Source organism: Cupressus sempervirens, chromosome 10 (genome assembly GCF_028749045.1).
Source record: "Cupressus sempervirens isolate cs-2001-9-10 chromosome 10, ASM2874904v1, whole genome shotgun sequence".
NCBI lineage: Eukaryota > Viridiplantae > Streptophyta > Pinopsida > Cupressales > Cupressaceae > Cupressus > Cupressus sempervirens.
The window spans coordinates 470,253,974-470,542,331 of record NC_143127.1 but is presented as its reverse complement, the minus strand read 5'-3'; the positions used below and the strand labels follow the sequence as shown (position 1 = coordinate 470,542,331).

The window sequence follows — 288,358 nt, the reverse complement described above, 5'->3', positions numbered from 1 at the left end:
TGCATTATGAAATATATTTTTTATGAAAAACATAAAAAATATTAAAAATGAATTTTAATCAGAAAAAATCTTTAATTTTTACTATGATCTCTTGAAAGTGTCCCAAATCAACAATAAAAAATTTTAGATCAAAATGTTGAGATTTATCTCATAAATTAATTTTTTAATGGAAAACCATAAAAATTTGTTTAAAATATAGTTTAAATCCACAAAATCTAAAATTTTTTATTGGGGTATCCTAACATCAACATAAACTAGCAGTAAAAGTTTTAGATTTTAATTCGATGATTTGGAGGGTAAATTAAAATTTTAATGAAAAAAACATTAAATAGTTATTAAAAATCCATTTTTGATCCCAAAAATCTGCAATTTTTACTACACAAGCCATCCATTTTCTAGAACTTGCAAAAATAATTTTAGATCAAAATACAATATTTTTTGGGGTCAAATAATTCACATATGAAAAAATCATAAAAAATATATATAAAATAGAGCTTTAATTAGAAAATTTTGAAATTTTGCATGTGATTTTTCCCTATTGTCTAGAACCTTCAGTAAAAATTTCAAACCAAAATTCATCAATATGGTCTACTTTTTATGATTTTTATGAAAAATCATAAAAAGATTACAAAAATAGAATTTTGCTCAATTTTTTTTTAACTTTAGAAAATAAGAAGGAAGAAGAAGAAGAAGAGAAATAGAAGAAGATCAAGATGGATAAGAGGAAGAGGTTTCTCAAATGCTCATTTACTCATGATTGTTGGATGTCTTTGTAAAGTGTCTTCAAACTTGCAATAATTCAAACCTACAAAACAAAATATAAACAAAAACTAAAATGGAAAACAAGAAGAATGAGACCAAAAAGTTGATTTATCTACCCCACGATGGGTGTTAGAAATGTATACGTGGAATGCAAGCCTGAGATCCTCACATACACTTCAACATGGTCATTACCTAAGAGATCATCCCAAAATAAATATGAGATTATTCATCTGAGTAAATTCAACAGTGTGACTTGTCACCTTCTAACTAGAAGGATTATGCCTTTGCTCTCAAAATGAGAAGCAGACAACCATACCTTTTAGTACAAAGGATTTATACAGCTAAATGATAGTGCAATTAATTTAGATGAGAGATGCAATTAATCTAATAATAGATAAAGAAAATTAAACTATATGATTGCATTTTAATCTATATGATATTAAAGCTAAGCAATGAAAGCTATGGGAATATTAAGCAAATGAGTATGCAATTCAACAGTAATTCGATACAATTCAAATTCCAACCTCTTTTAAAATGAGGAATTGAGAGATTCTTAAATAGAACCTAAGAGTTGATCAATGGTCAAGATCATTTTGGATGGACGATCGAGATTAGAAATGACATTCAATTCGAATGAAAAGTTTCCTTATGAAAAGGAAGTTAACTAATTTCTTTTGAGTGGAATAAGGAATTAACTAATTTAATTCATTTTCTGGTTTCAATCAGCTAAGTTTCCATTTCTAAACTAAAGAGAGAATATTGGAGAAGATATTTGATTTAAGGAAATTAAATATGACCTCATAATTGACTATTCTAAATTTAATAATTAAATTTAACAATTAGAATGAGAATATTTAATTAAATCAAATATATTTAATTCCTTTATACATTAGCTAAAGGGATGAATTTAATTTAATTAAAGTATGAACACTTATGATTAAATTAATTCAATTAAAATGTTAATTTAGCCAATTTAACGAATATTCAAGAATTAATTAAATTAAGTGATTAATACAAATTAATGATTTTCTGCATTTGACACTTAGGTTGAGTAGAGATTATCAGAATTAGAATTGCCTAGTAAAATAGGACTTAGGAATAATTAAATAGACTAGAATTGGTTAATATGGCAATGTGCCAATTTTGGGGTATTACACATGATACTACAAAGCAAGGGATTTGGTTCTCTATAACATGCTTTAGAATTTGTTTGCAAACTAGGTCTCCAATTGCTATTTTTCTATGCACTTTACAAAGAGTACTTGTTGGCAAACATACTGCTAGTCATTGGCATGTTTATCTTAAATTTTATCATTTCATAAATAGTGCATGGTTTAGAAGGTGTGTCATTGATCACATGCATGTACATATCAATAGGCCTTTATACATTTACTTTTTTTCACTCCTTCCATCTTGTTTTGCAATTACTTTTTGTATTTGTCTTTTCAAAGTCCACTTTGCCTATATCATTGCCAAAAAACTCACTCTCTACAAAAATAGTTATATGGTTCAGCAAACTTTCTACTGTTTAAGTAAAGGAAAGCTCAACCCACAACTCCCAAGAATCTATTGCATGAAAACACCTGTCGTAGAAAGAGAGGAGTAAAAGCTACATAGGGTGGAATTTGTAGATCCACAGAAGAGGAGACATTCTTGATGTGAAAAATATAAATTTCTATTCAACCAAAAAGTGAAAATTAAAAAGAGAGGTCAATACTTATAAAAGGAGATCAAAACCCTAAAAGACAACTAACCTAGGTTGCATGATTATAGTTAGTAAAAGAATTAATTATTGTACGCTTGAAGTTTAGCTTAAGCAAGCTAGAGATAATAAGACAACACCTTATTACTCTAACATCTACTCCAACCTCTTTTTTAATTATTTATATTATTTTTCTCTTTCTTTTGCAATGCAACACAACTTTTTATGGATTGCAATGAGCATTTTTCTTTTGCAACATATCGCAATGAGCATGTTAGTTTGAATATTTTTTGAACAATAACTATATTTGTTTGAAGCACTAAATTTCTTTCTTAGCTACTTTTTGTATTATTTATTTATTTTTTATTAAGTAAAATAAGTTTTAACAGGTGATTGAAACCCAATAGTAAACAAAAAAAATAGACATTATGTCCAATGCATGAAATAATTCAACAAGAAACAATAGGCCATAGAAGGACACAAGAACTTGATAAAATAAAACATAGGCTCTGAAAGAGTAGGAAAGCCTAGCAAACAAAAAGATAAAGGGAAAATAGAAAAGCCAGGGTAACCAATCAGGGCACCGTATTCTTGACCAACTTTGCAGTCTTGAGCTCTAGCATATCTATGGTCTCTCCCACTTCACTCATCAATTGTATGTCATCAAGAGAGTCATCCCTGTTCCTCTTCTTCTTTCTCAATCTCATTTCAATGCTCAAGCTCTCAACAAGAGGGTTGACATCATCTTTAGTTACCTCGTTGTCCTCATTTTCCATGTCATCTTTCACCCCTATGCTAACATATATTATTTATTTGTTATGATACATGTATAGATGCAATTTCTTTCATTTCTATAAGATGGTGGTAGATATGCATTTTGTTTATGTCTTGTCTTGTTTGTTGCAATGACTCTGATAGGAGTAGTCTAGGGTAATGTAGATAGTGGATAAACACTCCTAGATATCCCCTACTTACACAAGTTACCCTTAATAAACTAAGAACAACTTTTCCCTTTGACTATCATGTCTATTTAGGCTTGCTTATTAACTTTAAACTTCATTCTAGGCCTCTCTAATGATTAACTTGATCTTGAAGGGTTAGAGGCTCTTGCTAGGGTGTACTATACTACTTCACAACCATTTTTCCCACATTCCACTCATTTGGTTTCTATACGATCCCCTCAAACTCATGCAAATCCTCTATTAGGCCCAATAAACCTCAGTTAGCCCTCCTAATGGACTAAATTGGGATTTGTGCAAAACTTTCCTCAAGGTGACATCAAAAAAACTCTATATTGGAATACCCTTTTCCAAGGTCTTAAATATTCTTTGGGTCTTAGGTTCCCAAATTCTACTGGATGCCCTATCCCTATTTTTAAGGGTTTGTTAGGGTTTAATGGCCTTTAGACCAGTCAACAACAAAATCTCTCTTGCTCCTTCCCTAGGGACCTTGGATACTTTTCCTTGCACATGTAGTGACTACATTCAATTCTCTACCATTCCATAACACCCATTAAATCCAACAAGCTCTGCCCTTCCAATAACACTTCTTTCCTTGGTTCAATTTCTAGCTAAGTACATCATTGTCTCACCTAGGGCTTCCAAGGAATTGGCTTGGCCCATCACTCCTGACTCCATACTTTTTACCACATAATATACAAGATTTCTACTAGAATTCCTCAAGGTTTCATGAGGTTTAAACCATGGGGAATGCTAGTAGACACCATTTTGCCAAGTTTTCCCAGTACAAGCCAACAAGTAGACTATTTAGCAAAACATTTATTGGGCACACCAATGGATTGTTCAAAAAATCAAACCCAAAACAAAAAACTAGTTTAAAAAAATAAGAAACTATATTTCAAAACAAAAATAGTGATTCAATCACACAGCAATCCAAAATTCAAACTTTCATTCGAACTACCATCAATTTATTGTTTTGTTGTATGATTTTGTACCATGCCAAAATTTTGAACCATACAAAAGTGACTTGGAGGGACTTACATACTCATTTGACACCTAACTCAACCAAGTTTCCCTCATTGGTAACCTCCTAGTAACTATTAACCAACTTTCAACTTTGAAAAGAAAAGTTGCACTTTTTGCAAAAATTGTCAATGTGCAATTTTTGCAAAATTGACAATTTTTACATTTTTGCATTTTAGACTTGGTAGGACTATACCTTATGACTCCAAAGTATACATGAAAGTTATTTAGGAAATATTTATACCATTCCCATGTCGACCTACTCTGCCATGCTTTTTTGGCCCTCTAAATCAACTTTTTCACTTTTCTCCTAATTGACAACAAATGCAACATTGCACCTAATTTGCTCATCTCATGCATTACGTTAGTATTTGGTGTTTCACATGCATGAATCATGACTTTTTATGTATATATACTAGTTCATATGTATTATCTAGACTCCTAGACCCTTATTTTCTTCTTAGTGACCTGACCTAGGTGCTCCTGCACCATACTCCCCCAATAAGCTGAAATGTCCTTCTAGGACTTTAAGAGGGAATGAGAGAAAGGTTAATGCCCTTCTTCTTGAAATCTCCTTCTGCAACACAAGTGGCCTCACTATTTGGTGTGCCCTTCCACTTTACAAGATGCTTCATGTAGGTCTTATTCCTAGTCCCCTTGTGCACTTTGGAACTCGAAATCTTTTCAGCTTACAACTTGCTTGTAGATGGCTTGGGTAGGGTTCCTACAATGTCCTGCGGATATGCATCCTCTGCTAGAGTGGAAGATGGAGTGGGACTCTTGTATGCTACTAGATATGCAACATTAAAAGTAGTGAAAATGCCCATATCTTCTAGTAGATCAACTTGATAGTCATTGGCCCCATACTTGGCTAGAATTTTTCTTGTGTGATTCTCCTTTGGAAAGTCTATGCTTACTAAGATGGACCATGACATAGTCCCAAACTAAAAATTGCACATATCTCTTATTTGGATCTGCCCTTTGCTTCATGTTTGTTGTATTATGCTTCAAGCTTTGTTTGACCATGTCATGAACCTCTTTCATTGAAAGAGAAAAGTCTTCAGGCACTCCACTGACCTCTGCACCTGCCTTCATATCCCTTAGCTCAAGAATGCCTCTAAGATGCACTCCATACACCACTTCAAAAGGATTCTTCCCAGTAGATCTATTTATAGTATCATTATAGGCATACTTTGCTTGGGCAATGATGTGGTCCCAACTCTAATGCAGGAGCATTTTGGGTTGATGTGTTATCTTGCTCATTTGTTTTCATTCTACCAGTTGTTGCCGAGTTTCAGTCATTGTCGAGTTGTAGCAATTGCCAAGTGCAAGTAATTGTGTAGTTTAAGTCAAGTTGAGGTTATCCTATAATGTTAACACTCAATTTTGTGTGTTATCCCATCTCTGAAGTGTGTCCTGAGTTGTTATTCATGTGTCGAGTTACCTAGTGTATGTTGGGTGACTCTTCATGTGTCAAGTTACCTAGTGTATGTCAAGTGACTCTTCATGTGCCAAGTTATCCTGTTCATGTCAACTATTAGCATTTTGGACAAGATGTATGCATTTTTGGTGCAAGACAACCTACAAGATTTATTTTATTCATGACATTTATGCTAAGATCTTGTCTTGGGATTTGTCCAGACCGTTATTGGGTCGACCTTTTATTATGATATGTTCTAGAATGATTTGGAAGTCATTTTGGCAAGTATAAATAAAGTATTTAGGCTTAGAGTTAGGCATATTTTGGAGATTTTTAGAGAGTATTTGAGAGGAGAACTGGAAAGGGCAAATTTTTAGCTAGATTTTAGATCTTGAATGTATTTTGTATCTGGTTGTAACCCAGAAGGCCTTACGGCTGGGCATGTATGTTGATCATCTAATGAATCAATAGAGGAATATTGTCCTCTCTCTATGGTGCTATTCTCTTTATGTGTTTTCTTCTATTGTGTTAACTCTGCAAGGTTGGTTTTGATGCAGGGGCATCTGAGGGTCAAGGTTGTTGACTCAGATGTGGGTTTTAGTCGAGATTTACTTCTGGGGGTCATAACTTTTGACTCAGATGTGGGTTTTGGCTAAAATTTTACAAGTAGTTGCAGTAGGAGTTATTTAGATTGTTGATCGAGCTCAGCTTGATAGGTGGTCATTTTGACATTTTTTCAGGAGCTTGAAAACTCATCTTGACCTCCAAAATTGACTTTTAGTGTTTTTAAAATTTTGTTTTTGTAATAAATCTGAAATTGTATCTTTGATTTCGTTGATTAGTTGGCAATTCCTCTTGCCTTAGTTGGGGGCTTTTCCTAGGAAAAATCAGGATTCATGGGATAAGTTTTTAAAATTGCCAAAAAATGGAAATTTCCATTTTTCTCGAAAATTTGCCAAATATGGTAATTTTCGAAATTGTAATAAGTAGATTTTTTCTCATTGTAGAGGTAGAGTAGAGTTGCAGAATTTTTTTTAATGAAGTGACATGTTATTCTAAAACATTTTTCTTGTGTCAAATTCTAATTTATGGTTTAATGATATTGGGGTTATATCATTTGGTATCAGAGTAGTAAGATGGCTAGGAGAGGAAGAGGGAGAGGAAGAGGAGGCATCACACCAATGCAAAGATTGGTACTAGATATGCAAAGGGAGATTGAACGACTCAATGAGTAGCTAGATAATCAAGAAACTAATGAAGAGGGAGAAAATGAAGATGAGAAACTAGGAGAAATGAGCTACAAAGATAGAGTTCTTAGGGCTTTAAAAGAGAGAAGTGAAGCAATAAAAATTGATGTTTCAAACTATGCTGGTAGTCTTAAGCCAGAAGAGCTAATAGACTGGTTGAATGAGATGGGAAATTTTTTTGAATGGAAGCCGATGACAGAAGAAAAGAAGATGAAGTTTGCATGCACAAAGCTAAAAGGACATGCAATGATATGGTGGGATCACCTCCAAAAGGGACGAGTTAGAAATGGAAAGAAAAAGATTAAGACATGGATCAAGATGGATAAAAAGCTGAAAGAAAATTTCTTACTCGTGGATTATTCACAAACCCTCTTTCACAGATTCCAGAATTTGAAGCAAAATTTGTCTTCAGTGCAAGACTATACAAATGAGTTCTACAAGCTATCCATGCGCATAGAACATCAAGAAAATAATAAGCAGATGGCTGCTAGATATGTTAATGGCTTGAAATTCTCTATTCAAGATGAACTAAGCATGCATCATGTTAATAGTATGGAGGAAGCCTACCAACTAGCTCTGAAGGCTGAAGAAAACCAGAATAGGCAATATAACTAGAGGAATAGAGGTGGTTGAAGGGGCACATCAACTCCATTTTAGGGAGGTTTTAGTAGTGGTTGAGGAGAGAGTTTTCAAGGCTCTAAAAAGAGTATAGATGCTAGGCAGGATCCTCCGAATCAAGAAAGAGGAAGCAGGTTTCAGCGAGGTTGAGGCTATGAAAGCAGAAGAGGCTAGGAAAACCAGAGAAGGCCTTTCATTATTTTAAGTGCAAAGAAGAAGGCCATAGGACTTTTGAGTGTTCCAATTTCAACATGCAAGATAGAAATCAAGGAGGACCATCCAAAGTGACCCTAGCCTAGGCTAACAATGAATCTGAACAAGAAGTACCTCCAAATATGGGAGAAAGCCTCATGATGAGAAGGATAATGATTATTCCAACCAAGGAGGATGTGGAGGAGAAAGGCATAGATGATTCATGGCTCAGGACCAACATATTTTAGACAAGGTATACCTTAGGGGGAAAGGTATGTCAAGTAATTGTTGATGGAGGTAGTTGTGAGAATATGGTTTCTAAAGAAATGGTAGATAAACTAAATCTCCAATGTGAAAAGCACCCTCATCCTTATCAAATTACATGGTTTAAAAAGGGAAGTGAAGTCACAGTAGATAACAGATGCCTTGTTAAATTTTCCATAGGAAAGGTCTACAAGGATGAGCTATAGTGTGATGTGATTCCAATGGATGTATGCCATGTCCTCTTGGGTCATCCATGGCAGTATGACCAAAAGGTTGTTCATAATGGGGAAAAGAATACTTACACCTTTTGGAAGGATGGATCTAAGGTAGTATTACTACCTCTAAAAGGTTATGGAAAAACTAAAAGTATGTTGTCTAAAAAGGAACTTGTCAAGGAGATGAAAGTGATAGGGTGTTGTTATGCATTGGTAGTACAAAAGGGGAAAGAGGAAGACTTGACTATACCACTAGAAGCAACTACAGTATTGGAAGAATATTCAAATGTCATTCCAAAGGAGCTACTTGATGGACTTCCCCCAAAATGAGATATCTAACATCATATTGATCTTATTCTAGGAGCAAGTCTTCCCAATCAAGCAACATATAGAATGAGTCCAACCCAACATGTAGAACTAGACAAACAAGTGACTGAGCTCATAGAAAAGGGGTTAGTACAAGAAAGCATGAGCCCCTGTGCTGTCCCAACTTTATTAACTCCAAAGAAAGATGGAACATGGAGGATGTGCATAGACGATCAAGCCATCAATAGGATAACCATCAGGTATTGTTTTCCTATCTTCATGTTTGGATGACATACTGGATGTTCTTGCTAGAGCGAAGTATTTCTCTAAGATTGATCTACAAAGTGGGTACCATCAGATCCACATCCAAGAGGGGGATGAGCGGAAAATAGCTTTCAAAACTAGGGATGGTTTGTATGAATGGAAGGTTATGCCTTTTGGTTTATCCAATGCACCTAATACTTTTATGAGATTCATGAACACTGTGTTGCGTTCCTACATTGGTAAGTTTGTACTAGTTTATTTTGATGATATACTAATTTTTAGTAAGGGAAGGGAAGAACATCTGCAACATTTGAGGATAATATTAAGGGTATTGAGGAGAGAAAAGCTCTATGCTAATTTAAAGAAGTGTAGGTTCATGCAAGAAAGCTTGGTTTTTCTAAGATTTTTCATTTCTGCAGATGGTGTCAAGATAGATCAAGAGAAAGCTTGAGCCATTCTTGAATGGCCTAGTCCACATAGTATCACCGAGGTGAGAAGTTTCCATGGCTTGGCTACTTTCTATAGAAAGTTCATTCATAATTTCAGCAGCAGTGTAGCACCTGTGACAAATTGCACTAAGGGTCGAGAGTTCTCATGGGCCAAAGAGGCTGAAGAGAGTTTCCAATACCTAAAGAAGAAGGTCATTGAAGCTCCAGTACTAACACTGCCAAATTTTGACAAAGTGTTTGAAGTGAACTGTGATGCCTCACGTGTGGGCATTGGTGTTGTACTTAGCCAAGAAGGTAAACCCATTGCCTTTTTTAGTGAAAAATTGAATGATGTGCGGAAGAAATATTCTACATATGATATAGAATTCTATGCAATTGTGCAAGCTTTGAGGCACTGGAAGCATTATCTTGTTCCCAAAGAATTTGTGTTGTTTACAGACCATATTGCTATGAAATAATTTAACACACAGAAGAAATTAAACACTAGACATACAAAGTGGGTCTCTTTCCTACAAGGGTATACCTTTGTTCTAAAGCATAAATCAGGGAAACATAATCAAGTTGCAGATGCCTTAAGTAGGCAAGTTGTTCTTTTGAATATCATGGAAATAGAGGTGGTTGGCTTTGATGCAATCAAAGACTTGTATGAATCCAATAGTGACTTTTGTGAAGTTGTTGATCACTTGAAGAATCTAGCACTTGGACATGTAGACATTATTCAAGGTGATTATCTATTGCAAGATGGTTACTTATTCAAGGGAAAGCAGCTATGTGTTCTTATAAGCTCAATGCGAGAAAATATTATTCGAGAATTTCATAGTAGTGGTATAGCTGGATATTTTGGGAAGGATAAAACAATAGTTTTGGTGGCAGATAAGTACTATTGGCCAAAGATGAAGTGAGATATCACCAGGTTTGTGGAAAGGTGTCGAGTTTGTCAAGTAGCCAAAGGGCACTTCTAGAACACTAGATTATACATGCCATTACCAGTACTAGTTAGACCATGGACATATTTGAGTACGGGTTTTATATTGGGATTTCCATATACACAGCGAGGTAATGACTCTATTTTTGTAGTTGTGGACAAATTCTCAAAAATGGTTCATTTCATTGCTTGTAAGAAAACTAGTGATGCTACTAGGGTGGCTGAGTTATTCTTTTCTGAGATAGTCAGATTGCATGGGGTTCCTAAAACAATCACCTCTAACTGAGATACCAAGTTCTTGAGTCATTTTTGGCAAATGTTATGGAAGAAAATGGGAACAAAATTACAATTCAGTAGTGCTTACCATCCACAAACAGATGGACAAATAGAGGTTGTCAGTCGTGGTTTGGGTAATCTATTGTGATGCATTGTTGGAGAGAAGCCCAAACAATGGGATTTGGCATTGCCTCAAGCAGAATTTGCTTATAACAGCTTAGTGAATAGGTCCACTGGTAAGCCACCATTTCAAGTTGTTTATGGACATAACCCTAGGGTGTTCTTGATTTGGTGCCACTTCCTTTGGGTGATAGAGTCAGTGATGATGGGGCTAGAATCGAGTGGGGGGTTATACTAGCGAGCTGCTCGCCCATAGAATTGTAGGGAGTGGGCCCCTACAATAATATACCTCCCGGTGCAGGGGGGCGAGGGCCCTACTATTATAAGGGGTTATAAGGGTGGGGATTGCCCTACTATTATAAGGAGACCACCCGAGCAGCTCCACCAATTGCAAGAAAATGTAAGACAAAAGTTACAGGATAGTAATGAGCGGTACAAAGCTTCTATAGATGCTACTCAAAGGTATCAGGTTATTAATGCAGGGGATCTAGTGATGGTTTACCTCAGAAAGGAGAGGTTTCCTACTGGGACTTATCATAAACTGAAATATAAGAAAATTGGTCCTTGCAAGATTTTGAAGAAGATTAATGATAATGCGTATGAGGTAGAGCTCCCAAGTGGTCTTAATATATCTCATGTGTTTAATATTTATAATTTGTATACTTTCCATGGTGATTATACCTCTGTTGAAAAAGACGATGAGGTAGACTAGACACGCACCATACCCATCAAAAAGAGAGAAAAGTTCGCACAAATTCTAGACAAGAAGACTATTCAAACTCGTCAAGGTGACTACAATAGATATCTTGTGCAGTGGGAAGGGTTGGCACTGACAGATAGCACTTGGATTATGGAATGGGAATTGTAGAAGCTGGATGAGCCTAAAAGGAAGCAGTTTGAGGACTGGAACTTGCAGGAGCTTCGTTCTTTTCAAGTAGTGGAGAAAATGATGTAACCCCAATATCATTAAACCATAAATCAGAATTTGACACAAGAAAAATGTTTCAGAATAACATGTCTCTTCATTAAAAAAATTTCTATAACTCTACTCTGCCTCTACAAGGAAATAAACATCTACTTATTACAATTTTGAAAATTACCATATTTGGAAATTTTTTGGAAAAATGAAAATTTCCATTTTTGGTCATTTTTAAAACTTATCCTATGAATCCCAATTTTTCCTAGGAAAAGCTCCCAACTAAGACAAGACAAATTGCCAACTAATCAACGAAATCAAACATACAATTTTGGATTTATTATAAAAACAAAATTCTAAAAAACACTAAAAGCCAATTTTGGAGGTCAAGATGAGTTTTTAGGCTCCCAAAAAAATGTCAAAATGATTGCCTATTGAGTTGACCTGATTGAAAAACCAAATAACTCCTTCTACTGCAACTACCTATAAAATTTTAGCCAAAACCCACATTCGAGTCAAAAGTTATGACCCCCAGAAGTAAATCTCGACTAAAACCCACATCCGAGTCAATAGCCTTGACCCTTGGATGCCTGTACATCAGGTTTGGATTGTTGGGTGTGCCATTGGCCCTAGTTATTCTTTGCCCTCCTTGTGTCAGGTGGTATCAAAGCACAATTGTTCCTGAGTGTGCAAGTAGATCGTCGAAGTGTGAGGCAGTTTGTACTAGGGCACATTTGAAGCCTATTGTAGAAGTTATTCCTTATGATGGAAAGTTGGACTCCACTGCTATGTTGGATTGGATCTCTCATATGGAGAAGTTCTTCAAGTATAAAAATACTCCTAATAATAGGAAGGTGAAGATTGTAGTTACTAGGTTGAAAGTTCATGCTTCACTGTGGTGGGAGCATTTGAAAACTAATAAACAAATGAGAGGAAAGGAGAAGATCAGAACTTGGCCAAAATTTGTGAACAAGGTAAAGAAAAAATTCCTTCCTGATGATTACCAAGTTAGCTTGTTGAGAAAGATGCAAAATTTAAGACAAAAAGACATGACTGTGAAAGAGTATACTGAGGAATTCTATAGATTGGACATTAGATCTAGACATGTGGATGATGATGTTGAGAAAATTACAAAGTGTATATATGGATTGAGATTTGGAATTCAAGATGAAATAAGTTTTGTAAGTGTGGAAGAAACATATCAATATGCCTTGAAAGTTGAGGAGGTCTTGACAAAGAAGCATGAATAAAGATAAAGAGGTAGAGGTGGTAGATTCCAGAGAGGCAGAGGTAGATCTTATGGTGAAGGAAGTAGCTATGACAGTTTTGTGCAAAATAAAAGCAAATCTGAATGGAAGAATGATGACAAAGACAAGACCAAGTGGAAAGGTGGTAGTTCTTACCAAGGAAGAGGTAATTCATATTCTAGAGGTAGTTTTCGAGGTAATTGTTTTAGATATGGTAAAGAAAGGCATATATCTTTTGAATGTAGATCTTCTGAAAATGGGCAAAATAATAGAAATGCTATGATTCAAAAGGACATTGTGAGTTCACTGAGTGGACTTGAGGCTGGAGAAAATTTGATTGTGAGAAGAAGCTTATGTAATAAGGGAAGTGATGAGGAACCTGACCTTAGAAGAAGTCTTTTCAAGACCAGATGTAAGATGGCTAGAAAATGTTGCAAGGTGATCATTGATAGTGGAAATTCTACAAATTTGGCATCAAAAGAGTTGCTTACAAAGTTACATTTGCATAGGCTGAAGCATCCTAAACTCTATCATGTTTAATGGATCAAAGATGAGCATAAGATATTGGTAAGTGAGCAATGTGTTGTGAAGTTCTAGATTGGACATTAGTTTGATGAAGTGTTGTGTGATATTATGCCCATGGATTGTTATCATGTTTTGTTGGGTAGACCTTGGCAATATGATAGATATGTTGTACATGATGGAAGATTGAATCAATATACTTTTTGGGTGAATGGGAAGAAGTAAATATTGTTGCCTTTGATTGAAAGTCCAAACGAGGTTAATTGTATTGCAATAAAAGTTTTCATGGTTAATGGAAAGCAATTTGAAAAAAAAAGTGAACAAGAATCAAGTTTGTTTTGCTATAATTCCTAGAGGATCGAGTGTTGATAGTAATGATTGAGAAGTAGAAGCTAGTAATGACTGAGTGATAGCAAATAGTGATAGCTGAGTACTGGAAGAAATTACAGAATTGTTGAATGAGTATAAGGATATTGTTGTTGAGGATATTCTTGATGGTTTACCACTAGTGAGAAGCATAAGTCATTGCATGGATATGATTCCTGAAGCTAGTTTGCCAAACAAAGCACCAAATAGATTGACACCTACAGAGAATGAGGAACTTAACAGAAAGTGCATTAGTTGTTGTAGAAAGGTTTGATCAAAGAAAGTTTGAGTCCATGTGATGTACCTATTGTATTGGCACCTAAGAAGAATGGAGAATGTGTATTGATTCCATAGCTATTAACAAGATCACACTAAAATATAGGTTTCCTACGCCGAGGATGGATGACATAATGGATTGTTTGAGTGGGGCAAAGTATTTTACCAAAATTTATTTGGAGAGTGGCTATCATCAGATTAGAATCAAAGGAGGTGATGAATGGAAGACTGCTTTCAAGACAAAAGATGGTTTGTACGAATGGTTGGTTATGCCTTTTGGTTTGACTAATGCACCTAGTACTTTCATGAGGTAGATGAATGAAGTTCTAAAAAGATTCTTGGGTAAGTTTATGATAATTTATTTGGATGATATTCTAATATTGAACAAGACTCAGGAAGAACATCTTGAGTATGTTAGACAAGTATTGCAGAGGGTGAAAGAGGAGTTCATGATTAAGCTTTAAAAATGTTCTTTTATACAAGAGGAGATTGTATATTTGGCATTTGTAACTTCAATTGATGGTTTGAGAATGGATACAAAGAAGGTTAAAGCAAATTTGGAATGTCCTACACTTGAGAATGTGGGTGAGGTAAGATCATTTCATGGTTTGGCTAGTTTTTATAGAAAGTTTATAAAGAATTTTAGTGTTGTTTGTAATGCTATAACTAAGACAATAAGAGGAGATAAAAAGGAATTCAAGTGGACACATGGAGCTAATAATAGTTTTGAGACTTGGAAACCAAAGGTTGTTGAGTTACCTCTATTGGCTTTGCTTGATTTCAATAAGATATTTCAATGTGAATGTGATGCAAGTGGTAGTGCAATAGGTGTTGTATTAAGTCAATAAGGTAAACCTGTTGCTTTCTTTAGTGAGAAGTTGAATGATGCTAAAAGGAAGAATTTTGTGTATGATCAAGAGTTTTATGCCATTGTTCAAGCTTTGAAGAAGTGGAGACATTATTTGATTCCTAAGGAGTTTGTGGCAAGTCAACATAAATTGAATTATAGACATATGAAGTGGGTTGAGTATTTGCAAAGTTTTACATTTGTGATTAAGCATAAGCATAGAGTTACTAACAGAGTCAATGATGCATTGAGTAGAAGACATTCTTTGTTGACTAAAATGAAGGTTGAAGTTCTTGGTTTTGCTAAAATGAAAGAGTTATAAGATGTTGATCCTGATTTTTCTAAGGCATGGAGAGAATGCAGAGCACCAAGTCTGATAGATCACATGAGTAAGTATGAGAAAAATTCATTCAAGAAGGTATGTTATTCAAAGGTATTCAATTATGTATTCTAAGAAGTTCTATGAGGTTGAATCTGATTAAGGAAAAACATAGTGGTAGATTGGCTAGGCATTTTGGGATCGATAAGATATTGAGTTTGTTGAAAGAGAAGTATTATTGGCCATAGATGTATAAGGATGTTTAGAAATTTTTAAAGAGTTGTGGAGTTTGTCAAGTTGAAAAGGGAGTAAGTTAGAATACTAGATTGTATACACCTATTTTTATTCCCAAGAAACCTTGGAGTGACATTACTATGGATTTTGTTCTTGGATTGCCTAAAACATCAAAGGGGTATGATTCTAAATTTGTTGTTGTGGATAGATTTTCTAAGATGACTCATTTTATAACCTGTAAGAAGACATCAAATGTTGAGCATGTTGCTTAACTTTTCTTCAAAGAGATTGTTAGATTGCATGGATTACCAAGAAGTATTATTGTTAACAAAGATAGTAAGTTTGTTGGTTATTTTTGGAAGACTTTGTGGAAGAAGACAGGTACTATGCTGAAGTTTAATTCGACATTCCATTCACAAACTAATGGATAAATAGAAGTTATAAATAGAATCTTGGGTAATTTTCTGAGATGCTTAGTTGGAGATGAAACACATAATTGGGAGATGGTATTGGCACAAGCTGAGTTTGCATATAATAATTATGTGAATAGAAGTACAAGAAAGACACCTTTTGATATTGTTATTGGAATGAAGCCTAGAGAAGTATTAGATTTAAGAGACGTTGTCAATGAAGAGAAGAGAAGTGTTGTAGGAGAAGAATTTGTTGATTTTATGGAGTCTTTACATAAGGAAGTAAAACTAAAGTTGGAACAAAGTAATTAGAAGTATAAGGAGAATGCTGATAAGTCTACAAGACATCATGATTTTGAATTTGGTGATGAGGTGATGGTTCATTCGAAAAAAGGAAGATTTCAAGTTGGAACATATAGTAAGCTAAAGAGAAAGAATTTTGGACCTTGTAAGATCTTGAACAAGTTTGACAGTGGAAATGCTTATGAAGTTGAGTTACCTGATGACATGGATATTGTCACGTCCCCTTTTCAAATAATTAAAAAATAATAATCTTTGCTAAGACAGGCAGGCCCAAGAAAGTGAAGTTTCGGAAAAAGGGAGTTAATCTTTGGAAACCGTTGGACTAATAAATGATAATTATTATTAAAATATGTTTCATTAACCTCTCTTGGACGTGAGTTATAGTTATGCCCTTTTTAAAGAGGTTTGGAGGCATTTTGGGGGGGATTCCAGAACTCGATTTTTGCTCATTCTTTGTTATTCTTCAGAGGCTGCCAAACCTGTGGAGAAGGAGACCCAAGAACGGGAGTTTGCAGGTTTCCAGGGAGACCCAAGAACGGGAGTTTGCAGGTTTCCAAGAAGGCTAAGGACGAGAGTTTGAAGCCATTCCATGTGCATGCTCATACATAGTTTGCCTTTGTGCTGAACAGTGCAGATTTGTGAGTTTTCGGGTGTGTTTTTGTATGAGTTTGGTGTTTATAGTTGAGTATTTCATATCAGTGTGGGTTGCTGCTATATATCAGACTTTTAAATGTTAAAATAGAGCTGAATATATATATTGGGATGTGATTAAACTTCTGAGATAGATTATTAGTGTTTTTGTGGTGTTTCCAGGCATATTTTGTGCTATTTCGGGAGCCTGATGAGCATAGTTTTGGTCCTACATTTTCGAGCTGTTGTGTAAAGGCTATACGGATCTGGAAATGTCAATTTGTAGGCTATTATGCTGCTGAAAGTTCTGTAAAAATTTCCATTTTCAGATTTATTAATAATTTGTGAAGTTGTGAAGCTTTTAGCACTATTTTCAGCATACCCGATTTGGGGTTTCTTGAGGAATTTGGTGGATCTTTGTGATATTAGTTGTTTGATTTTAAAGATCTGATTAGAGGCATGAACTATCATACAAAATCAGAATTGGGACATTTCAATGGTATCAGAGCCATGATCTTGCCAGCCTGAGGGTTTGTAGAAGTTTGCAGGTCAGTTTTGACAACTACCCAGATGATAAAAAAACTTACACAATCGAATCCAGAAGCAACATCATCATTAACAATGGATTGTGGAAACTTGATATTATTAACTACCCAGATCTTGCATTTCAGTTTTGAGAACTACCCAAATCTTGCATGTCATAATTTATGATTGCATGTTGCTTCTAATCAGCTGCATTTCAAAATTTATGGTTGCATGCTACTTCTAATCATTTTCATGTTAGTTCTTGGTGAATTTGGTGGTTGTAGAAGTTTGCATTTCAGTTTTGACAAGTACCCAGATCTTGCATGTCAGTTTTGACAACTACTCAGATCTTGCATGTCATAATTTGGTGGTTGCATGTTGCTTCTAATTAGTTGCATGTCCAAATCTATGGTTTCATGCTACTTCTAATCATTTGCATGTTATTTCTTGGTGAATTTGGTGGTTGTAGAAGTTTGCATGTCAGTTTTGACAACTACCCAGATTTTGCATGTCAGTTTTGAGAACTACCCAGATCTTGCATGTCATAATTTGGTGGTTGCATGTTGCTTCTAATCAGTTGCATGCCCATATCTATGGTTGCATGCTACTTCTAATCATTTGCATGTTAGTTCTTGGTGTTTGAAGAAGTTATATCCTATTGGGGTTACACTCTACTTTATCCAGAATGGACAGGTATAGTACAGAGTCTCAGAGGGAACGATCTTGGACAATTGATAGCCAGAGTCAAAATAGTAGAAAGGATGGTTATTTAGACATTCGAGATAAACTTATGAAAATAAGCCATGACATGTCTAAACAGTTGGTTGAGCATCACCATATAATGAATGACATGTTATCTAACCCAGCTAAGGTGGATAAGTTGACTGGATTTCTATTTGGCAGATTTTCTCATAGGACAGATGATACAATTCCCAAGAACTTGCATGAGGAGTTTGAGAAACTAGCTGATAGCCAGGTAGAGGTCTCAGATTCTACTTTGCCACAGGAGGTGGTGGGAAAGGATATTACACAGATTGATAGTAATAGTCAACTTGATACTCAAATTGAGACAATTGTTTACAGGTTGTCAAAGGGTGATGCCACAGGTATTCAGGATGGTATAGTTACAACAGGCAGTGACTACAGTGTAGTGGGTTCAGATGATGATTATGAGGATGTTGTTGTGCAGGATGGTGAGATACCTGGTAGAGATGAGCAAACATTGAGCATTCATGACTTTGCTGAGAAGGAGTACCAGGCGCAGTTAGATGCTTCATCACATGAGGTTGAGGCAGGTAGTACTTCACATGATTTATCCCGCCAGCTGAAGGTGAGTGAAGATAGTATTGTGACTTCATTACCTCATCATGACAGGTATGTGGAGTTAGTTGGTATTGGTCATATTACTCAGGTGAGGAGTTTTCTTGAGTTACCAGTTGATTCTAGTTTACGGATATGGACTCAAGATTGTTATATTGGTGTTTGGGATTCAGTTGACTGGAGATCTTTAACACTTTTTGGTAGCAGTGTTTGTTTGGGTGCTATCATGGATTTGATTAGCAGATTACACGGTGTTGTCTTTTCTTGTGCCAGTATCTTGTCTGATGTTGGTATTAGTTTTTATACATCGGTGTTGGCCTTTTTTCATATATCCAGTCGACCATACTTGCTGGAATGTGTTGATGATCTTTCATATTTGGTAGTGTGTACAGATGAGTCCCAGGATCATATTGGCATTGATGACATCTAGGAGGATGTAGTGGGAAATTTTGAAGACTTAGTTTCTTTGGGTACAGAGGAGTTGGACAGCAGTGCTACAGTTTTTGATACTCTGTATGTTGATATGAGCTTTAGAGTTGATTCACAGGACATGGATGGTAATACTCTAGAGACTAGTAACTTTGAGGATACTCCTTTAGACAGTGCATCAAAGGAGGTTTGTAGGAGACAGTCAAGCCAATGCCATCATGTGTCTAATCAGTTGAGAGTTAGTGACCGAGACATTGCTATCACTTGCCAACATTTTGATGCTGCTCGTCAGTTATTAGCAGTTTATGGATGGGGTTCTCCTACTAGTGATGAGCAGGAAGGAAGTTATCTTTCCTTGACAGAGATCCACTCTTTATGGGAGGCTATTCGGATTTTGAGACAGAATTATATGCAGTTGGTAGCTGACAGAGATTATCTTATGGAGTGGAGTAGTACAGCATATGATGCATTGTTGGCCAAGGAAGATGAGGTGAGTGAGCTTACTGAGCAGCTTGAGGTGACTTCTAAGATTCTTGAGAGTACACAGTTGGCTTTCAAGGAGTCACAGTTTCATTTGGCTAAGGTGACCATGGAATTAGAGCGACTACAGTCTTTATCTGATTCTATACAGTCACAAGCTATGGTGTTTGGTGATTCGAGGATGTCCATGGCTAAGATTGTCAGAGACAGTGGAGATGGGGATGCATCCATCCTTGATACTAACATTGGCATATCAGGTTCATTCCCACTAGAGTCAAGTTTAGTTGAGTTGGGTATTGTAGCAGATTATTATATGCCTGACAGGGTGGTGGCCTCTAGTACTGAAGGCACAAAGACTAGAGATGTATCAAAGGTCATGTGTGATGTTGGTGAGTCGACAGTTGGCATGGTTCCTGCTAGTAATACTACTCCCTTGGTGATATCTTTGGAGGTAGTAGTCAGTTCCAACATGGTTGATGATCAATTGCAGTTAGTTTCATCTGGATTACAGTCTGAGCCACTGACTGAGATTGGCGCATTCTATCAGCATTACACTGTGAGGTACGCTCATCAATTTACCTTTGATGACCATGTTGATGAGATTATGATACAGAGATGTACTTTGGTTCCTAGTGCTTATCATCAGTTATGGAATAGTTTGATGCCTCGAGATGAGAGTTGTGATGGGCATGACATGGCGACAGGTTCTGTAGTTGATAGCTTGATAATACATGACTTAGAGGAGGAGTTTTGGAGTGATGCTTCAGCAAGTGTTGTTATTGATTCTACTCCTTTGGCTATGACATCTCTTGACTTAGCTAGTGATCAGTCACAGTGGGTTGTATCACTTGTTCATGGTGAGCTGTTGACTGAGGTTGGTTTTTTTAATCAACATTATATTGCAGGGTATGTACATCAGTTAACAATTGATCCTTATGCTGAGGAGTTGATGGCAGGAAAATTTGGTTTGGGTTCCATTTCTTGTTGTTTATCTTGTGATGGCTTTTCACCATCAAGGGTGCATGGGAGTTATGGTTATGAGATAGTGGCCAATGATCTACAGAGTTGTGCTGACTGCAGGAGTTGTACAGTGTGTGGATTCTCCATACTTGGTATAGTTTCATTTGAGAGCATTCACCATTGTTGCAGAGTTGGATTGTACATTCCATATAGGCCAGTGGAATGCATTGATGGTATTTACTATGTTGGTAGTCCACTTTACTTGGGTTTTGATATTCTAAGAGTTTGTGTCTCATGGGTTTTTGACTGTGGTAATGGTGATTTTGGAGTTTGGTTGAGCTATAATTGCTAGTTTGATTATGGATTCCTCTTGGTCATATTGCAGAGGATCTTGCAGGAGTCTGTGTTAATTGGTAGTAGTATAGTTCATGACTACATTTGGGATCCAGGAGGATTGATTGGTTTATTGTTCAGCCATTGCTTGAGGACAAGCAATGTTTGGGAGGGGAGGACTTGTCATGTCCCCTTTTCAAATAATTAAAAAATAATAATCTTTGCTAAGACAGGCAGGCCCAAGAAAGTGAAGTTTTGGAAAAAGGGAGTTAATCTTTGGAAACCGTTGGACTAATAAATGATAATTATTATTAAAATATGTTTCATTAACCTCTCTTGGATGTGAGTTACAGTTATGCCATTTTTAAAGAGGTTTGGAGGCATTTTGGGGGGGATTCCAGAACTTGATTTTTGCTCATTCTTTGTTATTCTTCAGAGGCTGCCAAACCTGTGGAGAAGGAGACCCAAGAACGGGAGTTTGCAGGTTTCCAGGGAGACCCAAGAATGTGAGTTTGCATGTTTCTAGGAAGGCTAAGGATGGGAGTTTGAAGCCATTCCATGTGCATGCTCATACAGAGTTTGCCTTTGTGCTGAACAGTGCAGATTTGTGAGTTTTCGGGTGTGTTTTTGTATGAGTTTGGTGTTTATAGTTGAGTATTTCATATCACTGTGGGTTTCTGCTGTATATCAGACTTTTAAATGTTAAAATAGAGCTGAATATATATATTGGGATGTGATTAAACTTCTGAGATAGATTATTAGTGTTTTTGTGGTGTTTCCGGGCATATTTTGTGCTATTTCGGGAGCCTGATGAGCATAGTTTTGGTCCTACATTTTTGAGCTGTTGTGTAAAGGCTATACGGATCTGGAAATGTCAATTTGTAGGCTTTTATGCTGCTGAAAGTTCTGTAAAAATTTCCATTTTTAGATTTATTAATAATTTGTGAAGTTGTGAAGCTTTTAGCACTATTTTCAGCATACCCGATTTGGGGTTTCTTGAGGAATTTGGTGGATCTTTGTGATATTAGTTGTTTGATTTTAAAGATCTGATTAGAGGCGTGAATTATCATACAAAATCAAAATTGGGACATTTCAGATATATCTCCTATATTAAATGTTTTTGATCTATATAAATATCACGAGTTAGATAATGAAGTTGTTGTACCTAATGATTATCCTAAGAAGCGGAATTGAAGAGGTTGAACAGATACTGGATCAAAGAGTTGGTAAAAGAACAAGAAGAAAGGACTCTTATGGATATTTGGTGAAGTGGAAAAATAGACCAGTTGAAGATGTTACATGGATTTCTCAATCTAAGTTGGATTTAGCTTAGGTTGTGACACTTGCATGATTCAGGAGAATCATTTCTTTATACCCTAGTTGTCTAATGCAGGAGCATCCTGGGTTGACATGTTATCTTGCTCATTTTGTTTTCATTATGCTAGTTGTTGCCAAGTTTCAATCATTGTTGAGTTGTAACAATTGTCGAGTGCCAATAATTTTGTAGTTTAAGCTGAGTTGAGGTTATCCCATGTCATGTTAACACTTGAGTTTACATGTTATCCCATCTCTGCAGTGTGTGTTGAGCTATTCTTCATGTGCTGAGTTACCTAGTGTATGTTGAGTGACTCTTCATGTGTTGAGTACCTAGTGTATGTTGAGTGACTCTTCATGTGCTGAGTTGTCTTGTTTATGCCGAGTCTTGGCATTTTGGACATGATTTTTGCATTTTTGGTGTGAGCCAACTTGCGAGATTTATTTCATTCATGACATTTATACTAAGATCTTGTCTCGGGATTTGTCCAGACCATTATTGGGTCAGCCCTGCTATTATGTAATGTTCTAGAATGATTTGTAAGCCATTTTGGAAAGTATAAATAGAGTATTTAGGCTTAGAGTTAGGCAATTTTTTGAGAGTTTTAGAGAGGATTTGAGAGCAAAACTAGAAAGGGTGAATTTGCAGCTAGATCTTAGATCTTGAATGTATTTTGTATATGGTCATAACCCAAAAAGCCTTATAGTTGGGCATGTATGCTGATCATTTGATGAATTAATAAAAGAAGATTGCTCTCTCTCTCTCTCTCTCTCTCTCTCTCTCTCTCTCTCTCTCTCTCTCTCTCTCTCTCTCTCTCTCTCTCTCTCTCTCTCTCTCTCTCTCTCTCTCTCTCTCTATGGTGTTGTCCTCTTTGTGTGTTTGCTTCCATTGTGTTAACTCTACAAGGTTGTTTTGGATTGTTGGGTGTGCCTTTGGCCCTAGTTATTATTTGCCCTCCTTGCATCAAAATCTAACCATGCTCTTTGGTCAAACACCTTAAGAGGTTCCCCATGCTCCTATTGACAAATTTTGTCCTCCCGTCCATTTGAGGATGGTACATAGATCTGAATGAAAGATCAATGCCCAATTTATGCCACAGAATCTTCAAAAAATGACTCATAAATTTAGTGTCCCTATCAAACACAATGCTAAGAGACAGTCCATGTATCCTTACCACTTCCCTAAAAAATAAATTAGAAATAGCACATGCATCATCTGTAGTCTTACATCGCATAAAATGAGCCATTTTGCTAAATCTATCCACAATGACATAGACACTGTCATAGCCTTGCTTTTTTTTAGGTAGCCCCACCACAAAATCCATGCTTAAATATTCCCAAGGCCTTTGAGGAATGAGAAAGGGTTGGTATAACCCTACATTGGTGGTAACTCCCTTGGCTTTCTGACAAATAATGCAGCACTCCAGAGATTTCTTCACATCCTTGCTCAATATAGGCTAGTAGTAGAACCTTTGAACCAAATCTATTGTTTTATGAACTAAAAAATGCCCACTCAAAGCACCATTTTGCTTCTCTTGTATGAGATTTTCTTTGATAGAGCCCCTTGGAACACATAGTTGATTGCCTTTGAACAAGAGGCCTTCCTACAAGGTAAAATTAGAGTATTCATGATGAAAATGGTTAGCATAATTAGTACACACCTTATAGGGTTTGGTAAAGTATAGATCATTAGGATACATCTCCTTGAAGTTCTCAATCGCCATACTCCTAATTTGCACTTCTTGTACAGTCAGCAACCTCCGGCTAAGTGCATCTGCAACCATATTTGCAATGCCTTTTTTTATGTTTTATGGTGAAGTTATATGCTTGAATATATGCCACCCACCTTATGTGCTTGTGACTCAACTTGTCTTGAGAATTGAGAAAGATTAAGGTCTGATTATCAAAATATACAACAAATTCTTTAGGCAGTAGATAATGCCTCCATTTCCTCAAGGCTTATACCAAGGCATACAACTCAAGGTCATAGGAAGAATACTTCCTCTTGGCTTCATTCAAATTTTCACTATGAAATGCATCTGGCTTACCCTCCTAGCTAAGTACTACTCAAATATTAAGGTTACTGGCATCACACTCAATAGTGAATAACTTCTCAAAGCTAGGTAAGACCAAAATAGGTTGGGTGGAAATCTAATGTTTCAATACCTCAAAGTTCCTATTGGCTTCATCAACCCATTTAAACTTGGCTCTAATCCTACCTTTTATAGTCTCTAACAATGGTGCACAAATATGGCTAAAATTCTTACTGGACTTCCTATAGAATTGTGCTAGGCCATGGAAGTTGCTTACCTCTAATGTAGACTTGGGTGTTGGCCAACTAATTATAGCCTCCACCTTGCTAGGATCCATCTTGAGTTGTCCCTATGAGATGACAAAACCCAAGTAGACCAACTCCTCCTTCATTAAATCATGCTTTTCCAAGTTGATGGTGAGTTGAGCATCAGACAACCTTTTCAAAACAAGAATTAAATGCCTTAAATTTTCTTCCTTTGTACTACTAAAAATCAAGATATCATCAAGGTAAATTACAAAAAACTTACCCAAGTAATCAGCAAAAACTTAATTCATGAGCCTCATGAATGTGGAGGGGGAATTTGACAAACCAAAGGGCATCACTAGCCACTCATACAACCCTTTAGTAGTCTTAAAAGTTGTCTTCCACTCGTCTCCCTCCTTAATCCTTATTTGATGATATCCACTCTTCAAGTCAAATTTGGTGAAGTACTTTGCATTGCCCAAACAATCAAGTAAGTCTTCAATTCTTGGAATTGGGAATTTGTACCTAATTGTTATCTTGTTAATTGCTCTTGAATTCATACACATCCTCTAAGTACCTCCCTTCTTTGGCACCAAGACAGTTGATATTGCACATGAGCTTATACTTTTCCTTATCAAGTCATGGTCTAACAACTCTTGCACTTGCTTGGCTATCTCCTCATGTTGGCTAGGTGTCATTTTATAAGCTATCTTATTAGGCAGAGCTACTATAGGGATGAAGTCTATCTGATGTCTGATAGGTCTCTTAGGTGACAAGGTGTGCTCTCCATCGCCTATAATGTCATCAAACGGATTCAACAAGTCCTACACTTCCTTAGGTAACTATGATCTAATTGTGCTTTTTACATTTTGGGGCTTGACAACAATGGGATACCCTATGCCTTCTTCTTCCTTCATAATGTTAAGTAAATCCTTCTCACATACCATGAGTCCATTAAGTTCCATCATTGTGTTCCTCTCCCCTTCCAACAAAGATTGAATGGTGTAGGACTCTTCACCTTCTTGAATTTATATACATTCTTCCTACCATCATATTGTGTCTCTCTATCATATTGCCATGGCCTCCCTAAAAGGAGATGGCATTCATCCATGGGCACTATATCACATAACACTTTGTCCTTATACATTCCAATATTTAAGTCTACCTATGCTTGCTCTTTCACCTCTACATGTTAACCCTTATTTAGCCATGTGACCCTATAAGGATTGTTATGTGGGAGCTTTTTAAGTTTCAATTTATCTACTGCTTCTTCTAACACTATGTTATCAATAGAACTAGAGTCAATGATAACCTTACACACCTTATTTTTCACTTTGCATTTGACCCTAAACATGCCTCTCCATTGACTTGGCTCCTCCTTCATGGGCTCCCTAATGAGTGTCCTCCTAAACATTAGATTCTCTCCTTCTTCTAAATCAAGTGGGAGATTTGTTGCCTTCTTATTTCCACCATCTTCTTGACCATGAGCCACCTTTGTTTCTCCTAATGTTGAATCCTTCTCAAGACACCTATAAGAGGGATGTCCTAGTTGGTTGCACTTTTAACATTTCATGGTGGCAAAGTATGAAGGTCCTCTACCTTCATTGTTACTTCCATAGCTAAAACTATTACTACCTCTACCTCTTTGGTTAAATCCTCCTCTTGGACTACTTTAACCACTTGCTTCACTTGTTTTACTATCCCCTTGGGGTCTATTTGCTTGGCCTCTTCCACCACCAAAGCTCCCTCTCTGATTACTTTGCTCTCTGCCTTTACCTATGCTTCTATTACTGAAGTCTTACTTCTTCTTCAACTTTTCCTTAACCTTAAGTGCTAACTGATATCACTTTTGTACTATTTTAGGAGTCCACAATTGAATCTCCTCTTGAATATTCCACCTTAAGCCATTAACATACCTTTCTATCTTGATGCTTTCATCTTCTTGCACCTTAGATCTTAGGCATAGTTTTTGGAACTCTTCAATATAACTTGCCACATCATTATCCCCTTGCTTGAGATTCTGCCATTTGGTATGCATCTACACTTCAAAGTCTTCTGGGAGGTAGGTTTGTTGTATTTGGCTCACCATACTCTTCCAATTTGCATAGGGTTTCCTCCCTTATTTCACTCTTTCATCTTGAATGAACTTCCACCATGTGAGGGTTGCTCCTCTCATTCTTGCCTTTGCCACTTTCACCTTTTGAGCTTCTATCACATTCTCACTTTCAACTCATGGCTCCCAAGAATCCATTGCATGGAAACACCTATCACAGAAAGAGAGGAGCAAAGGCTACATATGCTAGGATTCATAGATCCATAGAAGAGCAGACATTCTTGATGTGCAATATATATATTGCTATTCAACCAAAAAGTGAAAATTCAAAAGAGAGGTCAATCCTTATAAAAGGAGATCAAAACCCTAAAAGATAACTAATCTAGGTTGCATGATAATAATTAGTAAAATAATTAATTATTATATGCCTAAAGTTTAGCTTGAGAAAGCTAGAGATAATAAGACAACACCTTATTACTCTAACATCTACTCCAACCTCTTTTTAATTATTTATATTGTTTTTCTCTTTCTTTTACACTGCAACACAACTTTTTGTGGATTGCAATGAGCATTTTGCTTTTGCAAAATATTGTAATTCACATGTTAGTTTGAATGTTTTTTGAACAATAACTATATTTGTTTGAAGCCCTAAATTTCTTTCTTAGCTACTTGTTATATTATTTATTTGTTATGATACATATATAGATGCAATTTCTTTCATTTCTATAAGTGATAGATATGCATTTTGTTTATGTCTTTTCTTGTTTGTTGCAATGACTCTGATAGGAGTAGTCTAGGGTAATGTAGATAGTGGATAAACACTCCTAGATATCCCATACTTACACAAGTTACCCTTAATCAACTAAGAACAACTTTTCCCTTTGACTTTCCTATATATTCAGGTTTGCTCATTAACTTTAAACTTCATTCTGGGTCTCCCTAATGATTAACTCGATCTTGCAAGGGTTGGACACTCTTCCTAAAGTGTACTAGACTTCTTCACAACCATTTCCCACAATCTATTCATTTGGTTTCTATATGATCCCCTCAAACTCATGCAAATCCTCTATTAGGCCCAACAACCCTCAATTAGCCCTCCCAATGGACTAAATTGGGATTTGTGCAAAACTATCCTCGAGGATACTTAAAAAAACTCTAGATTGGAATACCCTTTTCCAAGGTCTCAAGATTCTTGGGGTCTTCGGTTCCCAACTTCTACTGGATGCCCTATCCCTGTTTTTAAGGGTTTGTTAGGGTTTAATGACCTTTTAGACTAGTTAGAAACAAAATATCTCTTGCTCCTTCCCTAGGGATCTTGGATACTTTTCATTGCACATGTAGTGACTCCATTCAATTCTCTACCATACTATAACACTCATCAAATTAAACAAGCTCTGCCCTTGCAAGAATACTTCTTTCCTCGGTTTAATTTATAGTCGAGTACATCATTGTCTCGCCTAGGGCTTCCAAGGAATTGGCTTGGCCCATCACTCCTAGATCCATCCTTTTTCCCACATATATACAATATGTCTACTAGAATTCCTCAAGGTTTCATGAGGTTTCAACCATGGTGAATGCTAATAGACACCATTTTGCCAAGTCTGCCTAGTACAAGCCAACAAGTAGACTATTTAGCAAAACATTTATTGGGCACACCAATAGATTGTTAAAAAAATCAAAACCAAAAAATAAACCTAATAAAAATAATTCAAAAACTATATTGCAAAACAAAAACAATAATTCAATCACATAGCAATCCAAAACTCAAACTTTCATTCCAACCACCATCAATTTGTTGTTTTGATGTATGATTTCGTACCATGTCAAAATTTTGAATTGTACAAAAGTGACTTGAAGGGCCTTACATACTCATTTCACACCTAACTCAACCAAATTTCCCTCATTGGTAACCTCCTAGTAATATTAACCAACTTTGCAACTTTGACAAGAAAAGTTGCACTTTTTGCAAAAAATTGTTAATGTGCAATTTTTGCAAAATTGATAATTTTTGCATTTTTGCATCTTAGATTTGGTAGGACTATACCTTATGACTCCAAAACATAAATGGAAGTTATTTAGGACAAATTTAGACCATTTCCATGTCTACCTACCTTACCATGCTTATTTGGCCCTCGAAATCAACTTTTGCACTTTTCTCCTAATTGACAACAAATGCAACATTGCACCTAATTTGCTCATCTCATGCATTACATTAGTGTTGGTGCTTCAAATGCATGAGTCATGACTCTTTATTTCTATCTACTAGGTCTTATGTCTTATCCAGGCTCCTAGACCCTTATTTGCTTCTTAGTGACCTAACCTAGTTGCTCCTGCACCAGACTCACAATGACAATGTTCTGAGTTATGCTACAAGAAAATCAACTCTATTAAATGCCTTGGTTGATTGGAATTGAAATTTGGTTTTTCTTGCATTTTTGGTTTTTTTTATAAACATATATACTTTTTTGAAGATTATGCAAAAGCCACAACAATGTATAGTTTGAACTTTCCATTCCACTCTTTGCATATTGCATCCCAACTCTATAAATTAATGTTTGAAGTTTTGGTAAATTATTATTGTTAGATGGGTTACATTGGTCAATTTTCCTCAAACACGTCAAAGATTTTTTTTTGGTGTCTTAGACACATTTCCAAATGACTAAGTCATACATAATTGCAAAGCAAGAACTTTAAATTACATATTAGCCAAGGAAACCACTTCAGCAAACATGATTTTTCCATTTAAACTATAGATTTACTAGGTGTAAACAAGTATAATATGATCAAATGCTTTTGTAATTTCTCTCAATTCTTAGAACCATTAATTTACAAAAGCTTGTGGATTTGTCTAGTGTGGTTTTCTACACTTTTTCTTGAAGATGTAGGTTTATAATGTCCAACAGCTAGTTTTACATTGTAGAAAAGTATTGATATTGTATGATGAGATACTTGTCTTTTAAAATGCACGTATGGTCACTTGTGTGTAGATGATCTTATGCACATGGATATGTCTAACCATTGTGCTAACCATTGTACACATAAGAGATCACCCCAAATCCCAAACTCACCAAGTGCATTGCATTCTATTGATGAAAGCCTACAAAAATATTGTATTTTTGTCACATGTTCTATGTAATTTCTAAATTATTGATGGATGAAACTCAAACTCAAGAAAATGAATGAGTTCTATACAACCATTGCATAGACAATGCAAAAAATGGTCTACGAGACCAGTCTACATTTTCTTTGATGTATATTGACAATGGAGCAAGACAAGGATTGCATCATATAAATAATCTCCTATGGTGTAGTTGAAATCAAAGATTTACAAATATTTCACATTGGTAAGGGCCTTATTTATTGATATTATTTTGTGATGGTTATGTGATGCTCCACTAAGTTGTAAGAAATGTGAATGACACTCTGATTGGCACACCAAAGAATAGTGGGACTATTAGGAGGAAACCCAAACTCTGTCATCAACCTCTATAGATGAAAATACAATTGTTGATATGTGGTGACTGATCAAGAAAGTATTGTACACTTTTAATAATTCTTTGAATTTATTTCGAGTTAACTCGTTGAGGATTGTGGAGTTGACTCGTCGAGTATTTTTTAGGGTTAACTTGTTAAGAAAAAATAATCTAGCCCTGATTATGTAAGTGACAAAAAGTTTGTATAAAATGGATTAAGGTTAGGCATTTTATGAGGTATGAGGATTTAGTAGCTTCTTGTATCATTATTTAGTTGTAAGGGATTGTAGGTTGTAATCGAGTCATAATCACTAGATAATAAGAATATTAGGCTCGTTATTTGGTGGACATAGCCTAGGGATTGGGTGAACTACATTAAATCTTTGTGTATTCTATTTATTTTATGTGTGATTTATTCCTTTGTGATATTGGATATATTTGCTTGTAATTGTTAGCTCTATATCTCTAATCCTAACAACAATAACAATATCTTTCTTGTAATACCATATGATAGGACCAAAACCAAGACAAACACATAAAGCCAAAAGTATACTTTTGATCATTGACATCACCAACCCAATCTAAGTTAGTAAAGCCAACAATGCAAGGAGATTTTGATGTATAGTGAATGTCATAATGTGCACTGCCCTGAATGTATCTCAAAATATGTTTGATAGCTTGCTAATGAGTCTTGTAAGGATCATGTGAGAATCTAGAGACAAGGCCAACCACAAAGGAAATATTGGGATGAGTATGTATTAGGTGCAACAAACTGCCAATGAAGTGCTTGTATAATATGGATCTATTGAAGGAGTATAACATTTGGTAGATAAAACAATGCCCAAATAAATGTTGTGGGGGGTGGACTTGAAATCAATAATTCCAAAGTATTTAATGCATATCAAGAGTATACTTTTGTTGAAGTATGGAAATTCCATCCGAAGACTGGATAACTTCTAGGCCCCATAAATAATGCAAAAGATCAAGACTTGTCATCTGAAACTGCTCCATCAACGCTCTCCAAACCATAGAGTATGAGCTACCTATAATAATGAGATCATCAACATCATCAACATATATTACAAGTATCAAAATATCAACCTCGTGATTGGAATGACAATGGGTGAAGTGTGAAGCAACCATAAAGGAGTCAATCTTCTCATACCAAGACTGGGGGGCCTATTTGAGATCATATAATGATTGCCAGAGTCTACAAACCATAGATGAGTCCTACACAAAACCCCAATTTTGCTCCACATATATCTCCTCATGTAGATATTTATGCAAGAAGGCACTCTTCACATCTATATGAAATATTATCCATCCTTGAGAAGCTACAAGGGTGAGTACAAGGGAAATAGAGTTCATCTTGGTGAAAGCTAAAAAGGTCTCAGAGTAATCAATACCCTCTACTAGAGAAAACCCCTTCCTAATAAGACATGCCTTATACCTATCAATCAAACCATCTACAAAAAACTTAGTATAATACATCCACTTGGATTGAATTGACTTTCTTCCTTTCAAAAGTGAACAAAGATCCCAAGTATGATTCTTCATCAAAGAAGAGCAATCCTCATCTGTAGTCTTATCGCACTCAAGGTAACCTATTTCCTCTAAAAAATTCTAAGGATCGCTTGGAATGGTATGACTCAAAAGACCAGTAAAAGATGTTTGAGTACAAGTGTGATGAGTATTTGAAGGATCACCTACCAAAGAGCCAACTGCCTAAATACTAAAATGGGCCCACTTGGGAAAATGTTGAGTATTTGGTGGTGGTGGTGGAGGGGCATCACATGCATCATCCTCAGAAGATATGGAGTCCTCGAGATGCGAGGAGGGAGTACTAGGAGATGAGGGATAAGTTGGTGATGGAGAATCCATTTATGGATAATGCTCATCTAAGACATTCCATCAAAACAAGACCTCTTTGAAATCATGATCAAACAAATTATACACCTTCATATCCTCAAAGTAGCCAACAAAAATGAATGGTTAGTTCTTCCTCTCCATGGATTTCCTTTGAGCATATACAATAAATGTTTAGGCCTCGCTACTAAAAACTCAAAATACAAAAGCATTAGGCTTGACATAGGACCAAGCCTCCTTAGGAATCAAATGATATAATGTCTTATGAGGCATATGATTGTGAATATAGTTGGCACAATTTACTACCCCAACCCAGAATGAAAATTGCATATCTCGAGACTATATCATACAATTAGCCATCTCCCTTAAGGTCTTTCTCTTTCTCTCAGCAACACCATATTGTTGAGGAGTGTAGGGAATTGTCAATTGATGCAACAAACCATGCTCAGTGCAAAAATATCTAATATCCTGATTTGCATGCTCCCACCATTATGTGTGTATATCCTCCTAGTATAAAGTCTAGGTTGTTTCTCAAAAAATGTATTAAAGATTATAAATGAATCAAAGACATCATATTTTTACTTAAGAAAGTATACCCATTTACACTTAGAGAAGTTATCAATGAATGTAAGTACATAGTGGGCCCTTGAAAAATGAGTTAGAAAGGACATGAGATCACTATGGATCAACTGCAAGGGTTCCTTAGCACATGTGGCTTTGCCTATAAGAAAGTAATCCCGATGACAATTGCCAAGAATATTTAGTGACAAGCACCATATTTACAAAAAATCTATGGTAACCTAATTATAAGTGCTTGTGCCCTCATCTACTATAAATATTTTTAGTTGACATGGCCAAAATACCCATGCCAAAGCCTTCTCACTATGTTTTCATGTGTAACAAGATAAATGCACGAACAGTAAGAAATATCAAAGGCATCAAACTTGTATAAGTGAGTCTCAAAATCAACATTCCCAATAGTCACAACCAAATAAATATCATGGAGGTCTCAAATAACCACGTCATGTGGTGAGAACTCAATTGTTTACCGAATCTAGAATGACAAATCTAATAAAAAAATGAGGTTCATAGAAATGTCAGGAACTAAAATAGCATCTTGAAGAGAACCACCAACTAATGAAACAATGCTAGAACTTATAACTGAAAGCTATGCTTAGTCACCTACTACAATTTGTAAAGTATCACTATGGGGAAGTGAGGTGAAAAAATCATGTAAGTGTGCCATATGGTGTGAAGCATTCGAATCAAGAATCCATGGAGTAGTAGAAGACATAACACGTGCAAAAAGAACATGTCCTTTTCATGTGGAAGGAGGAGGTAGGCTCAAAGAAAAAATGTTATGCTCATGCATGACTTCCTCTAAAGCCTCTGAATGTTTCCAACACCCGGTAACTAGATGTCCTTCCTTTCTACAAAAGCTACAAGGATCACCTATATACTTCTTAGTCTTGGAGGAAGACTCACAAAACTTAGAAGATTTGTTTTGTTTTAGAGCCTTTTTTTTTAATATGATTTTGGAGGTGGCTTAAAGGAAATCTCACTACTAATTGAATCTATTTTGGGCTTTAGTTTTTGCTTCAAATTTCCTTTTGATTTATGAGTAACCAATGCTTGGTACTTTGATCCTATTAGAAAGTCCAACTATGCAAGCTTTGCCTATGCTCTAGTCACTGATCACAAAAAAACTCAAATGTGGGCATTGTTAATCTAGGACCAAAGGAATCCACAGTAGAATGGAAAATAGATGAGAATATTTGAGAGTTCCCATTAAACTTTGACAAAATCAGGTAAATACACTATGTATTAGTTTTATTCTTTCCACAATTGTGTAACAATGATCTTTGTTGTTTAAACTTCATTAGAATGTCCTCAATGGAGGGAAAATAATTAGGTACAAGTGAAGGAAGTTTATCCTCAATTTGAAGAGCTCTAAATTCATTAATGGTACCAAATAAATCACTAAACTTGGCCCACATCTCATGAGAACTATTACAACCATCAAGATGAAATAACAAAATGTTTGAAACATGCAAGGAAATCAAACCCATAGCCTCATCCATTTATTTCTATGTTACATAACCTCAAATGGACATGTCAATACTAATTGAATTGAATCTAAATTTGAGACCACAACCTCTTGGATCTAAGAAGCTAAATCATGAAGGGTTCTACGATGGTAGTTGTGAGGTGTAAGAAGGTCAAGAGAAGAAGTGGTACCAACCATTTTGGAGAATTTGAATGTGACAAAGTTTTGGTTTTCCGTAGTAAATGATAGAAATCAAGAAAAAACTCCCCTTATAAGAAAGAAACCAAACCCCACAAGTGATTTAAATAACAAAAAATTGGAAAAGTAGAAAAATGCTTCAAACAAAATCTTGTGTACCTGATTAATTTTTTGGAAGAAATATCTAAAGTTTTGAATAGAGCACAAGAAGAGATTTTTGATGTCTATTTAATTTTATGAAATGGAGCAAAACTAAGCAAGATATGGCTCCCAAAGTGCAAAAAACTAATCTAATATTGATTGCATAAAATGACAACCAAATGGAAAAAATTGCGAGAATAAGCTACACCATAGTGACAGTCTCAAAACTAGTTTTTTGATGATATCTCATTTGCAAAAAATAAAGTTTTTATGAGCAAGATATGGCCAAAAATATGAGAGGTTCTATAGAAAGACCCAAAAGGGGATTAAAATTTTGTCAATGCAACATTGACGTCAACAGTCTGAGGGTTTAAACTTAACAACTATATGATTCTCGGTATCAAAAAATAGTAGGCCTAAAAAAGTATGCCAAAAACTAGGTTGATGTTGGGAATTAAAGTTTTTGTTGTTGAAAAAATAATAGCAGGTTAAAAAAGTTGAGATGATGTCCTGGTGGTGCATGAGTGGTTGGATGGAAGTTCAACGACAAGTCAGGTGACACTCAAGTAGTGCATAGACAATACGTGAGCATGGTCGCGACGAAGTGGCATACACATAGTTGTTAAGTTGTGTAACCTTTTTCAAAATGGTATGTGCTTTTTTGAAATATTTTTTGAAATTTATTTTAAATATATTTTTGGTTTTCTAATAAAGACCACATCGAAAATCATGCCCAAGGCCATACAACCTTAAGGCAATTTTTTTGCCTTAGAGGTCAATTAGAAAATTTGGACAAAATTTATATGAAAACAAGGGTTTTTAGATGCTACAAACTCACTAATGAGGTTCGTCTGAGCTCAAAGTGCATAAAAGAAAGATGACCCCATATTTCATCAAAAAGGCAATACAAACCTTGATCTACTCAATCAAAACCTTTATTACCCATAATTTTCAAAAACTAGAACAAGTTGCAACTTATCAATGCTTTAATACCATGTAGAAGTTCTCAATCTAACTTCATGGAGCCAAGATCACTTGCATGCAAAGGTAAACTATCTTAAGGAAAACTAGAGTAATAAAGCAAGGGTTTGGACTTTAAAATATGAGAGATTATATTATCAGAACAAATGAATGAATCAAATATACAATGGATCAAATCCTTATAAAAGAGACCGATTAACCTAAAAAAAGAAATCCTAAAAGGTAAACCTTTAATAATTCATATGTCTATTAAATGCCACTAATGCATAAAGTAAAATCTTTAGAAGGAAGCAAATGTAGCTCTATGATTAAGTGAAGATAACTTGATGATTAAGTTATTACTTTACTCTAACAAAAAAACCATTCATTATAGCTCAAAATTCATGATTGTGTGTGGGTTTCTTGTTCATTTGTCACTTTAGCTTGTCTTTGACTCTGCCACTTGTTTGTTTTTGTTAGAACAAAATGAAAATGTAAATACTAATACAAACCCTATCATGTATTGCAAATATTTTTTTCTCTCAATTTTGCGCACTCTTCGTACCATTTAAAAATTCTATCATTAAGCTCTTGTATGCTATATAAAGAAACTGGAATGAACATATTGTAATGTCCCCTCTTTAGTTCGACATGGCATTGATCATGGATTTGCCTATTCCAGACTCTCGTAGGCAAATGGTGTGGAAAGAGAGTCAATTCTGCGGATCAGATAGTCATATCTTACTCTTGAAGAAGTGTTAAGAGGTTATATTTTATCATTATGTGATATTGGGGCCCACATGTTATAATTTTAATTTGAGTTGCACTTTTTATTTTATAAAATTACTTTATTATAAAAAAGTGCATTATAATGAGAAATTATAAAGGATGTTTCTAGAAGTTCTAGCAACTTCTTAGAAAAGTGAATAAATAGAGGGCTGGGCCTCTCATTTGGACATGCTTGGATTGGAGAACTCTTCTGCTTCTTCATTGTGAAGACATTTGTGGACTTTGGATCTGCAAATTATTCGATCTTTGGGAACGAATCACTCCCTTGGATTGGCGACTTTGAGGGTGTGAAATATCACCTGAATTGTTGCATAATTGGAGTTGGTATTCAGCCATCTCATTGGAGCTTATTGAGAATTCGTTGTTAGGGTTTGTTTTTGGTTGGAATAAGGATTTTAGATTTGCCCTATCATTGGAGAAGCATTTGACAAGAGTTTGAAGACAGAATAAGTGCATTTTCAGAATTGGCAAAGCAGGGTTCAGAACCACATAATTGCTCATATCTCCTCAACCCCTTGGAGTTATTTTTTATGGTTTTACAGGGTTACTACCTAACCCTAGGCGCCCATTTTCCTTGCATTTGGGGGTCCCAAAACCCTAATATTATTTTATTACAACAGTCGTACAGGTACAGCCTAGTACGACCCTGCTAGTTTGGGCAGCAGCAGCAAATTAAGGACAGTTTGGGGGTGCGGTTGGAGGTCTTCATCAACGATCTGCAGCAAAACGTGGTGTTCTTCCATAGTTCTTCAAACCAGGTTCTTGCATTCTGAAATATATGTCAATTTTTGGGTAAATTTGCTGTCATACAGTCATTGTAATAATCAGTCCAGAATTGGTAATAAAATAATTTCAGAATTTATTGCATTGTAATTGAAATATAGTTCAATGGCTTTATATATATATATTAATTCTGTGACTATATTCTGAAAGTATCAAATCTGAAATTACCATATTCTGAATATTGTTACTGTTACATGCCAAGTGTTTGACAAAATTCCTAAGTTCAGTTTGAGGGTTTCTATGGCCTTTATAGAGAAGGTCATTACAGTGGTATCAGAGCAATAAGTCCTGCCATCCTGTGGAGGTCTTATAGGGAATTTGGAACAGCTAGATAGGAGGGAAAGTTTTTGACGAAATGTCAAAACACTAAAATCAGAGCATGCGACAAAGGCCTTATAATTTCCGCAATACCAAAGCAAGACAAGATAGGATTTCTGACCTGCAGAGCGAACAGTCTAGCTCATCTATCCAGGTGGACATAGAATCCAGTCATACTGACACAGGGGAGGTATTCTTTGATCAAGACTACGACTACAATATGGATAGAGGTGGGAATATTGGTCCAGATCAGCGAGAGGAGAGATTTTTACAGTTATTAGACACTTTGGCACAGGGACAGCGATTAGCAGAACAGAGAGCACAGGAACAGAACCAGAGAATGGAGCTTATGATGCAGATGATGGCTCGACAAATGGGGTTGAACGCTAACATAGGTGGAGGAAATAATCAAAATGGTCATAATCAGGATGAGATACATAATGGAGGCGAACGAATTGGGAACAATTTTGGTCATGCCCCCCAGCAAGCTAGGACAGTGAGTTCGAGGCCTATGATTCCTACGTTCCTTCCTAGAGCTCCAGAGCAGCCGGTACCAGAACCCCAGATCACTGACATACAGGATCAGCTAAGGAGAGATTGGGAAGCAGGAGGTCCAGATTTTACAGCTGCAATCACCTTTAGAGAGTATATGGATGTGCGGATGAAGCATATGCCCCGTGGACAAGACAGGACTCAGAACTATGAGCTACGAAAGAAAGTAGGCAAACTACAGTTACCATATTATGATGGCTCGGTGTCATGTCCCCAATTTTTGGTGACAGTTCGATTTAATTAATTTAATTAATACTGGTTGTCCAAGGATGACTAATTAATTATTTTAATTAAATAAATAAATAACTTTATATTTAATAAAGTGACTTGGATTATAAAAATATTTAATAAAGTCACTTGAGGGATAAGATCAAAAATGTTCTAGAAGTCTCTGGAGAGGATGGAGAGAAAAGAATAAATAGGCACCCCGGGGCTCCATTCGAATCAGGCAGTTGATTATCTCTCTTTGATTTTCAGGTTGTGATTCAATCACAGGTGCATTGTGGAACCTAGGGTTTCTACAATTGTCACAACTGGCCATTGAGAACGATAACTCTCAATTGGTACGCAATTTTGAGGGTGTGAAATATCATCCGAATCATTGCAGATTGGAGGTGACATTCAGTCATTTCATCAGGGCATTAATTTGGGTCTAAGACCAATTTTTGTGGTTTTTGCATCACTAGTTGTGGAAGGATCAACGAGTGCGGAATTAATTGCCGCCTACACAAGCATTGCAGAATTGAAGACTTGTAACTCATTGATCAGTCTGAGGGTTTAAGGAAATTATAAACAACAATCTACTCTACCAAGCAAGTAAGAACTTGTTATCCATAATAATTCCGTTATCTTTTGAAGAGCAGCAGGGCATCGCAGGATAGGAGAGTTTGTGGGCATTTGTATTGAAGACAAATTCCAGTCATCACATCGGCGCATAGATACGGGCCTAAGGTCGGATCGCTAGACGGAGACTGCCGCACTTGAAATGTATATAACCATCGATCTTCATCAACAGTTGACGTGCATCCTGGGAAACAATGATTAGATAAGGGTCGAAATACATGTTAAGTCTGTATCATCGCAAGCGGAGGTGTGTGCGGTCTTACATATCAGCTTCCACTTGACGTCCAGTGGATTCAAAGACCAACAGTCCGGGGAGCCCCTCCGTAGGTCGTGATCACATACAACAGTCGGGAATCAGTCCGAGAATCCTTCTTGACAGTGATAAGGTGACCCGGTGGAGAGAGATTCAGTTGGCTCATTGAATAGTTGGAAAAAACTCAAGAATTTCGACCAAGTCAGCTCACAGGCCTTAAGCGGCAGAGGTCAATATTACCTAACGGATGCTTTGTGGATAATTGCAATACCAGTAATGGGACTGCGACGATCATAGAAGAACATGGAAATGTCCATTTGAAGGGATGCATATTAGCTTCCTAAGGCAGATTGAGAGTTAGAATCACATCCAGTTTGTAGACGGTTTGGATCAAGCTCTACCCAATTATCAGGTCCTTTTTGTACTCAGTTGTAATTCTCCAATTCAGTAATTCTTCTATTTATTGTTATGATCATATCTCTTGCTACTGAATCACTTCCTGAATTCTGTCATTAACTATTGCATAAGGATTGATCTTGTTCATGTCAAATACTTTGATGAGTAATCACTCTCCAGCATAATTACTTAGTGTTTCAATTCAGTAAGGACAGAGCTTGTTGACTAACTGTTTGACGAAATGCCTAACCGTTGAAGTTTTAAGTTTTGGGTGTTAAAAGAAGCAATAACCTGTCAGGGTTATCTCAGTGGTATCAGAGCATGTTTGCAAATTATTTGACGAATTGCCACAGTACAACATTAGGATTTAGTGCCCTTTATAGCTAGGGTCATCTCAGTGGTATCAGAGCATGTTTGCAAATTATTTGACGAATTGCCACAGTACAACATTGGGATTTAGTGCCCTTTATAGCTAGGGTCATCTCACTCGGGGAAGTCTACAGCAAGAGCTTGGGTTCAAAAGCTTGACACATACTTTCAATTGAATCCTATGTCTGAGGAAGAAGCTATTAAGTATGCAGCAATTCACCTGGATGGGTTAGCACACGAATGGTGGCATCATGGTATGATCACTATGGGTCATGCACACATTACCTCATATATGGAGTTTACGGAGAGACTGATTGAACATTTTGATAAGAAAGATCCAGAACTCCATTTCAAGGAATTAGCCCAGCTTAAACAGTGGGGCTCATTGGAAACATACATTTCAGAGTTTCAGAAACTTGCAGTGTTAGTGACAGATGTATCTGAACGAAGGCTATTGGTTTTATTTATGGATGGGTTAGTTGATCCGTTGAGAGGGTGGATTAAAGCTCTCAACCCTCCCACTTTGCAGGAAGCCATTAAGAAAGCTCGTGACATGGATTCCTCTTCAGCTTCTAAAAATAAATTTAAGGCAAAGAGTTTCCCTTCAGGAAAAGATAAGGACAGGAAACCTTTCATAGAGAGGCACAGCTACCTAAGGAAGAAAGTAAGAGGCTGGACAAGGAGACACTTAATGACTTGCGTAGGAAGAAGCTATGCTTCTATTGCAAAGGCCCGTATGAGTACGGCCATGACTGTCCTATGAGGCCAAAAGGGAAGGCCAACCGGGCAATGTGGGCTTATTACGAAGGCTCAGATTCAGATGGTTCAGAACATCATGATGAGGATCCTGATGAAGTAGAGGGAGAGAAGGAGATAGACAGTGCAGGGCAAAGGCAGGAAACAGAGCTACATTTACAGGAAGCATGACTGTCTAGTATCCAGAGAGAGGGATCTTTCAGACTTCGGGGAGTCCTAGCTGGACAGAAGGTTATTACATTGTTGGACACAGGTGCCACACATAATTTCATTGATGCACGATTTGTAGAGAAGCGTGGACTCATTACTGAGGAGTTCGAAGGACTAAGAGTCAAGGTAGCTGATGGATACACTCTTCGTTGTGACAGGATGGTACGAGACTTACCTTTGCGCTTGAACAACTATGAGTTTAAGGCGAATTATCATGTGGTTAACATGGGTGACATGGACATAGTACTTGGAATGCAGTGGCTACATTCATTGAAGGTGGTTACCCTAAGATTAGAGGATATGGAGATACAATTCGAAAAGAATGGTAGGACTCATGTGCTAAAGGCTATCCGTAATGGAGACATCAGGACTATCTCATTTAGGCGGCTGGAGAGATTACCTAGGCATAATGATATAGAGTGGGCAGCAGTTTGTACTTTGATACCTACACAGGAGGAGCAACATAAGGCGGAATATCATCCTGATATTCAGAAGTTGAGGATTAAGTACGAAAAGGTATTCAGTGAGATTCCACCAGGCAGGCCACCGGACAGAGGCATTGAGCATATTATTGAGCTGGAGGAAGGTGCTAAACCTATCATGGTCACACCATATCGACATCCAAAGCGACTCAAGGATGAGATCGAAAGGACCATTGAGGAGTTGCTAGCGATGGGGCACATCCGACCCAGTAAGTCACCTTTTGCATCTTCTGTTGTTTTGGTAAAAAAGAAGGATGGAACGCTTCAGATGTGTATTGATTACAAGGCATTAAATAAGAGAACCATTAAGAACAGGTATCCTATTCCTCGCATTGATGAGTTGATAGATGAATTGCATGGGGCCTGTTATTTCACGAAAATTGATTTGAGATCAGGATATCACCAGATCAGAGTCCGTGAACAGGATATTGAGAAAACTGCTTTCAGATGTCATTGTGGGCACTTTGAGTTTGTAGTCATGCCTTTCGGCCTGACCAATGCACCTGCCACTTTCCAGTCCACTATGAACAGAGTTTTCCACCATCAGTTGAGGAAATTCGTGCTGGTGTTTTTTGATGACATTTTGATCTATAGCCGATCATGGCAGGAGCATCTAGAGCATTTGGAGACGGTGTTGAGCATTCTACAGAAGGAGTCCTTGTATGCAAAGGAGTCCAAATGTGACTTAGGGATGACCGAGCTGTTATATTTGGGACACATCATTAGTGCAGAGGGAGTGCGGATGGATCCTGAAAAGATTCGTGCTATTGTTGATTGGCCTCCACCAGAGAACCTTACACAGTTGAGGGGGTTCCTTGGTTTATGTGGTTTTTATCGCAGGTTTGTCAGTGGCTACTCACGACATGCAGCTCCCATGACAGATTTACTGAAAAAAGGGGAATTTGTGTGGACTCAGAAGGCACAGGACTGTTTTATGAGATTTAAGGAGATAATGACTACGTGCCCAGTTCTAGCATTACCTGATTTCACGAAGCCATTTGAGCTTCAATGTGATGCATCTGGAGAGGGAGTAGGTGCTGTACTTATGCAGAATAAGCACCCAATAGCTTATGAGAGCAGGAAGCTCAGAGGCCCTGAGCGTTCATTCAGTATATATGATAAGGAGATGTTGGCCATCATGCATGCTTTGGCCAAATTCAGACAATATCTTGTGGGTAGCAAGTTTTGTATTAAAACTGATCATAACAATTTGAGGCATTTCTTGGGACAGCAGGACCTGAATGATCGCCAACAAAAGTGGGTAAGTAAGTTGCAGGCATATGATTTTGACATCTCATATGTCAAGGGAACTCAGAATGTTGTTGCAGATGCTCTATCTCGAAGGCCACACCTCACTCTTATGATTCAGATATCAGAGGATTGGCGACACTTGATTATAGTAGAGTATGCCAGGGATACATGGGCCTCCGATATAGTAGAGGGAACAGTGATTGATACCCGATACACACTTGTGGATGATTTGATCATTTACAAGAACAGGATTTACCTAGTCCCAGGATCGAAGGTTAAGCAACTGATTATGAGAGCACTTCACGACTCACCGACAGCAGGCCATCCCGGGTACTTCAAGACTTACAAGTCGATTCGAGAGCGGTTCACTTGGAAGGGGCTGAAAGCTGATGTTTTGCAGTATGTTCGAGAGTGTCATGTTTGCCAGCAAAACAAACAAGAACACAATTATCCGGCAGGGCTCCTACAGCCACTTCCGATTCCCAACAGGAAGTGGGAATGCATCTCCATGGACTTTATCACAGGTTTGCCCAAGGTACAAGGACGAGATTGTATTTATGTGGTGGTAGATAGATTAACGAAATATGCTCATTTCTTTCCTATCACCACTACACATTCAGCAGCTCAGGTGGCAGAGGTTTTCTTTCGGGAGGTTTTCAGATTGCACGGCTTGCCTCAGAACATTGTGAGTGATAGGGATAGCCGTTTCATGAGTCACTTTTGGCAGGAGGTATTCCGGTTATGTGGCACGGAGCTTACACCCAGCACTAGCTATCACCCACAAACCGATGGTCAGACAGAAATTGTGAACAAATGGGTGGAAGGGTATTTAAGGAATTATGTGGCAGCTCAGCAGCGAGCTTGGGTCAGATGGATATATCCCTGCGAGTATTGTTACAATACTACATATCATATGACTATACAGATGACACCCTTCATGGCACTTTACGGTTATGAAGCACCTAGTTTCTTGGATTTGTTGTTGAGCGACAGCCGGGTACCCAGTGCAGGTGAATTATTACAGGAGAGTAAGGATATAGTTGCTACCCTCAAAGACAATATTGCAAGAGCTCAGAACCAGCAGAAGCAGTATGCAGACCAGAAGAGAACTGAGCGTAGTTTTGAGGTAGATGATATGGTTTACCTCATGTTGCAGCCATACAGGCAATCTACTCTTAAGAAGAGTGGGGCAGAGAAACTTAAGCCACGCTATTATGGACCATTCAGGATTATCAGGCGAGTTGGTGAAGTGGCTTATGAGTTGGAGCTTCCCGCAGACAGCAGAGTGCACAATGTGTTTCATGTGTCACGCCTCAAGAAGGCGTTGGGTCAGAATGTAGTGCCTTCTGCAGTATTACCTCCTTTAGACGATGAGGGAAAATTGATTTTAGTACCAGAATCCATCCTGGAGAGCAGAGAAAAGCAGCTTCGTAGAAGGGTGATCAGAGAATACTTGGTTAAGTGGAAAGATTTACCTGTTGAGGATGCTACTTGGGAGGGGGAGGCTATTTTGCAGCACCCGGCGTTGAGATTGCTTGAGGCCAAGCAATTTCAGGAGGGGCGGACTGTAATGTCCCCTCTTTAGTTCGACATGGCATTGATCATGGATTTGCCTATTCCAGACTCTCGTAGGCAAATGGTGTGGAAAGAGAGTCAATTCTGCGGATCAGATAGTCATATCTTGCTCTTGAAGAAGTGTTAAGAGGTTATATTTTATCATTATGTGATATTGGGGCCCACATGTTATAATTTTAATTTGAGTTGCACTTTTTATTTTATAAAATTACTTTATTATAAAAAAGTGCATTATAATGAGAAATTATAAAGGATGTTTCTAGAAGTTCTAGCAACTTCTTAAAAAAGTGAATAAATAGAGGGCTGGGCCTCTCATTTGGACATGCTTGGATTGGGGAACTCTTCTACTTCTTCATTGTGAAGACATTTGTGGACTTTGGATCTGCAAATTATTCGATCTTTGGGAACGAATCACTCCCTTGGATTGGCGACTTTGAGGGTGTGAAATATCACCTGAATTGTTGCATAATTGGAGTTGGTATTCAGCCATCTCATTGGAGCTTATTGAGAATTCGTTGTTAGGGTTTGTTTTTGGTTGGAATAAGGATTTTAGATTTGCCCTATCATTGGAGAAGCATTTGACAAGAGTTTGAAGACAGAATAAGTGCATTTTCAGAATTGGCAAAGCAGGGTTCGGAACCACATAATTGCTCATATCTCCTCAACCCCTTGGAGTTATTTTTTATCGTTTTACAGGGTTACTACCTAACCCTAGGCGCCCATTTTTCTTGCATTTGGGGGTCCCAAAACCCTAATATTATTTTATTACAGCAGCCGTACAGGTACGGCCTGGTACGGCCCTGCTAGTTTGGGCAGCAGCAGCAAATTAAGGACAGTTTGGGGGTGCGGTTGGAGGTCTTCATCAACGATCTGCAGCAAAACGTGGTGTTCTTCCATAGTTCTTCAAACCAGGTTCTTGCATTCTGAAATATATGTCAATTTTTGGGTAAATTTGCTGTCATACAGTCATTGTAATAATCAGTCCAGAATTGGTAATAAAATAATTTCAGAATTTATTGCATTGTAATTGAAATATAGTTCAATGGCTTTATATATATATATTAATTCTGTGATTATATTCTGAAAGTATCAAATCTGAAATTACCATATTCTGAATATTGTTACTGTTACATGCCAAGTGTTTGACAAAATTCCTAAGTTCAGTTTGAGGGTTTCTGTGGCCTTTATAGAGAAGGTCATTACAGAGTTAGTAACCGTTGCACCAAAAGCCCGGACTGTTAGTAAACGACACCTCCCTGCGTTAAGGGGGCAACCCTAGGATAGCCTCGCTGGCGAGGACCCCGGACACGTGGTAGCGACAAACTGCACGGACAGACCTACGTCACCTTCCGTTAGGGGCCCACTCTGGGGACATCACAGCCCACCACGCTCCGCGGGTCTCGACCTCGAGACCTCCGGCTCTGATACCAAGTTAGTAACCGTTGCACCAAAAGCCCAGACTGTTAGTAAACGGCACCTCCCTGCGTTAAGGGGGCAACCCCAGGATAGCCTCGCTGGCGAGGACCCCGGACACGTGGTAGCGACAAACCGCACGGACAGACCTACGTCACCTTCCATTAGGGGCCCACTCTGGGGACATCACACATATACTTTTCATAGATCTGTAAATGGAAAGTTTTACAAAATACAACATAGCCATGTCACTAAACAAACAAATGTTTGCAAAAAATTTAAAAATAACTGAAGCCCAACAAATGAATGTTTTACAAAATATAACCAAGTAATACTTTAAAAACAAATTCATGATGTAAATTTTATTAACATCCAACACCCAACTCTATACAAGGTACAAATTAATTTTCTATTTGCTTAAACAGATTTTGGCCATGATATAGGGAAAATAGAAACAAAAAATTATTGGTCTACAACATCAATATGACCAAAACAAAACAAGGGAGGGTTTTGAGGTATGGCAGGTGGCTCTATTTGTTTTATTGATTGGTTTATCTATGACACGATTTTTTGTCTAGTTATGCTTTTTAAATATGATTAAATTTAAAAAAAAAACTAGTAATAGGCATAAGTGAATTTCTAGTTAAACATATTTTCACCTAGCAACACCATTAAACACTATGGACAATGAACTGTGCCATAGATGAAGCAAGGAAGAGAGTCAAGAAAACCATTCATCATAGCTCAAAATCTTGGTTATGTGTAGGCCCCTTGTTTGTTCATTACTTTGATTTGTTTGTGACTAGGTTGTTGATTTATTTTTGTCAGACCAAAATACAAAATGTGAACACTGATGCAAACCTATTGAATATTAAAACTCCAATATATGCAGAGATCTTTTTTTTCTCCCAATTTTGTGCATTGTTCATACCATATAAAAATATGTTGATTGACCATTTCAAGCTCTTGTATAACATATAATGAAAATTGGAACGAATAAATACTTTCATAGATTTGCAAAAGGAAAGTTTTACAAAATACAATTGACTGATGCCATTAAACAAACATCTAAAGCAAAATTTATAAATACCCAAAACCCAAAGAACAATTCTTTTACAAAATATGACTGAGAAATGTCCCTAAACAAATCCTTAGCATAGATTTTATAAACACCTACCACCCAAAATCTTTACAAGACACACACCAAATTTCTAACAGTCAATAAAACCATTCATCATAGCTCAAAACCTTGATTATGTGTAGGTCCCTTGTTTGTTCATTACCTTGATTTGTTTATGACTATGTTGTTGATTTGTTTTTGTTAGACCAAGATACAAAATATGAACAATGATGCAAACCAATCGAATATTAAAACTCCAACATATGTAGGGATCTTTTTTTTCTCCCAATTTTGTGCATTGTTCATACCATATAACAATATGTTGATTGACCATTTCAAGCTCTTGTATAGCATATAATGAAAATTAGAACAAATAAATACTTTCATAGATTTGCAAAAAGAAAGTTTTACAAAATACAATTGAGTGATGCCACTAAAAAAACATCTAAAGCAAAATTTATAAATACTTAAAATCTAAAGAACAATTCTTTTACAAAATATGACCGAGAAATGTCTCTAAACAAATCCTCAGTGCAAATTTTATAGACACCTACCACCCAAAATCTTTACAAGACAAACCAAATTTCTAACGACTTAAACACATTCAAGCTATAATATAGGGAAAATCTATACAAACAAATAATTTTACAATATCAACATAGCCAAAACAATACAATGATTATTTTTCTTTCTCCCAATTTTATGCATTATGCATACTATATTAAAGTTATACCAATTGACCATTTGAATCCCACATGCATCATACACATAGAATTGTAAGGGATAAATACTTTTCATACGTTTAAAAATTGAATGTTTTACAAAATAGAAGCAAGTGATGCCACTAAGCATATGTGTGAGGCATGGTTTATAATGCATGAAGTCTATCAAATCAACAAACTAATTTATGCTATAAATAAGACAATACACAATCCTCCACTATACGTGCAAAATATAGTCTAATTTTATAGCTTCTTAAACACATTTAAGCCATGATATAGGAAAAATCCAAACAAGCAAATATTTTTTCACTACATCAACATGGAAAAAATAAAACAGTCATCATACTCCTAATCCCTCTAATCCCCCTAACTTAGTCCTTGCTTCTTTTCATCTCAAATTTATTTTCACAATTTAAAATCAACCAAACAATTGAAAAAATCACATAGAACATATTCACAACGAAAACAATGCAACAAAACTAATGCGAGCTAGAAAAAATCATAACACATTTAACACTCTTGCACTTCATATTTACAACATGTGACATTTACCATTGCTAGATCTCTACTAGCCACTACATTATAATCAATTCAAACTTAGGTCCCTTCTTTTTTTCCTTTTATTTTAAAACATTTAAAAAAAAGCCATTAGATAAAAAATAATGAAATTTACGAGCAATAACACACTAAAACTATACACTCTAGAACCAAATATTTTGGTAAACTTAATACAAAGTTGCTCCACCAATAACTTTAGTACTCTAATGTAATTAGAGCACTTCATCTCTTTCTTTATTTTGTTTTGATAAATTATCTTCAAAAGAAATAAAATCATATAACCATACTAATAAATATTAAAAAACTAACACAATAAAATTATTAGAATACAAAATAATTAATGAAATCATTTCATTAAAACTGAAACGATAGCTACCTAGATAAAGGGAATTGGTATGGATATGCTAATTTCCCAAAACATTTTTTCTTTTCTTCTGATATGTAATTTCCCTTTTACAATTATTAGTTCCTGCCTACGACAGGTAACTTATGCTTTCGCTTAGTCCATTGTATTAATAGCTGCACCAATCAGATTTTAGATTTCATTCATATAGTAATGTTTGCAAAAAAGTTTTGTAATTTGCATGATTTTTTGGAATTGAAAAATACAATTTTGTGAAAATCTTATTGGCTCATGAGGAAAAAGGCAATAAAAAAATTTAATTTTCTTCAACAAAAATACAACTATTTTTTCCAACACCTCTATTAATGCAAGCATTAATTGCAATTTTATCTTTTCTTTTCTTGTGACAAGTGGATAAATTTTATTTAAAAAAAATCATTTTCCTAACACCTCATGAATGCATTAATTTCAATTTTACCTTTTCCACATTTCTGACTAGTGAACAAACTTTTTTTAAAAAAGACAATCACTTTTAATTGATGTTTATTTTTGTAATTTGTAAAATACTATTAAATATAGATATTTTAATCAAGTATAGGTATTTTAATCAAATATAGACATTTTAACTCTTTTAAATTGTCAATTTCCAAAAATTATTTTTTATATAGCTTAATTTCATATTTATTTTAATTTTAATTTATATATAAGTTTAAATTAGAATTTAGTTTCTTTTATTTTGACATATCTAAACCAATGCTTTTAATAGATTTATTGTTTATTTTTTATTTTTATATATAATTTTTATTAAATTAATATTTTTAATTTATACTTTAAAATACATAATACTAATTTTGTATCAATTTTAATAAAGTTCAAATTGTTTAGCTTTGTATATTATCAACTTTATTTATGATAAGTGTGTTTGGTTTTTTTAAAGCATAAATATTATTTTTAAATTAATTTATGTTTATTTATTTTTATGCATTAGATTTAAGCTTAAGAATATTGTCCATTATCGCTTAAACAAGATATTTCAAACAATTTCATCATTAAAATTAATCAATTAAACTTTTTTTAAAAAAAATTATATAATTTTATCTATATCTTATATATAATTAGTTCATAAATATCTTTGATCTCATAAATGTTCTTTACAATATCATCTAATTTTAATTTACCATGATACTATAATATTTATTTATATATTTTTTTACTATTTTAATTAATATATATCATTGCAGTTATATAATTTAATAATATACTGACTATACTCCGTAATTTAATTTAGCTTACCACTATAATCTTCTATTTGTCATTACTATTTATTTGTTATTTTATTAAACTAAATACATTATATTTTAATCAAAACCTACTTCAATCCACCATAAAATCAATCAATCATGAAGTCACGGCGCTTGTGCCCCTTGTTATTTTATTGAAACTTCAGCAAAACCCCTCAAAAAAATGAAACCGGGAAGACAAAAACTCTAGAGGTTGGAGGCGACGAAACAGCAGAAACGATTTTCAATTCGTGCTTCTGCAAACATTCTATTTGCAGGTATTCCTCATTTCATTTCATATGACTTATATCCATACGGACAGCCGCAATCTGTTCCTTGGTTGTTTAGATCATTATGTTTTATGAACTCTGTGCACGTATTTACGCGGGAATTTTGAAGGAAACTTCGACTGGTAAATTTAGGCAATAATTTTTCTTCTTTGATCGTTTCTTAGAAGGATTTGGTAGAGAAAGCTGAAAAATGAGTACCGTGGATAAGATGCTGATAAAGGGAATCCGGAGCTTCAGCCCGGAAAATACCCACGTTATCACATTCTTCAGGCCCTTAACACTTATCGTCGGCCCCAATGGCGCTGGTAAAACGGTAAGCTTTTTTCCCAGTTTACGTGCTTTTCTGCTTTCATATTTGGCTATGCATTGAAATTCTTGCACATATTATAATTTTTTTTCAAGTTTTAAATTTGCCAAATATTCTCAGGATAAACCCGTGTAACATCTTTTTCATCAATCTTCAGGCTAGTATAATTCAAATTGGGAACTGCTCTAAATTTTCATTACAAAGTTTTCTCAGAAGCTTTATTCTATTACGATAACACCTTTGAAATTATTGTGTGCAAATGTTTTGGAGTAAACTTTGTAACATCAACGCTTTGGATCATAATGACCAGATAACATTTTTTGTTGTGAAATTGTAACGATGTCACCTTTTAATTTAGACATTTTCGGTCATTTACTTAATGATATCTCATCCTATGATTTTATTGGACTGCTAGTTCGAGCTTCTGATACAGTCAGTCATTTTGAACATGCTTTGGCTGTATAAATGCCGGAAAAACATAATTTTTTAGGAGTTGCAGATCGATGTTTATAACGAGTTACCTGTTTAAGGAGTTTCAATATATAATGTAAGGAGGCGTGGGTGTCGGATATAGGGTGTGGTCTGCTATACCAAAAGAGAAAATTGTTACACAATTTTTTCCTCAAATTCTCTGTGCATGCTTTTTGCTAAATTATTATATTATATGCGAACAGACCATAATTGAATGCCTGAAGCATGCTTGTACTGTAGAGATGCCTCCAAATGCACTATTCTTACACAGTTTATCCCCAAATTCTTCTGTACGTGTTTTCGCTAATTACTATATTATATGTCAACAGACCATAATTGAATGCCTGAAGCACGCTTGCACAGGAGAGATGCCTCCAAATGCAAGGTCCGGACACAGTTTCATTCATGACCCTAAGGTGTGTTCTTTTTTGAGGGACTCTTATATTTATATAAGTTATAGCTAGATTATAAATGGAAAGATCGTATGTTAAAACAAAAAGAGGGCTTGGCGAGTATTTTGAACATAAACGAGTACCTGCTTTGTATATACATTTTACTTTGAATATATATTCAGGACGATTTGCGCAGAACTCTGTTAATCTTTAGGCAGGGTAAAACATTTGGGTTGTTAACACTAATGTATTGGAATTTTACTTTTCAGAGGCTTATGACATGCCTGGTATTTACAGAGGAACATGTCTGAACACAAATTTGAAGGGATAATACACCTTAGGGATTTTAAAGTAATATTGTTGTATTTAGCTTTAATGGTGATTTAGTTAGTATCTTTAATGTTCTTCTGTTCTTGATTGTTTCTGTTTTAGAAAATTGTTTGTAATCTTTATTTAAGTAGTCTTCCACTTCTTTATAATTAATCAATTACCATTTTGGTGTATCTGAGGACAGAATTTTTCTGGCCATAAAAATTGTTTTCATAAGGTTTTGATAGATTCTTTTAATTAAATTATGGGATCATTTGAAGAGAATTGCAGAAGGTTTTCTTTCCCTTAAAATTGTGCAGTTTTTCTGTCTCCCAATTGTGCTAACGGTTTTGGCATGTTGCATCTCTGACAATTGCAATTTTTTCTATGAAAATCATGTGGGTTTCTACTGCTAAACTATTGCTTGTTTTCATTGTAAATCACACTGCTTTTTGGAAATTTTCACACAAAATTGTGGTTATTTTGGTTGTTCTTGTGTTGCATGATTTTTTCAGGGATGTTTTTGCTCAATTTAATAAATTAAAATCGTGGGTCTGTTCACATTGTTTGCTGGTGCAAAGGGTTTGTAAAATCTTGAGTTATTTCTTGCATGGATTTTTTGCAGACTCTGGGGTTTTCAGCAGTGTATGCCTCCATATTTCACAAATCTTGGGTTATTATGCAGCTAAGGTTTCTGAGCTTGGCTTTTGTCAAGTATCAGTGCTTTTTAGGGCATTTTCTCCAGCACACTAGGGTTCTGATTTTGACTTTTGGGGGTATTTGTTTTCTGAGCTGATCAACTCAAGATTCATGCCAGCTGCTTGCTGAAAAGTTTGACTGATTTTTGCCCGAAAAACTCAGGCTTTTCCAAAAATCAATGTTCGTTACCAGAGTTGGTTTTGAGCACTTTTTTGTGTTAGTGGAAAATGGGAGGTATGGTGTCTTTGACCAACAACATGTTCAAGGGAATCACAGATTCAATGGTAAGAACTAAAATGCCTGGAAACAGAGACTGTTCAGCATTTTTGGGTACTGATGTCTTCATCAACTTGTTCTTGGTAATCTACTCATCCCACAGTTGTGGATAAAGATTAGTGCAAGTTTGATGAGTGTAATTGGAAAGTGGTTGTGCTACTCAAGTTACCTATCTTTGAGAAGATGCTTCCAGAAGTGCAATTTGGCAAGACTGATTTAGAAACTTGGACACACCTGAAGAATTTGCACGAAACATTATACATAAGTACAGAGTTCCTCTTTAAGGATACATTGTTCTTGATTATGGTGGACAATATGTAACGCCCCACCAGGGAACCCAAAAGAAATTAACTTAAAGTTTTACTAAGTTTGTCCAACATATTTTTTTGAAAGATAGTAACAACGAGATAAAATATAGCGGAAGCGATAACATACTCATAAACACATACCATAAAACAGATTACATCTCCTAAGGGTCCCATGATGTTGAATCACATTTGAGTTTAATTAGTATAAAATCTAACATATAACACATCCATATTAAAGAATTACTACAAGTACAAATTCCATTTAAACAATATACAATTACAAGATGCCACTTGGCAATAAACAGAATGCACAATCATCATTGTATAGGGCACAGGGTATAAAAGGCTGAAATAATATACATCATAAAATAGGTTACATCATCTTGTAAGATCTATGAAATCAAATACAATACACTTAGAGTATAGCTAACCATTATAGAAATACAAGATCAGATAGAAAGGAACATCTGCACAAACACATCCAGCAACGGCATCCAACGGTTGGATCTCAATGGTATAAGAAAAGACACTACCACCTGACCTTGTGGAACCCAAAAGGCCCACGCCCATTGCGTTGAGGAGATAAACTCAAGTCCCAAACAGGATATAACAAACTCAAAAGTCAAAACCAATAGCTAGGTTCAAGGAATCACCTGAAAGCAAACTATCTCAAAGGGTACCAAGACACAAGTATCAACTAAACCCAGGGGCAACACAAACACGTGGGAAATCTACTATGCAAGTGGGCAAGTGTCATCGCATGAGCCAACTCTAAGGTTACCTTGGCAGCCTCTCTGGACATTGGCCTCTAGTGTCTCAATACAACATCAGTGTCCTTTTGTACAGACAAGGCATACTAGCGAGTCAACTCTAAGTTTACCCTGACAATCTCTCAAGACTCTGGCCCCCTAGTGACTTTATATGGTACCATATCTTATTAACTCATTTTAAACCCATTTAATGAAATGTTAATCACTTATTAAAACAACCTACAATGGGTTACCTAGGTAGCCTCTTTAGGGCTTCGGCCTCCATTGCAAGCCACTTCCCAACATGACATACAGATAACCTACCCTAAGCTCAGCAAAAGCAAAAGATCTCAAATGACTATAAAGCACACATTAGTTCTTAAACAATCAATTGGAATGTGCTAAAAAAATATTACAGAGTCCACCAATATGATCATCCTAACAAGATTGATCCCAAAACAAGTAAACATAAACCAAATCCATGTCATAACATGACATCACCAAGAACAAATCACATAATCACCTCAATCCTATACAAGCAATTGGGAAGCAATCAAGGATAACTGATTGAAGACTCAAAGGGTTATATTAGGAAGGACACATCATCCACCTCAGTTTCACACAAGAACTAGAAAGCACATCAAAATATCTGATCAAACTCATCATAGCACACAACATTACACATTACCATGGTTGGGTATCAAACATCATATACAAAGCATCATCATAACATCACAGACAAAACTCCCAAGCCTCTGGTAATACAACTTAACTAGTCAAAGCTAAGTCAAACTTCGAAAACCCAACACCAGTAAATCACACGTCACATAAGGTACATACAAAAGTAATTTTCATAATTCATTCCGTTTTGAAAACACATAAGTTCAATGTTCACTATAGGTTTTCATGTTTTCACTTTAATTTTTAAACGCAAAGATTCAACCAGAATCAAGGTTTTTATTTTCTTTTCCAAGTATGACTGTTTATAGAGTTTGCAATTTCAATTAGGGTTCACGTTTCCATTTCTCTAGTTGTCAGATTTACTATGGTTTTCGATTCCACTAGAATCCCGGATGATTCAACAATTCATATAAAGTCGTTTAAACATTGTTCATAGTTCAATTTGTTATCAAAACATAAGAGTTCAAGTTTTCATTTCTAAGTTTTTGACTTTATAAAGTTTATAAATTTCCCCTATATTAAAACCCATTTCTACTTATAAATTCAATCACCCAATTACTACTAATTCGCAAAATTATCATCTCTATAGAATCATATGTTAAATAATAAATTATTAAATAATTAACCAGTAAATATTTAACAATATTAAATAATAAAAAGAATTTATTTAACTAATTTCCTTCTAATGTCCCATTAGCAAATTAATTAATTAATTAATTAATTAATTACTAATAACATATATTTTAATGAAACTACTTAATAAATTAACATACTTTAATAATTAAAAAGGAAATTATTAATCACTTGTATTATTAATACTTAAATTTTAATTAAATTAAAATTAAAATTATTAATAACTTAAAGTTTAATTACATTAAAATTTAAATAAATTAAATTTTAATAAAAAATAAAACAAACTACACTTGCAATTTTAAAGGCTTGCTGGCCTGGACTAAAAAGGCTGCCGCGGGATTGCTGCCGCAATACCTTTTGCATGCAGCCGCGGCCAAATTGCTGTCGGGGAAAGAAAAGGGTGGGTTGGGGGTTGGTGGCCCCGCCCACCAAAATAATATATTATTATTATTTTTAAAAAAAGAACAGACAACAACTCCCATTCGTAACAAAATTCATAGAACAAATACTTAAATTTTTTTTTAAAAACATAAAATCAAAATAATGCCCCTTATTAAATACGTCAAATCTGTACTTTACTTGGTATATCAAAATACATGTTTTTAAAGTATAAAATTATCACTGTAACTTCATTTTACTGTGGTAATATATATATATATATATATATTAGATCTGATAGAAAAGAAAATACAAACAATCAAAACACATTTGTATAAAACATTCTCAATTCTCTTTACCAAACCCTCGTCTCGATCCTAATAATCCAATCACGGATCTCCAATTCATCAAACGAGGGTATCAATTCTAAATTAACAAACAATGATTTCAAAAGAATGACATTCATTCATAGACGTTTGGAAAACAAAGAACAGTAGATTCGCAAGCAAGGGTTTTCGCCCAATTTTTAAAACTCAAAATACAAATTTTTCCAGAGACAAATAAGTCAGGAATTTGAAGAACAGAAAACTATTGTGCAAATAAGCTGCAAGATTCTACTCGGATCTGATGCTAAAATGACAATCGCACGGAGCACACAAATAATCCCCTTTCTCTGAAAAGCCCTCTTCTTCGAAAATTGCTCCTCTAGATCTTGGTTATTGAAAAATGAGCTCTAGATCTTTGATAAAGAGTTCTCTCCTAATTTGGGGCTCTGTTTGTGCAATCATGCAAGGGAACTCTTTGATCAATTATCTTTTATTATTTTATTATATTTTGCATTTTTATGCACACTTTTAGCAATTTAAAATATCTTTATTAAATTAATTTTCTCTCTCCCTTTAATTAATTTAATATATTTTAATTTCATGCATACGCTTTATGCAATTTAATAAAATTAAACTTTATTAAATAATTGCTTACTCTCTTTTATTAATTACAAGACGTTTTAATAATATATTTATTAATTTGACTAATAATATTATTTAGAGTTTGTTATTTAAATAAAACTCCTAAATAATTATTATTAAATTAAATAAAATATGAATACGCCAAAATTAGAACTTTAATAAAATCTTTAAATTTAATTCATTTATTTAATTAATTTCTCAATTAATTAAATATAATTAAATATTGAATTTTCTTTAAAAAATTTCCATTGAATTATTTTCTAATTTGATTTAATTAAAACAAAAAATACAAGAGACCCACAAAACCAAATACGACAACTCAATTGAAGACAAAGAACAGATTCAAACTCTAGGGTCAAAGTCACGAATTTATGTCACTTGACGAATTCAAATAGGTGAAACTAACTTAGATACTTGTCCTATTTTCTAGGACAATTGACTTAGGTTAGGATTCGGACTCCAGAGTTATCTCTCCACTTATACCATTGAAATATTGTCATAGGGTATGCTCATCCTGGCAATTTAGGGAAGTTGATACCCGGTACCCGCAACCTACATAAAATCTATGTAATAACCTCTACTGGATTGGATCAGAAATTATGGACTTGGTCTAACAAGAATATTGTCAAACAGTTGTCATGTAAGCAAAACCTTAAAAAAAACTTACTACTGTTGTACTACCATGCTGATTGCTAACAAATGATATGTAATAACTATTATAAATTTATGAAAACATGCCTTCAATAAGTGCTAGATGATGTTTCAAAACCACAATGTTGTAATTAAATTCAGACTAATTGACCAACAACAAATTTCCAAATGACAAGTTCCGAGTTCAGATATATAGAAGAACATACAAAGATCTGGTTGCGAGTTGTGTAGATAATATACAGACTCGTTTGCAGTGTGAATAACAATATGGGAGTATGAGTCTACTTTGAATGTCCTTCCAGTGCTCACGCTTAGCTGTTCTAATTTTAGGCGTTGTCTACCATCTGTATTCTGCTAACTGACTTTATTTAATCACCTCTGTCCTCACTCTAGCTTCCACTGCGGTTTACTTGTGTCTAGTATGTGACCTAGTGGAATGATAAAGGTGTATCTAGTATCCTATGAATGTGTCCAACTTACTGCAGATAAGTATGCCGTCAACCTTGCAGATAACCCAACATCCGCAAGTTATGACTGTTGTGATCCCCAACTTGTTACCACTGATGAGATGATCACACAAATAGGTTCTGTGATGGAAGCCAAGGGCAGTCCAACTCCCTCCTACTACTACACATTCAATGCTCCCACTTGATGCTAAATGGTGCGGTTTAACTGATTGAAGTGGACAATTCACTTACGTGTGAAGTTACTATCCTTTGCTAGGCATTCCCTGCTGCAGTATACTATTGAACATTGCCGCCACCATTACCGGAGTTTGGAGAATGAAACTTACGTCTGTCACTTCTGCTTACTGTGGGGAAATGAACTTCTTCCTTGCCGTCTACTCCATTGCTAAAGAAACTGGTCCGTGTGTTACGAGGTTCCTGTTGGTTTCAATCACCAATTTGACCTGGAGCTATAATCTCTTGATACTACACTGGACTTTAATACTGAAAATGCAATTGTGAGTGCCAGGTTTGCGTCCAACCTCACTGATTTCATCAAGGGGTTTCGTCCTTAGGAATTATCCAGTCACTCTAAAGCAACCTTTAGGATTTGAATATAATATCATATATTCGTTATGTTCTTTCTCAAGACGGAGTCTCATATTTATAACCTCGAAGTGAGGGAAAAGTGTTGTAATAAGAGATGTGGGATAAAACACCAATTTCGTCTTCTAGTCACTTAAGTCACTTTATAAAGTGAATGACTTTTAAAACATAAAGTAACTGTATTAAAGTACTTTAATACATTAAATGACAAGCTTAAGACAAATCTTCCCTTGTGACTGACAGGCATTCTTACTGGTAATGCCATTAATCTATTCGGGTGTGGAGATAGATTAACCAGACGCAAAAGAACTAGCGCGAAAAAGGGGACATGACAATCCACGCATGTACAAACACATATATTCTAAACTAAACAGGCAATGACAGGAAGTGGTATGTCGTGTAGACCCCAACTAGCATGTGACTACGACTTCCTTCCTCAACCACATCAGAAACGTCATACATAAAGAAAACATACACGTACACCGTACACATGCAAGTATGGTGTAAGTAACCATAAAAATTGCATATAAATCATTCCTCTAACTAACATCATGAAATAACTGAAACATAGATATCATCATTGAAATAATCCTGAAATAACTAAAATAACTAGATAACTCATCACATATAAACAACTGAGTATAAAACACATCTAATCAAATCTAGTAACCAAGTATTGATAATCATAAAACACAATCAGAAAACTGGCCTAAAAGAATTTGTCAATACAACAAGAAAAGTCAACTAGGGGTGGGCATTACACAACAAGATGTCTTTGCAGGATCATCTCATGAAGATGAAAGGCATTCATGATCATCTAGAGGCCATTGATCACAAGATGGAAGAAGAGGATATGGTGGTTATCACACTAAAAAGCTTACCATGATCAAATGAACACTTTATCAAAACTCTCAACATTGCCTCCACTGATGTTGAGTAAAAGTTTTATGACTTGTGCTGTAGGCTGGTGTAGCAGGACAGCTGGAAGCAACATTTTGGTAGCAGCAGCATGATAGCCATTGTGGAATAGGCTTTTTTTGTCAAAGACAAAGGCAAATTCTCTTAACAAAAAGGACAACAAATTTGAGGAGAGCTCGAAGAAAAATATCACGTGTCATTATTGTGGTAAGCTTGGTCACATGCAAAAGGACTTTAAGACGTGGTTTGCTGCTCAAAAATCCAACTAGACAGGGTCTCAGTAGAAGGCCCATGTTTTAGAGCATATTTAGCAAGAGTCTACCTTTTATCTGTTTATGGCCAGAAGACTAGGTCATGTCAAATCTTTTGCATGATATGTTGATTACAGAGCTTCTCATCATTTCACACATGGGAGAGATGCAATGTCAACTTTTTGACTTAGTTAAGAAATAGGGACAACTATCTAGTACTCCGAATCACAAGGAAATTCTTCCCTTGAAATCCTTCTTTATTGCCTTGGATTATGGCTATGAATATGAAAATGATGCAATTGATGATATGGAAATGATATATCATATTGTTATTATTAGTATTCCAATAACAATATATAAATAGAGATCAATACTATATCTTATGTAGTATTGGGGGATATGCCAATAGATCTTTATTTCTAAACCAATAATATTAGCGTAGACATCTCTCTTGGGAATTCTCTGACCTTGGCTGTGTCAAGTGCTATAAGAGTTGGTTTTGCAGAATTTGTTGGTTGTTGGTGACTGCAAGCACTTGGAATCCCATGTTTGACTTGCATCTCTTGTTGTTGTGTAGTGGCAAAATTTGAGGTTTTGATCCACATCAATAGGAAGCCAGTGAAAGGTGGCAAGAGAAGGATTCATAATTGGAAGATTGAGATCATAATTGTGAACCTAGTTGTGGGGTGGCAAAAGATTGGATCTGACTTGCAATTGTGACAGTTGCACAAGAAGGATTGGTCGGTCGACAAATTTGAAAAGTTTCCTAAATACTAGACAGACTTAATTGCTCAAAGCAAATTGTTTGTGTTGGTATATTGTCGGATTAGATTAGGGCAATCAACACTTGTGATCAGATCGCCAAACTTGAGGAATAGAAGATTGACATCTTGGTAAACATGCCACATAGAAGAATCAATCCTAGAAGACTAGAGTAGATGATGGAGGATTTCAAAAATGAGATCATGGCTGAGATCTAAAATGCTTTGACTAGGGCTAGGAGGAACACTGAGATTGAAGATAAATTTGAGGAAGCAACCGAAGATCTTGAGACAATTGAAGTTGAGATTCCTGCCCAGGAGGAAAGGTTGTTAAGAGCTATGACTCAAATGGGTTAGAGTCATAGAATTGATGTTGCATGCTTTTCTGGTTCTTTACAGTTGGAGGAATTGATAGATTGGATTAATGACCGGAGGATTACTTTGAGCTTGAAGTTGTTAAGGATCTAGAGAGAGTTAAGTTAGCACAAACTAAGCTGAAGGTCTTGTTGCCTTATGGTGGAAAGAATTGCAGCGAAATAGAGAAGACAATGGTGAATCTAAGATAACCAGTTGGAAGCTTATGATTTCCAGACTTAAAGCTAAGTTCATACTGGAGGGTTATGAACTTGAATTGTTTAAGAGGTTACAAAATTTGAAGCAGAAAGATCTGATAGTGAAAGAGTATACTGAAGAGTTCTACAAGATGACAATTAGGTCTGGGCACCAAGAGTCATCCAAGGAGAAGGTGGTATGTTAATGGTTTGAGACTTTAAAATTCAAGATGAGTTAAGTATGCTGAGGATTAGTACAGTTGAAGACGCTTATCATTATGTCTTGGTACAGTTGAAGACGCTTATCATTATGTCTTGAAGGCAGAAGATAGGTTGAAGAGAAAGCAAATTACCCCCAAGGTTAGGGATAAGTTGATTGACAAAGGCAAGAATAAATTGGTGATTGAAGATGAACATGATTAGAAGAATTGGGGAAGGATTAGAAGCAATGGAGAATTCAAAGGCACTTGTTTCAAATGTGGGAATATTGGTCAGAGAGCTTTCTAATGTTCGGTTGGTTCTAGCCATGGCAAATAGAACCTCGTGGCACATGAGGAACAAGTAGAGAAGGATGACTTCATGGAAAGAGAAGCTCCACCTAAGATAGGAGAATCTTTGATGTTCAAAAGAGCTATGCTAAGCAAGAAGGAATTGGAGCATATGCAAAGAAGGCAGTTTTTCCGAACTATTTGCAAGTTTGGTGACAAATTTTGTCAAGTGATAATGGATGGTGGAAGTACAAATAACTTTGTATCTAAGGAAATGGTACAAAAGTTGGGGCTGAGAGGACTTGTTAGTACCCGATATGGTCACAGTTTTAAAGCTTTCAGTTTCAGATGTTGAACCTCTTTGAACCACTTCGAACTGAAGTTCGAAGTAGTTCAAAGTAGTTCAGAATGGTTTAGTGGTCCAAATAACCCATCCTGCAGGTTCAATACAATCGAAGTAAAACTTCAAGTTCAGAGTTTTTGAACCACTTCGAACTGAAGTTCGAAGTAGTTCAAAGTAGTTCGATGGTTCAGAAGCACAAGGTGGTTCACTGGTTCATCTTGCAGATTCAAGTCTTGGCTCAAAATTGTCAAGTTCAATGATTCAGTACAGTAATTTAGAAGTTCGATGATCTGTTTTGAGAAGCTCACATGTATGGTTCAATGGCAATTTTACTTTCGTTGACAACAATTCTACATCAGGGTTCAATAAATTTCTGTTGTTGACTATATATTCTCCACAGGATTTGAGTTACAGTCATTTGAATAAAACTTCACTGGAGAACTGGATAACTATTTTGTGAGTCCTATTTATATATCATCTGGCCACTCTTTCTTTCTACTGGTTTGGATTAGCGACCACCAACTAGAGGATGGAATCAGTGTCAAAAAGAAAAATGTTGAACCACTATGCCAAATTAGTTCTCAGATGAAGGAGGGTGATTTGATTGATTGGTTTATTCCACCTATGAAGAGGCTTGCTATTGGTGAATGATTCACGGATGATGAAGTAGAAGTGCGTATTGTGGCTGCAAGAAAGGTGACAAAGTTTTGTAGAATTTTAGATCCTCAACATGCTATTCAGCACATCCTTCCCTGTGTGAAGAACTCGATAGCCAATTCTTCTCAATGCGCTAATCAATGGAAATGGTAGAAAACTCTTTGATAGAATGTGCAATAGAGCCTATGTCTGCAAGCATTAATAAAGACAAGTTTCGGTGCTCCTATGACAGCAAGCCTGAAACACCATGCAAAAATACAACATGCAAACACAGATTCTCTGATGACAAAAAAATAGTCATATTTAAGAGGTCATAAATCACAATCTGACCATTGGATCTGGCTGCATTTTAGATATTTCTTGACAAACCTAGTTCTCTAAATCTTCACCAAAGCGTTTTGTCATATTACGTATGGATCAAAAGTTATAGGTTCTTGATTGCACCACTATTGGATCAGAAATAACAGTCATAAATTGCAGATGGTAGAAAATAGTCATATTTCGAGGGCCATAGCTCTCAATCCGACCATTGGATCATGGTGCATTTAATGTATTTGTTGGAAAACCTAGCTATCTAAATCTTCTCCAAAGATTTTATGAGATTAAGTATGGATCAATAGTTATGGGTTTTTGTTTACAACTCTATCGGCTCAGCAATTAACAGTTATGGAATGCAGACAACCAGATTGGGTCTCAGTGCGGGGGGCATAACTTCCAATCGAACCGTTGGATTTGGCTCAATTTTAGATATGTTGCTAAGAAGCAAGTTATGCATGATTTGACCAAAGCGATTTTCAAACTTATTCTTGGTTAATGAGTTACGACCGATTGAGTGGGGCACTTTCAAAACTGTCAATGGCAGTTACAAAATCACGAGAGAACATCATCACCAGCAAATGCCACCTATCAGCATGAGTACGCCATAGGGGCCACGAATTTGCAAAGATATAAAACTAAATATTATATCCATCCTATATAAAAAGGAAATGTAATGCAAAGGTGAAAAGTGTCTAATGGTAAATTAAACATTACATATGCCACAGGTGGAGACATCAAAAGATAAAAAGGGTTTTCAATCAACAAAATATATATCCAAGTAATGTTATTAAAAACCTTATTTGAGTCATATGCCAATGGTCTTATTATAATCTTATGGACATAATATTTATAAACATTGGACTGTATGAAAGGAGGCGGTGATTACCAAGAATCAGTTATGTAACTAAAGGGTCACGAAGATAATCAAGAAATAAATAAATCAGCAGCAAAGTATACAGGGGTTCCAATTCTTTTTGCTGGTTTCTTCTAGGCTGCAGACTTTGGGCTTCAGGCAGGGAGGAGATCTTGCAAAATCATATTTATTTCCTTGGGAGACAGGGAGAGGCAGAGCAGGAGAGATTTTCTTTCTTTTCAGAACTTTGTGTTTGAAATGAAGATTAAAGTTTGGTGTTTAATGTAATATTGTAGGGAAAGTTTCTGTTTTCTTTGAATAATGATCAGATTGTAATGTGTGAGAGAGGCTTTGTAATCTTTTACAGTCAGGGAAGGGAGGCTGAAGGTTAAACATATTAGACTTTGATGATAATGTATTTTTCCTTCCACTGAATTTGGACTTTGAGTCATTTCCAGTTTTCTCTGAAATTACAGTCTGTTCTTATTGTTCCTTTATTACATTGACATTTCAAAATACCCTGCAAGGCTCTGATTTTAATCCTCTCAGGGAGATGAATGATACAATTTCGTCCTCTTTACATAATGCAGTGTTCAACAAATGAACTTTGTGTCATCTGCTGTTCTTTAGTTTCCTTTCATGCTTTAGTATAGATTTCCGCATCTACGCTGTATTTACGGTTAGATGTTTGATATCCTTTCGTGCTTTCTGGTAAAAGCACCCACATTTAATTCATTGAACATCTTGTATGGGGAGCTGTACCCGATAAAAATTCAGAGGAAGGTTATCAACCCCATGATAACCTCTCCAACTGTTGGTGTTAGTTTTCCTTTCATTTGGGCATTCAGGGTTAGATTTGCACACATTTTCGCGAAGGACAATCTGTTCACTAACAGGACTCAAGCATCCTTGCCCATATGGGATAAGTTGGTTTCAAGATGATCGCATGGTGGAAGTGAAAGAAAAGTGTTGGGTTAATTTCTATGTTCCCTCGAGTTTCTGATACGTAGATGGCGGGATGGGTTTCTGGGACGGCAAATTTTTTTGGTTATTTGGGGACGGGGGAGGGATGACAAACGGGGACGGCTATATATATATATATATATATATATATATATATATATATATATATATATATATATATATATATAGAAAGAAATTTTAAAATATACATTGAAATTTGCAAATATATATAAAAGGAAATTTTAAAATATACATTGAAATTTGCAAATATACATGGCATTCATATGAAACTAAGCATAAAGCATGCCATTTGAACATTATAGAACCATAACGTACAACATTTGAATGCCATCTAGTAAATAATATCTGATTTTAGTACTCAATTGTCAAAATGCATATCAATATCAGTGAACAATATCATAATGATAAACCATGATAAATCTGAAAGTCTAAATCTAAATATGCCTAAAGCTATATGCCCAAAGGCTAGAGGGTTACCATAAAGTAATAAGTATCAATGTATCATAATCATGTTCACATTCAACATAAAAAACATATCATGGAAAAATGAAACAGATTGCTGCTCCTATTTTGCCTCTATTGCATTTGGATGGTGGGGCCCACCTTGGCGACCTAGTAAGGAGCCTTAAAATTATTTTTTGATATTCACTTTTTAATTTTTTGTTAATAAATAAAATAAAAAAAAAAAATAAAAATTCTAGGGATGGCTGGCTGTACTTGGTATGGTTGGGGCACGTCTAGGTGTCCCCTTTCTGTAACGGGGACAACCTTTTTTTTCCCCAGCCGTCCCTAAGTTTTGGGGATGTTCCCTGCTAATTTGCCTTTTTTTAGGGACGGCTGGGGGATGTCCCATGCCCATCCCCCTGTCCCTAGGACGTCCCTGTTTCCGAAACTACTAGTTTTAGGCTGGTACACGTCCCTGGGGAACATAGGTTTTTTAATGATTGGACCTTACCAAGTTGAGATACTTTGTGATGTTGTTAATGTTAAGGTTGTAGCTTCTGTCAGATTGGTTCGATCTGAGATACATTATTGTTATTGATAAATTATCGTTTCCTATATATACTTGTCCATGTTAAATAATAAATATTATTGTATATAATAGAATAGAATATATATATATATATATATATATATATATATATATATATATATATATAATATTATAAATATATAATATATATATTGTTATACATATTATCAAATGATGATTACACCATAAAGACATGTCTCATCATCTTTATATGAGATTTAAATCTGCATTTGGAACTTATCAATTACAAAGGCCATGTTATTACATTTGCAAAAGACGATCCATGTTACTCAACATGGTATCAGAGGAGGACTGCATATGTAATGTAATAAATACATATGAGAACATCAAAAGTTGGGATTGGTTGGGATTCATTAAAATTGCCAATCTAAAAGATCCATAGAAAATTGTGATGCATTTGGTGTACGCAGAAGTAACTGGACTGTGAAGTACATCTTTGTAGGTAAGGGTTTTTGCCATCTTCTACAAATATTAAATAGTGCAAAGCACGAAATGCTAAGCCATGCCAACAACAAAACAAAGGACACATGACTCCATTGGAAGAATAATATGGCGGAGTAAGGAAAAGAGCAATTTGTAGATGTGGCATAACAAAGGAAGACTAATTGAATGTAGTATGAGCTATATGGCAGTAACTAGGCATGAAATGTTAAATAAAACACAAGAGTCGCATTAGTGTATAAGGGTGAGAATAAACAGTCTAAGCAAATAATTGCTTGCCAAATACTTGATATAAGGCTTGTGAACAATTTGAACCATTGGTGATGCTAAACATATCTCTGTCGTAATAATAGCAACGAACAATAGTAAGAGCTAAGGACAGAATGCTTGCCAGAGTGAGCAGAGACAGGAAGATACCAATGGCAAGCCACTGGAGAATATGAGTCTAACTCACACTAAATGATGATCAGAGGAAGCAAGCCATGTGGATGAAACATCAACAAAGTGACAAAGTTTTGAACAGAGGGAAATCCATACAAGCCAAACCACAATTTATGAAATCCACGTCATGGAGAAAGTTTGACAATGAAAGATGAAGGTTTTACACACAGTGCCCAGATCCCTCAGTTATCATCATTGAATTAGGTACCGATAGAGGATGTGAAAGATAAGGAGTGCATGTGCTTGGATGAAGAGGAATCTGTATGAACTATAAACATTGCCTCCTTTGTAGATATGGCTGCCACACGGGCAATATGTTCCCACCAAAAGAGCAGAATCTAATATTGAATATGAGACAGGGTACAAACCAAAAAATAAAAAATGGGATAACCCATAGCATTATTTAGTATCATTTTAAAGACATCCACGACTAAGAGAGGGTTTGGTGGGTTTGTGCGAAGTGCAACAAATAAAACCCACCAATGCTATTGATTCCTGGTTCCTCAATAAAGTGACTAGTTGAATTAAATATTAGGCTCTCTTACATCAGCAACGAGGTGAGCCCTACAAAGAAATAAGGTATGAAATGCTTCTCTTTATTATATATATGAAGAATGTATAGCTATGGAAAAGAGGAAAATAAATAAATAATGAGATTTTTATTTTTTATTTTTAATATTATTTTTATTTATTTTGTGTGGTCACCTTAGATTGTTATATGTGACCCAAATAAGAAATAATATGTTAAAATATAGATTAAAGTATATATAGAAGTTTTGATCATATGCATATATTGTTCAAAATATATTTAATCTATATTTTATTGAAATGGTCTTATTATGCAAAATTATTTTTATTCTTGAGTATTATATTAATTTCGCTCTTATGTTTTTATTATTAATAAGTGCTATAAGAGCCATATACTTGATCTTTTCCTTCGAGAATGTTATTGCAGGAGAAAGAGGGAGATCGCGATTCAAAGGGAGACTGACATTTTAGGAAACCTTCAAAAAGAGAGAGATGACAGAGGATGTGTTTCATTCAACCTTCAATGATCTCAGTCTTATTGATTTAGAGGGAGTAAACCATGTTGAGATGGATTCTTTAGTAATCAATGAATTATAGCAAACAAAAGGACTGTGATTCATGAATATACCTTGTGACTGTGTTTTTAATGGGCCTACCCCCTATGTACGTTATGAGGAAGCAACGACTTCTAAATAAAGTCACTTGTATTTGCAATCGAATATATATAGTTTCATAAGAAACCATCGAATAAAAGGAGAATGGAAGTGGGATAAATTATTACCATTATTTTGTGGGACATTGCCACTGAATACTAGAAGCCATGGGAATTATGCCCATTGATGTTTATAAAGAAAATTGAACATGAATTTACACATAACCCCTATGTTGTGTAGTAGAACCGATAGTGTATTCGATGGAGCATCTAAAAGAAGTCTGGTTCATTAAACATATTCGGTTTATTAATTAAAAGGAGGAGGCAGATGAATAAGTAAGAACAAGAGCCTGACTGCACATAACAAGACAACGAATGTGGTGCAAACTTTGCACTAACCACCTAATCTTTTACCAAGGTCAAAGAACATTGACTAAATTATTGAGTGGGTCCACACAACACAAAGATCAAAAGGAGCGTTCAACATATTATCTCTTCCACCTAAACTATGTCTTGAAGCTTGGGAGCCTTAAAACTGGTGAAGTCAAGATGGGGACTATTATTCATTCATAACGATAAGTTTGAAGGAGCATGTGTTGTTATTATTCGAAAGTAAGGATTTGTTGAACAAGCAATTTTTTCTAAAAGAAGTGAATCAATTTGGTGCTCAAAGATAGTTTGCAAAGCATGAGAAGTTGTGCGTTTGTTGGGACCTTAAAAAATAATCATTGCAACAACAGATTGTCACATCATGAATGAATTTGCAGTAAGATTAACTCACAGAAAATTAACCACATGGAACTGGTGGTAAGTCAATGAAAGTCTAATTTTGATGAGCCTTGATTACGCTGAGGGCATTATTGGTGTCGCAAATAAAGATGTTTAATAGTGTCATGATGATATCTTGCTAAGCCTTAGAATCTAAAGGAAGACATTAAAGAGGGACCAGTAAAGGGAAAGCCCTAGCCATACATTTGTGAATCTTTGTCCCATATTTTACCAGAATGGATTAAAAAAAAAAAAAACTTACGAAGAAAACGTTAACTCCTTCCAATCATCTATACTTGAAAACTCTATAAAAATGAAGTATGTCAGAATTTTACATTGGGGGGGGGGGCGGGGGTGGGGGGTGAATAATTACCTTAATCAATGTTTCATTGAAGGCATTTTCAGATTTGATGCATATGGATCTTTATTGGAGCAATTAATATCAAGGATATTGATATACAAGATATGTATTTATTATTCTTTAGTATTACATTTATCTACTCATTATAGTCTCTCTTTTATGTGTATTTTTATATGTACTATATGAGTTATTTTCCTTGGTCTTTTCCTTTGTATTTGAAGATGATTTTTAGGAAAAGAAGAATGGTACATTAGGCATATTGTGCAAAACTCAATCTTATGACAATAGTTCCAAAGAAGCTTTGATTAGTCATCTAATGATTAGGTAGGATAAAGTGAGGTTCTTGAAGCAAATATCTTTGATGATTGAAATTATGAGTATCCTTCTACATTACTGACGAAGTAATGACTTATTATCAGAAAGTTAGAAGATTGATATCGGATTCAGAGGGAGTCCGACAGACATCCTTGGGCAAAGAGAGCCTCTAAGAGAGTAACTACAGGACCTGACTTCCTAGGATTATTGTTCAGAGGGAGAAATTTGAAGTCGTGATATCTTCTCTATAAGGGAAAAGTTGAAGTGAAATGTCTTATTTGTTGAAATTGAGATAATACATATTTATAGCTGGAAAAGATATTTATGATAATATTTGAGATAATATTATTTGAAGAGATGTGTCATGCGAAGAGTCATGTGTTTGGAAATATGAAAAGTCTTGTAATTTGGAAATTGAAGAGACCTTCGAGAGAAATCTGAAGTCTCAATTCTTTATATACGTGCGATTACTTTGTATAGACAACATCAAGTGGAAAGCATTGTACTCGAACTTATTTTATTATCAATAAAAGATATATTTTTCTGGTGTGGTTAGGTTTTTCCCTTTTTATTTTTTGTTCCTTAGTGCTGTTTTCATTATTTCTGGGCAAAACATGAGCACTATCCTACAAATGATCTAACATATTTATTGAAATGACATGATCATTATCCATATCTTATCAATTACATAAGTGGTATCATATATTGTAGCTCTATATGAATAAATTATTCGAGGTAATTGTCCCAAATTCCCAAGTTATATGCATGGAACTCTTGATAACTACAAAGTTTGGTTGGTGCCTAAAGTGTGTTGACTATGAGGATATCTTTGCTCCTACAACAAAGATGAGCACCATCTAGTTGGTTGTACTTGTTGCAGCACAGTTTGGTTCAAAAGTCCATCAAATGGATGTGAATAGTGCCTTCCTCAATGAGGATTTGAAGGAAGGGATATGCATGACACAGCCTCAAGGTTTCAAGGTTGCATGTAAAGAGCACTAGTTATGCAGATTGGTGAAGGCTCTTTATCGCCTAAAGCATGCTCCATGAGCATGGTACATCAAGATTGAAAGGTAGTTGGATGCATAAGTTTTTCAAGAAGTCCTTTAGATCCCAACTTAAAAATAATATTTTAATGTTTTTATAATGGTCATCTTAGTTATTTTAGTTTCTAATTCTGGCTTTAGTCCACAATTGTTTCATTTAGAAACATTCTTATATCTGTTATAAATAGAGCCTTTTGTCTCTATTGTAAATACAAATTTATAATAACATGGTATCAAAGTGGGTTGATGGGGTTTTTAAAAATTTGACTAATTTTTTTTCTTTTTCGTGGCATTCTACCTAGAATTTCGTTCCAGAATAATTTCATGAAGGATTTTCTTTCTGGAGGAGGGCTTTTCTTCGATGCTTACCGGTCAATGCCAATGAAAAGTGGTTTAAACAGAAGTTCTAAATTTCTATTGGATCATGTGGGTCTGTTCTTAAGCTTGTACACTATTCCTATAATATATCATGAGAATCTGTTTTGCATACTTATAGCTGATTGAGTGAAGTTGATAGTGTTTGCTATTTATCAATTTGCACAAGTCTCACTTTCACAAAGTCTTTTTCTTGTTTACTTGCTGCTTTGCAATGTGTTCTCTCTAGCAATAAATGATAACTGACTGTAATGTTTAATTTTCCAAGTTAAATCATATCTCAAGGAATTTATAAACAGTTTGCACGAAGACATTACTCTGTTGAAATCAGCCCTAAATTTGGGAAAGCTAAATTTCCTTAAGAAAATTGAAGTGTTCAGGTCCACATTACTTAAATTATTCTTGGGGAATTGCTTAGTGATATGGTTATGGTGCTTATTTATGCTTTGTAAATCTGGGTCAAGGATGAGGTTCACGTAATGCTAGATAAAATGACTTGTAAATTGACTTCTAACATCAGGCTTGTAGATGTTAATTTGTAATAATTATGTTCAAACCTGTTATTAATATTTGTAATCTTTGGCCTTTGTGTCAGGTTGCAGGAGAGACTGAAACAAAGGCCCAGATTAAGCTTAGGTTCAAGACTGCAGCTGGCAAGGATGTAGTATGCATACGATCATTTCAACTCACACAGAAAGCATCTAAAATGGAGTATAAAGCTATTGAGAGTGTTTTGCAGACAATAAACCCTCATACTGGTGAGGTATGTGTTTTCACTCCCTTATTGCAAAAATTAAATGAGTTAAGATTCTAGGACGAATCATCAGTTACTACTATACTCTTGTTTCTTTCTATCATATGTATGGTTTCCTGGTGGAAATTTATTGCTAAAAAATTCCAGATGGTAATAATGTAGTTTCTTTAATAATAATGCTGAGCAATTTTGGACTGACATACAACATACTTTGTTTTTTTTTTTTTGCTTTATTTTGGTCGATTGTTACTTGTTCTCAGAGTGGTACTTCCTTTCTGTGGTAGTTGATGACTGACTGCCTGCAGATGATTCTGGTACTGAAGATTGATAGCTAGACATTATTCTATTTAAACTTGATCAGAAGAAAGTGAGTTTAGTTGAAAGTGGATCACTCTTCAGTCAAGGCCTCAGTCAATGATGAATACAAGTCCTTCCTATTGAGAAGAAAAGCTTATGTAAATTAATTTAAAGGCATCTTTGGCTTTTGTGTTTTGATTACGTTTAAACATTCCTGTCATAATGAAAAGAGACAAAAATTATGTGCTCACTTGTATTGATTCTATCACTCTTCTTTCTAAATGTGAATGTTGGCAGGTTGCCATTGGCCAATTCAATTCTGTATCTGATAATTTTGAAGTTGAAAAATTGCCTAAAATCCTAGATAATAGTTATATGAATATCTAATAAACATAGCTTTTTTATGTTTGGATAAAGACACTTACATTCTAATCTGATAACAAATTTACAATTAGTAGTCGGGACATCCAATTGTTACTTAACTGTATAATCACATATTTCCATTGTAAATAATTATTGCCATGTTGTAATCTGTCTTGCCACTTGTAGACAAGGAAACCTTCTCTGAAAATGACAATGACAAACTTTTATTACAGAACAAAACTAATAATTGCTGCTTGTGCTCAATCACAAGGCAATCTAAAATTCTATAATAAATCTTTGGATTGACTTTTCATGTCTTTATTTGTCCTGATTTCCTTAGATAAACTAGACCTTTCCTCTTGACAATGCTATGAGATAAAATCTAAGTTACTGGATTCGGACCTTGGAGCTCGGGTCCGGGTTTGGATTCAAGCTCGGGTCCACTATGGGTCCAGGCAGGGTCCGTACTTTGGGCCTGTGGGACTGCCCAAGTATGGACCTTGCCCGGAGCACGGACCCGGGCGGACCCACAAGCCCAAGTATGGACCCTGCTCGGACCCACCACGGACCTGGTCAAATATGGGAGGACCCGTGGCATGTGGGGCCATAAAGTGGCCATAAAAACATTAAAAATGAGTTTTTTTTTTTTGCAAACCTTAAAGTAAGGCATATTAGATACTTTTCATTCATCTAATCTCTCATTTGCTTTCTTATTTTGCTCTCTCATTTTGGTGTGGCCATTTTGCAAGTTTTAAGAGAAGGTTGTAGAGATTGCTTGTGGAGTCTCAAATCCTTCAAATAATCAGTGCTGAGTGTTCCAGGTATGCATTTGATCCTTCCTTTTGCTTCTTTCATAGTTTGTTTTTAGTTTTTTTTAATATTTATTGTTCTAATTTTTTATCAAGTTTTGTGTAAGTTTTGAAATATTTTTAATTTTTTTTTTTATAGATTGCAAGAATCATAGAATGAGTAATTAGGGTTCAGTGAGTGGGGTGGGATCCCAAAGATTTAAAATTGATAAAAGCTCTCCTTTGTTGAAGTATACAACAAGAATTGAGCAATGTGTTGGAGGGGGAGGGTATATGTGGAAATGCAATTTTTGTCAAAACCAATATGGAAGCTCATATTACTGGGTTAAACATCATTTGATAGACCCACCAGGTCAAGGGATTAGCATGTGTGAGGGGCCCCCAGAGGGAGGTAAGAAGGGGTTGCTGGCTTTTCAAATAGTAGGCATGTTAAAAGAACAACAAGAGGCTGATTGGTTAGTGTCAAAGGCGAAAAAAGATAACTCAAAGCAAAAACCACCAACACCACCCTCTCAAACAACCACTAGACCACATCCCTTCCTACCTACCCCATTTGTGGATGAAGATGAAATAGAAACACCCCCATCCCACAAGAGAGGCCCATTAGATTTAAAGCATTTGAAAATTAAAAGAGAGAAAATGCTGACATAAAGATTGGTCGTTGCCTCATTATGAATGGTGTTTCATTCAATCTAGTGAGATCACCTTATTGGAGAGAGATGGTGTAAGCAATAAATGAAGGACCTCGTGGTTACCGAGCTCCTGGATATGAAAAGTTGAGAACCACCATATTGCATAATGAGAGAAAAAATGTAGAAAACCTCTTCAAACCAATTAGAGATTCTTGGATCCAAACGGAGTTGAGCATTGTCTCTGATGGATGGAAAGATTGCAAAAACCATCCATTAATAAATGTGATTGCTGTCTACCTAAAGGGGGCAATGTTTTTGAGGGCAGTTGATTGTGAAGGGCAGGTAAAGGATGCAAATTTTATTGCCGAACTTCTCATTGAATCCACAGAGTCCGTGGGAGTTGATAATGTTGTCCAAGTAATAGCGAACAATGCTAAAGTTTGTAAGGCTACAGGTGCTTTGGTAGACGTACGATATGAGCATATCTTTTGGACACCATGCACTGTCCACTCCTTGAACTTGGTGATGAAAGCAATTGGCACCCAAATTGAATGGGTGAAAGAAATGTATTAGGAGAGTGAGCAGATCCAAATGTTTCTGACAAACCACATGTCACAAGCAATTTTCAGAACTTTCTCCCGCTTGGAACTATTGAAGGTAAATTTTAAACTTTATTTAGCTTTATTTATCATTTTAATTTTTGTGTCATACTTTACATAATTTAATACATATTTTTAAATTTTTGTGTTGTTTACATATTTGACATTTGAAATGTGTTATTATATTAACTTACAATTTGAATTAACATGGTAATAGGTTGCTGAAACAAGGTTTGCTTCACACATAATTGTCCTTAGATGACTTGTGAGGGTGAAAGAAGCATTGTGTCAAATGGTTATCAGCAACAAATGGGGTGGATGGAAGCAAACCAATACAGAAAGGGCTAAAATTGTGAAGGATTTGATCTTGAGTGACGTTTTTTGGAATAGGTTGGAATATGCATTAGAATTCACCGAGCCCGTCGTGTCTATGCTTCGGTATGCTGACACTGATGAGCCTTGTTTGGGGGACATATATGATGCCATGGACTCCATGCTAGAAAGAATGAAATCAGTAAGTTTACATTTTTATACAATACTTTATCTCTTTTTATTGAGAGAGTTTTATTTTTTATTTTAATTAAGTTATTGACACTACATCAAGATAACTTACATGTACATCATTTGATATCCTAGGTCATTCGGAGGAGAGAGCAGGATCCTGAGGATACCTTGTACAATAAGGTGAAGAAAATTGTTCTACATCGCTGGAACAAGATGAGTACACCTTTACACCTCTTGGCACATGCACTTTCTCCCAGATATTATAGCGGTGAGATTATTTCTATTCCTGGTAGAATGGCACCATACAGAGATCCTGAAGTTTCTACTGGGTATAAGAAGACATTTAGTAGGCTCTTTAGTGATTCTGATGTGGCATCGAATGTTAGGAGAGAGTTTGTAGATTTTGTCTTAGGCAAAAATGCAAACCCTGATGCAATCAGTGACCAAAGTAGAATGGATGCCATTGGATGGTGGTACTTACATGGGCAAAGTTACATGTACCTCCAACCTCTTGCCATTAAGATCTTGTCACAAGTATGTATTTAAGTTTTTTTTCCTTTTCTTATGGCCACTTAGCTTGTCGAATTAACACTCTTAAAATTCCTATTGTATTGTAAAATTACAATTTCTAATTTTTTAAAATTGTGTTGGTTGTCTCTCTAGATTGCGAGCTCTTTTGCCGCTGAGCGGAATTGGAGTACATACTCCTTTATCCACTCAGTGAAGTGTAACTAGTTGGGTTCGAAGAAAGCAGAGGACTTGGTATTTATTCACAACAACTGGTGCCTCCTATCATTAAGGATCCAGGATATAAGAAGGGACCAGAGAATTTGTGGGATGTACTACTTGAGACTTCTGACTTGGATATGACTTCCTAGGATATATCTAGAATTTTTGCCTTGCTAGATGTTGAGGAGGAGGAGGAGGAGGATGTGGTTACATCTGGGGCTAGTGGAACCGGTTTGGATTCCAATGATGAGGAAAATGATATAGTTGAGGATGAAGCCATTGATCCCTCATATTTTGATGACCCATTTGACCCTTGAAGGGCATTTGCATCTTTGATAAACTATGTTTAAACATTTGTCATTGACTCATTTATGATTTATCACCATGTTTCAAACTTTATTAAATTATAATTTATTATCTATCAATCTGATGAAGTAGTCTATGTTTTGAAATTTCATTTTGCATTTTAGTAATTCATTGTATGATTTTATTTACAACATTAACATAGATTAATGAGTGAGTATTTAATGTTTATCTTTGACATTTGGCATCGATCAATTATCAAGTAACATTGATATATTCATACTATGAAATGACTTAGTAAGTTAGTTTTACAACTATGTTTTTTTTTTTTTTTTTTGCATACATATGTATACTCACGAACCCACCCATGAACCGAAATGGGGAAATTTTTTTTTGCCTGAACCCGAATCGGCAACTAAGGATAAAATATAACAAGTTCTATTTTCCTTTCTCTATTTGCATGGATATTGTACATAACATACTTCACATTTACCATCTTCTGCTTGGATATTAATCTCATCTTTGCTTCTCATTTCTGCACTTATGATAAGCTATGTTGGGATCATTACACATGCTTACATTTGTGAAAATAGCTGAGAGTATATAGCATTCGCAGGAATGTAGAAGTTCTTTTTTGGGACAAGAAGCAAGCAACAATGGGATTATTATTTTTGTGCACCTCTCCTCAATCATATCTAACCTAATACAAAAAACCTATTTTCGAATGAAGTTAGTGATATAAATTTTGATGGGACAATGTCCAAACTCCAAACAGTTTTCAGAGCCACATTTCAGAACACATTTTGTTTAATGTAGTTATGAAAGGATAAATCTTATCTAACATTTAAGAACCAAAATTTACTCGGGTACATCAAAGATCTGAATATCTTTTATGTTGAGGATTCCTCCCATCTTATGAGAAAAGAACCTTTGGGCTAGCTCCTACACCAACAGCATGATGGTCTATATAACCTTTCTAATATATTTACATCAAGTTCAGCTCTCGTAATTTTTTTGTGATTATAAAGGTTAGAATGAAGAAATGTTATAAATTTGGAAAATTGCTTAGTTCAATTGGATAAATGGCTTAAGAATTTTGTGTGTGTGTGTGTGTGTGTGTGAGAGAGAGAGAGAGAGAGAGAGAGAGAGAGAGAGAGAGAGAGAATTGGATCAAATCCCTCTTAAGAAGGCTGATTAAGTTGATTTTTCATAAGGCATCCCACGAATGTAATGAGTTTTGAGCATTGAATGTTAAAAAAGAAACATTTAATCTAGAAAATGACTATAATAAACTTCAAATTCAGTGGAAATATAAATACGTAGAGTTGAAATAACAAAATATGTTCAAGGATGATAAACAATGAGCCAAAAACTGAGAAAAGGATAGAAACATTGTTTAAATCATTTGTTGTTGCACCAAAAAGCTCAAACTCTCAACACCCAATACAAATGCCAGATTTAACTTGACCCACGAGAGGCGGTTAAGTCATGTCACGAGTCTCCAAGGAGGTGCTGATCATGTAGTTGATAATATTCCCCTCAACACCAACTGAGCCTTCAGCACCCACTGAAGGGAGACTCGAACCCGTGACCCAATACTAATACCAATTGTTAGAATCATTTGCCATTGTGCCAAAAGCTCAAACTGTCAACGCCTGATACAAATGCCAGATTTAACCTGACCAACGGGAGGCAATTAAGCCATATTATGAGTCTCCAAGGAGGTACTCAACGCCAAGTCAACAAACTTAACTCAAAATTTATGTGAGAAAACTATTCTGGGTGAAAAGAACAGCCTTCAAATCTGTGCTACTTGATTTATTAACTCATAAAGAGATTATAAACACACTGATACTTTTTACATGCATTTTGAATGCTCTATGCCTTGTTTGAAGGAGTTCTGGTAGCTATCCGACAACATCTCTCTACTCAAAATTTTCTGCATATTTTCCCAGACCAACATTCAATATATAAAGCTGTTAGGAAAATCATACAGGCTACTCAAATTTTTCTTCATGTTTTCCCAAACCGGCATTCAATACATAAAGCTGTTTGGAAAACCATGCAGGTTTGTGAACCATTACATATATAACTCCATGAGAGAAAATCATGCATGGAAGCTTATAAAATAACTATATGCAAAGATCAAAGACATACCACAAGATAACACAAAATATACTGTGGGGAAGCTCAACCTCCAAAAGCATCCCCACTCAATGTATTATTCAGGAATGAAAATGTTATAATACACTTACAAGAGTCTTCTTGAATACTTGAAACTTCAAGCTTCTCCAATGAATCCTCCATGTGTCCAAGCATGTATCCACACATCCCATGCCATGCTCATATATGCCCTCTTTTAAATAGAGCTCAATACCATAGAAGTAAAAATTGAGAAAAAATCTCAATTATACCCAATTAATCTTGAATTGTTGCCTAAGTGGATTCCACCCACCCCCCCCCCCCCCCCCCGCCAAAGAAAAAATGATCAAAGGTTAGTCAACAATGTTTTGCCAATAAATCATTGATTAAATCACTAATAAATTTGGATTAATCTGCAAAATACCACACCCAAAATTGTTGTTGGAAACCCAAAAATGCGCCAAGGAAAACATCATCATTTTTTTTTATAAAAGTGGCATAGGTTGCAGTCGGCAAGCACACAATAGACAGTTTTCAACACTTGCAGAGCGTCAACAGAGAGGATGATTCACCATTGTCGAGCAACAATAGAGCCAGCCTACAGGTATTGACTATATATAAATATTCTTTATATATACATATACTTTTTTATATATGCAAGGACTGTGTTGGTTCCCAAAACCGCAGATTGGAATCTAACGAGCCTTGCTTGCTGGATGATGGGATATCCAACCGGTTATGGCCAACTTGACGGGATTGATCGATGCGATCCAAATCCTTTGCACTTTTGGCTCTGCAAAACCAAGGCGGGTGTACCTAATATAGAACAAAACACTTGAGCTCAGGATGCTTATAGCAGATTGATTAGAATGCGACTATAATGAAAGCTTTCAAAAATGGCAAGAATTATCAAAAACTTCAAACTTGCGATTTATGAATTGAGAACAAAAGTAAACAATTGTGTAAATGTGATAATGTTTTAAATAAAGAATAATTATAGATTAATGCAACAAATGAATATATTAATTCTTCAGTGGAAAGAAATGTAACGGTTGCCAGCATATGGATTATGAAGCAAGAGTAATATAAATCCAGTGCTTAATTAAATGGGCAATCAGAGTCAATATTATAAGTTGACACGTACAACTTTATAGAGTTCAATGTATTAAAAATATAAACATTTTTGATAATTCAGATGCGACAGACTGATTATATGAATGCAATTTCAAACTAGTCTAGAATGCCCTTTAACACCTGTGATTCGGAGACTTACCAGACATAGATTTAGAAACAATATAATATTTCACAATATCTATGTTTATCAAGTTTAAAATGCAAATAATGACCCAGTCCACTTATTCGAATATTAAAATGTATATAGAAAATAAATAAAAATATTTATAAAGGACAAAACTTAATAATAATTTAAATATTTATAAAGGACACAACTTAATAATAATTTAAAACTCCAATGCAAATAAATAAAGTAGATACACTTATAGATTATGGCAGAAATAAAAAATTGCACATAGAGGCACTCCTTACAGATGATCCATCCAATGCATTTCAATTCCGGAATGGCATATAAATTTGCTCAATAATCTGGAATCCATGAGCTTAGTTCAAAAATTCATTCCTTTACAAATGAAGGAATATAATATATCAGAGTGCATAAGATATGTAAAAATTTAATATGAATATGAAAATTGTCCTTTGTCTTGATTTTCATCTCTTATTTATAAATTATGAACAGGTGCGCAAGGAAAAGGCACAACCTTTTACGGGCACCTAATCTCTCTTTTAAGATTTGAACTACCCGCTAATCTTAATAAATTATAAACAATTTCGTCTTTATAAATTAAACCTTGCTTCAAGATTTAATTAAATAGGTATAACACTCAATTCCTTGGATGCATTAGTTTTGTTCTCCATTGGGTATGCCATCGAACTAGATATTCTCCCTCTGTGCACATTTCCAAACCTTCAATGTTCTCTTCTAATCACTCATCACATAGACCAAAATCCTCATGATTGCTACGTCTCTCAAGGGCACACGAATTTCGTTCTGCATCTACTCGTTGTCAGGAGCTTGGTATCACTAATACCATATGGGGCTCCTCCCGTGTCCACACTTAGGCTTTGATGGCACTCAAGAATGCTAAATTCGAACCAACAAGCACAGTCAGGAATGATCTTCATGCCATATCGATTCCCCCTTGCCCTTGCATCTATCTGTTCGGGTCTGTATCGAGCGGTCTATGTGGCTCAAATTTCTATTTCCACGGTATCTGCAAATAATCAGGTGCATTTCCTCTGCATCAGTGCATTTCTCCAGGCCTGCAAAATAATAGGTTAACATTAGATATTTGCTTCTGAAATTAATCAGTATGCCATTACGGTTAGTCTCTGCAACTTTGAATTGATCAAGGAGTATTGTCCCTGAATCTCTGGATACATAAGCGACAAGGCTTTACACACATGCAATAATAGTAATGAGTTTTCAGCTGCCATCCTTAAATTCCTTTTGTTGTGCATCATTATTGTAATCGTATTTCCTTTTACGACTTTAATTGAAAACCATGCTGGTGATACACACCACTCATTTTGCTAAATGACTTCCTGGTTAGCTGAGAGATATTACTCACTTTATTAGTCCTTAACTTTCATATAGATTGACTCTTCCGATAATCAATTATAATAGTATCATGTGAGATTCTACTGATCATTTGTCCTGTACAATATCCTGACATGAATGTCATGGGAGTAATACTTTGTCTACAAAATACACAAGCGAATTCTTAACTCGTTTTGGTGATGATGCTTGTATTGAAAACAGATTGGAGCCTTAAGTGCTAAACACATTATATTAATCTGTATACTGTTTAAATATCATCTGCTGAACTTGTATTATGGTCTCCATGAAAGTCTGAAAATAGAAAAAACTTTTTATTTTACTATTCTTGTAAAATTCATGATTCCATAATGTCCTTTCAATATACTAAAAATGATCTTATTGGAATGGTGCTGCCAATTTATGGAAACATAGAAAGATTCTAATGGTGCCAAATACTGTTTGCTGATGGTGCAACCCATTATTACTGATAACTATCAGCTTCAATGCACACTCTTTGCCAAAAACTATATCTAGTGTGGAAGGAGAATAAAAGATCTCCATAGACTGACAGCAACACCACACATCCCCTGAGCACATACTTTGCCAAGAAATATGAAGACTTCTCTTTAGATCCTTCTTCTGTCTCCACTTATGCTTCTTCATTGCATGCCATCATTTGCAATTATGTTGCTGCTCCTATGTCAAATAAAATTTGATGGGAGAAGGACCACAAATGGAGGCTTAAATATTTTGGCTCCTTCAGACTGTTCCTTTTAAAAAGAGCATACGATTTTGGCTACAAATCATTCCAATCGTTCATTGATGATATAGAAGCATTTGTGTTCATCAAATTCTGCAAAAGTATTAATGTAGAGGATATGTATTCTATATGTAAATTTATGTAATTCATATTAGTGAGGATATACAGATAAATTTGATAAATTTACATACAAAATATATATCCTCACCGAGATTATACTATAAATTTATAAACTGTCACTACATATTCAAAATATAATCTATTAAACCGTATATAACAGAATATACTGTATTAAACGGTTATATACTTACAATATTATATTGTAAATTTATAAACCCATTCTGTATGTATACAGTATACCATATTCTGTATATTACTGTATATTCCGTGTATTCACTATATTTTATATATTCTCAAATTTATTATACAGAATACATATACATAGTCATAGAACCTTAGAAGTATAGAAAATATACAGAACACATATCAAATTTGCATTCTATGTTTATGTATTCTGTAATATAAATTTGCATACGTCATAGAATAGAAGCAAATAAAATAAATAAATAATATACTTTTATATTATACAGAAAATTTGTATATATATTCTCCGTAATTCATAAAGTATATATTCCAGACATATAAGAAATTTTGTCCATGTATTTTAAATTTTTGCCAAAAAATGTTCATATAAGAAATTTTGTCCATGTATTTTATTGCAAAAACTTCATGCAAAACTAAAATAACTATGAAACTTGATTAAAAGACTGAATTAAAATGCCTTTTGCAGATTCTTGATCACAATGCCACGTGTGAAATATTATGGTAAAATAATGAATGTGTTAATAAACAAAGATCATGAATGATCTATATATACAAGATACAAGAGAATGTTTCTATAACAAATAGGAGAGAGGAAATAGAACCATTCTTGTAGAGTGAAAAAGAAAGTTTCCATAACAAACAAAAGGAGTTATGGAAACATTACTAAAAGAACGACCATTAGAAAAAGACAGAAGAGAGAGTAAATAGTAACTATCTAATATCGTAATGCCCTCCCTTAATGGTCAATCGATCTTCAAAAAACATAAATTTGTATGTCCTCAAAAAGTGTAAAAGGCAGCCTTGGGTTGATCGGAGAGGCTTGCATATTTTGCAATGTTGGCTTGTGGCTGTGATCCACCCTGCTTCCACTGATTAGAAGCCATGCGAGTCTTGCATTCTTGGATAACATGACCAAATTTGTGGCAGTAGTTGCATCGGATTTGGAGCTATTATGAGATTGAGCAGACGATTGAGATGGCCTTTGTCTTTGTTAAAGGAGTGGGCGGAAAATGCTTGTTCAGGTCTTGTGGTTCTTTCCGTTGAATTGCTTATTGCCTTCCAAGAGAAGATTGGTGAGAGATGCCATGACACATTTTCTAATGCAATAAAAAAAAAAAACAAAAACGTGAATATCAGAAATGGCACGAACTTCAAGACAGATTGACAGAAGAACCCAAAAATTTGAAGAGACTTGGATAAGGGCTAAAAAACCCCAGATAGAATTTGCTGTCAAATTTTGATTATGCTAGCTCGAAAGTAGAGGCACAAAAAACAATGCACCAAGAAAAAAGTTAGACTAACCTAGTTGAAATATGCAAAAACACATTAAGAATGCGCAAAATTTTTGTTAATCTGACATGGGAATCGAGGGTTTTCAGAAAAACCTTAGTTGAATTAAATGCGAGGTTCATGAACAAAGGGTGGATCTGAAAAAAAAGGCAGATTTTAATCCATGCACAAAGAAAATTGCAAAACAAATTGGACACCAAATCCCTAGTCGGGTTTGGAGGAATAAAAATGCAAATTTTGAACACACTCGGGCAAATATTTCAAAAATTTTGAACTAATAACCAAAAAAGAAATTAATTTTTTTGGAAGAGGCCAGGAATTTGCTCTGATACCATATTATGGTAAAATTATGAATTTGTTATTAAACAAAGATCATGAATGATCTATATATACAAGATACAAGAGAATGTTTCTATAATGAACAAGAGAGAGGAAATAGAGACATTTTTGTAGAGTGAAAAAGAAAGTTTCCATAATAAAAGGAGTTTATGGAAACATTACAAGAAGAGTGACCATTAGAAATAGACCGAAGAGAGAGTAAATAGAAACTATTTAATATCGTAATATGAAAGACTTTGTGTGGACATATTTCACACCGTTTATTGGTAGCATGAAGGATAAATAAAATTGGTTTCCAAACAAAGTCAGTGGTGGACTTTACTGCTTCAGAATCAAGCCCAATAAAGACCTTCAAAATCACACAATCGTTCATGTACACCTTTTTCATATTTTTATTTTTTAAACCTAGACGGGCATGCCATAAACCTAAAAAGAATTGAAACTTTGTGAAGTGTACTTTCAAAAATAAATTGAAACAGCTGAGTTGTAGGCCTATAGCTACGACTTGGTGAGTTTTGCAAAGACTCGGTCGAGTCTAAGGCGAAATTTTCTAGACTTGGCCAGGCTGACTTGCTTTGAACTCGCCAAGTCCTAGAGAGTCTAGGAAAGTCTTGTTACTTTGGTCCTAGTAAATTTCATCATCAGCATCTGATTTGTCTTATGCCCTTTGCCACCAACCAAAAGTTAGTTCCTTGAGGTGTGAAATGAAGCTAGATTTAATTTCTTTTTTGTAGGTTGAAGTCTGAAGAAACCATCAAACTTGAGAAACAGGTCCCTTTGATGCAGGGAAATCATTAAGGATTTAAATATTCCATAATTCCAGTCATTATTTTTTTAGTTGAAATGCTTTTGGCGACAACCGTGTTCATGTAAGAAACAAATTGATATATCAAATTTTCTTTCAGATCCATTGCCAGATATTTTTAATATATACATATATATTAAAAAGTATGAAGTGTATTGTGCGAATCCCATTTTAAAAGTTAGACCTACTTTATTGATGTCAGTAATGACATTCTGACTTGTAAGTGAAATATTTAATGGTGTTCATAAACCAATAAGTTTTCTGATAATAATTTTTGGACAACCATGTTTATGTAAGAAACAAATTGATATTTCAAATTTTCTTTCAGATCCATTGTCAGATTTTTTTATATATACATATATACAAAAAATTATGAAGTCTCTTGTGCAAATCCCATTAAAAAAGTTAGATCTAATTTATTGATGTCAGTAATGACATTCTGACTTACGTGAAATATTTAATGGTGTTCATAAACCAGTAAGTTTTCTGAGAATAATTATTGATAGAGAAATAATTAAATTTTAATCAATCATTCCAAATTTGATTTCTGAATAAGATACATTGGAATCTCAAGCCTGGTCTACGGGTCCTCTAAATTGCCTCAATTCCAGATCCTTATCCCTATTTTCATTGTTGGAATGTTCCGTAATTTCTTCTACTTGTTTGAGATGGCAGTCATGAAGTGGCCCAATGTTTGCTCAAGTAAATCTTAGTTTTGTTACTATACTAAAGAGCATCTTCAAACCACCTGCCTAGATTTTAAGACATTCTTATGTAAATTCCTTTCTGGTACTTGTTTTCCCTTTCCATAAAATTCATCAATATCTGTCTATTCTTTATCATTGAAATTAGCTTTTCTATGTGTGTGTTGCAGAAGGTATGCCTTAGTTACAGATGTGCTGACATGGACAGAGAGGTTCCTGCTCTTATGGGAGTTTCAAAAGCTATATTAGAAAATGTAATTTTTGTGCATCAGGATGATGCTAACTGGCCACTTGCGGAGGGTTCAACACTAAAGAAAAAGTTTGATGACATTTTTTCAGCTACAAGGCATGTTGATTTTAGATGTCAGTTCTTATAGTGTCAGTGTTGATAATTTTAAAATTCAATTGTATAACTAAATTTGAGCTGTATGGTTTTCACTGATAATATTGATCATTAATCTGTGAAACTAAATGAGCTGGCAATATCAACTGCTGTGAAATTTAATGACAGGTTTTAGTTGATGGAGGACATAGATTACTTAAAATTTATAAATAGACACAATATGCATGTCTCATGTAGTAACTACTTACTATGATCAATGATAACTATTACGTTCTATTGTATTTATTGTGTTATATGACTATTGCTTTTATGTTTCCAAATTCTTTTTGTCATATTTGGTAATATTGTAGGGAGGAAATGGATGCTATGTACCCATGAACATGCTTCCCAGACACAGCTTCTCTATGGAGTAAATAAAAAAGGGACTCTTGCTTTTAGTATAATAAGTTCTATTCTCTTTATTGTGAGACCACTGTCAGGATTCAACTATGTAGTTTTTGAGTCAATCTCATTGACTGATGTTTCATGAGGAGCGGTTGACATGAACCCATCACTCATGAGAATGAATGGTACACTTAGCCCTCATTGCATCTAGTTGATGCTCACAAAGGTGAAGCATTGGGCCTTTCCAGGAGGTCATCCATCCCAGTAGTACTACAACTCAAGTTTGCTTAACCATGGAGTCCTTTTTTTTTTTTTGAGCAAAAGAAACAAATTGCACTTCAATAACAATATCTTGCATTGTAAAGTAAGAATAATTGGTAGCAAGGAGAAATCTGTGTGCAGCAAAGTGAGCACCTTGCACAGCAATAGAACCATCATTTGGCTAATTTGTTGACCTTGCACAGCAATAGAACCGTCATTTGGCTAATTTGTTGACCTTGCACAACTCCTAAAATTTCTGCAGGAACATTTCAAAGCTCACATATGCAACTGTATAAAACAAGTCCCATTTCAAATCATTAGCAAGAGGCCATACTACCTCTTTGTACATAAAAACAACTCAGTTTATCTTCAAGTACCATTAAAAACAGAGATTACTTAAGGGGTTTATTTATATAGAATGGACGGAAAAAGAGTTAATGTATTTTCAGCTTACAAAAGCACGTTTGTGGATAAGAAAAAGATATACAAGCATATACTTCTTGTGATATTGCTATCAGGATTTAACTGTGTGATTTTGAGTCAAACTCATTGACCCATGTTTCATGAGTAGTGATTCAACATGAATCCATCTCTCATGAGAATAAATGGAACACTTAGCACTCATTGGATCTTTGTGATGCTCATAGGGGTGAAGCACCGCGGCTTCCCAGGAGGTCACCCATCCTAGTACGACACCAGCCCGAGGGCGCTTAACTACAAAGTTTCCTCCATGGTTAAACCCAAAGCTTGCAACCCCATTTGCAAAACCTTCACCAAGTGTTGTGCCTTATGAGCCATTCATTAGAAAGCCCCTTAAGCTCATCAATTGATAAGGAGGAGATAATTTCCACGGCAAGTCAAATTGTAATATTGCTATTAGGATTTAACTATGTGATTTTGAGTCAAACTCGTTGATCCATGTTTCATTTTTAGTGATTCAACATGAATCCATCTCTCATGAGAATAAATGGAACACTTAGCACTCATTGGATCCAGGTGATGCTCACAGGGGTGAATCACCGGGACTTCCTAGGAGGTCACCCATCCCAGTACTACTCTAGCTTGAGCACGCTTAACTACGAAGTTTCCTCCATGGTTAGATCCAAAGCTTGCAACCCCATTTGCAAAACCTTCACCAAGTGTTGTGGCTTATGAACCATTCATTAGAAAGCCCCTTAAGCTCATCAATTGATAAGTAGGAGATAATTTCCACAGCAAGTCAAATTGTGATATTGCTATCAGGATTTAACTGTGTGATTTTGAGCCAAACTCATTGACCCATGTTTCATGAGTAGTGATTCAACATGTATCCATCTCTCATGAGAATAAATGGAACGCTTAGCACTCATTGGATCTAGGTGATGCTCACAGGGATGAAGCACTAAGACTTCCTGGGATGTCACCCATCCCAATACTACTTCAGCCTGAGCGCGCTTAACTACAGAGTTTCCTCCATGGTTAAACCCAAAGCTTGCAACCCCATTTGCAAAACCTTCACCAAGTGTTGTGCCTTATGAACCATTCATTAGAAAGCCCCTTAAGCTCATAAATTGATAAGTAGGAGATAATTTCCACAACAACTCAATTGATAAGTAGGAGATAATTTCCACAGCAAGTCAAATTGTGATATGAGCTTAAGGGGCTTTCTAATAAATGCTTGATAAGGCACAACACTTGTTGAAGGTTTTGCAAATAGGGTTGCAAGCTTTGGGTTTGACCATGGAGGAAACTCCGTAGTTAAGTGCACTCAGGTTGGGGTAGTACTAGGATGGGTGACCTCTCGGCAAGTCCCGGTGCTTCACCCCTGTGAGTATCACCTAGATCCAATGAGTGCTAAGTGTTCCATTTATTCTCATGAGAGATGGATTCATGTTGAATCACTACTCATGAAACATGGGTCAATGAGTTTGGCTCAAAATTACACAGTTAAATCCTGATAACAATATCACAATTTGACTTGCTATGGAAATTATCTCCTACTTATCAATTGATGAGCTTAAGGGGCTTTCTAATGAATGGTTCATAAGGCACAACACTTGGTGAAGGTTTTGCAAATGGGGTTGCAAGCTTTCGGTTTAACCATGGAGGAAACTTTGTAGTTAAGCGCGCTCAGGCTGGAGTAATACTAGGATGGGTGACCTCCTGGGAAGTCCTGGTGCTTCACCCTTTTGAGCATCACCTAGATCCAATGAGTGCTAAGTGTTCCATTTATTCTCATGAGAGATGGATTCATGTTGAATCACTACTCATGAAACATGGGCACCCCTGTGAGCATCACCTAGATCCAATGAGTGCTAAGTGTTCAATTTATTCTCATGAGAGATGGATTCATGTTGAATCACTACTCATGAAACATGGGTCAATGAGTTTGACTCAAAATCATAGTTAAACCCTAATAGCAATATCACAATTTGACTTGTGGAAATTATCTCCCACTTATCATATACTTCTTGTTAAGGTTGTAGCTTCAGTCGGACTGATTCGATTTGAGATACATTATTGTTATTGGTAAATCATCGTTTCCTATATATACTTATCCATGTTAAATTATATATATATATATATTGTTATACTTATCATTATTTTTGTTAATATATTATTATAAATTAAATGATGATTAAACCATAGAGACATGTCTCTTCATGTCTCCTCTCATATTTATATAGCAAATATCACCTTTATATTTAAATATGAGACATTTGCTATCTATATTTAATATTTGCTATCACATTTGCAGAAAGCGATCAATAAATCCCAACATAGCATGAGAGCCAAGTTGCAAGCTGCAAATGAAACAGGAATCAGAATTAAAGGTTAATGAAAGAGTGTTTTAGAGCTACACCAATTTGTGAGTTTCCTACGTGAGAGTCACGATGAAACTGTGTGTTAAAAGAGTTTGGTAAACAAGAATGTCAAAATTAATGCAGAAAATGGTATACGCCACAGGAGAAGCAAAAGTATTGACAATACATGGCATTGTCTCTATGTATTACGTGTTAAAAGATTAAAGTGAAAATATATTATTAAATCTTCGTTTCGAAGACTTATTGTGATATGTGTGTGAAGAAATCCTGACAAGGACAGAACACAACATAAAGGTGGATTATGACACAACAATATTACAGCACAACGCAAAGGGGGATTGTGACACAAATACTACTACGAAATAGACATTTGAAATCAACCACAAAATGAGGATAGGATAAGATGGATTTTGTCCCTTGTCACGTGAGTGATAGAGACTAAGAAAAATGATTTAAGGAAAGGCTCCATTTTTGATAGATTATATGCACCACATGGAGACAGGGGGACCTGTCGATATATCAATGCAGAAACAAGCAAAAATTCCAAATACTCGTCTGATAGTATTGCCAATGTAGTTAATATAATTGCATATAATTGACAGTGAGGGAAACATACATAACGTGGCATCCCAAATAGAAGGAAAGACCCCATACAAACCAATGGAGAAATGTGGTGGAGGTGACTTTGCAAGCCACGATATGGAGCGGTAACATATTCTTGAAAAGTAAGTATATATAATGTATTACATTTCATGTTATTAAGGAATATATTGCTTTAAAGTGTCTTAGACCGTAAGAGATATGTCACGTATGAATAATTCGAGGGAAAGGCATAATAAAAGGAGTAGAAAATAGATATTGAAAAAAAAGGTGATAAGTAATGAAAATGAAATCTAGCCCTCATTGGACTTTGAACCTCTTAGGATTTAATGGTCAACCATGATTGAAGGTTCATATTTGAGGTTGTTTTCTTTATTACATAGTTACATCGCCTTGGGAGACGGGGGGACGAGGGGACAAGTTTCCGAGACGGGGGGACAAAGGGGCCTTGATTTGGGGACGACAGGGGGACGGCGGCGGGGAATGGGGGGGTGGCGGAAGGAGTAGGGGTGTATATACTATACATATGGTATAGCATATACCATATCAACTGGAATATCATGATTCATGATCAAATGACAAACAAACAATGAACATTAGCAAATAATAAATATTAGTCTAAACTCTATATATCAGCCTTCAAATCAATAGCATGAGTATCTAGATTCTACTATCTAATAGTAATCAATGATCATGTGAGTCATGACATAAAGATGATTACAATAAGTATCATGTGCCATGAATCATGATATCAAAATAAGTATATAATGCAAACAAAAACTACAAGTCTCCTAGAGTCCAAATCAAAATGTCAAATCAATGGAGACTCCTTGGCGTCCCCCCACAATGAAGGAGACTTCTTGGCGTCCCCCCTCAATGAAGGAGACTCCTTGGCGTCCCCCCGCACCCCCGCACTCGGAGACCTCTAGCTGTCTCGGAGACGTCTCCCCCGTCTCGGAGACCTCTAGTCGTCTCGGAGATGTCTCGTCGTCTCCGGCGGCGGCGGTGCTCTACGTGACGCCGCTCGAAACGTCGAGACGCCCTCCCCCTGTCCCGGGGACGTCCCCATCTCCGAAACGGCCCAGTTTTTGGGGGGGGGGGACGCGTCCCCGTGTTACACTGCTTTATTATCAAGTTTCACGATGGTTAAACTAATAAAATAACTATATTGATTATTGGAATAGAATCAATTCATAATGAATTAAGTATTTCTAATGTTTTTGTAATAATAATATTATTATTGAGAATAATTATTATATGTGATTTTTTATAAGAGCTATATGCCTTGATCTTTTCCTCCGAGAATGTCAATGCAGGAAAATTGATTAATATCAAATTCAGAGGGAGAATGATAGTTCATTGAAGACAACTCTGGTTGAGGACCTCAAATGATTGATTTTCAAAGGGAGTTCAAAAGTCCTTGTGTGTGATTGTATGACTATTTAATGGGCCTACCCCCTGCGCACATAATGAGGAAGTGAGGACTTCCAAATGATTATCAGTTGTATTAGCAGAAATTGATATCTTTATTGAATATGCTTTTCAACTGATCTGGTTACAACAATCTGATACTAATTGGTCTTCTTATCAAATGAATTGTTTATCCAGTAGCGATGCATTTGATACATCCTTCTCTATATCTTCTTTGAATGTGTGCAGCCAACTAAAATCGATGACTAACGCTGAATCGGGCATATCCAATAAAGGATGGGAAGAAAAAAGATGTTTTCCAATGATGTTTGGTAATGTATGACAATAAGCCTTCTCAGAACTGTCTTATTATTGCTGCTACTTTATAAAAATACTTGGTTATTGATTTATCTCATTAGTATGTGGCTCTTTCCTTAATATTAAATGTTGTTTTCTATATCCTTCGGTACTGTCCATTATGCGCTCAACGCACTTTCTTTTCTTCATCGAGACTTCAATCTCATCATAGCATATAGTTGCTATGTCATCATAGCATAAGTCTTATGCATCCTACCATGTCTTGCGGTTAGGTATTTAACATAAATTTTCTAATCCATGTTCGGCATGTTTGCACAATAAATCTGCTGCAATATAAACTTTTCTCATTGTTGCCTGATGTTGTGGTACACACTCCTTGAATTAGTCAAGGAAGCCATCATTTTCATGTTCCCACTAACAACTCCTAATCAATTGTTTCAAATCCAAATGGTGTCTGACATGGATTCCTCTATTTTTCAATGATAGTTCATGCTTCATGTTAATTACATTTATCATTGTTTTATATTGGTATGTGTTTTTTCATTTGTGACCTTATTCTTTGATTTTGGTTGACCCTCCATCGTGGCGGTGTGTGGCGCAAGGTAACTTGCAAACAAGAGCAAGATATATCCTTAATATCATGAGTTTTTCTAGGGCCATGACATTTAATGGTATTAGTGACTTCATTTCTTTCTAAATTATGACAACTTATACTTCATTCAATGATGGTAATATGAGGATAGTAATGATTAGGTCCACAAAAATATACACTGAGATTATAGAAAAATTATAGGCTCACTCCTAAAGTAAATTGGAAGAAATGGTTCAACTCTATGAAATAGACTGAGTGGGAATTTTACATTGTGGGGGGTGAATAATTACATTAAACCAATGTTTCATTCCCATCAATGAAATTTTCTAATTTGATACATATGGACCTTCATTGGAGAAATTAATATCAAGGATGTTGATGTACATATAAGTATCTATTATTCAAGTAAGTATTACATTTATCCACTCATTATAGTCTCTCTCTTATTTGTAATTTTATACATACTATAAGAGTTATTTGCCTTGATCTTTTCCTTTATGTCTGAGGATGTTCTTGTAGGAAATGAAGGCTGGTACTTTACACATGCTACCAAAATATTGTGCAGGTTCAATCTTCTGATGTATTTTGAAAGAAGCTATGATCTAAAAATCATTAGTTATTTGATGATTAGACTAGATAAAGCAACATAGGAGCTTAGAAGATTGATACTTAAAGGGAGCCTAGAGATACATATGTGTAACTGCATGATTTTGATTGGCCTACTCTTGTGTACATAATGAGGAAGTAATGACTTATCACCAAAAAGTCAGGAAGAGCGATATCGGATTCAGATGGAGTTCGACAGGCATCTTTGGGCAAAGAGAGCTCTAAGAGAGTAACTAGAGGACTTGACTTCCCAGGATTGTTGTTTAGAGGGAGAAATTTGAAGTGTGATCTCTTCTCTATAAGGGAAAAGTTCGAAGTGAAATTCCTTGTAATGCATTCTTCTCTATGAGAGAAAATTGAGGTGAAAGCCCTTGTACCACCCTCTGACTTGGTTCATGGTGGTTACTATTTCACATATGATATGAAAGGTGACAATCTTTCATTGACATATATAACAGAAGGTAACCATTGTAAGGTGATGATCTTATAAATGGTAGACTTGTTATCATCAGCAACTTCATTAAGTTGTTATCCCAGATTGTTGGAAGTCATGATAATGAATGTATCATGATCAAACTTCATTAAGTTGTTGTCTCAGAGTGTCGAAGATCACGATACTTGTCAGGATAGAGACCATGACATTGTGATTCCTTGTTAAGTTGTTGTCTCGGAGTGCTGGAATTCATATAACTCATATTCTTCTAGGATGTAACATATTCTTTTGGTAGGCGTCAAGGATATGATGCCAGTGCACGTATCGAAAGAATATACGTATGATGAATATTATATGATTAATATCTCTTGTTGAATCATACTTCGGATTATATTGAAAGATAACATCTAAGTTGATGGATTTATATTGATATCCTTAAATATGCCATTCCAGGAATATCATACTGAGATGATATCTCTTCATATACTTGAGAGCATAATGTGTTCTACAAATCCTCCCTATCTAAGAGGGAGTGTTAAGGTTGTAGCTTCAGTTGGTTTGATTCAATCTGAGATACATTATTGTTATTGGTAAATTATTGTTTCCTATATATACTTATCCATGTTAAATAATATATATTATTGTATATCATATATATATTATAGTATATAATAGATATATTTTAATATATATATATATATATATATATATATATATATATATATACAATGTTATGTATATTATTATTTTTGTTAATATATTATTATTAATTAAATGACGATTAAACCATACAGACATGTCTCTTCATGATACATGTCTCCTCTTGTCATATTTATATGAGATTCAAATCTGCATTTAGAACACATCAATAACACCTACAATGTTTGTACATTTGCAGAAAGTGTTCAATAAATCCCAACACTTCTTTGAGGCTCATCATAGGCTGTTGAAAATTAGACAAATATCATTCAAGCCTTGTTCCTTTTCCCAGGCAGCTTTGAGATATGCCTCTGCTACCATTTCTCTCAATAAAGACCATGTGTCTGAGCTATCTGCAAGGCTGCAAAGGAACAACATTACTGCTATTGTTATCTTACACACAAAGGTTAAAATGTGCAGGTTTCAAGTTGAATAGGAAGGTGTCATATGAATGGAACTTTTAAAGAGTAACATAATACCATAGTTGCATGGGTATGCATACCCAGACCCCTGGGACGTGTACTAGGTACTGGGACACGTTTCCCGTACCTGGTATTCCCTGGGGTATGTACCCTGGAGCCACATAAGCACTTGTTAATTTTTTTGGAGAGAAAATAGTAAAAATATTCCATGTTGGATTTTGGTTTGTGTAACAGTTTGCTGTTTGCAAAGCATTATTTTGTATGTAATCAGTTTGAAACTTTGATTCAATATTGTCAATTGATTAACACTGAACGATAAACTGCTAAACTCTTATCACTATTCAGGTTAGAAGTTTAATGTTTATCATTTGCAATATGTTGTTAAATGATTTGTGATCTTCTTGTTCATATTTTAAGTCTTCCTTCTCTGTTATGCATTGAGATTCAAAACATATAGGATTTCCGATTTTTTTGATTTCATATATGTTCTGTCAAACATATTGCAAATTTGAAACTGAATGGTGAAAACCTACACATCTGCAAACATATCACTATTCTTGAAAACTTGAAATATCAGGACTCATATTTTCAGGTTTTCTATAAAATATTAAATTATAATTAAATACTTGACGTACCTGTACCCAAAGTACCCCCGTATCCCCGTCCCCATGCAACTATGCATAATACATAACATGTTTCATGTCTCTTGCCTTCAAAGGGCACTTGGACATCAAGCCACAGTTTCAGTGTAGATTCTGTCTCTTGATGATGAAGGTATATTAGTGTTGGTACCTGAGGGGATTTTGGGTATCAGGAAGTGGAAGCTAAGAAGCAGTACTGTCAAAGAACATCTCATCAGATAGAGGGATTTACCAGCCAGAGATGCCACTTGGCAGATTGAGTAGAACTTAGAGCTTCCTTATCTGAACTTGCTTGCGTGCAAGCAATTCTAGGAAGGTGTATTGTCATGTCTTCTAATTTACAATGGTCAATGAGAGATTCATTGATAACCTATTTGATGTGCATAGGCTATTAATTTAAAAAAGGCAATTAACAATTAATTAATTGAGGCCCTCGTATATTAAGTCAATTATCATTTTTGGGCCACATTTATTTAATTTCCCTCGTAAAAGGGACTGATTTGGAATTAAAATATAGTTGGAGAGATGCCTTTTGGAAGCATTTGCATCTTAGAAGTTTTGGAATTCATCTTTTTCTATTGGATGCTCGACAAAAAATGGACATTGCAATTTTGCTGGCACAACCACCTTGTCTGCAAGAGTAACATATTAGTGAAGTCTCAGAGAGAAATTTGGGAGATTTAGAGTTACCTTCCTGTGATTGATCAATCAAAAGGTCCTAGTGTCATTTCTGATGCCATTTCACTAAGTAATGACAACAAAGTTATAGGAGAAATAGGTGCACTACGTTCCAAAACACTTGAAAAAACCTGATAGAAAATCACTTGTGTCAGTGGCGAGTCTCAAGGCTTTTGAGGTTGATAAATAGATGAGGATTGGTGCACAATTTTTAAATCAACCACGATCTCGTGCTTGATGATCATGCTTTGGGCATTGTCATTATATTGACTGTTGAGGTTATCCAAGAAGCACCTTTTGTGGCACTTATCTCAGTCCAGATCTGACATAAGTAAATCCTTGGAGATGGACCCTTTTTATATTTTTAAGGCAATTTTTTTAATAGAAGATTCTACACTACGCAAGATAAGGTGACTCATTTGAAGCCTCAATACCAGTAAGTGGAAGCTCGCCTCATTCCCATAGGAACATTTAACTGGGGAAGAGCATTGTGTCATGAAGGCCTCATCACTCTATAAATCCGATTGAAGTAAGACGATACATTTATGATATAGATCATCATAGAATTTTCTTGCTTTTGTTTTTGTTTGCCCTAGGATATTTCATTGTTGATTCTATCTCCTATCAATTATGTATCACAATGGCATGTACCCATTCTTGCTTAGTTTCCATTTTTATCATGAGAAATTGAATTTAATAATAATCAATGATAATACAATTTAAAATATAAAAGAAAAATAAAAAAATTTCAAATTATAAATATAAAGAATAAAATTATATAACCATAACTAAAATTTTGTGAATCTTAACGAATGTCAAAAGAATCGAGATGAAAAGTTGTGACTTCCTCAAAGATGAGATATAGAGCGAAGAAGATAACTTTGTTTGATAGGGGCTGAGGAAGGATGAGAAAAGGTGAATCAAGAAAGAATTAATAGAGAAGAAATTAAAGGAAGTGACTCCTTGTAAAGGCAAAAGTTATGAAGGGTTTTGACTCTTTGAAAAGTGGTGACCTGTTCATTTTGAAGCATAAAAGAGATCATTCCATTCATTCAAGGATGACTAGTCAATCATCACTCAATAATCCACAGAAGCAATCGTCCATCATCAAATCAAGCAAATGATCAATCAACAAATCACTGTATCAAATCATCATTCATTCATTTCACCAATATTTCAAACCAGCGCTCATCACATCATCACCCATCAACCATTAAAGAATTCATTCAGTCAACCAATCATTTATACATATATCCAGCTTTCAACAACAATGAACTATCAAGGCAAATCAAGCGATCATCACTAAAGATGAGAAGATCAACCAGCACCTAAATACAATCTGCAAACTCAGAAAATAAAAACAGTGACCAGCAATACACACACAAACACATATTTCAATGTATGCCCCCTTTTTGGGACATTAGGAAATGAAGGACGTATTCATGGAATTTTAAAATTGACTTAAGAGATAAGATACGATATTTGTAACATGCTATTTTTCATAGGCAGAAAATAGAAAACATATTCAAAGATTATAACTGCTTTCATAACAAAATGACATACGGTAGTTATATTCGTTACTTCATTTAGAAAAAAAACTATCAACTGAATTCATTGTACAAGAATAAGTAGCAGAATTAAAGTAACAACCTTTATCTAGTTTACATGGTGAGTTTTCAGATATTATTCTACTGTTACCAAATTTTCTCTTTTATATTCCAAACCGCCCCCTCCCCCATTGAGTGAGTTTGAACTTAACTTTTATATCTTTCAAACCAAGAGGTAGCAGCTTTTGGAGTTGAAAAACCATTTCCTTTCATTATAGTTGGTTCTTTCATTGATTATATTATATTATATTTGGTTACTATTTATTTATTTTTATATTCTGTTTTTAAAAAAAAAATTGTTCTTCAATCCTATTTTCAAATCTGGGACATCACAGTCCTACTTTCCCCAAAATTACTTGTCCTCAAGCAATATTAATTTTTATAGAGGTCTTTTGTGAGTAATTCCGCAACTCTGTTACTAATCTTTAAATTCATATTCGGGTCTTACTATTGTAGATTAATTAAATATAGAATTACATCCATTTGAAAGTGTGAAATATATAAATATATGAAGGTATAAAGCATAATGATGAATACACTTTAATGATTGAAGACACGAAGAATGCACAAAGAATACACTTTAATGGATGAAGACACGAAGAATACACAAATAATATACTTTAATGGATGAAGACACGAAGCATACACGAAGTATACACATTATACACATTATACACACCTTGTCAGATTTCTTCCTATTGAAATAAATGTCTTTCTATCCATAACATTTATCCTTGTCAGATTTCTTCCTATTGAAATAAATGTCTTTCTATCCATAACATTTATAGTTTGTTTCTTTACTTCAATATTTTCTCAAGTACATGTGTATTTATTTCTAACTCCCTTTTTATCTACTAGAATGATTACCCTGTTGGATGACAAGATCACGCTCTGATACCATTTGTAAAGTCCCCATACAAGGTTAAATAATTGTGTGTAATTGAACTTATGTTAATATACTTAAATTGAATTATATTAACTCATACTATAAAGGTAACAACTATAGATAAATTGGTAATAAGCTATATATGTGAATTCTATCCTGGTTATTATTCCCATTGAGAGAATGCTGAAATGCAATAGGTTGCTCAGAGCCTTAGACACCAAACTCAATGGTTTCCCTCAAGGTTTTTATAGGTCCAAACCCTGAAGGCTTTCTTGGACATCTCCGCAAGGTGCTCAAGGTTGCTGATCTTTATCGTGTCTTGGGATTTGACCAATTCACTGGTTTTACACAGGTCTCTCCCTTATTGCATTTATGTTCTTGTTCTCAGACTTACAAATAATAACTAGATTTGAGCATGTATGTTAAAAATAGTGCTTCAATATTTCTTAAATTTATTATTTAAATAGGCAAACTGTTCATACCAGCCACATAGATGCATAAATCCTTGACTTATGATCTGAAAGTTTTCCTTACTTTCCTGATACTAATCGTTGTATAGGGATGTAACTGTATTTAATATACAGTTGCAGACATTGTGTAATTAATTACCCTTTCTTATATTTCTTCCATGATGCAACTGTTGTGTGGAATGTTCTGTAGATATTCCGTGGTGAATTTTCAGATATTCTTCTTCTGTTATTACCAAAATTCCTCTATTATATTCTATACTCCACCATTGATTGAGTTTGAACTTATCTTTTATATCCTTAAAACCAAGAGGTGGCAGCTTTTGGAGTTGAAAAGTCATTTCCTTTCATTTTATTTGGTTCTTTCTTTAATTATAATTGGTTACTATCTATTTCTTTTTTATATTTTGTTTTTATTAATTCACTTCCATTTTAAAATCCAGGACATCACAGAAAAAATCCAGATTAGAAGAGGCTCAATTTTTTCTTAAAGAAACTGCCAAATTCTATGAAAGTCTCATTGACCTGCTATGATACCATGTTATGGTAAATCAGTGTTGTATTAAATAGAGGTGTTGAGAGCTCCTTATATAGATTTACAAAGAGAATGCTTCTCTTATGAAACAATTGTGAACTAAAGATAAAAATAAAAACTACGTAATAAACTAAAGGTCAACTAAGATGACCATTAAAGAAACATCACAATATTCTAATATGAGTATCATTAGGGTTTTTTGCCACCCAACCATGGAGTTTTCAATTGTCATCGTCACCCACAACTTATAGAGAAAGTAGCCCAACCTTTCCTAGGAGTACATGAGTATGGTATCCATTTTCTTGCCATGCGAGACTTGGTGTATAACCCAAAACCATTTTAGCTAGTCATCCTGAAAACATTCTTGCCAACTAGATGACCTTCCTAGCTAGACGTTGTATCACTGGTCTTAGTGACTGACGTATGCTATGCTATGCATAGCACCGCCACAACCAAGGTTTTGCAAGTACAAGCACATAGCCTGTGTGGTTAGTGTCGTCACCAAACTCGTTCCATGGACCTCCTGGTCCGTGTTTCAGACATCACTATCCTGATTGCTTAAACCTTTTTTGGTAAGGCTCTATAAAAGCTAAATGTTCTACCCGTCTCGGGGCTGTAATTTTCACTAGTTTAGTCCATTGCAAATAAAGGAGTTAAAAAAATGGTTCAACATAGAACTCAAGGACTCAACAAGGCATCTACCTACTGGTTTCATTTCCTAACAACTTAAACAAGGCATCTATCTAACTGGTTTCATTTTGTAACTTAAACCCAATTGGCTCTGTCCTAACAGAGAACAGGATTCGACCACAATCTCATAGATTAACCGTTTTTTTTGCAAAATAATTTTTTCTTCAGCTTGTCGGAACTTTGTCAAACAATTTGCATGCAATTGTTCACACTAAGTTTTCTAGTTTATCTTTGTGATTGTAGCAATAGTTGGTTTATAATTCAGATGTGCAGGTAAGATAGCTTGATTTAATGATAAGAGATTAATATTGAACATATGATTTGTAAACAATTTCCAAATTTGTAATTCAACAATTATATCTAAACCAAACAACTTTCCCGACTTTCCAAACACACAAGATTTATTTTCAGAACTTATATTCCAATGTAAAATCACAGATAAATGTTATTTGCAGACCTGGTGTTCTTTGGAGGACACAATATTCAGTATTAATGACAGTGATGACCTCTGCACACTGGTGTAACAACAATCAACAAAGCCAAGGATGATTGGCTTTGAGAGGGCAGCGATTGAAGGTGGCATCTCTTCATGCAGAAGTGACCGCTTCCGAAAAGATGCCACACCTCATAATAGATGGAGATATAGAAGGATTATAATTTATAATTCATTACATCTGAGGAGCAGGGATGGTTCTGGAGTTTAGGAAATATATTGGATAGATGGTGCAAGAAAAATAATAAGGAATTATTAAAGTATATTTGACACTCACCAAATGGATCAGAAAGTCATTGACTTGGAAGATTATATATATATAGTTATGAATATGATGACACTGATCTACATATTATCATATATGGAGGACCATTATATATATATAAACAAATGGTCTAACATATGTACATATTTAGTATTATTTCGAGTGTTACGAGACTCAGACTCGCCTCTGACTCGGAAAGTCAAAATCCAACTCGGACGCCATCTCGGTGACTAGACTCGGCAAGGACTCGGAAAATTGAAAAACCCATGAAATTCAAAGATTCTTAAGGATTTTAAGATTTTTTCATGCATCTTTTAGTCAATTAACATCAAATACACAATAATTGAGAAAAATAGAAGCTACTTAATACACATACACAATTTTGCATAGATCACATAAGTATAAAAGCGAATTTCTAAAGGAAAAAAACTGAATAACACAATATCTCTAAAGTAATAAACATAGTGTCATTGTTGTCTCAAATGTTTACAATATTCATAGATTACGGAATCCATGGTATCAAAAGTTCGAAACATATATCAAAATAACAACTAGAGTGTGGAACAGTAGAAGGCTAAGGTTCATAGTAGCTTATGTCCTCCTATGAGTACGCTTAAGATAAGTCATGGAAGACTGTAGAGCCATCCTCTCTCCCTCTGTCCGAGGTTGAACCTCATCCTCATCTTCATTCTCACCCACATAATCCTCATCATCAGAGTTGGATCCATCACTCCTAAGCTCAGGGTCTTGCACTCTGTCTCCTCGCGCTTTAGCCTCTTCGACTACCATCACTATTGCCTCAGCCTCTTGATCCACCTGATCAACCCAGTCCACTTCTTCATTACTGAAGACAGGATCAACAATCTCTGTGTTCCACTTTGCATGTGGATCAACATTCTCCAATACAATTGTGTATTGGTGCCCAGGATCTGTCTATGATGAAGGTGAAGGTTGTAGTGAACAAAGACAAAATCATTCAATTTTTGTGCTCCCAACCTATTGCGCTTATTCGAGTGTATATGCTTGAATAGACTCCAATTACATTCGCGTCCTGATGCACCAGATGACTGGTTTAAGATGCAAATTGCAATCCTCTGTAAATTTGGCACCTTAGTGCCAAACATCTCCCACCGTGCATCTGAAATAAGAAAATTTTAAATCAATTCAATAACGTTGACTTTATCAAATTAAAATGGTAATAGATTTAGAAATTAGGATGTAGAATCATAGATTTTTACTGGGAATCAATTCTGTCCTATTTTTCTTGCACAACTCCCTTTTAAATAAGTCCCCTTGGGCTTTTTTAAACAACTCAATCTCACGGACTACAATTGTTCCAACTCTTGAATCAGGTGACATTCTCTCTACAACATCATAGAGGCCACTCCACACCTCATCAACAGCCTTGAAATGTGGGCTGAATTGGTATGTTGGATTAAGGAAGTAGGCCGCAACATGTATAGGCTGGTGAAGTAGATTGTGCCAATGTCTATCAATGACATCCCATAGAGGCCCATACCTATATCGATTCCCTGCAAAAAAGTGCAAATGACCTCCTTCATCCTATCCATGCCCTTATAAATGTAGCCCATTGAGGGATTCTCTCCATCAACAATTCGTAGGAGAACAACAAGCGGCTTTATGAATTGCATTCATTATGAAAGTTGACAAAGAAATAATTAGCTTTAAGTTTTTCTTTAAAAAATGAACAATAATTTATAACATAATTTTATAAACAAAAAAGTTGAAATGAGGACAAAAAGGAAAATTACCTTCACAATCTCATCGATCGGTGTCCAAAAGGAAGCCTCATAAAAAATGCGAGCAGTTGTATCAATCCCTACAACAGTCTTTGCATATGATGATGCGATCCACTCCTCACTGACAAACATGCGCGTCAAACCTCCCTTTGAATCAAGCAAGGATTGCAATGTGAGAAAATTGGTTGTGAATCTAGTGACCCCTGGACAAGACAACTCCTTTTGTTTTGTGTATTTGCTCATAAGGTTGAGGACCCATGTATGATTACATATGAATTTGCATACACTCCTTCCTTGCACTATAATTGTTTTTATCCAAGGGAGTTTACCAAGATCCTCTAACATGAGGTCAATGTAGTGAGTAGCACAAGGGGTCCAAAATAAGCGAGGGTGTCTCTCCATAAGAAGCTTTCCAACAACAACATAATTTGTTGCATTATCTGTAACAATCTGCATCACATTCTCCTCACCCACGTCCTTTATCACTTCATCCATTACTTCACAAAGATATTCAACATTCTTTGTTTTTCCTGAGGCATCTATTGATTTCAAAAAAACTGTGGTACCTAAAGAAAAAGAAACAAATTAGTATAATGATCAATGATCAATCATAAATTCATAATTTATAAACTTAATCACTTAATCGAGATTCAAAATTTTTAAGTACAAGTTCTACTTCTAAATTTTTAATGTCTACAATTACTTGATGAGGAGACAAGAAAGTTGAGGAGTGTTCTACTCTTTCTATCAGTCCAACCATTAGTCATGATGGTGCAACCCTTCATCTTCCACACCTCATGCTGCTCCTTGATTGCACCTTCTACATCAGCCACCATTTGGGTCAAAGTAGGGCCTCTTAGTTCATCAGCATTAGGGGCTTTGAACTCCGTACCACAAACAGTAACAACATCGATTGCAATTTGCCAATAATGGGATCTAAAACAAATTGAATAAAATTTAGTATTTTATATTATTACTATTAAATTTGAAAACAAATTAAAATAAACAAAATAAGCGTATTATTGTCTCTTGAAACTTGAAAGCAACATAAGTAAGACATAGATTAAATAAATAAGTACCTTGCTGGATTGAATGAAATGTTGTTATGGATGAAAAAGTCTCCAAGTGCCAATTTTGCATTATCATGCTTCTCCTTGTTCCAACCCATGCTCTCAAACGATGGTTGTGCACTTGGAGCTGTGCGTGGAACAAAAATGGAATCAAGTGTTGATCTTTGCTTACAAATGTGAGGCCCAATGGTCACACTCGTAGAAGTAGTAGCAGTTAGTAGGTGGAGTTGGGGATAATGGAGAGCAAAAATTAGAAGATCCCTCTTGAGCTAGTTGTGCCATTTTTTCTTGTTGCTTTTTTTTCAATTCTTTTTTCTTCATTTTTTCCTCTAAAAGAACTTGCATGTCTTGCATAACATCTTGGGGTACTTCTTTGCATTTTATAACATCACGCCTAGGTATATGTGCTAGGCAATACTTCAATCTATTTATGCTAGGCAATACTTCAATCTATTTATGCCTCCTCCAATCATATATTACACCGCAATGCTAACATGTAACAACTCCTGTTTTGTGGCCCGGGTTGGCATGTTTCCAAGCCCTATCCCTTGCTATTGCATTTGGATCTGCATTAGGGTTACATGCAGCCCTAGTTCCACTTCCACAAGGCTCACCCTGAGGCATGATGTCAATGTGAGTGCTGTTGCAATATGAATATATTATAAATAGAAAAAAGTTAGCATCAAATCAGATTTTTAAACTTTAGGGCCCTCTTACTTATCAAGTTTGTCATCGAGATAAATTAGAATAAATCTAAATAGTAGATACTAGAAGTAGGGACTAAAACAAATGTAAACAAAATAGAAAGTAAAAAATATGAATGTAAAACATTTTACAAAACAATACAAAAAAATGCAACTTGTTGCTTACCTTTTCAAATTTGCACAAACAATGGAAATGCAAGTAAGTTTGTGGAAGCCTCCTCCAGATGCTTCCTTAAGCTTCTCTCAATGCTTAAGTGCAAGCTACAAATTTGCACAAACCATTAGCAATCGATATGGGAGAGCCAACTAGTTTGCTAATTTCTCTCTCAATACCCCAACACACTTCTCTAATTCTTTCCTCCCTATCATAAGCATTATCAAAGGGTGGAATGACCTTTTTAGGTGAAATGGATGTTATACAAAACAAAAAGAGTAACTCAACTTTTTTTTTTTTTTTTTTCGGGTCTTTTTTGCTGCACCCGCTGGTGAGAGTCTTGAGCTAAGGACTTGGCAAGTTTGGAGAGTCTTTGGACTCGATAAGTCTAGGTGGACTCTGCCAGGACTCGATTGAAATCAGGACTAGAGTCCATTTGCCTTGGAAATCTGGACTTTGCCTCAGACTCCCAGAGACGCCTGTAACTATGATTATTTCAGTTATATATATATATATATATTAATAAATCAGGAAAAAAAAAAAAAATATATATATATATATATATTAATATCAGTGAAATCAGATAGGATATTCATATATATATTGAGTTGTATATATATATATATATGAGAACATCATAATTATATATCAGTTATATTATACAGATTTATATTTATCAAGTCCTATTACTATTTTAATTTGAGAAGGGAATGTTTAGATGTTACCAAGGAGGGGCTTGTATAAATCCAAGCAATGGATCTTTGTCCTAAGATAGGATAGGGGGTCAGTGTTCCGGAAGCCTTGAGGGCAGGAGTCAAGATGGAATATGGACTTGGACATGTAAACTTTGAGGGAATCCATTGCAAGTTGGTATCTAGGCAACTTGGAGAACACCTACTCCTTCTGTCTTTGAGCTGGAATAGTAATATGAGTAGATATGAGGCAATTAATAGATTATATATCTTGATTAAACTAATACTGTTTATAAATATCTTAGATTAAAATTATTGTATCTTAGGACATATACTGTAAGAATTCGAATTAAATATGAAATAATTATGTTTAAGTTAACAGGGACATTACAAATTTATACAAGCTCCTCCTTGGAAACGCCACTGCCCTCCCTTCTCCAGATTAAAATAGTAATAGGTCTTCAGTACATATATATTTGTATACTATATTTGATATATAATTCTGATATTATTCTTATTAATAGATACATATGATATATATATTAGACCATATGCTGATTTTTTAATCTCTGATAGAATCCAGATTTTATATTTTGTAATTCAATATCCAACTCGTAGATGCGTTACAACATCATTGCTGTCACACTATGCTTGTCAGCAATGTAACAGATTCATTTATTTTCTCCCTTTCTTTTATGATGAGTAACAAACGCATTTCTGATCTGCTATTCTTCAATGCCTTATAAGTAAGGTTGGTCCTTCCTTTAATAAGCTACCAAGAGGTGCTAATTCTTCAATACTATAACAAATCACACCCCTTCCAATTAATGGTTAATATAATCCTCTTTGAAAAGATGATACTAATGTGAATTGCTCCTGCAGAAGTAAGCCAATGCCATCATTTTATGCAACACAATCTCTGTTAAGCTTTCATCCAATAAGTAGCATGTCTTAATATTGATTATTAACTTAATAGCCCATATTCCCTTCTTTTAACAATTCATAATTTGGGCATGATTGTTTAATACAAATTTCTCCAAATGTTGATATAAGATAGGCATTTCTTTCATATTATCATTCCTATCCACCCTTATGGCAACCTCGTAAAGTGTCTAAAGATCTTGAGCGATATATATTTGTACATATTAGATTGGCTTGAAGATGTCACCTCTAGATCTATTGAATCATAATTTCCATCTATCGGATATGCGAACAATCAATATGCTGTACTAGTCAATATGCTGTATAATGGATTGTGGAAATTTGTTCTCTTTAATCAATATGCTCCTTGACTAAAAGTCTTGCACTATCCCTAGTATCGCATCGACTATATACAACTCTCGATCATTGAATCTAATTTTTATACCTTTGTGAGTCAATGCTATTGACCAGAGACCTGTCTAATATCCTTATCAGCAATTATTTTCACGATCATTATATCAATCCTTGAACCAATATTTGTGAAATTGATACCATACATATTATCAATTACCATCTCCTTGGTTAGACTTGTCTAATATCTTTATCAGCGATTATTTTCATGATCATTATATCGATTAGTATTAATATCGATCTCTGAACCATTGTTTATGAAATCGATACCTTACATATTATTAATTACCATCTCCTTGGTAATGTAATTTTTCCGTCATAAAATAAATATTTAATCAAACCTTTGTTAATGGGCCGATTGATTTAGTATATGTCAGACCCATTTTTATTTAATTGTTTCTGTAGGTAGGTGTAGCCGTCGGCTATCTTTGTAGACCCTCGGAAAGTTTCTCCGACGGGTATTTAAGCACGACATGTAGTTAGTAGTTGGTATGCAATTTGGATTATTTCTTTGTACTGCGAATTCCTGTTGGAGTTCTGTACTGTTCGCCATTTCGAAAGTGAAAGATCTTCCCTACTTGGCTATTTTGGTTTCGGTGGGATTCAATCCTCACCCTATTCTGTCTTTGTATTACTTTGCTCGGACCTGGCAAATCGGAGCACCATCTTTGTTGCAGATTCATTTATACATCTCTAGAATCGGATTGAGTCAATTGTTTTGGGCATTAATTAGCGTAATTAGTGAATGTATTGCTTTGGCGTTCGTCTGTAACTCAATCTGCACACACCGTACGACCTGCTACTGTTTAGTGATCTTAACAACACCCACTGTATGGATGTAATCTACCGTACGACTGCTGCTCCACCGTACGATTGAGTCATCACCCTATCCTGCGGTTGCCACTCCACATACCATACGACATTGTTTGTCCACCTTCCCCACCATATGGGCCCCTAGATTATCACCGTACGAACATCCAAAGACTGCTGGGTTCACTGTACTTTTCCTACCGTACGTTCCCTCACTTTGGGCTGTGCTAACAGAATTCTCCACCCCATTTTAGCGAGCTCCCAAACACATAATCTCGAAGACCATACACCCAACCCTCAGCCCACTGTATGGCCACTAAGAGACCCTTCAGTAGCTGGCTCAAACACAAGAGAATCCTCCAGGCTTACCTAAACATCTCCCCCAGCATAGTCGGAACGTTACAGGTAATCGCTAACTTTATCTGACTGGTCATGACTCAACTATCCTTCACGATCATTTTGATTGGATAATGACTTTAGATATTATCGACATCTGATTATTGCAATTGTTGGTCATTGATTATCTAGCCACCAATTGGGAATGCTTGATAACAATAGAATCTGTTATATCGATTGTTGCTGGGAACCTATTCTGTATGTTCGAGTTTCTTTCATTATAATGATTAGTATTTTAATTCAATTTTTCATTTATTTTATGATTGATATTAATATATTTATTTAATTATTTATTTATAATTAATTTCCATTTGAGGAAGGGGACATCATAGTACTCAACACAAACAAGGCTTTTCATTGCTACGATTCCACCACTGGTGATGTGATGTGGGTTGGAAATAAAATATGTAGCTTGATAAATTTCAGTTACGTATGGGAATAACAATCTTTTCTTTCCCATGTTATATCCTTTTCTGGACCCTTTGGGCTTCTATTTGGAAATTGTGGAACCTTCAGCTCACTAGGGGCTTTACTATCACTAACTGGAGGTCATGTTCTCAAATGATATGTGATTATAGTCTCATCTGGTGTGATGTTATGTTTTAACTCTCTGATGCTGTGGCCATTGATAATTTTTTTGAACTTCATTAGTTAGTAATGATCATGTAAAGAACTGGAACTTGTTGGTGACTTGATATCACATTATATAATCATATTACCAACTTTGTTAAAGTTAATTTTTGCTTCATGTTTTCTTTTATGTGGGGCTCTCTTCTGTTATTATTCTGTTTGCATCAATTCCAATCATCAGGTTTCTAGTGCACATTAGATATATGCAGTTTTACCTCCCTTTCCCCTTTATTGTTTTTTCAGTAATGGGTAAATTATGTTCTCCTTGCTAGTCTTTGGGTTTTGACATTTGAATATATTAAAGTAAAGCAATGGTTGATTATTATTAGAATCTTAAATTTTCTTCATTGCCTTTTTATATTGATGCTTGTTAAGTGTTTGAAATTTTAATAGTTATAACCATATGTAATTTGTTATGTTCTATCTGCCCATCAGATACACAAAAGCCTTGGAGGTAATAAAGAAGCTTCACAAAGAGAAAGCTCAGGAAATTAAGATGTATAAGCTGAAATTAGAGAATCTGCAAACTCTGAAAGATGCAGCATACAAGGTTCTCTAGATGGATGCAACTCTTTCATGCATAATATTTTTTTTGAAAGGAAATGTGTTTGTTAAAAAATCTAATTTAAGTGGAGGACAGCTAAGCATTTTGTTCGCGAATTCTGTAGCCTGTTGACTGACATTGCTTCCATGCTGGAAACAACTTGATCTCATGGTTGGATATATCTACTAATAAGAAAACTCAAATCCTTAATTCTTTGTCTGATAGAACGCATTTGGGATTTCTAGTAATTAATTGCTTTCTTTTTAACAGCTCCGCCAAAGCATTGAACAGGACCAAGACAAAGTCACTTCTGTAAAAAATCAAATTCAAGATTTAGAGAATAATATTCAGAATATACAGACCAAAATTGATCAGACAGAAGTAACTCTTAAGGATCTAAGGAAACTGCAAGATGAAGTTCGAATGAAAGACACAAAACGGAGCACTCTTTTTAAGCTTCAACAGACACAATATGCAGCTCTTGCTGAAGAAAATGAGGGTATTTTATTCCAGTATTGAACATTGCTTTATCAGTCTTGATACAACCTTTCAATCTTCTTATTTCCTCTTTTCTGACAATGAATGAAAGCTTAAAAAAAATCGTTTATTGTTTCTAATTGTGGAAGATATGCTTGCCATCATTTCGTATGTTAAGTGACAGTTAATGTTTCAACTCTAGATACTGATGAGGAGCTTAGAGAATGGCAAGTAAAATTTGAAGAAAGAATTGCCCATTTGAAATCGAAAATTAGCAAGTTGGAAAGAGAGCTTAATGATACATCAACAGAGAGTGACATTCTTACCGAGACAATCAATGATACATTTCGGGAGATGGGCAAGCTACAAGCTCAAGCAGATGTATTTCTCTTGCTTTTTTGAGATGTTCTTGATTTTTTTTTGTGCTGACAAATTTGTGTTATATATTCTTGGTGATATTAAGATAAACTTCATTGCAGGCTCATATATCAGTGAAGCATGAACGTGATAAATACATTCAGGCTATGTTTGCAAAACACAATTTAGGTGTAGTTGATAACCTTCCTCTCAACAATGAATTAGCATTTAATCTCACCAATCGAGCAAAACAACGTCTCAAAGAACTTCTGAAGGATAGTGCAGCTAAAAAGGTATGATTATTTTAGTTTTATACGAGATTCATGGTTGTCTATGTGTCTAATCTATCTTTTTTGTATGAGATTCATTTTAGGTCTTCTATGTGCCTAATCTGCTGTGTTTCTAAAAAATGAGGTATCCAATGTTGTTAATTTTGACAGAAACTCTGGATATAAAGATTAAAATCTGAAAATAACTCTTATGCAGGAGTCTAATGACATGGAAATTAAAAGTATATGGAAAGCTTTTGAATCTGTCAGCAAACGTTGTAGTGAGTTTGAAGGTCAAAAACTCGCAAAACAACAAAAGAAGGTTTGAAGTTGGTTTGGATGTTCAGATATTTGGTATTTGTTCCACGAACTGTACAAGGGCAATGGATTTATTATCTTTGTAATTCTATCAGGAGGAGATAACATATCGCCTCAAGGAGATTGACCAAGAGTTGGAGAACCCAAGAAAGTCAGATACAGATCTTGCTCGTATTGATGAGAAAGAAAGGCTGTTGGTAGTATCTTATCAAAATTACAGGAATAGAACAATATTTATGGAATTTCTTGATAGTCGTGGTTAATCTCTTGTATAATTGAACTTATTTTTTTGTATGTGTCTAGGAGGAGGAGGTTCAGAGGAAAACAAGTCAGCTTGATGAACGAGATTTTGAATCTGATATACAAGAGAAGATAAATGAAAGATATAGGTTAGAGAAAAATATAAAGGCCCTTCAGCGTGAAAAGGATGGCATGGCTAGTGAATCTGAAGATAGAATCAAACTGGGTCTTAAGAAGGACGAGATGGAAAGCTTCAAGAGGAAAATGACTAAGATGTCGGGTTTTCTTTATAACCCTTTTGAATGATTTACTTCATAAGTTGTCCTTAGAATATGTGTGGGTGCATAACATTTCCCATTGCTGTTTCTCTCCTGTGTGATGTAGAATTGATGACAACAAGGAGAGGATAAAAGCTACACTCAAAGGGAGACTTCCCAATGCGAAAGAGCTGAAGAAAGAGATCAACTCTGCTTTAAGGTAAAACTGAAATCTATTGAAATTTAGTAATATTGAAGAACAGGCATATAGGACTGCTTACAAATAAGCTTTTGAAGATCATTTTTAAAAGAAAACAAAAATAACTCTTATTTATTAAATCCTTATTGCTTTTTAAGGAAGCTGAATTATACCTTTTGGATCTGGGAAAATTGAAACATGTGGAAATGATTTTAAAGGATTTGTTTTAAACTGGTCAGTAATGCCTTTAACTAAATAATGGTCAAGTTTATTTATAATTCAGTGAATGTCACTGGAAGAATAAGAAACATGCTAGTTCATTAATGAATTCATATTCTAGACAAAATTTTTCTGTTACTTCAGTAATTTTATTTTAAGTACTAATGGCTTATGAATGTGAAGTATATTTCTATTTGAATGATATTTAAAAGGAAAGTACCAATTGTTTGTTTGCTTCACCTTAGATCTTTAATGTACCAATGGGTTCATGTTTTCTTTGCTTTGAGCCATACAAATGTTGGAGGGCCTTAGAAATATATCTCTTGAATATTTTCTCCCCACTTATTAATGATAGAATCCTAACCATAGGTTTTGAGACCTAAAGCAAAATGATATGGAAAAATATATAAATTTGATTTTGACCGATAGTAAAGAATGCAAATCACAATCCAAAAACTAATTATGGAATAACAAGTCGATTATTTATAAGTTAGAAAATGTAAAATTTAAACCAGAAACCTGCCCTGAGCATCTCATTTATGTTTCTTGGCAATAAGATCATAAAAAAATAATTTTGATGGTCTTTTCTCCTTTGGCTTTCCTTAGGTAAGAAGACAACATCCACCTGGTGCTCATTTCAGTTATTTTAAGCTTGTTTCATCTATCCTAAAGCTGGCTTGAAGATTTATTCGAATTCTTGGTAAGGTTTATATCTACTTGATATCTTATAGTGGTGTAGTAATTTAAGTCTTAAGAGTTCATAAATAACTCCAAAACAGACACATATCCTTCTGCTTTCAAGGAGAATGCAGATTACACAATGTTTTGGAATCCTTTTTTAATTTTATGGAGCAGAATAAGTAGTTGCTTCTATTATGTTATCGATCCCATAGTCTTATTGTGAGTTTTATATTGAACTTGAGTTGTTTGTTTTTGTTAAAGGGATTTCATTGATGTTTTAGCCTCTGATTCCTAGCATGCATTGAATCGGACATGTCCTTGATCTTCTTTTTCTATAAACACTAAATTCCTCTAATTTTAGTGCAGTTTTTTCTAGAGTGGTAAGGTAGACTCTGACTTAGGTCATTTTGGTATGATGTGTGATTATTCATCAATGATCAGGTTTTGAAAATGTTCGTTTTACCTAAGGTTTTCCTTTGTCATTCTGAATTTCAGGCAAAAAATCTTGATATTTCATGTAGTGCCCCACCAAGGAATCCCTGAGGAAACTGTAATGTTCCCTTTTTAGGACTGGTAAACTTTGATATGTTGTTAACCATTTTGGCTTGGTTTCATGGGCTAATCAGGATGTCTCATAGATCAGATTGAGTTTTGGCTTGGCAGTTACAGTTTTTGGTTGATCAGAGTTGTTTCAGCAGTGTTTCCAGGTACTTACTATTTATTATAAGTCAACAGGCTCAACATTCCTCACATTTTAGTGTTGGACTGGGAGCGTTTTGCTGAGATCTTTCGCATGAGCTGTCGCTCATGATTATCTGAGTACATCTGATCAGTAATTTTAATGCCTGAAGGTCTTAATGGTTTATAAATAAAGTGACTATAAAACAGAAGTTCACATTATTGAATGTCAGTTCATTATTTTATGAACACTTTATTTTCTTAAGTGGGAAAAATGATATCTTAAAAGGAAATAAAGAAATAGAGAAAGGAATGTGAAGAGTCACTAGGTTGGGCTTAAAAGAAGAAAGGAGATTCATTCGCAACATGTTTGGATTTATGATTTCTCTTGGATAAATTTGGGATGATTCGAACTTTCATTTCCCAAATCCCGAGGACGAAAACCTTTAGGTTTCTTGGTGGGTCGGATAGAAATCGAGTTCATTTTCAGCGGTGGATTCATGACAAGTTTACATTTATATTTCAAGTTTATTTCTAGTTATCTTATTTGACTGTACTTCTGTATGCAAGATTGGATAGTTATTGTATTTCTGAATATTAAAATGCAATAACATTTCTCAGGTTATATTATTTGGGAATTATTTGGTAGTTAATCTGTAAATTTATGGCATGAATTTATCTATATATATTTCAGAAATAATGTATTGAGAAATTTGGGGCAGTATCCAAACTGGGATACATCATATTTCAGTGGTCTCAGAGCTGGTCTTCCTGCCAGCCAATGAGGGATATCTTGATAAAATTGCAGAAATATATTTTCTGATTTAAGAAGATAATTTTTCTTGAATACCAACGTTTTTGAAGGTTAATATTCTGAAGCTTATGTGTCCTCAAATTTTCAGTGGAGACCAAAATTTGAATATTTAATGTGGACATACAAATTTCAGTGGCCAACAATGAAATGCAAATCTCTGCTGTAAATATATATCCAATTATTCCACTAGGCAGAATTTCATGAACACATCATGAAATAAGTTGTTGCAGAAGACATTGAGTAATTTCAGGAGATATTAACTGTGTGATGTAATGAAAAATCATTGTGCAACCGTATGTTAAGATCAATATTGTAGATATTCTAAGGGTTATCTCCTTGACATTATATTCAAAAATTGTGTATTCAATTCTATTTGAAACGGACTTTATAAACGTTCTTTGATAAATCCCGTGTCATTGCAAAATCTTATCACAACTTACTGACATTGGAGTTAATTGAAATTATTGAAGGCACAAAGCAGGATCAAAGGCATTGATATATGGTTGAAATTAGAAATCTTTATTATATATGCCATGTGTTTTAAATTAGGAAATGGAGTATGTGGCGTGAGGAGTAATTGTTTTGCTGAAATGCCAATAATTTGGAGAAGACATTTCTTTGTGGGTTCAAATAATACAAGGTTTCAAATTAGTAACTGGAAAGAGTGTTCATGGTGGTTCTTACATTTGCGCTGCATATGCTGCGAGTGAAGAGTTGGATCAAACAAAAAAGTGAATTTTTGGGTGTTTTCCTTCTGTTATCTCATTGCAAGTGAAGATTTGGATCAAATAGAAAAGAGAATTCTTGCTGTGCCATCAAAGCTTGAAATTGCTATCAATTTGATTCTTCTACATCTGATTAAGGCAAAAACTTCATATTGTAAGTAACATGGATGCTTGTTAGTTTTGTTGATGCGTTGTGGGCAGTCAGATAAAAGTTTCTGTATCTTAGCTACCAATTCTGGCTCTTGTATGTGGATTTCTCATGAAGCCATTCCATTATTTTGCCCATTATTTTCCCTGAGTCATTTGTTCTCGTCTTTGGCATGGATATATGGAAATGACCTCAATCAAAAATTCTGGAGAAAATAGAAAATACATCGTAGGCTATATCCAGGTGACAAAAGGATTGTATGTGTAAATTGAGTGCAAGTTTGGGTATCCTGGGACTTCAAAAGAAAACAATATTAGTGTTGTTTCTTATCGCAGAGTGCTGAAGATGCTGCGTGATATTAGAAGACTTCTTATTTGCCTGGAAGCATTAACAAGTACCAAACAGAAGAAAAGGAACCTTTTGAAGCTCTTTCTGATATTTTTTTGTGAGCTTGTGCCAGTTGCACTGAATAATGTGACTTGATCATGACAGAGAAGTCGAAGCAAGTATTGGGTGGAATATTCTGGCTGGGTTTAAAACATTCACTCTGCTGTTTCAATGATACTTGGAAGCATCTTTTCAGGTCATTGGCTTCGAACCTTGTTGGCGCCACAACTTCTAATATCACTGCAACTACTTGGAGACCACGGCGGATATTTGCTTGGGCACCAGCAGTGCTTGATTTAATTTGTGAGAAACAGACTTGGAACATTTTGTGTGTGCTGTAAGTAGGACTGCTTGCGTGTGCAAAAGATAGCAAGTTGAAAGAGTGGAGGTCCTCAATTACCATTGCTAGGAGTTAGTTTGGACATGGATTATAGCGGTGACATTATTATTATTGTCTCTGCATAATAGAATTTTGTGATCTATTTGCATTATCTGAAGCAATTAGATTACTATTGTGAAAGATATATTGAGAACTATTGCTGTAACTAGTACTGTTCCTTCTGTTCCACTTTGAAGCATAATACGGTCTTTAGAACAACCCCAGTTAGGTCCTCAATTGAAGGTTGCTGCCTAACACTTCTAATTCATACAGGTCAGACTGCATAGTGAGTCTTTTTTATGTGTCTTTACATCCGGGCTATTTAATTGCATTGGAATAATTTAATTGTAAAGTAGACCTCTTTTCAAATACAATTGCCTCTGCCGGATCTGAGCAGTTAGTGATTCTTGAATATTTTCTATTAAGTTTTGCGAATCCATTTATGTTGTTATCAAACATGTACCCTTGGTCTACCAACTTCTTTCCCTCTTGAAATTGTAACCACATTAACCCCTAAATGACAAGTGTTTGACAAAATGCTTTAAGGGGAATACAGTGAAATCTTGGTAAAAATTAACAGGGAATCACGCAGTTGTGCGTGAGCATGAGATAAAGATCTTCTAGGCAACATATAATTTCAGTGATTATGTTTGGTGACAGTAATAAACACTTCTGAACATCCACCTGCAGAGACATGTAGTTTAGTTATGGGAAAGATACATGGTCTGGATAAAGTCAGGAATATCTTGTTTAGATACAGCAGCAATCAACCCAAAATTCATGACCCGATAAAAGAACATAAATACTTGACATTTATGTTGAGTATAACAGACTTCCTCCATGTGTCTAGAAAGATTCACCCTTCCTTGATTACATGGATTTTCATCCAAAGTTACAACACAAGACTTTGATGGCAAAGAAGGGGTATCATGAGTTAGCTCAATGTGATGTCCCCTTCTCCGCGCTAGGCTTTTGGCACCTTGTTAGTCGATCTTTCCATTTGGATAGGCTAACGACATTAATCTTGAAGAGGCCAGCCAGTCATAGGATTATATTTGGTTTTGTTGGGGAGATATTTAAGTTGTGGAGCTTTCTATAGTTAAGTCACTTTATTTTAATAAGTTGATTTATAAAGTTACTTTATGAATTAAAGTCATTTTATGACAAAAGTAACTTAAGTGACTAAAAGACGAAAATGGGTTTTATCCCACCTTGCCTAGTTGTTTGTATTTCCCCTCATATCGAGGTTATAAAAGAAAGGAACTTCATTAGGATTGGAACTATGAAATATATCAATATCTTGAAATCAATCTTGGTTGCCTAAATGTGATTGGTTTTCTCTTAAGGACGAAACCCCTTAATGAGATTTGTGGAGACCGGATGTAGCCCCAAAATCTCTTCTAGATTATCAGAATCAGGTTCGAATTTGCAGGTTAATATATTGTTTTAGTCGGGTTTTTAGAGGTGAATTGGTTATTGGTGGAGTTACATGTCATTCCTTGTACTAGCTGGATACTCATATGAACAGTCCTAGTGTAGTTGCGATGTGGAAGTAGGTGTCACACAAATAGAGCAGACGGTAACCTCACAGATTAGATCCACTCCAAAAGGATAGTGGATAGAAACAGTGGTAGGTAGCCGTAACATCAAGGTAGAACGCAAAGGGAAGTCTAGGAGGCTGAGCTATTAATGATAGGATTTGGAAGTAGAGTGCAGACAATACCGCACGTTGCTATAGCAGTGGGTGGACATGGAAAAACCCAAGCTAGTTGGTGGTCTTACTGTTTTTCCCTTCAGTCACGTCACTCCAGTTTAGAGCAGTGGTTGTGTGCCCAAGGTAGAGTCTGCCATAGTTCGGGGGTCATTTGGTGTAGGCCAGGTAACATTTACTATTGGCATCCACGTTAAGAGCAGGGATCATTACTAACGGTTTCCAACGCCATAATTCAAATTCCAGGTTCCTCTTCCGCAACTGTTGTATTTCGTTGGATTAGAGGTAGTAGTACCCTCAATTGATTTTTCTTTCTAGTTAGTTAGTTTGGTTTCATTGTGTTGTTAAAAATTATACATTGTCAATGCAAATATTGTTATCGGGCCCCAGTAGTAGAAAACCTCTTTGGAAACAAAAGCAAATTTGTTTGATCAACAATAACATGAAATTTTGATAATTGTCGTAGTAAGATCATTTCACTCAAGATCTTTTTACAATGGATAGGTGCAAAAAATTGTATGAGGAGCTTTCAGCTAGACTTAATCGACTAACTTTATGAGATAAACCCCTGGGGTAGAAAGGCTTTTTGATCTTAGCCCATTTGCATCGGCTAACAACATGAATTGCCCTTAGAATAGTAGGGCCCCTTTTATACAAATCTTAGATAAGAAAATACAACACACTAGAACACCCTTGTTTCCGGTGACTTAGACAACATCTAAGATTTCTTGAATTATGGAAGTCAAAAATCAGCTTTCAGCTGGTTTTGAAAAAGAACAACCAAATACCAGTGCTTTGCAGTCTTCACATGATCATGGAAAAAATGTTAGTGATTGCATAGGTTTGTTGATATGTAGTTTGGGGGTAGAGGTATCTTACGGGGCTGCTTACTCTAGTGCTCTTGATAGGTGTGTTTGATAGTCCATGTGAGAAAGTTGAACAATCAGCCAATGATGATGTCTCCCCTTCTTATGTGAGTGTTGATGCTTACTTTGGTTCAGGTTTAACAGTCCCTACATTTGGTGTGAATTCTTCTTGTGATGGATTTGTTCTTGACCAAAGTGCTGTCGCTATTTCCTATGCACAATTGGCTATGGAAAATGATATTCACAACATTGATGTGTCGTGTGTTGGGTGGATATTTTGCAATTGACAGTTTCTTAAAATTCAATCACAACATAGGTAGACCAGCCACAATGTATGAGACAAAGTCTCTCCTACCTTGAAGGAAAGGCTCTCCCTTCTCACCATTCCTTGGATCAATTGAGGTTAAGCAAGAAATTGAGAGATTTGTAAAGGGTGTTACCAATATCCTTTCCTCTTAGCTTTTAGGAAATAATCCACTTACTCGTTGAGCCAGTAATGGGCAAGATGAAATCTCTAACTACACTTCTATCTAATAGTTGGAAATGGTGATACCAATAAACCAACACCAACTCAAAGGTTGATTGAAAGCGTACCGATTTGGCTCTAGGTCCTATTTTGGGGCACAAAGACTTGTAGAAGTATGGAATTCTAACCATTTTTGTGAATTGAGACGACAATACAAGCTACAGTCAAAGCTTCTAGTCTGTGTATTACCATAATTGTTCTAGTGAAAGCTTCTACTCCAATTGTTTCTTAACTCACTATGATCTATGATTAAATGCACAATAATATCATGAATCAAAGACAATAGGCACAAACTATAGTCAAAGCTTCTAATTTTCTATCAGAATTGCTTCCAATTAAAGCTTCGAATCTAATTGCTTCCTTATTCACTTTTCTCCCAAATTGGTACTACACAATCAATGTTATGCTTGCACAAGTTTGGCAGAGCTTTCTTGCATATAGCAAAAGATCCTTTTTATAATGAGTTGGGCACTTCTTATATAGGAAAAGACATGAGAAAAAGGAGGAAAAAGTGGGAGCAACTCAACCACTTTACCTAGTCTAACTAGGAAAGAAGAATTATTGGATTAGATGTCTGAAAGACATGTAATCAGATTATATGCGATTTTATTACATGCATTTGAGTTACATGCGATTGGATTACATGCAATCCATCTTTTGCATCTACAAAGTTGGAAAACACTTGAAGAAAATGTTGAAACTGTTGATTCTGAATGAATCAATCCTATAGACTATCAACAAAGGCGTCATACTTCGTGATTATCACAAGTTTGACAATTCTCGTATTCTACACTACTGCATTCTCTTTGATGAGTTTCTAGTTGCCATTTGAAAAATTGATGTGATCAAGCTTTTTATCCTTTGTAAATTGACACATTTTGGAGTCTCTGACATTTTGAAAACCTTCTCGATGGTGGTCAGCTGTAAACTCGAAACAACTTTCTATCAGAAACTCTTTATTTTTTGAAACAAATTGCTTGGTGCATTCTCACATGAACTTAGGTTCTCGGACAACTATTGGGAAAATGGAGACTTGTAATATCCCCCTCTAATAGTAAAATTCAATAATAAATAGTCCACAAATCTATTTGAAACAATTGAATACATCAGAATGACTAAACGATTATAGGTAGGTCAATAATATATCGGTTAAATTGCTAACTATATTATCAACCAAGTATAAATAAATACTTGATATAAATGATCAATGAATATAGATAAAGAAATCAACTAATAATAATAATCTATCATTATTAATATACATCAAATCAATCGAATATAAACATAATATCATCACTAATATATGAATGATAATTATTTGAATAGATATTTACTCAAATAAGCCAATGAAATTATTGAATAATATTGAATCCAAAACTGGACAATAACAAATCACTCAAATACTCATATCTATACCTTGAACGAATGTATATAATACATTAGCATATAAACATATCTATTTATTAATACCGTATATTTCCCAACCTAATTCCATTATCTATTTATATTTTCATAACTTATAATTCAATTAGACAATTACATTTATAAAATAAAATAAAAGTGAAATCATCGAACTTCCTTTTGGTCAAGGGTGGGCCCATGCCAATCAATGTGGCGCTTCGTGACTTTTCGTCACCTTATACAAACACTACCTTAATGTTTGTAAGAGAAGGGAAGAAATAGGAATTCATAAATAAAGGGAGGGAGAATTGACGTAGCAAGAATCCATGTGGGGCAACGTGGGGAAATATAACAATAAAAAATAAATGGGAGAGGATAAGTATTTCAGAAGTTGAAGAGCATAAAATTAAAATACATAAATACTACCAAGAAATAAGGGAATTCATGTGAATGAGAATAAGCTTGGGATGAATTAATAAGGGAACAAATTTATAAGGAAGACAAAAAAAGTCAAAATGATATTGATAATAAAGGTTTAGGTTTGATTTGGTAATCAAATAATAATAAGGGATATACAAAATGGAGAAGAGGATGTAAATAAAGGGGAAATTTAAGTAAATGGAGGGAAGTGAAATAAATCTAAGGTGATAAGATTTGCAAGGAAAATAAAGGATGAGGGCATTCTATTAATATATATACATATGAGGAAAAAAGTGTAGATATTAGAGATAATAAGAATGTTTTTTTTTTTTTTGGTCGGTAATATTTTTTTATTTTATAAAATAACATTTTTACATCATTACAACTAGGCTTTTAAAGGTTAGCCTTTCTTTCACATACACATATTTCATCACAAAAAACCTCCTTTCTAAGCTTTCTAAAGCTTCACATCTTTCTCCCCTAAGTGCTAACTTCCTATACAAATTTATCATATACAACTTTGCTTTACATAGAAGGAAAACATCAAAAACAACAAATTGTCCACCACCTGTCCTTCTATTCTTACCCCTTTCTTCCACCTGCATCTTGCACGCATGGCCTTTATGATTGTGAGGCATCTCTACATCTTCTTGAGTTTTTGCTTCTACCCCGGCCCAAAAAAAAACCAAAAACACCTTCTTCTTGATCACTGAATTGAGTTGTAGCAGATATATATTTACGCTTTCCCTTAATCAAAATCCCCGTTGGCATTTTTGTGCTTTGAAGCCAAAATTTAAACCAAACAAAAATTATCTCCTTTTCTTTCCTCTTTATTCTTCACTTCGACACCCTTATAGGAAATTTGACCCGCACCACCCTCCTTTTACTCCTTCCTTCCGGACTTCTCCGCTGCCTCGGATGGGCAAGAAAGAAGACCAAAACCTTCCTTCCCTTCCTTTCAATAAAATCTTCAATTTCCGCTAGTAGCTTGGCCCAAGCCATTTTTATCTTGGCTTTATAGACATCTTTGTCCACCCCTGTTGGCCACCAAAGAAACTCGACCCTTCCAAGTTTCTTGCCCTCCTCTATGTTCTCATAACATTCGCTATAATCAAACCCTTTACCTGGCCATGCCCACTCTAACAGGGAATCAATTCCCACAATTAAGTCCTCCGGAAACAAACTCTTCATAACCCATTCCACTTCTTCCACCGGGCATGCTATCTCCAACCCCCAAGCCATTACTATCACCGTTATATCAGCATTTATCTTCCAGTGGTGAGAGGAGTTTTGAAACAGCTCCCTCACCGTCTCCTTCACGACATCTATCACACCTGGTGATGGTCACTTTAGCAACAGTTTCAACCCCTTGTCCTGCATCGGTCTGAACAATGCTTTTTGTTGCTTGTTTGTTTTAAAGGTAAATGTCGCTTCCATTCTTCCTTTCTATTCAGTTACTTTCAAGTCTGTAAGATTTATTTTTCAGACTTTTAGAAAAATCCTTTTTTAACTCTGCTATATAAAGCCTAATGATAGTCTCCTAACTTGTAGAAACATCCCATCAACACTCCTCAAAATTCATGCCTTTCCTGCTTTCGCATCCTGTCATGATGAACACATTTATTACAGATTTTCCAAATCTGTTCATCTTGCTTTTCTGAAAGTCCTTTATGACGTTAGTCACCTTCCAATCACCTCTTTGTTAAACAGCTCAAAAAAATTCAAAAAACACATCAATTAATAAATGCTTGAATCATCTTCACCAATTCCGTCCCAACAGCTACACATTTCAAAAATTGACCTTCCATCCTTGAACCAACCGCCCATTTTCAAAGGGTGTCCGCTTCGTTGTTTACTTCTCTAAAGACATGACGAATCTGAAAATCCTCAAAATCATTAAACTCTTCATTTATACACTTCAGCAGATTTGCTAAGTGCGCCATGTTGAAGATGCTTTATTGTCAAAGAATACTGAATGTAATTGATGTGAAGTTATCTCTTTATTATTGTTAGAATCTATATGCTCTCCATAAAAACTCTTTTTTTCGTTAGTATTAGGCAACATATGTGAGCAGAAAATTTCAGCTATATACATATGTTCCAGTCAAGCTCATTCATAAAGCTTTTAAACAATTAAAGGAAACCCACTTCAGTTTAATATCATAGGACATGGTAAATCAAAATTCTAAAAGCTAATTGCTTTTCCAATCTCTTGTTGTCTCCTTTAGAATTCTCGAATTATTCTTCTATAGCTTATTGATTATTCTATCCGTAATATTTTATAGCTTGCAATTTGGAGATCTTAATCAAATATTAGGTGGTTTTTCTGGTTCCAGTTTGTCTTTATTTTCTCCTATTTCGGCTTTGCCTGTTTTTGTCAATCTCTGGTTTTTCTGCTGTATCTTATTACCTTGGATTTTCATTTTAGGTATGCTTAGGTTGTCTTAGATTTATGTCTTTGTATATGGTTAGTCTTTCCTTGCCTCTGTAGCTTCTGCTATTATCATTGTTCCTCTTGCTTCCTTTCCCCTTGTCGGTGGTTTTTCTTCCTCATTTCTGTTTTTCGTCTTTCTTCTTTCCTTTTACCCTCTTCTCAGCCCGTGTTTCTACTCTCTCTTGTTTTGTTCTGCTTTCTTTGAGGTATGCCCTTTGTTTTTCTCTCTATCCAGTTGATGCTCTTGTTTGGTGGTTTCTTTTGATTCTGGAAGCTTGCTCTTTTGTTGTTATATTGGTAACATGATTCCCAGATACATCAAATCAGGGGATTCCTCCTTCATCTAAAGTTTCATAGTAACTTGTTTTTTTGTCAACTTTAGCTTGAGGTACAGATTGAGGTATTCTCTCTAAATCCCTCTTGATCTTAATGCTAAAGTTTAAATCGTGAAATTGTTGATCAAAAATAATTTTTAAGGGAAGCTAGTTATCTGTATACTATAATACTCTATTATTGGCTTGAAAAAACGAGTAAATACGATAGATTATTGAGTAGCTCTGTTTGAAGTTAGAAAACATATTTCTTATGCCTGATTAGAATATTTTTCAACTGATTTTGTTATTATATATTTCTATAGTTAAAGCCAAAATCATTCATATAAGTGGATCCATTCCAGTTATTTGATTGTGTTAGACATTGCTTGACTTAATCAAAACAGTTTAATATGTGGACACGGTTAAAGAAATAGGTAACTGACTGGGACTTTTGAGAGAAGAAGAAGACCCAAAGAAATATATTGCAAAAATAATTAGAAATAGATGTCTCTTATTGTCAATAATCTAAAAGGTATATTCAGCAATTTAAATATGTAAGTATAGTATATCAATAAATACTAGCAAAGATCTTAGTCAAAGTTTGAGTTTCAGGATTTCAGACACTAGGCACATCTTTGGAGAAAATCCCTCAACAATTGCCAGCTCAAAATTTGTACAATTCAATTATATGATAAAATTGAAGGACAAAATCAGAGATACCTATTCCATCTCTTATCTTCGATGTCTTATTGAGATGGGAATATACTTTGTTTGAATTTCAATGTCTTGGCCCTCAAGCCTATTGCTGATAAAAAATGATAATAATTAGAGGAAGACATTACAGCCTCCCCTCCCCAGAATTGCTTGACCTCCAGAAAGTTCATAATGGGGTGTGACAAAATATGGTCTGGTTCCCTAGTTGCATTTTCTATTGGCAGATCTCTCAACTTCACCAGAGAACTTCTTTCAGGCTGAAGATAGCAAAAAGTAGACAAGACTTTGCACTCTAGAAGTCAAACCAATGCTTAATTATGTCACTTTCTTTCACACCTTTTTATTTCTCCTTCCTCTTTCTGTGTTCACGCCACCTCTTATCAATCTACAAACCTAGTTACTCATGTAGATTCTTGACTTTGTCAGTTACAATATCAATCACCCAGAAAGAGGCAAAATATTTCACCGATTTAATAAATAAGTTTAGTTTAAAATGTTAGTGAAATAATAGATGAAATTAAATGCCAATGTGGGTTACTTAGTATTTAATTTAATATATTAAAATATAAGAACTTAATGCAATAAGCCCCATATAATAGTAGGGGTCCCTCTCCCTCTCCCCTCCCCAGAATTGCTTGCCCTCAAGAAAGTTCAATTTGGGGTGCAACAAAATATGGTCTGGTTACCTAGTTGCATCTTCTATTGGTAGATCTCTTACCTTCACTAGGTATTCTTGAATTGCATGCTTTGTAAGATTGCAACCCCTTGTCTCAGTGATGGCCTCCAAAATTAAGATCTACTGGCCCTCCTCATCCAAAGGTGGTAATACTGTTAATGGAGTGATATTATGACCCAAAGCTCTCTTCAATTGTGAAACATTTAAAACATTGTGTACCTTCCTACTTGCTGGTAATTCCAACTTGTAGGCTACTTTCCCAATGTTGAAGTTTAGCATCAGTCAAAGTAATACAGAACATCTGAATCTGGTTCATTACATCATGTTGTAAACAAACTGATATATATATATATATATATATATATATATATATATATATATATATATATATATATATATATGCGTATATATAAGAGTTACATGTTTATGATTCAGATCGGGCTTCTCTTATTACTGTCAACGATTCATATCGGGTGCATTGATATTGATATTGAAACATCTGTTATCACTGATCAAGTATCGGGCTCCATCTTATTATTACCATCGATATATATCATGCGCTGTATCAAATGGTATCATCGGGCATGGTCGGGCATGATTAGTTATCATGGATTATAATCGGTTGACTTAGTAACCGATGGTCATGTTTACGTAGGATCATAACCCTATGTGTCCTTTGGCCACATAGAGTCATGTCCCTATAGAGTCATGCCCCTATGGGGACATGACTCCTCATACATTATAAATATAAACTATTCGGTGGACAAGGCAATATCAATAACAGACATACTTGCAGTCCCATAATCAGCAGACTTATATATTGTAGATTATCAAATACTATTGAAGACAAAGATAAAGATTATTGTAGCATTGAAGACAAACCAAAGTTGCAGACCTGCTGCACACAAATAGGAAGAAGAAGAAGTAGGTACAAGTCTGATATTATTTCTATCAGAGATCCTATGCATTAACATGGTATCAGAGCCATCCTGATAAGAAATTTTATTATTCAGAATTAATATAAAATTTCAGAATTAGCCATTTTAGAATTTCATTCTCAAAATTAAAATGGTCAACCATGTAAGGTTAGAGGATAGATTGGAGGGGTCATCAAATTTTTCTTCATGGGAAATTCAAGTCATGATAGTTCTAAGAGAAATGGAATTAGAAGATTATGTAGAATCAAACAAAACTATTCCTAAGAATGAACCAGACAAAACGGCATGGAAAAGGCACAACAATAAGGCCATGAAAATTATTATAGACTCTGTTAAAGATCATAGTCTCTCTTCTATTTCCAGACTTTCTACAGCATTTGAGATGTTCTCCACCATAGTTTAAAAAATCGGTATCGGCAATATCTCGGCTGGCTCAAAATTTTGGAGAAACTTGGAATCGGCAAAAACTTGGCGATAAATCAACACTTTTATCGAACATTTGAAAATATACAATTTGCTTAAAATATTCTTAGCAATTATTATAAATCTACTGAAGTCCAAAATCTATTATCAATCTATTATAGATCTATTTAAATCTATTATAAATCTACTAATATATTATATATTATAATATAAATCTATTATTTAATAATTATCTATAAAATATATTGCTACTAGCGTACTACAAATTATCAGTTCTTGAAAATGAAAATAAAACAATATTAATGTATATTTTAAATTTAAAATATAGTAAACTTAAATTACTTTTGTCTTTAAAATTGTAAAAACTTTAAATTTACTGTATTACTATTTAGTATTTTAAATTTAAATAAATACATTAAATTTACTATATTTAAAACTTAATAAAAATTAAATTTAATGTAAACCTTTTAAATTTAAATTTTTTAATATTGTATTGTAAATTTTAATCTTTTATCAAAATAAATAAATAAATTTTTTAACAAAATTTATTGATAAAATTATAATATATCATTATATTCAGATTTACATAAAGTTATAATCAAGTTTACATAAAATTTTACAAAAAGCAATGAACATCAACATACCTTATGATTCCAACTGGAACTCTGGAAAAAACGAGTCGTAACTGGAAGGCTGAGTGCAGAGGTTCGTCATTCGAGCACATCAAAAACGATGAGTGACTGGAAGCCCTAAGTGCCCTAAAACGTGAATGGAAATTTTGAATACAGATTTGATCCAAAAAATCAACGTTTTTTCACCCCAAAACTCGCGGATAATGGCATTTTTTTGACTAAAAATCATTGTGTTTTTTTGGAAATTTTGGGGCTGGTATTTATGGTGTTTGTATCGCCTGCCTTGTTGTTTCACGAAATATCATGTTTTTTGCAATTAATCACCAGTATTTTAAACTATGTTCTCCACTATTAAGAACACCTTTGAAATCAATAATACTAGCAGATTGCTGACATTGAAGCAAGATCTACTATACGTCAAGATGAATAATGGAAAAACTATTACGTCCTATTTCCTAAGAATCTCATAATTAAAAGATCAACTTGCGACCATTGGAAATGGAGTAGATGACAAAGAACTTAGCATTATAGCCCTAAAAGGACTACCACTATCTTGGGAGACATTTATTCGTGGACTAGTTCTCAACCAGATCTTCCTAAGTTTGAACTACTAACAAATGAATGCATTCAAGAAGAGTCAAGATTAATTACGAGAGGAATCATTTCAAATCAAGGAGGAGGATTTCAAGCTCTTCAAGCCAGTACCAATAATAAAGGAAAAAGAAAGGGAATTCATCAAGACAACAAGGAATTTACCAAATCATATAGGAAAAGAGATTGGTCCAAAGTACAATGCTTCAAATGTGACAAATTCGGTCACACTCATAACTTTTGTCTAGAATGGGAGAAAATTCAAGCAGCACTAGCAGAAGTTAAGTATGAAAAGGATGAAAATCTTACATTTTAAGTTGTTGAAGAAAGAGATAAAGTGGAACCAGAATCCCATAGTGAGGAATTAGAGGGAGAGTGATACATTTCCAAAGTTCGAATACATAAAATGACATATGCAATGTTGTACTCAGATAAATCAGTTATCTATAAATTCAGCTTTTGAATCAGAGATATGTTATATCAAGATTGATGAGCAAACAGCATATATTCTTACTGAACCTCTTGCCAATGTTAAATTGGAATATTTTAGAGGTAAACTTGATATGATCAAATTGTAATTTTTGAACATTGAACTTAAGTTTCAATTTATATGTGTGTTTAAGCTTCTAAGTTGAATAGTTGCATCAGATATGTAATTAAAGATGATGATCTTTCAGAGACATATATTTAGAAGGTAATCTTTCTAAGCTGACGATCTTACAAATGATAGGCCTGTTATTATGGCAGTTTGTTCCAGACATGCCGGAAGTCATGAATAACAAATGCATTATGATTACTCTAGATATTGTTTCGGACAATTAGAGATCATAATATATGCTATGATAGTTTTCATAGCATGGTGATTTAAATTATTTGATGAGTCTCTATTTTTTAGAGTGGTAGTGTCAAATAATGTGTTATGTGTAGATATTCTGTTATCTGATTTCTTTATTACTTCTCCCTTGCTAAAGAGGGAGTGTTGAAGTTAAGCATCAGTCAAAGTAATACAAAACATCTGAATCTAGTTCATTACAGTATGCTGTAAACGAAATGATACACACACACACACACACACACACACACACACATACACGTGATTATATGCATATGTATATATATAGATACGAGTATATATAAGAGTTACATCTTTATGATTCAGATCAGGCTTCTCTTATTACTGTCATCGATTCATGTTGGGTGCATTGATATTGATATTGAAACATCTGTTATCACCGATCAAGTATCGGGCTCCATCTTATTATTACCATCGATATATATCATGCGGTGTATCAAATGGTGTTATCGGGCATGGTCGGGGATGATTAGTTATTGTGGATTATAGTCGGTTGACTTAGTAACCGATGGTCATGTTCATGTAGGGTCATGACCCTACGTGTCCTTTGGCCATGTAGAGTCATGCCCCTATGGGGACATGACTCCTCATACATTATAAATATAAACTATTTGGTGGACAAGGCAATATCAATAACAGACATACTTGCTGTCCCAGAATCGGCAGACTTATATATTGCAGATTATCAAATACTTTCTCATCAGCACTTGGCATTCAAGATAAATATTATTGTAGCATCGAAGACAAATCAAAGTTGCAGACCCTTTGCACACAAATAGGAAGAAGAAGAAGTAATTACAAGTGTGATATAAAAGTCTGATATTATGTCTATCAGAGATCTTATGCATTAACACCTAACTCTCTTGACAATTTAGTAAGGACCATAAAATTTGGGTTTAAGCCTTTTTGAACTACTTCGTTTAAGGAACGATTGCCTATAGGGCTGCAACCTCAAGTACACCAAGTCACCCACTTCAAAATGCATTGCAACTCTGTGTTGGTCTGGATATTGTTTTTACTGATTTTGGGCTTGTTGAATGTTCTCTTTGAAGCATTTCATGATGTCTTGACACTGCTGCAATAAATCTTTAGCTTTAGGCACTTTGCTATCTCTCAATAATAAGTCATTGAAGTTTGGGGCTCCATACCCGCTATAAATGGAGACATTTTAATGGACATATGGTATGTAGAGTTATTAAGAAGACTCACTCAAATGTAGCCACTTCATGCATGCTTTCTACTACCCTAAAATGTAATGTCTCAAATAGGTTTTCAACAATATTAACTATTCCATTTGTCCATTAATTTGTAGATGGTAACTCGTGTTGGGAGTGAGTTCTATTCCGCTCAATTTAAACAATTCTTGCCAAGACAATCTCATAAACTTCCTGTCCCTATCATTGACTATATTTTAAATATTTTAGGGCAATCCATGAAGTCCGAAAATATCTTTGAAGAATAGATCTGCCTCTTGTCTGCAGAGAAGTAGGAAATTTTGTTAACCTGTGAACTACAACTCAAATACTTAGTTACCTGGGTTTGCCAATAAGATCTAGCCATTGTTTCCCAAAAAAGTTCATTCTCAATATGTAAACAATTTCTTGCCATAGGAAAAGGAACTAGATGGAATTTTCCTCTTCCTTAGTAGGCAATACCTAACAAAGAATAGAACCCTATTCTGATTCTCCTTTCTAGAAGTATGTTGATATCGTACGTCCTCTTCCAAGAGGTGGTGCTTTCCATTGGAAATGTTGGGGTTGTGATGTAGAAAGGAATAGCCATTGTTTCCCAAAAAAAATCATTCTCAATATATACAATTTCTTGCCATAGGAAAAGGAACTACAATGGAATTTACCTCTTCCTCAGTAGGCAATAACCAACAAAGATCAAAACCGTATTTTGATTCTCCCTTGTGGAAGTATGTTGATATAGTATATCCTCTTCTAGGAGGTGGTGCTTTCCATTTGAAATGTTGGGGTTGTGATGTAGAAAGGAATGATTCATTTTTTTATGTGGTAGGCCATTTGTGTGGATACTCTAGAAGAGGAGTCAAGAAATTTCCTGGAGAAAAATCCACCTTCACCAAATTCAACAGTATTAAAATTCTAGAGCACGAGGAAGAAGAAGAGAGAGAAGAATGTAGGCAAAATACCATCAATGGTGGTAGCAATAAAACTAGAAAAAAAGAAAAGGTAATGAAATCCGCTACAAATGTTGTGATAGAAGATCAACCCTTCTATACTTACTCAACTGCCCCTGATTCTTACACAAAAGAAAGGGACCACTAGAAACTACATTTCAAAATCAGAGTAGGGAAATTGTCGCCATTGATACAAAAAGATGCTTGGATGCAAATGGACTTTTTTTTATTGTTGTTCACTCCCCATATTGGAAGAGGGTGTTGAGAAGTTCTAGTGAATCTCCTCTAGGGTATTCAGGCCCCAGTTTCGAGAGAGTATGAAGTACCTTGTTGGATCAAGAGGTCAAGTTGATTAATGAGCATTTGAAGCCCATAAAGGATTCATGGATTGAGAAAGGGGTAACACTTGTTTCAGATGGGTGGAAAGATGTTAGCAATCGTCCATTGATCATTATTTTGGCAATGTCCCCTAAAGGGGCAATGTTTTTGAAAGTAGTGGATTGTGAGGGGCAAGTAAAATATGGACCATTTATTGCTAATATTCTCATCTTTTCCATTTAAGAAGTGGGTGCTAGAAATGTTGTCCAACTTGTAACAGACAACAGAAAGAGTTGTAGAGCTGCTCGTTTGTTGGTTGAAGAGAGATGTCAGCATATTTTTTGGACACCTTGTGTTCACTCAATCTCATGCTACAAAAGATTGGGAACATTATTGAGTAGAAACAGGATGTGTATGCAGAAGCTGAGGGCATCCAAATGTTCATCGCAAACCACCACATGACTCAAGGTATATTCAAAACGTTCTCACGTTTGGAGTTACTGAATGTAAGTGTGTTGCCAACTTTCAACTTATCCCTTTTAAGTTTGTAGTTGTTGGCATTCATTGCATTTTTGTCTAGTTGCTTGATGAGGTAGCCCCTAGGTGACTCACTTCTCATCAAGTTTCTGGGATTCCCACTTTGTGTCTCTTTCGGGTATCCCTTGCTTCACTTTTCCATTTTCTCCATGTAGGATTCTTGTCATTATGCATTGGGGCTTAGGTGATTTAGGTTTGGTTGGGATATGGTTTGAGCATCTTCCCGATGAGAAGCAAGTCCTTGTTTTTGTGACATTTCTCTTGCTCCAGCTTTTTCGTTTCCTTCGGATTCTGAATCATCCGGCTAGCTATCCGCCTTGGCGAACTTCATCAAGTAGGAACCGGAAGATCAAAGTCACGATAGCATTCACGGATATGCACGTGCTTGACTTATGATGAAAGGATCTAGAGAAGTGAAAGCTACAACTAAGAAAGTCTCGAGTTAAAGTGTCGAGGTCAAAATCCATTTTTGTGTAGTGAAAAGTGTTTGCATGTTTTCTACTGCTCGCCTGATGGAAGTGAAACAGTGCAGTTTTGATTGTGAAGTCAACAAGGCTCGTGCTCCATTCAAAGATTTTATGCATCAGTGGGACCTAGGCATGATGCTGAAAAGAATAAATCTGAGCCCGTGATGGTGAATCCATTCTCAAAATTTCATCTCAAGGATACACAAGGTAACTAACCAAAACAAGGGAAAATGCCTTAAATTGGTTCTTCCCCTGAAAAGTGTTGGTCTTAGAGGATTTTTTTGTTCTTTAGAAATATAAAGGCTACTTCTCCGAAGACTAGAAAGATAAAGAACTAGGCAAGTGTACTATGAGAATATTTCGTGGAGATGCCAGAAAGGTTCTTCCAGTAAAGTCAGTTGTAAAGGTGCATTTTCAATATAAAGGAGATCAAGTATTCAGATAATTGATACGGAGAATAAGAAATGAAGTGCTCGAGGTATTGAAGGGTTATTGCTTGCACTACGATTCCAAATCAAAGGAAAGATAAGCTAACGGAAAGATGGATCTACGCTTTCTTCTCCATCTATAAAGACTTATCATAAGAATCCTTGTTTCGAATTCTGAAGTAAATGAGGGAATTTCCACTAAACCAAAATCCTTTGGTTCGATAAGTGGCTTTTCACGCTACTATATCACTTTAAGAGAGTAATATGTTTTTTGGGTTCATGGATCCTTCCATGCATAGAAACAAAAAGTTTTAAATAGCCGTTAATTATCAATTTTATTGGAAATCCTACCGTTATGACCGTTGGTTGTGTTTAATTTCATTTGTGTGGCACGAACATTCCAATTTTTGCATCTATTTGATCGGATTTACCTAAAACTTGCTTCCTCATTGTTTTAACAACTATTTATCGAGCAGATTGCCCCCCCTGCCCCTCTTTGAAATTATAAGCAAATGGCAATCAGAGTAGCAAGTTATGATCAACTCATAGGCTTGGAAGTGAATTGAAGGATCTCTCCAATACTTCATTCAAATCCTATGACTTAGGTGATCTCTACAGGAGGCTTAACTCCTAGTCCATCCATCCAATTACCTAGAAGTTGAAGGAAAGCGGATTGGTCGAAGCTGCTGGATTTCCCATGGCTGTGCAGGCTCCAAAACTAGTAAGAGAGTGTATGGAGAGATATAATCCATAAACAAAGCAAATCTTGCTTCTTGATCAATCTATCCTTCTCTTGATAAATAAGGCCTTGATGTCATCTGCATTCAGTGTGCCAGTGAAGGAAGAATACTGCGACATCGATTTTGGGTCCTCTGCATCTATGTTCAACGGAAAGAAGACTTTAAGAAGGGAAGATATGTAGAGAACTTGGTTCCAAACACCTTTTGTTCAAAGAAGAGCAAACTGCCAAAAACCCTTTTCGAAGCCAATTTGAAAAGAGAAATCCTCGACATCTTGGCACTACTGCTAAGATTGAAAGGAAAGGAAGAAATTCTGGATTTCATTGATCATCACTTCTTGGTGCAAGCCATATGTGCCAAAGGACTACTGATCGACTGGGTTGAAATCATATGTGATGAGCTTGCCTCGTGTTTAAATTCATCTAAGGCATTCAAGAACTTCTATATGTCCTCATATTTGATAAATGCCTTAGCCATGCATCACTTGTGGCTGAGTCTTCCTAGAATCGAAGACTATGATGAAAGTACGAGGGTGTACGAGTTCTACCCTCACCTTTAGTTGCAGAGGAACTTCAAAGAGTACATGCAAGTGAATGATGCCTTCACTATGAGATTGTGCTAGGAATTGAAAGGCTGCCCTGAGCGAAGATTTTCGCTAGAAGCTATTTTGGCTATAGCGCAGTTCGGATGCTCTTTCATCCAATTCCCGAGCTTCTCCTACCTACGGATCGGTGCTTTTGATGGGTTTCCCAAAAGACTCCCTAGGTACCTTGAGGACAAGGTTGTTCTTGTTGAGTTATGTCGAGAGATACTAGAAGTGAACACCTTGTGTTCTAATCAAAGAAACGTGAATCGGAATCGGATCGGAATCGGCAAGGCCGAATCGAATCGTGAATCGGCAATGAATCGGCAAATTTGAACAAACCCTTTAAATCTAAAGATTTTAACAATTTAAAACTTATTTCATGCACCCTTTATTGAATATAACTTAAGCACACTATAACATCATCAAATAGAAGTTAAAACTTAACATACATAAACATGAAACATAAAATCCATCACATACGTAACTATGTTATCTAAAATGTAAATTGTAGGCTAGCTGAAGTAAATAGAAATCAAATGATCATAATGATTTAAATCATAGAATGTATGTAAGATGATCCATAAGACATCAAATCATAAATTTATGTAAGAATCTAAGATGAAGATCCATGAAAGTTTGAAACTTTGAAACATATGTCTATCAATGATTCAGTATCAATATCTGTAAACAAAATATAAAAACAAGGCTCCAGCTCAAGCCTCAGGCTCATAGTCATCATCATCCTCAACATCATCCTCAAGCTCGGCTACAGCCTCAGCCTCAGCCTCTAAGTATCCAGTCTGCCTAGTAGCAAGGCGTCTAATGTAGGTCCTAGAGGACTGTCGAGCCATATCTCCCGCATATAAGATGGGCTCACGAATGTCGCTAGGGCCTGTGTCTGTGCGTGCACGTGTGCGTCTACCAATGCCTGAAGAACGTGCTCTAGCTGCCTCAGCCTCTATATCCACCTGGTCAATCCACGCACGGTCTTCCTCAGTGAAGACTGGATCTACAACCTCTGTGAGCCACTCTGATTCTGGATCAATCTCTTCCAGAATTATCGGAGAGGAGTCAGTGCCCAAAATCTGTTTGATCCTAAGACGGAGGTTGTAATGAACGAAGACAAGATCATTCAACCTTTGCACTGTCAACCTGTTTCTCCTCTTCGAGTGGATGTGCTCGAACATGGACCAACTGCGCTCACATCCAGAAGCGCTGCTTGGCTGACTCAGAATACGAATGACAATTTTTTGAAGTTTTGGGGTTGTGGCCCCAAACATTTGCCACCATCTATCTGAAATAAGGGAAAATAAAAATAATTAGTCTCATTTACAATTTACAAGTTAACTCTAAAATTACATAATCAACTTTAAGTTTAGAATCTAGATTCATGAACATTGAATATATTATTTAATTTTTACCTGGCTGTATTGTTTCCCGAGCATCTATGGCTACCCTGCTAGAGAAAAGTGGCCCTTCTTTATTATTGAACTTATCAAGCTCAATAATTGCAGCACTGCTATCCTCATCAGTACTCAACCTCTGGATCACTGTATATAATCCGGTGAGAACCTCCTCATCCGCCTTGAAGTCAGGATGGAAACGAAATGCCGAATTCAAAAGGTAAGCTGCTGCATGGATGGGTCTGTGGAGTTGATTCTGCCATCTCCTATCAATGATGTCCCAAATAGGGGCATACTTCTCCTGCACTCCTGCATACTGAGCTCTAATGGCCTCCTTGGCCCTATCCATGCCCTCATATATGTAGCCCATAGAGGGCTTCTCCCCATCAATAGTTCGTAGGAGAGATACAAGAGGCTCAGTGGCCTACATATAAAGTAAAACAAAAATTTGAGTCAAAACTTAAACATAGAATAATTCAATAATATAAGGTAAAACTAAATCATTAAACAATTAGCATAGTAAACTGTAAAATATTAAATGTTAAATTGCAATAAAATTACCTTAAGTATTTCTCTAGCAGGTTTCCAAAAACCATCATCATCAAATATGCAATCCACCACATCTATCCCTGCAGTGGTCGTAGCATAGGAAGATGAAATCCACTCCCGCCCAACAAACATGCTCCTCAAATCATCCCTTGATGTCAACAAGGACTGCAAGGTGATGAAATTCGAGGCAAACCTCGTGATCCCTGGACGAGCTAACTCTTTGTCTCCTGTGTACTTCCTCATTGTGCTAAGGACAAATGAATGATTATAAATAAACTTACATATGTGTTTTGCCCTTTCCACACATGACTTGACCCACTCAAGTTTGCCAATTTCCTCCAACATGAGGTCAAGGCAGTGTGCTGCACAAGGGGATCAAAATATGGTGGGGTGCCTCTCCATCAAAAGTTTGCCTACAACAATTTTAAGATAATTAGAAATTCAAATTTCAAACATGTTAGAACTTAGGAAACTTAGAAATTCTAAGTTAGAATTAGAAAAAGTTCAAAATTCAAATAAATTTATTTTCAAAACTTAAAAAGTTAAAAGTTTACCTGCAACAAGATAACTTGCTGCATTATCCGTCACCACTTGCACCACATGTTGTTCCCCCACCTCTGCTATAACTTCCTCAATAACCTCACATAAGTATGTGGCGTTTTTTACATGAGCAGAAACATCAATGGATTTGAGGAACATGGTATATCCTACAATTAACAAAACAACGAATTATAATTACTATTAGCAATCAACAAATCAAAATTTGAAATAGTCAATCACGATTCAAAATTATGTATGTAGGAAAGTAGAATGATCAATCACCTCCACAGGATACAAGAAAATTGAGGAGTGTTCTTCCCCTCCTATCTGTCCAACCATCAGTCATGATGGTGCAACCCTTTTCGATCCACTCCTTTCGGTTGTCCTCAAGCTCATGCCTCATATCCTCAACCATTTCCTCCAGGAGGTATCCACTCAACTCAGCCTCAGTTGGGGCTTTAAACCCCGGACCACAAATGGTAACTGCATCTATCATGTTCTGCCAATAAGGAGTCCTGTCACAAATAGGTAATGATATTGATTAGAAATTTAGATGTCAAAAACTAAAATCATAAAACAGGTAGATATAATTAAAGTTTTACTTTTACTTTTAACTTTAACTTTGAAGATAACAAAGAAAAAAGAATCAATTACCTGGCTGCAATAAATGGAATGTTGCAAAAGTACCATAATTTGCAAATCTCTTTTCTGGCAGCATCATGAATCTCCTTGTTCAAACCCATGCCCTCAAGCGTGGGTTGGGAGGCAAGAGTAGTGCGGGGCACAAAGTAACTATCCATTCTGCTTTTCCGCACTCTAGGCCACAATAGGTTGGTGTTGGACTCTGTCTCAGTATGAGACCGACTACCACTAACACTCACATGAGCACTAGCACTAGGATGAAAAGGAGGCCTAGAAGAACCCTCTCCAACACAACCTACGGATGCGGAAGCTGATGTAGATGCACTTGCAGATGTAGATGCGGTTGCGGATGTGGGAGCATGGGAGCCAATACCTCTTAACCCTTCAAGTTGCATTTTCTTAGTCAACTTGTCTTGTTCAATTTTTTCTAATGCCACTAAACAAGAGCGTTTTGCCTCAGCAGTTTGTTGAGTGCAAACTGTGACATCATGGCCAGGTATGCCAGCAATGTGGTATTTCAATCTATAGATACCTCCCGAATTTATTTTTTCTTTGCAAAATATACATTTTGTTTGATATTTGGTTCTCCCAGGAAACTCTTCATTATATTTCCAGCATTCATCTTTTTTACCCATTGTGGAAATTGGAAAATGAAAGCAAAGGGCTGCTGCAATAAAAAAATTCATGTAAAAAATCAAAGTTTGCAACTAATAAACAAAAACTACAAAACAACAAACCCTAGTTTGCAATTTAGTAAAACTAAAAATAAAAAACATTCAAGATTTGCAAATGAACACTAAAAAAATTTAACAAAAAATGCATACTACACTAACATGCAAAAAAAGAACCAACACTTACCTCTTGCAAATGAGTTGAGGAGTGTTGATATTGACTCCTTAATGCTCCCAATGCAATTTATGGCCTCCCCAAATGGACTTCTGATCTCTTTGGTGCTCTTCCTTTTTGTCGGTTGGAAACCTATGGATTCTCTTTTCTCTTCTTCTCTCTCACTCTTCCTCTCTTCTACTCATACTAAGCAAATAGAAGGCTCTTTAGGGTTATAACAAAGAGGAAAGTCAACTTAGAAAGCAAATAAAACATGTGTTTTTTTTTTTAAAAATTGAACTTTCTATCCTTGCTGCCGCGGCCGATTTCTGGAGATTCACGATGGCGATTTTGGTGATTTTTGCCATGAATCGCCGATTTTGGCGATTCAGGCGATTCACAAGAAAAAATCACCACCAGCGATTTCCGATTCCAAAAAAATCGGGAGCCATGAATCTTATCGCGATTTCGGCGATTTCATGGCGATTTTTGGAACTATGGTTCTAATGTAAAGAAAATAGCCGAAATTTCCTTCCCAATAGTAGTTGGACCCTATTCCTGTGCTTCTGGATCCGATGCTTGGAATCTAGTTAAAAGTTTTGAGAGCAAGATCAAACTGGTGGATTATGAGGTTCTCAGTCCTTAATATGACCTGATGAATTTCATAAGAGATCATTTGAAGCTGGGATATGCTCACAGACATGTTCTAGACATTGAAGATTATTGGGCTGGATGTCATAATGAATACCAAACCAAGGAGAGGTATTGGTCCAGGCTAACAATTGATGAAATTAAGTTATATGATTACTCTGTTGATGTTTTTGATATTGCAGATGATGACTCCTATATGCATCGCTTGTCCTTTGAGTAGATCAAGGGAACTTCCATTGTGTCAACCTCGCCTGAAGGTCCTATTATTGGTACAATGGAGGTCCTAATGCATGGGATCATTAAAAGGACGAACAAATGGGTGGAGTGGACTAGGGCGAGAAAGAAAAGAACGGGAACTACAGGCTCTATTGGTGGAGTAGCATTTGGGGCTGCTTAGTCAACTACAACTACCTCCACCATTGCTGCCACTTCAACATCAGCAGGCCCAGCCCAGTCCATCGGTCAGGGCAGAGATCAACCTCCGGAGAAGAATGTCTAGATTATCCCTACTTGTGGAGGAGGATCTCTCCCAGACACAGGAAAAGTTGGGAATAAGGAGAAGGATAAAGAGCAGGAGCAAGAAAAATCAGTGGCCAAGCCTTCCTTCCCTATCCAACTCATCAATCTTGATGTTGACACCAATCCCATGGATGGTCAAGAGCAAGATGTATCCCAACATGATGATACCTTGGCCCTCTTAGTTACTAAAGTGACTGCTTTCCCCACTGCCACTTGGAGCAAGTAGACATCTCCAGTAGCATGGAAGCTCTTCGATCCTACAACCCTTTAGTCAGTGATCAATGTCCTCTCAACCGAGTCATGGTTGGAAGAGACCATTGATGGGAAAAACTGAAGATACGAGGAAGCTGCCCCATCCAAGGACCTCATCACACAAGCTACTTCTTCTCAGCCACAATCAAAGAAGACAAAGTAGCAAAAGTTTGTAGCAGCATTGGCCACTAATCCTTCTATTGGTCATATGTTGATGGAGATAGCAGAACCTCAGAAAGAGGGCAAGTTCCATGAGCTCACTGCCAATGACTTTCAGATAAGAACGGTCAACATTGGTATTCTCGTGCATGATTCCATGGTTAATAAATGGAAATCAACCAATGCAAAGATAGAGGACAGATTTGAAGAATTAAGGGCAGAGAAAGAGGTACTCAAGGCCTCGTATAAAGAACTAAAGGCCTACATTAGAGCTGCACTTGGGAGCACTTGTACCAGTGCATTTGATCCAAGTGCAGAAGAGAACAAGAACTTGCTTTTAAAGCTACAACAAGAAAGACAATTCAGTCAAATTGGTTGCTCATGGATTGATCAAATGAAGGCTCAAGGTCCCCCTCTTATCGAGAATCTTGGAAATTTGTTGTTAGATACTGACAAGTTGAGAGCAGCAGTGTCTAGTCATAAAACTACCATGCACAAAGCATCAGATGAATTGATGGATTAATTGGCCTTGTTGCAAGAGGTGATAGATATGAAGACTAATGTCGCCATGACCCACGGGATCCTCAAAACAGGTCAAGAACCATTTCTTCATTGGAAGCAATCATAGGATTTCATAGTGGAAAGCTCTATAAGATCAGCAAATGAGCTTAAGGATGTGTACGATTTAGTGCAAAAGGTTATAGAAAAGAATTTTGAAAACTTAAAGGTGTTGCATACGGAATCATATGTAACTAGTAATGGTCCATTGGTGGACATCGAGTGAATGAAAGAAAATTCCTAGCATTTGTCGATGAGGCCACTGATCTAGTTAACTTCTAGGTGTCAAAGATCCAGGAGCTTTCAACAACAGATTTCATCCTAAGATGAGCATCGGAAAAGTTCCAATCAAAGGTCGCCAGAGTGGAAGAGTTGACAGAGATGCATGACTACTAGATGATTTTAGTTGATAACATTATAATCCCATGTGTTGACGAATTGGATAAAGTAACGGATACAATGAAAGCATACAGAGATAAGGCTATAACCCCAAAGAAAGTTTGATGCTCTGATATTCTCTTGGACAACTATCACTCTCTCTCTCTCTCTCTTCTTTTCTCAATTTCTCTTTTATAATCATTTTTGGCTGTAGGTTTGAATTCTGTAGCGAACGATGACCAGTCAAGTCCTATTTTTAGCTTCCCTTATTTAGAGATTCTCTGCAATGTAATCATCGAATGTAACTAACTCTTCTAGAGGGGCCTATATATGTAACTTTTTGTGAAATTAATAAGATCGACAAATTATTTTGTGGGCAAACCCCTGTAGCTGGGACTACTGTGTGACTCTGAGTCTACATTTTAATTTTGCTGTTCATTTAGTTGTTGTATAGTACTTGGGATGAATATGCTGTAAATGAAAATTGAAAGATTGCAAATAAATTTGGTTGTATTTCTTTCATCTCAGTGTATTGTAAGCTTTACTTTCCTTTGTATAAGTATTTCTTTGTCCCCATGTGCTGTGCACAATAGTTTGTGTGTGTTTTATAGATTGTATGAGAAGCTTGGGATTTGATTAATGAAGTAGCTGAAAAGGGGACAATCCGAGTATTGTCAAAATTCAATTATTCTAGCAATCTAGGCATTGCTAAATTAATCACTCTCTCTCCTCTCATACTGTGGTAGGTAGGCTTGCATGGTTTCAAGCTTCCATCTAAGATAGAATAGATTGCATTTTAGGAGTTAGATTTGAAAGTCGGCTAAATTGTTTGAAGCTTTAAGCAATTTGGTTCTGCCTCTTCTGCTCTCTGGTTAAGAACATACACCAAAAACTTAAAAAAAATTCATTGCAAATCTTGCAGTTCGAGGGAGCTGTACCTTTCAATTCAGGGGTCTTTGATAGATTACTACACTGACCCATTCTATTGTTAGTTGCTTTGTTTTCTATTTACCATTGGGCACATTAAGAGTCGAGGTATAAACCATCGAATTAAGGAAGACAAACTGTTAACCAACAAAGTGAACTTGAACTTTAGTTAGTAATTTAAATTAAAAAATAGTATCTTGCAATTTCTAATTTTTTGATTGTGTAATTTGTATTATTTTTTGAAGTATGTATGTAATAGTTGCTTTTTTTTTGCTAAATTTTATGTTACAGGATGTTGAGACACGTTTTGCTTTGAATTTAATCCGCTTGAGACGACTTGTTCAAGTGAAAGAGGCACTTTCCAATAATGTTATCAGCAACATTTGGGCTATATGGAGGCAAAGTGACAGTGACAGGGGAGCCAAAATAGAGCTTGGGATGTTGGATGACTTATGGTGTGAACGTGTGTAATATCTCATTAAGCTCATTGAGCCCATTATGATCATGCTTAGGTACGCTGACTTGGATAGGCCTTGTCTTCGAGAGATCTATGATGGCATAGACTCAATGCTTGAGAAGATCAAACAAATTGTAAATGAAAAAGAGCAAGATCCTCAAGAGACCCTCTTGAAACAATTACAAGCAATTGGTGTATAACATTGAAGCAAAATGATCACTCCTCTACATTTGCTTGCCTATGCATTGATGCCCAAATACTATAGCAACCACTATATTGATCTACCTAGAAGGCTACCCCTTGGATGGAGATGTGGATGTGTTCTGGTGTGGGATGCATTCTGTGCTCTCTCGTTGTTTACATGAAGCACATCAGTGCCATGTGGATGCTCTGTGGATGCACATCAGTGCATCCACAAGGCTTTGATGTGCTTCTTGTAGGCACCAAGGGAGCATCCGTGAGCATCCGGATGCATGCAGACACAAGATGCCGAATGTATGCATGCCCAGAACTGTAGATGACCTTCATTTGCTGAACTTGAGATACCCCCATGCAGAACATTTTCAGTTAGTTACTTGGCAAGATACGATTCATCAAGGTTTGCAGATGTATGGTCGGGGAGAATGCATTTTCAAAAGTTCCTTGCCAAGGTTAGTTGGGTGGACATTGGTGCATACTTAATTGATAACAGTGTAGATTTTTGCTGCCTGTGCCAGAATTTTAATCAAATTAGTGACATCAACTATCTGATCCTGAGAATGAGAGATCATCAGTCTTTTAAAGCTGTATGAATCGCTTTAAGTTCCCTGAGCTTGGTCGGTCCTATATTTTAGCAGTACTTGGGCATTTTATTCGGCTAATCCTCTGCATGATAAGTACCTAATATATTGTTTAGGAATTCTTTATTTACTGCTAGGAAAATTAATTTACTGTCAGTCGTTTTCCATGCAATGTGCTCACTTGACAAAAGTTAATTTTGTATATTTCTTGCATTTCTTTGCAGACACACACAGACGCATCCAAAAGCCCCTAGAAAAAATTTCGCACAATCATGCACCCAATCTTTATACCTGCATCCACATCCACACCTGAATTGGCAACTTAGTTATTCTTTGCTTGGGCTTGCACTTTTTCATTTTGTGTAGCAAGAAGTGGAATGGATGGGGTTTGCAATACAAGACAAACTTTGGGTTTACCATATCTGGATTGTTGGAGAGTATGGAATTCGGATAGTTTATTTAAAGATTTTTTGATATCAGTAGGAACTATGCAATTCTGTCTGGGAACATTCCCCGAGATAAATAAAACATCAAAATCATCAAAATTTAAAGTCTGTTAAACTAAATGAAAATAAGAATGCCCATTATGGTTGTCTAAGACTCTGGTGAATGAATATTTAGCATACTTGATGTGTATGTTGTTTTTGAGGTTGACACTCATTTTTCTATTCACATGACTCTTTGTAGTTCAATGTGTATAGCTTTCTCAAGTCTTTTTTTTCCTGCAATCAATCATGTCAGCATGTAATTCATACAAGTGCATAAAATTCTTTTGCTGTTATTAATGAGATGTATGTTCTATTTTGTTGCCTTCAAATTTCAAATGCTGCTTTTATTTTCTGCTTGCAGATCTAAAAATCCCTCTATGTAAGGGTTGTATTATTTTTAAATGGGGGTGTTAGTTGTAGTTTTTTAATTAGTGACTGTTAAAACAGTTTCTTGGTTTAGATACTATGCTTATCACCGAAGTCTTGGTGATGACAGTCAACATCCACAATCCCAAGCAAGCACAACTAACTATGCCCTCACAGGCGACAGGAACCCAAAATGTAAATAGTAACACATTGAAGAGACATCAATGAAACACAGAGTGCAACCATCACAAATTATGTGTACAGAGAACTCAGACACAGAACAGGGGAACATTAACTTATTTCATCTTTCAAAGGACTATTAATGATCTTTGATCCTTCAAGCATTGGCTCAGCTCCACACAAAGTCCCTCCTACTCCTTACTGGTGATGCCGACTATATTCTCTGTCTCTGTAAGGCAATACTATCTCGTCAATTGGTGATACCAAACTGCACATCTGATTCATCCACGCTTCTTTGCTTTTTGCAAGGATGGTTGACCATCTCCAATCACAAATCCCTTCTAATCCCAATCTTTGGACTGGTCTGCAGATTATTGGAAACCCCAAATTTACGCCTCGCGATTTCACCAGACAACACTATTCCCTCTTTTCAAACGTCTTCTCTGTTGTTTTATTCCTCCCACATATCTTGTCTCTTTGGAATGATTAACTTCTGGAATCCACGCCTCCTAAAACCATCTCTTCCCCATATGTTACAAGCAGCCTTCAAGAACCATTTCCCAACCAACTATTTTTGCGTCCATACCTGTCAACTAACCGTTTTTCAAACTTGCTGTTTGACTTGGGACAGGAAATTGTTATGGTCTGTGACAGGAAATATGATGCTTGTGCATCACTTGGTTGTTGAGAAATAATTCTCTTGATATTTGAGTTACTATGTAGCACTGTGCTTAGATTTTATATGTAATGATGCATATGCAAAAGTCTAGATAGCTGCCATGAAAATCCTACTTTCTACTCTAGCAGTGAGTGGTAGTTTTTCCCCCTTTGAACCTTTTCTAATCAGAATTTGTTTATGTATCAACATGTTCGAGTTGTCATTTGTTGAATAAAAAGAAAGATTGATGTGCATATAATTGTGATCTGGGAGCGATTCTTCCCATAGTTTTTATTGATAAGACTTCAGAATGACCTCTTTTGAAGCTTTATTATTCTGAAGTGCAGTGTTCATAAAATGGAATATGATGATTTGCTTGCCAAGTCAGTCGAAGCTGAAAAAGATTTGCAATTAGTGGACATGAAGATAAAAGAGGCAGGCAACAACCTTGTAAAGTATCAACGAGATAGAGAAGGTTTGTTATTGTAAAATCTAGTGTATTGCATTATTTTTTTACTTTAAAAATTATATTTTACAGCAAAGTCAGCCACATAAAATGGCTTGAAGTAAGTCATTATGTTTCACCATCATTTCTGTTCAGATTTGTTGAGTAAATTGATTCCAAAAAGCATTTAGAAAATGTCACAGTACTTAGGAATAGAACAACAATGTTTTTCATCAAACTTTCATATATGGGAAATCTAAAAAATAAAATATGTTCGTAATATTTATCAAACATCCTTATTTCTCCAAACTCTCTATCTAATGATCCAGTGACGATTTCTTACCATAATTCTCTTGCAATGGTGATGGGAATATTTTTACTTATATCAAAAGAGGAAAAATCATAAAGCAAAAATTATGAATAAAATCAGCGACCATTTTTTTCTTTGCATCATTGTCTTTATTGTTGTTTCGACAATGTTGATGAAGTACAGATAAATCCAGGTCCTTCAGCTGTTCTCTTTTACTGTATTCTTTGAACTCTTCTTTGATATTTTTTTCTTAACTAGCATGCTTTCCTCTCTTTGGAGTTAAATAACATGCTTTTTTGCAGTGTCAGACTGGCTATGTGCTACCTCCCTAGTCACAGAGTTACTATCCTTCGTTTGGATAATGTACTTTCACCATTTCGGTGGTAGAATGGTACCTTCTTGTTTATTAAAAAGAGGGCAGAGGGCCCTCCTTTGGCAATTCCATAAATTCACTCAACTTTACAAAAAGAATTGTTTGAGCTTCTTTTATTGAGATAGTTGTTTGGGTTGCTTATCCATGCAGGGTTGTCTTGCTTTAACTATTTTGGAGCAGCATCTTCTTGTTTGACATCAAAGTACATAAACTTTGCACATTGAAGTCTTCCCTCAATTTCAATGGGATTTTTAATTCCTTGACTATTCTTACCATTGCTTTATACAAGGACCCATCTTCATCAATTTGAGCCATTTCCCTTGGTGTGCTTCTCTGAAATGCCAATCTTGAAGTGTGAAGTAACTATGAATTGCAAGATTCTTTGCTAGTGTATAGGTATGTTGTTCATCTTACTTAAGTTTATGAAGCAATAGGTAGACCAAGAAGGTTTTTGTGCAGTTTTGACCTATCTATCCTAGCCTTGGTTCGTTGGATGCAATACCCTAAAGATCAATTTTTTTAACAGTTGCTCTCAAAGTATGTTGCCTTCTCAGCATTATCCATGTTACGAAAGGCCTTCTTAAACCCTTTCAAGACATCTTCATCCACAAAAACAAAAATTTGATTAGGTCTTGTTGCATTCTACTCAAATATAACAAGCTGGTATATAATAAGGGATGTTTATTGTGTCACATCTCTTGTGGCAACAAAGCTAATTTAATGTCCCCATCTTGTAATTCAGTTTTGTGATGTCTTTGAAGAGACAAAATTAAAATATTCAACCATAAAGAAGTCTTCCTCACCCCGCTTATCAAGATTGAATAACCCAGACTTGGTTGATTGTTGTTACCTCATAGGATATTGTTAAGAGGTTTCTATAGATGAGCCAACCATGGTTTACAAGAGATATTGAATCTCTGAACATGTCTCTAATATTGATGTAATTCAAATATTATCCGACATATGGTGACAGACTATGTCTACATCAATAAGGAATTATCATGGTTTAATGCATGATACTGAGGGGACAAGGACTATCAATCACAAATGCAAAGCAGTGGTCATCAGTTTGATCAAACATACCCACTTGATAACAATTATGTATCAACAAAGAGTATGTATCAACCAAGATAGACAAATAGAAGAATGATCATAGCATCAACTAACATCAATTATCATCCAAGATTGGTTCAGAAGGATGTTGACTATTATATAGACATAATTATTAATTAAGATGGCAGTACAGATATACATATTACTAGTAATCAAAGCACTAAAGCAGTCATAACCTGGCGCATCTGACATACAATCAAGTAAATTCTGCGTATCATAAGAGGAGGAAATGAATGGTGAGCAAAGTGTCGGTGATGATATTAATATTATTGGGATTGTTTTGTCAATAGATGAAAAACCCAATTTAAGGAGTTCTTCAATCAAAATGATATAATTGAGGGTTATCAACTTAAAAATTTGATAAGACTCTCGACTACTCAAAGAAGATCTATTATAAGAAAGGATCTCATCGATGTCTTGACTAGGAAGGTCTATCTAAATAATATGTAACTTGAATATAATGTGCATATAAGGATCGTGGGTAGAGGCTATATTATTATCTACTATGACATTATTAAGCATGATGGATTGATAAATCTATTGAAGGATAAGCAACTAATTGAAGGATTCATTTGTTGATGTTTGGTAGCTTCAATCAGATAAACCTATGAATATATATGAGATACAATTTATATATATGTGATCATTATATTTGAGATATAAGTTTATTAATATATGAGAGGAATAAATATTAATTACACACACACACACACACACACACACACACATAACTATAATTAAATTTGTTATTATATTAATTGTCTAATTAATGAATATACATTTCCCATGAAGGGACATGTCTCTTCATGACTTATGCTCATTATAAATACAAGAGGTTGCTGCATTTGGAAAATACACACCAATCCAACAATGCTTAGTACATTTGTAGCGATCTTGAAAATAGCATGGTATCAAAGCAGGCCGTAAATGTATGAGAACGTATTTTGGAATTTCTAGCAACTTTTTATTTTGCAAAGAAAATTTAAGAGAACAACGGATACGTAGGAGCAATGTTAAAACTTGTGTACTTCTACACATCACGATTTATAAAGGTTGCATTGGATGTATCATCTCAGGAATATAGAAGCGTATATGGATGTCTTTCTGTGTGTAGAGGGGCAAGGATGACAGGTATGCACTATAGCATAAATTATTGCTATGCAAAACCCTCGTAGACCTTATTCAATAAGAGGGTGTTGGCAGAATCAAACCTGCAACCTCTGAAACAAATTAGAAATATCAAAATTATGTTGTTGAGTTAGGGGGATAGAGGGGCCTTAATTTAGGGAAGGCGGGGGAATGACGGTGGGTGACTAGGCAGGTATTATATACTATACATATGGTACTTAAAATGCTAGTTATGAAAAGATGTATTGCAATATCAGATATAAAGATGTAAAAGAGTAAATACTTGAACATTGCATTGAGTTGGAACATTGAACATTGAACATAAATAGTCAAATCAGCAAATAGTTAACACTAGGACATTCCTCTATTGTTGACAGAGGTGGTAGGATTTGGTGGCACTGTTGGGTGGGGCAAAAAGGGGGGACGCGTCCCTGTGCTACTATGATTAAAAGCAATGGATGGACAAGCATTTGTCATCAAATCCGCAAAAGAAGAAGCGACATTTTTAATAGGGTGAACCAAGTATAATTACCCACGTAAAGAGGATGATAAAAAGAGATTAAATAAAATATGGAATAACCTTACTAAGTATAGGGCATCAAATACGACAGAAAGATAGATATAAATCATATTTTAAATAAATGACATCATCTATTGGATAAATCATTATGCATAAGTGGTATGTAATATATAGAGATGGACAAAAGAGAAATAAATAAGGATATCAAATCAAATATATGGAGGAAGAATGGATGAACATATATGAAGTAGATCCATCAAACAAGATTGGCAGGATTATCATTGAAAATGAAACACACAAAAGGAAATTGTAGGCGGTGCGGTTATCGCGTCCTACCAATGATTGGCACTCTGTCCCATTCAACCTTGCTCACTGGCTTATGCATGGTGTCATTAGTGGTGCAACTAGTCGACAATTTTACAAGTACTTTGTTATAGAATAAAGGTGGAATGAAGAGATATGACTAAAAGGGGGTAAAGGTATTGAGCATTGTCCCATTAAGTTGTGTATAAAGATATGGTTTCAGGCATTTTGTTATATATTCATTTCTATATCATATGAGATGTTATATTTGAAAATATATACATTCAATAATATATAATGTGTTTTGTATAGAATATTGTGAAATATGATAGTTATATATATATGTATATATGTATTTATATATATACATTCATTCAAAAATGATGTTTGATAATTCGATATAATGTTTGTTAAACATAAAGAGATTCATTATGAGAGTATAAAAGATAAAGATGAAGTATAGTTATATTTTGACTTCAATACATCATCAAGTATTATGTTATTGAAAATATAAAATAAAGAGTTATGTTGTAATCATTTATGATGTTAGTAATAGGCATGAGTTTAGTTACTAACTTTCTAATTAATGTTAATATTCTTATTTGTATTTCTATACGTACTATAAGAGCTAGGTGCCTTGGTCTTTTTCTTTGAGAATGTTCTTGCAAGAAAAGGAGGATTGGTATTAGATTAAGAGGGAGTCCAACACTTCTTCAAAGGTAAAAGAACTCGAAAGATTGATACTCAGATAGAGTTTGACACATCCATTTGAAGGAGTGAATGGAGGATATGCTTCAATTGATCTTTGAAAATCTTGATCATATTAGAATTAGAGAGAGTTTTGATTTCATGTAAACTTTGGTATCATGCATGTGATTGCATGATTTAATGGGCCTACCCCTTGTGTACATCATGAGGAAGTGACAACTTCGAAATAATTATCACTTGTATTTGCAGAAGTTAGTGGAGGTGACGATCTTACAATAACTTCAGCCATGATATACATTTTATTTAAATTTGAAAAGGATCATGATGGATTATATCTTGTTAGTAAACAACTAAGTGTTATATGACATTCACTTGACGGTCTATGAGTTGTTTGTATAGATATATGATAAGTATTTAGTGAATATCATGTGTTGGTATTCTACATGCCATTACCTTATTGAGTACTTGGTGAATACCATGTGTTGAAATTCCGATAGGTCAATACGTAGAGTATTTGGTGAATATCATGTGTTGCTATTCAAATAGGCCAATTCTCATGATATCAAAATGGTGGATATCTTTTGATCAAGGACATCCTTAAAATTTGCCATTCCTAATATTACCAATGGTGTAATATCTATCTTGTGTTTATCCTTCCTAGCTAAAAGGGAGTATTGATGTTTGGTAGCTTCAATCGGATAAACCTATGAATATATATGAGATATAAATTATACATACGTGTTCATTATATTTGAGATATAAGTTTATTATTATATGAGAGAAATCAATATAATAATTATATATGTGTGTGTGTGTGTATAACTATAACTAAACTTGTTTCTATATTAATTATCTAATTAACAAATAGACATGTCCCATGAAGGTGATGGAACTCTAATTTTAGAGTCTTCATTTAAGAAATATGTTTGGAGATTGATGAAGGATTGTAAAAGCATATCTTGGTATACAAAAACCTATTTCGTAGAAAAGATTTCACTCTGCTCTCCTTACAAAGGTGCTTCTTTGTTGAGGTCTGTGTATGATGAGTGTAAAGTCTCCAGTTGCAAAACATGACATAGTAGATATGGAGATTTCGAACAAGGGGGATTCAGAGATTTATGTTCACACATCCAGGCTTGCTGTCTCTATTCAGTATTTATTCAGTAATCTTTTCTTGCATATTCTTCATTGGTAATTCATATTACAGGCATTCAATTTGAAGATGCTAGTTACAATACTGGGAAAGTCATGCAATATAACTCAAAGTTTATATCAGATGAACAATGATGAAGGCAAAAATAGTCAAATTTCATACACAGGCTTTAAAGACTTTAAATAAAAAATAATTCCATTTCATGATGAATGGAATCTTCTTCCACAACATATTCAAGTAGATTTGTAATTCACTAAATATATGAGATAGTGAAGACTAGAGACTTCACAATCAGTTTGCATCAGTCACAGCTAGCAGTAAAAACAGGGATACAACAGAATTTGCGTACTCATAATATGCATCAAACAATCTAGAAGTGGTTCCCAGTCATCCAGCAGTAAGCACAGACATTGGAGAGTTTCTGGATTCATCTCTGTGTTTTAGACTTCCTATATACAGAGCCTCATAAAATAAGCATATTGCTTCTGTACATCACCCTCTGTACACTTATTGGTAACAAATTAAAGAAAGATGTTATTGAAAGTTTCATAGCAACAACGATTGTGTTGAATTCCCAATCATGAATAGGGAACTTGTTGTTCATCATGGGCTTGTGACCCTAGTTAAAGGATTCACAGTGTTGGATTAGAACACTACTGTGTAGCTATTTGCAGTTTGCTAGCCTGGACCTAGACTTCTTCCATGACCTTTGCTGGAATGAGTTGGAGTTTACGGTCATAACTGCTACTGATTATAAGATTGAGTCAAGTGGATGTGGATACATAATTAAATCCAATGATTCTGCAATCCATGGGTCCAATGATGCATGTGATTTCAGATTGTCTGCATCTAATCAAATTCCAGAGTTAAAACTAGAGCGGACTGCACTAATGGAAAGATGCCGCAGAGAAAAGTATACACCATATAAATAACATCCATGGCAGTCGTTCCAAATAGATGACACTTGGTTGCACTATAAAGGAAGCTAAGGAGATGCTTGAAGAGTATAAACGTGAAGGAACTCTCCTTCATTTTGTGTTAGAAATGATTGGAGGCAAGATAGTGCTCAGGAAGGTAGGGCTATGTTTTTCTATACGGCGAGCAAGATACCTATGCAGATATCCGTAAAAGAACATTTCAGTGCAACAAGCAAATACTCTAAAAGCAATTCTGAAGGCTTTCGTACTGTGTGGAAGCTTCCCAAACAGGGTTTTATACCTATCATTATTTGAGGATCTATATCTAATGATGCTTTGTGTCTCTTGCAGGTGTGAAGGATGTTGTCTTTGCGGATAAGGGCATGAATGCGTGCATGGAGAGGAGTCCTGGAGTGGTTCTCGTAAGCAGAAGGTCTATGATATGATGTTAAAAAGATGCACCACCAGCCGAAAGACACAATTCCGAAAGCTCACAATGGATTAGCACCATGGTTTGCGGAAGAATCAGGAGATCAAAATGAGAAGATGCATCTGCCAACAAGTTTTCTCCGGTGTTTTCAAATACACGAGATGTAAGCAAGGAAGTAACAAGTAATATGAAGTGGAGGTTTGGGCATATATGTGTGAAAGAAAGAGATTACCAATGTGCCGCTAGTTGTATTTTAATACAACTGAACCATGTTAAAAACTTATTAAATTTTTGAAAAATTTGGTTAGTTTTTTGTTCTGAAGGGATATGATGTTTAGTATAGTAACCGGCACCCTTCAAATCTTTATAAATATGTGATGTAAAGCATCCAAAGGGGATTGATATTATTCATATTTTAATTTTTTGCCTAGCCTATGCCTTATGATGTATTATATTTTCTTATTGGCAAAGAAATGACCTTTTGAACTAAGCTTGTGGATGGTGGATTATTGGGTAAATTTTATGCGGTCTGGATAAATTTGTAGTAGATGGATCATCCGGAAGGAGTGTCTCTACGTGTAATTTTTATTTTCGACACAATCTGTAAGCATATTTATTTTTATTTGCATTGGAGTTTAAATTATTATTAAGTTGTATCCTTTGTAAATGTTTTTTATTTATTTTCTATAAATATTTTAATATTCGGATAAGTGGATTGGATCATTATTGCATTTAAAATTTGATAGACATAGATATTGTGAAATATTTTATTGTTTCCGTATTTATGTCTAATTTGTCTCCGCAAGAGTTAAAGTGCATTTTAGACTAGTTTAAATTGCGTTTATATAATTGATCTGTCGCATTTGAACTATTAAAATTGTTTATAGTTTAATATATTGAACTTTATAAAGTTGTACATTTCAACTTATAATGTTGACTCTGATTGCCTGTTTTAATTAGGCACTGGTCTTTTACTCCTGATTCATAATCCATATGTTGGCAAACGTCTCATTTCTTTCCTTTGAGGAATTAATATATTCATCTATTGCATTAATCTATAATTATTCATTATTTAAAACATTATCACATTTGTATAATCATTTATTCACAAATCGCAAAGTTTGAAGTTTTCAATAATTCTTGCCATTTTGAAAGCTTTTGTTGTATTCGTGTTCTAACCAATTTGCTTTAAGCATCTTGGGTTTAAGGTTGTTGTCCAGGATTAGGTACACCTGCCTCAGGTTTTGCAGAGCCGAAAGCGCAGGGGATTTGGATCGCATCGATCAATCTTGTCAAGTTGGCCTTAATCGGTTGGATATCCTAGCATCGAGCAGGCAAGGCTCGTAGGAATCCAACCTGTGGTTTTGGGAACCAACAGAAGGGACATGTCCTTTCATGGCTTGTGCTCATTACAAGGACATGTCTGTTCATGGCTTATGCTCATTACAAATATAAGAGGTTGCTGCATTTGGAAAACACATACCAATCCGGCAGTGCTTAGTGCACATAAACTGTCTAATTTTCCTGTCTTTTGACAGTGTGGTCCGTGATCTTGTATGCAATGACCTTAAAAGATGTGTATGTATGACAATGAAATTGTATTTCTATGCTTGAAATGTCAAATAGAGCCTGCAAGTTGATGATTCTTTGATTATTAATTTCGATAATTGCATAGTAAAATGTCTTTGACTCTGTAGAAAGCCCAGCTTGACTCAATTTCATAACTAGCTGGATGTAAAGAATTTCGTCTACGTTTTTTAAATTTTTATAGTTTTGCTTCATGGTTCCTTGAAACATACAAATCCCTTTGATTTCTTATAACAATTAAATGTACATAGCCAATTGGAATTTGTCTAATCAAAGTAAAAGAACACTTATCTTATTGCCTTGTTTTCTGCTAGCTATACAATTGTTGATGAATTTATTTAATTATTAAAAAGTATGCAGCAGTTTATTAATTGGGTCATACAACCAAAATAAATAACAATGAACCTGACTTGAAAAATAGATGGCAATGATCAATGCAAAAGTTATGTCCAAGGTCCAAATGCTCAATCGAATTGCTTTAGGAAGGCCGCAGGCAGTCAGCAACACCACTTGACATGCTCAAGACACTCCAGTGCCAACCGCAACTAGTTGGGAATGCAAAACCAACTCAACAATGCCAAAGCACTCCTCCAAACACCTGCTGACACTGATATGCAGACCCAGTATTCTCTGACGGCTATGGTTAGAACTTAGAACATCCATGCAGCCATTAACATTCTGCAAGCCCAGTTTAATGTCGTTCAACTCCCACACAAAGGCTATGGGATTGGACTTATTCCAGAACTTAAAACGCTCCCCCCAAATGATACTTGGCACTCCTTCAAATTAGAATTCAATTTCCAGCGGCAGCCACCAATTGAAGAGTAATTCGGATCTATTCCAAGTGTCAGTCTATCATCATTTACCAAACTCTAGATACAATATAGACAGTAGGAGTTTTGACAATCGCTATACCTCAGCAACGACTGCTTCAATTCACGAACTCATAATTCTTAGAATTATAATTCCAATCTCCTAGACACAGATAATGACAATTAGGAGATTCAACTAGTGAAGCCACTATACCTCAGCAGAGACTTCAAACATCAAAAACTCAGAGACCCTTATACTTCAGCAAGGGCTCACAATTCAAACTTTAGGAAAAAGGCACAAAAGCAACAAAATAAATCGAGTTTTAAAGCGTGCTTTTCCCAATGCAATGAGCTCTCATTTATAATCTTCCATTGGCCAAAGTTTCCTAAATAATTCCACCTCAGAAATTGTGGAAGTTTCTCAAAAGAACTCAACACTAGAAACATTCCAACACGCTTTTTAGAAATATCTCTTAATGTCATTATTATAATAATATAAACATAATTATAATAATGCAACTTAATGATTAATACATAAATAAGAGCTCATGTAATTATTAACCTTGTTTACTGCAGGTGACGACTAATTGTTGAAGCCACCCATTGCACTGCCAAAAATAGCAATTGCCAAAAATAGAGCTACTAAAAATAGAAAGTCCACAACTGGGACCCCCAAAACACCTTGTCAGCTCACAAGGGTTGCAATGATGAGATAACTCCATCAACTGCGCAGAGCTGCCAAAAATGGGGACATTACAGACTCTTGAAATCTTACTAACACTGGGAACAGTTGTCATGCACAAGCAGCATCACACAAATATTTTAATTAATACCAAGTCATTGCCAATTATGAGATGCATAATCCTTCATTTTGGAAGGAGTTTTGCAATTTAGGGATGAATGCCTTAATATTTTATCTTTGAAGAATAAATAACATAAATGTTGCATAAATATAGAAGTGATGTCCAAAAAATGGAACCAATGTTGCATAGAGCTCATTCATTGAATCATTTGCTAGATTCGTTTGAAATTCAAGACTTATTTTATATTAACAACTGTATGAAATATAACGTTTATTTTTGACTCTTAGGTGGCGTGATACTTATTTTCATGACTAACATGGGAAGAGATTCATAAATTATGATTTAGTTGTTGGGAGGTGTATTTTTTGATCATCATAGACTCTTATAAATGGTTATGTTGCTTTCTCTTTGTGTCAGATTTTACATCAATTTCTTTCTTGCAGGCAGGAGAAGATTTTTTGAAACAAAGCTTCTATCCTTGGTCCAGTCATCGGTGGAGATTGATGGGTTTCCTGTGGTATTGGAAGATGCACTTGAGAAAAGAAATATTCGTAAAAGGTTTGATTTTTAGTCTCATACTATTTTAATTCAAAATGCTGTCAATCTGATAGGGTATCACATGGACACAATTGGAATGACTAACAGTTCCCGGGCATTTTGGGTGGTTGTTAAAGCCAACATGATATTGCAGATGGAATGCGGAGGATGTTTGATCCATTTGAAAGAGTTGCACGTGGAAATCATGTGTGCCCATGTTGTGAGCGCCCCTTTACGCCTGAAGAAGAGGATGATTTTGTTCGGAAGGTCTTCCGTTAACTTTGATAGATAAATATACATGTGAATTTGTTAATTGCAATCTCTTTCTCTGGCATCTCCAGTTTGAGAGTAGGCACTTGAAATGCTATTGTTGACATAATATGTTTGACACTTTTACCAGCAAAGGACAAAAAGTTCAAGTTCAGCAGAACGTGTTAGGGAGTTAGCCATGCATTCATCCAATGCAGATGCACATTTTCAGCAGTTGGACAAGCTGCGTTCAGTTTACGATGAATATGTTAAGCTTGGAAAGGAGTTAATTCCTTCTTGTGAGAAGCTTTTGGATGAGTTATCTGAAGATCGTGAAAGGAAATTACAGACACAAGATGATGTAACTTTTCTTTCCTACTTAGGGCTTTTACATTTTTTTAGTTTCTGTCTGTGCAGTTATGTCTTTTCACAACTGTGTATTTATTTATAGTAATTCAAAATTCATTTGCCTGCTGGTCAGTAATTTTTAAATTTGTCTTTTCCTCATGATTTGGGATTGATTAGGAATCAGGTGGACAATTCATTAAAGTCGCAGAAATGTAATGTGTAATACAAACAGCAAACATCAAGAAAGGGAAAAGGATCCAATAAAGACAAAAGTGTACACTGCAAAGTAGTTGAAAGCTTAATATAAAATGACAGTTATTTAGAAAGGTACTAATTATCACCTTCAAACGCATGGGTAAGCAGAGAGCATGATTAAGTGGATTGAGGGGTATTTGATGAATTATTTAGTAAAGCAACAAACAACACAGATTGGATTACTTGATCCAGAAGAGCATTTCTTCAATACTTCACATCACATGCCCTTTGGTGGGGTTTCATTCAGGACATGTTTTGGATATGATCTACTAGGTCATCACAAGCAATAAAGTGCCATGATCAAGAGCTTTGGTCAAGCAAAGCTATTAAGTTTTGAATCACTGAAGGAAAATCCCCAAAGAGCACAAACTTAGCAAAAGATATATACAGATCAGCAGCATATTGAGAAGTCATTTGATGTTAGAGACATGGTTTTCTTGATGTTATAACCTTAATGACAATCTTCTCTTAAGAGAAGTGGAATCAAGAAGATAAAGCCTTATTATGTGTTCTTTACAAGAGCAGATGAAGGATTGGGGAGGTTGCTTATGAGCTTGAGTTGCTGGAAGTCCAAAGTAACGTGACTTGGACCCGGCTCGGACTCGGCACCGACTCGGCAAAGTGAAAAAACCTCAAAATTTTGAGATTTTTTAGGATTTAAGGAACATTCCATGCACCCATTATTGAATAAAGCTTAAATACATAATAACATCATGAAATAGAAGGTAATTTGATCACATACTTAAAAGTTAAAATTTAAACATACATCGATTACATAAGTACAAAGGTAAATTGCTAAATACTAAAATTTAAATAGTAGCCGAAGGAAATAGAAAAGTAAAACATAGAGTCATAGATATATAAAATGATAAATCCATGAAACCCATCCAAATGTATATCAAATCTATGAAATCCAACACATCAATAGTCATCATCAAATGTTCCAAATTTCGATCATAGGTTAAGTTAAAACATGACTATTGCTATGGCTCCTAGTCCTCATACTCATCGTCATCGTCATCGTCATCCTTATCCTCAATCTCAACCTTAGGCTTAGTATAATCTATGAAATGCCTCTTAGTAAGGTGTCTAAGGTAGGTCCTGGATGACTAATTAGCCATAGCATCAGCTTGTGAGGTGCCTCTAGGATCAATTGTAATCTCTACCAGGCCCTGTGAGGTGCCACTAGGAACAACTATAGCTCTTTGGTCCTCTGCTGCCATAGCCACGACCTCAGCCTCTCTTTCTGCCTTGTCAACCCACTCTAGGTCCTCATCATCAAAGACGGGATTAGTAGCCTCAGTGATCTCCTCAGACTCTGGATCAACCTCCTCTAGAGTAATCGGAGTGGTGTCACTATCCAAAATTTCCTTGGTCCTAATGCGCAGGTTGTAATGCACAAAGACTAGCTTATTCATTTTCTCCACAAACAACCTGTTACGCCTCTTCAAGTGGATGTGCTCGAACATGCTCTAGTTGCGCTCACATCCAGAAGCACTACTTGGCTAGCTCATTATGTGGACGACAATTTGCTAAAGCTTTTTGGTTGAAGGCCCAAACATTTGCCACCATTTATTTGAATTTTGAAAAAAGGAAAAGAAAAAAATATTAGTCTCATTACAAATTTGAACTTTAAAGTTTAAAGCTAGAAATTTAGAAATTAGATTGTATAAGGCTTAAGTTGCAATTTTTACCTGGCTGCAATTTTGTACGACCTTTGCAAATTTGCCTTGAAAAAATGGGCTCTAATGCATGATTATAGGCATCCATCTCAACCAATATATCTATTGTCGCTGGTAAATATTGTGTAGCCGACAGGGTGTGCATCAGGATGTATCCCGTTAGTATATGCTCCTTCGGGAAGGTTCTTGTTATGTAGCCGACAACCCTTCGGGAAGGTTCTTAGGAAAGTATTTATACACCCTTCGGGATCATTGTAATGATTCAAGCAAAATGTAATGTCTTGGCATATGCGAATAATACAAGGAGTTCTACTGTTCTTATCTATTATCTGTGTGCATTGATTCATTTACCCAGTACGGTAAACATTTGGCGCTGTTGCACCATGAACTTGGAAGGAGGGAGGAATGAAGCTTAATGCCAAATCAGTTTAATAAGGATCGAAATATGATAAAGAGAAAAGATGGAATACATACTGCGCAAGAAAATTTAATTTTGGCACAAGAAGCCGAACGCAAAAGGAGGTTTCAAAAGATTGCTGACGGACACCGAAGCGTTGAAGAATTGTTGGAGGAGACTTGATAGTGGGTGGAATTGGTGGAAGAAGCAAGGGAAGAGTTTTTGAGCCTGTATTCGCCGAGGGAAGAGAATCCAAACGGAAGGGAATCGACTCGCACAGCTCGGAGTGCCAAGGGAGCACAAGCGTGGAGTGAACTCTTCGTCCACGATACACTTCCAAAACGGATAAATTCGCTTAACGGAGAACCTTCTTCACCAAAAAGCATAACCATTGGAATACAAAGCGTTGGTGTCGAGATACAAAGCGTTGGTGTTAGGATACAAAGTGTTGGCGCTGGAGTGTAGAGCGTTGGGGTCGGAATACAAAGTGTTGGGGTCGGAATACAAAGTGTTGGTACCAGAGTACAGAACGTTGGTGTTGCAGTACCAAACAATGCCCCTACACAACATCCAGTAATAATGGCAGGACCAAAGGAAAAGTTGCCAAATTTTGATGGTGATAGAGCAGCCGATCCAATCCGACATTGTAAAACATGCAAAACGATTTGGAGGGCGAATGACATAACAGATACAAACAAATGGGTCCGACAGTTTTCAGCAACCCTATGGGGTGTCGCAATTGATTGGTTTGCCGATACAGATCCCCAAAAGTTAACCAATTGGGACAACATTAAAAGGAGTTTATCACAGAATTTCAACTGTTGCGCGATGACAATGAGATCGTAGCGGAGATATACAACACAAAGCAGGGGAAGAATGAAACTATCTGAGTATATGACAGGAAATTAAAGGACTTAATAAATAAAATGAAAAATAAGCCAGCTGATGTGCTGCAAAAAAGATGGTTCATTGAAGGCCTACGCCCGAAGTTGCAGAAGATGAAGATTGTGCCACCATCGTCATACACTGTAGCATACAATCGAGCAATGAATTTAGAAAGTGAGCGGAAGACAAAAAAGAAGAAAAAGAGTAGCTCATCTGATTCAGATGACGACACGTCTTTGGGAGAAGATAGCAGTGATGATGAAAGCAACATCAAGAAGGTTTGCGCTCTCCAGAAGGACATGATCCGAATGATGAAGGAATTTAAGAACATGCAGAAAGAAATGAAGGGAAGCGAGCTATGGTGCACGGAATGTAAGACAGAGGGTCACACAAAAGGGTTCTCTCCGAGGAATCAGTTCTGCGAGATTTGCCAGATCATGGGACATTCCACAAAAGACTGCCCCTTCAATATGAAAACAAGAGGACCTCAACAAGTGCTCTTGACATAGGCAGCTTCTATGTCAGGAGGGAACGAAAACACAAACATTGATGGTGCCACTTCGAGTGGGTACATAAATAATAGCAGAGGGCAAAACAACAACAACAATGCCAACAATAATAACGGGAGCCGCAGTCGAATTCAATACGATGCGAACGGACAATTGATGGTTCAATGCTGAGCATGCAATTTGTGGGGCCACTTTGCACGAGATTGTACAACGGCAAGCGCACCAAAGTTGTTATGCAAATGGTGTGGTCCGGGTGATCATGAATATGCCAAGTGTCCGAAATCGGGAGTAATTTGATCACGATCGGGAGGGACGAAGAGGAGGTTCTGGCAATCACACGAAAGCGAGCAAAATTGTACCCGGACCCGACGGAAGAAAAGAAGAGACTAGAGGAAGCGATGGCAGAAATTCAGAAAGCAACGTAGGCGGAGAAAGCACACTTGAAGGACACTACTGGTACCTCTGCAAGGAACTGTGCGAAACAAAACATCGTACAACAAATATTACAAACCAAGGTACCAGTCAAAATAAATGATTTGCTCCTCACAATGCCTCAACTTCGATCGACACTTACAAACATCGCTCTAGCTGCTAAACTACCAGGTGAACACAGAAGGGAGAAGGAAAGTGAGCAAGTACAACAAACGGAAAGGAAAAGGAAAATAGAGCAAGTATAGCGGACCCAATGTTGTTAGTTCTCTCATCCGGACGACATCTGGTAGTCGTCGAGATGAGAATTCTGGGAACTGTCCTGACAGACACGATTGTGGACGGAGGGTCCAATGTGAATGTGTTACCGGAAGACACTTGGAAGAGGTTGGGACAGCCGACGTTGTGGCCACCTACGCTCCGATTATTAATGGCGGACCAGCACAAAATCAAACCGTTGGGAGTCCTAATGGCACAACCAGTGACTATTGGAACACAACCGTTCTTGCTGGACTTCGTCGTCATCTTGCCGAAGAGGAGAGGATATGATGTCATTTTGGGCCGAGGATGGCTTGTACAAGCAAGGGTTAAGCATGATTGGAAGAAGAATACTTTATCAATGGAGCGTGGAGGCAGAAGATTCATAATTGACCTGCACACAAATGGTAAGTGAGGAGGCAGCATCGTCAAACTCAGGAGGTGAAAGCGAGAATGATGATGAGGGGTAGAAGAGAATAGAACCTGATGAAGAGGGAGTATTGAGACTAGAAGGAGGTCAGATGAGGACAACCTAGACTCATTGAATGGCCTTTTCCATAGGCAGATGGAGGATTACGAGAATTTTCCGAGCTGTAATATGCCAAGGGTCGACGAAGGTGAGAAAGAAGAGGGAAATGAATGTCCGAAGGAATACAAAGAAGTGGAAGAAGGAAAGGCGGTTACGACAGAAGCTGAAGGGAAGAACATACAATACGAACCCAGAAAAAGAAAAGATTCCACCGTACGACTGTGTAGAAAGAAAATGTTACATCAAAACAAGGATATAGTAGAAAGGTGTTGGCAGCAAGGAAAACACATCGTACGGTCTGCACAGGAAACAAGGAGGAAGGGTTTAATAAAAGCTTCAACGGTACGGAGTGAAGGTTCTAAAATTAAGAATACAGTTGTTGACGGCAAGGAGTGGCAGTCAACGGAATTCATAGTATCGAGTGTCAAGAACAAACTGGGTGATATGGAAAACCTGAGGGAGAGATCATGTAACTTAAATAAACTTGACGAGTGACGATTGTAGACACAATGGGTCATGGAGGTGATACAGAATAGGTGCAAAGTGTGGCATGATAAATACCTAAAATTGAACAAGTTCCAAGCGGGGCAGATGGTGTTGAAGTACGACGACTAGAACGAGATCAAACCAGGCAAGTTTAAAGTTAAGTGTGTTGGGCCATATCAGATTTGGGAAATAGTCGATAACGGAGCAACCAAGTTATGGATGTTGGATGGACAAGAAGTTCTGGAAACAATGAACGGTTATAAGTTAAAAATATATCACACGCAACCTAAGTCGCCATCAGTGAATATCAAGGAGCAGTAGTAGGGGAAAAAAAAAAAAGACAGATTGAAACAGTTTGGAATTTGTAACGCATGATGCCAAAGGGAAGGGAAAGCATTAGCAGTTGCCAGAAAGAGTGTGGGATCAGAAGAAAATCACAAAAATAATGTGTTCCATGCAGTTTTGTGTGGCTTTGAGAGTGCTAATTTGGTCTTGGCGGTAGGGGCGCTGCCCCTCGACCTCGCTGGGGGCGTTGCCCCCTAGACCCCTAGTCATTGCTGTTATTAATCGTGGGAAGTATGACCAATTGATGACCAGTTGATAAGACCTGCAGTTGCTGTAGGCATGGAGTGTCTGTGTACCAATGGTGGAGAAAATAACAGAGCAAGCCTTTCAAGAGAGGTGATACGCTTTGAGGCACTTGGAGTAGGTGTTGGACGTGAAACTGTCTGGGTGGATGCATAGAGAGCTCAGGAGGAGCTGATCATCCAGTTGAAGGCAGTACAATGATACTTGGCTCAGTGTACTTAGAGTTGGAAATAGAGAAAGAGGCACGGGTGGCTGTCAAGGTCAGCTTGACCAAGGAGACAGTGTGTTTTGGTGCAGGCACGGAACAAATGTGAAAGTGGTGTGATGGAAGCAGATCTATCTTGTTGTAGTTAGTCAGTTAATGTATTCTGTTTGGTTGATGTGTCTCAGATATTTTGTAATTGTCGTCCAGAGATGATTTTTTCTTTTGGGGGGGATGATGTCGCCAGTAAATATTGTGTAGTTGACAGGGTGTGCGTCAGGATGTATCCCGTCGGTATATGCTCCTTCGGGAAGGTTCTTGTTATGTAGCTGACAACCCTTCGGGAAGGTTCAAAGTGGTGTGACAGAAGTAGATCTATCTTGTTGTAGTTAGTTAGTTAATGTATTCCATTTGGTTGATGTGTCTCAGATATTTTGTAGTTGTTCAGAGACGATTTTTTCTTTTGGGGCGGATGATGTCGTCAGTAAATATTGTGTAGCTGACAGGGCGTCCGTTAGGATGTATCCCATTGGTATATGCTCCTTCAAGAAGGTTCTTGTTATGTAGCCGACAGCCCTTCGGGAAGGTTCTTAGGAAAGTATTTATTCACCCTTCGGGATCATTGTAATGATTCAAGCATAATGTAATGTCTTGGCATATGCGAATAATACAAGCAATTCTGCTGTTCTTATCTATTTTTTGTGTGCATTGATTCATTTACCCAGTACGGTAAACTATTAGTTTGTGGTGACTGATCAGGAAAGTACTGTACATACTTCATAAATTCTTTGGGGCTCGAGGCATCGCCCTGATTTTTTTTTTTGGTACTATTCGTAGATTTGCCATTCGTAGATTCGCCACTAAAGTAATGGCTAATATTCGCCAATTTATGACCGACATGTAGTAACCTTAAAGCGGTTTAATACTTGTATAAAAGGGCTTTGGGTTAGGGTTGTTTTATAGTAGTGATGCGAAATTGGTTCTTGCGGCGGTATTGAGTTGTAAGGGATTACAGATTATAATCAGGTTGTAATCACTGGATCATAAAAATATCAGACTTGCTGTTTGGTGGACGTAGCCCATGGATTGGGTGAACCACGTTAAATCTTGGTGTCTTGTGTTCTTTTCTATGTGATCTATTATTTTCTGTTATTGGTTATATTTTCATGTAATTGTTATTTCTGTTCGTGGTTTAATTCTAACATAACCGTTGCCCCACTAACAGTAAAGACATAACCTGTAGTACTCCGCCTAGTATTAATATCCCTTGCCAAATCTGAGTCAACATAGCCCTGTAAATCAGTTGTAGAGCCCCCAAAGTGTAAACACTTATTGGATGTTTTTCTCAAATATTTGAGAATCCATTTGACTGCATTCCAATGCTCAATTTCTGGATGACTGATATACCTGCTAACAACTCCCACTGCATGTGCAATATTTGGCCTAGTACATACCATAGCATACATCAAGCTTTCTACAGTTGAAGCATAGGGTACTTTGGACATCTTATCCTCTTCGTCTTGTGTCTTGGGACACATCTCCTTAGTCAACTTCAAATGACCAGGTAAAGGTGTGCTGACAGTTTTAGCATTCTCCATAGAGAAACATTGCAACACCTTCTCAACATAATCAGCTTGAGATAGTGTCAATGTTCTGTTCTTCTTATCTCTGCAAATCTTCATACTAAGGATTTGTTTTGCTGCCATAGCAAATGCATGTGCTAATTAGCGTTTCAGCCCCTTAATGTGATCCATGTTAGACCCAGCTACAAACATATCATCAACATATAAACATAAAATAATGTAGCTTTCATCATCCAACCTCTTAAAGTAGACACAATGATCTGAATGACACCTACTATAACCATGCTCATGCATAAAACAGTCAAATTTCAGATACCATTGCCGAGGTGCTTGCTTCAGGCCATATAAACTTTTCTTTAATTTGCACACTAAGTTCTCCTTACCTTTGACCTTAAATCCCTGTGGCTAAGCCATATATATCTCTTTATCCAAATCACCATGAAGGAAGGCTATTTTAACATCAAGCTGCTCTAAATGCAAATCTTCAGTAGATATAAGACTTAAAACAATACGGATAGAAGTCATCTTAACAACAGGAGAAAATATCTCATCAAAATCAATTCATTTTTTTTGTGCAAATCCTTTTACAACTAATCTGACTTTAAATCTTTTCTTACCTCCTTCCTCTTCTTTTAACCTATAAACCCACTTATTTTGTAAAGCATTTTTACCTGCAGGCAACTTGCACATATCCCATGTCTTATTCTTCAGTAAAGAGTCCATTTCATCTTTCATTGTAGACTCCCACTGAATCTTAGTATCCACCTACACAACTTCATCATAACTTTCAGGTTCACCAGCATCAGTAAGTAAAATAGAATACAAAGAGGGAGAAAATCTTTATGGAGGTCTAATTTGCCTTGTTGACCATCTAACATTCACCGGTGTGTGTGGTATTTGTTATTGCGGTTGTTGCACATCATGAGAAATGGCTGGAACATAAGCTTTTGGAGTATCATCCAACACTACATAATCATCTTCTTTTTTCTCATGTTGCTGCAACAGATCTTTGTACAACACTTTCTCATTGAATATGACATCTTTGCTTCTGACAATTTTCTGATTTTCAAAATCTCAAAGCCTATAACCAAATTCATTAATGCCATATCCAACAAATACACATTTCTTTGACTTAGCTTTTAGCTTGGTTCTATTTTTAGAATCTATGTGAGCAAATGCTTCATAACTGAAGGTTTTGAGAAAAGAATAACTCACCTTCTTACCAATCCATGCTTCCGTTGGAATACCACAGCTCAAAGGAGTAGAGGGACCTCTATTAATCAAATATACAACAGTATTGACAGCCTTTGCCCACATGTGTAAGGGCAACCCAACATGCAACCTCATGCTCCTTGCGTGCTCCATTATTGTCCTGTTCATACGTTCAGCCACTCCATTTTCCTATGGAGTCCTTGGAACAGTTTTCTGTCTACGAATACCATTAGTGGAGCAATAATCTTCAAATTCATGACTGCAATACTCACCACCATTATCAAATCTGAGACATTTTAATTTCTTACCAGTCTCATTTTTAACCAAGCATTTTCATTTCTTAAAATTTTGAAATACATCAGATTTCTGTGTAAGAAAATAAACCCATACTTTTTTTGTTGCATCATCAATGAATGTAACATAGTAATGAGAGCTATCAAGGGAAGATACCCGAGCTAGTCCCCATACATCGGTATGCACAAGCTCTAATTTCTCCTTTTTGTTTTCCTTCGTAGTCTTTACAAAACTAACTCTCTTCTGTTTCCTATACACAACTTTCACATAAATCCATATTAACACATTTTAGACCTGATAAAAGTTTCTTTGAATGAAGTACTTTCATACCTTTCTCACTCATGTGCCCAAGTTTGTTGTGCCACAACACTGTATCAGAATCTACAACAACTATTTGTTTTCTCTGCTCAACTGCAACAATTGTTTCTGAACATTCATTTTTCTCTGAAACAATTAAAGTAGAAGGAACAATATGACCTGTACAAAGATATAAGGTGCCTACTTTCACACCTTTTGCTATTACAAGGAAACTTTTTGAAACCTTCCAATTTTTATCATTAAAAGTAACTACATAACATTCATCATCGAGTTGCCTTGCCGAGATTAAATTCCTACTCAGCTTTGGAACATGTCTTACCTCATGTAGTAGCCAATGATTCCTATTCTGCAACTTAATCTTAACTTTTCCCTTTCTAACAATCTGATAGGATTCATTATCCCCCAAAAAATAAGTCCAAAATCCCCTTGGACATAATCAATGAAATAACCTCTATGAGGTGTATCATGAAATGAAGCACCAAAATCTAAAACCCATGAATCATCAACACTTTCTGAAGATAAAAGCAAAACATCCTTTTCGGATTTGTTACCACATTTGCCTCCTTGTCTCCCTTTGGTTTATCTCCTTTATTTTTCTTTCGATTCCAACAATCTTTCTTTTTATGACCTAATTTCCCACAGTATCAGCAATCATTGGGTCCTCTTGTTTGAGACCTCCTCCCCTTTGACTTTCCTCTTGATTTCCCATGATTTCCAGAGTTACCTCCTCTCTTAGTTGTTCTGTCCCTGCCTTGTGCATTCAAAGCACTTCTTGATGTAGATCCACCTGAGGTTTTCCTATGAGTTTCTTCACTCAAAACAACATCAATCACATATCATATTTTAGGTTAGTAGATCCAAGAACAGAATTACTCACAGCCATTACCAAGCCATTCTAGCTTTCAGGCAAAGAACACAAAATCAAGAGCTCTAATTTCTTCATCAAAATTGACACCCACAAAAGATAACAGACTAGTAATAGTATTAAACTCATTTAAATGATCTGTAACAGATCCACCTTCCATTTTCATATTAAATAAGTGCTTCATGAGAAATACCTTGTCTGAAGTGGAGGGCTTTTCATACAGTTTTGCTAGGGTTTTCATCAATTCTTCTGTTGTCTTTGCTTTTGTAATATTAAATGCCACCGATGGTACCAAGCATAATCGAATGCTTCCAAGTGCCTTTCTGTCTAAAAGATCCCATTCGTCATTTGACATAGATCCCTGATTCTTGGCTTTTCCTTCCAACGGCTTTGATAAATCCTTCTGATAAAGATAGTCTTCCATTTGCATCTTCCATAACTGGAAGTTTTGCTTGTTAAACCTGTCAACCCTCAGCTTACCCTCGTCTGCCATCGCTCCCACTTGACCCTGAGACTCCCACTCAACCGTGAGACTTTCCTGCAGAAGATAACTGAAAAAACAAACTCACTCTAATACCACTTGTTAGGATTAAACCACGAACATAAACAAAAATTATATGCAAATATAACCAATAACAGAAAATAATAGATCACATAGAAAAGAACACAAAGCACCAATATTTAACCTGGTTCACCCAATCCCTGGTCTACGTCCACCAAACAACAAGTCTGATATTTTTATGATCTAGTAATTACAACCTGATTACAATCTGTAATCCCTTATAGCTCAATACCGCTGCAAGAACCAATTTCGCATCACTACTATAAAACAACCTTGACCCTAAGCCCTTTTATACAAGTATTAAACCGCTTTAGGGTTACTACATGTCGGCTATAAATTGGCTAATATTAGCCATTACTTTAGTGGTGAATCTAGAAATAGTACCAAATTTTTTTCAGGGCGATGCCCCGAGCCCCAAAGAATTTATGTAGTATGCATAGTACTTTCCTGATCAGTCACCACAAACTAACAATCTCCCACTTGGGGACTGATCAAGCTCCACACTAAACAACATAAACATCTGTGGCATTAGTGGACATCTTCGATAGCACAGTGTATAGGCCACTAAGTACCTCCTCATCTGCCTTGAAATCTTCATGGAAACGGTATGCTAGATTGAGGTAATAGGCTATTGCGTGGATGGGTTTATGAAGCTGATTTTGTTATCTGCTATCAATTATTTCCCAAATAGGGCCATACTTGTCCTCAACTTCGACATATTTGGCCTTAATAGCCTCCTTGGCCCTATCCATGCCCTCATATATGTAGCCCATAGCAGACTTCTCCCCATCAGCAACATGTAGGAGGGCTACAAAGGGCTCAGTGATGTACAAAATAATTAAACAGAAAAATAATTTAGTGAATGATGAAACTTTGCAAAGTTGCACAATGAAAATAAAACAAAAATATGTATGAGATGAATTAATTTATAAAATTTTAAGACTTAAGCTTTTGAAATTTAAACTACCTCCACAATCTCCTTACATGGCTCCCAAAAACCTTTTTCATCATAAATGCATTTTGTTGCATCTATCCTTGCAGGGGTGGTGGCAAAGGAGGAGGAACTCTATGTGGACCAACAAATATGCACCTCAAAGCTAACATTGAACTCAACAAGGATTCTAGTGTGATAAAATTAGAGACAAATCTTGTGATGCCGAGACTAGTCAACTCCTTTCCCTTTGTGTATTCCCTCATAATGCTGAGGACCAAGGCATGATTATAGATGAACTTGCAAAGATTTTTGGCCTTAGCAACACATGATTTCACCCATTCAAGCTTACTAATATCTTCTAACATGAGATCGAGGCAATAGGCCGCACATGGAGTCCAAAAGATTCTTAGGTGTCTTTCCATCAAAAGTTTTCCTACAACAATTTTAAATTAGGTAGTAAACAATTAAAAATTTAGATGTGTTAAAAAATTTTTAATTTTCAAAATTTAATGAAAAACTAAAATAATATATTAGAACTTAGAAGTTAAAATTTTACGTACAACAACATAATTACTTGAATTATCAATCAGTACTTGGACAACATTCTCTTCCCCCACCTCCCTTATGACCTCCTCAATAGCTTCACGTAAGAATTTTGCATTTTTGACATGTGAGGAGGCATCTATAGACTTCAAAACATGGTGGATCCTGAAAGTGAAAATTAAACAAAATAATTATCATTGAATAGTCAATAAAATGAAATTTTAGTTATTCAATAGTACATTAAATTTTAGACTTTGAGAAGTAGAGAATGATGAATTACCTCCACTAGAAACAAGAAAATTGAGGAGGCTCCTATTCCTCCTATCTGTCCATCCATCCGTCATAATGGTATATTCCCTTTGGTTTCCAAATCTTTCTGTGGTCCTTCAACTCAAGTTTTATTTCGTCAACCATTTCTAGTAAGAGGGGGCCACTCAACTCATCTTTAGTGGGGGCTTTAAACCCCACACCACAGATGAAAACTACATCAATCATCCCCTGCCAATAAGGAGTCCTGTTACATTTATAAAAACATTTTAATTAGCATATTTCAACATCAAGTTAAAATTATAAAATTTAATTGAAAAATTTAATTTAAAACTTTAAACGTAAAACAATCAAATATAAATGAAGTTGTAGTACTTGACTGCTATAAATGGAATGTTGTAGAAATACCAAAACTTGTAAATTGCTCTTGTTCCAGCTTCATGGATCTCCCTATTCCATACCAAGCTTTCAAGTGAGGGTTGTGCACCAGGAGTCGAACGTGGTAAAAAAAAAATTGTCCAACTTAGATTTTTTGATTCTAGGACGAAAGGTAACGTCAGTACTACTAGCAGGGGCAGCACCACTAGCAGTGCAAGGAATAGATGTAGAAAAAGTACAACTAGCAGAAGCACTAGGATGATAGGGGGGAAGGGAAGCACCTTCTTCAACACAACCTATTGAACCTAGGGGTGTAAAACTACATATAGAAGTAGCTCCAGAAGAGCGTGGAAGGGAAGTGGAACCAATTTGAGCCAACTCTGCTAATTGTTTTTTTTTAAATTCCTTGTTCATATATTTCTAAGGCAACATAACAAAAATGTTGAGCCTCAGGAGTGGCAACTTTACAAGGCTCAACATCATGACCACACATGCCAACAATATGGTATTTCAATCTATTTATCCCCTCACTATTAATGACCTTACAAAATAGGCATTTTGTTTGAGTTCTACCTCTACCCGGAAAGTCTATGGTGTACTTCCAGCACTCATTTTTTTGATTGCTTGTAGAGAGGTTAGGTTTTTTAGTTGGAGGAGCCATTATGAGCAAGGAAAAATGTCGAGGTTGCTGCAATAAGATATTTTAGACCAAATATTACCATTTAAGAATTGTATTTTATAAAGATCTAAAGTAAAACAAAACCCATAAACATACAAAAAGAATTCATCCAAAAAACCCATAAGTATAGAGAAAAAAATGCTTACTTCTTTGAAATGAGTTGAGAAGTGTTGAGAAGAGTTCCTATAAACTCCTTGATGATCTAAATGCATGCGTATAGTTGCTCCAATGTCACAAATGCAAGCTTTTCTCCTTTTCCTTTCAGCTGGTTGGAAAACAATGACACTCTATTTCTCTCTCTCTCTCTCTCTCTCTCTCTCTCTCTCACAATAGAGTGTTATGAAAGCCCTTTTAGGGTCTTAAGGACAGAAAAGAACCAAAAAATATATTAAAAACAACATTTATTTATGTTTTAACCTCTGTTGGACATTGACTGTTGCGGCCGGGTCACGACTGTTGTGACCCTTGACTCGTGAGTCACACTCCTTGACTTGCAGAGCTCGGGTCACGGGTCATTTTGACCTGGCCAGCCCTCCCTGACTCACCGACTTGGGAAACTCGCTCGACTCGTGGGGAATCTCGTTACTCTGGCTGGAACATCTCAGAATGTATTTTATGTGTTGTGCCTCATAAGAGCACTTGGATGAAACATCACTCCTTCAATGGACTTGCCTTATCTAGATGATGAAGCTAAGTTGATCTTGGTTCCATAAACTATCATGGTCTCTAGAAAGCGGAAGATAAGGAATAGGAACATGACATAACACTTGGTTGCTTTGGAAAAGTTTCTTAGCTATGATGCTATAGTGGAAAGTATAAAGATACTTGAGCATTCAAAGTTATAATTTCTTGAGGGCAAACAATTTTGTTGAGGGTGGACTGTTTACTATTATATTTGATAAATGAAATAAATAAATCAATAGTAAAGATGATAGCGCACACTAGATACAAGAGGAAAATATATCTTTATTCGCTCATGAAACTTTTATAGTAAAGAAGGCCAAAGATGGTTGGCCAAGGAGTAAAATTCATCCCACTACACCATACTACCTTGACAACATATAATATATTTTAAGGGCCCAACAATTGCCAAGAGGAATACAACCGTCAACCGATTGACGCTGATAACTTCCTGAGAGTGACAACCCACTGAATAAATTGTGAGATAACCAACATTATCAAACATAACAATAGACATTGTATGCTTACCACATCATCCTTGCTCCCTACAAAAGAAAAATTCGTTTTCTAGACAACAAGTACATCAAGTATTATTAGGAGGACTAATGGAAAGAGTGTAGATAACAACTCATATTATGAAAATTCAAAGTTGTAGAATACTTTAAAACTCAAAAAGGGGTCTAGTGGCCTTGCCCCCACTAGGGTCAACGGGTTGGCCCCCTTGTAGAGTTTTGGGGGCAGCACACTGAATGGGCTCGAGGGACAACCTAAATGAAGACCTCTAGAACCACACAAGACTCCATGGGCAGCTTTATTTTCATGGCTTTTTAAGATGCAAAAAACAATGTTAATGAAGCCAAAAAATAGAGATTTCACAGTGTTGAACCATAGTATAATGTCAAATGTTGATCAAGTTGTACTCTCCACTTTAGAATAGATGTATGTACTAGAAGTTTCAATACGAAGCTTGCATAAGATTGCAGTTGCAAAGCCATGAGGTGATGCACCCATTTATAATCTCTCCCTATTAGTTTATGATGTGTTTGTACCAATCTATGTTGGATGACACTGCATGAACCATACACTTGCTTTAGATGTATGCTAACATAAACTGACTGTAAGGGGTGACAAGACTAACTTTACACATATGTTACCAGAACTTACGACTTATACTTGTATGCTTTGAATTTCTTCTTGCACTTGTACCCTATGAAGTTGCATATATAGGAGGGGGCTAGAGCTCATATGCTATCAAAGGGTTGACAAAAAAAATGCTTCAAAGTGTATTGTACTCGTACGGTATCGAAGGAAAAATGTTGTAGGGAATTTAAGGCAAAGACACCCTACAGATTTGGGTCATGCAAAATTTCATTGTATGGGAGTTGAAAAGTATTATATTGACTTGTATTGTATCGATTGTTGCTTGATTAATCTAGGTTGTAAGATGCAATGCAAAAGTTGTACAAGGAAGTTAAAGTGTCGTACGATGAAATGTAAATGCCATATGTGGCAAAAAAACCACTATACTTGATTAGCAACTAGGTGGTCTATGACATTACATTGTACGAGAGAAGGGATTTGTCGCATAGTGTGTGTGTGAGAACACCTTATCGTATGTATTACCTCATAAGTTGGTTGCCAAAATTGTGGAGTTTTATACCAACATTGTTAGATAGGATGTACCAAATGTTGTCATATGAAATGAAGACTTTGATGCTATAGTATATAACTCCTTGAAGGTCATGCAACGAGTATTGGTCTCATACTAGTGTTTGGTGTTGTATCGCATTAACACATCGTTATTACATTTTTGAAATTGGCCAACTCTATATTTTTCCTTTTTAATATGTTATTTTTTTCTACTTTTCTTTTTCTTTCCATGTTCCATCTTCGCACTGTTAAATGTATCATCCATAACTTTACACATTTCCATCACTTGCTCCTTATAGGGAGTTATGGCTTTAAGAAAATTACATATTGACTGGAATGCCTCATTGTCCTCTCTATTCTAGTTAAATAGTCCTCAAGGAACTTGTCTCATCTTTAGAACAATCTTCTAGGTCGAGCATATCTTCGTTCATTTGTTTCCCTGTCTTTGCTTCCTTTGGATTGTGATTTGCATTGGCAACAATCGACTATCCACATCTAAGAAGTGTGTCGTGTGCCTCTTTCTCCTACTAGATGACAATGAAGTCTAAGAAAAGTTATAGTTTCTCAATTGGTGCTTATTGTGCCATTAGTTTTCGCAAAGGCTTGATGCCAAGTTGGTCAACACCTGCCTTATAGAAGGTTGATGATAAAGTGTGGTCTCCTAAGGCATTCCTAGGTTTTTTCTAGCAGTACTTTTACTCTCGAGCCTCCAATTAGTGATGCTATTTCTAAGCTTCTACATGATTTCCATCTAGACAACATCCAATGGTTGTCGATATTAATTGGGTCAATTAATTGTTCACACTTGGGTGACGGCTCTACTATTATGTCTTTTCTTGAGTCTTCTTGTCTTTGACTCTGATTGTCACATATTGTGTTGGTGATTACCACTCTTAGGTGCGAGATAGTTTGTAGGTCTATCTTCTTTTTAGCAGCTAACATACAATGTTATTTCCATTTTTTTTTCTTAGTGATGTATTTGTAATTCCATTGAAGGTTCTTTTTTCCTTCAGTAATACTTATTCTACTTTTGGTCTAGCTTCTTGGAGTTGTTTCTTATCTATATGAGGCTCTGGGGTATGCTTCCTTCAGTCTTTGTGCTCTTATGAATTCTAGAATTCCTTTGTCTTGTAGCTCCATGTCCAACATATGTATTCACTTCTGTCCTGAACAGTTGGTGTTTCATGGTGATTGGTCCACAACATTTGCACAATAATTGTATTTTTTATTTCTTATTCTGGCAGTCTATATCAACTTGCTACATTGTCAGCATTATCTAATAGCATGTCCTTTGGAGTTGTTTAGTATTGGGTTTCACCCTTGTTGATTTCCACAACCACCTAACAATGCATTTTGTGGCTTCGATTGAGAAAATTCTCCCCGTGCAAAGAGTACTTGCGTTCTTTTAGTTTTTAAATTATATGGTCACTCCTTTGAATGATCCATCACTTGGCAAACCACACAAACCCTCTTTCTGGGACAATTACCTTTCATGTGCCCCTTGATTTTTCACCCAGTACACCATAGTTATTTGGTTTCTTATTGTTTCCTTTTTACCTTAAGTTCTTTAAACATTCTCATCATATCTTGTCACAAGGTTTGGATTGGTTTTCGATACATCATCGCTGGTACCATTAGCCAATCGTAAGCATACCTTACGAGGACCAAGACACCATTATGATCCTCTTGTTTAGCAAGAAGATCAATGATGTAGGAGCAGAACTACCTAGGTTGCTTGGGTATGCGTATCGACACCTTTGGGACACATAACCACATACCCAAGTACCGGGTATTCAGTGAAGAGCATCATAGCTAAGGGCCTTGATTAAGATTTGTAATTTTTGTTTCAACGTTTTGTTTGTGTATTAGGTTGTTGTTTATCAAGCTTAATTCAATACAAATTAGTTTGAAACTCTGATACAATATGTAATATCCTACTCGGATATCCCTTTTTCAATTTTTACCACAATAAATTAAAAATTTTATGGGTAAGGGCGATCATTTTAGGTAGGTATGGTATGAATAGGGCCCTAGCCCCTGCTCCCTTAGGGCATCGACGAAGGGGACTCCACCCTCGATCTATAATAGAAGCCGAGGCTTGCCTCTAGCCAAGCGGCCTCTTCATCCACGACGGCTGGTCCGAAAGAGAAGAAAGAGGAAAAAGGAGATCGAGGGGTCATCACTAGGGCCTGAATTATAGAAAGTTGGTTACCTTATTACTATTAGATTATTGGGGCCCTACTATTCTATGACAATAATATATTTTAGGGGCTTCGTTTTGGTATTCTTCTTCATTTTGGTAGTCTTCTTCGTTTTGGTATTCTTCTTCGTTTGGTATTCTTCTGAATAATAGAATAATAGGCCCTAGCCCCCTATAATTTTATGGGCTATCATTTTAGGTCCTGTAGCATGCACTCACGCCCCTCAAATTCTATGGGCTCTCACCCCCACCCCCCCACACCCCCCCCCCCAACCAGCCCATGATTCAAAGGTTATACAGTCTGCATAAGGTATAAAGATGAAAAGGCTAGAGTTCATTCCCATCCAACCATAAAAGATCCAAATCCAGTCACCTATAGATAAGTAGGGTCCAAAACTAGTGGTGAATGTGTGGGGTTCTTCTTTTTACCTTGTTAAAGCAGCAGTTGAACCAACAGAGGTGCCTAACATGCCCCCAATATTCCCTACTATTCTAATGGGGAACAAGGGCCCCAACCAATCCCATACCATAAAATTCTAGGGATCTGCCTACCGAGGATTTCCCTCTCTCTAGCAGTCGAGAGCACCCTTACCCTCGTCTGCTCTCCTCTTCATAGAATTGTAGGTCCATGCGAGGACTGGATTTGGTTCCCCAATTTGTCCAGGTTGTAGCCTTGATATTCTCTTGCCTGACCAAGAGTGATCAGTAGGATTTGGGGCCCTAGTGTCTCTAGTTGCACCATCTCCCATCGTCACAATAGTTTGTTGCAGTGCTTCCAAGGCTTCCTTAAAGAAAGAAAAAAGACCCTTTAGCTCAATAAATTCTAGGGCTAGGGCCCTATTATTTTGATGCATAAAATTATGAGGGGGTAGGGCTAGGGTTCTGCAACTTATTATAGATGGGGATAACTTATGCAATGAAGACCAACAATATCATTCAGTAAATGCTCATTGAAATTACTCAAAATGTTATTGCATTATAATATTCAGCAATGCAGTAACAATTCAATCATAAAAATAATGATTACAACCAGATTGGATAACCAAAAATGAATGTGAAATGCAATTGTGAGCTCTATCGCGAATTCATCACAAAGATGAATCGGGGTTACATCCAATCTACCCAAGAAGAACTTGAGGGTTTGCATCCTCAGATCTTGAATAGAAGCTGAAGCTTCCTTAATTTCTCCAAAAGAAATCTGAAACCAAAACAATATTCAAGTCTGCTGAAAATGAACTCCTCATCCTTCTTTTATGCTCAAACTGGTGACCCTTTAGTTTCCTTCTCATGTCCTCTCATCTATTTCCTTCTTGTGACCTTTAACTCACTTTATAATATTTATTTAACTCACTTAATAAATTTGCATTAAGCTCCCTCAAGCCAGATTTAATATTTTATGAATATATGAATTTGACTTTAGAATTCCTAATGTTCCAAAAAGGGGACGTTACAATTCCTCCCTCCTTGAGATTGCTTGTCCTCAGCAATCACGAGTCCACCAACTAATGCTGGGATCCCATATGAATCTGAAGGAATTTGCTCCACCAAGCCATTGCACCACTTTGATACAAATAACATGTCTCAAATTGTGAAGTTGCTCATCAATTCTCGAAAACAATGCACTAGTCATATGAATATCAGGATCATGGTTAACTCTGTGTGCATAATCTATCGAATTCACTTGTTATGTGCATGTGACCGATCCTTCTGGGCGACACAAACAAAAAGTTCATCCACGTTCTATCCTGTCGCTTCATTCTAGAAAATAGTAGAATGTCCAAAATATCCAATTGCCGCAACACTGCTCCTCTAATATGTATGCTGAAACTGTAAATGTACTGGTGAAGCAAGCAAGATATCGCTTCCATCTTCATGGAGGGGAGTGTAACAACCCAAGTGCTATCATCTTGCTCAACATCTGTGATAGTAGAGTAACCGTAGGTACTAGATAAATGAGAAGAAGAATCAATCAATGACTACCCATCAACACTATCCTCTCTCCTTATATGCTCCTTGGCCATGCTGTTAGCCAAAACAGCACCACGCCCCTCTGTCAAATGTAATAAATCAGTCACCTCCTGGTTGCAACCAATATGAATCTAGTATCAATCTGTGACTATTGATCTTGATCAAAAGGTGTTCCATCATCAAACTCAAATAGTGAATTCTCCAATATTCTATCAGCATTCATCTCAAAAAATGCATTACTATGCTTCATGCAATCAACATTATGTTGGCTGAAAGTGATATCAGTATGAAAATAAATATCCTCATGCCTACCCTCTGTTGCTGCTACACAATCAGCTGATCCAAAGGATGATTCATTAACCAATTTACAGGATGTCATAATTCATGGAGACTCCTTTTTATATTTCCAAGTAGCTGATCCATGGTTTTGTTTTTTTCAACCTATTAGTCTCTAAGAATATCATCAGCTTCATCCTTGCTAAACTGCCCAAATGACTGAATCTGTCTTCCTTCTGATGGCACTTTATAGGCTGAAACAAATATGTCCTCCTTCCTTCTACAATCTTGCCTCTTGCTAAAAATGGTTTCAATTTCTACTCACATTGTTTGATGATATTATTAGCCAAACTACAAACATAAAAGGAAGTGACACATGTTTGTATTAAATCAGCCAATATGCTAGATAAGAAGTTTTATGAATCAACATTAGTCTCTTCAATGATCAAAGACAATGGATTGTATGAAAGATAGAACATTTCTCTTGTGGTCCCTTTTAGTGGTCATCAAAAACTGATCGAAAGTCTTCACAACCAATAGCTATCATAATCATACAAGCTCTAAGTCTGGCAACTGATTCTTAAATTTGGACTACCTTACCAAATGATGGATTATGGATATCATTAAATCCTTGAAAGCTTTCTACAATCAATTGGAAAACCTCTTTCATCAGCTTCTTGTTGTATGGAACATGTGGCCCTGCTATCCTCATAACATGAACAATGCTTTGAGTGACTGCAAGCTTTACCTCTCTATTAGGATGCCTCAACAATGTCGACGTAGCTAAAGGTATCACAACAAGAAGAATGTTTACTTGTTTATTCTTAGACTAGTTATTCCATCATGGATAAGCATTTCTCAATTGCATCCAATTCACAAAGCAGTTTATGCTTTGATTGCGACAGTTTCCTTTCTATATTAAAAAGCTTTTCATCAAGGATTTTTTCATCGTCCTTGGCGACAAATGTAGGTAGCTGCCTAAACATATTTTTTTTCCTGACTTGAAACCAAAACCTCATAAAGTAGATATGAGAATAATAGCACTAAGATATTCAAATCTCACCCTAATCTGATTTATAGGCCTTGCACCAGTCTGGCAATTTCAAGAATTAAATAATAAACTACTGCTGACAGAGTACAGATAAGAACAATCATCCAAAACCAATTAGTAATTTGCCTCAAGATCAGTGCTTTCACCCAGTCTTCAATTGATGATGAAAATCAGAATGATGTGATATGCATTCGCTGGAAGCGAATAATCCTACCTTAATCAATTGATAGTCCAGAACTTCTTGACCCAATAAGCTCTGTACAACTGCTGTAGATTTAAGATGATACCATCCTGATTCAACAATTTACACACAAACTCTTCTGTCACCTGGATTTAATCAATTTGCATAGCATGTGATACAAGCGTTTAGAACTTCTGTGAAATAAATAGCTTCTCATGAAAACTCTTCATGGCTACAGCAGATGCTTCAATTAGCCAAGATCATTCTCACACTTGACGACCTGCGATGCTAATTATTCCTTCCTTAAATATGCTGCACTTTCCCGGTTCAATGAAGGACACTGGCATTATTTACCAAAGTTAAAAGAAAGTCTGACTTCCCTGTACGAGAATATGACAAATATATGTTTATAACACCACACGTATAGTTTTGACCATTGCTCAAGAAATACTTTACTCTTGAATATTTAATGGTTCAAATGTTGCAAGGATACTGGGCCTGAAAGAATTTATTTATTTATGCCAAAACAAACCCACAGACCTTCATGGAAGGAATTTTAAAACCAACTTCTACCACTGATCAACAACCATTGCATGAGTTACATAACCAAAGTCTTCAGAATATCTTTCCGGCCCACTTCTTTTTGATAGCGATAGAAAGATTAGTTTCTACCAAATACTATATCAAAAAGGATCGGGTGCCAATACTGCTTCCCACATCAGAATATTCCAAACTCTGCCTCTTGAGGAACTCACGCATATATCTTCGCATCACATGCTGAGACAGTCACTATTCAAAGCTAAAAACTGTTGGATTGCGATTTGTCCCACTTTGATCTCTGCTTAAGCAGTTTAAATTGTTCAGGTAATACGATGTAGGCTAATGTATGGAGAGATTAATCCAACTGCTCCAGGCAGATATAGAAAGAAATAAAGGTTGAGGCTACAAAAAAAGGAATTTGAAGAGTCTCGAATACCAATTGAAAGGCTATCTTTCACAAATAATTTCTTTTGAACTATAGTCACGGCGACAAATTATATCAATTGATTGATTTGGACAATAGAAAACCTCCAAATATTTTCATGGCAGGTAGAAATATACTCGCACCTTTGGCGTGGGGCTTCAATTTATTTGTTGCCAATTATTTGAGACAGCTTGCCGAATGTTTGAAGAATAAATTCTTTCAATGATCAAATACTTGATTTGGAATGCCTCCTAAAGTAATTGAATCATCCATTTTAAATCTCGAAACACATATTATATTCTCGCATTGTAGTCTTCACGGTGAAATGGACGGAATCACATAATATTGTGACTTCACCTTAATATTTTATAAATATTTACCCCCAAAATTTTTACAAGCTGCTGCAATTATTAATGCCTGCCTGGAGAATATAAGTTTCCAAAACACCACTCTAGCTACGTTTTCTGTAACGGCTGCAGGTAAGCTTTTAATGAGAATGATACTCTTCTCAACCAGATGTTGCAATTTGTGATTAATATTTTAGCCTCACAGATCAATCATGACACCTAATATCAAAGACTGGCCCACACGATTACGATCACCCAGATATTACATACATACTCTTCAACACTCTCCGAAAAAATATAATTTCAAACACAAGCTACATAAAACTTGTTTCTCCAGATTTTGCGAACTCTTCAATTTCTGTGCTTTGGTCTTTATGAATTTTTTTCATGGCAAACTGATGCATTAATATTCTTCTCAGTCTTAAACAATTTGCAGAAACTTAAAACTTCAAAATATACCTTTGACGCCAAGATAATTATGACCTGAAATATAATATTCTCCCACAACATTCAATTTAAAGTTGAGATGTTCAAGCCTAATAATTCTCTGCAAAGGGTTTCTGAATTTTTTTCCCAATTAAATGGAGATTCTTCAAATTTGAGTTCTATTGATAATTATAACCTTTTGTAGATTTGTCTATAATAAACCCTCATAGGCTGGCAGGAAAACTAGCTCTAATATCACTATAATATCCTATCCGGATATTCCTTTCCAATTTTTACCACAATAATTTTTAGAATATAAGAAAATAACTTATGCAATGAAGACCAACAATATTAACCAGTAAATGCTCATAGAAATTACTCAAAATGTTAATCACATTATAATATTCATTCGTACAATAACAAGCCAATCGTAAAAACAATGATAATAGTCAAATTGGATAGCTAAAAATAAACCTGGGATGCAATTGTGAATTCTGCCACAAATTCACCACAAAGATGAATTGAGGCTACATCCAATCCACCCAAGAAGAACCTGAGGGTTTGCATCCTCGGATCTTGAATAGAAGCTGAAGCTTCCTTAATTTCTCTAAGAGAAATCTCAAGCCAAAACAATTTCCAAGCCTGCTTAGAACTCCTCATCCTTCTTTTATGCTCAAAACAATTACCCTCAGTTTTCTTCTCCTGTCCTCTCGTCTTTTTCCTTTTGTCACCTTTAACCCACTTTAGAATATAAATATGACCCATTTAATAAATTTGCATTAAGCTCCGTTAAGCAAAAATTAATATTCGAAGGATTTGACTTCAGAATTCCTAATGTCCCAAAAAGGGGACATTACACAATACTGATTAACAGTAAACTTTATCACTGTCAAGTCAAAAGTCTATATTTGCAATATGCCATTGCTACATGATTTATGATCGTCTTGTTCATGTTTAGATTCTGCCTTCTCTGTTATGCATGTAAACCTTTAGCATATATTATTATTACAAATATATTGCAAATTTGAAATTGAAAAGCAATACATTACATCTGCAAACTTTACCATTGTTCTTTTGAAAAACTGTTGTCATGACTCTTATTTTCAGATTTTCTTTAAATATTAAATTATATTAAGAAAAATTTGACATACCCATGTACACCTGTCCCCTATTTCGCAAAAATAGATATACTGATACTGGCACTGGCACTGACACCTGTACCTTTAAGTACCCAAGTATCTTGTTCCCGTGCAACATTGATACTTCCTAGCTAGGAGATTTAAAATAATATTTTCGTAAGGTCCAGGTTTCTAAGTATGTTCCAAGTTGTTCTTAGTCCATTTGTATGCAGTACAAATTTTAAATTTGTGTAAATGGCATGGAGGATGTAATTAAGGCCTTGTAAATGAGTTGTAAGTCAAGTTTGAGTAGCTAGAAACTAAAAAATGCCTTAAAGCCTTGCCATTTTGTAACTGAGTTTTTAGGGAAGTTAGATAGGCATGCTATTGTGATAGTTAACTGATTTTCCCTTCCTAGTTTTCTGTTGAAATTCTTTAGGGTTAGTTCAGTAACTTTAGAAGAGGACTTTGATGAACTAAACATAGGAAAACTATGTTTTCTTTATGAATCAGTGAGAATTACGTATGTGCAGATGTTGTATGACATGAATATTTTGAATTTTGTGAATTTTGAAGTGATAGATTTGACTTTGGTTCATGTGTGCACAAAACTGTCATGTTGTCATTGACAGCACATCAAGCTTGATTTTATTAGCAGAAATCTAGAGCAATCACTGCACCTTTGTTAAGGTTTGCGCACCTCAACAAGGTAAAAGAAGAAAAATATATTTTATTTGAAGTCTTGACAGCCAATATTCTAATTTTTAGGCCTAATTATGTGCTTACGACCTCAAAGTAGGGAAATTATATAACTTGTGATCTAACCGGTCAAATTTTTTCAAAATTTGGATTCTTCATCCTTGTAAGTGTAAATTTTTTTTTCCAAGTTCAATTTTTCCCAAACGTGTGGATGTCTTTTCCATCAACCCAATTATCTGCAGTGTCTAACAGGGTAGTATGACTATGTTTTTGTGATTTCTTGTGCTTGAATGAGATATTTCTGTTATAAGAGTGTTTAGACATGTTAGATATGCGTATTTACACCTTCCTTACAAATCTTAGGGCATGATCAATCGATTTGATCTTTGATGTTTCAAAATATTCCAAAAAGCAAGCTTAATTTTATTGTAGATGACAAATTTTCATGTATTCCATATAAAACAACCCTATCTCATTTTTACAAATGTTTGAGAATGGTGAAAAGAGTAGTTCCAATGGGTCTTTGATATCCACCATCAGGTGGATGAAATAGTTATGGTAGAAAAGGTCTTTGAGAAGGACTACAAGTTCCTAGGCTACTTATTAAGGGAAATTGTTGCCCAATTCTCCAACTTGACAAACAATTTTTTGAGCCTACAATTGTAAGCTCAAGTCATTCTTCCCTTATTTGGTTTTATAAATCTCGTTGTGTGATCTCGTTTTCATCTTGTAAAAATTTAAACTAAGTGTCAAACACCTTCTTTAGCTTGTTGTAAGAATATGTTACGAAGCATCAAGTTCTGTGAGCTAGTCATTGTCTTTATGCCTTGTACCATTTCTTGAAATCCTCTCATCTAATCCTCTTTGTCCTTTGATTGCTTGCTATCTAGATGGTCTTGCATGTCTTGTAGTGCCACATGGGACCCTCTAACTTGTTTCCTGTGAACTTTGACAGTTTCCATCGACCAACATCTTTCTTGCTTACTCCCTTTTGTTTTGAACTGGGGTGGACTATTCTGACTAGTACATTTTGGTGCTTTGTTTGCACTCATGTTCACACATACATCTTCTACACACATGATTTTGACATTCCCAACACTTGAGGTACTTTCAAAATTTGACTTATTCCTGTGCTCCCTCCATTCAAGGTTCTTTGGTTTGGATTCTCCAATTCTTAGATACTTTGAGATGGATAGATTCTTGATGGGATGGATTGTATTGGTGAGTTCACAATTTCATTCTTTGTACTCTTGTTTGATATTGACTATTTGGTCAGGTTGTCTAGCTGGGATATGTTTCATCTAGTAGCGATAAGTGTGTGGCAGTCTCTTATTGCTTACACTTCATACAATGTGCACTTTCCTCATGAGATGGTTTCCTTTTCTTCTAACTACAACTCCTGTTGGCACTTCAGATTTTATCCAACTTGGGAATCGTCTCAATGGTCTTTTGTTGATTTTTTTGTCATCTTGATTCTCTTAGTTCTAAATCCTTAGAGATCAAACTATTGCTTGGTCTTGACCACCTCGTGGCTTCTTCTCGCTTTTATTGGGATGTATGGGCATGAGCCACACAATTTTGACTTGCTTTCATTTTAAAAATTAAATACATGAAGTTATATGCAAAGATGACAATGCATACAAAATACTAGAGAATATATCTTTATTTGCTCATGAATATATTTTAACGAAGAAGAGAAAAGATGACCAACTAAGAATTACAATTTATCCGACTACACCATACAGACCTGCCTTAACAATGCACAACATATTTAAAGGACCCGATGGTTGCCAAGAGGAAGACAACCATCAAGAAAGGTAGAGAGTTGAGAGGAAATATGCTATTTGTCAAGTTTAACAACTGCGCCCACTGGCATGTGATTTAGTCTAGTTGAATTGAAGTGGTAGCCAGATGCAAAGATTGTCTGATGTGAGGATGATCCCATGAATATGCAACCATATCAATTATATTTTCTTTTATAACTCTTTGTAACTTTTTGGGCAGTAATAATGAAAATGATGAACTGTTTTCTATTACATTATCCTGTTTGCCCTTTAGGTTGACTAGTTTAATGCATATGAGAAAATAGAAAATGTAACAGAATACATTAGAGCAGAGAACTCACAACTGCTTCTTCATTAATTCCATGAAATGCTTTACAATGTATGACAACAAAGTACTCAACAAGAACAGAACAATGCCGACAACCATAATGGTCTCCATCAGATGCAAGTACGTGACATATTTAAGTGTTGAAGGGACGTGAATGCCAACCATTGCGACCATTCCCAACTACATGCCCTTCGATAACTAACAAGTACTAACCATACCTAATTACCTGATAACAGAACCTGCTTATTTTTCCTGTATCATCATATGGCACAATGACCTCAACAACTTCAGCTGTCCTTTGTTGCTATATGTGATCATCCAATTGAGGCACAAAACCAATTCCCATCTATAAAGTTTGAGCACAATGATTTGCATTTGTTGAGTTGTTTGTCTCATTCGAGATAGCTCATATAGTTGTATCATCACTGACATTCTCCATACCATGCATGACATTGTCAATTTTCTGATCAATGTGTTATAAATAAGTTGTTCATACTGTTATCTGAAAATTCCATTGTAGATGTAAAGTTGGTCGTGTTAGAAGGTCATCATTTTGGGGATCTTTGTCAGCTCATTATTATGCAACGGTTAGGTTTTGATCATGGTGTTATGGTTGCAGGAGCAAACCATTAGCAAGTAGGGACTTACTGTTATATTGTACCACCGAAACTATGTAAATATTTACCTAATATTAGTTGATCCGTATAATTTTTGTTTTCTGCTTATCGGGCAGTAGTTCAACTTCTTTTATGGGTGCCATGATGCAATTAGCATAAAATGAACTTGTACTGTCTTAGTCGTTGAGCTCAGTCTTTTGTTAATTTGTCGGTCTCTGGCTAGTTGTTTGTGTCTGGATAGAATAGTTTCCAATGGCTTTTTCAATTGATAGTTGCTGGCTTTTTAATGTTGAATAATTGTCAACAAGGAAGACGTGATTTTCACTTAGGCTTCTCTAATCTACACATCTAAGAAAAACTGTATTGACGTAATCTTCTATTATATATTTTCATTTTGTTACTCGATTTGGTATGTTTTATTTGTTTATATTGTTTAGAGTGATAAGCCAACTAGTTAAGACTAAACAATTGCTTGCAATTTTCCTTTGAATCATAATCTATGAAGCACTCACACTGGGTAAGAATAAGGACCTGGTGGTGGAGTAAGGAACTCATTGTCAATGTTTCTGAACCACTTCCACTGTCCAATGGATTTTATGCATGGGGTTTGAAATTGGCTTATACAGCATTTGACAGAATGATATCTACATTTTCCTTGTCTCAAGCTAGGAGCTCCAATTGCTAGGTTGTCCATTTCCTAGATCCCAGTCATTTTCTTTGAATCAAGCTTGTCTCTTTCAATCATTGCATTCTACAATTTGTTCCTCATTTATCTAGGTTTTGAATGTTGAATTAAATAGCTCCATATGAAATATATTGCTACAAATTAATGCATTCGTGTGTACATATTTCATTTTCTCTTAAAAAGTATTTAATTATAAATATGTGAACTTTACCACCAACATTCTATTGGTGGAGAAATATCGTCTTTAGATCAAATTGTATGCCTACAGCTGTAAGCACGATGCTCACTATCTGTAGCAAATTTCTGGGTTCACGCGTGGGTCTTAATCTTCATCATGTACAGTTCTGCAAATTCGTGATACTTGAATCAAACTTAAGAGTTGCTGAGAATGATCCTTTTAACAATTTGTATGTTCTGATTTCTTGAGGCAGATATCTTTTATGATTACTGCAGGTCCAGTCCTCTATGCTCGAACTTGTGTGATTGTATAATCTCTGCTATGTATTTGTGGGAAGGAGAATGCTTGGAAGATCAGACTGTTATGTATCTGTGTGTCCTCCAAACTACATTCTCAACCCACATATATATTCTTCTAGAGGGTATGTCCCTCAAGGGACATAACACTTGGCATCTAACTAACAAATTTGTCATCCCTAAGCCGGCGATCTTAGTAGAAAAATTAGTTATGTCTAAGTTTAGTTAAGTTTAGTCAAGAACAAACTAAGGTAATTGCCTACAGATCGCCGCCACCTTTAGAGAAAATATAAATTATGTTGAATGCCATTCATTAAGAATATATAAATAGAAGAGCCAGGTACGGTCTGTACCATCAGACCTGTAGGTTATTTAGGTTAGATTTGTAACACTCCCTCTTAGCCTGATAATCCTACAGAGAGATATCATATCTAGCAACATCAATACAGATGCTTAAGCAAGAATTAATACTCTATATCTGTTTGTCTCTTCTTAGTATGTGGTATCATAGAACACATAATACAAAGTCATATTACTAAAACTGTGATATGACAAATCACTACTACTAGTGATAACACACGTGTTGTGACTCATAGAAACTGGTATTTCTATATCACAGCAAGATCTTGAGTTTAAGATCTACCAGAATATAGGATAAACCTGAAAAAAATTCTTCCTTATCCAATTTGTGATCCATGAACATAGCAATGTCAATGTCACAAGACGATCTAAAACTCAACTGGATTTTATAGTAAAATCTACTGTTTAGTGCATTATCTAAGAGATCGTCACCTCTCATAATGCCTTTTGCACAAGTATTCATTATTTAAGAGATCGTCAACTCTTAAATAATGATTACACATGGAGCCCATAACAGTCAATAGCCTGACAAAAATAAAATTTATTATTTTATTAATAATCAAAAGAGTACAAATGAATTACAACTCAACCATACCAAGTCTCTTTCTGAAATGTTCTATCTTTACTCTAGAGGTTTGGTGAGTATGTCTGCTGTCTGATTTGCAGTATAAATGTATTCCAATTTCATAGAATTCCTATCTACCATATCTCTTACATAATGGTACGGAATTTCAATATGCTTGGATCGGTCATGGAAAATTGGATTCACCGAGAGTTTGATGGAACTCTGATTATCACAATGAATAATTGTAGGATTCATGGCTTGCCCAAATAATCCCACAAGTAACTTCCTCAGCCATATTGCTTCTCGAGAGGCCATCGTTGCTGCAATGTATTCAGCGTTTGTGGAGCTCTGAGCTACTGAAGACTGCTTTCTGCATATCCATGAAATCATAGCTGATCCTAAACTAAAACAACATCCTGAAGTGCTTTTCCTGTCTTTAACACTTCCACCCCAATCTGAATTGGTGAATTCATGCAAATCTAAAGCAACTTTCTCATAGTTGAGTCCATAATTAAGAGTGCTTTGTAAGTATCTCATAATGTGTTTAACAACAACTAGGTGAATCTCCTTAGGTTCACACATAAACTGACTTAAGACATGAACATCATAGCAAATATCAGGTCTTGTATTTATTAGGTACATTAGGGACCCAATCATTTGCCTGTAGAGAGTAGAATCTATTGGAGGTGATTCTGCAACTGCTTCTTTAAGTTTATGCAAATTGGTGTCCATTGGAGAAGACATAGACTTGCAATTCCACATTCCAAATTTCTTCAAGATATCTGAAGTGTACTTTCCTTGATTCAGTATGATACTATCAGCATTTTGTCATACTTCCAATCCTAGGAATTAATGGAGAAGATCCAAGTCTTTCATCCTGAATTCTCTGGTTAGATCTTTCTTGCACTGATCTATAAGATAATCATCACCTGTGATTAATAAATCATCAACATACAATATCAATATTACCATACCATCTTTATCTCTTTTATAATATAAGTTTGGATTGGCTTCATTCTTAGAGAATCCTAAGCCGGTGAGATATTTATCAATCCTTTCATACCAGGCCCTGGGAGTCTGTTTAAGCCCATAAAGAGCTTTCTTGAGTCTGCAAACAAAGGCATTAGGATCATGGGTTTCAAATCCTTCTGGTTGCTCCAGAAAGGCTTCTTCTGAAATCTCTCCATTGAGAAATGCTGTCTCTACATCCATCTGATGTACCTTCCATCCCTTAGACGCGGCAATTGCTAAGACAGATCGAATGGTAGTATATTTGGCAATAGGAGCAAAGGTTTCTTCATAATCAATCCCCTCTTTCTGAGAAAAACCTTTGGCTACAAATCTGGCTTTATATTTCTCAATACTTCCATCAACAACATGCTTTATCTTGAATATCCGTTTGGAAGAAACAATGGATTTTCCTTTTGGTCTTGGAACTCATTCCCAAAAAACTTTTTTTTATAATTGATTGATATTCTTTTGTTATAGCTTCGTTCCAGGCTGGATGTGTAATAGCATCAGAAGGATTGATTGGCTCTGTTTTGGATAAATCAATCATATTTGCTATATAACTAGATAATCTTTTAGGTCTTTTACTTTCTTTGATTGATCCTGAAGGTGCAGCAAAATTTTGAGCTGCTTCAACTGTTTTTATGGCCCAAAGTGGTATTTTCTTCGAATTTTCCTCAAGGTTCATATTTTCATTTTCGACCTCTTCTAGGTTCTTCGTTTGGGATTCAGATTCACTAATTCTTTTAGAATTTGATAAATGAGAAGGTTCATTGGAACTTAAGGCTCTTTTGAATGCAAGATCCTCAAAGATTACATCTCTGCTAAGTTCAATAGTTTTCTGTCCAGGTATGAAAATTCTATATGCTTTAGAAGTTTCACTATACCCTACAAGGATACCTTTCCTCCCAGATGGTTCTAATTTGGTTCTCTTTTCTTTTGGAACATGAATGTATATAGGACATCCAAATTTTTTGAGATGACTTATATTGGGTTTTACTTTAGTAAATACTTCTTTAGGGTTTTTATCTTTGAGATAGGAGTGAGGGCTTCTGTTTTGAATGTATACAGCTAAACAAGAGGCTTCTGCCTAAAGATAGTATTCTAGATTTTAGTCAAAAATCATAGCCCTAGCAGCTTCTATAATTGTCCTGTTCTTTCTTTCAGCTACCCTGTTTTGTTCTGGGTTATAAGGAATAGTGTACTCCATCTTGATCCCTGATTCTTTACAAAACCTTTTAAACAAGTCCAAGGTATATTCTCCTCCATTATCTGTTCTAAGGGTTTTAATTTTATGTTCTGGAAATTTTTCAGTTAATGCTTTGAATTCTTTAAATCTTTGTAGGATTTCTTCTGATTTTTTGCATTTAAAAAAATAAATCCATGTTTTCCTAGAGAAGTCATTTATGAACAAGACATAATACTAGATTCCTCTAGGGGAGGGAACAGACATAGGTCCACATAAATTTGAATGAATTAATTCTAGTACATTATTTGTTTTTCTAGTACTATCATGAAAAGGACTTCTAGTACTTTTACCTAGGGCACACCCTTTGCAAATACTAGGGTGATCTTTATTTAATTTTGGTAATCCGGTAACCATCTTTTCCATAGTTGATAAAGTTTTAAAGTTTAGGTGCCCTAATCTTCTGTGCCATATTTCGTTTGAATCTTTAGTTTCGTGAACTAGGGCTTTAATGGATCGACTGGATTCTGTATTCAATTCATACAAGTATCCCTTTCTTTGACCAATTAATTTAGCTTTCTTGATGGAAGAGTTCTTAGCCCAAGTTTATACTTTGCTATCCATGAATGCAACATTGTGTCCATCATCTTCAAGTGCTGTTATTAAGATTAGGTTTCTTTCAATCCGTGGTACACAGAGTACACCTTTAAGAAGAAGAGTATTTCCTATTTTTAGTTTCAAAGTGCAGTTTCCAATTCCTTCAACTAAGTGTGCAGAGTTATCACCAATAGTAACTTCACTGTTAACTTTCTCTGATAAGGAATCTAGAGTTCCTTTGTATCCCGTTATATGTCTGGAAGATCCACTATCTATTACCCATGCCTTATTTGAGATTTCATTTGATAGAGAGGAATACAAAACACGATTCTCTGGATCATAAGTCTCTTCTTCTCTAATGACATTTGTACAATTTGCCTGTTGTTTGGAGTTTTCCGGACAATTAGATCTATAGTGTCTAAATTTTTCACATTTGAAACACTTTATTTTAGATAGATCTTTCTTGGGCTTTCCATTCTTCTGATTTCCCCTTTTCTTCTTGAAGTGCTTTTTCTTGCCTTTATAGGAGTTTGCATTAAGAATGTGAAGTTCTTCATCTTCTACTTTTGGTTTTCCTCCTTTCTTTAGTTTTCTTGACTCTTCTTGAAGACAATCATTCTTGAGTCTGTTAAAGTCCGGAAGCTGATCTCGATTACTCATTCCTTGTGTGAACGTTTCCCATGATTCTGGCAAACCATCTATGGCCATGAGCGTTAGTTTGGTGTCATTAATGATGGTTCCTATGCTTGATAATTCATCCCTATGCTTGATAATTCATCTGTAATGCCAACAACTCTTAGGAAATAAGAGTTTATCGATTCTCCTTTCTTTATCTGGATGTGATTTAGTTGTCTCTTTAGTGCAAGGACCCTAGTTGCATTATTTACTTCAAATGCATTCCGTAATGCATTGATCATATTGTAGGCAGTTTGGTGTTTCGTAAGCATAGGTATGATATCATACTTAACTCCATCCAAGATGATTTGAATGGCTTTTCTATTTCCATTGGTCCATATGGATTTGTGAGGTTCAACTGGTGGCTGTTTGGATGCTCCATCAACAAATTGTTTAACATTGTTTTCTTCAAGAATCATCAAGATTCTGAATTTCTATGCTTCAAAGTATTCCTTCCCATCGAATCTTTCCTCAGGTCTGATTATATATGCCATTGGAAAATGGAAGACAACTACTGAATATATAAATGGTTTGATTACTGAAAATTTGCAGAGCCCTAGATTTGATAACTTGGCTCTGATACCATGTACAGTTCTGCAAATTCGTGATCCTTGAATCAAACTTAGAGTTGCTGAGAATGATCCTTTAAACAATTTGTATGTTCAGATTTCTTGAGGTAGATATCTTTTATGATTCTGCAGGTCCAGTCCTCTATGCTCGAACTTGTGTGATTGTATAATCTCTGCTATGTATTCGGGGGAAGGAGAATGCTTGGAAGATCAGACTGTTATGTATCTATGTGTCCTCCAAACTACATTCTCAACCCGCATATATATTCTTCTATAGGGTATGTCCCTCAAGGGACATAACCCTTGGCATCTAACTAACAAATTTGTCATCCCTAAGCCGACTATCTTAGTAGAAAAATTAGTTATGTCTAACTAAGTTTAGTCAAGAGCAAACTAAGGTAATTGCCTACAGATCGCCAACACCTTTAGAGAAAATATAAATTATGTTGAATGACATTCATTAAGAATATATAAATAGAAGAGCCAGGTACGGTCTATACCATCAGACCTGTAGGTTATATAGGTTAGATTCGTAACACATTGTGGGTAGTATATTTCAAACAACGATTAATAACATCCGTTAGATGTGTTTTCTACTTCATACAACCATTCTTATTATTAACTAATGGGACTAAGGTTTATCTACATCATCCATGGTGCGTGACTTGGAAACACATACGGCTGATGTGTGACGTGGAAACACTTACAACATTGTTTTCTGGCCAAGAACTATATCGCATGGAAAAGAGGTTGTAAAACCAAAAGCCAACTAATCAATCTCGACTTCAACCGAGTCTAAATTGATTGATTAGCGTCATATCTCATTGGTGTTTTGAAATGAAATATTCAGTAAGATATTATTTCTGTTCCATATAGACGTGCAACTTATCATTTTCAATTCTTTGCATATGATTAACTATCGTGTATCCATTTAGAAAGTTCTGAATACATGAAGAAACATCTTCAGTTTGGAGTTGCTGTAGGTTCTGATCGAATTTGATTTATATAATTTTTCATAGAGAGTAAATATTTAATATTTTCTTATTGTAATTTTGTAGACCACACTTGTCTTATTTGAGAGTATTTGATTGAGTATTTGTAATGCATCGTTTGTTTTGAGAAATCACTAAATCTCTCTCCATAGGATTCAGAAAGGCCTGAAGTTCAAGCTTTGTAATTTCCTTTGAAAACTAATAAAATCTGTATGTTTTGTGGGCCTGGGTTGTTTCCCTCTTCCAAGGGGCTTTTTTTCCAGGATTATTTTTTGTTCACCTTTCTTAGTTTACCATTCCTGGTTCATTTCTAACATGGTATCAGAGCCAGGTTGGTAAATTCAAACGCGAACGAGATCTTTACTACCTACAGTCGATCAATCTACATCATGGTGCTTGGTTTGAAGGTTGAAGATAGGTTGCAAGGAGCCTTCAACTTCATATCCTAGAAGTCTAGAATCTTAGTGGTTCTTGAGGAAAATGATCTTTTCAGTTATGTGGAATTTGAAGGTTTAGAGCCCGTTGACAATGTAGAGAAATAAATTTGGAAGAAGAACAAAATTTGGCTATAAGGATCATCATTGATTGTATGAAAGATCATGTAGTTCCTGCTATCTCTAATTTGAAGTCTACTAAGGAGATGTGTACTTATCTTCACAGCATGGATGAAATCAATAACACGAGCAGAGCTTTAGCACTTCGTTTGCAATTTCTTCATATTAAAATGAGTAAAGGTGACTCCATAGTGACATTCTTCTTGAAAATTTCTGAGTTAAAAGATTAGTTAAGGGTTATTGCAGAGTAAATTAATGACAAAGAACTTGTCATACTTGCCATGAATAATCTCTCGCACTCTTAGGAATCATTCATACAAGGCTTTAGTGGGAGAAACGAGCTACCAAACTTTGATAGATTGAGATCAGATTGCGTTCAAGAGGAATGCAGGCTGGAAGCCAGAGGAAGTTCTTTTAAATCATATTATGTGGTTGTCTAAGTTCTTGCTACTCAAAAGGAACTTTAAAAGATTTGATACTAAGGATCCTTCCACTTCACCTTCTAGTTTTAAAAGGAAAAGTGACATTCAAGGATATAATGTTTCAGATGCGAAAAGTTCAGTCACTTTACTAGAAATTGTACAGTGAAGCTTAACCATCATGTGACTGTTTCAGATTTGAAAGTTACTTCTCCTTCCAAGGATTCTAATGTTGAATTAGAAGGGTTACTACTCATTTCAACATTATCTAGTAATGTTCCAGCTGATTGCAATGCCTAGTTGATAGATAGTGGTGCATCTAGCCACATTTTAGGATATATGTAATGTCCCCTTTCTAGCATTCATAGCATGATGTTGTCGTTAGCCTATTTCCCCACAGTCCCATGGGCTAACTAGGACATTAAAGGGGCTTAGAGGCCATTTGGCCTAGACAGTTTCAGTTGCAGGTCTTTCTGAGGGGTTCTGGGGCAACTTTGGGCATACTTACTATTTATAGTAAGTCATCTTGGACATGGCCGGACATTCAGTCACAGTGGTATGTCGATGGTAATTGTTTAAAATCGATAGGAAAACTTATTTATCATTGATAAGATTTGTTATGCATTATAAAGCCATTTTATAAAGTTAAATTTAAATATTTAACTTTATTAATGCATAGACTATAGTTTGTGGGAAATATTTAAATTAAAAGAGTTCCCTTTATTTTTATAACACATTGGAGACATAAGGTACATAAAGGGAGTTATGTTTTATCCCACATTGAGAAAACGAAGGATTGAGCTCTTGTGAGAACACTATAAAAGAAATGGAAGAGTTTTTTTTTGTATGCTTGGATGAAGATTAATGTTATGTTGCTGGATATCTGATTATCGGGCTTGGAGGACGGAATCCCTCTTTGCTAGCATTCTCTTCGCTGTTGGAAGACACAGTCAGGAGGATCAAGGGTGTTTTCACTTCAGGAAACACACTGGGTTTCATTTGGGGCGTTTGCATAAAGAAATTTACAAGGGTTTGAGGTGCAGATCAGAAGTTAGTTATTGCTATAGTGCCACATGAACAGTAGTTTGCTACAGTCGGCATGAACAGTATTTTGCTACAGTACGGCGTGAACAGTGTTGGTATCAAGTTTACTTGTTTTTCCGGCTGATTAGAAGTTTGGAGGGCTGGCCGACTACATCTGCAAAATACTACGGCAACTAATTCCAGGTTTCTTCTGTCAAATTTTGATATTTTGCATAATAATTGTTGAATACAAGTCTGAATAGTTGTTGCAGCCTTTAAGGCAGCTGTAAGTGCACATCTACATTTAAAAATCACCCTTTATTAGCAGATTGAAAGAGTTTCCAGATTTTTCATATACTATTGAATGTGTGCCAAGTGTTTGTGAAAATGTTATAATGTGTATTATGCATTTTAATGTCACTTCATAGTTGTTCGTAAATCTACTCATTGGAAAGCAATTTATTGAGGAAATCAGCTTTATGAGTTTGCATACAAAGTGTTTGACAATATTCCTTAAGTTAAATTTCTGCAAGTCAAAGTTCAAATCAGGGGAGGATATTATAATATAAGCAACATCTCTCAAATCTAGTTGAAAAGGATTCCCTCCTCCAAGTTATCATTGGTGATGATGCATCTTATCTTGCAAAAGGAGCTGCTAACAGTTCTTTCAAATTAAATTTTGGTATTCCTCCTCATCTTAGCAATGTTTTATTTGGCCTTGGAATCAAGAGCAATTTAATTTCTATTTCAGCCTTAGAAGACAAAGGTTTTAATGTTGCTTTCACTAATGGGAAAGTGATTTCTTGGAAGAAAGATTCTGATTTTAGCTCTGTTCCAGTGATTGGAGTATATCCATGAAAGCCTTTATAAGTTGTCAGCAAATCCAATTCAAGTTTTAAATCTTGACGCTTCTGATAATAACTAGTTATAGCATAAAAGCTTTGGTCACCTCAACTTCAAATCTCTCTCTTCAATGGACAAGTTGGTTATAGATCTTCCTAAACGCAGTGCTGCTCATGATGGTATCTGCAAAGGTTGTGCCCTAGGAAAGTTTTCTAAGAGTCCTTTTCATTCCAGTGAAAGTAGGACTACGCATGTGTTAGAGCTGATTCATTCTGCTTTGTATGGGCCCTATGTCGTCAGCTTCTTTAAGTGGTTTTAGGTATTATGTCACGTTTATTGATGATTTCTCTTGCAAGACATGGATTTACTTTATTAAATCCAAAGAATTAGATGAACTTTTAACTAAGTACAGGAGTTTGAAGCCTAAGCTGAAAACCTTTCAGAGAAGAAAATTAAGACTCTCAGATCTGATAATAGAGGTGAGTTCATGTCAAGTATGTAAACTTTTTGCAAATACTTTAGACCTAATATAGATTTGATTCTTCCTTCTCTATCTTCTTATAACTTGCTGATGATAACTTCAGATTATAGCCTTTAATTGAATTAGAGATATAACTCAGAATTCTGTCTTCTTTTTTTGCAATTTGAATGAGGGCAGTAATGACCAAGGAGTAGACTTGTATTTGATCTTGTGTGTCCATAGACTTCATCCTTACCCTCTATAAGTATAGGAGTCAAGGGACATGTCTCTTCCAAAAGTCATTTGCCTAATCCTCTAGAAGTCGGCGACTTTCTAAGGGTAATTACATATGAATTAAAACACAAACAATGTTGTTAGTTATTACTAATACAACCTCCCAAGGATAGACACCGATCTTGAAGAAGGAATAATGCAACTTAGACTTGGTCCTCTACTTATCATGTTATATCAGATCTGATCGATTTGCTATCAGATCTGTATGCTTAATCAAGTTACAGATTTAACGCTTCCTTTTAACTTGATAATAATACTGAGAGATATCATATCTAGCAACATCAATAAAGATGAACAAGCAAGAATCGATACTTTATATCTATCTGAATCTCCTTAGCACGTGGTATCGTAGAACACATGATACAATGTCATATTACTAAACCTGTAGTATGACAAATCATTGCTACTAGTGATAACAATATTGCAAAGAATACAATGTATACGATAAATTTGAAGAGTAATATAATTTCTTCATTTTCCAACTTGTGACTCATAGATACTGGTATTTCTATATCACAACATGATCCTGAGTTTAAGACCTACCATAATACAAGATAAACAAAGAGAATAATAAAATTCTTCCTTTAGACTCATTGACATAGCAATGTCAACATCACAATATGATCTTAAACTCATCTAGATCTTACAATAAAACTGTACTGTTTAGCACATTATCTAAGAGATCTTCATCTCTCATAATGTCTTTTATACAAGTTTTCATTATCTCAGAGCTCGTCACCTCTTAAATAATGAATACAAATAATAGAGCCCATAACAGTCAATAGCATGACAAATAAAATTATTTTATTAATAATTTAAAGAATACAAATGGATTACAATTCAACCATATCAACTCTTCTCTTGAAGTGGTCTATCTTTACTCTAGATAGAGGCTTGGTGAGTATGTTTGCTGTCTGATCTGTAGTGCAAATGTATTCTAATTTTATAAAATTCCTGTCTACCATATCTTTTTTACATAATGGTAAGGAATTTCAATATGTTTAGACCTGTCATGAAATATTGGATTGACCAAAAGCTTGATGAAACTCTGATTATCACAATGAATAATTGTAGGATTCATGCCTTGCCCAAATAATCTCATATGTAACTTCCTTAGCCAAATTGCTTCTCGAGAGGCCATTGCTGCTGCAATGTATTTTGCTTTTGTGGAGCTTTGAGCTATTGAAGATTGCTTTCTGCATATCTAAGATATCATTGCTAATATTAAACTGAAACAACATCTTGAAGTACTTTTCCTGTCTTTAACACTTTCACTCCAATTTGAGTCAGTGAATCCATGTAAATCTAAGCCAACCTTCTCGTATTTGAGTCCAAAATTAAGAGTGCCTTGTAAGTATCTCATGATGTGTTTAACTGCAACTAGGTGAATCCCCTTTGGCTCACACATAAACTGACCTAAGGCATTAACAACATAGCAAATATCAGGCCTTGTATTTACTAAGTACATAAGGAACCCAATCATCCGTCTGTAGAGAGTAGAATCTATGGAAGGTGATTCTGCAGCTGCTTCTTTAAGTTTATGAAGACTAGTCTCCATTGGAGAAGACATAGATTTGCAATTCCACATTCCAAATCTCTTCAAAATGTTTGATGTATATTTCCTTTGATTAAGTATGATACTGTCAAAATTCTGTCATACTTCCAACCCGAGGAAGTAATGAAGGATTCCCAAGTCTTTCATCTCGAATTCTTTAATTAGATTTTTATTGCACTGATCTATAAGATGATCATCACTTGTTATTAATAAATCATCAACATATAGTATCATAATTACCATATCATCTTTATCTCTTTTATAATATAAATTTGGATCGGCTTCATTCTTGGAGAATCCTAAGCCAGTGAGATACTTATCAATTCTTTCATACAAAGCCCTTGGAGCCTGTTTAAGCCCATAGAGAGCTTTCTTGAGCCTGCAAACAAAAATGTTAAGATCATGGGTATCAAATCCTTCAGGTTGCTCCAGATATACTTCTTCTATAATCTTCACATTTAGGAATGCTGTTTTTACATCCATCTGGTGTACTTTCCATCCCTTTGATGTGACAATTGCTAATACTGCTCTTATGGAGGTATATTTGGCAACAGGAGCAAATGTTTCTTCATAATCAATTCCTTCTTTCTGAGAAAATCCTTTGGCTACAAATCTAGCTTTATACTTCTCAATGCTACTGTTAGCAGCATGCTTTATTTTAAATATCCACTTGTAAGAAACAACAGATTTTCCTTTAGTTCTTGGAACAATTTCCCAAACATCATTCTTCATAATAGATTGGTATTCTTCTATCATAGCTTCTTTCCAAGCTGTATGTTTAATAGCATCAAAAAGATTGGTTGGTTCTGTTTTGGATAAGTCACTCATGTTTGCTATATAACTAGAGAATCTTTTAGGTCTTTTACTTTCCTTGACTCTTCCGGAAGGTGCAACAAAGTCTTGAGCTGCCTTGACTGTTTTAATGGCCCAAAGTGGTCTTTTCTTTGAATTTTGAGTTTCTTTAAGATTTAGATTTTGAATTTCATCTTCAATTTCTTCTAAGTTCTCCCTTTGGGATCCAAATTCACCATTTCTTTCAAAACTAGGTAAAGGAGAAGGTTCTTCAGAACTTAGGGCTCTTTTGAACGCTAGATCTTCTTCAAAAATTACATCCCTACTAAGTTCAGTACTTTTCTCTCTAGGTATGAAAATCCTATATGCCTTAGATATTTCACTATACCCTACAAAAAACCTTTCCTCCTAGAGGGTTCTAACTTGGTTCTCTTTTCTTTTGGAACATGGATATATATGGGGCACCCAAAAATCCTAAGATGACTTATATTAGGTTTGACCATAGTAAATACTTCTTTAGGAGTTTTATCTCTAAGGTAAGAACGCGGGCTTTCGTTTTGAATATAAACAACAGTTCAAGAGGCTTCTGCCCATAGGTAATATTCTAGATTTTGATAAAAAATCATAGCTCTAGCAGCTTTTATAATTGTTCTATTCTTTCTTTCTGCTACCTTGTTTTGTTCTGGATTATAAGGAACAATGTACTCCCTCTTAATCCCTGATTCTTTACAAAACCTTTTAAACAAATCTGAGGTATATTCCCCTCTGTTATCAGTTCTAAGGGTTTTAATTTTATGTCCTGAAAAGTTTTCAGTTAATGTTTTAAATTGTTTACATCTCTTTAGGATTTTTTTTGATTCTTTGCATTTTTAGAAGTAAATTCATGTTTTCTTAGAGAAGTCATCTATGAACAAAATATAATACCAAAACCCTCCAAAAGAAGGAACAGACATAGGTCCACATAAATCTAAATGTGTTAATTCCAAAATATTATTTGCTTTTCGAGTGCTATCATGAAATAGACTTCTGGCGTTCTTACCCAGAGCGCAACCTTTGCATATGCTTGAGTGGTCTTTATTTAGTTTAGGTAATCTAGTAACCATCTTCTCCATAGTTGATAAGGTTTTGAAATTTAGATGCCCTAATCTTCTGTGCCGTATTTCATTTATGTTTGCAGCTTCATGAATTAAGGCTTGAATGGGTCTACTAGATTCTGTATTCAATTCATACAATTATCCTTTTCTCTGGCCAATCAACTTTGCTTTCTTGATTGAGTTCTTTGCCCAAGTTAATACTTTGCCATCCATGAATGCAACATTATGCCCATCATCTTCAAGTGCCATAATTGAGATTAGATTTCTTTTAATTCCTAGTACATAGAGTACACCTTTGAGAAGAAGAGAATTTCTTGATTTTAGTTTCATGGTGCAATTTCCAATTCCTTCAATGGAATGTGTTGAATTATCACCAATGGTAACTTCACCGTTAACCTTTTCTGATAAAGAGTCTAGTGTTTCTTTATATCCCGTTATATGTCTAGAAGATCCACTATCAATTACCCATGCTTTACTTGAAATTTCATTTGACAGTGAGGAGTACAATACATGATTATCAGGATCATAGGTATCTTCTTCCCTAGTAACATTTGTACAATTTGCTGCTTGTTTAGAATTTTCAGGACAATTAGATCTGTAGTGTCCAAATTTTTCACATTTGAAACACTTTATTTTGGATAGATCTTTCTTGGGTTTTCCATTCTTTTGATTTTCTTTTTTCTTCTTGAAATGCTTCTTCTAGCGCTTATAGGAGTTTGCATTAAGAACATGAAGTTCTTCATCTTCTGTTTTTAGTTTCCCTTCTTTCTTTAGTTTTCTATATTCTTCTTGTAGACAACTGTTCTTAAGTCTATTGAAGTCAGGAATATTATCTCTGGCACTTATTCCTTGTGCAAAAGTCTCCCATGAATTTGGTAATCCATCTATAGCCATCAGTGTTAATTCTGTGTCACTAATAATGGTTCCTATACTTGATAGTTTATCTCTAATGCCGACAACCCTTAGGAAGTAAGAATTCATTGATTCTCCTTTCTTTATCTGAATGTGATTTAGTTGCCTTTTCAGTGCAAGAACTCTTGTTGCATTGTTGACCTCATATGCATTTCGTAATGCATTCATCATATCAAATGTAGTTTGATGTTTTGTAAGCATGGGTACGATATCATTTTTTACTCCATCTAATATGATTTGAATTGCATTCCTATTTCCTTTGCTCTAGATAAGTTTATGTGGTTCAACTGGCGGTTATTTGGATGCTTTATCAACAAATTGTTTTACGTCATTTTCTTCAAGAATCATCATGATTCTGAATTTTTAGGCATCGAAGTGTTCTTTCCCATCAAACCTGTCCTCGGGTCTGATTGTGTATGCCATTTAAGATAGGAGATAGTTGCTAGAAATATAAAGTCTGATTACTGAATTTTGCAAAGCCTAGGTTCAACTACTAGAGCTCTGATACCATGTAAAGTTTCTGCAAATTCTTTAGACTGAATATAGATTTGATTCTTCCTTCTCTATCTTCTTATAACTTGCTGATAATAACTTCAGATTATAGCCTTTAATTGAATTAAAGATATAACTCAGAATTCTGTCTTCTACTTCTGCAATTCGAATGATGGCAGTAATGACAAAGGAGCAGACTTGTATTTGATCTTGTGTGTCCTTAGACGTCATCCTTACCCTCTATAAGTATAGGAGTCAAGGGACATGTCCTTTCTAAGGACATGTCTCTTCCAAAAGTCATTTGCCTAATCCTCTAGAACTCGGTGACTTTCTAAGGGTAATTACATATGAATTAAAACACAAACAATGTTGTTAGTTAATAATAATACAACCTCGTAAGGATAGATGCTGATCTTGAAGAAGGAATAATGCAACTTAGACTTGGTCCTCTACTTATCATGCTATATCAGATTTGATCGATCTGCTATCAGATCAGTATGCTTAATCAAGTTACAGGTTTAACAAAGTACATTTCAATCGTTTTCTGTGTAAACAAGAATTAAAAGGGAGTTTTGTGTCGCCTACAATCCTCAGCAGAACAGTGTTGCTGAAAGGAAAAACAGGGCTATAGTTGAGGCTGCAAAAGCCATGCTACACATAGTTGGAAAACTCGCCAAATGCAAAAACTCGCCAAGCCCCCCAAAAGTTTAATCGGGAAAAACTCGGCGATTTAAAAAAAAAACTCGGGAACCTAAAGAACCGCTGAAATTAATTAAAAATACATTTATTTTGCAAAATTTAATGAGAAGATGCATCTAATAAGTTAATTAAAGACAACACAAAAGAAAGAAACAAAGTTTAGATATATATAAATGCATAATGCGTACAAAATTCCATTCTCATGTAGAATGCTCATGGTGGGAAGCAAAATAGTAAATTACTAAATAGTTTCAATCTATCAAACTAGAAGTAAATATTAAAAGTCTAAATATATCAATACAATGTCAATCACATCTTCCTCTTTCCACTTGCACTAGCAGGAAAGCGAGGGGGTCTAGTCCTAGAAGAAGTGCCCCGCACTGGGATAGGGCGTGAGCTACGTGACTGTGAACTCTGTGGCTATGCCCTCTCGCTCGACGTCCCTACTGACTAGCTCGGCGTCCTAGAAGAGGATGCATCTCCTCCTAATGGTAATGCCTGATCCTCGCCTGAATCATCACCATCCTCATCCTCATCCTCAATGTCATCCATAGTGAACTGAAAATCAGTGTTAGCCTCCCCCTCCATGGCCTGCCTCTCCAAATCAGTGATCTCATCTGGTGTAAACAATGGACTTGGCTCCTGTGCTGTCCAATCAGAATAAGGATCTATCTCATCTAGATCAAGTGGACCAGGTAGTTCTAAGAGCTGTGCCTTTTTTATGCGCAACTTAAGATTATAGTGCACATAAACAAGGTCATTAAGCCGTTTTTGAGTCATTCTGTTTCTTTTCTTTGTATGGATGAACTCAAATAAGCTCCAGTTGCGCTCACAATGGGATGAGCTACAAGGTTGGGATAGGACTCTCAGAGCAAATTTCCTTAAATTGGGGGTATTGCCACCCCAACTTGCCCACCAAGCATCTGCAAAACAAAATTAAAAAAGTTATAAAGCAATAAAAAAAAAATTCAGAAGCACAACTTATCAATTAGCAAAAGTTTTAAAGTTTGACACTTTACCTGGTGCTTGAGTAGATCTTGCTCTCTTTGCTAGCATAGAAGAGAACAAAGGACCCCTTGATTCCACAAAGATTAGTTGTTCGGTCGCAATAAGGTCTCTCTTCTCTTCACTTGATATCATTCTCTCAATGCATTTAGAGAGACCTTCCATGACCTCTCCATTAGGATCTGAGTAGGAATCATCAGCCCTAAAACAAATAGAAAATGATATCAAGTCTTACTGCACAACCTTAAAAAGTAAAGTAAAATAAAGACTTATTAAAATCCCAACTTCAAGGACAATCAATTATCATAGTACCTGAATTTGGGATTGAGGAAGTAGCCTGTTGCATGAATAGGTTGGTCGAGCATATTGTTCCACCTCCTATCAATTATTTCCCAAATGGGGTCAAATTTGAGACTATCCCCGGGATAGTAACTTCTAACAGCCTCTTTTGCCCTAGCCATGGCCTCATAAAGACCTCCCATTGGGTATTGCTGCCCATCACATGTGTGCAAGACTAGAACCAGGGGCAGAGACATCTACGTTTGAAATTTGAAAAATACAAATTAGTTAATAACATAGTAAGTTATGAATTGATAATGAAACTTGAATAAACTAAAAATATAATGAAGTTACCTCCACAATCTCCTTAGCCTTTGCAAAAAAGCTATCATCAAAGACTATTCATGCAACAGCCTCTCCTTCGGGCTTCTTTGAGTAAGGTGAAGCAACCCAATCAGCACACACAAACATTTGCTTCAAAGCCAATATGTGGTCAAGAATACTTTGCAACCTCAAGAAGACTGTTGCAAACCTTGTCATAGCAGGTCTCATCAAATCTTTGCCTTTAGTGGCTTTTCTCATCAAACTGAGAACCCATGGGTGATTATAGATATATTTCGTGACTCGCCTAGCATCTTCCACAACTGGACTCACCCAATCAAGTTTTCCTATGTCCTCCAAAAGAAGGTCAAGGACATGTGCTGCACAAGGTGACCAAAAAAGTGTGGGATGCCTCTCTTGGAGGATTCTACCTAAAAGATTAGCAAAAAATCAATAATCAGTAACAAACTTTCCATATTTAGTATTTACAAATTATATCAAATTTAAATTGAATAATACCATAGCATTACATTCATGATTCATATTGATTCAAATATAAAAAATTAAATCTACCTGTTGCCACATATGTTGCTGCATTATCTGTGATTATTTGCACCACATTCTCTAGTCCCACCTCCATGACAACATTCTCCAACATTAAAGCCAATGTGGCTGCATTTTTCACTTTGTTGGAGGCATCGATAGATTTCCAAAACACCACATCATCTTTGCAAGCATTTAAGAAGTTAATAATGGTTCTACTTCTTCCATTTGTCCACCCATCAGATAAAATGGTGCAGCCATACTTCTTCCACTCTTTCTTTTGGTCTTCTATCAACAATGTTGCCCTACCAACCGCTTTGTCAAGCAACCTACAAAATTTAGGTGTAATATTAAATAAAGTGTAAGTGTTAGTAAAAAATTAGGAAATAAGTTATAACAATTAAGATTTAAAATATAACAATGAACTAAAGTGAATCACAATTATTTACAATTACTAAATAGTAAAATACTAACCTTCCACTCATATCCTTGCGATTAGGTGGCTTGTACCCTTGCCTGATATTGTCATTGCATTCACCATATTGATTCAATAGGGAATATCAGCGGCATTCATTGAGATATTGTTGAAAAACCAAAAATCAGCTGCTGTAATATCAGTTTGCTCATGCACCTCCTTAAACCATGCAATGCCCTCTAATGATGGCTGTGCTCCAGGTGTGTTCCTGGGCACAAAATAACCACCTATCCTTGATGGGGATCCGGATGGTGATGATGAAGAAGTAGGAGATGTAGAAGAAGTGGAACCGGTAAAAGAGAAATTTTGTTTGCAGATCCGTGGGCCACGAAGAGATCCTGGTATGTTCTCAAGTGCTTCTTCTTCCTCTTGCATATCAAAAGGAGCTCCTTCAGATTCAGCTATGGCTGCCCTCATAGCTAATTTTGCCCTCTCCCTATCCAATTTTTTCTCTTCAGCAGCTGCAAGTAGGGCATTGATGAATCTTTTTTTTCATCAGTTACCTTGAGACAAGGATTTGATTCATGTTTCTTTATGCCTGCAAGGTGATATTTGAGGCGGTTTATGCCTCCAGAAATAATTCTCTCACAGGGAATGCATATCACCTTCCCAATATCATTTGGACTTGGAGCTTCATAGGCATACCGCCATGCCTTATCTCTTGCATTTTTAGGCCGAGTGCCTATATATCCAGATGGGCATGGTGTTTGTGGCCACTCTTCTTATGGGTTTGTCATTTTTTAAATGGTTGACCGCTGCCCTACACATAAATATATAGAAAAATGAATAAACAAAGTTAGAACTTAGAAGCTAGGGTTTCAAATGATTCAAACTTCAAACTTCAACCATATCCTTAGCAAACAACAAACTTCAACCATATCCTTAGAAGCTAGGGTTTCAAATGATTCAAAATGATTTTAACTGATTTGAAAACATTTACAAACAACAAAAACAAAAGAACATTTGTTATAAAACTATAAAAAGTTTTCAAACTATGATAAGATGAACATACCTGGAAAGAAATTTGTCTTCTAAAATCGGTTAGAATCCTCTACAATCCACTCAAATCTGCCTTGAATCACTTGCAATCAACCAAGAATGCCTCCAAACCTTCTTCTCTTCACTCCTCAGGGCTCTAAACAATGCAAATACAACAAAGAATGAGAAAAAACACTCACTGCCGCTTTAATCCGTCACAGGCCACGTTCACTAGTAAATCGCAAGTTTTTCATAAAAACTCGCCGAGTTTTTGCCGATTACTCGCCGAATACTCGGTGAGTTTTCACCAGACTGCCGAGTTTTTAAATCGGCGAGTTAACTAGTGAAAAACTCGCCGAGCTAGGAAACTCGGCGAGTTTTAAAAACTCGCCGAGTACTCGGCGAGTTTTCCATCTATGATGCTACATAACCAAGGTTTTTAGATTTTTCTTTAGGCAGAAGGTTGCAGAACAACAGTGTACATTCAAAACAAAAGTCCTCACAAAATTCTAGATACAATGACCCTGGAAGAAACCTTTTCTGGTTTGAAACTTGATGTAAGTCATCTTAAAGTTTTTGGTTCTTCGGTTTATATTCATGTTCCTAAAGATAAAGATCAAAATTAGAACCTTGAAGTAAGAAGTGAATTTTTGTTGGATATAGCAAATCATCAAAAGTTTATTGGATTTATATTCCTAGTCAAAAAATGATTGGGCCTAGTAGAGATGTTTCCTTTGAGGAAAATCTGGAATGTAGAGATCTGCTGAGTCTTCTCTAGATATTGACTTGGAAGTTCCAGCAATCTCTCAAAATCTTCCCCTTGCTGCTCTATCTTCTCCTAGCCTCTTTGAGAGAGGATTCTCATTCTATGTGTCCTTTTGATAAATGGATTGTCATTGATGTCAGGTTACTGATTGTTGAAGGTTGTGAATTGATGTCCATAGAAGAAAGAAAGAGATGACTAATAGAGATGTTTCAAACAATAGTGTTGTAGATCACTAACATACAATCATAAAAGATGAAATTACTAAAGGAAATACTATATAGAACCTACTAAAAGACAAAGTCATGACAGTAAAAATCAGAGACAACAATAGATAGTGATAATATCCTACAGAAATAAAAACGCAGTATATTAAGGAGAGTCGGTTTGAATCAAACAATCACCCAATAAGAGGGGCAGGCAAAGACTTATACAGCAGTCAGGTAACTTGGTCAGAGTCAATGATATAATCCATGTTCAAAGAACTAGTTTATAATGAAATGCATACAAAAATAAAATGTTTTAGAACAGATAGAGGAGGAGAATTTACATCACATGAATTTGATGTGCATTGTGAAAAGAATGGAATACAAAGACAACTTTTAGCACCTAGAATTCCTCAGCAAAATGGAGTGGTTGAAAGAAAGAACACAATGGTTCAAGAAATGTCAAGGGCAATGCTTAATGAATTTAATATGGCCGATACATTTTTGAAAGAAGCATACATACAACAGTCTACATTTTGAATGAAGCAAAAATAAGGGTAAATTATGACAAGAGACCTTACGAATTATGGAAAGGAAGACCAGCATCTGTTAAATATTTGAGAATCTTTGGAAGTAAATGTTATATAAGAGGGGACGAAGATGACTTGGGTAAATTTGAAGCTAGAACAGATGAAGGAATATTTCTTGGATATTCATCTAAAAGTAAAGCATATAGAGGTTACAAAAAAAGAAATCACAAGATCGTTGAAAGCACAAATGTAAAAAATGATGAAGGATTTGAAAAGGTAAAAGAAAATTCAGAAATATGAAGTGCATGTCAAGAAGAAGAAGATCCAAAAGATGAAGATGAAGAAGAAAGTGAACAAACACCTTTGAAGGCACCAAAAAAAAACTCCTTTAAAAACACCAGCAAAACCAACATCAAAATTTCAACAAAGAAATCATCCAGAAGACTTGGTAATAGGAGATCTACAAAAGGAAGTTCAAAGACGAAGAAGAACAACAAACAATGATGAACATGCATACCTTCGTGTTTTATCAAAAATAGAAGCAAAGAAATTCAAAGAAGCCAATGAAGACCAGCGTTGGGTTAAAGCTATGGAGGAAGAATTGAACCAAATCGAGAAGAACAAGACTTGGGAAATTGTTCCAAGACCAGAAGATAAAATTGTCATAAGAACCAAATGGGTGTTTTGGAATAAAATGAATGAAAATGGAGAAATCACTAGGAACAAAGCAAGGCTTGTCTATAAAGGTTATGCTCAAGTTGAAGGTGTGAATTTTGAGGAGATGTTTGCCCCAGTTACAAGTTTGGAAGCAATCCGGATGTTCCTAGCATTTGCAAGCTATAAAGCATTCAAAGTTTACCAAATGGATGTAAAATCAGAAGAGGAAGTATATGTTGAATTTCTTGAAGGATTTACACTTTTCGAGATAGAGGATGAAGTATGCAGATTGAGAAAAGCACGTTACGGACTATAAAACAAGCTCCAAGAGCTTCGTATTTTAGATTAGATAATTATGTTTAGAATCATGGTTTCAAAAGAGGAATGACAGGGAGTGATCTATACATTAAAACTGAAAATGACAAACTCTTGATAGTAGTTGTATATGTGGATGACATAACATTTGGAGGAAGTGATAAAATGTGTAAAGAATTTTCCATGAACATGCAACAAGAATTTTAAATGTCGATGCTTGGAGAATTATCCTTCTTTCTTGGATTGCAAATAGAGCAAACAAGGAAAGGAATATTCGTTTTTCAAAGTAAATACATAAAAGAAATGTTGAAAAAATTCCGAATGGAAGACTGTAATCCTGTTGGCACCTCTATGATTACTGGATGCAAGCTTAGTAAAGAAGATTAATCCCCAAGTGTAAATCAATCTGAATATAGATCCATGATTGGAAGTTTGTTATATCTAACAACTAGAAGGCCTGATATCTTGTAAGCTGTATGGTGGCCCGATTTCAAGTAATGCCAAAAGAAACTCATGTTCTTGCAATTAAAAGAATATTTAAATACCTAAAAGGTACTATGGATCTTGGTTTATGATATCCAAGAGGAAAGGATTTTTCACTCACAGCTTATACAGATGTAGAACTGGGAGGCAATATTGATGACAGGAGAAGTACAAGCGGAGGTGCATTCTTACTTGGTAATTGTCTAGTATCATAGCTGAGCAATAAGCAAGGATCAATACCTTTATCCATTGCAGAAGCTGAGTATGTCACAACAATAGCTAGTTGTACACAAGTGCTATGGATGAAGCAAACTTTAGGAGATGTAAAGGTTGAATTTGAGCATCCTATTGCCATCTTTTGCAACAACACAAGCGCAATGCATATCAAAGAATCTAGTTATGCACTTCAAAACAAAGCATATTTCAATCAAATATCACTTTCTAGGGGAACAAGTACTTGAGAAACAAGTCAAGCTGGAATACATCAACACAAAGGAGCAAATTGTGGATATCTTCACAAAACCCCTTCCAAACGAAACTGTTGAGTACGTAAGGGAGAAATTGGGAGTAGTTTCACTGTCATTCATTCACTAAAAGGTTCATATGAAGCATGTGTTCAGGGGGAGCTAGTCTCTAACCATGGAGACCCTTTGCCATTGATGCTAAAGGGGGAGAGATTGATGAAAGGTGGGGCAACGAGCTAAGGGGGAGCCATGCATAATAAAAATATATATTTGTGAAATTGCCATCAATGACAAAGGGGGAGATTGATAAATAGATTTTTATTGATGCTAGGATACTGATTGTTGAAGTTTGTCAATTGATGCCCATAGAAGAAAGAAAGATATGACTAATAGAGATGTTTCAAACAAAAGTGTTCTAGATCTCTAACATACAATCATAAAAGATCAAATTACTAAAGGAAATAACGACTAAAGGAAATACTATATAGAACTTGCTAAAAGACAAAGTCATGATAGTAAAAATCAGAGATGCCAATAGATAGTGATAATATCCTACAAAAGTAAAAAGGCAGTGTATTAAGGAGAGTCGTTTTGAATCAAATCAATAACCCAATAACAGGGGTGGGCAAAAACTTATACAACAATTAGGTAACTTGGTTAGAGTCAATGATATAATCCATGTTTAAATCCGTCAGCAAGCAAATATGTTAATGAAAGCAAAGTTGGTCAAATCACCCGAACTATATGCAATTACCATGAGATTGAATATTAAAAACAAATAGACGGTAGAAACTTATTACACATAACATATAAATTTTCAAGCTATCAGCAATGTGATAGTTCCAACTATGAGTTCATGCATTCTATGCAATGATTTTATAAAGCTTGGTTTTCAAATATGATTCTATTTGATACCAATATACAGGTATACTCATGGCGTCGAGCTTAGTGCTGGACAAACATGTTTAAGGATTATATTGACGTGGCAACCTCATATGGAAATACAACAGTAAAGTAGCGGTGTATTAAATTATGGTCAACATACGATGACAAAGAGATGTGTAATTGAGATGATACCAATAAAAGGCCCAATAATTCGTTAGAATAGATGGAACACAAGGAAATGATAACACAGTTTGAGGATCGCTGACAAAAAGCATTTCGGATTTTTATGTTCAATCTAAAGATATAAAACCTTTAGAGATAATTCGTTTGAAATACATGATTAAAGAATGAGTCAACAACAAGAAGTCATGAAGGGATTGAAGCATACACACAATGATAATAATATTAATTGAGACAAAGGAAAGAGACAAAGGAAAGTGTCGATTTCAATAAACCATATGCCATATATTGGTGGAGTTCCAATCATCTGTTAGAATACCAATAAAAGGCCCAATAATCTATTAGAATATATGGAATACATAAGGAAATGATAACTTACTCTGAGGATCCCTGACAAATAGCATTTCAGATTTTTACGTTCAATCCAAAGATATAAAACCTTTAGATTCAACTATAGAAAAAGGGCACTCTATGACTATGTAGAGTCCTGGGGAGTCGAACTGGTAGCTGGTTGGCCATCCTTCACCCCTTGCATGCATGTAGGGTGAAAACAAATAGCTATAGCTAACAAAGATGCTAACCTGTCAAGAAAGAATCTAGGATCTTTCACTTCATGAAGCTTCATTGTTCTATCCTTCTTGCCTTTCTTGCTAACTATTATGCCCTACTATTTGTGCCCTTGCTCTTTAGCTGCAACTCAATAAGTTGATCTTCCCATTCCACCCTACACAAAACCCGTTTATGTGATCTGCTATGCTCTACCGACAAGTTCAAGCATTGATTCTGTGCATAAGTGAGACAATCCAACGCTAATGCGAATAGTGCATTAGGATGCAGGCCCCCGCGCCTGATATATATGCGGGCTTCCGACCTTCTCTTCAAAAATTCTCTCTCTTCAATCTGGGGCCCTTTGCACACACTACCAAAAGCTGTGCGATGGCTGGTGATTCTGTACTGCCAATTGAGTAGGATTAGATGCCCGACTTACTGGCTCATCTATCTGATGGAAGGCTTTAGATGCTTCTTTCAGTAGATACGAGGGAGATAGGCATAATTCTCCCACCCATTGTTATAAAGGAAATCCCAAGTGCTTGTAATAACATCTAACCCCAGGCCCAATACCAACCTTCCTTTAGAGTAGTAGGGGATGGCCAATCGGGAGTGTAGGTTATTTTATTTTTTCAAAAAAACATAGAGCAGCTTGAACAGCTTGGATGAGAGAAGAGCAGAAATAAAAATATGATATTCAGATATTTTAAATCTGACATATATACTTAATCAAAATTATTAAAGGAGTGTGAGGAGTGCCAAATTATATATGTATTGAAAACGATTGGCTGACTTCAAGCTAAAAGAAATCACAGTTTCCATCATCAGTTGTAAAAACAACAAAGACAGAGGTGGAGTTTCAGATTTAATGAAATATTCTCTGGTCGGAATATTTTAACAATTGCTGATATGACAGTATAAGAGGAATTTCATCAAACAATTCTCATGCAATCTGATTATTGTTCTTGTGAAATGGTTGCAGAATATATTAATGTTATTTCTAAAATTATACCACTGGAATTGCATCAAACAGTTGGCACAATGAAATATAGCTAGAATACTGAATCTGAACTGTTATTCCTTTGCATTTTGCAGTTATCAATTAATATAGGCATAAAGACCAGATCACATAACCACAAAAAAAATTCAGCTAATAACAAGAAATGACAGTGCAACTTCCACCAGAAGTAAGAATATATAATCCAGTTCTGAATTTATTAATTCTAAAAAAACCGACCTCCAAATGATGTGCTGTTCAAACTGAATGATGTGAACGGTATGGTGATAGATGCCCTGGATATTCCGTGCTCACTGTGCATAGACCATGCGCCTGAAATGGAAGAATAGGGTGTATTGGACTGTTTTTGACCCCGGTGGACCAGTCTTTCCCGTGACCTCCAATGCTGCGAAAGTATTCAACTCGGCGCGATTACAACTGCCCAGACCTCCGCAGACGTGGATAACAATGTGCGCAGCCAATGAATAAATAACAACCGACGCCTGTAGGAAAAGAAAACAAAATGCGAGGAGAACTCGCAACAATGGCTTTGCCAGTAACAATGGCTTCCTTCCGCACCCAAGCAAGCCAAAAAAATGATGCACATCCCTGGTGAAGTCCACCTAGTCTCTTAGTTCCACGCAGACCCACTAGAAATGTGTTCTTAACCTCCAACAGTAGATTGTCAACCTGTATCTAGGGGCTTGTATTTCGAATCTCAGAATCCCTAAACTCTCCAACAGCAAATTGTCGACCTGTATCTAGGAGCTTGTATTTCGAATCTCAAAATCCCTAAACTCTCCAATAGTAGATTGTCAACCTGTATCCAGGAGCTTGTATTTCGAATCTCAGAATTCCTAAATTCTCCAATGGTGAATCTGATATTATGTACCACTATAATTTCCTTCAAAGCACAAACTTGGTAAGATTACTAGGGCTACGTCCAGTTATTGCCAAACTCTTAAGGGTTTTCGTCCTTAAGAAATTCCAATTACATTTAAGCAACCAGTAGATCATATGAGCATTTAATGTCAATATTCATGTGTGTTTTATAATCCCAATGCAATCTGCATATATAGCCTCAGAGTGAGGGAAAATACAATGAACAAAGAATGTGGGATTAATATCATTTTCGTCCTGTAGTCACTTAAAGCTATTTATAAAATAAATAACTTTATAACATTAAAATAACTTAGCTCTGCTCATTTAATAAAGTCTTGGAATGATTAAATTAAATCACCATTGTGACTGGAAGGCATCTTGCTAAAATTTGTTATTAATCTATTCGGATGTAAAGATAGATTAATCCTGTCACCTGGTACTAGAATCTCAATGCCAGATGCTGTAATATAGACTCGCCTTCCGAAGTGGCATCCTCATATGGCAAGTCTTTCCACCGGATTAGATATTCCTTGATGGTTCTATTATGCAGTTTCCTCTCCCTAGTCACAATCACCTCCTCTGGTACAAGAACAAGCTTACCCACTTCATTAGGTGGAGGTAAACTCTCGGAAGGCACAATCTGCTGGCCCACTGCCTTCTTCAGGCACGAGACATGAAAGACATTATGGATCTGGCTGTCAACAGGTAACTCCAACTCATACGCTACTTCCCCTATCCTCCTGGTGATACAATAAGGTCCATAAAACTTGGGCTTAAGTTTCTCGGCCCCACTTTTCTTCAAGGAGCTCTGCTTGTACGGCTGTAGCCAAAGAAAAACTCTATCTCCTACCTCAAAACTCTGCTCTATGCGATGCCGGTGAGTGTATAACTTCTGTTGATTCTAAGCCTGCTGAATATTGCCCCTGAGAGCTCGGAGGATATCCTGCTGTTCCACAATCCAATCTCTGGCTAATGGTGCTCTGCTGTCCGCTAAAGCCAAATCGATGAAAGAGAGAGGCTCGTAGCCGTAGAGGGCACGGAAAGGTGTCATCCGAATAGACATATGATAGGTGGAGTTATAACAATACTCCCCTAAATACAACCACTTGACCCAAGCTCTTTGTTGACCTACAGTGTAATTCCTCAAATACCCTTCCACCCACTTATTTACCATCTCAGTCTGACCATCCGTCTGCGGGTGGTAACTAGTGTTGGGAGTCAACTTGGTACCTGTCAATTTGAAAATCTCCTGCCAAAAAGTGCTGAGAAACTTGCTGTCTCTGTCACTCATAATAGTCCTTGGTAGTCCATGGAGACAAAAAACTTCCCGAAAAAAAAAAATTGGCTACCTGAGAGGCTGACCATTCTAAAGCAATCGCGAAGAAATGCGCGCATTTAGTCAACCTGTCTACTACCACAAAAATGCAATCTCGACCCTGAACTCTAGGCAACCCTGTAATAAAATCCATGGAGATGCTCTCCCACCTCTTAGTTGGAATAGAGAGTGGCTGTAACAATCCTTCTGGAAAACCTTGCTCAGGCTTATTTTGCTGACAAACATGACACTCTCTAACATACTGTAATACATCATCCTTAAGCCCCTTCCAAAAAAATCTCTCCTTGATTTGCCTGTAGGTTTAAAAGAAACCTGGATGACCTGTTGATGGTGCATCATGTATGGAGTGCATAATTTCCTTCTTTAGTTTAGATTCTGGTACCAGGTAGATTTTGTCCTTATAATATATAATATCATTTAGCACCTTCTACTGCTCATCCCGGAGTATGCCATCCATAACCTGACATGCGTGTGCATTTTTGGAATACTCCACTAATAGCTGTGATCTCCAATCAGCTGAAATTTCAAAAGTGACGTAACAATCCAGCACTGGGGGTCTACGAGAAAGAGCATCAGCAACTATATTATTTTTCCCTTTGACATACTCGATGTCAAAATCATAAGCTTGAATCTTGCTGACCCATTTTTACTGTCTTTCATTCAATTCTTTTTGTTCTAGGAAGTAACATAGGCTGTTATGATCGGTCTTAACTGTAAATTTACTTCCCACCAATTACTGTCTGAATTTTGCCAAGGCATGCATTATGGCCAGCATCTCCTTGTCATAGGTAGAATATAACACTTTGCTGCCCCTAAGTTTCCTGCTCTCAAAAGCAATGGGATGACGATTCTGCATCAATACGGCCCCTATCCCGCTTCTCGAAGCATCACACTCTAAAACAAAGGGCGTAGAAAAATCCGGAAGTGCTAGCACTGGAGATGAACTCATCACTTGTTTCAGCTTATCAAATGCTACCTCGGCGTCTTCTGTCCATGAAAATGCTCCTTTTCGTGTCAAATCGGTAAGGGGTGCAACTACTTGTGAGAACCCCTTGGCAAACCGCCGATAGTAGGAACAAAGACCAAGGAAACCCTGTAACTCCGATACATCCTTCAGTGGTGGCCAATCCAAAATTGCCTGTATTTTCTCTTGATGCACCTTAACTCCCTCGACACCAATCACATGACCCAAGTAAAGGATCTCGGTCAACCCAAACTTGCACTTGGACTCCTTTGCAAATAAAAAGTGCTCCTTCATGAAACTAAGAACCTCATCTAGATGTTGTAAATGTTCCTCCCAAGTTCTGCTGTAAATTAATATGTCATCAAAGAAAACCAACACACTCTTCCTTAGCTGTTTTTTAAAGAAATGGTTCATGCATGACTGGAAAGTGGCTGGTGCGTTAGTGAGCCCAAATGGCATCACCAAGAACTCGTAGTGTCCTAGTGGCATCTGAAAGTTGTCTTATGCACATCCTCTTCTCGGACTCGTATTTGGTGGTATCCTAAGCAGAGATCTATCTTGGAAAAATACACTGCCCCATGAAACTCATCTAGTAATTCATCAATGCGGGGAATCAGATACTTGTTCTTAATGGTCCTCTTGTTCAAGGCGCGGTAGTCAATACACATCCTAAGGGTGCCGTCCTTCTTCACCAACACTATTGAAGAAGCAAAAGGGCTAGCGCTGGGTCTGATATGTCCCATTTCCAGAAGTTCCTTGATCGTCTTTTCTATCTCCTCTTTGTAGTGCCTCGGGTGACGATAAGGAGTAGCAATAACGGGCATGGCACCCTCCTCTAGCTTGATGATATGCTCAAATCCTCTATCAGGAGGAATCCCTAGTGGTATATTCTCAAACACCCTTCGGTGCTTATCTAACACCATCTGAATGTCACAATGATACTGCTGCCCTGTACCCTGCGTTTGCTTTGAAGAGATGAAGCATTGAGTAGCCCACTTTATATCATCATGTCTCAAAATAGCCTCCATCCTATGAGCTGAAATCACTTTGGGACCACTATCAGGTATAACTCTAAGGATCACCAATCTATCATCCTGCAAGAACTCTAGTTGCATAGTCTCATGATCAAATGTATACCTACGGAGGGTACTCAACCATTGTCTTCCCAAAATAGTATCCAGTCCATCCAGATCAACCACGTAAAATCAGACTCTAGAAGATAACCATCACGCTGAATCTGAAGACTGGCTACCTTCTCTGTGCACCTCAAAACTTCACTGCTAGCTACCTTTACATCAAACTCGGGTATAGCCATTGTCTGTAAACCCCTCCTAGATACCATCCGTGAATTGATAAAATTATGTGAGGCTTCTGTATCCAAAAGGCAAATAATACGCTGGCCTCCAACAACCCCTTTCACCCTGAAAGGATGACATGTTGGATCACTCGAGAGGGTGGCTAACACAGGTGGCTGCTCAGTAGGGGGTTTTTTCTTCTTATCTTTATTAGGTTGCCCCTCAACTTCCTCCTCCTTCTCATTGTCCATATTGTTATCCCCTTCCTGTGGCTCTTCTACCTCTTCCTCCTCCTCAGAATGGACCTCTACGAAGTGGATTTTGCGTTTTCCCAGGCACCTATGGTTAGGAGTCCAAGGCTTCTTGTAAGTAAAACATAACTTCTTCCTCCTAAGTTCGTTACGTGTCTCAAAATCCAATCTAGGGGTGTTTGTCTTTTGCTGGTTTTTACTCCCCTGGAAAGAGGTGGATCCTTTATAGGATTTCTTAGGAGGCTGCAACAATGAGGTGGGTGAGTCAAAATCGTGAGCAATCTTAATGACATCATCCAAGGTGTTTGGTTTTAGGACTTTAACCAAACCCCTAAATCTGTCCTGTAATCCTTCTGTGAATAACATCACCTTGCGCTGTTCAGACATATCCAACACCATCACTAATATCCGCTGAAACTCATCTATATAGTGATCCAAGGTCCCACTCTGCCGTAATTGAGCCAAATCCCTGTAATAGACCTCAATATCCTTCTTGTCAAAACGAGTAATCAACTTTGAGCTGAAAACCTCATATGAAGTGATGAGTCCATGATCCTGGGTAACTAATCCATGATACCACCAGTCATAGGCTGCTCCCTCAAGATGCATTGTGGAAAATCTGATAGCTTCTGTTTCCATCATGGGCTTGAGTGTCAGGTAAGTATCTAACTTATGAATCCATGCCCTGGTTGAAGTTTTATTGCTGCCATCAAAAGTGGGAAGGGTTAATTTTGACTAGATCCGGAAATAAATCCCACTCATCATACATTGCCATAACATTACCAGGTAAGGAAGCTGGGGCTGCGAGTTGAGCCACTTCTTCTTCAACATTATTTCCCACAAAAACGGGCATCAAAGGTCTATCTGTATTCCGAGTAGGAGCTCTTGCTGCACGGGGTGATCTTGCTATACTACCACCTCCACTGTGGTGGCTTGGTGCTCCTCTATTTATCGGGGCTAACTGCTGCATGGCACATGTGAGCTGCTGTAATGTTGTAGCAATGTTATTTTGCCCATCTCTAATAGCTCGCAAGGTCTCCATTACTTCCCTATCCTGTGCTTCTTCATTTTGTGCCATTGGAGAAGCTGTTGCTTGTTCCTGAACTTGTTCAACTTTAGTAGTTTGTTCAACTTGTACTTTTGGCCCAAAACTTATTTCCTCATCAACTGAGTAACTGTCTTCCACTACAAGGCGTTCTAAAGATTCTGTTTGTTCAGGTTGAAGATGACAAAATTTATACTGTCTTTTACTCATTCCCGGCTGTCATTTTGATTAATGAACCTGCAAATAATTGTTTTCCCACAAGCTGGCAGGATTTGTGGTTCTGATACCACTGTAATATTCTCTGGTCGGAATGTTTTAACAATTGCTGATATGACAATAGAAGAGGAATTTCATCAAACAATTCTCATGCAATCTGATTATTGTTCTTGTGAAATGGTTGCAGAATATATTAATGTTATTTCTAAAATTATACCACTAGAATTGCATCAAACAGTTGGCACAATGAAATATAGCTAGAACACTGAATCTGAACTGCTATTCCTTTGCATTTTGCAGTTATCGATTAATATAGGCATAAAGACCAGATCACATAACCACAAAAAAAACTCAGCTAATAATAAGAAATGATAGTGCAACTTCCACCTGAAGTAAGACTATATAATCCAGTTCTGAATTTATTAATTCTAAGAAAACCGACCTTCAAATGATGTGCTGTTCGAACTGAATGATGTGAACGGTATGGTGATAGATGCCCTGGATATTCCACGCTCACTGTGCATAGAGCATGCGCTTGAAATGGAAGAATAGGGTGTAGCGGACTGTTTTTGACCCCCACGGACTAGTCTTTCCCGTGACCTCCAATGCTGCGAAAGTATTCAACTCGGCGCAATTACAACTGCCCAGACCTCTGCGGACGTGGATAACAATGTGCGCAGCCAATGAATAAATAACAACTGATGCCTGTAGGAAAAGAAAACAAAAGCCGAGGAGAACTCGCGAGAACGGCTTTGCCAGTAACAATGGCTTCCTTCCGCGCCCAAGCAAGCCAAAAAAATGATGCACAGATCCCTGGTGAAGTCCGCCCAATCTCTTAGTTCCACGCAGACCCACTAGAAATGTGTTCTTAACCTCCAACAGTAGATTGTCGACTTGTATCTAGGGGCTTGTATTTTGAATCTTAGAATCCCTAAACTCTCCAACAATAGATTGTCGACCTGTATCTAGGAGCTTGCATTTTGAATCTCAGAATCCCTAAACTCTCCAACAGTAGATTGTCAACCTGTATCCAGGAGCTTGTATTTCGAATCTCAGAATTCCTAAATTCTCCAATGGTGAAATCTGATATTATGCACCTCTATAATTTCCTTCAATGCACAAACTTGGCAAGATTACTAGGGCTATGTCCAGTTATTGCCAAACTCTTAAGGGTTTTCGTCATTAAGAAATTACAGTCACATTTAAGCAACCAATAGATCATATGAGCATTTAATGTCAATATTCATGTGTGTTTTATAATCCCAATGCAATCCGCATATATAGCCTAGGAGTGAGGGAAAATACAACAAACAAGGAATGTGGGATTAATATCATTTTCGTCCTGTAGTCACTTAAAGCTTTTTATAAAATAAATAACTTTATAACATTAAAATAACTTAGCTCTGCTCATTTAATAAAGTCCTGGAATAATTAAATTAAATCACCATTGTGACTGGAAGGCATCCTGCTAAAATTTGTTATTAATCTATCTGGATGTGAAGGTAGATTAATCCTATCGCCTGGTACTAGAATGGAGAAGGGGACATGACATTTAACATCAAAAGTGGGAGTAGGTGCTTCTAGTGGGTTGAAGCCTATGAACTGTGGGAGTTGTAGCTTCCAGCAGGTTGGTGCTCGTAAAATCGAGGTTGGATCCTCTTGTAGGTTGGAGCCTACAATTTTTGTAAAAGATCAAAGATATATATAAAAGTAAATATTTTGCCTTGGTTTTTCCCGCATTGAGATTCCACATAAATCTTGTGTTATTGTGTTTAAGTGGATATTGTCTAATTCAGTTATTGTGGAAATTGTTTGGATAAAAGTTTTAAATTGTCAAATTTGTTAATCTTGTGCTCTTCACTTTCCTCTCCTAAAAATCAGGTTGATTCAAGTGCAGGTTCAAGTGTTCAAATGAATGTTAAGAAAAGACCATTCTGGGCAAAGAACACTATGCATGATGCTGAAAATAATTCCACTCCTCGGGGAACTTTTCAGAAAGTAAAAGGCCTCAAAGATTTGATGGTGATGTTGCATTGATGTTTAATATTATCAACTCTGAACCTTCTTTTTTTGAAGCAGCAATAGAACCACAGTTTTGAAAAGATGCTATGTTAGAGGAATATGAATCGATCATGAAAAATGATGTTTTGGAAATCATTCCTCGTCCAAAAGGTATATCAGTCATCTTTTAAGTGGTTATACAATATAAAACATTCTACTGAAAGGGAGTGTGGAGAAATTCAAAGCTAGGTTTGTGGCATGAGGTTTCAGTCGAAAGAAAGGTATAGATTATGATGAAACTTTTTCTCCTATGGCAAGATACACTTCTATTAGAACCATCATTGCAATAGCTGCTGTTAAAAGATGGAAGTTACATCAAGTGGATGTAAAAACAACCTTCCTTAATGGGGTTATTGATGAAGAATTCTATGTAGAAGATCTTGATGGATTCATTATTGATGACAAAGAATATCATGTATGTAAACTGAAAAAGGCATTGTAAGGGCTTAAACAAGCTCTGTGAGCATGGCATGATTGTATTGATGGTTATCTCTTGAGATTGGGTTTTGTGAAAATGAAGTTAATCCCAATCTTTATCTCAAAAGGTATAATGATCTTATGCTGATCCCGGTTCCTTATGTTGATGATCTTTTTATTACAGGTGATGACGAGTTGATTAGCAAATGTAAGAAAGTCTTGGTTTCTGAATTTGAGATGAAAGATCTTGGATTAATGCATTACTATCTTGGATTGGAAATTTGGCAAAAGTCCAATGAAATTATTCTTAGCCAAGTTAAATATGCACTAGACATTCTCAAGAAGGTTTGTATGCTTGATTGTAAACGAAATGTGACTCCTATGGAGGCCAACCTGAAAAAAACTTCAAGATGTTGCTGATTGTACCCCTTATAGGCAGCTGATTGGTTCTCTTATGTACTTTGTCAACACAAGGCTTAACATATGCTATGCTGTTAACACTGAGTCAGTTTATGAGTGAGCCAAGGATATTTCACGTCATTATAGCTAAACATATTCTAAGATATGTCATGGGTGTGAAGTTCTCTTGTTATAATGATTTTCATCTTCATTGATTCATAGATTCTGATTGGGCTGGATTCATTGCGGATAGAAAGAGTACCTCAGGTTTTTGTTTCAGTCTTTGATGTGCTATGTTTTCTTGGTGTAGTAGAAAGCAAACATGTGTTTCTCAAAGCACAGCTGAAGCTGAATATGTGGCAGCTTTTACAACAGTGCGGAAGGCTGTATGGCTTCGAAAACTTCTTAGTGGATTATTTGGAGTATCTTGTGAACCTATAATATTCTTTTGTGATAATCATAGCTGCAATTCCATGACAAGTCCAAACATATAGAAATTAAGTGCCATTATTTCAGGGACATGTTACTACAAAAGGCTATGAACCCAAAATACATAAGCACTGATGAACAGACTGCTGATATTCTCACTAAGCCTTTATCAAAGGTGAAGTTTTCTTACTTTAAAGGTAAGCTACAAATGATCAATCTTGAGTCGTAAATCGAACTTAGTCCTATTTTATTGTGTTTATGTTAATAAAATTGTAAGAATCAGGTATGATAACTCTTTCACTCTGCGAAGTGAACATTATGTTGAGCGAGTCCATGATGACATCATGTGACAGATACCATGATGGGATTTGGATGTCATGTTGAGAGAGTCCATGCAATTTCACGATGAGAGAGTCCGTGATTAAGGCTTAGTTCTGATTCTTACAAGATTATCATTTTGAATGATTTTATGATTTCCAATGGTGAATGAATAATCCAATAAAATCATGTGTAAAATCTGCTTGGATTGTCATGTAGAGAGTAACCATGACTGCTCAGTTGATTTCATATCTGTTAAGAGGGTGTGCTGAATTAAACAGCCTCATATGAAATACATTGCTACAAATTAATGCGTTTGTGTGTGCATATTTCATTCTCTTAAAAAAGTATTTAATTATAAATATGTGATCTTTACCACTAACATTCTATTGGTGGAGAATTTGTCTTTAGATCAAATTGTATACCTACAGTTGTAAGCACGATGCTCACTATCTGGAGCAAACTTGTGGGTTCCCGAATGGGTCTTATTCTTCAATGTGGGTAGTATAATTCAAACAATGATTTATAACTGCTATCAGATGTGTTTTCTACTTCATACAACCACTCTTATTATTAACTGACAGGACTAAGGTTTATCAACACATGTGGCTGATGTGTGACATGAAAACACTTACGGCATCGTTTTCTTTCCAAGAACTGTATCGTATGGAAAAGCAGTTGTAAAACCAAAAATGAACTAATCAATCGTGTCTTCAACCGAGTCTAATTTGATTGATTGGTGTCGTACCTCATTGGTGTGCAGAAATGTGTAATTAAGTTAGATATTATTTCTGTTCCATACAGACGTGCAGCTTATCATTTTTGATTCTCTGCATATTATTAACTATCGTGTGTCCATTTAGAAAGTTCTGAAATACATAAAAATAGATCTTCAGTTTGGAGTTGCTGTAGGCTCTGATCAAACTTGACTTCTGAGAATTCTTCTGACAGAGTAAACATTTAATATTTGCTTATTGTACTTCTGTAGACCATACTCGCCTTATTTGAGAGTATTTGATTGAGTATTTGTAGTGCATCGATTGTATTGAGAAATCAATCAATCTCTCTCCATAGGATTCAGAAAGCCTTAAGTTCAAGCTCTGCAATTTCGGTTGAAATTGATCAAAACTGTACACTTTGTGGAGCTGGGTTCTTTCCCTCCTCCAAGAGAGTTTTTTCCCAGGATAATCTTTTGTTCTTTCCCAGGATAATCTTTTGTTCACTTTTCTTAGTTTGCCATTCCTGGTTCATTTCTAACAATGTTGAACATTACTCAATGTTTGAGGATTTTTAGTAACTTGAATTTGGAAAACACCTCTCAAACTGTGTTCAGCCAAAGGGTATAAGCTAGTGGATTTTGAACAACAGTGATTGTGGATTGTAATAGTTAAATCTAAAGATGATTGATGTGTTGGTCAACAAACTCAACATTCAAATTCCTTTGGTTAATGGGTGAGGTTTATTCTTGAGGCACACAACTGCATTTTGACGAGAATTTTTTTGAGGTAGTATTTATGGTGCATTGGGTTCCTGTTCTTTATTAACTGAGATAGTCTCAGTGCTACTAAAAGCATTGCAGGTCTCTCCATTGTATATGGGGCCTCTTTTTTAGGAATTTATTTTCAACTTCATATTAATTTATACAGCCTTTTATTTACTGAAAAATCAACTCTTTCTAGAAGTGAATGGGAAGTGCTGAAGTCAGAAGGAAACATATTGCTTGTTGTCAGTAACTGTATCATTTGAGAAAAATATGTGAAATATGGATAAGTTTACAATATTTGTTAATAAGTCAATTGTTAAAATTTTGGAATATCTCTAAATCCTCTTTATTAAATACTGATAAGATTTTTATTGGCTTTTATTTATTTCTTTGCATTGAATATCTAATTATTAAGAAACACCACATCTCTTCAATATCCCTAAAGAAGAATTTCTGGTACAAAACTAACTCTAAATTCTTTTGAGGTGCCTGTAGCAATTTCATTCATTTCCAACAATTTAATGTTGGTTACGTTGGTCTGTTATGTCTAGTAGAGCTCACTAATGATTTAAAACTTCTGAATTAGTAAACAGGCGTGACATGAAAATGTGCATGTGTTGTAAGGTCTTTATGATTGGCGTCTTTTGGTCTAGTAGGACTGCCACTAATAATGAATTATTGCATCCATTAATCCACAAAACATGAGACATGTGGCAAACAACCTGCTCATTATACTGAATGAATTGGCTCTATGAACTTTCTTGTTTGTTCAAGGCCATAACATATCATTTCTCAAGTGCAGCTCTTAGGCCTACTAAATATTCTTATTATGGGATAAATATGCTTTGTATGTCTCAGTCTAAATTCATTTATAGAGTATAGATCTTGGGTTTACATGATTTCATATTATGAGACAAATCCTTTTTCTCTCCCCACTTTCCCTGTCTCCTTCCCTTTCTTTCTTGGACAGTGCACATAACAATAGCGCGATAGAATTCACAGAGGAATTTGGGATGTGATGAATACTTCTATTCTCATTTGCTTACAAATATGAATAAAATCTGGGCAAAAATTCTAGAATTCAATATTAGCAGTGATCAGTACATGACCTAGAAATTTTTATTTGCAGATCAAGTGAATACTAAAAATAGACAGAGTATAGGGGAAATCAATGAGAAGGATATTATGGATATCAAAATGGTGCTCAATTAGTATGCCTTTGACATTCTGAACTTCAGGACGCCAGATAAACAGATCATCACCTCTTGAAGTCTTAGTTTGAATGTCCCACATTGTTAATTTTTGGTTGGAGTTACTATGTATATAATTCTACGATCTGTAAGGTTAATAATGTTTTTGCATTTGTTGTATTGTTGTGTGCAAGCAGCTTCTTGGCCTTCTAGCTCAAGCAAAATCGGAGAAAGAATCTGTGGAAAGGTTGCTTCAGCCTGTGGAAAACATAGATAGAATATGGTTTGAGATGCAGAATGTACAAAAGCAGGTTGAAGATCTGGAATACAAGCTTGATGTTAGATCTCAAGGTTTACGTTCGATGGAGGAAGTTAATTCTCAGCTGGCATCTCTTGAAGATAAACGGTAATAATGTTATGAAATTCAGGTTACTTGGGGGAGGCATGTTGTTGAGGATGTAGCTTAATATGTCTGTATAAGCAGTAAACAATTTAATGTTTTTCTTCTTGGCAGTATTTCAGCAATGCCATTTAGTCTCCTTTTGTAATCTTCATATATTGATACTTTGAATGCTGCCAGAATGGCTTTGTTTCATATTCTCTCTTCTATCAATTAATATTTAAGCTCAATCATATTACTAATCTGTTTCATAATGATTTTATTTCAGTGAAAGTCTGCAAAGACAATTAGAAAAGGTTAGGGATGATCAGAAACACATGACAGATGATTTGCTAGCATTGAAATTACGCTGGCATGGTGCAAGAGAGGAGAAACTGCATGCTTGTAATGAACTGACTAGAATAAAGCATCTTCGAGAGGAACAGGAGAAACTTGAAGATCAAAAGGTCCAGACAGAACTTGATGAACAGGTGAGCTATCGTCTAACAATCTGTTATTTCTGCTCTTCTTAAAATATATTGACTTGAGTTGTTACATACCACAGGGAATATATCATGAAGAATGGCTCAAAAGTTGTGTCATTCAGTGTGAGTAATAAGGTTGCATCTTTGTTTGATGACCATTAGGAATCTATTTACGTAATTCATAGGATTGAGAATGCCAAGGAAAAAATGTACCTTGAACACATAATATCTCTAAACTTCCCCGCCTTAACTAAAGATTCTGATGTCTAGAACACCACACTGAGCAGATGCTTCGTCATCTAGTTGCCTATTTGATTGCAGGCAGCATATTGTTTTCTGCAAGGGATATCAGCTAACCCTTGGTTTCATAAAATTCAAAGCAGATATTTAAATTTGTAAATTATCGACAGCTTCTACCTACCTTCTTCCAATCCCATGCCCATTCTCCCTTCTAACCAGTCTTTTCTATTCAGTTATGGTAATTATGCATTAAGATAACAGTTGAACCTATCCAGTTTTGATTCTACCATCTCTAAGTAGGCATGAGAAGGTTGAAAGACTATTATCTCCAATTGCCATTAGAGTAGTTCCAATGTTCCAGCATATTTGCCAGTGTTTATGCAAAGAGTTCCAATGACAGATATTCAGTAAATTTGTCTCAAACATCTTTAACGGTAACTTTGCCAATCTTCAGTAATATACAACAGATATCGGTGAGGTTTCCAGAAGTTGTTTCTATTAGTTTGTGATTATTTTCATGTATTACAAGAGATGAATCTATCTCTGCCTTACATGTTTTTCCAAATGTGATAGGTTTCCATTGTTTGACCACTACCATGACGACTATGCTCGTGGATTTTGACTTTTTCAAGTTCAACAGTGAGAGCAGATGATGTTTATGCTTATAAAATTGATCTTTAGAAAACTGCTTTCAGTGGGGTGGCTGTCACTCAACCTTATTGTGAAGTGGTGCTGTGTCCACTAGTAATATTATTTTGCATCTCCAGTCAACCTTCATCTACTACCGATCTGTCAAACTTAATCGGTCTCCAGAAGGCTTTTATCATTCAACAGCAAAGAGCAGCAGTTTTCAAACACTATCACTAAGGTGTTAATGCCAGTTTAAACTAATATATGAGCTGTTTATGAGGAAGTTGCAGTCATTGAAAAATAATAGCTGTTTATGAGGAAGTTGCAGCCATTGAAAAATAATATAAGTAATCTGCGACACCATTTGTGTTTTGGCATTAAAGAGGACTGCACATTTTTTTTTCTTGTACTAGGGTCTCATTACAAAATTGGCACAAAACAATGAGAATTTGTAAAAGAGAAATGTTGTAATGGGTCGTAGTGAAGTGGTATTGATGCAGGAACATCTAGGTGCAGAACTAATTTTGCATCACCAAAAACCACAGAATAAAGATGACCGAGGAGACTAGTTTTTTGTTGTGGGTTCTTGCATAAATAGTTGGCAAATAAGATAAAAGTAGATTGGGAAGTAATAAGATAAAACCTTACTTCCAACACAAGGAAACCTCCCTAGAGAATTTCAGACCATGCACTAGCTTTTTCAGTCAAGGGGAATCAGAACTAGGGCAATAGTATACTCAGATTGTCTTCTGTAGCTATCTGGGTGCTATCATGCACAGGAGTGACTATTAACAAATTCAATCTCATTTCATTACCCAAATTATCAAGAAACACCTGCCATCACTTTAACTCACCTACATGACTCAGAAAAGGTAAATTGCACCCATGTTTCAGAAATACTAAAGGATGAAATAGATCCCTTGTGCCCCTTAGTGAGCATGTATGACCTGCAAATGAGGGGGCTAGCTCCAAAAAATCACTATCAATAGGAAACTCACTTCTATAGGAACATCTAGGGTTGTAAGTGTTGGCAAGTGATCATTGATGAAGGCATGGATGTTGTCACTGATGGCAACATAATCAGTTGCTAAGGTCGCTTGATTTGATAATCAGTTTTGATTGGAAGGCAATTATGAAAGATGCCTTGGTACAAAGCAGAAAACCAGTACACAGAGACAATTTTGGTTAGCAAGCGCATAATACTTAGCAGACATGGCTACAATTTTGGATTTTTGGTAATATACAATGTGTATATGCTTCAAATATGGTCGGCTATGTTAATATGTTGGATGGCACATGTTTTGGTTAGATAAAGTAAAATTGGCAGTGTATAGCAGTTGTCTAGGAACAGTTTTGGAGGTCGGACAAATTGGCCTAGTTAATTGAATTGTTTTACTGATTCAATTACTTTGCATTGTGGCTACGACATCCTAGATGTTAACCCTCGGATAGCACCGTGTTATATTGTATATTGGAGTTTGTGCCACATGTTTTCTGAAAAGTTTTGCTAGCCGACTGGATAAAGATTAACAAAGGGTATAAAATTGATTTTGTATGCAAGCAAAGACGATAATGCTATGATGATGTTATCCTTGTTATATGCCAGCCTTGATGCTGGATCAGATCAGGCACAAGCTTCATTGCAGACTAATTAGGCATTGTGATGTCAATATAGTCTTTTTGGTACTATATATACCATCATTGTAATTGGACAGTGAGTCCCTATCCAGCAGTGAGCTTTATCTTTTGTAAGACAACTCCGAACAGGGTTGAGACCTCTAACAAGGTCAAGTCTTCTAATAAGGAGTCATGTACTAAATGCCATGTAACGACTCTTAACAGGGTCAAACCTCTTAACAAAGTACTTTTAGATTAGAGCATAGTTGTGAGTGCCATCCCCACTGGGGTTTCCCTTGGACAGCGTTTCCTCGAAAACAAATCATGGTGCTATGAGTTCTTTATTGGTTTAAGTTTTACTTTCCTCTATTGCTATGTATGGATACTTATGGTTAAGTTACAAAGTTGCTAATTGGTTTGAAAGTGCTGCAACACTGATGCAACATTGTTAGAGATTGTAGATTTCAAGTGAATCAGAATGGACCTAGGTATGGAAATTTAGTTTCTACATGCTACAAGTGTAATAATCTAGGGCATACAACTAAATATAGTAGATTTAATGGATTTACGAACAATGTAAGGACACCTAATGTTAGAAGGAACATGAAACATCCATTTTTTTTCTAGGTCTAATTTAACATTCAACATACTCAAGGAATACAGTTATACTTCGAATCATAGAAGGGCAGTTATATCATTCATGTTTATGTGAAGAAGATTTTACCGTTAAAATCAGTTAAACAAAATTTCTTAACTAAATACTTGAAATACCAATAAATGAAATTACTTCTGAAATTTGAAAATCACATACCTCGGAAAAATTGAGACTGAAAATCAACTAAGGATGCTTCTGCAACCACCCAGATTAGTCCACAATACACTAACTATTTCATATGACAACTACCATCTAAAAAACACTATCTTAAAAATCAAATGATAATTCCAATTAAATACCACCATGTTTTAAATTAGGGCATCACATACCATTGTTTCAATTAGGGCATTGTTTACCTTCAGTTCATTTAGGGCTTTCGATACCGCCATCTCACTTAGGGTTTTTGATACCATGGATTCACTTGAGGGCTTCCGCGACCACGGATTCAATTTAGGGCTTTCGCAACAATGGATTGAATTTTAGGGCTTCCACTACCACGGATTCAATTTAGGGCTTTTGCGACAACGGATTGAATTTAGGGCTTCCACGACCACGGATTCAGCTAGGGCTTCCAATACCACTGTATCATTTAAGGTTCTAGCTGTCACCCAATCAATTAGGGCTTCGAATTTCTTTTCCTTCCGATCACTTATTTGAGTCAGTTTCTCAAGATTAGATAAATACTTATATTCAATATTCATATAAATGAAAACAATTCACAAATCAATCCAGATAACAATGAATTTGACTCAATTCAATCTTACCTCTTCATAAATAAAAATGATAATACCTTTTTCTGATAAACAATTGAATGCATAGCTTAACTCTATTTTGACTCATGTTTGACATCTTCAGAAAGGTGAAGCATTGTCAGGGGCTTAACCACCCAACCTTGGACCACAATATATATCCCCACACGATCTCTAACGAGAAAGGCCCTCCCTACTCGGAATTGACAGGGAACATCTTACCATCCACGAGACTTCAAGATATAAACATGCCATACGACTTGGCAGCAGGAGATCACCATAACAGGATTATGCATGAGTTATTAATTTGCTTAAATGGTAAATATTGAATGTCATAACTGATACTGATTCATACTATTGAGGATGCCTCATCTTTTCGGCTACAGAGCTAGGTGAGTTCCAGGTATCTAGAATCCTCAAAACAAATTGGTTCTGTCAATTATACAAGTAGGTTATATGCATCCAGCTTTTTACTCTCTGTGGTTACGTGATTATGTTCTTTGAAGACTTCAGGATTGATTGTTGTTTCTATAACCAAAATTGAATATTCTCGTGAATAATCAAATGGTAAAACAAGAACAAGATACTGGATTGTAAATAAAACCGATTGTGGTTGAGAGATAAGATTTCGATTATAATTCTATCAAGATTCACACATTCCCTTGAACTAGAAATAAGGAGCAAGCAGAATTCCAAAAAACAATTTCTAATCTCTCAGTAGTAATCGACAATTACTACCCACAGAAAGAATAGAAACTTGGTCCTTAATATGTACTGAACATACAATGAATAGACTATTAATAGATAAGAATAAAAAGCTTCACAATTACATGATTTCCTGATTTATATAATTGATTGAACTTCTAACTATAAGAGAACGTACTTAAGTTGGTAATCTCTAGATAAAATAAAAAACTGCAACCTCAACGAAGAATATCATAGGTGATAGAGAATGCATCTTGTAACTCATCACCCAAGAATTAAAGTTATAAAATCCAATAAAATATAAAAACACAAATACACTAAGGGCGTTCTCTACAAGGTGAACGAACTTGCCAAAACTGGAGCTCATTAAAAATATATATATAAAAGCTGACGTATCACTGAACAAGGACATGGCAACCATTAAACCTTATTAAGGAGAAGCTAGCTATGATGGAAAACCAAGATATCAAAGAAACATAAGCCATTGTACATAAGATTCCAGGTTATCATGAATAGAACATAAGGGACCAAACTCTTGGAACTGTCTTATATACAATAAAATACTATACCATCATATTCCTGATTTAATATTAATCATATATAAATCCGAACATGCATCAAGCATGCATTCACAAAGCACACGCACTCTCATGATCCCCTACTGATGTATATCAAAATAGAAAACAATTAGCTCTAAAAAGACTATTGCATGCATAATGTTGAGTGAGATATGAGATATATATATAAGCCGAACATATAGTTACGAGGGGAGACAAATTAGCAAAATTGCAAGGAAAGTGACCTGAATAAATTCATGGACGGAACTTCAGAATTCCAATATCAAACCATTGTCGAATTAGCAGACTCCAATATCAATTGCGCATTATGACTCGCTACTCTGCAGTCGAATTTGTTATAACTGGGATTCAAACGCCTCCTTTTGATCTCCACGGGTATGCAATTGATAAATGGAAATGCATAAACGTATAAATTCGGGTGTTAAGGCACCATAACAAAGCAAAGAGAAATCGAAAGATAAGTGGTAGAAACAAGAACAAGCTAGATATCTATATGTTGCCGATACGCTACAAGGCAAACATATAATATTTCCAAGTTGACCCTACAGTTTCCTTGTCGTTACAAGATTCATACACAAATATTTTATTCAATCGGTTGAAAAGAAACATAAGAAAGAGGAAAAAATAAAATGAAAAGGAAAGATGAAGAGTTTATTCATTAATATTATTTTATATCATCTTGGTTAAATTTATAAATACAAACGTTTCTAAATATTAATTAAAATATTATGATAAAAGATATATTAAAATCCTTAGAGATATGTTTATATATTTTAACCCAATTATTTAATTAAATTATTTATTTAAATAACTCATGCAGTTCCACAGATGTATTTTGGCTAGGTCTTTTCCCTGTCTTCCTGGTGATGGTGATGCCTTGCCTAATTCTTTTCTAACAATGCTCAAGGAGTTCTCCAATTATAAATTATATAATCATAAATAATCTTAATAGTTAACCTTTCATCTTAATTCCATGAATTCGCGATAACAATCAACTAATATGTCATCTTCACTTGAAATCATGATGACTATTTTACCATTTTGCTAGATTATATCAAATTAAACTACCAACTGACTTCACGTGCACCTCAACATCTATATTTCAAGCTAGGTCAAAAATTGGGATGTAACAGAACAACTATAATGGGAAAAGGAATAATATAGTAAATCAAACGAAGTATGAGAACATCAACAAAACTTGTGTGAAAGAGAGCAATGGTGGAAATGGGAAGGTATGGAAAGAAAATGAGCAAAATGTTGCACTAGACAAGGGAGAATCATTGCCAAGCATTGAATCCTCTTCATTAACCTAATTGGCTACCATATCCTTAGGGAGAGCAATTGTGCACAACGAGCTTTGAGTAAGGTATATCAGGTTAGCGAGAGTTTATATCTTTGTTCCAAGTCCTTGATATAATTCTATGCAATGTTGCAATGAGTTTGTGCAGGTTCTACCTGTGTATAGGCGTTGTGAAGAATACGACCTAAAGCATTAATGGCAGATGAAATTGTAAGGATTTAATAGATGAAAGCAAATTATTCTTCACCATTTGAGTTGCTAGAGCTAGAAAAGAGAAAGTAGGAAGTGATTTGAGTGCTTGAGCAAGGAATTTCCAATGAATTTATGAAAAGCCTACCTTGACGACATAAAATGCTATTTATTTGTTCTGTGGGCTTTGTTCCAAGGTATTAAGAGTTGAATTTGGTTAATTAGTTATGGCTAAGCCTCATATATATGATGTTAAGGAAAGAATTTGATACCACTTTGAGAAACACTTGTTCAAATCGATGGAAGACGATCCTAAGGGAACATTTTTAGAAATCCTCGTTAGTGAGCTTCATGTTGAAGATATAAGGGCTTACATTCATTGCAAATATGAAGTACTTGGGAATGCATACATTTGGGAAGTGTTAATGATTGCAGCTTCGATCAGATGATTCCAATTAATCAAATCAAATGTTTGAATAGCCTATCAGCCATACACATTTGATGTCTTTCCTACATGATTATTATCATGGAGCATTTGTATTGTTGATAATAAAGTATATATATATGTAAGTATGTATATTAAATATATGAGATATTATTTACACATATTATTACCATATAAATGTATATATAATATTATCACACACATTTAAATATATATTATAATTATTACACACACACACACATACATACGTATAAATTGTTATCACATATTTTAATCATGATAATACCTTAAGAAAATATTAGTTGTAATAACTGATGAAAGTTAAAGAGACATGCCTTTTTAATATTATATACATATTCGTTGTAAAGGTAACTTGCAACACAAATAAAAACAAGTGCCATTACAAGTTACAACAATAAATTAATGTATACATACATTGAGATCTTTAACATGGTATTAGATTAGTGTGCTTTTCCAGAGGCTTGTGAGATTTGGAGACAATGAAATTAAACTCTGAGGAGACCATACACTGCAAAATCCATTATGCTTTGTATTCCTGGTTTATGTTGATTATGGAATTCTGACTTAGAACTCAATCACAGCAACACTCTCATCCATGATTTGTAGTGTTAGCACCAATAGATAGAATGGATGATGATATCTCCTTTAATGGACCTGCTTCCTAAGCAAGAACATAATTGTCTAGAGAAGTTTCAAAGCATTAAAGTGAATGTGTTTGCAGGGGTAAGCTTCCATTAAAACCTTTGCCAACACTCTCTTCACCTGTGACAAAATGAGATTTATGAAATAATGTGAGCATCTGTGAAAGCAGTGCAAAGTATATATACAAAATATGGATGCATCAACAAGGTGTATAAACTATTTTGCAACCTGCCTAAAGAGACACCATCAATGACTGTAGAACTTGCGCAAAATGTTATTGGTGAAAAGGTTATAGAGACTTTTAGCAAATGCAATTGGCAGGTGTTTTGCCAAGTTCTAATCCTTGCCAATATTCCTCTTTGTTTGTGTGTTAATGTAAGTGTTGAAACACGATATGGATTGTCAACAAACATAAAGGACTTCTTAATTTTTTTTTCAGACACTGCCTTAGCAAGTATGGTGTTGTTCAAGGTTGTGAACTGTTTTGCCAGGAATGCCTCAAAGAATTGTGGTCTCACGTGTCATGGTTGCAGGAATGCACATAATGAATAGGGTAGAAAAGTTCTCGAAACCTTCAAAGGGATACAATTGGTGGATGTAATGTCACTTTTTCACATCCATTTCTAGCACAGTCTTGCCCCTACATGTATGGGCAGTTTTAAAACAGTATATGGGCATCCACCAAAGCATTAGTAAAAAGGCAAAAGACTGAGCTTTTTTAACGAACAAGGTATAGAGGACTTCTAAAATTTTGTTTCAGATACTACCTTAGCAGGCATGGATGTTGGTCAAGGTCATGAACTGTTTTGCCAGGAATGCCTCAAAGAACTGTGGTGTCATATGTGTCATGGTTGTAAGAATGCACATTATGAATTGGTTAGAAAAGTTTTCGAAACCTTCAAAGGGATGCAACTGGTGGATGTAATGTCATTTTTTTACATCCATTTCTAGCATCCATCTTGCCCCTGCATGAATGGGCAGTTTTAAAACAGTGTATGGGCATCCACCAAAGCATTAGTAAAAGGGAAAAAGGATGAACTTTTTTAACGAACAAGGTATAGACGTCGCTGGAAGGCACTAAAAAAGCATGTGAAATGGTTTTGCAAAATGTCCCAAACAAGTATGGATATCCTTCAATAAATGAAAAGGTTGTGAAATCTTCAAATATACGAGAGTGCCAGGTGTAAAGACAAATGCTACAACTTTCCCCAGTAGTTTCTCAGCTTGTGCTTCAAGGTATGATACATATTACAGACATCTGTCAATGCATGATTGGGGAGGTCTTGTTGGCCCCAAACAGATATGTTGAAAATGTTGCATGAGTAATCGATAGAGAATGCTCAATTTGCTGATCTCCGTGTTTTGGGACTCGCTTGCTTGGTCTTGATGAGTTATTAATATACAACATACACAGAGCATTGGAATTTTTTTTTTTCAAAGTAAAATAAGAAACTCCTAAGGAAATGACTGAGCTCAACTTGAGAAATGATGCAAAGAGAAAGGTCCTTGTTCGTAATTTCATGGAAATAACATGAAGAGCTCAACGCTTCTAGTACTTCAGCTACACAGATCAAGCACTTGATTCCCATAATAAGGCATTCCCTTGTCTAAATAAGTGCTTTGTTTTTGCTATGCAAACTTAATATAGAAAACCTGAATGATGATTGTGTAAGAGCCAAATATAATAGCTTTTGAGACCACAAGTAATAAATTCAAGAAGCTCATAGTTTTTTGCTATAAATGAATTTCTATCTGGCAAAGACAATGTAAAAGAAAGGTTATAGGAAGGAGTTGTCTTTCAGAATGTGAAGAGTGGCAGCAAGAGTACAACTCTCTTGGATTTTTGAAAAATACTTGCTGATAAAAGTTTGATGTAGAGAAAGCCATATTTTTGGCAATTTTTGGTTCAAGATCATGGTGCATTTATGTTTGGCATGAAACAATTTATAATGGGAAATTGAATTGATGAAATGTACTGAAACTATTATCCATATTGTATAATGAAGTTAATACTTTGTTTGAGATGAGTTAATGTTCATATTGGGACAGAGTTGAAGCTCTTGAGGTTTTGGAATTTGTTGACTCCTCGAGGTTGAAGCCCTTAAATTGCAATTCTTGTACATCGCTTTCCTTGTCTAGCGGGCTCTTGAATATAGGCTATTATAAGATGTAATTGAATCAATGATTATATAGTTAAGAGCTTTGGCTTCTAATAATAAACATTGTAAAATAAGTAATGCCTGACAACATTAGCAGTGAAGGTCAGATCTTTGTATTGATTATTGATTTCTAAGGAGTTGTTATATGCGCACGGGAATGGCTTCTTACAAAATGTGTCACTGTGCTGGAGTGCACAGAATGCTGAGGTGGTGTATGAGAAGTGTATGAACTGCTGGTGTGAATATTAATGTTTGAGTGCATTTGAGACCTATAAAATTTGAAGGATCAAATATATGCATACTCATTAATTAATTGAAAGACGTATTAAGGCAATGATTATAAGAAACTAATTGATGATTCATACAAAGGATGTTCATGACATTTTGGTTATTAAGAGAGACTATTTAAAAGATTAGAAGGCAACAAATTCTTTATGATTGTCTCCCATTGGACTTGATAGCGACTGAAAACTCTATAAATATTAGAAAAGGTGGGAATTTCACATTTTGGGCATGGGGGTGAACCATCTTTAGAGTGATGATGTCAGAGAAAAGACACTAAGAGAGTTCTAATTTGAACCACCCTTAAGGGGAGATGTCTGTCAAAAAATTTGAGAGTGTGTTTACTTCACAAATAAAGTCTTTTAGAAACCTTCATAATGACAAATGGTAGCACAGACGATGTACTCAAATTGTTTAACCAATGCTTATATGGTTCTGATTCGATGCATTGGAGCAACTTGTATCAAGGATGTTGATGTGCAGATAAGGATGTTCTTCTAAGAAGAGAAGAATGGTGCATTAGGAATGTTGCTGAGGCATCCTTTGTGAGTGATGACATCCGGGATTATGGAATAAAAATCAAGACAAGGGTCTCTTCCAATGAGAGGGAGCAGACAACGATGGGATTTTGCTCAACTATGAAGATGGTCATGTAACTACTTTCTCTAGGACTTTATCTTATGATAGTAAATCCAAAGTGGTCTTGGATCTAGCACCTTCAGCCACATATTAATCATGCCACATAAAAAGATTCTCTTGAAGCAAGATATCTTTGATTCTTGGGATTATGTGTACCCTTCTATATCAAGAGGGAGCCTGACATTTCAGGCAACCTTGGATGAAGAGGTTTGGAGGTTGATACATGCACTTGAGAGAACCACATTATTTTAATATCTGGTGTTACCAAGCCTGAGGATAATCCACAGTTTAGTACTTTCACTCATGTTACTATGAATCAAGGCATGCAATAATGACAGAGTGAGCAAGTAGAGATATTCTTTTGTTGAGTTTTGAGGATCTTCATCATATTCGTTGAAAGGGAGTAGACCATGTCAAGATAGATTCTCTAGTGATCAAGAAATTGTAACAGCCAAAGGACTATGATTTGTGAGATGAAGTTCCATATGCGTAAACTAAAAGGCCTTTATGAGAATGCCTAAACCATAAATGAATACGTGGAATCCTATTCATTCAGAGTACATTATCACTGAAGATCTGACAATCAATATTTTCTCCAAAGCCTTAAGCTAAAGTGAAGCTTGCACACTATTGAAGACAAGCTCAAAGTTATGGATTAGACCCCTTAAAGAAAGGAAAACTCAAATCAGTTATTTCCTAGGATGTATCTTAAATGCATCCTTCTCTTGAGAGAAATGTTTGAGGTGAAAACCCTTGTTCCACCCTCTGGGAATATTCATGGTGGACCCACCCTTTGGTATGGTTCATTGTGGATGTCATTTGAGTGATTATATGATCTTGTGAATACTTCTTGAGAGGTGATGATCTTTCAATAAGTTTACTTGTGGTTACTATTGTAAGGTGACGATCTTAACAATAGTTTAACCTACTTTTAGGATGGATATCATTTGGTGTATTTGCTTGGAGAACATGATAGTGCATATCTCATGTAATTGAGTTAGAAGTATATGGAGATACCATGTGCAATTATTTTCATTGGTAGACATCATGAGACTTGATGCTATTGCACATGCCAAGCAAGATATAAGTATAGTGAATATCATATGGTTGATATTCATGGTTGGACCATCCGTTTAATGAAACTGTAAGGTAACATCTAAACAATGGACCTATGTTAGATATCTTCTTTGGTAGACATCATGAGACATGATGTCAATGTGCATACGAAGAAAAGATATGAGTATGGTGAATATCATATGGTTGATATTATTAGGCATACTAGAATCCTAATGTTACCGTGAGGTACTATTGTACACTATGTTGTTTTATTTAGATAGAAATCATCCTCCCTAGCTACGAGGGAGTGTTAATGATTGTAAGTTTCATCAGATGGTTCCAATCAATGAAATTAAATGTTTGAATAACCTATCAACCATAAACATTTGATATCTATCCTACACTATTATTATTATGGAGCATTAGTATTATTGATAATAAAGTGTATATATATCAAAGAAATGTGAATCGGAATCGGATCGGAATCGGCAAGGCCGAATCGAATCGTGAATCGGCAATGAATCGGCGATGAATCGGCAAATTTGAAAAAACCCTTTAAATTTAAAGATTTTAACAATTTAAAACTTATTTTATGCACCCTTTATTGAATATAACTTAAGCAAACTATAACATCATCAAATAGAAGTTAAAACTTAACATACATAAACATGGAACATAAAATCCATCACATACGTAACTATGTTATCTAAAATGTAAATTGTAGGCTACCTGAAGTAAATAGAAATCAAATGATCATAATGATTTAAATCATAGAATGTATGTAAGATGATCCATAAGACATCAAATCATAAATTTATGTAAGAATCTAAGATGAAGATCCATGAAAGTTTGAAACATATGTCTATCAATGATTCAGTATCAATATTTGTAAACAAAATATAAAAACAAGGCTCTAGCTCAAGCCTCAGGCTCATAGTCATCATCATCCTCAACATCATCCTCAAGCTCGGCTACAGCCTCAGCCTCAACCTCTAAGTATCTAGTCTGCCTAGTAGCAAGGCGTCTAATGTAGGTCCTAGAGGACTGTCGAGCCATATCTCCTGCATATAAGATGGGCTCACGAATGTCGCTAGGGCCTGTGTCTGTGCGTGCACGTGTGCGTCTACCAATGCCTGAAGAACGTGCTCTAGCTGCCTCAGCCTCTATATCCACCTGGTCAATCCACGCACGGTCTTCCTCAATGAAGACTGGATCTACAACCTCTGTGAGCCACTCTGATTCTGGATCAATCTCCTCTAGAATGATCAGAGAGGAGTCAGTGCCCAAAATTTGTCTGATCCTAAGATGGAGGTTGTAATGAACGAAGACAAGATCATTCAACCTCTGCACTGTCAACCTGTTTCTCCTCTTCGAGTGGATGTGCTCGAACATGGACCAACTGCGCTCACATCCAGAAGCACTGCTTGGCTGACTTAGAATACGAATGGCAATTTTTTGAAGTTTTGGGGTTGTGGCCCCAAACATTTGCCACCATCTATCTGAAATAAGGGAAAATAAAAATAATTAGTCTCATTTACAAATTACAAATTACAAGTTAACTCTAAAATTACATAATCAACTTTAAGTTTAGAATCTAGATTCATGAACATTGAATATATTATTTAATTTTTACTTGGCTGTATTGTTTCCCGAGCATCCATGGCTACCCTGCTAGAGAAAAGTGGCCCTTCTTTATTATTGAACTTATCAAGCTCAATAATTGCAGCACTGCTATCCTCATTAGTACTCAACCTTTGGATCACTGTATATAATCCGGTGAGAACCTCCTCATCCGCCTTGAAGTCAGGACGGAAACGAAATGCCGAATTCAAAAAGTAAGCTGCTGCATGGATGGGTCTGTGGAGCTGATTCTGCCATCTCCTATCAATGATGTCCCAAATAGGGGCATACTTCTCCTGCACTCTTGCATACTGAGCTCTAATGGCCTCCTTGGCCCTATCCATGCCCTCATATATGTAGCCCATAGAGGGCTTCTCCCCATCAGCAGTTCGTAGGAGAGATACAAGAGGCTTAGTGGCCTACATATAAAGTAAAATAAAAATTTGAGTCAAAACTTAAACATAGAATAATTCAATAATATAACTTAAGGTAAAACTAAATCATTAAACAATTAGCATAGTAAACTGTAAAATATTAAATGTTAAATTGCAATAAAATTACCTTAAGGATTTCTCTAGCAGGTTTTCAAAAACCATCATCATCAAATATGCAATCCACCACATCTATCCCTGCAGTGGTCATAGCATAGGAAGATGAAATCCACTCCCGCCCAACAAACATGCTCCTCAAATCATCCCTTGATGTCAACAAGGACTGCAAGGTGATGAAATTCGAGGCAAACCTCGTGATCCCTAGACGAGCTAACTCTTTGTCTCCTGTGTACTTCCTCATTGTGCTAAGGACAAATGAATGATTATAAATAAACTTGCATATGTTTTTTGCCCTTTCCACACATGACTTGACCCACTCAAGTTTGCCAATTTCCTCCAACATGAGGTCAAGGCAGTGTGCTGCACAGGGGGACCAAAATATGGTGGGGTGCCTCTCCATCAAAAGTTTGCCTACAACAATTTTAAGATAATTAGAAATTCAAATTTCAAACATGTTAGAACTTAGGAAACTAAGAAATTCTAAGTTAGAATTAGAAAAAGTTCAAAATTCAAATAAATTTATTTTCAAAACTTAAAAAGTTAAAAGTTTACCTGCAGCAACATAACTTGCTGCATTATCCGTCACCACTTGCACCACATGTTGTTCCCCCACCTCTGCTATAACTTCCTCAATAACCTCACATAAGTATGTGGCGTTTTTTACATGAGCAGAAGCATCAATAGATTTGAGGAACATGGTATATCCTACAAGTAACAAAACAACGAATTATAATTACTATTAGCAATCAACAAATCAAAATTTGAAATAGTCAATCACGATTCAAAATTATGTATGTAGGAAAGTAGAATGATCAATCACCTCCACAGGATACAAGAAAATTGAGGAGTGTTCTTCCTCTCCTATCTGTCCAACCATCAGTCATGATGGTGCAACCCTTTTCGATCCACTCCTTTCGGTTGTCCTCAAGCTCATGCCTCATATCCTCAACCATTTCCTCCAGGAGGTATCCACTCAACTCAGCCTCAGTTGGGGCTTGAAACCCCGGACCACAAATGGTAACTGCATCTATCATGTTTTGCCAATAAGGAGTCTTGTCACAAATAGATAATGATATTGATTAGAAATTTAGATGTCAAAAACTAAAATCATAAAACAAGTAGATATAATTAAAGTTTTACTTTTACTTTTAACTTTAACTTTGAAGATAACAAAGAAAAAAGAATCAATTACCTGGCTGCAATAAATGGAATGTTGCAAAAGTACCAGAATTTGCAAATCTCTTTTCTGGCAGCATCATGAATCTCCTTGTTCAAACCCATGTCCTCAAGCGTGGGTTGGGAGGCAGGAGTAGTGCGGGGCACAAAGTAACTATCCATTCTGCTTTTCCGCACTCTAGGCCGCAATAGGTTGGTGTTGGACTCTGTCTCAATATGAGACCGACTACCACTAACACTCACATGAGCACTAGCACTAGGATGAAAAGGAGGCCTAGAAGAACCCTCTCCAACACAACCTACGGATGCGGAAGCTGATGCAGATGCACTTGCAGATGTAGATGCGGTTGCGGATGTGGGAGCACGGGAGCCAAAACCTCTTAACTCTTCAAGTTGCATTTTCTTAGTCAACTTGTCTTGTTCAATTTTTTCTAATGCCACTAAACAAGAGCGTTTTGCCTCAGCGGTTTGATGAGTGCAAACTGTGACATCATGGCCAGGTATGCCAGCAATGTGGTATTTTAATCTATAGATACCTCCCGAATTTATTTTTTCTTTGCAAAATATACATTTTGTTTGATATTTGGTTCTCCCGGGAAACTCTTCATTATATTTCCAGCATTCATCTTTTTTACCCATTGTGGAAATTGGAAAATGAAAGCAAAGGGCTGCTGCAATAAAAAAATTCATGTCAAAAAGCAAAGTTTGCAACTAATAAACAAAAACTACAAAACAACAAACCCTAGTTTGCAATTTAGTAAAAATAAAAAACATTCAAGATTTGCAAATGAACACTAAAAAAATTTAACAAAAAATGCATACTACACTAACATGCAAAAAAAAAAACCAACACTTACCTCTTGCAAATGAGCTGAGGAGTGTTGATAATATCATAGTTCCAAGAATCACGGTGATTCATGCGATTCACGTGATTTGGCGATTCGATTCAAGCCAGACGATTTTTTGTGAATCGGTGAATCGAATCAGCGATAAAGGGTTTATGAAATAAGTTACTCACTAAATTTCAAGGGTTTTTTAAATTTTCCGATTCATGGCCGATTCGATTCCGATTCATGGCCGATTCACGATTTGATTCGGCCTTGCCGATTCCGATCCGATTCCGATTCTTGTTACTTTGGTTGATATTGACTCCTTAATGCTTCCAATGCAATTTATGGCCTCCCTAGATGGACTTCTGATCTCTTTGGTGCTCTTCCTTCTTGCTGGTTGGAAACCTATGGATTCTCTTTTCTCTTCTTCTCTCTCACTCTTCCTCTCTTCTACTCATACTAAGCAAATAGAAGGCTCTTTAGGGTTATAACAAAGAGGAAAGTCAACTTAGAAAGCAAATAAAACATTTGTTTTTTTTTTTAAAATTGAACTTTCTATCCTTGCTGCCGCGGCCGATTTCTGGAGATTCACGATGACGATTTTGGCGATTTTTGCCATGAATCTCCGATTTTGGCGATTCAGGCGATTCACAGGAAAAAATCGCCACCAGCGATTTCCGATTCCAAAAGAATCGTGAGCCATGAATCTTATCGCGATTTCATGGCGATTTTTGGAACTATGACATATATGCATATTATATATCGGGCATACAACATACATACATAAACACACACACACACACACACACACATATATATAAATTATTATCACATATTTTAATCATGATAATACCTTAAGGAAATATTATTTGTAATGACATGTCTCTTAATATTTATATACATATTCATTGAAAAGGTAACTTGAAACACACAAAAATAAAAACAAGTGCTATTACAAGTTACAACAGTAAATTGGTTTATACATACACTGAGATCTTTAGTAGGAAGATCTGAAAAATATCTATAATGATGATAGGTACTCGACAACGGTGCCAAATGTTTACCATATGGGGTAAATAGTTTAATGCATACAGACAATAGACAGGAACATGTAACACAGCAGTACTCCTGTTATTATTTGCATATATGCCGAAGAGATTACATAATGCTTACAATGATGATTACAATGATTTTGGATGGTGTACATATACTTTCCTGAAGAACCTTCCCGAAGGGGTCCGTCGGCTACATAATAAATAATTACCGCCTACATGCTAATCTACCCGTCGGCTACACAATATTTATCGACAACAGAGGCCCAAAGTGGTCTTTTCTTAGGCTTATGAGTTTCCTCAAGATTAAGGTTTCGAATCTCACCTTTGATTTCTTCAGTGTTCTCCTTTAGAAAATCAGGATCATGATTTTCTTCAGAACTAAGTTTAGGAGATGGATCTTCAGAACTTAGGGTTCTTTTGAATTCAAACTCTTCTTCAAAGATAACATCTCTACTAAGTATAATGTTCTTTTGACCAGGTATGTAAATTCTATATGCTTTAGATGTTTCACTATACTCGACTATACTATCCCTTTCCAGATGTTTACTAAAATTCTTGATATAAAACTTACACATTTTAAACTGAACAGTAAACCAGTAGTTGATATAAATTCCAGAACTTAAATCGACTTTATAACCAGCAGATATGCATATGAGAAAACCCAAGCAAGTGTGTTTATTTCCTACAATATTCAGAAGTACATATTTAAACCAGCAATTAATACAAATAGTTGCCAAATAACATTATTGTATTATACGTCAATAATACAATAATATGCAACAATTCAGAAAATCCAATCTTATAAATAGAAATAATAGTCAGATTGGCAATATAGATAAAACTTGTAAGAAGGCTAGATTTGCATCCAACCTCCAAAAGCTTCTTCAAGGGTTTGCGTACTTGAAGAGATAACCAGTAATTGTTTCTAGCTCCTAGATTAATATTTGTTTAAATATTATAATCTTAATAACTTTCCATGAGGAGCCTGTTGTACCTTTATCACTTCTCTCAATGGGATGCACACTCTTTTAAGCAATGTGGGATAAAGTACCTTTTTGTCCTTTAGTCACTTAAGTGAACATAGTACCCTCTTAAATAAAGTGACAAGTTAAATGAACTTTAATAGTCACTAGTTAGTAAACCATATAATCATCAGGCATTAAAATAGCTAGCCAAATGAACTTAGATAAGCACGTGCAATAGCTCGTTGGAAAGCTCTTAGCGAGACGTTTCCAAACCAAGATTGAGGTACCGAAAATACTGTGCTCTGTTTACCTACTAAAAATAGTAAGCATTCGAATAACTTGCCAAAACTGCTCTGATGGGTCTGAAACTAGAAATGTCTAGTCCAAACCTCGAACTGAACCCCGTAAAGAACCTTTTTGCCCTCAAAACCTAGGCGAAGTGAGCTAGCAACACAAAATTATAATGTCCCAGAAAAAGGGGACATTACATCGACAAAAATACCCTTCCTCCCAGAGGGTTCTAACTTAGTTATCTTTTCTTTTGGAACATGTATGTATAGTGGGCACCCAAATATCTTAAGATGACTTATATTTGATTTAACCTTAGAAAAGACTTCTTCAGGAGTTTAATCTCTAAGGTGGGAGTGAAGACTTTTGTTTTGAATATAGATAGCAATTCATGAGGCTTCTGCCCAAAGATAATATTCTAAATTGTGATCAAGTATCATAGCTCTTGCGCTTTTATAATTGTTCTATTCTTCCTTTTTGCTACCTCGTTTTGCTATGGGCTATAGGGAACAATATACTCCCTCTTAATTCCTGCTTCTTTACAAAAATCTTTAAACAAATCTGAAGTATATTCCCCTCCATTATCATACCTAAGAGTTTTAATTTTGTGTCCTGATAGGTTTTCAATTAAGGATTTGAATTCTTTAAATCTCTTAAGGGTTTCTTCTAATTCTTTACTATTTAAGAAGTAAATCCATGTTTTCCTAGAGAAATCATCTATAAAAAGTATATAGTACTAGAATCCTCCAAGAGAAGGAACATACATAGGACACGATAAATTTGAGTGGATTAATTCTAAAACATTGTTAGTTTTTCTAGTGCTATCTTGAAATGGACTTTTGGTGTTCTTACTTAGAGCGCATCCTTTGCATATGCTCACATGATCTTTATTCAACTTAGTTAAACGAGTAACCATCTTCTCCATAGTCAATAAGGCTTTGAAATTTAGATGTGCTAACCTTCTATGCCATATTTCATTTATATCAGTAGCTTTATGAATTAAGGCTTGAGTAGGTTATGTATTTAATTCATATTGGTATTACTTTCTTTGACCAATTAACTTTGATTTCTTAAATGAAGAGTTCTTAGACCATGTCATTAATTAACCATCCATGAATGCAACCTCGGGTCCATCATCTTTATGTGCTGTAACAGAGATATGATTCCTCTTGATTCTTGGTACATAGAGTACTCCTTTGAGATGAAGAGAAATGCGTGACTTTAGTTTCAAGGTCCAGTTTTCAATTCCTTTGACAAGATGAGTGGAATTATCACCTATGGTAACTTTGACATTAACTTCTTTTGATATTGAGTCTAGTACTTCATTGTATCTAGTAATGTGTTGAGATGATCCACTATCAATTACCTAGGCTTTGCTTGATAATTCACTTGATAGTTTTGAATACAATACATGTTTCTTAGGATCATAATTTTCCTCTTTCTTAGTAACATTTGTATAGTTTAGTTGCTGCTTTGAACTCGTAGGGCAATTAGATTTATAGTGTCCAAATTTTTCACATTTGAAGCATTTGATTTTGGATAAATCTCTCTTAGTTTTTTCATTTCTTTGATTACCCTTCTTCTTCTTGAAGTGCTTCTTCTTACCTTTATAGGAATTTGTGTTGAGAACATGAAGTTCTTCATCTTCAGTTTCCAATTTTCCTCTTTCCTTGAGTTGCCTAGATTCTTCTTGAAGGCAATCTCCTTTAAGTCTATTGAAGTCTGGAAGTTTGTATTTAACAGTTATTCTTTGTGAGAATATTTCCTATGAATCTGTAATCCATCTATTGCCATTAATGTTAGTTTTTCATCTTCAATTATGTACTCAATGCTTGTAAGTTCATCTCTTAGACAAGCCACCCTTAGGAAGTATGAATTCATAGATTCTCCCTTCCTTATTTTTATATGATTTAGTTTCCTTTTTAGTGACAGGGTTCTAGTTTTATTATTAACTTCATATGCATTGATTAATGCACTCATCATTTTGAATGTCGTTTGATGTTTCATCAACATTGGTACTATTTCATTTTTAATTCCATCTAATATGATTTTCATAGCTTTCCTATTTCCTTTAATCCATATAGTTTTATGAGGATCAGCATCCGGTTGCTTGGATTCCTTATCAATGAACTGTGATGCATCATTTTCTTCAAGAGCCATCATATTTTAAATTTCCATGCAATAAAATGGTCTTTTCCATCAAATCTATGTTCGGGTCTGATTGCATTAGCCATTGCAGCCATTGTAGGTAGAAGAATGAAGCTAGATATGTATTAAGTCTGATTACTAATTTGTAGAGCCAAGGTTCAACTACCAAAGCTCTGATACCATGTAAGTTTTCTGCAAATTCTGATAAATCAATACTGATATAATGCCTTTACTCTTGCTGAAGATAGTCCTTAAATATACAAGACCGTATATTAAATATTCTTGCTATGATGTATAGTTCTGCAATAAAATATTTATCTCTGCTATAAATCATATGAAGCAGTAAATGCTAAAGGAGGAGACTTTTATTTGATGTGTGTCCTTTATCCACATTCACACCCCATATATGTATAACAACCAAGGGGCATGTCCTTAGAAAGGACACGTCCCTCTCTAGGTCGGCCCTAAATTAATTGTTTCTCATAAAATTGGCATCTCTTGTGCATGACCATTGGTTAGTAATTAAACTAACCAAGTTTATGCAATCATACTTTAACAAGGAGATGCCAATCACAATGAAGACAATAAACAATAATATAGGTCTGTTCAATTAGGGATTTCATGCATATATTGGATCTGTTTGATCTATAGATTCAGATCATTATGATATCAGTCTTACCTCATATAAAATTAACACATTGGAGAGAGTTATTTAGCTGCTATTGAATGATTTACATTTGTGTTTTGAATTGGAAGAAATTGTGTGCAATTGGGTGGTTGTTGTCGCTCTACCTGGTAGTGTTTGGGAATTTCATGAGCTTCTATCACCGTTTGGGTAGCAAAATACTACCTAGAAGGGCAGTGATCACAGCAGGTGGACCTGTGTTGTTATTTGGAGACCGTTTTGCATTTTGCCCAGGCTTGCAATTAATTTCCAAGCCCTGCATTTAGTGTTTGGAGCCCGTGGTTACATTTTGGGTGGCCTGCATTGACCTTTTGAGACCTGTGTTCATCTTCAAGGCCTTGCGATCATTTTCTTGGGAAAGGTGGTGAAGGTTGGTTCAGTTTGTAGTGTGGATTTGGAGAATTGCCTTGCTCTAAAATTAGGTTATGTATTTGATATTTGTAATTTCCAATCTTATAGCATAATACAATTGTGTAATGACCCGACCAATGAGTTACAGAGAACCAAGCTTAGAATGTGTACGGACTGTTATTGAACAGGAGGGACATAGCCGTATGGTGGCATAGACTGGTGTATGGAGAGAATGAACCGTACGGAAAGGAGTTGAATGGCGTACGGTGAGGGTAAGGACAGCCCGTACGGTGGAAGGAGTTGGCTGCCATACGGATGTTTATAGTCCCTACAGTGAGAGCAGGCCGTATGGAAGTTAGTGGAATCTAAATGCAACCAAATCTGCTGTACGGTGGATAGGAGCCCAAATGAAGTTAAAAGTTCGTACGGTGATATTGTTGGCTGTACGGTAATCCCAACTAGCTGTACGGTGTGAATTTGGAGTTTCAATCCGTATGTGAATGTAAGGGCCATACGGGAATGACAAAGGGACCGTGCGGGTATGAAAGAGAATATGGTGAAGATGATGTATGGACTAACAGTCGTATGGTGGAATATGAATGCCGTATAGGGGAGTCTAGATGTCGTACGTTTAGTCTTAGAGTCCAAAGTTGCACACAATGCGCTTGTGAATGACTCACAATGCAAAAACAAATAAAACCACTTAGAGTTGCCAGAAATACACACAGAAACTGAGCCAAGAGATTCACCAACAAGAATGGAGATATATATAATTAAGCCTTCAAATTGCATAATACAGACTGAAACATACTCCAACAGAATAGGGTGAGGGATGAATCCCACCGAAACCGTGCAGGCCAAATAGGGAAGGTCTTCCACTTCTGAAATGGCGAACAATGCCGAACTCCAACTGGAATCTGCAGTGCAAATAGATATAAACCAAAGCATGCCTACAAATTGACTACAAGCTGCGCTTAAATACCCATCAGGAAATTTTTTTTGAGGGTGTACAAAGTTAGCCGACGGCGACACAAACTACGAAAACTAAATAAAAATGGGTCCGAGATAAAATAAATGAATTGGCCCGTTACAAAGATTAAATGAGTACATTTATTTTATGACGGGGACATTACAAATTGCATAGTTGGCATTTGGCATCAATGGAGCAATTTAGCATTATGTTTCAGTATTGTTTCCTTGAAGCAATTTTTTTTTCTTTTTCAAAAATCAAACAAGCTTATAAACTGAAAAAACACAAAAAATCATCTTATTTCACTGGCATAGCTGCAGAAGATAGTTCAGGGTATTCACAACTTCGAAGAAGCACGAAGAGGTTATAAAGTGGGGCTTGGGCAAGTTGTTTGATCACCCAGATTTGAGTCCTTTACAAAGCTTGAGAAGTAAAGCTAGCAGTATTATACATCCTAGGTGGCAACTATTTTGTAATTGATGAATTTGTAATTCATTTTATTGAGAAATTGAAGACAATTTTCTTGCAAATTTTGTTTTTCTCTTTGTTGTGCTTTGTATGATAGCTAGGTGGAATAGCCATTCTTCAAGTGTAGAAAAGTAGGTGCTTAGATGTGTACAAAGAGTCCTTTACGTCATAGTATCTTAACCAACGTTCTTGAGCATAGTAGACTATGGTAGAGAGGTGTATGTTGAGGTTGTGAGGGTAGTGGATATTTTAGAATGCATATATGGTGGAGTTGGAATGTTTGGAGGAGGTCGGATTGGGGTGGAGTTGATTGCATGATGAGGAAATAGAGTACAAAGCAGTGCTTGTTTTCTCCAGGTGTTGGAAGAGGAGAAAGAACTCATTAGAGGTATCTGTGACAAAGATGGAGTTTTCTAACGATTGTTTGCAATCTAATAGGGTTGCTTTACCATTCAACTCCACCTTGTGAGACAAAGATTAACCAAAACTCAACTAGGAACCTCGCAAACATGCCAGAATTGTTAACAATATTAACAACATAATCAAACACCTATATCTGAATTAAAATTCGATAAATCTTTATCGTTAAAACACCAAATCACCAAAAACTTGTGCAAGGCAAGTGTATTTCTTGAGAGAAAATATAGAAACAGCTAGGGTGGATCATTCAATATGAAAACTGCAAAGATTGCAATAGGTTTTTGACCTCAACAACTTTTGAAATAACTCCAAATCTTAGCTCAACAACATTTTGTATGTGTGCATACTTTGAATGAAGAGTAGAGGGCCAAAAACTCCGGTTTATAGATTTTGGAGTAAAACTAGAGCATTTTAAATTTTGAAATATTTTGTTTCCTTCAAAAATGACCTCCCTTAGCACCTTCTATAAATAACTTTGATCCCTTTGGCCTAGATGTTTGTTGGCTAATTTTTTTGTGCGTCACTGACTACGACTTACAAAATTGTGACTTTAAGCAACATTTCATGAGATTCCTCTCGCCTTTTAGCAATAGGGGAGGCTCCCTTCTTACTGTCAGTGGCTTCAATAGCAACTTAACTAAAATTACAAAAATGATGGTTCTCTTGATCAATTCCTCTTTTTTTAGGATTGATTTGCATACACCTATAACTTTCCAACTTAAGAAAAAGTGCCTTATTGCTACAATAATATCGGTGACCTTGGAATTGACGTAAGAACTACACCAGGGGCAGCAGTTTACTTTTTATATTTTGTGAAACAAAAACAGGAACCCAAAGTCTCTTGCATTTGTTGCCTCGAATGAAGACTCAAGCAAAATAACTAATAAAGCACAAAATCTCTTACTGGATACTCTCAAATTCAATAAAAACACTTAAAATTGAAGTCCAAAGTATTCAAATCTAAGTGATAACAGCCACTACTATCTATTACAATTTGTCCTCCTGCAACACCAAGTCTTCAAAAGTTCAAATTAGCTGTAAATGCAATAGGCAGCTCAAAGTCTACACAATTAAATTCAAATCCTTCTTGATCAAAGCTTCAAAACTTACAATCAATATCCAAAAAATGTTGTCACATAACACATGAATTGACACAATGTTTGAAAGCAAGTTGCCTCTTTTATTGAAATCAATTTGATTTACATCCAAGCATAGAGTCTTAGAGTGCACAATACAAACTGGTAGAATTTTCTTGCCTTGCCTAGAGATGATTATTTACAATGCCCTCCCTTCATTATATATAAAAATAGGAGAGAGGTGGAGGAAAAAGTGGAACAACCTCAACCACCTTGACTTATCTCTAACTACTTTGACTTAATTCAAAATTGCATGCCTAATGCAATTGCAACCCAACTACATGAGTTGGTTATACAGTTGCATGTTATCCTGTACTTACAACATGGATGCTCTTTACATGTAGCATTCCTATTGCTATTCTACTTAAAGCATATGAAAATCTAATTTGAAGTATTCACATGGTATCAACCAACTCTCCAAACTTTCGTAGGGACTTGCATACAACTACAACATGTGGTTCGCCGATGTGTTGTAAGATCATTATAACCTACCTAAGTATTACTTGCTGCTCTAGTTATCTCTTTGTTACAAATCTACATTCGATTTTGCAGATTCTTCAATGAATACATTCAGCTTGCAAATGTATCGAGGACACTGATGTTGAAGTCTTCCACTTCAAGTTGTAAGTTGATGGCCTCTGCGAACCTTGTGAGAACTTCTTGATTCTTGAGTCCATTATCTTTAGTGATGATTTCGCATGATAGCCCTCTACATGCCTCTCTGATCACACTTTCTTGGTTAGTTATCTTGGCTACTGCTGCTTTTGCATCTTTTACAAGTCCTTGTAGAACTTTCTCTTTGTTGGTCATCACATGTGCATAATCATGGTACATCTCAACAGACATGATGACTTCACACTCACACAAGACGTTCAAATCAATCTCCATCATGCTTTTCCAGGCAACAAGATTCCCATCCATCAACTCGAGTTGATGATTGAGTGACTTGAGAATGTCATTCAATCCAACAATAGTCTCTTTTTCTTTTGCTGGTGTAATTTTGCTTGACATTGCCGAAAGTGTGCTTGCACAACTCTCACATGAAAGTTCCATAGTATATGAACATTATCGTATGAAGGGTCCATAGCAAACTTGGGTGTGTAAAAACACAGACTCAAGCAAGGTATTTATAGGGAAACAACATGCAATGGTTAGGGACATGAACGAACAAATTGGTCGAGCTCAAAATGGCTAAAAAGTGATTTAGAACAACCAAAAATGGCTAATAGGCTTGGAGTTAAGTGAATGAGAAGAAAAAATGAGTAATACATTAGGCATAACATGTTTTGATAAGTACAAAAAGTGATACTCTATTAGGCGAGCATGTGGGAGAAACTTCAACCATAGGGCAGCCATATGGAGATGCATGGAATGCATGGTGGTGGGGTTTTATCTTGCATTCGCATGTGTGGAAAATAGTGAGCTTGCCTTTCTTTTGAGAACAAGATTTTACACCTGAATGCATATGCAAGTAAATGAAACCTTGCACATGCAAGTTGGAGAAGATGTAAGATAGAGGGAACAACTTCATTCACACAAAAAGAGATGCAAATCTCAAAATGGAAATGATTTCTTGGATTTAGAAAGATTGCAAGATCAAGTGTTAAATAGAATTTGAATTTTGACTCGGTCCTTATAAGAGATGAGTCAAAATTCATAGCTTGGCAAGTGTAGGAAGTTAGAGCAAAAAATTGCATCATTTTAGCAATTGTTTTGACCAAGCAATGTGCAACATCCAAAGAATTTGAAAAATGGTGACCAAAGCATATCAAGTGATTTAAAAGACTTGAATGCAAGCTAGGAAGGATAGGAAATGCTTTCAAACTTACCTTGATTCAAATGCTTGCTGTTTTATTGGTGCAAATTGCTCAAAACTAGGCTGTTTTTGAGTAAAAACATGCCCTAGATGGGTTGAGAAATGAAGAAAAAACTCAACAAACTCCCTTTCTGAGTAGCCTAATGTGTTCTTTAGGTGATTTTAGTCAAAAACAACCAATAGATCATCAAAAACGACCAAGTATTCCTCAAGATATGGGCATTTGAAGGGTGGAAAACCCGTTTTTGGAGGAAAAAAAACCCAAAAAGTGAAGTTTTGAGAGCCAAAAAATGTGTTTTTGGGCTAGAAATCGCTATCTTGAGGTGTTTAATAAAAAAACCTCATTTTATGAAGTAAAACACACTTTTTGGTTGCATTTACATGTTGGAAATACATGTAATTGAGCCAAAAATCACCACTTTGGTTTGAGTGAGGATTTAAGTCATTAAAACGATGCTTTTAAGAGCCATTTACATGTTGGGATGGTATGCAAATGGGTTAAAATTCGCCACTTTGCCTTGGCTCACTTTTAAGACTCAAAAACATATTTTAAAACACATGTAATGAAGCCCAAAATTGCCACTTTTGATTAAGCTTTGTGGAAATGGGTTTTCTTTTATCACATACACATGCGATTGGCTCCAAAATCACCACTTATGTCTAAGTTAAGTAAAAACTCAGTTTAGACATGCATTTACATGTTATAAAAACATGCTATTTGATTTAAAAAGTCCATTATGTGGTAGTTTTGAAAGATGTATATGCAATGGGTTAGAAAAACACTATTTAAATGCATACATATATATATATATATATATATATATATATATATATATATATATATATATATATATATATATATATAAAATAAACTTATACATGCAAAAACATATGTAAATGGGTTAGATTTTGCCACTTACATTGATTTGATAAGTTTAAAATATGCAAATGCATATTAAAAACCCACGTAACACATTAAAATGTGTTATTGCATTGAAAAAGTCCATTTAAATTAATGCTGGGACTTATATTTTATTGGAAGTGGGTTTTCACATAGTGATTTGCATGCTGATGTATGCAATGTGTAATAAAAATCTCAATTTATGCACTTAAGGTGTTTCATGTATTTATATTTAATAATTAACTATATTTTTTAATAAAGTAACATGAAAAATAGTCTAGAAATAGGCTATTTTCATAATACATAAAAAACTATGGTTAAATCAAGTTGAAATTTTCAAATGGACTACAAAATACATTTTAAATGTTAAATATTACTTTATGTTGTGCAATCACCAATAAAATGTCCACTTTTATGAGGTTTTTAATAAAAATATGCAGTTGACTTGAAAAACCCCACTTTTACCCTTACAACTAGAGCAAGACAACTCCAATATGGACCTAAGTTAGCTTGAATTGAGCGGAATTCCAATGGGCTATTCACTTAAGGAAAAAACAAAAGAAAAAAACTATTTACAACACAAAGAAAATCAAAGAGAAGATGTGAAAGTTTACCAAAAATCGAGTGTTCATAGTGCGAGAAGAAAGACTTACCAACAAACATTTGGGGATAATTTCGATGGAAAACCTTCAAAAGAACATATAGACAAGACTACACAAAGAACAATTCGTTGATAATAAATTGTTTTCATGATGCCTCATTAATGCATTAAAAGAAAGATGATGTGCATACGAATCCATGAGAAAATTGCCTAGGGTTGCCTGAATTTTGTGAAGCCATAATTGAGGACAACAATGTCCAACTTGGGGACATTGATTCTATGGAATTTTTAACCTTTAAGTTATTATAAAAACGTCTATTTAATACTTGAGCATATATTATAAAATAATTCCAATCACCTTATTGAAATTGCCAATACACTAAACTGAATGCAATCTGCATAGAGCAAAGATGACATTTAAGAGGCATGCTTGGCATCGGAAAAACACTTACCAAAAGTAATACTTAATATAAATAGCAGTTCTGTTGAAATCCAATGAAATTAAAATAGCTACCAGCAAAAAGGCATCGGGAACCCAGCAATTGGCTAACGGGAATAAAATCTCACCATGTGCGAGGAGGGGACATCTTATGCATTGTCCTTAAATTGATGATTTTTAAAATATATTTGAGCTTCCAATAGTATATCTTATCTTTTAACCTCTGCAGGTTATACCTTTTATCATTCAGACACATTTATAGTAGTGACACTAGCTCATTGGTCATCCATATCTAAACATTAGTAATACCATGTTGACTTTTGTCAGAGTTGTTAATGAACCCCATAACTCCCTTTAATCACTTGCAACCAGAGCACCTTTACATTTGAAGTGAAAAAACAATGATTGAGCTATGCAACCTTGAGAAGATATCCGATCCCCAAAAATAATGACGAATCATTGTATCAATTGATCTGAATGAATACATCTGAACAATTACAATTGTACTAATGAATGATTATAAAAGAAAATCCTTATAGGAAACCCTAGGTTATGATCAAGTTGGATCATGACACGTGTCCTCATTTTATTGATAGAGACAACATGAGCTATAATTAGCTTATCTAAACATAGAAAGAAACTTCTAAGTTTAGTGTAAATGAAGAAATTGGTAGGAGATTTCTGTCAGTAATTGATGAAAAATAATTAATTAATTGCTAGATGACTAACCTATTTACTCCAACAACCTCGACTGTTACTGGTCTGATGTTTGTTTGTTTCAAGGGAAAAAGAGGTAGGTGAAAACATCTTATATTTTCAATCAAGTAGTGCAAGGGACCATTGCTTGAGTAGAATTCAACTTTTGTATTACCTTAAGTACACAATTCTGTGGTCAGTTGGGTTGGCATCTCCTTGGTCAAGTCCCTCCTTATTAGAATCCAGAGAATGTAATTGGGGTTATCCCTTTCTGACAGATTGCTTTGGATATCAGTGATGTACGTTTTGCTTCTTCTTATGAAAAGCAAGAGCTCTTCAATCCTTACAGTTGGGCAAGGCACCATGCGCCAATATAAACAAAGAGATAAACACAAGATTGAACTAAAAAATTGTGTATCTAACACATATGGGTAGAATGCCATACCAGCTTGATCTCAATACTTTGGAGTTTTAAGGGCTATATGGTCCACTTGGCAAACTTCTGCCTAAATTTCTGCGGTTTAATGTTCCTGCCTCCAACACATCGTTGAAGATTTCCTCCACAAATTGAATGCAAATATTTGCAGGTTTTACTCTTCTTTATCATGAGAGCCATACAGTTGGCCACCTGTTTTCTTGTTGTGAATGCTCCATAAATTGAGGTTTGATCAACTTTGCATTGTTTCTCTGATTTTACTATGTACATGTGAAATAAGAATGCTGTAGTAGATTATGACAAGTAAATGCAAGAATGATTAGGAATAGCATAATAAGTTATACATTTTAATGTGTCAATATTTCACTTTGCCGATATAAATATCTATACGCCTGAGATTGATAAGATCATTCTTCATTCCCTGATGATAATTGAGTAACCTAATGTGAAATGTTGAAATTAAAGAATCTACGCTGTTGTTTCCTGAAATAAGGTTTGGTTTTACATATTGTGTGATGAAGAAAGTTAATATTTTTTGAGTCAGTAAATTTTGTAATGCTGTCATGTATGCAGGTGCTGGTGGAAGGTTTTTTCCCTCTATCTAAAGAAAAGGAAAAATTAAGAAAGGATTATGATACAACGAAGGATAAATTTGAGTTGGAGAATGAAGAAAGTTCTAAATTGTTGGGAATTTTCCAGCAAGATGTTGATATGCTTTTCAGCTACTCATCTAAAATTAAGGCGTGAGTTGCCTTGGTCTTACATATTAACTACTTTTACTTGCGGAGCAACTTTTATGGCTGAATGTTCTTTTACGACTCTATTCTGAACTTTTCATGGTTCGGATTCCTGCAGATATCTTGATTCCAGAAATGAGGAAAGGCTGAAAGAACTGCAGGAAAAACTCTCACTATGTGAATCTCAACAGCGCCAGTGTAAGAAGAGAAAATCAGACATTGAAGCGGAGCTGAATAGAAGCCAAGAACTGTTACGCAGCCAGGACCAAGTGAAAAGAAATATAGATGACAATATAGCTTATCGGAAAACTAAAGCAGATGTTGATGATCTAGCTCAAGAAATGGAAGCTTTGGATGATAAAATTGCTAGTATTGGTGAACCTTCTGCCGTGGAAGCCGATTTAAAGAGATATTTGCAGGAAAAAGAAAAACTTCTATCTGAGGCAAGAAGAAGAACACAAATATTCTACCTGATCTCATTTTTATTTTAATATAAGAAGTTTCCTGCTGCTATCTATTTTTTGGTATTAGCAATCAACTGATTATATTGATAAATGCTGAATTCATATTTTGTTTTGATTTACCTGTTAATTTAGCACTAAGATAGTATTAATGCTTTATCATATAACTTGTACAGTAAACATTCTAATAACTAATAATGTAATTAACTTATATACTGGAAGTAATTGATATAACTTTCTACCTGATTAATAAGTGAGAGTGCCCACATACATTTATGTCTTCCATTTTCATCATTTTCTCCTTGTTTACAAAGATATTACCAGTAGAACAGATTGGGCATATATCTCTGCTCATAGACATTGCAAAATGAGAGATGCATGGACATAGGTTGTATGGAAATCAAACAAGTTAGTGTCATTTGGGAATGTCAGCCACAGATCAATCTGTATTGATCAATGTGCCTGGGCAGGTTGGAATGCATCTAGGATGCACATATCGGATGCATCTGTAACACATCCATACTGTGGAGCCAAATTGGTATGCAAGCCCAAGATGCACATCTGGTAACTAGGCTTATCTTTTAAGGTCTCCATGTGGTGCCAATCAATGCTAGTATGCTCATGTTTGTGTCGGTACCCCAATTTAGCAGTTTTTAGGAGTTGATACATTAGCTCATCATCGTGACCCTTGTGAGCTAATAATTGGATTTGAGGTTCTTTGTTTGGTTGACCTACTATTTATAGGAGAGTTGGCTTCTAATATTAGCAGTACACAATGGTGATGCCGTGAGTTAGGTTATCTCAGTCTGTTCATAAAGCTTTGACAATATCATGTACAATGGAGGTTATTTATTAAGTTGACTCAATTAAATAACTTTATGAGTTTATTGTTCTAATTGAATGGTGTGATGAAGAAGGCTCTTTAGTGAAAAGTGCGCTCATGAAGACTCAATTTTGAATTGGGCTAGTTTATTTTGTATTCCAAATTATTGTCATTTATATATTTGGAAAAAACCAAAAATAAAAGAAAATCATATATTGCAAAAGCTCAATTTTTTTCTTATAACTTCCAAAAATAAAAAGGACAAACTCTTGAGCATAGATTGAGAGTTAAGCCAGCAGGGCTCATTACTCTAAACTCTTGGAGATGCATTGGAAAAACCTGTAGCTTTTGGAATCATAAGATGAATAGAATATGTGAGTATAAGGATTGCAGCTAGATTGTTTTGTGAAAGAGAGTTAGGCTTACCATGAATACTGATAATTTTGACAAATGTCACAAAGAGGTACTCTTGCTTGTCAATTTTTTTGTCTTTGATATCTCATACCTTAAATCTGAGTGCGGCTTCTATTTTGTGTTATTTGTTGGAAAGCCCGACAATAGTTATCAATCATCAGGTGATAATTTTGACAAATGTCACAAAGAGGTACTCTTGCTTGTCAATTTTTTTGTCTTTGATATCTCATACCTTAAATCTGAGTGCGACTTCTATTTTGTGTTATTTGTTGGAAAGCCTGAACAATAGTTATCAATCATCAGGTGATTCATGAATTGTGTTTAAGGCATCTTTTTCTTTACAAAGTTGGTTAAAGGGGACTCCTTGCACAAAAGATTATTTAAGTTGAAAGATCAAAATGAAAATTATGTTACATAAAAATAAATGTAAATGATAAAAATATGGTTCCTCAAGTGTTGTTAGGCTGTTTTCTTTCAGTCTTTTGTTAGGAGTTTGAACTTGTTGGCTAAGAGTTGTAAGTTTATCTTTGAACAATTTTGCACAGTGCTTTGAAAAGAAAAGGTGATACACAATTTGAGGAGTTTAAACTTGTTGGCTAAGAATTAAAAGTTTAGCTTTAAACAATTTTCCACACTGCTTTGAAAAGAAAAAGTGATCTAATTTGAGGAGTTTAATTTTGGACATATATACATTTTTTCCAATGACAACAAAAAGGCAAGAAAACACATATTTTCAGAAATAACTTGTAAGAACTGTATGAAAAACCAAATTGATGTGTTTTATTTCTATACATCTGGTCATATGAAGGAATGGTAGAAGTGATTAAATGATTGATGCAGAAGCATCCAGATGCATAGGAAATCTTCATTGCTCAAAAGAATGTTACTTTCATTTTTTATTATGATTAGGTGATTAAAAATAAATGCAAGTATCTATAGGCCTCCATGTACCTAAGAAATTGTCTAAAATGACATAGGAGGCTGAAACCAAATTTAATATTTGTTGCCTATGTGTAAATGAAAATTTTATTTCTCAATAAAGGAGACCGTTTTTTATCATTTATAATGCTAAATCATAGAAATACCCTTCATGATGTGGGAACAAGGGGAAGAGTCATGCACTTGTATTTATTGCATGTTTCATAAAAATGGGAAAAGAAACCTTTTAGACACACACTTGGGATGATCTAAAAGATAACTCTTTAGGTGGCCTCTTGGGGAAGTTGAAAGGCCATCTATTGGCTACGTATGGCTTTTATTGATAGCCATGTTTAGTTCATCAAGAGGGGGACTGGAATTTTCAAGAGACATATGGAATCTATAAAGGGAGGCTTGGGCTAGAGGTTATTCACTAGAGTTGAGTTCTTCTCTTCATAGATAGAGAGGAGTATTAAGGGGTATGGAAGAATAGCTTGTCGCTCTGTCTTGCACATTTGTGAAGGCTACGTGGCCAATATTTTTGATTGAAGAATGTGTATTATATTATATTGAAATAGAAGAGTATGTGTGAACATTCATTTCATTGAGGAATAAAAAATTAAGTAATATCTTGCAATTTTTTTTTAATTTATTCTCTTAGTTGATGTGTATGAATGCTTGGCGGAGTAACACTCACATGACATAAGAGAGCATATGTTTTTAAGATTGTTAGGAGAGTCTTGTACATTGAAGATTCAGCTAAGAACTTTGAACTTCCTACAAAAATGATGGTTGATGAAGGGTGATATAATTGCAGATGAAATTATGGATACATTTTTATTGTCTCCAAGATGGAAGAAGCCATTGGTTCTATCATTTTTGTTTTTAAGCCATTAGGGAAATTATTTTGAAGTTTTTATGGTGAACGACTATTGGTGTATTGTTGACTATCTACCTTGTGCTTTATTTCCATTGTTGGTATTGGTGATGGTTATCATAATGTGTGCGAGCATATCCAACAATTGGACCATTTTGTTTTATGAGTCCTTTGTTCCACCAAGAACTGATCCATCTTTCTATTAAGGTCTCCTTTGCCCATTTCTTGTTTCTCTCTTTGAAGGTTGTGTTGACTTCTTGGAAGAGTAAGTTTTTGAATTTCTTATTGTTCACTAAGCTCATAGAATGGTAGAATTATAAGCACTGGTACAGCCTATTATTTCCCCTTTCTGAATATCTGGAATATTGGAACAATTACTACAACTCCTCACACTTACATTATTTTAATTTTTGCAATTGAACTATTTAGTGCAGAATATGAACCATATCACCTTGCTATTCCTGATTTTATCAATAATATATGTGCAAAAATATGCTATGGTGTTGACTTCTTATAACCTAGAGGATTTTCTGCCTCTGATACAAATATATACATAATTCTGTATTGATTTGCTTCAATGACTCATATAGCGATACATATATGCAATAAACAAGATATTGTCTACAAGAAGATATATTTCTGTGTTTGATTATGATATGACAATATGGATATGTATTGTAGAATATCGCGTGAAGCGATTAGTTGCTATTTTATATTCATGCTTGGGTACTTCAATGATGAAGCTATCTCTGATCTCCTTGTATACTTGTTCTACCGAGTATGCCAAAGGAAATTGCTCAAATGAGTGTTGTCGGGAATAATGATAAACCTTCAGGAATAGTAATTAATTAAGCATGTAAGTTATTGGGTATCGAGGGTAGTTGGAACGCAACGGTTGAATCGCGACCCTTTGGGTGCTATATGTACATCCGCCTGAGTGACATTGGAAATCAATCAAAAGTACATTATCTTATATTGTATTGACATGAACATTAATGAAATTAACAGTTCAACTTTATGGAACTCAATGTTGCATTCTTTGCTTTTCTATTATACATTAAACCTGTTTACCCACGATGTTAAACATATGGCGCCACTACCGGTTTCGAATATGGGGAGAGTGATATGAACAATGGCATACGAAGAGCAGAATAAATGGGAATACCTCTCGAGGAGATTGTGAGAACTAACAAAAACGGAATAATCGAGCTATATGAAGGCAAGCATAAATTGACTGTAAATTTCCATATTTTGTTTTGCCAGAGCATTAAAACCTTTGTACAGAGAGGAAGTCGTATGTGAAGGAGTTCCCGAGGATACTGTTTGGGACTCAGTGAATGTGAGTCTCGTTGCAAACTGTTTGTTGCATCAATTTCCTTGATTGTTTGCACAAACGTTTCTGGTGCAGACAAGGCAACAAGAGGAAATCAAGCGGGAACAACGCAGGCACCAAACCCTCTAAAACTTCTTGGAACACAATTGTCGGGAATCTGAGGACCTTGATGAAACCCGGTAGAGGTCTAACCCATGAGCCCTAGACCATGGGAATGTGAGTGAAAAGAACACTAAACTTTGTAACAGTTCCATAGATGACCCATGATAATATATGGAGAATATACATAAATAAAAGTGTTCTTTTTATACATGTTTCAAATTCACGAATGAGAAGTATATATGCCAAATACACTAAATAAGGATAGAAATAGAAGGGAACAAATTGATGCTGTACATGCCAAACACCAAGCCCTAATTCTTGCACAACAAACCGAATGAAGACGAAGGTTAAAGCAACTTGTCGAAGGGAACCACGAAGGTTTCAATGAGTGCTAAGTGTTCCATTTATTCTCATGAGAGATGGATTCATGTGCAAATCACTACTCATGATATATGGGTCAATGAGTTTGACTCAAAAACTACGTAGTTAAATCTTGATAGCAATATCACAATTTGACTTGCTGTGGAAAATTCCTCCTACTTATCAATTGATGAGCTTAATGGGCTTTCTAATGAATGGCTTATAAGACACAACACTTGGTGAAGGTTTTGCAAATGGGGTTGCAAGCAGAGTGGGTTTAACCATGGAGGGAACTTTGTAGTTAAGCGGGCTCGAGCTTGAGTAGTATTGGGATGGGCGACCTCCGGAGAGGTCTCGGTGCTTCACCTTTGTGAGCATCACTTAGATCCAATGAGTGCTAAGTGTTCCATTTATTCTCATGAGAGATGGATTCATGTGTGAATCACTACTCATGATACATGGGTCAATGAGTTTGACTCAAAAACTACACAGTTAAATCCTGATAGCAATATCACAATTTGAGTTGCTGTGGAAAATACCTCCTATTTATAAATATTATTATATAAAAACAATGAAAAAACTTCATTATACTTTTCAACTTAAAATTCAAAGGAAATAATTCAGAGTATAGAGAACTTATCTCGATTGACAGCCAAGTGTTTGGATAATATGTTAGACAATTGCAGAAACCTTATTTCCTGATTGGGTGTCTACTAATCCTCATTTGATGGATTGATCTGTATCTTCTTTAATATCTTCATTCCTTGTATCCTTTGCATTCCAATTAATGTGTTCCTCATCCAACACATTTTATAAAACACTTGTTAAGCTAGTTAAGATTTAGATATTTGTTTGCAAATCTGCCCTAAGCAGTTCTGGTATATATTTCTATTGCAGTTGCAAGCTTTGTTCAAGAAAATTGCAATTGAATTTTGACTGCAAGATTCAAAAATCATATAACCACTGTCCCTGTTATCTTCTTGCAAGTGATCTCCAACTGCTCTGCCTGGATGAATGTAGTGACCCTAACTGGCTCACACTACGAATTATATAGAGAAAATTACTTCCACTTAAAGTTGCTTGCAATTTTGGTGGTTTTCAGGATACATGACTTAAGAGAATTTAAAAGAAAAAGTCTCTAACTGAAATACAGTGCCAAACTCATGAAGTTTTTTCCTGATTCATTTAGCTATATACTTTGCATGAACAGAAATTAAAATGCACTTTCAGATTAACAATCAACAAGGAAGTGGGCAAATTCCATTGCAGTTATTCCCTTTTAAATCTTAGCAAACACTGACATATTACAATATTTCATCAAACATGAAAAGGAACTTGGTATGTGTTGTGTGCTTCCGATGTTTCTTCCAATAAATCGCAGATCTGTGGATATGAATGCAGCCAGCCAAATGGGGCTGTATAATCCCAGTGAAGTGCCTAGTAACAGTGAGAAATGATGCCTGCTATGCGGACTGAAATCAGTAAGCAATTGAACACCCGCATTGTAGCTTATAGCTAATGCTCAATAGCACAAACGATGCCCTAGCTGAGAGTGGCATTTGGGAGAACCATAGAATAACAATTACCCAGATGATCAGACCCTGTGATGTCTGAAATTGCAGATGTTTAGGCCAACAAATCAGTGATGTAATTTACCAATTCCCTTCAGAATTAATGCCGCCTCAATACCACAGAATGAACACCCATTAACAGGACATTGGGCATTTGAAAATGCAGATCAATACCAATGTTTAGCAGAGATAGAAACGTGCCAAACAGCAGATATAATATGGCTTTCAGCAGAAATTTCAGACCACTGAAATTCAACATCAATAAAAAGAAATTTAGGCATTGAAGAGCCAGAGAATACTTACAGAAAAAGACTGAGAAGAGATGCCAAAATCCAGACCCTAGGCATCCCAAAACATGAGATATTCATTCAGCTATAAACCCTCTTCTTGGTCACAGTGGGAAACAATAGAGAAGCACAAAATTCAGACTAGAAATCTCAGATTAAACCTTTATACCTCAGCAAGGGATTGAAATTCGCCAACTCAAAAAAACCCTCACAAGAACCAATAAAATTAACAAATAGACATTTGATACTTTTCTCTCCGAATGGGCTCATATTTATAACACATAGCGGCACTTAGCTTCTTCTTCACACTTTTCACTTAAGAAGCTTCTTTGCTTTATACTTAGGCACATACTTGAATAATATAATTTATTAATTCCATTTGGCTCAAAAAACAACCTTCTCAACCATATTATGATATTTTGTAACATAAGGTCATTGTTTCTTGTGTCCAAGATTTAAAACTTTTCAACCCAACTGCAATGACCTATAATACTAAGGTGGCCAATAAACAATACCAATAAAAATAGCAACCTCAACATAGTTAGTTGAATAATAATTATAATTCACCTGTCTTGCGAAATTCACTGAAGCAACATCAAAATTGAAATCTGACAACACATGAGTGATCCTGATGAAGAAAGACGATGATTGAACCTAATGCAGTGACTTAGTAAAAATAGACCCTCCCTCCAATATTCTTGGAGCTAAAACTAGAAACTAGAAATAAAAACTTAGAGCATCACTCAACTCTAACTCATCTGAGCTCATCGGAACCACTTGTTGACTTATTATAAATATTAAGTCCCTCAAATGGAGCCAAAACTCACCATAGGCCATTGGAGAGCCTAATAACTCCACAATAAGGTCCTCTAAACACTGTATCAGCCTGCAAGAATCCAATAATAGATTGAATCTCTCAAATCTGCCACAACTCAAAATTGGGGACATTACAATGAACCCAGACATTAAGTCTATTCCATGTTTGTAAGTCTTATGTTGATCTAAATATGTTAAGAGAGATAGCTTTCAATCTGATTTCGTGATATAGTAGGCACTTATGAGTACTCAATTAGATTGTTATCATTGATATGTACTCAATATATTCAAATGATATATTTTTAGTGTGATATTCTAGCATGTAGGATATGCATCTTATCCAATATGGTAATGTTATGATGTTTTGTCTTGTTGAGGTGTCCTGAATTCTATGGTGGTTTAAAAAGGTTTAGGGATAATAATAGAGGTTTTGATTACCCTTGGAAACTCATTCCTTCAATACATTTATAGTGCTACACCTAATATGATTGGTTGCAACTCCAATTGGTATGTCCATTGCCTATCCATTTATACTCCCTTGTAAACAATAATTAAATTGCACCTTTATTATACTATGATAATCACACCCCTCTATTGTGATGTATATTTGTTAGTTTTCATATAATTAACATTAAATGTAATGGTATGGTCTTTGCCTCAATGTAATGTTCTCTTTCTAGTCCCCAATAATACATGTTTCAAATGATTTAGGATTGGACACCATAAAATTTAGAGTGTTTGAAAAAGAAATTCTTGGCATCTCCTGTGAAGTCTCCTTTAACTCAATGGCTTTGGATATATATATATATATATATATATATTGGCCAAGTCTTGTATCCTTCCCTTCCCCTTGTGTTCTAGATGTAAAATTCCTTTGATGCTTGGAAGCTCCAAATCGTATAAATTGTGTTTAAAGGAATATAATAGTTCTCATACAAAATTTCATTTTGTTCTTAACCATTATCAAACTAATTTTATTGTTTTGTCTTTCTTCCCAAATCTTGTAATTATACAGAGAGCGCAAACAACAAAATTGCAAGGTTATCTACTGATACTTTAATTTCCTCATTAAACTAGTTGGAATCACTGGATAATGATATTAGACTTGTTGTTTGGTGGACGTAGCCCAGGGATTGGGCAAACCATATTAAATTATTGTGTTTTCTGTGGAATGTTATTGTCTCAACTTCGATTCAGGATTTTGATGATTCATTGACAGATGTGATAAATCAATATTTGTTCATTTGATGGTGTTATGTTGTTATCTGAAATTTTTGGGAGTTTTTGTGAATATGTTGAATTGCATCAACTTGTATAGAATTACACTGTTTGATAGTACTGTTCTCTAATCCTCCTGAATGTTGATTAGTTATTCCCTATATGCTACTGACTTGGATTCTCTTACAATATTAGCTAGTTTCTATCTACTATCTCTTCCATCTTTTTCTAATGGTCACTCTTTTTGTAATGTTTTCATAAACTCCTTCTGTTCGTTATTGAAACTTTCTCTTCCTCTTTGCAGAATGTTTCTATTTCTCTCTTTGTTTGTTATAGAAACATTCTTGTGTATACTTGTATACATAGATCATTTTTTATCTTTGTTTAATGACACTTATTATTTTACCATAATATGGTATCAAAGCAAATTCCTAGCCTCTTCGAAATTTTTTAATTTCTTTTGAAATTATTAGTTCAAACTTTTTAAAATATTTGCTCGAGTGTGTTCAAAATTTGCATTTTTTTTGTTCCTCAATTTTTTGTATATTCTAGGTTGGGTTTTGCTGATCTCAACTGGGTTAGTCTCGCTTTTTTCTAGGTGCATTGTTTTTCGTGCCTCAATTTTCAAGTCAACATAATCAAAATTTAATAGTAGATTTTATTTGGGTTTTTTGAACTCTTATTCTGGGTGTTTTCAAAATTTCTAGGTCTTTCATCGATCTGCCTCGAAGTTCGTGCCATCTCAAAATTTTCACGCTTTTCATTGGAAAATGTGCAATGGCATCTCTCACCAGTCTCATGTTGGAAGGCATTCATCGTTCCAACAGAAAGAACTACAACACTTGGAAGCAGAGAATAATGACGATCTTTGAGTATTGTCTCCTTGAGGCACTTATTTTGGGTATCGAGACTTGTCCTACCACAATCAATGCTACTCAAGAGAAGTTTGATGACTCTAGTCATGAAGCGGTTTTTCTTATTAAGCTTTCAGTTACTGATGATCAACTGCCTCAAGTGCCATTTGGCAAGATAGCTGCAGAGATATGGAAAATACCTAAAGATCTCCACGAGACATGAGATAATAGCAGAGCCTTTTTTCTGAAGAATGAACTATTCTTCATGATTATGGATGAGCATATGTCATTACAAGACCATCTTCTGAAGATTAAGGACATCAAGAATCAGCTCGAGGCCATTGTCCATAAAATGGAAGAAGAGGATATGGTGGTCGTTACACTAAAAATCCTACCACAGTCCTATTTGCACTTTATTGAGACACTCAACATTACGACAACTGATGTTGACCTGAAGTTCTCAAATTTGCGCACCAAACTTCTGAAGCAGTATTGTTGGAAACAACAATTTGGTAGCAGTGCTCCTTCATCCTCCTCTTAACAAGCGTTTTCCACGTAATCCTGTCATAAGGATAAAGGCTTGTCTCAGTCGTCTACTCAGTCTCAAAATAGCTCCAAGAAGAAGCGAATCCAGTGCAACTACTACCGCAAATTTGGTCATGTGATCTAGGAATGCAAGACTCACATTGCTTCTGACTAGTGGAAGCAGGGAGGGTCTCAGCCACAGGCAAACATTGCAGAACATGCAAACCGCTCTAGTCAACTCGAGGTTGCCTTTTACACTTTTTGAGGACATGCAAATTTTTGTTTTTTGACAATATATTGACCATTAAGGGAGGGTATTATGATATTAGATAGTTTCTATTTATACTCTCTTCCATCTTTTTCTAATGGTCACTCTTTTTGTAATGTTTCCATAAACTCCTCTTGTTCATTATGGAAACTTTTTTTTATCTCTTCAGAATGTTTCTATTCTCTCTTTGTTTGTTAGAGAAACATTCTTGTGTATACTTGTATATATAGATCATTTTTTATCTCTGTTTAACAACACATTCATTATTTTACAATAATACCGAGTGGCAGGCTGTGCTGTCAAAAGTGCCATGGATTCAATATATATTAGGGAAGGGGGAAAGTCGACTAGAAGTCGACACCTACTAGTAATGTCCTATATAATATTAATATTTTATTATGATCATATATTATTACTGTGTGTGTGTGTGAGATGATAATATATTATTATCATAATAATATATATGATAATTTAGTATATGTGCATGTTTAATGTTTTATACATGGATTATATTATTATTTAAATTGCGATTATAATATTTTATTATTTATTTATGTAATCTTATGTTGTAACTCTATTATTATTAAATTCCATCATGGAAAAATAGAACATCACAAGAAGTGTTGTTTGCAAGTGTAAATTTTTTGTATATTATTTTACATGTTTTAATTGCCAAGTGGGAAGTCCCTTGAGTCTAGTCTGCTAGACTTAGAAGAGTTCTTGGGCGAATTGTTGGAGTTTGGTTGAATCTGACAGGTTCACATAGTCATGATCTACATGAAATCCAGAAATTGCAATAAGTTTTCTTATATTTCTCTCATTTTAATAGCTTGGGCTTGAAATTCTAATCATTTTTCTTGGATTTCTGTCATCGTAATAATTGAAGATTGAAGGTTTAGTTTCCTATATATTTCTTAAGATAAGTTTTTTGAAGGTATGTTGGCATAGCATGCAATTTTCTTAAAAAGGATTGTTTAAGTTTTTATTGTGTGTTTAAATTTACCTTTCCTGTAGCTACTAAGAGACTTGGTGTGGCAGGCAGAATTCTCGTGAAATATTTTTTCAAGTCATATTATGCATGTTTCTTACAAGTTCTTTGCTTGGAAAAGTTCTTTGATTGTCTCCTTTGCTTGATAGTTGAATCGATACCAAGGAACAATAGGAGTATATCAGAGCAATATATCAAAGAATAAACTTGATCTGAAGCATGCACAATATAAGGACATTGACAGACGATACTGTGATCAGCTTATCGAGTTAAAGGTAGGCTTGGAAAAAAGAAAGTCGCTTTTTCAATATAAGATACAAAATCTCTTCAATGTAGGTGATGTAGTTATTCCCTATTTATTTTTTGATACTTTATATGAAACTTGATAAGTGTATTTGAATTATGTCTGACTTCAAAATTTATCCTTGGTTGCAGACAACAGAAATGGCTAACAAGGACCTGGATAAATATTATAATGCACTTGACAAGTGAGGAAAATAGCCAATTATATGTTGACTTAGGATGATGATTGTATATTAATTTTATCTTTACCATTTTATTGTTGTCAATATTGTGGTGCTCATTGAAGATTTCACCCACCTTGCACATCTTACCAAAATTCCTGCATGATTGTCAAATGTCCTCAACATCCTTTTCCAAAGTGTCTACAGGATTACATCAAAATTGAAATGCTTTGTATTAATATATTATATTTGATGAAGGAAAATGTCTCTGATTCTTGCTGTTGTGTATGGTGCACTAAGTTATCAGTAGAAAAGTATGAAATGATTATTTCATTAGGGTACATATTTAGAGTTTGATGCTCAAACAATCAAGAAGTTGATTTTTTAATGCGTTTCTTTGCTTGAAATTTGATATAAATATCTTTTTGAGACAATTTTGCTAGTGATCTTCTCAATTTGAAAAAATAAGTGATTAGGGTGTTGAATTCTTAAACTTGTTCATCAGGGCATTGATGCGTTTCCATTCCATGAAAATGGAAGAAATAAACAAGATTATAAAAGAGCTTTGGCAGCAAACTTATCGTGGGCAAGACATAGATTATATAAGCATTCGCTCAGATGCAGAAGGTGCAGGCACACGATCTTATAGTTACCGGGTGAGCAACATTTGACACTAAAACATTGTTTTGAATGTGAAGTAAGGTCATTATGGATTTAACCGTGAATTACTATGATTCAGGTTGTGATGCAAAGTGGTGATGCTGAGTTGGAAATGCGAGGGAGATGCAGTGCTGGTCAAAAGGTTTGTCTGCATTAGAAAGTTATTTTTGTTGGTTGATGTGATGAAAAATAAAGACCTTTTTATGCAGTCAAGAATAGGGGGACTAATTTGATGGTGACATTATTTATGCAATGAAGACTAAAGATGCACTCAAAATGGCTTAACAGCACTAATATTAACACATTCTAACACAAAGATAGACTCAGAGAGGTCTGATTTCATCAAACCAATAACCCATGGACATGCATTTGACTCCAAACTAAAATTGACAGAATCTCGCACAGAAACTAGAGTCTTTAACAACAATCTTCAACACAGGACCATATAGGCAACTTCCCTCAGATTAAATCTTACATTTTCTTTGAACAGCAGATTGATGCACATGTAACTAAGACCTGCATAGTGACATGCAACATCAATGTTTAACTGTGGGGAAGTTTTGACAAAGTCTCCCGTTACAAACTAAACATATCAGCCAGGAATAATGACATAAAAAATCAACTCCTCATATGCAACATCTGCAGTAAACACACATGCTGATAAACTTCAGTATCCACACTTGACCTTCCCTCAACCTGCAAGCATAAAGGAATTCTGTGATCCTTGGGACTTTCCAATCGTCCCTCAAAAACTTCTCACTCCTTCAAAATCCTGTTTGGATTATTAGAAATATTTTCATTGATGTCAAAGCATAATTTATTGATATTAAGATGGAAATAATTTGTGTCACAATGATCTTGATTCTTATCATTGAAGAATGTGGACTACCTTATGAAGAGAAGTTTGTAAAAGGTAGCAAAATTAATTATGAACTAAGGTGGTTGATTATAACTTTATAAAAAATTAAAAGTAATCTCCATTCATATGGATGCTTCTTTTCATGAAAAGGCATTTGTAGATATAGAGATACGGAGAAGTCGGAAAGAGAAATATGGAAATGTAATAAAAGATTTGTATGTAGAAAAGTATGATATCTTTCAAACAGATGTGTGATTTAGCATATGGGATGAAGGGTTATAATGTAAGGGTGAAAGGTAGGTGTGATTAGCATATGGGATGAAGAGTTATAATTTAAGGGTGAAAGGGGATGTCTCTAAATGGATTTGCCCCTCTTAGGAAGATATAAAGAAAGCATTGAGGGAAGGATGATAGGGTGAGTTTTGCGTGCAAAAGTAAATATGTCCGATAAAAATCAGATTGATTTGTAGATAAATAGGAGCATTTTAGAAAGACAACCAAAGGGAATTGCTAACAAAAGGTGACGTCTTTTCAAAAGCTCACCTCTATTCAATGTGATGTATTTTTTCATGAAGATGCATAAGGATATGAAGATATAAAAGGTGATAGTGAAATGTGAGTGTGAAATAATAAGGACTAACTCTATGAAAATCCATTATTCAAGCACAAGGGAATTAATGAGTTAAGGGAGATTCTTTAGTGTAAGAAATGGCTTTTCAAATGATTTTATCCATTTCAAAGAGTTGCATTCATTCATAGAATCATTAAATATGGAAAGGCAGATTATTCAAGTGAAATAGAGTGAGTGCAAGTACAAAAGATTTATAGCTCTGATTTATTATTTTGGAAAATATTTCACACTACTGAAGGGTGTCAGCGGATTGGATGGTTCCGGCAGTGTTTTTGTAGCTGACGGATTGACTGTCGGCAGTGTTTGTATTTTGTAGCCGACGAGTAAATAGTTTGTAGCGGATGTAATGTTGTGGCCAACGAAACCCTTCGGGAAGGTTCGGCGGTAGTATTTATATCCCGTCTGGGATCATTGTAAATCATCAATCATCTACTATTGCGGATCTTATCAAGCATAATGTATGTTCTGGCATATGCGAATATAATTCTGCTATTCTGTTCCATTGTCCGTATGCGGTGGTTTCTTTACCAGTACGGTAAACATTTGGCACCGTTGCCTTATGAATCTGGAAGGTGGGAGGAATGAAGATTAATGCCAAATCAGCTTAACAAGGATCGAAATAAGGCGAAGGGAAAAGATGAAATCCGTACTGCACAAGAACATTTAATTCTGGCACAGTAGGCAGATTGTCGAAGAAGATTCCAGAAGCTTGCCGACGGAAACAGGAGTGCGGAGGAATTGTTGGAGAAGACTCGGCAGCGGGTGGAATTGGTGGAAGAAGCACGGGAGGAGTTCTTGAATTTGTGTTCGTTGAGGGAAGAAAATTCAGACGGAAGAGCATCAACTCGCACGGCTCGCAGTGCCGAGAGAGCATGAGCGTGGAGTGACCTCTTCGTCCGGGATAGACTTCCGCGGGAAACAACTTCAGAAGATCCTTCTTCTTCACCAAGGTTCGCACCTGTCGACACCTCCAGTGTGGGAGAGCAATCTGCCGGTGTGGGAGTGCAGTCCGCCAGTGTGGGAGAGTAGTCCGCTGGTGTGGGAGTGTAGACCTCCGGTGTGGGAGAGCAGTCCGCCGGTGTGGGAGAGCAGTCCGCCGGTGTGGGAGTGCAGACCGCTGGTGTCGAAGTGCAGACCGCCAGTGTGGGATACCAGTGCACCGGTGTGGGAGTACAGACTGTCGGTGTGAGAGTGTAGACCACCGGTGTGGGAGTGAAGAGCGCCAGTCTTGCAGGACCGAGCAATGCCTGTTTACAGAAACCAATTGTGATGGTGGGACCAAAAGAGAAACTGCCGAAGTTCAATGGCGATGGTACGGCCGATCCCATTCGACATTGCAAAACATGTGAAACGATCTGGAAGGAAAATGGGATAACTGATGAAGACGACTGGATGAGGCAATTTTCGGCAACCCTACGGGGTGTGGCGATTGATTGGTTTTCGGATACAGATCCAGAAAAACTTAATAGCTGGGATAACATTAAAAAGGAGTTCCTGGCGGAATTTAAACTCTTGCGGGATGATAATTAGATCATAGCAGAGATTTTCAATACCAAACAGGTGAAGCACGAAACTGTTCGTGTCTACGCTAGGAGATTAAAAGACTTAATAAACAAAATGGAAAGCAAGCCGGCGGACGGATTGCAGAAAAGATGGTTTGTGGACGGCCTACGCTCGAAATTGCAAAGGAAAATGAAAATTGTGCCAGCGTCGTCATATGTGGACGCGTATAACAAAGCACTGGACCTTGAAAGTGAGCAGAAGACAAAAAAGAAGAAAACTAGCTCTTCTGATTCTGATGACGACGAGCCTGTCAGAGATGATAGTAGCGACGATGAAGGCAGTGGCAAGAAGGTTCGTGCCCTACAGAAGGATATGGTCCGCATGATGAAGGAATTTAAAAACATGCAGAAGGAGCCAAAAAGCAATGAGCTATGGTGCACAGAGTGCAAGACCGACGGTCATACTAAAGGATCCTGTCCAAAGAACCAATTCTGTGACATTTGTCAGATCATGGGCCATTCGACAAAAGAGTGCCCCTTTAACATGAAGACAAGAGGATCTCCGTAGGTGTTTCTCACACAGGAGGCTTCCTCGTCGGGCAGTAGCGGAAATACGAATAGCGCAGGTGCCACATCCGGAGGGTATAGGAATAATAACAGAGGGCAAAATAACAATGCGAACAATAACAATAATAATGGGAGCCGAAGTCGAACCCAGTATGATGCAAACGGACGGCCGATTGTTCAATGCCGAGCATGTAATTTGTGGGGTCATTTTGCGCGGCATTGTACAACGGCAAACACATCGAAATTATTATCTAGATGGTGTGGACCTGACGATCACGAAGATTCCAAGTGTCCAAAGTCTGGAGTAAACTTGATCACTGTCGGCACGGATGTAGAGGAGGTTCTGGCAATTACACAGAGGCAAGCAGAGGAAAAGAGGAAATTGGTGGAAGCGCAGGCGGAAATTGCAAAGGCATCATCGGCGGGGACATCTCAGTTGAAGGACATCATCGGCACCTTGGCAAGGAATTTTGCAGAACACAACAGTGTACGACAGATCTTACAAACTTAGATACCGGTCAAGATAAGTGACCTCCTTCTCACAATGCCTCAGTTATGGACGACCATTCTGAATCATACACCGTTTTCGAAAGCACCGGAGGACACAGGAAGGGATAGTAGGGAAGTGATGACAACAAACCCAATGTTGCTAGCACTCACATTCGGATGGCACCCGACGGTCGTCGAGATGGGGATTTTGGGAAATGTTTTGACAGACACAATTGTCGACGGAGGGTCCGGCATGAATGTGTTGCCGGAGGATACTTGGAAGAAGTTGGGAAAGCCAACATTGTGGCCACCTGCATTTCAGTTGCTCACGGCAGACCAACATGGAATCAAACCGTTGGGCATCTTGAAAGCGCAACCGGTAACAATTGGTACGCAACCATTTTTATTGGATTTTGTGGTCATTCCATTAAAAAGAAAAGGATATGATGCTATTCTGGGACAGGATTGGTTGGTGCAAGCAAAAGTAAAACATGATTGGAAACGAAATACCCTATCAATGGAGCGCGGAGGCAAAAGATTCACAATTGACCTGCATACACAAATGGTCGGTGAGGAGGCAACATCGTCAGATTCAGAAAGTCACGGCAAAAGTGATGACGAAGCAAAGAGGAGAATGGAACCAGACGAAGGAGGAGTATTGAGACTTGACGGAGGATCGAATGATGACGACCTGGACTCGGTGAATGGCCTGTTCCATTGGCAGATAGAAGACTACAAACTGTTTCCGAGTTGCAATATGTTAACGGTCGACGAACGTGAAAAAACACAGGAAAATGAATGTTCGGAGGAATGCAAGGAAGCGGAAGAAGGAAAAGTTGCCATGGCTGAAGCTGAGGGGAAGAACATACAGTCTAAACACAGAAAAACGAAAGATCCCATTGTCCGGTACATGGTGAATGGACTGCGCGGAAAGAAATGGTTATACCGCAGCATAAAATTAGTGGAAGGGCACTTACAGCAAGGAAATAATCCAGTTGCGTGACGACCGCAGGCACAATGGGCGACAGAGGTGGCACAGAATAGACGTAAGGCGTACAACGGTCGGAATGAAATCAAAGTGGAAAAGGTTAAGGCCGGATGGGTTGGACCATATCAGATTCGAAAGGTCGGCGACAATGGAGCGATCAGATTATCAACTTTGGACGGGCAGAAGGTACCTCCGGCAGTCAACGGATCCAAATTCAAAATATATGGTGCCAAGAAGACTGTCGTTGTCGCAAAAGGGGACTCCCTCGTCGTTGTTGAATGGCGACGGTCAGAGGCAAAGTTGAGGTGCTTTGTATATTTTTTGAAAAAAAAAAAAAAATTTAAAAAAAAGAAAAAGAAAAAGAAAAAAATTTTTAAAAAAAAAAAAAAGAAAAAAGAAAAGAAGAAAAAGAAAAAATGGAAAAAAAAAAACAAAAGAAGAAGTTAGTAATATAATAGTCCCGCGGGCAGATGCAGGTGTTCGCGGACATGTCCTGTGGTAGAGGTCCGCGGACTGTCCCGTGGCAGAGGCCCGTAGATTGTTCCGCAAGTGGCTCCCGCGGGTAGTCTTGCGACAGAGGTCCGCGGACTGTCCCGTGGTTGGCTCTCGCGGACATGTCCCGCAGGTAGCTGTCTGCGGACTGTCTTGTGGCAGATGTCTGCGGATTGTCCCACAGGAGGTCTTCCGCAACGTGATCTATCTGTCTGTTTTCATTGCCGGAAGAATTGTTGAGCTTCTCATTGCCAGAGGAGTGGTTTCAGTGAAAGATTGTTGGAATTTTGTTTCTCATTTGCGAAGGAGAGATTGTTGAGTTTGTGTAGAAGATGGGTGTGCAGGGTTTTCTAAAAAAAAAAAAAAAAAAAAAAAAATCGACGACAGAATCAAATTGTTCAGAATGAGTTACAGATGATGCCAAAGGAAAGGGGACGCATCCGTGGTTGCCAGAAAGAGTACAGAATCGACAGAAAATGATAGAAATGGTGTGTTCCGTGCATTTCTGCGTGGGTTGCGAAGTGCTAATTTGGTCTTGGCGGCGAGGGGCGTTGCCCCTCGACCTCGCCCTGTACTGCGACAGGGAGCGCACTCGGGGCGCTGCCCCAGGACCCCGCGGGGGCGCCATCCCTCCACCCTGCCGGGGGCGTTGCCCCCTGGACCCCCAGTCGTTGTGGATATCAGTTGTGGGAGTTTGACCAGTTGAAAAGAGTTGAAGTTGTTGCAGGCATGGACTTTTTGTGTACCAGAGGCAGTGGGAGCAGGTGTTGGCCGTGAGGCTGTCTTGGTGGATGCATAGAGAGCTCGGGAGGAGCTGATCATCCAGTTGGAGGCAGTGCAGCGACACTTGGCTCAGGGTACCGAGGAATTGAGAACAGAGAAAGCAGCACAGGTGGCTATCAAGGTCAGCTTGAGGAGAAAGTATTGTGTTAGCAGAGGCTACAGATGTAACAGGATGAATGTGGAAGTCATGTGACAGAAGCAGATTGTTCTTATTGTAGTCACTCTGATAATGTATTTTGTTTGTTAATTTGTCTCAAATATTTTGTAATTGTCGTCCGGAGACGACTTTTCTTTTTGGGGGGGATGGTGTCAGCCGACTGGATGGTTCCGGCGGTGTTTCTGTAGCCGACGGATTGACTGTCGGCAGTGTTTGTATTTTGTAGCCGACGGGTAAATAGTTTGTAGCGGATGTAATGTTGTAGCCGACGAAACCCTTCGGGAAGGTTCGGCAGTAGTATTTATATCCCGTCTGGGATCATTGTAAATCATCAATCATCTACTATTGCGGATCTTATCAAGCATAATGTATGTTCTGGCATATGCGAATATAATTCTGCTATTCTGTTCCATTGCCCGTATGCGGTGGTTTCTTTACCAGTACGGTAAACAAAGGGTTACTTCTCTAGATGAAAAGGTGTATTGGAGTATTATAAAAAAAGATGAGTAAGAAGTGTGTGAAGTGAATTTTTGTCAAATTTAATATCATGTGAAAATGATAAATTTTGTGGAGACAAAATATAAATATATGAAGAATAAGTGAGCAGATATAGGAAAATGGTTTGAGCAGATTTATGAACACCTTTGAAGCAAGTCTGCAGAATTTATGGACAGATTTGATGACAATGGTTTCAACAGATTTTTGAAGAGTTTCTGAAGACTTAGAGCAGAACATAAAGCAGATTTATGAGTACATAAATGAGAGTGTGAACAAATGAAGATTATAAAGGGTTTGTAGCAATTTTTTATGAGAAGATTGTGATCAGATTGTGGGACTTTAATGATCAGCTTATAACAGATTGGAATAGAGCAGACTGAAGAAGAGTTACAGCTCTTGTGAATACAATTTAAATGAGGCGTTGGTACTGATGGAGCTCTAAAATTTCTAAAATTTTGGAAAATTTTAGAATCCGAAGCACCATGGGCGTGAGAAGATTTTTTATCTTATTCACTACTTGTATTCGAAAATTATGCTTCAATCATGAGCAGGGCTGTTGCATGATGATATTTGTGAAGTTTTACTGAATGGACCTGATATACTCATCTATGATGATGCCCATATAATTAGGAAAGATTATGAAGTGAAATAACAAACATGAATGAAGAAGGATTGCCAGCAGAAGTGATAGCAAATGTATAGGCAGATTTAGAGCGCAATGAAGGTCTGATGTTCCTATTTTAACTGGTGGTATTGGTCTGATACAATGTTTGTGAAATGATAGATTTGTTGTTCTAAAAGCCCAATCAGCAATAAAACAACTGGACTCAATTTTCAGACTTATCAGGGACCTCATCTTAGGTCACAATTAAGGTGTTGGTTGTGAGCGCTTGAGTTCATTTTATTCGGATGTAAAATAGAAATATATTTGTAAAGGTCTGATGAAATTTACATGTCAGCGTATAGGTCCAAAATTGCCAAATCATGTATATGGACTGCATTGAATATAAATGGTACTGTGTGAGCATGAATAATGGTATATTAGCAAAGTTAGTCTGGAGTCAGTTTGATTTGATCATCCCAATAAAATCTTAATCGAAATATGGTTGGGTCTCTCAGAATGAACATGCCTTTAGAGCTTGGAATGTATTAAAATGCGTACAACAGGTGCAATATTAATAATATTTTTTAAAGACAAATTCTTCTCTGAAAAAGAATTTATGGTATAATATCCTAGCAGAAATGGGGTTTAAGCCTAGCAGCCACTTCGAAGGATGCAATTTCTACAAAGAAGATGTGGTCATTTTTAGCAGCAATTCAATTGAAAATAATTGTGGAGTGTGATACAAAGACACCTGTGTAAAGTCATCATCAGTTTGGAAAACTTTGAACAAATAAAATGAGTGAACCACTAGCATGTCTTGCAGTGGCAGCAAACAGGACAGAGATCTCTAGCCTCCTTTGCTAGGCTTGCCTGATATCAAAACAGAAGAAGCTAATAAGTATCGAAGCATGAAGCACACAAATGGAATTAAGAAGAGAGGTCTAGGTCAAGTAAATGTAGCTAGAAAGAAGGAGTCAGGCAGGGTTCATCCTGGTATGAATTCAGAGATATCCCAGAAATTGCATGCTACAGCTCCAGAGAGAATGTCCATATCAAGGAAATAAAGAAATGTAGCTTTGGAAAATGATTCTTCTATAAAATATGAAAGAAGAAATAATCCTGTTTGGTTTGCCTTGTTAGCTTCAGAAACTCAATTGGGAGACAATGCTCTTCCACAGATTCCAAAATGCTATCTCAGTCAAAGATGGAAAAGTACCAGTTTCATATGTCAGCAAAAAAGACATGTGGCAGGGCCCTCAGAGCGTATGAAGCATGTTATTTGTCGCCAGTAATGGATTTCTAATATTGAGTTATGTTGTTTGCAGGAAGAAAAATCACCATTGAAGTGCGGAATTCGAACCCGGCTGTCAAAGCGATGAAGGGTATGGTCCATGCGAATGAAGAAGTCAGGCCTGAGGATAAAGCCCTCACCTTCTTGCAACAAGGATACTTGTTCCAATATTGCTCTGCATTCCACGTGTCGTCCGTTCAGGAAACTCATCGAATTGGCCATCAGAAGCACATGGAAGTTCACCCGTGGATGGTCTCATAGCCGGAGGAGGGCCGACAGTTCTGAACTCTTACGTGGAGGGTGAAAGGATCTGCCTGTGCGTGAATGAAGAGGAGTGTGCACGTCCAAACAAGGAATGCTCACGGGAGGCAGAGTGTGAAGTCCAAAGGTGAAGCCATTGCAGATATGGAAAAGAAGATTCTTGCGGATGATGGTGCAAAATATTCAAAACGTTTCTAAAGGCCACTACCTGGGAAAATTATACATAAAGTTATAAATCGCCCAGCATGATAAAATCCAATTATATTAAAGTCACTGCAATAGTTAGTCATTAGTTTTGAGAGGGTATGTTGTTAAAATATGATTTTTCATAAAGACACAACTTTTCAGGTCGTGACTCTTCACCTATTATAAATATGAGATGTAAAAGCCGAACCAAAGAGACAATACATTATTCATTATTCATATTTTAAATTTTTTTTGCCTGCCTATGCACGATGATATATTATATTATTTTATTGGTGGAGAAATGAAGTTTTTGAGCTAAGCCTGTGGGTTGAATTACGGAGTAAATTCATATGCGATTCTGGATAAATTCGCAGTAAATAGATCATCTGTAAGGAGTGTCTTTATTGTGATTTTATTTCCGGCAAATTTATTTATTTTAATTTCGGAGTTTTAAATTATTCTTAAGTTGTGTCCTTTGTAAATGTTTTTAAATTTATTTTCTATAAATATTTTAATATTCGAATAAGTGGATTGGATCATTATTGCATTTTAAATTTGATAAATGTAAATATTGTGAAATATTTTATTGTTTCCGTATTTATGTCTAATTTGTCTCCACAGGAGTTAAAGTGCATTTTAGAGTCATTTAAAATTGCATTTACATAATTGATCCATCGCATTTGAATTATTAAAATTGTTTAGAGTTTAATATATTGAACTTTATAAAGTTGTATGTCTTAGCTTATAATGTTGACTCTGATTGCCCATTTAATTAGGCATTGGTCCTTTACTCTTGATTCATAATCCATATGCCAGCAATTGTTTCATTTCTTTCCCTTTGAGGAATTAATATATTCATCTGTTGCATTAATCTATATTTATTTTTTATCTAAACATTATTTCCATCATTTACTTTTGTTCTCAGTTAAGAAATTGCAAGTTTAAAGTTTTCCTATAGTTCTTGCCATTTGGGAAACTTTTATTGTATTTGTGTTCTAATCGATCTGTTTTAAGCATCTTGGATCTAAGCATTTCGTCCAGGATTATGTAGACCCGCCTCGGTCTTGCAGAGCCGGAAGTGCAGGGAACTCGGACCGTGTTGTTCAGTTCCGTAAAGTTGGCCTTAACCAGTTGGATATCCCAGCATTGAGCAGGCAAGGCTCGTAGGATTCCAACCTGCGGTTTTGGGAACCAACAGCTACCTCTAGTGCACTAGTGCTCATGGGTTGGTGCCTTTAGTGGGAAAATACCGAAGAATTGAATTGGGGTTTGGTGCCTCTACTAGGGTGGGACCTAATTTTTTTGTAAAAGATTAGTATCTAAGCAAGTAATTTTCCATGGTTTACTCTCTGAAGGTTTTCCAAGCAAATATTGTGTTTATTTGTACTCGTCATGTGCATGATTGTTGAAATTAAGTAATGATGTTATTGTGATTGATAACGATGAAATTGATAAAATTTCTTATACTGACTTACCCCACCCTCAGTATAACCATGTTCTCATTGTGGAATATTGTATCATTAGGTTTGTTAGTGTTTTCTTTATGGTTTGTTGTATGAATATATAAAAGTCATGTGTATAGGACGATATGATATTATTGGTTGAAGGGGCGTTTGTGTTTATAATATCCCCATTTTTTCTCACATTGGGTTGTAGTGAGGATTAGCCTATCAGTGACCTTTGAAGGCTAATTAGTTTGTTAGAAGTCTGATTGGTCAACTTAGAGATTATATTTCCACTCCAATGGTTAGGGATGGGTAAGGTTGCTCTTCGTTGGAGTTAAATTGGGAAACTTACTATCTATAGTAAGTGCTATTACAGGAAAGTCAGAGCTACAATTCCGAGCAGGGCACTTGAATAGTTGGTAGTTGTATGGAGTTGTGGAGCATCAACAAAGCTTCTAGTTTGAACTTATTATTTATAATAAGTCAGTTGTGAGCCAGTAGCTAATTTAGGCATGCCATCCAGGCATCAGGTTTTGTTAGAGAGCACGTTGATTTTATATGGATCATTAATGGGATTTAAAAGCCATATATTTGATTGGTAATCATTAAGTTTTACTTAATTAATAATTACATTTAAAGCTTCTTATAAAGTGTTGAAAGTGCATTAATTATTATTAGATGTAGTTGACTTGGATGCCTAAGTAAGGGAGGGAAAATGCTATTTATTTGTCACAGTTCAAAAGTTTGCAATGAAAACCAAATATATGAACTTAAATTCATGTGATGAGTAATGTTGAAGCTGGTCATTTTAGGCAAGTATGAGTTATAAAAGCAAGGAAGAAAACCAAACCAGCCTCATTCTGCATGCATATTTTATGGTGAATATTGTGTTTCTTGAAGGAAGGGTATAAAACTACTGTTGATTGGGGAATTGTAAACTCTTATAGATAAATCACACTTTGAATTAGTATTGTGTTAGCCAGCAAATTGTGCATACTCTAACCTCAGCTGGAGGTTATGCATGAGCTTTACACGGTCAAAAGGTGTCAGAGTTTAGCATTTAGGTACAGGAGTTGTTTGCAGAGCCAGCAGGTAGTGTTTATGACCAAATCGCAGCCCAGGAAGAGCTTGTGTCTGTACTTCGAGGTTGCTGCAGTGTTTTTGATAAAAGTGGCGAACCACTATAAGAGTTTTATAAGATGGCATCACTATTTTTTGGCACTGACTTAGATTTTGTGAGCCTACATTGTCAGGGGAAGGCTTGGCTCAGATGTAAAAGTGCTGATGCTGCACATTTTGGGTCACCACATCAAGGAAATAGCTACATCAGATATCTGCAATCCTCCAGATTTAATCAGAGTTATCTATAATCAGTTCCAGGTTCGTTGCAGTTGAAATATATGCATTGCATACATATTTAACTTGTAAATATTGACATTTAGATAATTCAGCGAATTAATATTGTGTGCACATTATTCTGCACTTTCATTTCAAGTTTCATATTTGTAACTATTTATTCCAAAAAACCTCAGAAAAAAACTTAGTTACCCGGGTTTGCCATATTGGCCCAAGAACCCTGCCTGGGTTCGAACCGGTTCGAGATTCGGGTCCAGTGACCAGGGTTCGAATTTCCCTGGGCTGGTTTGACCCCGCAGCCCAGAATTCGAACGCAGGCGAATTTGTGCTGCCTAGATCGAACCTGTGACAAATTTGGGACAAACTTCCGCTGTTGGCCTACTTTCAAGCCAATTTTTATAACAAATTTAATATGTTTGAGGTCCGGTTGCCCTAAAAAGTGAATTTAAGTAGGTTATTTTGGCTTCTAACATCATTTGTGGTGTGCAAATAGGTGATTTTGTGAGCAAATAGGTGATTGAGCAAAATAAGTTTGTGCAAGGTGGAGTTGGAAGAATAGATTGTTAGCTCTATTGAAGTGTTTGCATCTCATTGCTACATCTTTGCAAGCTTACAATGTTAGGAAGAGGTAAGTTCTTGTTCTATTTTGCTTTTGTTTCAATGTTTCATAAATATTAAAGGCTAGAGTTTTAAAATTTATTCTCAATAATAATATCAATATGTAGACAATTTCTTATCATAGGAAAAGGAGCTTTAAAGGGATCTACATCTTCCTCACTAGGCAATGCCAATATCCCACAAAGAAAAGAACCCCCATCTGATTCTCCTTTGTGGAAGTATGTGGATATTCTAGAACCTCTTCTAGGGGGTGGTGGCTTCTGTTGGAAATGTCCAGGTTGTGATGTAGAAAGAAATAGTTCATATTATCATGTGGTGGGTCATTTGTATGGATACCTTGGTAGAGGCGTGAAGAAGTGTCTAGGAAAAAAAATGCAGCTGTGCCAAACTTAGTAGTATTAAATTATATTGAAGAGCATGAGCAAGCTGAAGAGAGAGAGGAACTTAGACAAAATGCCATTGATGGCAATAAGAGTAAGAAAAGAACAAAAGGAATGAAATCCATCCCAGATGTTGTGATAGAAAATCACCCCTTCTATACTACCTAAGTTGCTCCTGATTCTCAAAATGAAGCACCCATTTGACACAAAAGAAAGAGACCACTTGAAACTGCATTTCAAAATCAGAGGGAAATTGTCGACATTGATGCGGCAAGATGCTTGTATGGAAGTGGGCTGTCTTTTAATCTTGTTCGCTCTCCATATTTCAAGCAGATGTTGAGAAGTGCTAATAAAGCACCTGCAGGGTATTCAGGTCCCAGCTTTGAGAGAGTACGAACCACCTTGTTGGATGACGAGGTCAAGTTGATTGATGACCAATTGAAGCCCATCAAGGATTTGTGGATTAAGATAGGGGTAACAATTGTTTCAAGCGGGTGGGAAGATGCTAGAAATCGTCCATTGATCAATGTTTTGGCGGTGCCCCCTAAAGGGGCAATATTTTTGAAAGCAGTGGATTGTGAGGGGCATGTAAAAGATGAGCCATTCATTGCTAATATCCTAATTGAGGCCATTGAACAATTGGGTGCAAGAAACATTGTCCAAGTCATAAAAGGACAACACAGAATTGGAGAGCTACTGATTTGTTGGTTGAAGAGAGGTACCACCATATTTTTTAGACACCTTGTGCAATTCATTCATTCAATCTTATGCTACAAAAGATTGGGAAGAGTATTCAGTGGATCAAGGAGATGTATGCAAAAGCTAAGGACGTCCAGATGTTCATCACAAACCACCACATGACTCGAGGGATGTTTAGAATGTTCTCATGTTTGGAGTTGTTGAAGGTAAGTAAACTTGAACTCAAGTTAGTTAATTTAAAAAAAAAAAGAGTATCTTACAATTTCTAATTTTTTGATTATGTAATGATGTATATTCTTTTACCAAGTATGTATCCAACAATTTGTATTGTTTTTGCTCTATTTTATGTTAAAGGTTGCTGTGACACGTTTTCATCAAATGTAATTGTCTTGAGATGACTTATGCAAGTGAAAGAGGCACTTACCGATATGTTAACCAACAACAATTGCGCTATATGGTTGTAAAGCAATATTGAGAGGGCAACCACAATAAGGAGGATATTGGATGAAAATTGGTGGGAACATGTGGAATCTCACCGCACCCATTATGATCATGCTTAGGCATGCAGACATGGATAGGCTTTGCCTTGGAGAGATCTATGATGGCATAGACTCAATGCTTGAGAAGATCAAGCAAATTGTAAATGAAAGGATCAAGATCCTCAGATGGAACAAAATGACTACTCCTCTACATTTGCTTATCTAAGCATTGACACCCAAATACTATAGCACCCAATATACTGATCTACCGAGTAGGCTACCACCCTATAAAGACATAGAAGTGTTTGATGAATACAAGGCAGCATTTGAAAGACTCTTTCCTGATGATGAAGTGCGAGATTTGATTGCAAATGAGTTCATACAGTTTGTGGAAGCAAAAAATTTAAATAACGAAGAGTTTAGGAAGGATGCTCATAGTGGGTGGTACCTCCATGGCCAAAGATTTCAAAGGTTGTAGCCCCTTGTAATCAAAGTGATATCACAAGTAAGTTCAATTTAAAAAAAATGGTTATTAGTTTCCCAAGTCCTTTGTCTAAAAAAATTGTTAAAAATTCTAAGATTCAAGTTACATAATTTTAATTGTTTACATGTCATGTCTTCATAGATTTCTAGTTCATCCACTTCAGAGAGAAATTGGAGCACATATTCTTTCATCCATTCAGTGAAGTGCAATAGGTTGCAATCAAAAAGAGCGGAAAACTTGGTGTATGTGCATTACAACTTGCGTCTCCTCTCGCACAAGACTAAAGAATACAAAGAAGGGGAGACAAAGAGTGGGATGTAGATATAGAGTTGACGAACTTGGATATTTCTACTTCTTGGCTTACAATTGAAGACTTTGAAGATTTTGATGCCCACACTATTGTTGTTGGTGCTGATCCCATTGCCCTTAGCTCTATAGCTGAGTCAACTAATGCGGAAGAACTATGAGAAGAAGGAGAAGAAGGAGATGAAGATGAATATTTAAATTTTATACATTATGATTACTCGACTTGAAGTTGAAACAATGATACTTGAACTTGCTGTTATGATCCATGGATGATGATTTACTTTTAAGTTATAATGTTTTGAATCTCTGATGTTGAACTTGAAAATTGAAATATTTGATGGTATGATCTTTATTCATGATGCTATGATTACAACTTACGTGTTTAAAGTTTATGCCTATGGTGTTTTTGTTGTTTAAATGATTAACTTAGTTTGCATCATATGATTTTATGATACTATATGTTTCTAGGCTTCATAAATATGCATATATATAATATTTTATAATTTTTACATTTTTTTGTACAAACGAACTCAAAACCCTATCCAAAATTTTGCCGTACCAGCAAACTGGTTCTTCGAACCCGTATTTCGAACCGAACTCAAACTGGTAACTAAGGAAAAAAACCATACCCAGCAGGTTTATTACAGTATTATGAGTTGCTAGAACAATCAGTCTATGCAAAAAGTGGTAATAGGCCTTATCCCATAATAGAGAAGACGTATGTCCTACAACTTAGTGTTCTGTGTTAATTAACAATATGAATAGGTTTAGGTTTTGAAATTGTGTTAATCAGTATTTTAAATGTAATCCATGATGACAACCATTTCATAAGGATTAAGAATCCAGTAACATATAAATCCATACATAAGCTATAGCATCGATACTCTTCCAAAGGCTAAAGCATATTCCTATGGTAGCCATATTAGGAATTTGCTAGAAACTTTGCAAACTGCAATCTCAAGGATAGTTATCCTTGTATTGTGTGAGCATGGGTAGACAAAATCAGCTCCCTTGTCTGTGAGGCCTACAACCCAGTGCATGGGGTGCTTGATAAGATTATGCAAACTACCTCCCTCCACCAAGGTTTTGAGAATACATATGTTTTCCAATCCACAAGGCTTAACCCCTCATGGGTGACATATGCTTTCTGTTTTACAACCATTTCGGCCTCATTCAAAATAGTTAAACTATATGAATATGACATTTATATTTATCAAAATGGAAACTGAATAGTGCTACACTGACTTTGGGGGATGAGGGAATGGTCAGGTGGGGGTTGAACATTGAAGTTTTCAACATTGAATATTGAATTAGTAATTAGAATACTAAACAAAATTGTTGAATCAGCAAATGAAAGATTTTTATTATATCAAAAATATCATAAAGATGATTACAATGTGTAGCATGATATGAAAATAAGTATAAAATGTGAAATCCAGTTAACAATGGCCTCTAATCATCCTTCAAGGCAAACTTGTCATCACTAAAACTGAGTGACATGGGTAAAAAAACAATAACTTGATTCGACAAGATTTCCCCATCAATTTCTTTCTTTGTTTTTGATTTCGAAAGTGATGGTTTGCGGACAATAACCCCTAGTGGGGGTCAAGAGGTAATGTCCCTTCTAGGGTCTCAGGGCTGCTGCCTTGTGTATGCTCCTCCTAGTGCGATACAGAGTAGGGTTGAGGGGTAGTGCCCTCTCGATTAAGCACATTTTTCGTTTTGCATGGCCTTTGACTTCTTTATTGTGAAGCATGTTTTTCTCAATATTGACGTGCTTGAATAGAAATTAAAAGCATGCAGTTTTCTGAAAAATTAATTTTTAGTGCCGTTCTAGAGATGCCATGACATCTTGGTGGCTGAGGGGTGGTGGTGCGGGTATGCCCCATCCCTTTCCCCTTGTCCTGGGGATGTCTTCATCCTTAGAATGCGGATGTCTTTGTAACTCCTCATAGGGCATACTTCAAAAGAGTACAATTATTTGTGGGTACTGATTCCCTCCGCAATTTCGAAGTTGGGTTCCTGCATAACCTAAATATTTGTGTCAAATGTGTGAATGATTTTATGTGATGGATGCTTTTATTTGGTGCTATTAAATTGTTTATCAGTTAATAGTTGAAAGAGGTTGAAAAAGTTGTTTGTTTGGCTGGTTACTGATTCACCCCTCTTTTCAGTATCTAATCACTTAGGACCAACATTTTCATCGTGCATCTTCAGTACATATACATACTAAGCTGATCAGAAAGTATATCTAAAGAATTAATTTTATAAATCTATCTCTGTTTGTGGAAACCAACTTAATAAAGAGCATAGTTGCTATCACAGCCTATCTCAGTGCAAGTATATTAATTGTAGGTCAGAGAGGACACTAGTCAAAAAGCATAGAATATTATACACATATCAGAGAGGGCTCCTGTATAGAGTTTTTGTATAATTAATATCAGAATGTTTGAGAAGACATACTTCTTCCAAGTATTTATTTTGTATCTTGCAGCACATATCAAATCAAGTATCAAAGATGGCTCATAGAGTAATATGCATACCATTACATTGCTAAATCACAAATGGCCTATATATATATATATTGATTTCATTATTGCTTACAAATTGCCAAGCATGCATTGCAGTCATTTATATATTTATCTCTGCATTATCAATTATATTGTGATAGTATTAATAGAGAGGACTCCTGTATAGAGTTTTTGTATAATTAATATCAGAATGTTTGAGAAGACATACTTCTTCCAAGTATCTATTTTGTATCTTGCAGCACATATCAAATCAAATATCAAAGATGGCTCATAGAGTAATATGCATGCCATTACATTGCTAAATCAGAAACGGCCAATATATATATATATATATATTGATTTCATTATTGCTTACAAATTGCCAAGCATGCATTGCAGTCATTTATATATTTATCTCTGCATTATCAATTATATTGTGATAGTATTGAAACTATCAGTTGTATTCCACTGCGGCATTTGAAGTTACCAGTCATATGGAAATATATATGTCCTTTGATTGTTGTACATTAGTGCATGTCCATTGTTGTAGTATTTGGAACTACTAGCCATATTCACAATTAATTAATTTGTATTCATAATTCACATAGCTGCACCTTACATTCATTAATTCACACAATTTCCAAATAATCCAAAAGGGGACATTACAATTGGTATCAAAGCTCTTTCCCAACCATCCCTTAAACCTCCACTAAGGGACACCTTCCAATCAACAAGAAAGTAGTCCAGAGTCGATATTCCAACCTTCATCGTTTGTACCAACACCTCCCATCAGTAAGCATAAACTCCAGATCTGACATTCCGACCTTTACCAATTCTACCAATACCAACCAAGCTGCCAGCTTTTTAACCCTACAAGATCAATTCAAAAAAGATATGGAGAGAAGCAACCTAAGGAAGGGAACTAACCCTGAACGAATACTTCGAGCTGAGAATGAAATTTTATCCGAATGCAATCCAACCCTAAACAAAGCCACCACCTCATTGGGAAGACAACATCACAAGGATCAACAAAGGCATTGAGGAAAGTTAACAATAGATCTTCGACATCCTTACAAGTGTCACGCACCAAGAAAATTACAGATTTCCGAAGGGATGAAGGACTAAATTACCACCCAAAGGAAACACACACAAGACAAATTCCATCTTACCTACCTAAGGGCAATGACTCCTCACAAGACACAAAAACATATTCATATCACCCTCGAAATGATACAGGGACAAACAGAAGATGGGGGGATGAAATATCTTTGCAGCCCTATCAAAATAACATAACCATGCATTACCGAACAAAAGGAAGATGTAAGAACTACAATGTCAGATAGAATCCACTCTAAAAGCTCAAAGAGTACATGATATAAAACAATCTTTTCTTCCATATTGAGGAAGGATTCAATAGACAACCTACACAAAAAAGCAATAACGAGGAGGATCCGGATGAGGAAGAAACCTTAGCCAACCTAGAGGGACCCACACTAGAGACCTTTCAACTGCAGGGACACATTGATGGAAGATGCATAAAGGTACTCATAGATAGCTGCTCTACTCATAACTTTATCAATCAAGCCTGGGTTGAAAAGTATGATCTACCACAATTCCAATGAAACAACATCAAGTTAGCCAATGGAGAGATTGTGTATTGCAACACTGTCTCCCCCTCAAATTGCCACTTGAAGACTACACATACTCCACCCAGTTCCACTTCTTATAATTAGAGAATACTGATCCAATACAGGGATGACCTATGATGAAAAACATAAGACCATTCAAGCATGATATGACCAAACAAAGAATTTCTTTTAAATAAGGAAGGAGCACATCCTTTATGGACTCTAAGCCAAGACAATGACACCTCCTCAACAACATCCTTAGAAACTCTAGAAATCTCTACAAATCTCAGGGAGCAAGATTCGTCCAAGGATCAAAGTAATTCTTAAGAGTGATGGAACACCTTTGATCTGCATGAACAATAAGAAGAGACCCATAAGAGCAGAAAAATCAAATGCAAGTGGCAAGAATTTTTGAAGAAGGGGAGATTGTCATATCCAATTATTTTAGTCAGTAACAAACATGAAGATAAGGGAAAGGATAAATAGCCATACCTTGGCTTGTACATACTTGCCTGCATCTGCACAATAGTTATATTCATTTCATTAAGATCACTATCATATTCTGCATAATCATACATGTTGGTGCATCACAATATCCCTACATACATAATAATTAATCAAAAAGTCAATCATATCCTATGCATGCAGTCATACATCATATAATGTTCCATGCACGATATCAAATACAGGGAACCTAATACAATATCTAAATGCACTCATATCATGCACTCATGGTTTCAATACACCATAGCATTCTGCACCATAGCATCATGGCATCCAGCATCATGACATTCAGGAGCAAGTATCATGGCACTCTGCAATAAGTATCATTTTCAGCTATATGAGAACGGCAGCATAGAGATCATTGTTCTCCATGGTCGTGTGTTACCGCCAACTCATGGACTTGATAATACAGCCTACAGTATTCCGAAATGACATCATAAACAATGATTAATAATTACTACAAGTAATCGATTTGATTACTCATATTAGTCATAAATGATTATTATGACTAAAATAATAATTCCGCATGAAGGTTATATTCATTTACCATCGATACTTGGCATATATCGACTGCTATGTGTAATCTGCAATTAGCTATGATTATCCATAACAATCGTATTGATTATCGATTGAAGTTTGGCATCTTTTCATTGTGCCTCATTTACACATATACATACTAAGCCGATCAGCCATCCAAAACACATATGAAGAATTGATTTTATAAATGTATCTCTTTTCGTGGAATCCATCCTTACCTAGTCTCTCTGCCTCATTTTGGTTAATTTAGTTTAGTTAACTTGAAAATTATCTTCCTGTTAAGTTTTGCTAACAATGTTTTCTTTCTTTCATTAAAGGGACATAAGATTTGTATTTGTAAAATGTACTGAGCTGTTTATTCCAGCCTACAGTTACTGACAAAAACCACAGTGCGTAATTCCATCAAGCCAATACAGCTAGTGAGATGGGAACCTCAGTAAGTAATTTCTGCAAGCTACTATGGCTATTAATAGAGAAAGCTCAGTAAGCCACATGTTGCGTCTTCTGGTCAACAGAAATGATTATTTTCCATTTGATTTCATCTAAAATTTTCTTAGGGTTTTTTTGGTCTCAAGCACCATCATATCAGTGCCACCTTTCAAGCATTGATCCTACCAGCACAGGTCATTATGGCAGGTCCAATATAAATCCATTTTGGCTGACTCTAAGAACTCTGGTCAGTATATGCAACACAAAGTATCACATTTTGAAGTGCACTTTTTAACAATGAAGTTATTCTAATGATAATCTGCTGTTAGACAGTCATACAATACCCTGATCTGTACATTGCTATCTCATTATCTTCTTATATAAAGGTATGAGTAATTGCAGTTCGGGATTGATATCCGAGATCAATTTGTATATGTCAATATTCTGAAAATTTGCATGGGGTTCAGACAACTTTTTCTGTTGAAGATAAACTCACTAGTAAATCACTTTGGAGAATATGTCAGGGATTTCAATGATGTTGAGCGTTGATCAGCACTATTATTATTTTAAAATTAACAGCGGATATCTATCGCGATGGTTAACTTTGATTAATTGACATTAAAGCAAGTAGTATTTTGAATTTTTAGTGTACTGGTTTTGTTTATATATATTTATATTATATATGATGATATGTAGTATTTAGAATTTAATTCCTTTTTTCAGGCTGCACCTCTCTACATATTTCTATTTTGGTTTTTTTTTGTTTGGACACCCAAAATGAACCGTACCTTTTGTTTTTTCATTTGGAATATGTATTTCAAATTCCTGTACCTGAATTCACACTGGAAACTCAGGATGTCAAGAAATTATGGTACATATATATATATATATATATATATATTACTCATCCTATAAAGTGCAATTAAATCCTCTTGATGTTTTTCTTGATTACTTTCTTTTGTAGACAATGCATTATTTGTTAGATATTTTCTAGTCTTTATGTTATATTTGAGCTGCTGGTAGTAGTAATACACTAATATTATTATTTTAATTTTAGAATGGACATTGCTTTCAAATCCTATTAGTAGATTCAGTTTTGACTTTTGAGTGCTTATCTGAGGGTCATATTGGTTAGTGTGGCACAGCATACTATATACATCTTGTCATCATATGTGCAGAAGTACAGAAATGCTTGGCTCTCTTATTTTTCTCGAGATTCTTAACAATTTTGTAATGTGGGTTCAGGTACTCGCTTCTCTTATAATCAGATTAGCACTGGCAGAAACTTTTTGCCTCAATTGTGGAATATTGGCGCTTGATGAGCCAACTACAAATTTAGATGCACCGAATGCAGAGAGTCTTGCTGCTGCCCTCCTAAGGTGATTTAGTTCCACACATGAAGCTTTTGATTAGATTAATGTCTACAAGATCATGCTTAATACTTTCATATAGGATATACTATATATTACTGTATCACGTTGTATTATAGATAAGTGAAACCAATGACGACTTTTTAGCTATCTAAGAAACTTGACGGGTTGCAATCTTTTCAGAATAATGGAGGATAGGAAAAACCAGGAAAATTTTCAACTGATAGTCATCACTCATGACGAAAGATTTGCTCAGTTAATTGGTCAACGACAACATGCTGAGAGATACTTCCATATCTCAAAAGACGAACAGTAAGTGTCAATACTGTTGTTGCAGCCAGTATGCATAGTATTTTCACAAATTAAGTTCATTTTCTATGTAAAATCCTGATGTATTGCCTTCAATTTCAGCCAGCACAGTATAATTGAAGCTCAAGAGATATTTGAATGAAGCATTTGGACGGTTACTCTTTCTGGAGAAAATAGTATATAAATGTACACAACATTATCAGATGAAAGCTTTCATTTTATTAAATTGTGTCAAGGACAAGGGAATCTAAAGTGTGGTGACAAGAAATAAGATTTTTCTATTGTTTCAGTCCTTTATTGTATATGCCTTGTAAATATTTTCACTTTAGCCTTATGTTAGCCAACGGAATTGAGCTTAAAATATTATCAAGTGGGTCAAATTCTGTTTTTTTCTGTGGCTATTCAACATTCAGTGCATATGGCTACAAGATTAGAAATTATTTTGTTGGTCAAGCTAAATTTTTTCAAGGAGTAAAACAACTCCAACCATATTGAATTTGTTAAAGCGGTAAATTCCAAGCCTTAGAGCAGTCCCAAGTTGATTTGTATCTGCTGGAGAAAATGGAAATGCAGATTACGATTTAGGGTAGAGATTTCCAAATTTAATGATTTAGTTTTTTAAGGGCTTATGAAAAGTCATAAAAAGAAAAATGTTGTATACATATTCAAATATTTATGAATTAATATGATGATGGGAGATATTTAAAGCATATAAATAATATTGAGATAATTGGGTTTTACATCCAAAGACAGGTTGTGGCGAAAGCAGTCCGAAAGAAAGGAGGAGATGATGCTCAAAAACACTTTGTTACCTTTTTCCTATTTCTTAGGCCTGTGGTCTTTCATGGTTGACAATGGAGCACATGTGAGTACCTTAGGTCTCGTTAGGTTGCTGGAATATGATTTGATAAATGGAATTTGGAATTCTGGATTTGGAATCCAAATTATGGTTTTCGGAATCTGGTTCGGGACTGTTTGGTTCACCAAGAATTCATAATGAGACTAACATTTCTTCTATTTGGTTGCACATTTTGAGAATTGGAATACCAACTAGAATTAGCATATTGACATAAGCAATGAGATTGTTTCTACAATATACCTATTTGATTTTCCTCAAGTACAAACATTTCCATTATACACTGATTTTTCTACAGTAAACAATTGCTCTGCTTCCTCTATCTGCCCACATTATGTATTTGCTGCAAGCATTGCATTCCATGATACCAAATCCTGATTGGACGTTTCATTAAAAATTTCCTTTGCATCACCTGTAACGCCAGATTTAGCATACATTAGAGAAAAGAAAACATGAGGCTATTCATAACACAACCCACCAATTCAACAACCAACAAAACTAAGTTTCAAATCTGCAAAAAGAAAAAGCAATTGACCAATTATGAATAGTAAGTGTGGTCTACAAGCAAAAATTATTAAGGAATTGTCGAAATGTGATCTATATTTGTCCCCTAATCCCTGTATCAGATTAATGGGGTTTCTTCTGCATTCCCAAATCATATTAATGGGGGGTGACAGAGAATTTCATCATTAGCAGAAGCCCAGTCAGGCAATACCACACACTATTAGCAGAAACCCCATTATGGCCTCAACATGTGTCAATACATAGGATGATTGGTTGCTTAACATATAACACAGGTCAATTTGATGCTCCATGTCCCTGAGGCAATGATTTTTGCCGCATATTAGTCGGTTGTTGGGCTCAAGTTTAGAAAACTGCACATTTCAAATACAAGTCCAATGGTTGCTCATACACTAGTACTTCATGCCCCTCTCAAATGAAAAAACCTTCCTCCTATGCATCTATTGCTAATTGGTGATGCAATCAATGACTTCAGATAAAAGTGATGTATGACCATGAAATTTCACACGACTATGATCAGTAACTGGGAGTACTAGAGATGTTAATGTTGATGGAAAGAGTCAAGGGTGTTTGTTGATTATATGTTCGTGGTATTGCCCAAACATTGAGAAAGTTGAGAAGAGAGCAATCCAAAAGAGGGTAGAGACAAAGGATAGGATGAAGGTGATGCCATGTTTGAGATTTGCTGACACCATCAATGAAGATTCAAATCTCTCAATATGCCAGCCTCTCCCTTGAACATTCCAACCCTTTATCTTTGTTGTTTGCAAACAACAAATATCACCCTCTATTTTTTCATTTAACCAAACAAGTTATGCAAACCTAAAAAGAGTTTCATTTTAATTAACATGCATGCTCATTTTTGGCAAATTGGAATTAGAATGGAAATTTCAATAATTTAATGTATTTAGATGGAAGACCGAATTTCAGTTTTAGGGTGTAAGTCGGGATACTAAATTCTAATTTTTGCTAATTCCCACCCAAACTCTGGATTAGAAATTTAAATGCCAGTTCTTGTCCAATTCCAACGACCAAACGAGCCCTTGAGTGATTGTAAGAATCTCTTTTAAAGGATGTCGAGTGGAAGGAGCAATTAGGGAAGTATGATTTGTAAAGATGAGTTCTTGGGTTGTGGAGAGCTAAAAAAGTGTACGATGAGGATTTATAGTTATATGTAGTCCATATAGGTAGTCTATAGATATGTATTGTTTTCGTGTTGACAGTAGTTACACACACAAAAATGCACGCATGCACGCACGCACGCGCACACACACACACACACACACAGACAAATATATATCTGGTTCTATTATATATATATATATATATATATATATATATATATATCTGGTTTTATAATCTTATATATAATTCATTGATATAGATATGTTTAGACTATTTAGCTAGTCTATAGATGGTCCATATATTTGTTGTTATATGTGCGTTGAACACACACACACACAATTATATATATATGCCGGTTTTATAATCTTATATATAATTCATTGATATAGATATGTTTAGACTATTTAGCTAGTCTATAGATGGTCCATATATTTGTTATTATATGTGTGTTGAACACACACACACACACAATTTTATATATATATATATATATAAATCCATTGTAAATTTCCAGTGCTTCCCCTTTTTATCTTTTTTTTTTCAATCTTTAATTTGCCCTCTTAGGTGTATTTTTGCTTTCTTTCTTGCTT

The 288,358-nt window shown here is 35.8% G+C and overlaps 5 protein-coding genes across 5 annotated transcripts; 2 read left to right on the top strand and 3 right to left on the bottom strand.

Annotated features, from left to right (window-relative positions):
- Positions 1–49,306: 49,306 nt before the first annotated feature.
- Positions 49,307–285,813, top strand: RAD50 (DNA repair-recombination protein (RAD50)). Its single transcript, XM_089806593.1, has 28 exons — positions 49,307–49,480; positions 49,657–49,805; positions 50,600–50,686; positions 70,067–70,234; positions 83,610–83,785; positions 106,557–106,671; positions 106,936–107,164; positions 107,345–107,523; positions 107,622–107,792; positions 107,986–108,090; positions 108,182–108,283; positions 108,390–108,601; positions 108,711–108,803; positions 141,207–141,334; positions 151,905–152,019; positions 152,136–152,265; positions 152,399–152,608; positions 219,102–219,310; positions 219,573–219,774; positions 249,801–249,970; positions 250,083–250,407; positions 261,929–262,054; positions 262,215–262,267; positions 262,749–262,899; positions 262,983–263,045; positions 284,832–284,965; positions 285,140–285,268; positions 285,368–285,813. The coding sequence occupies exons 2-28, from the start codon at positions 49,683–49,685 to the stop codon at positions 285,405–285,407; spliced, it is 3,945 nt and encodes a 1,314-aa protein (XP_089662719.1). The 5' UTR covers positions 49,307–49,480; positions 49,657–49,682; the 3' UTR covers positions 285,408–285,813.
- LOC149534731 (uncharacterized) lies at positions 73,154–74,095 on the top strand. The gene is made up of 2 exons (XM_089807454.1): positions 73,154–73,439; positions 73,562–74,095. Exons 1-2 carry the CDS (start codon positions 73,218–73,220, stop codon positions 73,973–73,975), a joined length of 636 nt encoding a protein of 211 aa, XP_089663580.1. The 5' UTR covers positions 73,154–73,217; the 3' UTR covers positions 73,976–74,095.
- LOC149534730 (uncharacterized) lies at positions 133,015–133,539 on the bottom strand. The gene is made up of 2 exons (XM_089803388.1): positions 133,303–133,539; positions 133,015–133,187 (listed from the first exon to the last, which is right to left on the bottom strand). The coding sequence occupies exons 1-2, from the start codon at positions 133,514–133,516 to the stop codon at positions 133,015–133,017; spliced, it is 387 nt and encodes a 128-aa protein (XP_089659514.1). The 5' UTR covers positions 133,517–133,539.
- Positions 199,126–200,036, bottom strand: LOC149534729 (uncharacterized). The gene is made up of 2 exons (XM_089803387.1): positions 199,611–200,036; positions 199,126–199,465 (listed from the first exon to the last, which is right to left on the bottom strand). The coding sequence occupies exons 1-2, from the start codon at positions 199,619–199,621 to the stop codon at positions 199,126–199,128; spliced, it is 351 nt and encodes a 116-aa protein (XP_089659513.1). The 5' UTR covers positions 199,622–200,036.
- Positions 233,825–234,893, bottom strand: LOC149534728 (uncharacterized). Its single transcript, XM_089806594.1, has 3 exons — positions 234,667–234,893; positions 234,399–234,551; positions 233,825–234,257 (listed from the first exon to the last, which is right to left on the bottom strand). Exons 1-3 carry the CDS (start codon positions 234,878–234,880, stop codon positions 233,881–233,883), a joined length of 744 nt encoding a protein of 247 aa, XP_089662720.1. The 5' UTR covers positions 234,881–234,893; the 3' UTR covers positions 233,825–233,880.
- Positions 285,814–288,358: the final 2,545 nt, after the last annotated feature.

What these genes read in the sequence shown, in the direction of transcription:
- RAD50 (XM_089806593.1), top strand. Translation starts at nt 49,683, where the DNA reads ATGAGTACCGTGGATAAGATGCTGATAAAGGGAATCCGGAGCTTCAGC. An exon ending in TGAAAGATGCAGCATACAAG is followed by an intron (nt 106,672 to 106,935) that starts GTTCTCTAGATG and finishes TCTTTTTAACAG; the next exon opens with CTCCGCCAAAGCATTGAACA. An exon ending in GATGCAGTGCTGGTCAAAAG is followed by an intron (nt 263,046 to 284,831) that starts GTTTGTCTGCAT and finishes ATGTGGGTTCAG; the next exon opens with GTACTCGCTTCTCTTATAAT.
- LOC149534731 (XM_089807454.1), top strand. Translation starts at nt 73,218, where the DNA reads ATGGTTATCAGCAACAAATGGGGTGGATGGAAGCAAACCAATACAGAA. An exon ending in TGCTAGAAAGAATGAAATCA is followed by an intron (nt 73,440 to 73,561) that starts GTAAGTTTACAT and finishes TTGATATCCTAG; the next exon opens with GTCATTCGGAGGAGAGAGCA.
- LOC149534730 (XM_089803388.1), bottom strand. Translation starts at nt 133,516, where the DNA reads ATGATAGATGCAGTTACCATTTGTGGTCCGGGGTTTAAAGCCCCAACT. An exon ending in TTTTCTTGTATCCTGTGGAG is followed by an intron (nt 133,188 to 133,302) that starts GTGATTGATCAT and finishes TGTTAATTGTAG; the next exon opens with GATATACCATGTTCCTCAAA.
- LOC149534728 (XM_089806594.1), bottom strand. Translation starts at nt 234,880, where the DNA reads ATGATAGATGCAGTTACCATTTGTGGTCCGGGGTTTCAAGCCCCAACT. An exon ending in TTTTCTTGTATCCTGTGGAG is followed by an intron (nt 234,552 to 234,666) that starts GTGATTGATCAT and finishes TGTTACTTGTAG; the next exon opens with GATATACCATGTTCCTCAAA. An exon ending in AGCAAGTTATGTTGCTGCAG is followed by an intron (nt 234,258 to 234,398) that starts GTAAACTTTTAA and finishes AAATTGTTGTAG; the next exon opens with GCAAACTTTTGATGGAGAGG.